This window comes from Oncorhynchus kisutch, linkage group LG18, assembly GCF_002021735.2.
Source record: "Oncorhynchus kisutch isolate 150728-3 linkage group LG18, Okis_V2, whole genome shotgun sequence".
In the NCBI taxonomy this organism is placed as follows: Eukaryota; Metazoa; Chordata; class Actinopteri; order Salmoniformes; family Salmonidae; genus Oncorhynchus; species Oncorhynchus kisutch.
The window spans coordinates 28,076,775-28,297,592 of record NC_034191.2 but is presented as its reverse complement, the minus strand read 5'-3'; the positions used below and the strand labels follow the sequence as shown (position 1 = coordinate 28,297,592).

Here is a 220,818-nt window from a genome sequence, read left to right as displayed (position 1 = left end):
TGTGTTTTTCAGGTTGTATTCAGGTTGGGAATCTACAATGTGTTTTTCAGGTTGTATTCAGGTTGGGAATCTACAATGAGTTTTTCAGGTTGTATTCAGGTTGGGAATCTACAATAAATTTTTCAGGTTGTATTCAGGTTGGGAATCTACAATTAATTTTTCAGGTTGTATTCAGGTTGGGAATCTACAATGTGTTTTTCAGGTTGTATTCAGGTTGGGAATCTACAATGTGTTTTTCAGGTTGTATTCAGGTTGGGAATCTACAATGAGTTTTTCAGGTTGTATTCAGGTTGGGAATCTACAATAAATTTTTCAGGTTGTATTCAGGTTGGGAATCTACAATTAATTTTTCAGGTTGTATTCAGGTTGGGAATCTACAATGTGTTTTTCAGGTTGTATTCAGGTTGGGAATCTACAATGTGTTTTTCAGGTTGTATTCAGGTTGGGAATCTACAATTAATTTTTCAGGTTGTATTCAGGTTGGGAATCTACAATTAATTTTTCAGGTTGTATTCAGGTTGGGAATCTACAATGTGTTTTTCAGGTTGTATTCAGGTTGGGAATCTACAATAAATTTTTCAGGTTGTATTCAGGTTGGGAATCTACAATGTGTTTTTCAGGTTGTATTCAGGTTGGGAATCTACAATGAGTTTTTCAGGTTGTATTCAGTTGGGAATCTACAATGAGTTTTTCAGGTTGGGAATCTACAATTAATTTTTCAGGTTGTATTCAGGTTGGGAATCTACAATACATTTTTCAGGTTGTATTCAGGTTGGGAATCTACAATGTGTTTTTCAGGTTGTATTCAGGTTGGGAATCTACAATGAGTTTTTCAGGTTGCATTCAGGTTGGGAATCTACAATAAATTTTTCAGGTTGTATTCAGGTTGGGAATCTACAATGTGTTTTTCAGGTTGTATTCAGGTTGGGAATCTACAATGTGTTTTTCAGGTTGTATTCAGGTTGGGAATCTACAATGAGTTTTTCAGGTTTGGGAATGTACTATTTTCCGTGTTATAGTACACTATCTTGTTTTCTGTTGAAAGGGTTTGGGTCGGGAACATGAGTGACCTTTGGTAATACGATTTCTATATATAGGGATTAATGTGATATTACAGTTTTTTTTTTCAATTGCTAACATGCATTGGTCAAAACTGAAGTCACATTGTCAAAACTCTTCACACAGTCAGTGAAACAGAAGTGTCTGTGGACCAAACTGAACATTTTTCAATTGCTTTCACACAAAATGCATTCAATGACCACATTCTCCGAAATCCATGAACTCTGTTCTCATTCATACTCCACCACCTGCAAAACTATATATTTGCAGCACATATTTTCAAATGCGAAAACTGTTAAAAACACATTCAAAACAGAATGATGGCAAATGTCGTGCATTTCTGCAGTAACCAGATTGAAACAAATAGAACATGTTTTATCATTCCAAACACAGCTGATTGCAATTTCAGCTGAAAGCATAGCCAAGTGTCCTGTTTTTAGTCTCCTTACCAAACAGACAAAAGAGGAAGGCTTTGGAATGATTTAGTTTGGAAACATGGATAAAGGAAGACAGCTTGGTGGGGAGAGAAGAGTAGGAGGGAGAGGGAGAATGTGTGGAGGACAAAGCAGAGGAAGACCAAGAGTGGTCGTCTCTGATGAGATAAGGGCCACAATTATTGACCATGTTGTAAACCATGGTCTCTCTTTGAGAGAGGCCGGTTTAAGACTGCAACCAAATCTGCAGCGTTCAACAGTTGCATCAATAGTATGAATTTACCGGCAAAACAACAGGTGAGATGTGCATCCTTCAATGATAATTGAAGTACGTATTACAGTACAATATAGTATGTTCACATTTTTACATGTACTGACATTTTGAAATATATTGATTGTTTTGTGTTTTTCAGTAGGATTCAAAGGTTGTCTACCACAGGAGGGAGAGGAAGAATATTATCAGATGCGCAGGAAATTGCCATTGTTGACATGGTAATTGGCAACAATGCAATAATACTGTGGAAAATTTGGGACAGAGTGCTGGCAGACAATATCATTTTTAGGAATGTGAATACGGTCAGCACAACGATAATTGCCAGAGTCCCAGAGAAACATTAAATAAGGATGAAGTAGTTGTAAACTGTACCCTTTGAGAGAAATGGTGAACGTGTGAAAGAACTCCTGTATCAATATGTCCAGGTAAGATGTCTGTTCAATAACCAAACAGGGTACATACACAGCTATGCATAATGTAAAGTACTGTAAAACTGTGGATTTACTGTATTTTAGAGATGTCATGAAGTTGCCCTCTTTGGGTACAGCAAGCCCATCCCCCTCTCCCTAATTGCTGTACAGGATGAATGAGGAAAGATTAAACTATTTGTGAAATTATGGGATGCTATGTAATGATGTAATGTGAGAGAATTCTATTTCTGTGCAAAGTTTCACTTAAGTCACTGGCACTCCCCCATGAACACAGTCAGGACTTGGCATTATGAGACAGCCTTTTTCTGCTCTTCCACAGACCAAGTTTCTCTCACTTACGAGAGGACAAAGGTTGCAGACCAGCTTACCTCGATAACGAGAGGGCCATGGTTTGAGTAGATGGCGGAATCTTTTAACCATACCACATGGTTAAACTCTTAGACTATCGATACCGACAGAATAAGAACAGGTCTTTGATATTAATTACTAGTCTGCAGCTAGGAATTCGGTATCATTGAATGCAAAGACCGACAACCGCCGAAATATCTATTCTATAACGACATGAATGATTGTCACTCTGAACTATCCATTCTAACCACAGAGAGAGGGCAGACAAACTCTCCAACAGAAACGAACTTTTCAACAGAGATCCTGACGACACATTGAGCGTAAATGTATATATATATATATATATATATATATATATATATATATATATATATATATATATATATTGATTGCAATTATTCCCGAATGAGTGAGCGTGCATGTGCAAAGGATTAGCATTTCAATTGTTATAATTATTAACTTTGTAGTGTCTCATCTCAGTTGACCCGCACTTCCCCTTTTGTCCACCAAGCCGCGATACTGGTTTATCCCACCAGGGAAACTCCGTTATCATTTCCTAGTAACTATCTACTGTTTGTTTATGCATTTATGTGAATTACTTAGTTAGTAAATAAATGATTTAAGACAATTGATGTATGGATGACTCATAGTGAAGACTGGGTTCGTGCAGATAACCAACAATTTACGACGTTTGGAATGAGACTAACGTGAGGTAAAGTAAAGAATAAGTCATTAATCAGAAGACTATTGATCAGATATTAAAATATCTGAAAAGTTATATTAGGAAAATTATAACTTTGTAATCTGAATATTTTCCTTGGTGCCCCGACTTCCTAGTTAATTACATTTGATTAATCCGTTTAATCGTGTAATAATAATTACAGAGAGTTATTTGATAAATAAGTCTTCAGTTTAATGATGCCAAAGACACGACAGAGAGTAATGGCGATGGAAGCCAGGCAAAATGTACATACATTCATCTTTATGGATGAAGTTGGATTCAACCTGGCAAAAACACGCCGCAGGGGAAGAAATGTGATTGGACAGAGAGCAACCGGGGATGTCCCAGGCCAGAGAAGAGCTAACATCACAATGTGTGCGGTACTGTCCAATGATGGTTTGCTGTTACACAAACCACTCATTGGCCCCTACAATACAGAGTGGCTCATTTATTTTCTGGATGACCTGCACAATCGACTTGTGCCAGCGGAGGAGAGAGGGGCAAGAAACTCCCCTACCTTCGTTGTTGTGTGGGATAATGTGGCATTCCACCACTCTGCTGCACTACCTTCGTTGTTGTGTGGGATAATGTGGCATTCCACCACTCTGCTGCAGTCACAGACTGGTTTGCTGCACATTCCAGGATGTCAGTACTATTCCTGCCTCCATACTCCCCCTTCCTAAACCCCATAGAGGAGTTTTTCTCTGCGTGGAGGTGGAAGGTTTATGACCACCATCCACATGACCAGATGTCCTTACTGGATGCCATGAATGCGTGGTGTGGAGACACTTCTCCTGAAGACTGCCAGGGTGTGGAGACACTTCTCCTGAAGACTGCCAGGGTGTGGAGACACATCTCCTGAAGACCGCCAGGGTTGGATTAGACATTCCAGAGGATACTTTCCAAGATGCACCGCCAGAGAAGACATAAGATGTGATGTTGATGAGAACTTGTGGCCAAATGCAGGAGAGAGGGAGAACTAGAACCCTCACAGTACTGTACAGTATGAGTGATCTGACTACAGGAAAAGGCGGGCCGAACAGGCCCCCATTAACATTGAAGGGGCTGTTGTGGAGTGGGTTGAGAGTTTCAAGTTCCTTGGCGTCCACATCACCAACAAACTATCATGGTCCAAACACACCAAGACAGTCGTGAAGAGTGCACGACATTCCCTCTCAGGAGACTGGAAAGATTTGGCATGGGTCCCCAGATCCTTAAAAGGTTTTACAGCGGCACCATTGAGAGCATCCTGACCGGTTGCATCACCGCCTGGTATGGCAACTGCTCGGCATCTGACCGTAAGGCGCTACAGAGGGTAGTGTGTAAGACCCAGTACATCACTGGGTCCAAGCTTCCTGTCATCCAGGACCTATATAATAGGCGGTGTCAGAGGAAAGCCCATAGAATTGTCAGAGACCCAAGTCATAGACTGTTTTCTCTGCTACTGCATGGCAAGCGGTACCGGAGCACCAAGTCTAGGTCCAAAAGGCTCCTTAACAGCTTCTACCCCCAAGCCATAAGACTGCTGAACAATTAATCAAATGGCCACCGGACTATTTACATTAACCCCCCCTTCCCCTCCATTGTCTTGTACACTGCTGCTACTCGCAGTTTATTATCGATGCATAGTCACTTCACCCCTACCTACATGTACAAATTACCTCAACTAACCTGTGCCCCCGCACACTGACTCGGTACCCCCTGTATATAGCGTCGTTATTTTATTGTGTTACTTTTTATTATTTTTTACTTTAGTTTATTTGGTAAATATTTTCTTAACTCTTCTTGAACTGCACTGTTGGTTAAGGGCTTGTAAAGTAAGCATTTCACGGTAAGGTTTACACTTATTGTTTTCGGCGCATGTGACAAATACATTTGGATTTGATTTGATTTGAATAACACCTCACTTAGCTAATGTTAGCGAGCTAGCTAATTTCAGCCACCTAGCCACCTAGCTAGAATTTGTAACATACTGTATCATACATTTAGCAAAATCATAACATATTGTACGTTTTTCAAATTTGGAACATATACTACGAATTATAATTCGCAACATGTCATACGAAATGTGTATTGGACATCCCCAAATGAATACATAACATATGAAACGTAACATATCATAACTAAATGGAGTGTTCGGATTTCCATACAGAATAATACCTAACGCTCTGAGACCAGGTTGCAATATAGCATATTATTTGATAGATATGACAGCCTGTTGTGAGAGTTAGCTGTTTGACAATGTCAGAGCAGGGAAATCTATAAAACATCTTAGATTAAGCACTGAATGTCTGAAGCAAGCCAGCCAGCCTTACTCCCCTGTAATGTATTTCTACAGTTCACATACAATAGGCTACATCCCTAATGGTAATTCATCCATTAACTTATCTATTAACTTTTCTGATTATCCATGTATCTAATAACAGTTTGAATGTGTCCGAAATGGCACCCGTTGCCTTTATTGTGCACTACTTTTGACCAGACTAGGACAAAAATGCACTACGGTGCAAACTATAGTGCACTTTTTAGTGAATAGGGTGCCATTTGGGAATCAACCTACATCCATCATCATCATCATCATCATGCAGGCCATTAATGCATGCATCTGATCCATGTGGCTAATAACAGTTTCTCTCAAAAGCAACAGTCCACTCCGCACAAGCCTAAGATGTGATGTGAGCCGCCTGTGGACCATGAGGAATGTGCTGTGATGCTATGCTGTTGAACTCTGGTTCCAGTATGTTTTATAGCTGGGTCTCTGACCTAACATTGTGGAGGAGCCAAGGCTGTAAGAAATAAAGCTAGAGTCATGACAAGGTGAGAGTCAGTCCTTGCCCTTTAGGCCCCCATCTGTGGCTCGGAGACAGTCATTATCATCATCATGTCTTTAAGGTCAATAAAGAGTCTTTGTCAAGCTATTTGTCATGTCTGCTGCGTGCAGCATACTTATGGTTCAACATACTGAAACATTAGCCTCAGACTGTTGTTTATAGGCTTTTATAGGTTGTCTTATCTTTATTATTTTACTCTACAATCATGCAGTTGTAACTACACAATTAATTAGGCAGAAGTGAGATTTTATAGATATGTGTCATTTTCCAATATGGCTATATTTGTTTCTAGACCTCACATCAACGGTTAGGAATGCATCCCGTGTAATTCAGTTTGCGTCACTGTGTCACTGTGGACTCATTTATTTTTGCTTGAAATCCCAACTGTGCAGGAGGCAGAGCCTCATACAACGGACGCCCTTCGGTGGCACACCGGCAAGCCACTGGAGGCAGTCTAACACTGGTTCTTGAAACAGTTGTAGTGATATGGCAGTAGTGGAGGGGAGCGGGCAGTAACGAAGTCTGCACAGATACAAATACTGAAAGTGTGTTTCGTACAAGAGGCAGATCCGCTGGATGTGGGTCTTGTCACCGATGAACCAGAAGAGCTCAGCTGCAGAATTCAAGACGAGACAAAAAAGCGCAGCCTCACTGCCTCAGGGCTACCTATCCTCGGTCTGGCTGGCGTCAAGGTGTGGGTACGAGAGAGTGAGCGCCCACTCGGTCAAACTATCTTACAAAATGACACCTCAATGACTCCGCACCTACCTTGGTAGAGACACATAGGTTGGGATGGCGAAGGAAACGAAAGGGAAAGGTAAGGTGCTCGGTTGAATACCTTTTTATATAGCCTACCACATCTGCTCCGGTGTCAAAGCCTATGAGGTTAACAGGTAGCATGAGTCAACGTCTCGACCTAAATCATGTAAAAGGATGCCTGCGCGCTATAGCCCGTTGCCATTAGACAATCTGTTGGAATGCGTGATGTTTCAGTAGGCTATCCGAATAAAAAGCAGCCGGTGTCCTCTGAGATTTTTGTCGAATGGTGTGTTTAGATCATTTTTGTCGATGTTGTCTGAGTATGTTTAATTAAAATTATTTTGACACATTTAAGGTGTGAAACCGTCATCCTTACCATTAACGGCAGGAAAAAGCGCGCACTAAATTTTGATTTGGACCTTGGAAATCACACATACACGCACGCACACACACACACACACACACACACACACACACACACACACACACACACACACACACACACACACACACACACACACACACACACACACACACACACACACACACATAATATTAGATATATTATATGAACATATCAAATTATTTGGGCAAACCCTTGTCATTTCCCGAGAGACTCAAACGCTCATTAGTCTTTGTTGACAAGCATGCATTCAAGGAATCATTTGCGTTCAAGGAAAAATGACATTGTTAGTGGATAGGCTATCATTAGTAGCAACTTTTTGTCCTCACAAGTATTTAACAGTATGAAGTTGTGTGGTCTAAAAGTAAAACTGGACACAGGAGTTAATAAGCAGGTTGAAGTTTATTGTAATGAGTCTTGTCCTGGAGGCAGAAGTCAGCTAGTTCCCCTTAGATAGACCAGCTGCAATGTCAAAATGTGTCTTAATTTAAGGTTAGACATTAGGGTTAGCAGTGTGGTTAGAGTTAAAATGAGATTTTATGGCTTTATGGCTGTGCCAGCTAGTGACCACTCTGCAGAGCTTCCACCAGAACAAGATTCATGATGAAAAACGCTAAGCTGCAGATGAGACAGTTAAATGAATGTTGTAATGAAGGTGTTATAACTGTTTTAACTGCATCACCATGGGGTTCAATACCTTACTGACAGGGGAAGACTGGGACCAGAAATCGACCCTGGGATTTGTAACAAACTGGCCCATTTCTTTCCTCAAGGCCCCCAAACCAGCCTATTTATTTCATTAAGGCCCCCACACGATCCCATTGTTTTGCTTGAGGCCCCTATTATTGACCAAATAATGATAATTTTGCACCCAAAAAATGTCTGCAATACCAGATGGCCAGTCTACCCCTGCTTACTAAATCACCAATTGATACAATTGAAAGGAATGCAATATATCGAGGCTGCTATATAGCGTTGCCCAGGGAGATGTGTTCTGTTGATTATGGAAATTGATAGCCTATTCATGATTCAGTGCATTTAATGAAATATTAAAAAATCAATGTAGACTAGTTGGTTCACCTTTTATAATGACATTCAGCATTCCACCTCAATCACCTTCAGTTGCACCTTGATAAACCTCATGGCAGGTGATGAAGGTGGCAAGGGAAGGTGATTGATGCGGTGGAATGCTGAATAAATTTTGCAGCTTAATGAATGTGTTTGAGGTAAAGGTAAAAACACAAGAAAGTATCTTGACTGTGTGTGAAATAGTTGGGCCCATCTTTGGTCTAATGAATTTAATTAGATAATGTTTGCATGACAGATTGTGTGCTGTCCAGCTCTATAGTGACTTCAACACATGACGCAATGGGCTTTGGACAGCATGGGTTGTGTGTGTGTGTCCCAAATTACACCCTATTCCCTATATAGTCCAATATTTTAGACCAAGGCCCCTGGGTATCTGGTCAAAACTTGTGCACTATGTAGGGAATATAGGATGTAGACCATGTCAGATTTTGTCCAACTTTCCTCAGAGTGATAAAAGATTGAGCTTCTGGTGAGTCCTTTAGAGTGACCCAGTCAGACCCATGCTACTTTTGCATTCATCATAACGCTCTCTCTGACAGCATTAGTTATGCTTTTTGAATTGTTGTGATATTTCATGCCTGTTCCATTATATATTTAACCTCGACTCGGGAGACGCGACATACATTGGTTCTTTTCGTGGGATGAATGATAATAAAATACCCATTAGGCTCTTATCATCCAGTTTAGTAAGTCAAGCAGTATCAAATTATACATGACTCCTGGGGGTGCCCAACGTCTCTTTTCGTTGTGCCCAACAACGATGATTTTGTTATAGGGGTGCAATGATTTGTTATGTAGGTAATTAAAACCATGAAGTCAGGGTAGCAAGTTATTGAGGTTAGTTTCATTTATCTGATAGTCTCTGCTGATTGGACCGTGATCTCATGAACTGAACACCAGAGACAGAATTAAAGTGCATACAATAAGGCCAAGTTACGGTCTTACCTAGTCTCGTTCACCCAGCCAGCTCTCTCTTGCCTAGGGATGTGGCTACTTTTTACCAGACTTTTTGATAATGTCATTAAGATAGCCCTGAAATTAGTTTGACAATGGAAACAATACCATTTTAAGAATCTCCCTCGGCACCTGCCTTACAAGAGGGAGGCTAATGTCCAACCAGGGGGGTACAAGTATCACGGTTAAGGTAAGACCCAAATGCAAACTGTGTCGAAGTAACAATGTTTATTACAGCAACAGGGGCAGGCAAACATCAAGGAACGCAGGGGTTGATAATCCAGAGTAGTGGGACAAAGGGGCAGGACAGCAGGCAGGTTCAGGTCAGGCAGAGGTCAGTAATCCAGAGTAGTGGGACAAAGGGGCAGGACAGCAGGCAGGTTCAGGTCAGGCAGAGGTCGGTAATCCAGAGTAGTGGGACAAAGGGGCAGGACAGCAGGCAGGCTCAGGTCAGGCAGAGGTCAGTAATCCAGAGTAGTGGGACAAAGGGGCAGGACAGCAGGCAGGTTCAGGTCAGGCAGAGGTCAGTAATCCAGAGTAGTGGGACAAAGGGGCAGGACAGCAGGCAGGTTCAGGTCAGGCAGAGGTCAGTAATCCAGAGTAGTGGGACAAAGGGGCAGGACAGCAGGCAGGTTCAGGTCAGGCAGAGGTCAGTAATCCAGAGTAGTGGGACAAAGGGGCAGGACAGCAGGCAGGTTCAGGTCAGGCAGAGGTCGGTAATCCAGAGTAGTGGGGAAAAGGTACAGGACAGCAGGCAGGCTCAGGTCAGGCAGAGGTCAGTAATCCAGAGTAGTGGGACAAAGGGGCAGGACAGCAGGCAGGTTCAGGTCAGGCAGAGGTCGGTAATCCAGAGTAGTGGGGAAAAGGTACAGGACAGCAGGCAGGTTCAGGTCAGGCAGAGGTCGGTAATCCAGAGTAGTGGGGAAAAGGTACAGGACAGCAGGCAGGCTCAGGTCAGGCAGAGGTCAGTAATCCAGAGTAGTGGGACAAAGGGGCAGGACAGCAGGCAGGTTCAGGTCAGGCAGAGGTCGGTAATCCAGAGTAGTGGGGAAAAGGTACAGGACAGCAGGCAGGCTCAGGTCAGGCAGAGGTCAGTAATCCAGAGTAGTGGGGAAAAGGGGCAGGACAGCAGGCAGGTTCAGGTCAGGCAGAGGTCGGTAATCCAGAGTAGTGGGGAAAAGGTACAGGATGGCAGGCAGGCCCCGTAGCACTCACTTCCGTCATCATGAAGTGCTTTGAGAGACTAGTCAAGGACCATATCACCTCCACCCTACCTGACACCCTAGACCCACTCCAATTTGCTTACCGCCCAAATAGGTCCACAGACGATGCAATCTCAACCACACTGCACACTGCCCTAACCCATCTGGACAAGAGGAATACCTATGTGAGAATGCTGTTCATCGACTACAGCTCGGCATTTAACACCATAGTGCCCTCCAAGCTCGTCATCAAGCTCGAGACCCTGGGTCTCGACCCCGCCCTGTGCAACTGGGTACTGGACTTCCTGACGGGCCGCCCCCAGGTGGTGAGGGTAGGCAACAACATCTCCACCCCGCTGATCCTCAACACTGGGGCCCCACAAGGGTGCGTTCTGAGCCCTCTCCTGTACTCCCTGTTCACCCACGACTGCGTGGCCACGCACGCCTCCAACTCAATCATCAAGTTTGCGGACGACACAACAGTGGTAGGCTTGATTACCAACAACAACGAGACGGCCTACAGGGAGGAGGTGAGGGCCCTCGGAGTGTGGTGTCAGGAAAATAACCTCACACTCAACGTCAACAAAACTAAGGAGATGATTGTGGACTTCAGGAAACAGCAGAGGGAACACCCCCCTATCCACATCGATGGAACAGTAGTGGAGAGGGTAGTAAGTTTTAAGTTCCTCGGCGTTCACATCACAGACAAACTGAATTGGTCCACCCACACAGACAGCATCGTGAAGAAGGCGCAGCAGCGCCTCTTCAACCTCAGGAGGCTGAAGAAATTCGGCTTGTCACCAAAAGCACTCACAAACTTCTACAGATGCACAATCGAGAGCATCCTGTCGGGCTGTATCACCGCCTGGTACGGCAACTGCTCCGCCCACAACCGTAAGGCTCTCCAGAGGGTAGTGAGGTCTGCACAACGCATCACCGGGGGGCAAACTACCTGCCCTCCAGGACACCTACACCACCCGATGTCACAGGAAGGCCATAAAGATCATCAAGGACAGCAACCACCCGAGCCACTGCCTGTTCACCCCGCTATCATCCAGAAGGCGAGGTCAGTACAGGTGCATCAAAGCTGGAACCGAGAGACTGAAAAACAGCTTCTATCTCAAGGCCATCAGACTGTTAAACAGCCACCACTAACATTGAGTGGCTGCTGCCAACACACTGACTCAACTCCAGCCACTTTAATAATGGGAATTGATGTAAAATATAGCACTAGCCACTTTAAACAATGCTACCTAATATAATGTTTACATACCCTACATTATTCATCTCATATGTATACGTATATACTGTACTCTATATCATCTACTGCATCCTTATGTAATACATGTATCACTAGCCACTTTAACTATGCCACTTTGTTTACATACTCATCTCATATGTATATACTGCACTCAATACCATCTACTGTATCTTGCCTATGCCGCTCTGTACCATCACTCATTCATATATCTTTATGTACATATTCTTTATCCCCTTACACTTGTGTCTATAAGGTAGTAGTTTTGGAATTGTTAGCTAGAATACTTGTTGGTTATTACTGCATTGTCGGAACTAGAAGCACAAGCATTTCGCTACACTCGCACTAACATCTGCTAACCATGTGTATGTGACAAATACGATTTGATTTGATTTGAGGCTCAGGTCAGGCAGAGGTCGGTAATCCAGAGTAGTGGGACAAAGGGGCAGGACAGCAGGCAGGTTCAGGTCAGGCAGAGGTCGGTAATCCAGAGTAGTGGGGAAAAGGTACAGGACAGCAGGCAGGCTCAGGTCAGGCAGAGGTTGATAATCCAGAGTAGTGGGGCAAAGGGGCAGGACAGCAGGCAGGTTCAGGTCAGGCAGAGGTCGGTAATCCAGAGTAGTGGGGCAAAGGGGCAGGACAGCAGGCAGGTTCAGGGCGGGAGCAGAGGGAAAAATGCTGGTAGGCTTGACGAAACAAAACGAACTGGCAACAGACAAACAGAACAGAGGTATGAATACAAAGGTGGTTGGGGAAGATAGGCGACACCTGGAGGGGGGTGGAGACGAACACAAAGACAGGTGAAACAGATCAAGGTGTGACAGTACCCCCCCCCCCCCCCCCCCCCCCCCTCCCTCCCAGGGAAGCCACCTGGCGTCCTACCTGGGCGCATACCTTGTTGAGCAGGGTGCCGGCGTTGGAACTCAGATGAGGCCTGGGTCCTTGGCAGAATGTCCCTAGCGGAGACCCAGCACCTCTCCTCTGGACCATAACCCTCCCAGTCAACCAGGTACTGGAATCCCCTGCCCCGAGGTCAAAGGAGGTCCCGGCCCTCCGGGGGTGTAGCCGCGGGGCTATTGTGGCATGGTACATCCTGGTACATCTCAGAGGTCCTGGTACCCCGCTTCACTGGCGGAGAGGTCAGGGGCAATTTCCAAGCCCCCAGTAAGACATCCTGGGGCAGGCAGAGCTGACTTCAGGCAATGAGTGTGGCAGAATGGGCTCCAGCCGACGAGCCTGTACAGCGCTCTAACATCCATGGGAATGGAGAGGGGTTGAGTGGGGATAACCAGCTCGGACACCAGGGTAACATCCATGAGACTCATATCAGCCCCCGAGTCGATGAGTACCTGGAGAGACTTGGACTGGACTTGGACTTGGACTCCCCACAGCAGGATGGCATGGAGGGGGGGCAAGTAAGGGGAGAATAACAATTATCTTTAAGACCCACCAGAGTGCTCTCTCCAATGAATGAGCTAGGTCTCTTGAAGGGACAGGTAGACACAAAATGACCAGCAGTACCGCAATACAGACAACTCTGGGTGTCAAGTCTGTGTACGCGGTCGGCTGGAGACAACCTAGCCCTGCATTGGCTCGGGAAGAGGTGAATTGGTAGTCTTCGGAGGCTCTTGGAGGAACTCGGATAAGCTCGGATCCTCTCGGGGACATAGACGCCGGGAACTTCCGGAGTTCATCAGATGCAAGGTGGGATCCTTGAGTGAGAGATTGGGACCGCTATCAGACCTCTTCTCCCTCCTACGTTCCCGTATCTTATAGTCGATCCGGATGGTTAAGGTGATGAGTGAGTTGAGATCTGTCGGTAGTTCCCGGGCTGCAAGCTCGTCCTTTACTTCCTCCGATAATCCGTGCAGGAACGTGTCGAACAGCGCTTCCGGGATCCAGGCACCCTCCATTCTCTATGCTAGCGTGTGGAAATCCACTGCATAGTCTGCCACACTGAGGGAGTCCTGCCGAAGCTGGAGTAGCTTTCGGGCAGTCTCTCTCCCAGACTCCGGAGGCTCAAACCTTTTTCACCTCCGCCACGAATCCCTCCAGACTAAAGCATATGGCCGACTGTTGTTCCCATACTGCCGTAGCCCAGGCGAGAGCCCTCCCGGACATCAGCGTGATGAGGTATGCTATCTTAGAGCGGTCCGAGGGGAAGGAGGAAGGCTGCAGCTCCATGACGAGGGAACACTGAGCGAGAAACGCCTGACAGGTGCCCGAGTCTACATTGAAGCGCTCCGGGGAGGTAAGGCAGGCTCAGGGTCAAGGCAGGCAGAATGGTCAAAACTGGGAAAAACAGAAACAAATGAGAGACAGGCGCAGAGGTGAAAACCGCTGGTAGTCTTGACGAAACAAAACCTATCCAACAGACAAACAGACAAACAGAAAACACAGGTATAAATACACAGGGGATAGTGGGGGAAGATGAGCGACACCTGGAACGGTGTGGACACAAGCACAAAGACAGGTGAAACTAATCAGTGCGTGACAACAGGAAGTACACGACGGCTTTGAGATGTGATCCTATAAATACCACAAAAAAGGGAGACTTCTCAATGCACTTGAACAAAACACCAAAATAATAGGGTGACATTTGGGACACATACACAATGATAGTATATTTTGAACCAGCCCAGGTGTTAGGAGAGGAAGCTCAGCTCTGTATAGTAGAAACCTATCCAGATCACATGCCAGCCATGTCCCAATTGCATCTGCTAATTTATTGAATCAGCTTAATTAGCAGTTGATTCGATGAGTAAAGAGAGATACAATGGAAGGGAATGAAAGTGAGAGACAGAGAGCGATAGATAGATTAATAGATAGATAGATACATAGATAGATACATTGAATTGAAACAATATTGTTTCAATTGTTTCAATATTGTTTCCACATCATTTCAACAAAATAATTCAATATGATGTCGTTGCATCAACATGGAAAACTGATTGAATTTGCAACACGCCATCAACGTAATGGAATTTCATATTTTTTTCACCCAACTTTTAACCTAAATTCAATGACATGGTGAAATGTTTTGTTGAATTGACGTTAGTTGATTATTCATCCAAAATTAAATCAAAACTAGACGTTGAAATGACATCTGTGCCCAGTGGGAAATTTGTTCTTAGGAGGTTAGTAGTTCTCGGTACATTGTAACAGGATGCTTTTCACTCTGTCACTAGTTTTGCAGTGCAGATGATTCATGGCATGCTGTAATATGATTGAGAGGAAAGTATTGCTCCCCAATTTATAATTGACAATAGATTTATTTGAAAACATTACAGACTAATTGTAATGTAAGTAGCTGTAACTGGAGTCCTTTTTTCAGTTTGTCATAATAGTCACACTATGATGTGAATGATTATCCCCCACTGAGCTAAAGGCAAATCTATGGCCACAGCCATCATTCCAGCCATGCTCGCTGTTCTGCTCAAGATTATTTGAACCCTGCAATGTTTGGACACGCTGGTACAAGATTGATGGCAAACTGCAATATGTATTTCTCCATGGTATATTTTCATTAAATATTGTTGCACCTTTGACTGTAGTGTGTAATCTCTGTGTCAGTGTTCTTTGTAGATAGGATCTTTTTTTATCCTTTTGGTTTCTTTACAATAAAACAACTTGGCCTAGATGTAGACTTTATTGTAATCTTTCTTACATTCACACTCATTCTTCTTATCTGCTTCATCGTTACTTGAGATCTGCTTTCTTTCATGACCAAAAAGCAGCTGGGGACCAGTAAGGAAAATTCCTTCTTGACAAGAGGAGATGGGAACATCCATTTTGTTTTTAGCAGAGGCTCTACCAAATATGCCATATCATATGTACTTGGGACATGATGATACAGCATTTCTGTTTCATCTTTTTCTTAAAACATTATCTCCTCATTGAAGTGAAGAGCATCAGAGGTTTAGGGGTTACATGCAGTCTTTCACTCTTCAAAATCCACTTGATCAAGACCCTAGGTAGGAGATAGAAGGACACTTCAGGCAGGTACAGTGTCCTCCGTAATTATTGTTGTTTTGGCTCTGTACTCCAGCACTTTGGATTTTAAATGAAGATGCACAAATATTATACCCCCCAGACATGCAAACCTCTCACGATTACAATAACAGGAGAGGTTAGCATTTTTGGGGAATGATATTTGTGCTTTTGTAACTCATAATTATTCACGATTCAGTCAGGACTATCCGTAATCATAGTAGCATCCACATTAATGCCATATCCAAAATTAAATCTAGAATCGGCTTCCTATTTCGCAACAAAGCCTCCTTCACTCACGCCGCCAAACATACCCTCGTAAAATTGACTATCCTACCGATCCTCGAATTCGGCCATTTACAAAATAGCTTCCAATACTCTACTCAGCAAACTTGATGCAGTCTATCACAGTGCCATCCGTTTTGTCACCAAAGCCCCTTATACCACCCACCACTGTGACCTGTAGTCGGCTGGCCCTCGCTACATATTTGTCACCAGACCCACTGGCTCCAGGTCATCTATAAGTCTTTGCTAGGTAAAACTCTGCCTTATCTCAGCTCACTGGTCACGATAACAACACCCACCCGCAGCACGCGCTCCAGCAGGTATATTTCACTGATCATCCCCAAAGCCAACACCTCCTTTTGCCACCTTTCCTTCCAGTTCTCTGCTGCCAATGACTGGAACGAATTGCAAAAATTGCCAAAGCTGGAGACTTATATTTTTATCACTAACTTTAAACATCAGCTATCTGAGCAGCTAACCGATCGCTGCAGTTGTACATACCCCATCTGTAAATAGCCCACACAATCTACCTACCTCATCCCCATATTGTTTTTATTTACTTTTCTGCTCTCTTGCTCACCAGTATTTCTACTTGCACATCACCATCTGTTCATCTTTCACTCCAGTGTTAATTTGCTAAATTGTAATTACTTCGCTATTATGGCCTATTTATTGCCTTAAGGAATAATGGTCTGGGGCTGTTTTTCATGGTTTGGGCTAGGCCCCTTACTTCCAGTGAAGGGAAATCTTAACGCTACAGCATTAAATGACATTCTAGACGATTCTGTGTTTCCAACTTTGTGGCAACAGTTTGAGGAAGGCCCTTTCCTGTTTCAGAATGACAATGTCCCCATGCACAAAGCGGGGTCCATACAGAAATTGTTTGTCGAGATCGGTGTGGAAGAACTTAACTGGCATGCACAAAGCCCTGACCTCAACCCTATTGAACACCTTTGGGATGAATTGGAACGCCGACTGTGAGCCAGAGCTAATCACCCAACATCAGTGCTCGACCTCATTAATTCCCTTGTGGCTGAATGGAAGCAAGTCCCTGCAGTAATGTTCCAACATCTAGTGGAAAGCCGAGTGGAGGCTGTTATAGCTGCAAAGGGGGGATCAATTCCATATTAATGCCCATGATTTTGGAATGAGATGTTTGACGAACAGGTGACCACATACTTTTGGTCATGTAGTGTTGTTTTTGGGTGAAATTTTCTTTAATAGGCTAAATGTATTGTGTTTCAAAAGTGATATTGGATCGTGTTTGGTTGTCAAAGCAGCAAAATATCAACATTTGTAGGAGATTTATGTTCTGTTTGGATAGTTCCATCTCTGTTATGTGCCTTTTACTGAGGAGTGGCTTCCGTCTGGCCACTCTACCATAAAGGCCTGATTGGTGGAGTGCTGCAGAGATGGTTGTCCTTCTAGAAGGTTCTCCCATCTCCACAGAGGAACTCTGGAGCTCTTTCAGAATGACCATCGAGTTCTTCGTCACCTCACTGACCAAGGTCCTTCTCCCCCGATTGCTCAATTTGGCCGGGCGGCCAGCTATCGAAAGAGTATTGGTGGTTCCAAACTTCTTCCATTGAAGAATGATGGAGGCCACTGTGTTTTTGGGGACCTTCAATGCTGCAGATGTTTTTTGGTACCCTTCCACAGATCTGTGCCTCACCACAATCCTGTCTCAGAGCTCTACGGACAACTCCTTCAACCTTATGGCTTGATTTTTGCTCTGACATGCACTGTCAACTATCAACTGTTGTAATGTAACAAAATGTGGAAATAGTCAAGGAGTCTGAATACTTTCCGAATGCACTGTATGTAATGTGACTTAGTCTGGCTTTAATTCCAGTTTGTCTACAAATTAATAGGACTAAATCAAATCAAACTTTAAATGCATTTAGTCCTATTCTTTAACTTAGATTTTTGGTCGAGATAGAGATGTGAATCCAACATATAAATTATTAATTTATAGACAAACTGCAATTAAAGCCAGACTGCCATTGGCACATATGGAACTATCCAAGCAGAAGATGAATCTCTTTCAAATGTTGATATTTTGGTACATTCACAACCAAACACAATCCAATTTCACTTTTGAAATACAATACATTTGGCCTATTAAATGGAAATTCCACCCAAAAACTATATTTTGGTATTTGTTTAATTAGTCCATTGTTGATATAGTCCCAAAATGATTTGCATATCAGCAATCAAGTTTTCAAGATGTATAACTTTCAAAATACAGAAATACAGTCTATATTAACTGGAATTAAAGCCAGACTAAGTCATTGGCACAGATGGAACTATCCAAGAAGAAGATACATCTTCAAATGTTGATATTTGGTGTGATAAAGTATGGTCATATTTCATTTGCTCTGTGAAACAGCCTTTGGAAGGACTTTGATAGCAATAGTGAATATATTTATTTTTAAGTGGAGATCTCTCAACAACCATTCTCACAATAGCACATTGGTAATAGTCAGTACAATTATCAAAGCTAAGTAGGGCTTGGTTAAAACCCTGGATGGGAGACTAAAGCGTAGCTATGGATAGATCAGTTTTCCACTAGGATGTGCTGCCCAGCCTATATATTTTTTTCCTATATTGGAAATAACATTGAAGATCTGACATTGTTTTAAAGGTACAAATTCAACATATTTTATACAAAGTTTGTCTATGTTGAAATTTGGTTACGATAGTAACATTATGTTGTGGTTGAAATGTCACCTTCAAAACAACAGTTTACTTCGTTGCCTTTTTTCAAATCCTTTGTTTTTTCCACGTCACAATACATTGACAAATTACATTGAATCAACGTTGAGTGAACCATTGTGTGCCCAGTGCAAAGGCCATTATCCAACTGATTCGTTTCTACCTCGATGAAAGTCTAAACATAGCCGTGCTTTTCAGCTTCATGTACCGGTAAATTGAACTGGTCACAGTTGAATTGTTTACATTTTTGGTTGATTATTATGTCTGAATCTCAAAGGCTTTTGTCAGTCCGCAGACAAATAAGCACAGAGACACCAGACAGTCCTTGTCTTCTGTGATTCCTGTTCGTAACACAACCCTGTAAGACCATTTCACTGTTAATGAAAAGTTTAAGAGGCGAGATGGTGATTATCACAGAAATGACGGTTGAGCAGACAAGTAGCCTTTGTCCTCAGAACTCATTTGAGAAAGTAAGCAGTGCCATCAATAACCCAGACAAACACATTCCCTAGATAACATTGTTTTCTGCATTAATGGCTTCGGCTGACATCGTTACTGTAATTATCTGATAGTTTTGTTCCTTCATTTATTTTCAGGCATACTCATAATAAACTCTGCTTATTGATAAGATCCAAATTGAAAGCGGAAGAAGAATCAAGACCAATGATTGCAGTTGAATAAATTAATTTAGAAAGTAATTACGTAGTTTGGTTAATTCTGTATATCTTCTCTGGCAGCTTTGCTGTGTGATGGGCTGAATAATATTAGTGACATTCCTCTGTTCTTCTCAGTCCTCAAACATGTCTTCAGTTTCTCAAACAGCTACCAGCTGCCAACCTGACTGGCTGACAGTGGACTGAAGGACTCAAGGATATTCAGAGACTTGTCCCGAAGCCACTCCTATGTTGTCTTGGCTGTATGCTTTGGGTCGTTGTCCTATTGGAAGGTGAACCTTCGCCCCAGTCTGAGGTCCTGAGCGCTCTGGAGCATGTTTTCATTAAGGATCTATCTCTGTACTTTGCTCCGATCATATTTCCCCCGATCCTGACTAGTCTCCCAGTCCCTGCCGCTGAAAAACATCCCACAGCATGATGCTGCCACCACCATGCTTCACCGTAGGGATGGTGCCAGGTTTCCTCCAGACGTGACGCTTGGCATTCAGACCAGAGAATCTTGTTTCTCATGGTCGGAGAGTCTTTAGGTGCCTTTTGGAAAACTCCAAGTGGACTGTCATGTGCCTTTTACTGAGGAGTGGCTTCCGTCCGGCCACTCTGCCATAAAGGCCTGATTGGTGGAGTGCTGCATAGATGGTTGTCCTTCTGGAAGGTTCTACCATCTCCACAGAGGAACTCTGGAGCTCTTTCAGAGTGACCATCGGGTTTTTGGTCACCTCCCTGACCAAGGCCCTTCTCCCCCGATTGCTCAATTTGGCCGGGTGGCCAGCTCTAGGAAGAGTATTGGTGGTTCCAAACTTCCTCCATTTAAGAATGATGGAGGTCTCCGTGTTCTTGGGGACCTTCAATGCTGCAGACATTTTGGTACACTTCCCCAGATCTGTGCCTCGACACAATCCTGTCTCAGAACTCTACGGACAATTCCTTCAACCTTATGGCTTGATTTTTGCTTTGACATGCATCGTCAACTGTCAAAACGTAACAAAACGAGGAAATAGTCAAGTGGTCTGTATATGTAATGTGCAGCTGCTTTAACTTGTAACTTCGATGAGGGGAGGCAGTGATACCCCCCCATCGCCTTCCTCTCTCTCTCTCGCTCTTTCTCGTACCTTAGAGGGAGAACTCAGTCTCACAACCACTCATGTTTGCTACTTCAATCACTACGTTGTTGCCAGAAAAATGATAGATATGCCTGGCTGACTCTCTACCAACAAATTACAATGCCAAACAGTTTACGTGTTACCTTTTTGATACATTTTCACAATTATTGTTTCCATGTATTATTTATGTATGTTTTGCAACCTCATGTAAGCCCTCAAATAGCTCTATTGTCCATGGAATATTTGAGCCATGAAGACATTTGTCATTTTCCAATAACTGACGGTTATCATCTAATGTTACAATCTTATGTCGCATCAGTGAAATCTTAGGTGTATTCTATACAGCAATGCTGCCAAGTGCTCAACAGGCTGCGGCAGCATAGTGTTTCCTAAACTCTACTCAGGCGTGTGATAATAAATTCAGACCCTAACCTCAGTTATTTATTCAAGCATGCTAAATAGTGTTAATTAGAATTTAATGGCTGTTTGTCATGAGGAAGCACAGGCACTGGGTTGTCGAGCACTGTCTGTATACCTAACCGGGAGCCTGAAGCTGGTTGGCTGGGGAGGGAGGGAGGGAGGGAGGGAGGGAGGGAGGGAGGGAGGGAGGGAGGGAGGGAGGGAGGGAGGGAGGGAGGGAGGGAGGGAGGGAGGGAGGGAGGGAGGGAGGGAGGGAGGGAGGGAGGGAGGGAGGGAGGGAGCAAGAGATAGCTAGATAGATAGATAGATAGATAGATAGATAGATAGATAGATAGATAGATAGATAGATAGATAGATAGATAGATAGATAGATAGATAGATAGATAGATAGATAGATAGATAGATAGATACATAGATACATAGATACATAGATACATAGATACATAGATACATAGATAGATAGAACAGCACTTTACAGTAGCAGCCTTGGGATAGACGTGGCTTTTTTAGTAACATTTTAGAGGAAGGGTTTTTATCATTCCCATGTTAGTCTCTCTCAAATATCTTCAATATGGACCACAGATGCTGGTGGTTACTTACCGATAAGGGAATATACTTTAGAGTATGTCTGTAATGCCTTTTGGATTACTTCATCGCCTACATAAGCTCACTAATGCCGCTCATTTCATTTAAAAACTACTTGAGCAATTTCTCCCCACTCTCACTCTTGATATGCGTCATCAGAGGAAAAAAGTCTATGTTGAAATCCTGGTCCTGTGCCATAGTCCTGTGCCATATTATACACTCACAGTCCCTCCTCCCCCATTAGATGTGGCCATCAGGCATCATGCTAAAGCAGGAGGGGAGGTCTGATAGGTCTGTTGTCAGAGCTAAGCTATAGAGCAGACCTCTGCACACTCTCTGCCCCTCACTGGGCTGTCATTTGTCAATGTAAAACTCACTACCACTGACCCTGCCTATGTCTGTAGTGAACCTCAGCACTGACGTACAGTATGTGACCTTTGCTAGGTAGGGAGAAGTCCGGGCAGTATACTGTAGGTATTGAGTGAGATTTTTTATCAAATGGCAGATTAAGCAGGTTACTATATAAAGACGTGTGTGCATTCTGCTGTCTCCCTGGAACTGCAAAGCAAACTATTATCAAAACAAAAGTATCTACAGGGATGAGATCTTGCGGGTGTGTGGGTATTCCATGTGGAAGGTTACAACTGAGCGATTTAGCACATTTGATGGAGAGGACACTCTCCTCCCCTGTACCCCAGACCTCTCTTTTGCACAATTTTTCTTTGGCCGTGGAAATTGATTTGAATTGTGTGTTAAAATGGGATTTAATAAATCAGAAGATGTTAATGAGTATGTCCAATCCACAGAAGACCGGATGGCTCTCCTCATTATTTACCTTTGCCCCCCTCCGGTCGAGCCTGGTTGCAAGTCTGTCTCTGTTCTTTTGCCAACTCATTGTATTGTCATGTGAATTGACAATTTCCCCCTCTACAAATCACAGTTACAAATCACAGAGTCAGAGCACATTCATACAAACTGTATTCTACATATTACACCCTGTTTGTGTGGGATTCAATACATGTCCAGTCGACATGTGAACCAGACCCAAGTGCTCTTTCTACTGGGAGAACTCCCATGTACCATTTTTGTGTGGACTTCTTTAGTCTTTACTATGGTGAACTCTATTATAAAGAAGAGACTGTGAGTGAATCCCATTGAAATAATAATACAATACAAAGTGCATCTCCCAAAGCTCTTCACATATTATTGAGCTCTATTTATATGAATCTATCTTTATTTGTTTGTAAATCTTCTCCAACTTCTTGTTTTACATCTGATGATAGGGACCAACAAAAGTCATACGGATATACTGAATATACAGTACCAGTCAAAAGTTTGGACACACCTAAGGTTTTTCTTCATTTTACTATTTTCCTCATGGTGTAAAAATTGTGAAGACATCAAAACTATGAAATAACACATGGAATCATGTGGTAACCAAAAAAGTGTTAAATAAATCAAAATATATTTTATATTTGAGATTCTTCAAAGTAGCCACCCTTTTCCTTGATGACAGCTTTGCACACTCTTGCCATTCTCTCAACCAGCTTCATGAGGTAGTCACCTGGAATGCATTTCAATTTTTATTTTTTATTTTATTTTTATTTCACCTTTATTTAACCAGGTAGGCTAGTTGAGAACAAGTTCTCATTTGCAACTGCGACCTGGCCAAGATAAAGCATAGCAGTGTGAGCATACAACAAAGAGTTACACATGGAGTAAACAAATTAACAAGTCAATAACACAGTAGAAAACAAAGGGGGGGTCTATATACAAAAGGCATGAGGAGGTAGGCAAATAATTACAATTTTGCAGATTTACACTGGAGTGATAAATGATCAGATGGTCATGTACAGGTAGAGATATTGGTGTGCAGAAGAGCAGAAAAGTAAATGAATAAAAACAGTATGGGGATGAGGTAGGTGAAAAGGGTGGGCTATTTACCAATAGACTATGTACAGCTGCAGCGATCGGTTAGCTGCTCAGATAGCTGATGTTTGAAGTTGGTGAGGGAGATAAAAGTCTCCAACTTCAGCGATTTTTGCAATTCGTTCCAGTCACAGGCAGCAGAGTACTGGAACGAAAGGCGGCCAAATGAGGTGTTGGCTTTAGGGATGATCAGTGAGATACACCTGCTGGAGCGCGTGCTACGGATGGATGTTGCCATCGTGACCAGTGAGCTGAGATAAGGCGGAGCTTTACCTAGCATAGACTTGTAGATGACCTGGAGCCAGTGGGTCTGGCGACGAATATGTAGCGAGGGACAGCCGACTAGAGCATACAAGTCGCAGTGGTGGGTGGTATAAGGTGCTTTAGTGACAAAACGGATGGCACTGTGATAGACTGCATCCAGTTTGCTGAGTAGAGTGTTGGAAGCCATTTTGTAGATGACATCGCCGAAGTGGAGGATCGGTAGGATAGTCAGTTTTACTAGGGTAAGCTTGGCGGCGTGAGTGAAGGAGGCTTTGTTGCGGAATAGAAAGCCGACTCTTGATTTGGACTATTAACAGGTGTGCCTGGTTAAAAGTTCATTTGTGGAATTTATTTCCTTCTTAATGTGTTGTAACCCAATTGTGACAAGGTAGGGGTGGTATACAGGAGATAGCCCTATTTGGTAAAAGACTAAGTCCATATTATGGCAAGAACAGCTCAAATAAGCAAAAAGAAACTACAGTCCATCATTACTTTAAGACATGAAGGTCAGTAAATCCAGAAAATGTTCTTAATGTGCAGTCGCAAAAAACATCAAGTGCTATGATGAAACTGGCTCTCATGAGGACCACCACAGGAAAGGAAGACCCAGAGTTACCTCTGCTGCAGAGGATAAGTTCATTAGAGTTACCAGCCTCAGAAATCGGCAATTAACTACACCTCAGATTGTAGCCCAAATAAATGTTTCACAGAGTTCAAGTAACAGACACATCTCAGACACATCTCAACATCAACTGTTCAGAAGAGACTGTGTGAATCAGGCCTTCATGGTCAAATTGCTGCAAAGAAACCACTACTAAAGGACATCAATAAGAGGAAGAGACTTGTTTGGGCCAAGAAACACAAGCAATGGACATTAGACCGGTGGAAATCTGTCCCTTGGTCTGAGGAGTACAAATGTGCGATTTTTGGTTCCAACCGCCATGTGTTTGTGAGACGCAGAGTAGGTGAACAGATTATCTCTGCATGTGTGGTTCTCACTGTGAAATATGGCGGAGAAGGTGTAATTGTGTGTGGGTGGTTTACTGGTAACACTGTCAGTGATTTATTTAGAATTCAAGGAACACTTAACCAGCATGGCTACCACAGCATTCTGCAGCGATACGCCATCCCATCTGGTTTACACTTAGCGAGACTGTCATTTGTTTTTCAACAGGACAATGATGCAAAACACACCTCCAGGCTGTGTAAGGGTTATTTGACCAAGAAGGAGAGTGATGGAGTGCTGCATCAGATGACCTGGCCTCCACAATCACCGACCACAACCCAATTGAGATGGTTTGGGATGAGTTGGACCGCTGAGTGAAGGAAAAGCAGCCAACAAGTGCTCAGCATATGCGGGAACTCCTTCAAGACTGTTAGAAAAGCATTCCAGGTGAAGCTGTTTGAGAGAATGCCAATAGTGTGCAAAGCTGTCATCAAGGCAAAGGGTGGCTACTTTGAAGAATCTAAAATATATTTTTGATTTGTTTAACACTTTTTTGATTACTACATGATTCCATGTGTTATTTCATAGTGTTGATGTCCACTATTATTCTACAATGTAGAAAATAGTCCAAATAAAGAAAACCCCTTGAATGAGGTGTGTCCAAATGCTTGATTGTGTAAATGAGTTATTGAATGTATAGAGTAATTAGATTTAAAGGAAATCACTCAGAATACATTACAGAATAGTGTAAATATGTCAGGTGTTTGGTTAATGCCCCTATTTGCAGTCACTATCAATTACTCATTAGGACATAGTTAGTATTTACATTTTCATCATCAGAGTGTCCCAAATGGCATCCTATTCTCTATATTGTGCACTACTTTTGACCAGGGCCCATATGGTGTGTCTCCATACACTCGGCTGTAAACAAATGTAGTCCAATGAAATGAACCAGGGTGAACACCTGAAAACCCATTTTCAGTAAGTATTAGCTGTGACAACTCCAAACCCAAACAATGCAGTAATTCATGTAGGACTAAAACTAACATAAGGTAGAACAAAAACACGCAATAAATAGAAATAAGAGGAACATGAGAAAGTAAGTAAGCATACTATATATATGGTCAGTCAGATCTTGTAGCCTATTTACAATGTGCAGTGATACTGGAGTAATAGAGGTAGATACTGTATGTATAGAGGTAAGGTGACTAGGCATCAGGATATATGAAAAACACAGTAGCAGCAAACTATATGATGATTGTATGTGAGTCGGTGTGGGAAGAGTCAGTATAAATGTATGTGCATATTATGTGTGTGTGAATAAATTATGAAGTGGGTGTTTGTGCATGTGTGTTGGAGTATCAGTGTGAGTGTGTAGGGTCCTGTGAGTGCATAGAGACAGTGCAAAAAGTAAATTCAAGGGTCCTGTCGTGAAAGGTGCTGGCCTAGCCCAGGCTGTGGTTGAGCATAGACTAACCTATCCTCCATTTCATGACTCTAATAGAGAACTCCAACGGTTGAGACACCCATTCCTCAATGAGATATTAACAGTGAAAACATTTGACCTGATGGAGTCCTGTAAAGAAATGAAAAGCTCATTAATTCCTGTGTAGCGATGAGGAGAAGTGGGCCGTAGGAGAGAGAGAGAGAGAGAGACGGAGAGAGTGAAAACAGTGAGGGCAGAGAAGGTGCCATGGTAATGGAAGCCATGAACTCAGCGTTTCAACATCCAGTATGGTACTCTGCAAATGTCCTCTGGAAGTAGATAATATAGGAAGGGATGGAGGGATGAGGGTATGAAAAGAGCTGAGATCAAACATAAGCAGCCTGGTGTTGTTGTGTTGTGGAGTAAAGGCTCTTAGATTCTCAGACACTGGCTCTCTGTGTGTAGAGTCGGGAAAGCTCACACAACTCAATTAGGTGACATTTTTCTCTCCCATTGCAGTTCTCTGGAGGTTAGCGCAATGGAACAATTTACTTTGTCACTTTCACTTGTCATTGATCTTGTTTGAATTCAATAGTACTTAAAGGAAGAATCGTTGGTTGTCTGAAAGTCATTTCTAATGAACGTTATTGACTTTATCTGGCATTACTTTATAACACTGATCTTAGAAGAACAGAGCTTTAGGGATCTCTCTAAATACTCCCTCTTTCTAGTCCTGAAGAATGGGAATTTGAGGAACTCACTGGCATTCATACTTTTCTCATGATATCTGTGTAATACACCATATGTGAACTGATTGCCCCCCATCTATCTTCAGAGCTCGTGCTGCTAGGCAACCTAAACTGGAACATGCTTAACACCCCAGCCATCCTACAATCTAAGCTTGATGCCCTCAATCTCACACAAATGATTAATGAACCTATCAGGTACCACCCCAAAGCCGTAAACACGGGCACCATCATAGATATCATCCTAACCAACTTGCCCTCTAAATACGCAACTTTTCAGGGAAGCTAGAAACCAATATACACAGGCAGTTAAAAAAGCCAAGGCTAGCTTTTTCAAGCAGAAATCTGCTTCCTGCAACACAAACTCAAAAACGTTCTGGGACACTTATTCTCCAAGGACTTCATACTTTTCTCATGATATCTGTGTAATACACCATATGTGAACTGATTGCCCCCCATCTATCTTCAGAGCTCGTGCTGCTAGGCAACCTAAACTGGAACATGCTTAACACCCCAGCCATCCTACAATCTAAGCTTGATGCCCTCAATCTCACACAAATTATTAATGAACCTATCAGGTACCACCCCAAATCCGTAAACACGGGCACCATCATAGATATCATCCTAACCGACTTGCCCTCTAAATACGCAACTTTTCAGGGAAGCTAGAAACCAATATACACATGCAGTTAAAAAAGCCAAGGCTAGCTTTTTCAAGCAGAAATCTGCTTCCTGCAACACAAACTCAAAAACGGAGAATAAGAACACCTCCCCCCAACTGCCCACTGCACTGAGGATAGGAAACACTGTCACCACTGATAAATCCACTATAATTGAGAATTTCAATAAGCATTTTTCTACGGCTGGCCATGCTTTCCACCTGGCTACCCCTACCCCGGTCAACAGCACTGCACACCCCACAGCAACTCGCCCAAGCCTTCCCCATTTCTCCTTCTCCCAAATCCAGTCAGCTGATGTTCTGAAAAAGCTGCAAAATCTGGACTCCTACAAATCAGACAATCTGGACCCTTTCTTTCTAAAATTATCTGCCGAAATTGTTGCAACCCCTATTACTAGCCTGTTCAACCTCTCTTTCGTGTCATATGAGATTCCCAAAGATTGGAAAGCAGCTGCGGTCACCCCCCTCTTCAAAGGTGGCAACACTCTTGACCCAAACTGCTACAGATCTAAATCTAGGTCCATTAACTTCCGGCGCCGACAGAGATGGCCGCCTCGCTTCGCGTTCCTAGGAAACTATGCAATTTTTTGTTTTTTTACATGTTATTTCTTACATTAGTACCCCAGGTCATCTTAGGTTTCATTACATACAGTCGAGAAGAACTACTGAATATAAGAGCAGAGTCAACTCACCATCAGTACGACCAAGAATGTGACTTTCGCGAAGCGGATCCTGTGTTCTGCCTTTCACCCAGGACAACGGAATGGATCCCAGCCGGCGACCCAAAAAAACGACTTCGTAAAAGAGGGAAACGAAGCGGTCTTCTGGTCAGACTCCGGAGACGGGCACATCGTGCACCACTCCCTAGTATACTTCTCGCCAATGTCCAGTCTCTTGACAACAAGGTTGATGAAATCCGAGCAAGGGTAGCATTCCAGAGGGACATCAGAGACTGTAATGTTCTTTGCTTCACGGAAACATGGCTCACTGGAGAGACGCTATCGGAGTCAGTGCAGCCAGCTGGTTTCTCCACACATCGCGCGACAGAAACAAACATCTTTCTGGTAAGAAGAGTGGCGGGGGTGTATGCCTTATGGCTAACGAGACGTGGTGTGGTCACAAAAACATACAGGAACTCAAGTCCTTCTGTTCACCTGATTTAGAATTCTTCACAATCAAATGTCGACCGCATTATCTACCAAGGGAATTCTCTTCGATTATAATCACAGCCGTATATATTCCCCCCCAAGCAGACACATCGATGGCTCTGAACAAACTTTATTTAACTCTTTGCAAACTGGAATCCATACATCCTGAGGCTGCATTCATTGTAGCTGGGGATTTTAACAAGGCTAATCTGAAAACGAGACTCCCTAAATTGTATCAGCATATCGATTGCGCAACCAGGGCTGGCAAAACCTTGGATCATTGCTATTCTAACTTCCGCGACGCATATAAGGCCCTGCCCCGCCCTCCTTTCGGAAAAGCTGACCACGACTCCATTTTGTTGATCCCTGCCTACAGACAGAGACTAAAACAAGAAGCTCCCGCGCTCAGGTCTGTTCAACGCTGGTCCAACCAATCTGATTCCACGCTTCAAGACTGCTTCGATCACGTGGACTGGGATATGTTCCGCATTGCGTCCAAGAACAACATTGACGAATACGCTGATTCAGTGAGCGAGTTCATTAGAAAGTGCATTGACGATGTTATACCCACAGCAACGATTAAAACATTCCCAAACCAGAAACCGTGGATTGATGGCAGCATTCGCGAAAAACTGAAAGCGCGAACCACTGCTTTTAACCAGGGCAAGGTGACCGGAAACATGACCGAATACAAACAGTGTAGCTATTCCCTCCGCAAGGCAATCAAACAAGCTAAGCGTCAGTATAGAGACAAAGTAGAATCTCAATTCAACGGCTCAGACACAAGAGGTATGTGGCAGGGTCTACAGTCAATCACGGATTACAAAAAGAAAACCAGCCCCGTCACAGACCAGGATGTCTTGCTCCCAGGCAGACTAAATAACTTTTTTGCCCGCTTTGAGGACAATACAGTGCCACTGACACGGCCTGCAACCAAAACATGTGGACTCTCCTTCACTGCTGCCGAGGTGAGGAAAACATTTAAACGTGTTAACCCTCGCAAGGCTGCAGGCCCAGACGGCATCCCCAGCCGCGCCCTCAGATCATGCGCAGACCAGCTGGCTGGTGTGTTTACGGACATATTCAATCAATCCCTATCCCAGTCTGCTGTTCCCACATGCTTCAAGAGGGCCACCATTGTTCCTGTTCCCAAGAAAGCTAAGGTAACTGAGCTAAATGACTACCGCCCCGTAGCACTCACTTCCGTCATCATGAAGTGCTTTGAGAGACTAGTCAAGGACCATATTAACTCCACCCTACCTGACACGCTAGACCCACTCCAATTTGCTTACCGCCCAAATAGGTCCACAGACGATGCAATCTCAACCACACTGCACACTGCCCTAACCCTTCTGGACAAGAGGAATACCTATGTGAGAATGCTGTTTATGCTGTTCAAACTCAACACTGGGGCCCCACAAGGGTGCGTTCTGAGCCCTCTCCTGTACTCCCTGTTCACCCACGACTGCGTGGCCACGCACGCCTCCAACTCAATCATCAAGTTTGCGGACGACACAACAGTGGTAGGCTTGATTACCAACAACGACGAGACGGCCTACAGGGAGGAGGTGAGGGCCCTCGGAGTGTGGTGTCAGGAAAATAACCTCACACTCAACGTCAACAAAACTAAGGAGATGATTGTGGACTTCAGGAAACAGCAGAGGGAACACCCCCCTATCCACATCGATGGAACAGTAGTGGAGAGGGTAGTAAGTTTTAAGTTCCTCGGCATACACATCACAGACAAACTGAATTGGTCTACCCACACAGACAGCATCGTGAAGAAGGCGCCGCAGCGCCTCGTCAACCTCAGGAGGCTGAAGAAATTTGGCTTGTCACCAAAAGCACTCACAAACTTCTACAGATGCACAATCGAGAGCATCCTGGCGGGCTGTATCACTGCCTGGTACGGCAACTGCTCCGCCCACAACCGTAAGGCTCTCCAAAGGGTAGTGAGGTCTGCACAACGCATCACCGGGGGCAAACTACCTGCCCTCCAGGACACCTACACCACCCGATGTAACAGGAAGGCCATAAAGATCATCAAGGACAACAACCACCCGAGCCACTGCCTGTTCACCCCGCTATCATCCAGAAGGCGAGGTCAGTACAGGTGCATCAAAGCTGGGACCGAGAGACTGAAAAACAGCTTCTATCTCAAGGCCATCAGACTGTTAAACAGCCACCACTAACATTGAGTGGCTGCTGCCAACACACTGACTCAACTCCAGCCACTTTAATAATGGGAATTGATGGGAAATTATGTAAAATATATCACTAGCCACTTTAAACAATGCAACCTAATTTAATGTTTACATACCCTACATTATTCATCTCATATGTATATACTGTACTCTATATCATCTACTGCATCTTTATGTAATACATGTATCACTAGCCACTTTAACTATGCCACTTTGTTTACATACTCATCTCATATGTATATACTGTACTCGATACCATCTACTGTATCTTGCCTATGCCGCTCTGTACCATCACTCATTCATATATCTTTATGTACATATTCTTTATCCCCCTACACTTGTGTGTATAAGACAGTAGTTTGGGAATTGTTAGTTAGATTACTTGTTGGTTATTACTGCATTGTCAGAACTAGAAGCACAAGCATTTCGCTACACTCGCATTAACATCTGCTAACCATGTGTATGTGACAAATAACATTTGATTTGATTTGATCTATCCTACCCTGCCTTTCTATGGTCTTCGAAAGCCAAGTCAACAAACAGATTACCAACCATTTCGAATCCCACCATACCTTCACCGCTATGTAATCAGGTTTCAGAGCTGGTCATGGGTGCACCTCAGCCACGCTCAAGGTCCTAAACGATATCTTAACCGCCATCGATAAGAAACAATACTGTGCAGCCGTATTCATTGATCTGGCCAAGGCTTTCGACTCTGTCAATCACCACATCCTCATCGGCAGACTCGATAGCCTTGGTTTCTCAAATGATTGCCTCGCCTGGTTCACCAACTACTTCTCTGATAGAGTTCAGTGTGTCAAATCGGAGGGCCTGTTGTCCAGGCCTCTGGCAGTCTCTATAGTCCACTCTTTTCCGCTTCAACTGATTTTGGTTAAATCTTCAAATTAAAACGTGTATTTATTTTGGTGTTCAGAAGTGCAATGGTTTCACAGTATTTCTTATACACATGGATTGGTTGTACAGGTAGTGTACAGGTAGGCTACTGTATGTTGGCATATTCATCAAAATTATTCATGTTTGTCTGGGCCTCTGGCAGTCTCTATGCCTCAGGGTTAAATTCTTGGACCGACTCTCTTCTCTGTATACATCAATGATGTCGCTCTTGCTGCTGGTGAGTCTCTGATCCACCTCTACGCAGACGACACCATTCTGTATACTTCCGGCCCTTCTTTGGACACTGTGTTAACAATCCTCCAGACGAGCTTCAATGCCATACAACACTCCTTCTGTGGCCTCCAATTGCTCTTAAATACAAGTAAAACTAAATGCATGCTCTTCAACCGATCGCTGCCTGCACCTGCCCGCCCGTCCAACATCACTACTCTGGACGGTTCTGACTTAGAATATGTGGACAACTACAAATACCTAGGTGTCTGGTTAGACTGTAAACTCTCCTTCCAGACTCACATCAAACACCTCCAATCCAAAGTTAAATCTAGAATTGGCTTCCTATTTCGCAACAAAGCATCCTTCACTCATGCTACCAAACATACCCTTGTAAAACTGACCGTCCTACCGATCCTCGACTTCGGCGATGTCATTTACATTTCCGCTTTGTCAACAAAGCCCCATATACTACCCACCACTGCGACCTGTACGCTCTTGTTGGCTGGCCCTCGCTTCATACTCGTCGCCAAACCCTCTGGCTCCAGGTCATCTACAAGACCCTGCTAGGTAAAGCTCCCCCTTATCTCAGCTCCCTGGTCACCATAGCAGCACCCACCTGTAGCACGCGCTCCAGCAAGTATATCTATCTGGTCACCTCCAAAACCAATTCTTCCTTTGGCCGCCTCTCCTTCCAGTTCTCTGCTGCCAATGACTGGAACGAACTGCAAAAATCTCTGAAACTGGAAACACTTATCCCCTCACTAGCTTTAAGCACCAGCTGTCAGAGCAGCTCACATATTACTGCACCTGTACATAGCCCATCTATAATTTAGCCCAAACAACTACCTCTCCCCCTACTGTATTTATTTATTTATTTTGCTCCTTTGCACCCCATTATTTCTATCTCTGCCTTGCACATTCTTCCACTGCAAATCTACCATTCCAGTGTTTTACTTGCTATATTGTATTTACTTCGCCACCATGGCATTTTTTTTGCCTTTACCTCCCTTATCTCACCTCATTTGCTCACATCGTATATATTTTTCTACTGTATTATTGACTGTGCGTTGGTTTTACTCCATGTGTAACTCTGTGTTGTTGTATATGTCTAACTGCTTTGCTTTATCTTGGCCAGGTCGAAATTGTAAATGAGAACTTGTTCTCAACTTGCCTGGTTAAATAAATGTGAAATAAATAAATAAAAACACTAAAGATTGATTCAATATCTCAGGTATTGGGTGTTGTTCAGTGTTGTTGAGGGACAGTAGCCTGCCTAGATATGGAGCCACCCTCTCCAATGTTTTATGGTTAATAGAGAATATGAGCTGGCTAACCTCTGAACTCAATTGGTTTGCTTCAGAGCCTTATATTTCTTTATATGAGCCCCCTTCAAAATAGGGCTCTGGTTTGCTTGATTTGTACTCTGTAACACTGGAGGCCAATGGAGCCTCTCTGCCCAAGGCCCTACAAGCTAATGCAATTGTTCTGCTGCCGTTTATAGACAGATAATGCACTTGAAGCTGAAGGAAAAACCTATAGATTCACATAATTAATTTGTCCTTGAATAATGACATGATGCCGCACATAGACATTTCTCCTGACATAGAACTTGATATGTTTTTCTCTTTCTACCCCTCAGCCGCTTCCCGTCAGCACAGTGCCTCCCACTGGCGGATGCAGGACATTGCACAGGAGTCTGTTGACAGCTCAGATGAGGAGTTTTTCGATGCCAGAGGTTAGTTTCATTTTTTCCTTTGATAACACCCAGAGAGCTTAGTTCAACTCTCTCTCTCTTTCCTGTCTTTCTTCCTCTCTCATCTTCGCCTTATCTCTCTTCCTTTGTGAGCACCCTGAAAAGTGCCTTATCCCATCACATGGGTCCGATTGGGCTTACATGTCTGCCAGGCTAATATATTCTCAGGCTTCCTCACAGGTCTTTTGAACAGTGAAAGGGGAAATCATTTGAACTGTAATGCAAGAATCACACATCACCAGGGAATTTGCATGCAGCTTGGGATACGGTCAGGGGAGCTATTTAACGTGGGTCAATGATTTCTGTTTTGATTGATTGGAGAGAAGTCTATCTCCAGGCTAAGAGAGAGGCTGATTGCTAATGCTAGACCCCCGGTGGGAAGATAGAGGCGAAGGAAGGTGACTCAGTTGTATAACAGTAATGGTTGCTGATCTCTGTTGAGTGGATTCCCTACAGGAACGCCGTAGTAACAGGTGTGTTGTTGCTCTTAACACCAGGCTTTCACACAGTAGGCTCATGGTGAAAATCGTAGGTGGTCTGGAACTATTGTCCCTGTCTGAAATGGAGAGCATCTATTGCATGTTGCTTGTATGCTCTGTCCTGACAGCTTTGTCCAACCAAATGTATTTTTCCTTGTTAACTAATTTCCCTCTAGATCAATACATCTCCAGTCCTTAGTTGTACCTATGTAGTGCACTATATAGGGAATATGGCGTCATTTGGAACGCCTCAATGGAACCTGAGGAAGATAAATCATGTCCTGGATGCGACCCAAGACGCTCTCTGTACCTCTTGTGGAAACGCTAGGGACAAATGTAATCGGTGCTTGTGCCGGTTTATCATTTCTAAGCACAGAGGATATTTCTCCCGGTGAGGTCATCCTGGCAGTCTCCATCTGCTGTGTCTGTAGTCTAAGAATAGCCCTGTGATTAAGCAGATAATCATCATTAGAGGTGGTAGTTAAAGTGTAAAATATGATAAGCGCTTTGGAAGTGAGAGGCTTTACAGGAAGGGAAATCCTCATGGAGCACAACACACACACACACACATGCACACACACACACACACACACACACACACACACACACACACACACACACACACACACACACACACACACACACACACACACACACACACACACACACGCACACACACACACACACACACACACACACACACACACACACACGGATCACCACGTCATCACATCAGTAGCATGGGCCTTTAACCGTATTTTAATATAACAGCCAGGGAAATGCGTCATCATGCATGCCTTGTTTATGATCAATCATTTATATGGTTGTATCTGTCGTTTAGGAATAGTGGTAGCATTATTCGGCAGGTTTCAGTTGGTTTGTTCCTATAAAGGATTCTATGTTCCCAGGGAGATAAGCTATCACGCCCACTGGGGTAACTGAAAATGTTAATTACGCAGAGTCTTTGCTTCAAGCGCTTTTCTTTTAGAGAGATGGATAAGGGAGATTACGTCAATCCAATTCTACAGTATCTTAACACATTTAATCCAAATGTATTATTAACTTGCCTAGTTAAAGGTTAAAAAAAACAACTAAAAAAACATCACATTTCTGTCATCTTGTGTAACACAATGACCAAAATAGCAGCACATTATTCAAATAAACAGATTTATCTAGCCTCAACACAGTTCCACTTCTCCTGGTGTCACTGCACAGCTTGCCTCAGTGACAGACAACAGAGACCACACTCCTCGTGTCAAGGCTCAGAGGAAGACCCAGACAGTTTCGAAGTAACAAAAGTTTATTACAAAAACAGGGGGGCAGGCAAATGACAGGTCAAGGGCAGGCAGAGGTCGGTAGTCCAGAGCAGAGTCTGAAAGGTACAGAACGGCAGGCAGGCTCAGGGTCAGGGCAGGCAGAGGTCGGTAGTCCAGAGCAGAGTCTGAAAGGTACAGAACAGCAGGCAGGCTCAGGGTCAGGGCAGGCATATACAAAGCACCCCAGCCTTCCCCCCGTCACCGCATCAGCGATTATTGGACTCACCTGGACTCAATCACCTCTGTCATTACCTTCCCTATATCTGTCTGGTCCCCCGCTCTGTTCCCTGCCTCAGCATTAATTGTTGTTTGTCGTTGTTTACCCGCGTGCTGACGCTGTTTCTGTTTTGTTACCTGTCTGTTCCTGAATAAATGTTGACTCCCCGTACCTGCTTCTCAAAATCCGGCGTCAGTCGTTGTGTGTGTGTGTGTGTGTAACTGTGTGTGTCTATGTGTGTGTGTGTGTTTGTGTGTGTTATCACCTAAGTGGTGTGAATGCACCCTGAGTAATTAAACACAATTCACTGTCAAACCGTGAACAAATCTGACTGACGCTAATTAATAGTGCACTGGAGTATGCAGCTTGTGTGCATGCACACATACCCGTTTGTACACACCCACACACATCTACACACATATTTGGTTGTCACGTATGAGACATGTGCTGTGCACACCTCATCACTGTGCGGTGCCACAGAGCAGAACTGTCTGAGAAATATATTCCATCTGACAGCCAGAGTCACTAGGGTAAGGATCCCATGTGGCCTATAAAGTGTAACAGATTTACCCTGGCACCCCCATATCGTTCCCGCTCACTTTTTCACTTTTTTTCTCTTATTATTATGGGGGGGGGGGGGGGGGGGTTGTCTTCATGAGAAGCATAATAATGGGTTTTGAACAAAGATCCACAACAAAACAGACAAGCTCACACTGCATTATTCTAATGTCTTGTACTGCTTTGGGTTGTGTCCCTTTCCCTATGCAAACAGAATGGAGTTTGAAGTTATTGCAGTTGGAGAATGAACTGGTAACTCTCAACTACCTGCATGTTTCCACATCAATCTTTCATGAGTTCTCATTCATATATAATGAGGGGTTTCTGGCCCACCACACAACAGGGGATTTCAATTAAAAAGTCCAGATGTTAGCGCCCGCCGTCAGCTGAATTGGGGAAAGTGCCAGCCAGTTGTTCTCTGAGGCTTTTCATCTCTGGATGTCATTATACTGTAGTCTTTTGATTGGTCTGTGCTTTTGCAGCATTGCGGCTCACCAATCGCGCCTCATCCCGTAGTCTTTGATTGATGCATAATATTGGAATAGCTTTGTGGCCGCCCGCCTGTTGTTTTTGAAGCATTAAAGTGTGATGGGAAAAACCTTGGAGAAACCTTTCAAGCTTATATAAAAGCTTCCCTACCTCAATCAATGAAACAAATATAACCCCTTACGCAGAAACTATTTTGTGTTCATAACAGCATTATCAGTGTAGTATATTCATGAAAATATCAAGAGGGAGAGAGGATGAAGTTGTTTTGGGGTGATTGATAATAATGCCCTCTTGGGAATAAGATCTTTCAAAAATAAACCACAGCAAGCTAATAAAATGGTGGTAAAATGTCCTGAGATTTGAAGAGATGGACTTGCTCTTAACAGGAGGGATGGATGGCTCTAAAAGTTGTATTCTTAGGAGCATGTAATTAAGTAATGTCAGAACAACTTGTTTTCTCCTGAAATAATCATACTTTTAGGGAGAGGGAGAGAGAGCAAGAGAGAGAGAGAGATGAATTAAGAGGGAGGGAGAGGGGAAGGGAGTAAGAGAGAGAGGAGACAGAGAGAGAGATGAATTAAGAGGGAGGGAGAGGGGAAGGGAGTAAGAGAGACAGAGAGAGAGAGATGGGGAAGATAATGTTTGAGAGAGAAATGAAGAGGGAGGGAAAGACTAAGACAGAGAGAGAGACAGAGAGAGAGAGATGGAGATGATAACGTTTGAGAGAGAAATGAAGAGGGAGTGAGTGAGTAAGAGATAGAGAGAGTGGGGGTGTACTGTATTATACCACTAAAGCCATCACGATGAGCTCCTGGGAGTTAGGATGATTTCAGGATGACTAATGCCGTCACCCACGCCATAAAGCTCCAGACCAGTAAAACCACAAGAACGTATTAAACTGGCACAAATATCCAGTGGTGGAAAAGTACCCAATTGTCAGACTTGAGTAAAAGTAAAGATACCTTAATAGAGAATGACTTCAGTAAAAGTGAAAATCACCCAGTAAAATACTACTTATCAGACCACTGCAAATCTACCAAGACCTGGCCGTCCCTCTAAACTTTCAGCTCATACAAGGAGAAGACTGATCAGAGATGCAGCCAAGAGGCCCATGATCACTCTGGATGAACTGCAGAGATCTACAGCTGAGGTGGGAGACTCTGTCCATAGGACAACAATCAGTCGTATATTGCACAAATCTGGCCTTTATGGAAGAGTGGCAAGAAGAAAGCCATTTCTTAAAGATATCCATAAAAAGTGTTGTTTAAAGTTTGCCACAAGCCACCTGGGAGACACACCAAACATGTGGAAGAAGGTGCTCTGGTCATATGAAACCAAAATTGAACTTTTTGGCAACAATGCAAAATGTTATGTTTGGCGTAAAAGCAACACAGCTCATCACCCTGAACACACCATCCCCACTGTCAAACATGGTGGTGGCAGCATCATGGTTTGGGCCTGCTTTTCTTCAGCAGGGACAGGGAAGATGGTTAAAATTGTTGGGAAGATGGATGGAGCCAAATACAGGACCATTCTGGAAGAAAACCTGATGGAGTCTGCAAAAGACCTGAGACTGGGACGGAGATTTGTCTTCCAACAAGACAATGATCCAAAACATAAAGCAAAATCTACAATGGAATGGTTCAAAAATAAACATATCCAGGTGTTAGAATGGCCAAGTCAAAGTCCAGACCTGAATCCAATCGAGAATCTGTGGAAAGAACTGAAAACTGCTGTTCACAAATGCTCTCCATCCAACCTCACTGAGCTCGAGCTGTTTTGCAAGGAGGAATGGGAAAAAATTTCAGTCTCTCGATGTGCAAAACTGATAGAGTCATACCCCAAGCGACTTACAGCTGTAATCGCAGCAAAAGGTGGCGCTACAAAGTATTAACTTAAGGGGGCTGAATAATTTTGCACGCCCAATTTTTCAGTTTTTGATTTGTTAAAAAAGTTTGAAATATCCAATAAATGTCGTTCCACTTCATGATTGTGTCCCACGTGTTGTTGATTCTTCACAAAAAATACAGTTTTATATCTTTATGTTTGAAGCCTGAAATGTGGCAAAAGGTCGCAAAGTTCAAGGGGGCCGAATACTTTCGCAAGGCACTGTACTTAAGTATCAAAAGTAAATGTAGTTGCTAAAATATACTTAAGTATCATAAGTATAAGTACGAATAATAAAAGATTACTTATATTAAGCAAACCAGACGGCACAATTTTCTTGTTTTTTTTTAATTTACGGATAGCCAGGGGCACACTCCATTACTTAGATATCATTGACAAACAAAGGATTTGTGTTTAGTGAGTCTGCCAAATCAGTGGCAGTAGGGATGACCAGGGATGTTCTCTTGATAAGGGTGCAAATTTGACAATTTTCTTTTCTGCTAAGCATTCACTATGTAACAAGTACTTTTGGGTGCCAGGGAAAATGTATGGAGTAAAAGTACATCATTTTCTTTAGGAATGTAATCAGGTAAAAGTTGTGAAAAATATAAATAGCAAAGTAAAGTACAAATATCCCCAAAAACTACATTGAAGTAGTTCTTAAAAGTATTTTTACGGGCCTCCCGGATGGCGCAGAGCTATTTGTGCCACCAGAGACTCTGGGTTCGAGCCCAGGCTCTGTCGCTGCCAGCCGCGACCGGGAGGTCCATGGGGCGACGCACAATTGGCCTAGCGTCGTCCGGGTTAGGGAGGGTTTGGGCGGTAGGGGTATCCTTGCCTCATCACGCTAACCAGGTCACCAGGGGCACAGTGTTTCCTCCGACACATTGGTGCGGCTGGCTTCCGGGTTGGATGTGCGCTGTGTTAAGAAGCAGTGCGGCTTGGTTGGGTTGTGTTTCAGAGGACGCATGGCTTTCGACCTTCATCTCTCCCGAGCGGGAGTTGTAGCGATGAGACAAGATAGTAACTACTAACAATTGGATACCATGAAATTGGGGAGAAAAGGGGGTAAAATAAAAAAAATTAAAGTATTTTTACTTCAGTACTTTACCCCACTGAATATACTGATATACTAAAGAGATGACCCATTCACTATTCACTTTTGGAGGTGTTTGGCTGCACTTTAGAGACTATATGTTCATCTGGATTTCATATCATTATTTCCATTCTCCCTAGTGGTAAATTTACGCAAGCTGGCTCCACCAAGGTCCTCTAAGAATATTTATGATAGTGAAATAATCATACTCTGTTGGATAGAAAAGCTACCTCAGATCTAGAGGTTTCAGACTGAATGAGGAGGTCCAATTGTGTCTGATTATAATGGTTTAAAGCTCTCAACTCTGGACCTCAAAGCCAGTTCCACTGCATTGTTCATTGTTCTCCTCTAATCAGGGACTGATTTAGACCTGCGACACCGGGTGTGTGCAATTAATGATCAGGTAGAACAGAAAACCAGCAGGCTCCGGACCTCGAAAGGAAAGAGTTGAATACCCCTGGTCTAAAGTATGGCTGCAGAGCATCTCAAATGGCCCCCTATTCCCTGAGTAGTACACCACTTTTGACCAGAGCCTTATGGGCAGTCAGTGTTAGAGTTAGAGTGCAGATAGGATTGCTTCCTAAGTGATTTAAGACGTTGTCTTACGTCAGAAAGCATGACGTCTCCATCTGAGGGACGAGCTTCATGCAGGAGTGACGCCAACTGATTAGAAAACAATGGTGGCAGAGATGGACACACCAAATCATCAAGACAAACAAATATACTCCAGGAGTCACTGCCGTGGGTTGGTCAAAGGACAAATGCCCTGTTGCTGAGGCTGTTCTCATTAGTATTGTCATGGCCTCACAAATGACAGCTATTAGAGGGTCACTGGTAGTATTGGAGAAAAGGAAATGGAAATATCAATATGACAGCATCCATTCTAGTGAGAGCTGGAGCTCACTGGAGTGCGTTGTATATTCTCAGTGGTCTGTGTTGTCTTTGACCAACCCACGGCAGTGACTACTGGGTCAGAAGGCGACACATTGTGTCTGTCTGTGTGACAGTGTGACGGTATCACAGCTCTGTGACGGCTGTGACTGACTGAATGCTGTCTGTTGACGGTGTTGACTGAATCACAGTGTTTACTCACCTTCCCAGACAGACAGAGCTGATCAAGACCTCTATAACATAATATGTTTGTCTTGAAGATTTGGTGTGTCCATCTCTGCCACCATTGTTTTCTAATCAGGTGGCGTCTCTCCTGCATGGCGCTTGTCCCTCAGATGGAGACGTCATGCTTTCTGACGTAAGACAACGTCTCTGCCACAGTGTTCTCAGACGAGGCTGCTCTACTGAGATTAGATTGGAATGAGATTCGAAGGGGTAGATTTGGAAATAATTTTTCAAGAGCACTATATTTTCTAGTTGGCTCGATATCTGCAGTGCAAGATTTATCACTATCTGAGTAGATCTGAGTATATATAGTGCCCCTGATGACAGCAAACAAATGCAAGTTAATATATTTATATTATTCATGAAGTATGAATCAGTTTTAGTCTAGGTTTATTAACTTATCTGTCGTTTTGCCTGGATTCAATTAACTGAGTATTCTCACTGTAGCACAGCGTTGACTAATTCTCATTCCATTTCCTTTTTATATGATCATGCAGTTTGATAGGACCTAGCATGAATATGAATAGAAACAATGTGTTAGAGTATGTCAAGCCCTAGTTAAATAAAGGTTACACAATCAAGACCGTGTCAATCAACTTGTCCTTCATTTGATATGCCTTCAATAAGATGTGGACTCTCCCAGGTAATGCTTTGCCTTTGCATGGCTGTGTCTGCCACTGTTGTGACTTAGCATGCTGTTCATGCTCACTAGGTCTCACCTCATCCCTTTAATGTATCTTAAGGAATCAACAAAGGTTTAGAGGCTCTGTGCTTGGGTCTCAGCATTATGGAGATGGATGGAGTAATAGACTTCGCTTTGATAGATAGAGAGATGCACCTTTTCCACCCTTTGCACACCAGACAGCTTCCATCTTCATACAACCCCCCCCCCCCCCCCCACCTCCTTTTACCAATGACTCTGTATCTTCACAAGCCATCAGCTGTATCCACCAGAGTGAGGAAAATCTCCCATCGTTCTGAGTGAGTGCTCTCCATTCCAGGCGGACCATGCAGGCAAGCCTATGCCAGCTCAACTGTCACCATGCTTATTGACGTGTGGTGTTGATCAATTTATTCTGCGTTAATCCTGATTTGTTATCTGATTACATGAATTTGAATAATGAGTTGAATTTGTCAGACTGGGCCTAATACAGATCATATTTACTGTTGGGTTTAAGCTGCTCCCCTGATTTAAATTGGTAATAAATGGCTGCTGGAGACAGATTGCTTTTCCCATTATCGTAGGCTACCACTGCAGCCACTCATTGTAGACCCATTACTAATGTATTACCATGGCACTGTACTCAAACACTTCTTGTACTTTGAAATGAATGTGGCTGCATTTTGTCGGAATATATTGTAACAGCACTAGTGATGGGAGGCTTGGGCTTTCAGAATGTATCTTGCTGCATTTACTTGACATTTAAATACAGCCAACAGACACCATGCCACTGGTTTTCCATGTAATTGTTTGTTGTCACTTGACCCATGCTGGTAGTGACTTACTGGAGCTGAAAATGGAAAACAAGCGTAAGCAAGCCAGACCTGTGCTGCACTGAGGCTCACACTCCCTGATTGGAACATTCTATTTAAAACTCCTTACCTACCTCATATGTTGTTTACACATTTACCTGGTTGTGCAGTGTAACCTGCTATTAGTGAGGGCAGCAATTTGGTCTCATGCATTTAGAGCCAACAACAGGGAAAGAGGTTTTTCAGCCTACATAGAGATTTGGCTGACTGTCTCTTCAATTCCAATCTTTCACGTCTCCTATCTCTCTCCTGCTTGACAAGCATGCTTTGAAAGTGGGATAAAAAATGTGAATTGTGGATGTCACATAGATGTGCCCTGGGTAGACACGGTGCCATCTGTAGAAAGATATGTTTTTAGCAGGATCCATTCCTCATGTATACTAATCAGAAATATAAACACAACATGTAATGTTTCATGAGCTGAAATAAAAGATCCCACAAATTTTCCATACACACAAAAAGCTTATTTCTGTCAAATTTTGTGAGCAAATTTGTTTACATCCCTGTTAGTGAGCATTTCTCCTTTGCCAAGATAACCCATCCACCTGACAGGTGTGGCATATCAAGATGCTGATTAAACAGTTTGATCATTACACAGGTGCACCTTGTGCTGGGGACAATAAAAGACCACTCTAAAATGTGCAGTTCTGTCACACAACACATTGCCACAGATGACTCAAGTTTTGAGGGAGTGTACATTTGGCATGCTGACTGCAGGAATGTCCACCAAAGATGTTGCCAGAGAATGTAAAGTCAATTTCTCTACCGTACGTCGCTTCCAAGGTTGTTGTCGAGAAGTTTTCAGTACGTCCAACCTGCCTAGGACCTCAACAAACCCGGCCGGCTCCTTCACCTGCGGGATTGTCTGAGACCAGTCAACCGGAACAGCTCATGAAACTGAAGAGTATTTCTGTCTTTAATAAAGCCCTTTTGTTGGGAAAAACTCATTCTGATTGGATGGGCCTTGCTCCCCAGTCAGGGGGCCTATGTCCTGCCAAGCCCACCCATGGCTGCGCCCCTGCCCATTCATGTGAAAGTCATAGATTAGGGCCTAATAAAAAAATTATTGACTGATTTCCTTATATGAACTGTAACTCAGTAATATCATTGAAGTTGTTGCATGTTGCGTTTATATTTTTGTTTGTGAATGTCTTCTCTGTTGCGCCAGGCTTGGTCACAGCAAGTGTAGGCTAAGACGGTTTTTGCAATGTTTTAAACAGATGAATACTTTTGCAATGTCTTACAGTCTTTGTCTTGTAAATAGTGTGCTGTGTTCTCCGCACTTTCTTTTGTGCTGCAAATACTCTCTTGACATTGAGGAATTAGTTGTGTTGTGGATGTAAAGGAAAGGAGCTAAGGTTTGTTTGTTGAATTGAGCCTGTGTGAGTCACTGTTCTAGGTCTTTTTAGTTGGTTAGCGACTTAAATTAATGTCTGTCTCTTCCTTTCCCTTCTACCTATTTATCATCTCTTCCTCCCCAAACATCTGCTCCTCTATTCATACCAGTGGGCTACTTTCACTTCTCCTATAAGCTATCCATCTTCCACAGCCTTTATAATGTCATGTCCTGATCGACTCTAGCTCTACTTTTACACCCGTATTCAATTATACTTGCAAATCAAAGTTATGCAATGACCATTATCATATGCTGTAGTTAGGCTACAGTGGATATTGTTGTGCTGTCCTGTTTAGAACCATGATGATGTTGTTGACATAGTGATTATTGTCATCCAGAGTTGACATCCGTTCTGGCTGTATACCTCCTGCTCTATACAATCAGTGTCTTCCTTCTCTCCCTCGCTCTCCGTACTGTCAGGTTGTTGGACGATCCTGCATCCCTCCTACTCTCTTCTTTCTCATCTAGGGCTGTCAGTTACAGGGCAATCGCATCCTTCATTCATTCCTTCCCTCTCTGAATCTGAATGAGATGCTGCTTTATTTTGGCTTTCCTTCTGATCCTCTTGGTGGAGGTTTTTATTTAGTCTGTGTTGGTTCTGGCTGCTTGTATATTTGATCTGTTTGCATAGCTAAAATCTTCCTTCCTCTGCTCGGAGTGCCAGGCTTTCTGTTGTGTTCCTCTCTCTACTTTAAGCATGTTTCACACCTCACATGCGTTGTGTTCTTCCATTGTGTCTGTAAGTTGCTCTCATCAGTGCTGCTCTCTGGGAGATGAGTCAGTGCATTCTCAGTGCTTGGTTAAAACCTGCACGCTTCCCTGCCTCAACACATTTTGTGTATTTTTGCATGTGTGTGTGTGTGTTAGCATCAACAGAGACAGACAGAGAAAGAGGAAGAGGAAGAGAAGGAAGATAAAGGGCTATAGAGACAGTGACCAGTAGGCCTGTCAGTGTGATCAGAGTGGACAGGCCTGGCAGAACAGTGTTAAAGCCACTCTGAGATGCCAGGCATGTGTGGGTGTGAGAGAAAGAGAGAAAAAAAAAAGAGAGAGAGAGAGAGAGAGAGAGAGAGAGAGAGAGAGAGAGCAGTGTATTGGACATTGTGTGTCACTGTCTTTACGAGCCGGCCCATCAACGACTACCATCTGACCGTGGTACTGTGACTGCAGCAGCCCAGAACAACCATCACAGCAGACAACCCCTCTGACCGTGGTACTGTGACTGCAGCAGCCCAGAACAACCATCACAGCAGACAACCACTATGACCGTGGTACTGTGACTGCAGCAGCCCAGAACAACCATCACAGCAGATAACCCCTCTGACCATGGTACTGTGACTGCAGCAGCCCAGAACAACCATCACAGCAGACAACCCCTCTCACCGTGGTACTGTGACTGCAGCAGGCCAGAGCGACCGTCACAGCAGACAACCACTCTGACCATGGTACTGTGACTGCAGCAGCCCAGAACAACCATCACAGTAGACAACCCCTCTGACCGTGGTACTGTGACTGCAGCAGCCCAGAACAACCATCACAGCAGACAACCCCTCTGACCGTGGTACTGTGACTGCAGCAGCCCAGAACAACCATCACAGCAGACAACCCCTCTGACCGTGGTACTGTGACTGCAGCAGCCCAGAACAACCATCACAGCAGACAACCCCTCTCACCGTGGTACTGTGACTGCAGCAGGCCAGAGCGACCGTCACAGCAGACAAACACTCTGACCATGGTACTGTGACTGCAGCAGCCCAGAACAACCATCACAGCAGACAACCCCTCTGACCGTGGTACTGTGACTGCAGCAGCCCAGAACAACCATCACAGCAGACAACCCCTCTGACCGTGGTACTGTGACTGCAGCAGCCCAGAGCGACCGTCACAGCAGACAAACACTCTGACCGTGGTACTGTGACTGCAGCAGCCCAGAACAACCATCACAGCAGACAACCCCTCTGACCATGGTACTGTGACTGCAGCAGCCCAGAACAACCATCACAGCAGACAACCCCTCTGACCGTGGTACTGTGACTGCAGCAGCCCAGAACAACCATCACAGCAGACAACCACTCTGACCGTGGTACTGTGACTGCAGCAGCCCAGAACAACCATCACAGCAGACAACCCCTCTGACCATGGTACTGTGACTGCAGCAGCCCAGAACAACCATCACAGCAGACAACCCCTCTCACCGTGGTACTGTGACTGCAGCAGGCCAGAGCGACCGTCACAGCAGACAACCACTCTGACCATGGTACTGTGACTGCAGCAGCCCAGAACAACCATCACAGTAGACAACCCCTCTGACCGTGGTACTGTGACTGCAGCAGCCCAGAACAACCATCACAGCAGACAACCCCTCTGACCGTGGTACTGTGACTGCAGCAGCCCAGAACAACCATCACAGCAGACAACCCCTCTCACCGTGGTACTGTGACTGCAGCAGGCCAGAGCGACCGTCACAGCAGACAAACACTCTGACCATGGTACTGTGACTGCAGCAGCCCAGAACAACCATCACAGCAGACAACCCCTCTGACCGTGGTACTGTGACTGCAGCAGCCCAGAACAACCATCACAGCAGACAACCCCTCTCACCGTGGTACTGTGACTGCAGCAGGCCAGAGCGACCGTCACAGCAGACAAACACTCTGACCATGGTACTGTGACTGCAGCAGCCCAGAACAACCATCACAGCAGACAACCCCTCTGACCGTGGTACTGTGACTGCAGCAGCCCAGAACAACCATCACAGCAGACAACCCCTCTGACCGTGGTACTGTGACTGCAGCAGCCCAGAACAACCATCACAGCAGACAACCCCTCTCACCGTGGTACTGTGACTGCAGCAGGCCAGAGCGACCGTCACAGCAGACAACCACTCTGACCATGGTACTGTGACTGCAGCAGCCCAGAACAACCATCACAGCAGACAACCACTCTGACCGTGGTACTGTGACTGCAGCAGCCCAGAACAACCATCACAGCAGACAACCCCTCTGACCATGGTACTGTGACTGCAGCAGCCCAGAACAACCATCACAGCAGACAACCCCTCTCACCGTGGTACTGTGACTGCAGCAGGCCAGAGCGACCGTCACAGCAGACAACCACTCTGACCATGGTACTGTGACTGCAGCAGCCCAGAACAACCATCACAGCAGACAACCCCTCTGACCATGGTACTGTGACTGCAGCAGCCCAGAACAACCATCACAGCAGACAACCCCTCTGACCATGGTACTGTGACTGCAGCAGCCCAGAACAACCATCACAGCAGACAACCCCTCTGACCATGGTACTGTGACTGCAGCAGCCCAGAACAACCATCACAGCAGACAACCCCTCTGACCGTGGCTCATGCTCATCATTTGCACATCACGCGGTCACTTCAACTTTGCTCTGATGATGGTCCAATGGGAGTCTGAGTATCCTCTGATTGGTAGTTACATGCCATGTGTCACTGATGTAGTCTCTTCCACAGCTGCTGTGTCTGGTTTTGGCTAAACTAGGGGAAATGTAGCAAAGGACAGAAATAAACTGTATGGAAATGACTGTATTGACAGAACCAAATATAGATTTTTTTTTGTGGCATCCAGCCACTTTAACCCGATCTTTGTGTGTCTATGTTCTGAGATTCTAACCACTGTCCCTGTATGTGTGTGTGTGTGTGTGTGTGTGTGTGTGTGTGTGTGTGTGTGCCCAGTGTCCCTGTGTCTGTTCCTGCATCTGTCTGGATTTCCCCTCTCCTCTGTGTTAACCAACCAGATAATCTGTTCAGTTCTCAGCATCAACTACAGTATGTGATTGGGTTCTATAATAATGTAATGGTGGGCGACAGGTAGCTGCGTTGCGCCAATAACCTGGTTCGAATCCCCGAGCCGACTAGGTGAAAAGTCTGTCGATGTGCCCTTTAGTAAGGCACTTAACACTAATTGCTCCTGTGAGTCGCTCTGGATACGAACGTCTGCTAAATGACTAAAATGTCATGTAAATGTAAATCTTCTTCCCTGTGTGTCTGTCTCCCCCAACATACAGATTGTAACCCTCCTCCCTGTGTGTCTGTGTCCCCCAACATACAGATTGTAACCCTCCTCCCTGTGTGTCTGTGTCCCCCAACATACAGATTGTAACCCTCCTCCCTGTGTGTCTGTGTCCCCCAACATACAGAGTGTAACCCTCCTCCCTGTGTGTCTGTGTCCCCCAACATATAGAGTGTAACCCTCCTCCCTGTGTGTCTGTGTCCCCCAACATACAGATTGTAACCCTCCTCCCTGTGTGTCTGTGTCCCCCAACAGACAGATTGTAACCCTCCTCCCTGTGTGTCTGTGTCCCCCAACATACAGAGTGTAACCCTCTTCCCTGTGTGTCTGTGTCCCCCAACATACAGATTGTAACCCTCCTCCCTGTGTGTCTGTGTCCCCCAACATACAGAGTGTAACCCTCTTCCCTGTGTGTCTGTGTCCCCCAACATACAGATTGTAACCCTCCTCCCTGTGTGTCTGTGTCCCCCAACAGACAGATTGTAACCCTCCTCCCTGTGTGGCTCTGTCCCCCAACAGACAGATTGTAACCCTCCTCCCTGTGTGGCTCTGTCCCCCAACAGACAGATTGTAACCCTCCTCGCTGTGTGTCTGTTTGTCCTAGCAGATGTGCTGGAGGGGAAGAGTGCCATCCTCCTGGGGATGAGCCAGTGGAACTCCAACGACCTGGTGGAGCAGATCGAGACTCTGGGACACATGGACCAATCACAAGGCATGTTACATACAGGGTACCCTGGGACACATGGACCAATCACAAGATATGTTACAGACAGGGTACACTGGGACACTTGGGCCAATCACAAGGTACGTTACACACAGGGTACCCTGAGACACATGGACCAATCACAATGTATGTTACACACAGGGTACACTGGGACACATGGACCAATCACAATTGATGTTACACACAGGGTACACTGTCACAAGGTATGTTACACACAGGGTACCCTGGGACACATAGACCAATCACAGGGTATGTTACACACAGGGTATACTGGGACTCATGGACCAATCACAAGGTACGTTACACACAGTGTACCCTGGGGGCATAAGAGGGCTCTAATGCCCTCTGAACATCTGTTCAGTTCTCTCCACCTCCTACTGCAGTACTGTGGAGCTGCTTGCTCACAAACAAAAACACACAAGCTGACGCATCTATTCACAATGTTTAGTGCAGTTAAAGAAAGAATTTCACACAACAAATCACAAATGAGACCTTTGATCCATCAAAATTCAAACAACTTTAAACATCCATTTATGTGTTAATATGTTTGGTTAGTTTAAAATCAGACAGTTGTTGATGCTCTGCTGCATGTATTGATTTGTAAACTCTTTGTTCTTGTCGGAATAAGTCTACTGGAAGGCAATGAGTCACTATAGTGAAAATGTGAATTGTCCTCATTATCGGTCATAGCAATCACTCAACAAATAAATCAAATATATTGCAACAGGTCAGTAACTCAGGAGTAAATGTCATTTGACTTTTCATAGTCGAGCATTCAGAGGTTGAGACAGCAGGTGCGGTAGAGAGGGAGAGACCGTCGGAAACAGCACGTCCGGTGAACATGTCAGGCTTCCCTAGCCACATGCAGAACAGTTGAAACTGGAGCAGCAGCACGACCAGGTGGACTGGGGACAGCCAGGAATCATCAGGCCAGGTAGTCCTGAGGCATGGTCCTAGGACTCAGGTCCTCTGGGAGGGGGGGGAGAGAGAGAGAGCATTAGAGGGAGCATACTCAAATTCACACAGGACACCAGAGAAGACAGGAGAATTACACCAGATATAACAGACGGACCCTAGCCCCCTGGCACATAGACTTTCGCTGCATAGATAATGGAGGCTGAGATGGGGGTAGGGGGAAACCAGGCAGGATATAACCAAACCCATTTTGCCAAAGCACAGCCTCCAAATCACTAGAGAGTCAACAGACCACCAACTTACTGAATATAGCCCACAAAGATCTCCTCCACCGCACGAAAACAGGACAGGAAGATCACGTCAGTGACTCAACCCACTAAATGACACACCCCTCCTAGGGACGGCATAGAAGAGCACTAGAGAGCCAGTGACTCAGCCCCCGTAATAGAGTTAGAGGCAGAGAATCCCAGTGGAGAGAGGGGAACCGGCCAGACAGAGACAGCAAGGGCGGTTCGTCCACACAGTGCCTTGCCATTCACCTTCGCACCCCTGGGCCAGACTATACTCAATCATAGGACCTACTGAAGTGATGAGTCTTCAGTAAAGACTTAAAATGTTGAGACCGATTCTGCATCGCTCACATGGATAGGCAGACCATTCCATAAAAATGGAGCTCTACAGGAGAAAGCCCTGCCTCCAGCTGTTTGCTTAGAAATTCTAGGAGCAATAAGGAGGCCTGCATCTTGTGACCGTAGCGTACGTGTAGGTATGTACGGCATGACCATATCGATTTCTCTATTTACTTTGTTCTTCTGGTTTATTTTTCTTTTCTGATTTCCTTATTTTTCATTTTAATCTCAGTGCTCTGATTTGCAAACCCCAGCGATTTATCTGGTCTTAAGTAACTCTCTCTCTCTTGGTTATTTTTTGGTCTTTGAAGATTGACAGGGCTTTTTCCAGAGGCAGATACATGCATGCCTAGTGGAAGCAGCTACTGTAATAGCTCCTCCTACTGTAATAGCTCCTCCTACTGCAATAGCTCCTCCTACTGTAATAGCTCCTCCTACTGTAATAGCTCCTCTGAAAATCCCCTCTCTCCATCACTCTACTTCCCTTTATTCAGACTGACTATGTTTGACATCAACTGTATTTCATCTTAAATCACATGAATGAAATATTGGTTAGGGTTAAATGTCATTGAATGTGTTTTTCAAATGTAAATAAAGAAATTAAAACTCTGATACAGACACGTGATGTGACTAATTAGCTACTTCACTGTACTGTAGACTCATGCATATGACTCTATTTAATGTAGATTCATGTTTTATTTTGTCTCAGTGCACAGGTAGACATTTTGACAACATTTTGACTGAACCAAGAGCCGTGTTGTACTTCAGAAATTCCACAGCCTTGATCGTGAGACACATCAATGGCAGAAATACAGCACAACGCTTTGTTAGTTCCGGGAGGACAGTGTGTTTTTTATATTAAAGAGTTGCACAGATTAGAGACTGTGCAACAACAACAGCAGCTCACATCAGATAACTCACTGAGCCACACAGTTACTCAGCCCTGTCTCTAGTCCGAGGCCGCATCCGATATGGCACCCTATTCCCTATGCATTACAAAGGAAATAGGGTGGTTTTTGAGACACAGCTTGAGTGTTTACCCCAACAGCCAATGTAAAACCAGCTGAACTTCTCTATTGGACAAGACAATGGGGAATTAAGAACAAGGGGTCTTAAGCAGGCCTGACAGAGTGGTGAAGAAGCAATCACTGGGCCATGCATCATGCCTGCTAGCGTCTCCCTCTCTTTCTCCCATGCCACCCTATAGAAATCACCTACTTTCTGTCTGGCCACAGTCCCTGTGCCCACTTCTCTTGCCAAAATATACACATCAAACATCTCCAAACCATGAGGGATGAGGGTTATCAACGTGAACTCTTTAGGGATTGTTTTTTCCAGAAAAATAGAGGCATTCTTATGCTTTCTGAGAGTTTTTTCAAGACATACACTGTATAACCATCACCAATACTATTTGCATCACATTAACGAAACATGATAAATCAAAGGATATGAATCTTGTCAGCACTTAGACCTGACATTAGTGAGCGAGCTTTGAAGTCTGAGGAAGGATCAAAGTCAGATAGTCCACATTTACAGACATTGCAATCTCTTGGTTTTCTCTTCTCTAAGGCTTCACTGAGAAACCATTAATTGCCAGCTCAAGGTTTACTGATTGATCTCTGACTGTATTGTACTTAGAGAACATGTCTTGGCTGGCTAAAACATCATCAAATGCAACACCAGGCAGGAAAACATATCTTTCCTTTTTTTTATTTTCCATATCCAAATCTTTCCATATCTACAGCAGTGTGCTACAGTAGCCTATCAGGTAAGGATCATGCATGAGGTCCTACAGATTGAAGAAGATAGTTTTAATGGCTGGGTTTCTGGGGTCTGAGCGAGGGTGGTGGAATGCCCACCCGTAGAGATGAAAGACCTTCATTTAAAGATGTTCAGTCAAACACTGTTACAAAAAAGTGGGTGTGAAATGTCACTGGTTCTATTTATGGCACTGTACTGTAGTGATCTGTACAGCACCAGAGTGACCTCATGGTTAGGTCATTCTAGAATGGAACCCATCTCGGCTATTCCATTACAAAAGCTGTTTGAAAGGTTACTATACATTCTGCAGTATTGTAGTACTGCAGGTAATTTATTGTACCAGCATCCAATTTTCATCCTCCATGATTTGACAAACAACATGCCTTTGTTTTTGTACTGGACGGTGGGCTACGTCCCAAAATGGCACCCTATTACCTATAAAGTGCAGTACCTTTAACCAGGGCCCATATAGGGCTCTGCTCAAAGGTAGTGCACTCCATAGGGAATAGGGTGCCATTTGAGTTGCAGACGTGACTTTGATAGGAAAGCAACAGTTGCTGTCATAGCCATCAATGGCTGTACGGTAATGGCTGTAACCACTCCATGTAATTATCCCTGTGATATTGTGTTACACACTCAGCCCCCTTAGTGAATTTGATGGCTGGTCCCTCATGACTTATAATTGACGCTAATTTAATAGTTTTTTAGGCTAATTGTGTGTTGGGTAGAACTATATGTGTTTGCATGGTAGGGAATCCAGACAATCACAGCTTGCAAAGGGAAACCAGCCATGTCTCGGTCACCGACGTCTTGCTCCCGGACAGGCAAAACACCTTCTTCGCTCGCTTTGAGGATAAGTGCAACCGACGCAGGCCGCTCCTGAGGACTGTGAGCTCTCGTTCTCCGTGGCCGACGTGAGTAAGACATTTATGCGTGTTAACCCTCGCAAGGCTGCTGGCCCAGACAGCATCCCTAGCCACGTAATCAGAGCATGCGCAGACCAGCTGGCTGGAGTGTTTACGGACATATTCAATCTCTCCTTATCCCAGTCTGCTGTCCCCACTTACTTCAAGATGTCCACCATTATTCCTGTACCCAAGAAAGCGAAGGTAACTGAACTAATTGACTGTCGCCCCATAGCACTCACTTCTGTCATCATGAAGTGCTTGGAGAGGCTAGTTAAGGATCTTATCACCTCCACCTTACCCGACACCCTAGACCCACTGCAATTTGCATACCGCCGCAATAGATCCACGGATTATGCAATCGCCATCACACTGCACACAGACCTATCCCATCTGGACAAGAAGAATACATTGAATAGAACTCAGCATTCAACACCATAGTACCCTCCAAGTTCACCATTAAGCTCAGGACCCTGGGTCTGAACCACGCCCTGTGCAAGTGGGTCTTGGACTTCCTGATAGGCCACTAGGTGGTGAAGGTAGGCAACAACACCTCCAGTACGCTGATCCTCAACATGGGGGTTCCACAAGGGTGTGTGCTCAGCCCCCTCCTACTATACTCACTGTTCACCTATGACTGCGTGGCCACGCACGCCTCCAACTCAATCATCAAGTTTGTAGATGACACAACAGTGGTAGGCCTGATTACCAACAACGGCGAGACAGCCTACAGTGAAGAGACGAGGGCCCTGGCGAAGTGGTGCCAGGAAAATAACCTCTCCCTCATTGTCAACAAAACGAAGGAACTGATCGTGGACTTCAGGAGACAGCAGAGGGAGCACCCCCAATCCACATCGACGGGCCGCAGTGGAAAAGGTGAAAAGCTTCAAGTTCCTCGACGTATACATCATTGACAATCTGAAAGGATCCACCCACACAGACCGTGTGTGAAGAAGGTGCAACAGGAGGTTGAAGAAATTCAGCTTGGCCCCTAAGACCATCACAGACTTTTACAGATGCATTCTGTTGGGCTGTATCACCACCTGGTACGACAACTGCACCATCCCCAAATGAAGGGCTCTCCAGAGGGTAGTGCAGTCTGCCCAACGCATCACCGGGGGCACACTGCATGCCCTCCAGGACATCTACAGCACCCAGTGTCACAGGAAGGCCAAGAAGATCATCAAGGACCTCAGCCACCTGAGCCACTGCCTGTTCACCCAGAAGGCAAGGTTAGTACAGGTGCATCAAATCTGGGACCGAGAGACTGAAAAACAGCTTCCATCTCAAGGCCATCAGACTGTTAAATAGCCATCACTAGCTGGCCTCCATCCAGTACCCAGCCCTGAACTTAGTCACTGTCACTAGCCGGCTACCACCCAGTTACTCAACCCTGCACCTTAGAGGCTACTGCCCTATATACATGGGCATGGAACACTGGTCACTTTAATAATGGAACACTGAATTATTTTATAATGGAACACTGGTCACTTTAATAATGTTTACGTACTGTTTAACCCATATCATATGTTTTTATTTATACTTATTTATTTATTTATTTAACCAGGTAGGCTAGTTGAGAACAAGTTCTCATTTACAACTGCAACCTGGCCAAGATAAAGCATAGCAGTGTGAACAGACAACAGCACAGAGTTACACATGGAGTAAACAATAAACAAGTCAATAACACAGTAGAAAACAAATAGTCTATATACACTGTGTACAAAAGGCATGAGGAGGTAGGCGAATAATTACAATTTAGCAGATTTACACTGGAGTGATAAATTATCAGATGAACATGTGCAAGTAGAGAGACTGGTGTGCAAAAGAGCAGAAAAGTAAATAAATAAAAACATATATATACTGTATTCCAGTCAAGTCCATCCTATTCAACTATTATTGTACATGTACTATTATATCCTACATATTCATCAGATATACTACATATTCTATTCACATACTGTCCATAATGTCTATACATCCCATCAAATATATACAGTACCAGTTAAAAGTTTGGACACACCTACTCATTCAAAGGTTTTTCTTTATTTTGACTATTTTCTACATTGTAGAATAATAGTGAAGAGATTTAAACCATGAAATAACACATATGGAATCATGTAGTAACCACAAAAGTGTAAAACAAATCAAAATATATTTTAGATTCTTCAAAGTAGCCACCCGTTGCCTTGATGACAGCTTTGCACACTCGTGGCATTCTCTCAACCAGCTTCATGAGGTAGTCACCTGGAATGCATTTCAATTAACAGGTGTGCCTTGTTAAAAGTTAATTTGTGGAATTTCTTTCCTTCTTAACGTGTTTGAGACAATCAGTTGTGTTGTGACTAGGTAGGGTTGGTATACAGAAGATAGCCCTATTTGGTAAAAGACCAGTCCATATAAGCAAATAAGCAAAGAGAAACAACAGTCCATCATTACTTTAAGACACGAAGGTCAGTCATTCCGGAAAATGACAAAAACATTGAAAGTTTCTTCAAGTGCAGTCGCAAAAAACATCAAGTGCTCTGATGAAACTGGCTCTCATGAGGACCACCACAGGAAAGGAAGACCCAGAGTTACCTCTGTTGCAGAGGATAAATTCATTAGAGTTACCAGCCTCAGAAATTGGCAATTAACTGCACCACAGATTACAGCCCAAAATAAATGCTTCACAGAATTCAAGTAACAGACACATCTCAGACACATCTCAACATCAACTGTTCAGAGGAGACTGTGTGAATCAGGCCATGATCGAATTGCTGCAAAGAAACCACTACTAAAGGACACCAATAATGAGAAGAGACTTGCTTGGGCCAAGAAACACAAGCAATGGACATTAGACCGGTGGAAATCTGTCCTTTGGTCTGATGAGTCCAAATTTGAGATTTTTGGTTCCAACCGCCGTGAGACGCAGAGTAGGTAAACGGATGATCTCCGCATGTGTGGTTCCCACCGTGAAGCATGGAGGAGGAGGTGTGATGGTGTCTGGGTGCTTTGCTGGTTACACTGTCTGTGATATATTTAGAATTCAAGGCACACTTAACCAGCATGGCTACCACAGCATTCTGCAGCGATACGCCATCCCATCTGGTTTGCACTTAGTGGGACTGTCATTTGTTTTTCAACAGGACAATGACCCAAAACACACCTCCATGCTATTTGACCAAGAAGGAGAGTGTGGAGTGCTGCATCAGATGACTTGGCCTCCACAATCACCCAACCTCAAACCAATTGAGACGGTTAGGGATGAGTTGGACTGCAGAGTGAAGGAAAAGCAGCCAACAAGTGATCAGCATATGTGGAAACTCCTTCAAGACTGTTAGAAAGCATTCCAGGTGACTACCTCATGAATCTGGTTGAGAGAATGCCAAGAGTGTGCAAAGCTGTCATCAAGGCAAAGGGTGGCTACTTTGAAAAATCTCAAATGTACTGTAAAATATATTTTGGTTTGTTTAACACTTTTTTGGTTACTACATGATTCCATACCTATGCTATTTCATAGGTTTAATGTTTACACTATTATTATACAATATAATAAAAATTTGATTTAATGACTCCAACCTAAGTGTATGTAAACTTCAGACTTAAACTGTATAGTTTTTTTCAACCATGCCACAAATTTCTTGTTAACAAACTATAGTTTTGACAAGTTGGTTAAGACATCTACTTTGTGGATGACACAAGTAATTTTTCCAACAATTGTTTACAGTCAGATTATTTCACTTATAATTCACTGTATCACAATTACACTGGGTCAGAAGTTTACATACACTAAGTTGACTGTGCCTTTAAACAGATTGGAAAATTCCAGAAAATTATGTCATGACTTTAGAAGTTTCTGACAGGCTAATTGACATAATTTGAGTCAATTGGAGGTGTACCTGTGGATGTATTTCAAGGACTACCTTCAAACTTAGTGCCTCTTTGCTTGACATCGTGGGAAAATCAAAAGAAATCAGCGAAGAGCTCAGAAAAAAATTGTAGACCTCCACAAGTCTGGTTCATCCTTGGGAGCAATTTCCAAACGCCTGAAGGTACCACCATCTGTACAAACAACAGTAAGTATAAACACCATGGGACCACGCAGCCGTCATACCACTCAGGAAGGAGACGCGTTCTGTCTCCTAGAGATGAACGTTCTTTGGTGTGAAAAGCTTAAATCGGTTTGTAACTGCACATGGAGACAAAGATCGTACTTTTTGGAGAAATGTCCTCTAGTCTGATGAAACAAAATAGAACTGTTTGGCCATAATGACCATCATTATGTTTGGAGGAAAATGGGGGATGCTTTTAAGCTGAAGAACACCATCCCAAACGTGAAGCATTGGGGTGGCAGCATCATGTTATGGGGGTGCTTTGCTGCAGGAGGGACTGGTGCACTTCACAAAATATATCATGATGAAGGAAAATGTGGTGGATATATTGAAGCAACATCTCAAGACATCAGTCAGGAAGTTGAGCTTGGTCACAAATTTTACTTCCAAATGGACAATGACCCCAAGCATATTTCCAAAGTTGTGGCAAAATGGCTTAAGGACAACAAAGTCAAGGTATTGGAGTGGCCATCACAAAGCTCTGACCTCAGTCCTATAGAACATTTGTGGGCAGAATTGAAAAAGTGTGTGCGAGTAAGGAGGCCTACAAACCTGACTCAGTTACACCAGCTCTGTCAGGAGGAATTGGCCAAAATTCACCCAACTTATTGTTGGAAGCTTGTGGATATCTACTTGAAACGTTTGACCCAAGTTAAACAATTTAAAGGCAATGCTACCAAATACTAATTGAGTGTATGTACAATTCTGACCCACTGGGAATGTGATGAAAGAAATAAAAGCTGAAATAAATAATTATCTCTACTATTATTCTGACATTTTACATTCTTAAAATAAAGTGGTGATCCTAACTGACCTAAGACAGGGCATTTTTTTACTAGGATTAAATGTCAGGAATTGTGAAAAACTGAGTTTAAATGTATTTGGTTAAGGTGTATGTACACCTTCGACTTCAACTGTAGTTGTCCTGTTGGAAGGTGAACCTTCACCTCAGTCTGATGTCCTGAGTGATTTTCATCAATGATCTCTCTGTACTTTGCTCTGTTCATCTTTCCCTCGATCCTGACTAGTCTCCCAGTCTCTGCTGATGAAAAACATCCCCACAGCATGAACAATTTAATACATTTTAGAAAAAGGCTGTAACTTAAACAAAATGTGGAAAAAGTCAAGGGGTCTGAATACTTTCACGGAAGCTCACACCACTCTACATAGGACCATTCAAGATCCTGAGTCACATCAAACCTATCGTCTCCAGCTTCCCAGGTATGAGGGTCTGTTCATCCTTCCATGTCTTCCGTCTCAAGCTGGTAAGGACTGGTCCCTTCTCTCCCCCACACCTGCCCCTCCATCCCCCTCGACTTGTCGACGGTCGCCCGGCCTACACTCTCCGGCATCTGTTGGAGGCTCGTCGGGTCCGAGGCACCCTGCAGTACCTGGTGGACTGGGAGGGCTACGGCCCCAAGGAGCAGACTTGGGTGCCTGCCCGGGACATCCTGGATCCCTTCAACCAACTATGTGGTGGTTGCCCTGGCTCCAAGGGGGGGGGGTGAAGGTTCCACCTGTCACCAGAGGGCAGCTGAGACCGTCCTAGAGACATTAACGACACTCGGGTGTGTCCTATTTACTCATTATGATTTCCCTGTTAAAAGACGTGTGTTTGCTGTTGTCCTTTGCTGAAGCTTGAATTATGTGCCGTGTATGTTTGTCTCCTGAGTGAGTTTCCGCGACTTAGTGTTTTTTTCCCCCCAGTGTTACTGTGATCCTTCCGTTACCGTTAAAGTATTATGTTTATCGTTAACCGCTGATTCCTCGTCTGGTCTCTTCTCTGCACCTGGATCCAACCTCACCATGTCACACCCTGTAGGTAGCTGCTCTCTAGCACTACCCATTGTAAGTTGCTGCCCTCTCTAGTCCTACAGCCTGTAGGTATCTGCTCTCTCTAGCCCTGTCTACTACAGCTAGCTACTCTCTCTAGTCCTACCTACAACCTGTAGCTAACTCCTCTCAGACATGCACACAGAGGGAATAGTATCTTCCCCCTCCTCATCTATATTCACCCCATTGCCTCATTCTCGCCCCCAGCCAGCCAAGTCATTTTTTTTATACGCTGCTAGCCTAGCAGGCACAGTCTCCCTCACACGCTAATTCCCATTTAATTACTTTTTTCCATCTTTGCCTTATTGCAATTTCCTTCTTTAAACAGGAAATCCCCAAAGCATGGGAGCTGGGGAGACAAGGACCTTCTCTGTCTGGAATAATAAAAGGGTGTCAAAAAAGAAAGGCAGAGCAGAGCAGAGATAATGATAACAAGCAATATAGTCTATGAAGGAGACAGCTATAGCCGAGACTGTCCGGACTATTGGACTGCCTAATACGTCTTTACACTATACATCTCTCTGTTGGGATGGCGTGTTTGTTGATAACACTCTCATGTGTGTGTGTGTGGTGTGTGTGTGTGTGTGGGGGGGGGGTATCTGCGTGTGTGTGAGTGTGTGTAGCTGTGGATGTGTGTATGTCTGACAGAATGTGTTGTGGGAAGCAGATAATCACACCTAAACAACACTTATGTTGTCGTTCAGCTCCAGGTAAAGGAACAGGATATGAAATATACATTTCAATTGCAGTTAGACGTGACTGGTGCCGGTTAACAGCTTTATGACCGGTTATAGATTGTTATAGATGTTTACTGTTGATTGAAATATGGGCGTGCATGTTGATTTAAATATGTAGCAACAGTGTGAGTGTAAAGTCACAGTAGAAGCGTGGCAACTATTCCCTACGTAGTGCTCTACATTTGACCAGAGCCCTGTGGGATGCAGCCTGAGACTCAGCGTCTCTCATCCTCTGCACTGAGGGGCACATAACAGATAGGTTGGCCCACAGAGCAGCAGCAGCAGCAGCACATGGGTAGGAAGCAGCTGTGGCAATCAGGGACACAGATTGGGGTGGGAATGTGTGTGTTCACAGCTCTAAATAGGCATATGATTGTGCTTTGCTGTGTATGTGGGTGGGTGCGAGTGTGCATGCTTGTGTGTGTGCGTGCCCATGCTCCAGACACTTGTCCATCTGTGCTTGTGCGTAATGTACACTCACCGGACAGTTTATTAGGTACACCCGTTCACGAAAATGGTTCGCTCCTACAGACAGTGAGTCACACGGCCGTGGCTTGCTATGTAAAGCAGGCCCCGTTTCCTGTTGCGTCATGCTGATGGCAGAGTCAGGATTTGGCGTAAGCAGCAGCATGGACCAACATCCCTGTGGAACGTTCCCTGTGGAATGTTTCCGAACGTTTCCAAACATTCCTGTATAATCCATGTCCTAAAAAATTCAGGGTGTTCTGGAGGCAGATAGACCCGGTAATAAATGTGTATTCCCTTTAAACTGTCCAGTGAGTGTATATTCTCACCGCGAGGCACTTGAGTGTTCTGAGTGTTCTGTAATGGTGGTGAGCTGGTAAGCTCCCTGCCTGGTGTGTGTGTACTATACTGAGCTGTAGTGAGCTGTAGTGAACAGTAGTGATGGGGTAGGGGATCGATACAGTTACATATTGGGATATTATTTTTTACGATATATCCTATTGGATCGTTTTGACAATAATGCAATGTTATTTTTGTTCTAGTTAGCTGTACCGGTACCAAATCTCCAGTATTTTTCTTCATAGCTTGTTCTCCATCTTCTTTTTAAATAAGGAGCTAATTTGTTTTCAGCATATTTATTTCCATGACTGATCAAAACTCGTTTTCTCATGGTTCTCTCTTGTCCCTTTACAGCATACATATGGAGAGCAATATGTTTGGAACATCGAATCGCAATAAAATCACAGTATCGTGAAAAACAATTGTGAAAATCACAATACATAACATATCAGCACCTAAGTATCATGATATATCATATCTTGAGGTCCATGGCAATCCCCAGCCCTAGTGAACAGATGGAGATGGATGTTAGCATTCCTCCACTGTTCCAGGGCCAGAGACTGTCCGGACTATTGGAGGTACACAGACTACACAGAGGTCACAGCTCCATGTCAGATTGTACTGAAAAAAATCTTTCATTAGGATCAGCGGTCCCAAATGGCACCCTATTCCATATAGTGCACTACTTTTGACCAGAGTCCTATGGGGGCCCTATTCAAAAGTAGACAGTGCATACAGGGTGCCATTCCAAAATGGCTCCGAACAGTTTCTATGTATCACCCATTTTCCTGTACTTGTTCGATATCTGGTTAATTTCCAATGACATGCTCTGGAAAATGTACTGCATAACCCAGTTCACTGACTGTGGCAAACTGGCAATCATGTTGAGGGATCTAACTTTGTCATAAAAATGTATTGTGATTCTATTTTGGTGTCTGTCTGTGGTATTGGGAGGCTAGTGCATAGCTAGCATTCACTGGCTGGACCAAGCCAAGTGAATGTTGTTAAGGTGCTTTAGTGCTCTACACAAAAAACAGTGATGGCATGCGGTGAGTGAGTTGTCACATTGAATGAATACATTCCCTCCAGCACTAAGTGTACAGGGGGCCTTAGTCGTCAAATATGGCTCACCTTTAAGTGTTGTTCTGGGTAGGTTCTCTCAGGATCTACCTCACCAGTGAGGCCTCTCTAAGAGTTAGCCTCACAGTTCACAAGCCCTCAGTCTAAATGGAGCTGACATTACATAGCCCCGTGTGCCATATTCTTGGAAACATATTTTGAGTGTGTACAACTTTTTCATTGGAAATCTGTATTCTGTAAACTCACTCTGTCTCTCTGGCCTGACAGCAACTTCACAATATTAGGAGGTTCTCTCTCTCTCTCTCTCTCTCTCTCTCTCTCTCCCTCTCCCTCTCTCTCTGCTGCCTCTAAGCTGATAGAAATCTGGCATTGTGGCAGTAGGTGTAGGAACCAGGGGATAGAGAGAGAGAGAGAGAGACAGAGAGAGAGAGAGAGAGAGAACTTTGCAATAGGCAGGGACAGGAGACATGGAAGGACAGCAACATGGTTTAATTTAATTTATGGAGGAGTGACATCCTGAGACACAGTGGCTGAGACAGAACGAGACAGAGGGATAAAGAAGCAAATAAACACCCTTCCTCCACTAGCTAGTACTGACATACTGCCAATATCCTTCCTCCACTAGCTAGTACTGACATACTGCCAATATCCTTCCTCCACTAGCTAGTACTGACATACTGCCAATATCCTTCCTCCACTAGCTAGTACTGACATACTGCCAATATCCTTCCTCCACTAGCTAGTACTGACATACTGCCAATATCCTTCCTCCACTAGCTAGTACTGCCATACTGCCAATATCCTTCCTCCACTAGCTAGTAGTGACATACTGCCAATATCCTTCCTCCACTAGCTAGTACTGACATACTGCCAATATCCTTCCTCCACCATCTAGTACTGACATACTGCCAATATCCTTCCTCCACTAGCTAGTACTGACATACTGCCAATATCCTTCCTCCACTAGCTAGTACTGACATACTGCCAATATCCTTCCTCCACTAGCTAGTACTGACATACTGCCAATATCCTTCCTCCACTAGCTAGTAGTGACATACTGCCAATATCCTTCCTCCACTAGCTAGTACTGACATACTGCCAATATCCTTCCTCCACCATCTAGTACTGACATACTGCCAATATCCTTCCTCCACTAGCTAGTACTGACATACTGCCAATATCCTTCCTCCACTAGCTAGTACTGACATACTGCCAATATCCTTCCTCCACTAGCTAGTACTGACATACTGCCAATATCCTTCCTCCACTAGCTAGTACTGACATACTGCCAATATCCTTCCTCCACTAGCTAGTACTGACATACTGCCAATATCCTTCCTCCACCATCTAGTACTGACATACTGCCAATATCCTTCCTCCACTAGCTAGTACTGACATACTGCCAATATCCTTCCTCCACCATCTAGTACTGACATACTGCCAATATCCTTCCTCCACTAGCTAATACTGACATACTGCCAATATCCTTCCTCCACTAGCTAGTACTGACATACTGCCAATATCCTTCCTCCACTAGCTAGTACTGACATACTGCCAATATCCTTCCTCCACTAGCTAGTAGTGACATACTGCCAATATCCTTCCTCCACTAGCTAGTACTGACATACTGCCAATATCCTTCCTCCACTAGCTAATACTGACATACCTCCAATATCCTTCCTCCACTAGCTAATACTGACATACTGCCAATATCCTTCCTCCACTAGCTAGTGCTGACATACTGCCAATATCCTTCCTCCACTAGCTAGTACTGACATACTGCCAATATCCTTCCTCCACTAGCTAATACTGATATACTGCCAATATCCTTCCTCCACTAGCTAGTACTGACATACTGCCAATATCCTTCCTCCACCATCTAGTACTGACATACTGCCAATATCCTTCCTCCACTAGCTAATACTGACATACTGCCAATATCCTTCCTCCACTAGCTAATACTGACATACTGCCAATATCCTTCCTCCACTAGCTAGTACTGACATACCACCAATATCCTTCCTCCACTAGCTAGTACTGACATACTGCCAATATCCTTCCTCTCTCTCTCTCCCAGTTTCTCTCTTCCTGCTCATCTCTCTCCCTACTGCTTCCTACTCCATTCACTCCCTTTACTTTCCCCTCTCTCTCCTCTCTCTCTCTGTCTGTCTGTCTGTCTCTTTCTCTGTCTGTCTGTCTGTCTGTCTGTCTGTCTGTCTGTCTGTCTGTCTGTCTGTCTGTCTGTCTGTCTGTCTGTCTCTTTCTCTGTCCGTCCGTCCGTCCGTCTGTCTGTCTGTCTGTCTGTCTGTCTGTCTGTCTGTCTGTCTGTCTGTCTGTCTGTCTGTCTGTCTGTCTGTCTGTCTGTCTGTCTGTCTGTCTGTCTGTCTGTCTGTCTGTCTGTCTCCCTATCTGTCTGCCTCTATCTCTGTCTGTCTGTCTTTCTCTCTGCCTCTGAATCTCTTAGATATTCAATTATACAGAAAATTGTTATTTGTTTATCGTTTTCTCACGCTATTAAATAATAAACTAAGATTGGTTATGATTATCCTATAAAACACTATTTATTATACAGCATTTTACCAAATGCAAAAATTCCACATTTAGTACTTGCAAACAAACCAAATGTCCAATTTGTTCCTGCGCTATTACATGACTCAAGAGGCTGAAACTGAAGTGAATGTGATGGCTTTGAGAGTGTGGTTGAGATGTTGTATAGGTGACAAAAGACATATTGCTTCTGAGTCCTGGCACCCTTAACTCCTGACTTGGAGGAGTCTAGAGAGGGCTTTCTGAGCAAATTCATTCGTTTAGGTTAGAGACAGCCAGTGAGCCTATGTGCCTCTGAGACTTGTAATGCACATATTGGCAGAACATGAGAGAGGGACGCCGCTGTGAAAGAAAGTGAGGGAGAGATAATAAGAAAGGTAAAAAGTCAAAGAAAGAGGGAGGGAGAGTTTAGAATCCCTTGGTAACCTGGATGGATTCCCTGCCGTTAGCTAGGCTGCCCAGCTGCAGGAGAGGCTTACCGAGGGCCACGGGAGACTGCTTTTCACCACTCAGCTTCCCTGTCACAAATAGGATTACATCAATGCACTTCAAAATGATACAAAAATGTCTTATTTATAGTAAAGTAGGCTTCTGTCTGTCTACAACCAGCTGTGCTTGTATGTAGACTTCACTGCCGATTACATGCAGGCTCCCCTGTCTACCGTGGCTCTATTTTAGCAGAACTTTCAGGGTTGTGAGTTGGGTTCACTCAACCCATTTTTTTTACTCTATGTTACAACTCCTGAATAATTGAGAGGTTTGTTTTGGTTGCAATTATCTAATGTTACGTAAGAAGCAAAAAGGCTTCATTGTAAATATGCAGAGAATCTCTGATCACACATTTATTTTAAATGTATGACTAATCTTGTACTGTGCTCCCTGTACCGGTCCAATAAATTAAAACACCAGCTCTCATTGTTATTCCACCTCCCACTTACAAAGAAACTTCTCCATTGATTTGCTGTGGCTAACATTTTGACCAGAATAGTGCAGTGGGTCTGCTGAGTGTTGAAATGGAGGGAGGCAGGCAGGAGGCAAGAGGTGGCCGGAGTCAGAGTGGCTGGCAGGCAGGCAGGCAGGCAGGCAGACAGACAGACAGACAGAGTAGGGCAGGCTGTGGGCTGGGAGCTGACAGGCTGTGAGTGTGTGACAGCCTCCCCTGGCAAACGCTGCCAGGGGGAGAACAGATAAGCAAGCAGGAAGTAAAGCACAGAGCCGAGAGAGAGAGAGAGAGAGAGAGAGAGACAGAGAGAGAGACAGAGAGAGAGAGACAGAGAAATAAGATAACAGAGCATGCATAGGCCCAAGAGTTTGGCCAGGAGCCAATGGCTTGCCACACAAAATATTGCAGTGCCAGGCAGCTACTGTGGTGGGGACAGAACCATATGCCTGTATGAAAGGATTCTGTGTGATGAGTCAGTATTGACTTTTCCAGAGTATGTGCTTATGAGATTTGAGCTTAAGGGCATACAATATTTGGGGCTCATCTCTCAGATATGGAAGGAATAAAGAGAAAAGTTGAGGCTTTAGTTATACTGAAATTGGTTAGCTCCTGGGATCAATAATAATTGAAGTGTGAAGTGGCTCATGTATTGAGTTTTCTCTCTCTCTCCATTGTCTCTCCCTCTTTCTCTCCTTTCTATAGCTCTCTCACTCTTTCACTCTCTCTTCCCCCTACCCTCTCTCCTTTCTGTATCTCTCTCTCTCTTCCTCCCTCTTTCTCTATCTACAATTCTGTCTTTAATTATCTCTCTCTCACTCTCTCCTATCTTAAATCTGTAGGGAGCCTGTATCGCCTGGGGCGTCCTCGATGTGTCCCTCAGAGCAGCATCGACGGGTTAGAGGACATGGAGGTAGGAGAATCACAATACACTCTGATAAATAAATGACCAGTATAACTACCCTACACTCCGTCTGTTCATGAGGCATCTGTCTATTATCTATAGTATATATGAATGAGGTGTCTCTATTATCTATAGTATATATGAATGAGGTCTCTATTATCTATAGTATATATGAATGAGGTCTATTATCTATAGTATATATGAATGAGGTGTCTCTATTATCTATAGTATATATGAATGAGGTGTCTCTATTATCTATAGTATATATGAATGAGGTCTATTATCTATAGTATATATGAATGAGGTCTCTATATTATCTATAGTATGTATGAATGAGGTGTCTCTATTATCTATAGTATATACAGTGCCTTGCGAAAGTATTCGGCCCCCTTGAACTTTGCGACCTTTTGCCACATTTCAGGCTTCAAACATAAAGATATAAAACTGTATTTTTTTGTGAAGAATCAACAACAAGTGGGACACAATCATGAAGTGGAACGACATTTATTGGATATTCGAAACTTTTTTAACAAATCAAAAACTGAAAAATTGGGCGTGCAAAATTATTCAGCCCCTTTACTTTCAGTGCAGCAAACTCTCCAGAAGTTCAGTGAGGATCTCTGAATGATCCAATGTTGACCTAAATGACTAATGATGATAAATACAATCCACCTGTGTGTAATCAAGTCTCCGTATAAATGCACCTGCACTGTGATAATCTCAGAGGTCCGTTAAAAGCGCAGAGAGCATCATGAAGAACAAGGAAAACACCAGGCAGGTCCGAGATACTGTTGTGAAGAAGTTTAAAGCCGGATTTGGATACAAGAAGATTTCCCAAGCTTTAAACATCCCAAGGAGCACTGTGCAAGCGATAATATTGAAATGGAAGGAGTATCAGACCACTGCAAATCTACCAAGACCTGGCCGTCCCTCTAAACTTTCAGCTCATACAAGGAGAAGACTGATCAGAGATGCAGCCAAGAGGCCCATGATCACTCTGGATGAACTGCAGAGATCTACAGCTGGTGGGAGACTCTGTCCATAGGACAACAATCAGTCGTGTATTGCACAAATCTGGCCTTTATGGAAGAAGAAAGCCATTTCTTAAAGATATCCATAAAAAGTGTTGTTTAAAGTTTGCCACAAGCCACCTGGGAGACACACCAAACATGTGGAAGAAGGTGCTCTGGTCAGATGAAACCAGAATTGAACTTTTTGGCAACAATGCAAAACGTTATGTTTGGCGTAAAAGCAACACAGCGCATCACCCTGAACACACCATCCCCACTGTCAAACATGGTGGTGGCAGCATCATGGTTTGGGCCTGCTTTTCTTCAGCAGGGACAGGGAAGATGGTTAAAATTGATGGGAAGATGGATGGAGCTAAATACAGGACCATTCTGGAAGAAAACCTGATGGAGTCTGCAAAAGACCTGAGACTGGGACAGAGATTTGTCTTCCAACAAGACAATGATCCAAAACATAATGCAAAATCTACAATGGAATGGTTCAAAAATAAACATATCCAGGTGTTAGAATGGCCAAGTCAAAGTCCAGACCTGAATCCAATCGAGAATCTGTGGAAAGAACTGAAAACTGCTGTTCACAAATGCTCTCCATCCAACCTCACTGAGCTCGAGCTGTTTTGCAAGGAGGAATGGGAAAAATTTCAGTCTCTCGATGTGCAAAACTGATAGAGACATACCCCAAGCGACTTACAGCTGTAATCGCAGCAAAAGGTGGCGCTACAAAGTATTAACTTAAGGGGGCTGAATCATTTTGCACGCGCAATTTTTCAGTTTTTGATTTGTTAAAAAAGTTTGAAATATCCAATAAATGTCGTTCCACTTCATGATTGTGTCCCACTTGTTGTTGATTCTTCACAAAAAAATACAGTTTTATATCTTTATGTTTGAAGCCTGAAATGTGGCAAAAGGTCGCAAAGTTCAAGGGGGCCGAATACTTTCGCAAGGCACTGTATGAATGCAGGTCCAGGAGTCTTGCCTTATACCACTAACCCACTTCTCCCTCCTCTCCCCTCACATCCTCCTCATCCTCACCTCTTTTCTTACTCTTCTTTGGTCATTCCTTCCTCTCCTCCACTTGGCAGAAGACCCAGTGTAAGACCCACGTGTTGCTGCTGGTGATGCATGGTGGGAACATCCTGGATACGGCAGGGGGAGACCCTGGCACCAAGGCTGGCGATGCCACCACGCTGTCCTCTGTGCTGGAGAAGGTGGCTCGTGCACACTTCCAGGCCGCAGCAGAACATGTGATGATCAAGCTAGTGGCCTGCCCAGCTGTGTGTGCCGAGGCCTTCTCCCTCGTCTCCAAGTGAGTCAATCACACAACACGTCAAGAGGAGGAAAAATATTGACATTCTTAATATTTCTTTATTTTTAGGATTATGAATTTTGCTTTCTGTTTGGCATTGAAGTGCAGTTTGTATTGGTCTTTCATCCCTTTCAGATTGCCTCAGCGCTGCCTCCCGTCGCTGAGCTGAATAGCTGAAGCACAGTGGAGAGTCATGATTGCTTTATAGCAGTAATAACTTGTGATATGTGGGATATATTTGATAGCATTTCCATTGAGGTGAATTCACCACCCAGCAGCGATTTGCCAGCGATTTAGTCTGACAGTCAGAATGACACTACACCGTTTAGGCATGTTTGTCATTTTTAAGGAGGCATAGCAGAATACCCAAGTGACCATTTCCAGTTCACACAAATTGGTCTCGGGAATCAAATGAGTCAACAGCGACGTCGGGCCAGAGATAACAGGCTGCCAATTCTGTTGAAGGTTAAATTGGAAAATATATATAGAGCAGGCAGCCGTTAAACAGATGTTGGGATGGTAATTAGCATGCCACTGACATTTCCCAGGCTTTCGAGGCATTTGGAAAATGAAACTCATAACCTTTTATCCTGCTCACTGTTTTTAATTGATCTACCATAGAAGCCACCTGAAGACACTAGCTCTATTCAGCTAACAGAGGAAGAAAGAGGAAATTGAATCCCAGAGTGACTTCAAATGACTGGTTTGAGTTGCATTAGTGTCCCGGTGCTGTTTGGGTGGCTTTGTTAATTATTGGGATCATAGTGTGTCATTTGATGACTCGCTATGGTCTTTACCCAATTGTTATTATTGGGCTCCTGTGTCTATCTGGTTGTAGCATAGAGGGAACTGAATTGAAGATGATACGTTTGAGGTATCAGTTACCTCCAGAATAAGCTGCTGCCCGCCTGTCAATGTTGATCAAAACATCAAAACATCTTCTACATGTACAGTAGTTACTGTAACTGTCTTGAAAGCAGATGATGATGGCTGCCTGCAAGTCTTCAATCACACATAAGCCTTAAAGAGGTTTTCACTCTCTTTGGATCCTCTTCTTTAAAGCACCTCTGTTAAGTAATGAAGACCTTGGGCAGGTGAAAACTAGAAGACTTTGTAGACTATCTTCAGTTTTTCCTGTTCTGAGGAGGAGGCAGAAGCAGCATCTCTCTGTTCTGTTCTGTTTTCGGGCGATTGTCGGCAGTAAATGTCAGGCTGCTGTCTGCACAGAGACTAATGTTTTCATGTTGTATTTAAAGCTGGCAGGCTTTCAGGGGGAATCATGTTTCAGCTTCCTACTCTATATGTTGTCTCTGGTAGAATGTCACTTTGTTTTGCACAGCTATTTTCCATTGATATGCCAGTGAAAATGTTTGTGTCTATATTTCCACTAGTTAGTATGTGTGGACTGGGAACCAGGAGACTGGGTTCTGAGGCTGCGTCCCAATTAGCAACTTATCCCCCACATAGTGCACTACTTTGATCAGCAGGGAATAGGGTGCCGTTTGGGATGCAAACTGAGTCGTCCGTCTGTCTGGGGCGGTGATTGGCGTTGGTGAGAGATAGAGACTGGAGGCGAGAGCTTAAATAGATGTAGTGTTGCCTCAGCAGCTGTCTTGACATCTTTCTGCCTGCCTCCCTGCACGGCAAAGCAACGGCCAGGGAAGGAACAACATCGCCCGGGACTCCGTGTGTGTGTGTGTGTGTGTGTGTGTGTGTGTGTGTGTGTGTGTGTGTGTGTGTGTGTGTGTGTGTGTGTGTGAGTTATTGCCACATTTCTAAATCGCTGCTCCATGTACACTCTTCGAAAAAAGGTGCTTTCTATACTGAACAAAAATATAAACACAACATGCAACAATTCCGAAGATTTTGCTGAGTTACAGTTTATACAGTTCATTTTCTAAGAGTGTATTCCTAGACGGGCACATACAAACACAAATACACGTGTGTGTGACCGCATAAACACACCCACACACATACAAGTGTGCACTGTGCATGCCCACACACACACACACACACACACACACACACACACACACACACACACACACACACACACACACACACATTAATTGATGCCACTGCCATTAAATTGTGTTTTTAGGCATGCCATTATAAACATCAGCCACAACAACATCCGAGGAATACAATGCAGAGGCGATGGTGGGAAAAGAGATTGCTGCTGTGCCGCTAATTCAATCTCCTGCTGGGATTTGACACTAGGGAGTGGATGGGCTCTAGCCTCTTAACGCGTCAAAGAGCAGCTCCAGTCTAAACAGGCCTCTGTGGAGGTCAGAGCGTGATTCCCTGTGTGTAGAACACAATGAGCTGGCGTGTTTGTGTTGTGTGTTTTTCTCCTGATAACCGGTGCTGTTCTCTTGGGTTGTGTCACAAATGGCACCCTATTCCCTACATAGGGCCCATAGCGTTAAAAGTGGTGCCCTATGTAGGGAATAGGGTTCCATTTAGGACACCACCTTCTTGGTGTCTGGGCAAGGCCCATGGTGATCCTGAGAGGCCCTGAGAGCTCATTATGGGCTTTCTCTCCTAATGAAGGGACCAGCCGCCACTGGCGAGCTGCTAGGTGTCAGGAGGAGAGCTGTAATGAGAGGCTTGAGTGGTGGAACACACACACCAAACACACACACACACACAGATACACAAGCACATAAGCGCTCTCATGCACACACACAGAATGAGGATGTGAACCAGTCAGTCTGACTCTTCACCATCGCACATCCAATTAACAAGTGACAACAAGTAAAGCACCTCAATGTATTTATTTTCCTGTGACACAACACATTTCCTCTGTGACAGTTGAAGATATACAAAACAGTGTCTACAGTTAAACTAATAAACAACTCAAACTCAAGTGATGTCTTAAAATGGCTTCCCTGATGGTGCTGGTCTTGTATTATTTTAGCTGAGGACAGGGACCGACAGGGAGTTTGACCTGACAGTGACCTAAGGACAGGGACCGACAGGGAGTTTGACCTGACAGTGACCTGAGGACAGGGACCGCCAGGGAGTTTGACCTGACAGTGATCTGAGGACAGGGACCGACAGGGAGTTTGACCTGACAGTGACCTTAGAACAGGGGCCGACAGGGAGTTTGACCTGACAGTGATCTGAGGACAGGGACCGACAGGGAGTTTGACCTGACAGTGACCTTAGAACAGGGGCCGACAGGGAGTTTGACCTGACAGTGATCTGAGGACAGGGACCGACAGGGAGTTTGACCTGACAGTGACCTGAGGACAGGGACCTACAGGGAGTTTGACCTGACAGTGACCTGAGGACAGGGACCGACAGGGAGTTTGACCTGACAGTGATCTGAGGACAGGGACCTACAGGGAGTTTGACCTGACAGTGACCTGAGGACAGGGACCGACAGGGAGTTTGACCTGAAGTGACCTGAGGACAAGGAGATACCACTCATTATTCTGTATATTCATAGCACACACAGCCAGAGAGCAGCAGCTCTCACTTCACTCCACACATCTTTGCCTAATTAAGCTCACCGTGAGCTGTGCCTCTGCATCTCCCCTGTCTCTCCGGCTGTCTCTCCGTCTGTCTCTGCCTCTCCCTCTGTCTCTCCTTCTGTCTCTCCTTCTGTCTCTGTCTCTGCCTCTCCTTCTGCCTCTCCTTCTGTCTCTCCTTCTGCCTCTCCTTCTGTCTCTGCCTCTCCTTCTGTCTCTGCCTCTCCTTCTGCCTCTCCTTCTGCCTCTCCTTCTGCCTCTCCTTCTGTCTCTCCTTCTGTCTCTGTCTCTCCTTCTGTTTCTTCTTCTGTCTCTGCCTCTCCTTCTGTCTCTCCGGCTGTCTCTCCTTCTGTCTCTGTCTCTCCTTCTGTCTCTGCCTCTCCTTCTGTCTCGCCCTCTGTCTCTGTCTCTCCTTCTGTCTCTGCCTCTCCTTCTGTCTCTCCGGCTGTCTCTCCTTCTATCTCTCCCTCTCCCTCTGTCTCTCCTTCTGTCTCTGCCTCTCCTTCTGCCTCTCCTTCCTGTCTCTCCTTCTGTCTCTTTCTCTCCTTCTGCCTCTCCTTCTGTCTCTGCCTCTCCTTCTGTCTCTCCTTCTGTCTCTCCTTCTATCTCTCCCTCTCCCTCTGTCTCTCCTTCTGTCTCTGCCTCTCCTTCTGCCTCTCTTTCTGTCTCTCCTTCTGTCTCTTTCTCTCCTTCTGCCTCTCCTTCTGTCTCTGCCTCTCCTTCTGTCTCTGTCTCTCCTTCTGTCTCTCCTTCTGTCTCTGTCTCTCCTTCTGTTTCTTCTTCTGTCTCTGCCTCTCATTCTGTCTCTGTCTCTCCTTCTGTCTCTGTCTCTCCTTCTGTCTCTGTCTCTCCTTCTGTTTCTTCTTCTGTCTCTGCCTCTCCTTCTGTCTCTGCCTCTCCTTCTGTCTCTGCCTCTCCTTCTGTATATGTCTCTGTCTCTCCTTCTGTCTCTCCTTCTGTCTCTGTCTCTGCCTCTCCTTCTGCCTCTCCTTCTGTCTCTCCTTCTGCCTCTCCTTCTGTCTCTGCCTCTCCTTCTGTCTCTGCCTCTCCTTCTGCCTCTCCTTCTGCCTCTCCTTCTGTCTCTCCTTCTGTCTCTGTCTCTCCTTCTGTTTCTTCTTCTGTCTCTGCCTCTCCTTCTGTCTCTCCGGCTGTCTCTCCTTCTGTCTCTGTCTCTCCTTCTGTCTCTGCCTCTCCTTCTGTCTCTCCTTCTGTCTCGCCCTCTGTCTCTGTCTCTCCTTCTGTCTCTGCCTCTCCTTCTGTCTCTCCGGCTGTCTCTCCTTCTATCTCTCCCTCTCCCTCTGTCTCTCCTTCTGTCTCTGCCTCTCCTTCTGCCTCTCCTTCCTGTCTCTCCTTCTGTCTCTTTCTCTCCTTCTGCCTCTCCTTCTGTCTCTGCCTCTCCTTCTGTCTCTCCTTCTGTCTCTCCTTCTATCTCTCCCTCTCCCTCTGTCTCTCCTTCTGTCTCTGCCTCTCCTTCTGCCTCTCTTTCTGTCTCTCCTTCTGTCTCTTTCTCTCCTTCTGCTCTCCTTCTGTCTCTGCCTCTCCTTCTGTCTCTGTCTCTCCTTCTGTCTCTCCTTCTGTCTCTGTCTCTCCTTCTGTTTCTTCTTCTGTCTCTGCCTCTCCTTCTGTCTCTGTCTCTCCTTCTGTCTCTCCTTCTGTCTCTGTCTCTCCTTCTGTTTCTTCTTCTGTCTCTGTCTCTCCTTCTGTCTCTGTCTCTCCTTCTGTTTCTTCTTCTTCTGTCTCTGCCTCTCCTTCTGTCTCTGCCTCTCCTTCTGTATATGTCTCTGTCTCTCCCTCTGTCTCTCCTTCTGTCTCTGCCTCTCCTTCTGTATATGTCTCTGTCTCTCCCTCTGTCTCTCCTTCTGTCTCTGTCTCTCCTTCTGTATATGTCTCTGTCTCTCCCTCTGTCTCTCCTTCTGTCTCTGTCTCTCCTTTTGCCTCTGTCTCTCCTTCTGTCTCTGCCTCTCCTTCTGTATATGTCTCTGTCTCTGTCTCTCCTTCCGTCTCTCCTTCTGTCTCTCCTTCTGTTTCTTCTTCTGTCTCTGCCTCTCCTTCTGTCTCTCCTTCTGCCTCTCCTTCTGTCTCTCCTTCTGTTTCTTCTTCTGTCTCTCCTTCTGTCTCTCCTTCTGTTTCTTCTTCTGTCTCTGCCTCTCCTTCTGTCTCTCCTTCTGTTTCTTCTTCTGTCTCTCCTTCTGCCTCTCCCTCTGTCTCTCCTTCTGTCTCTGTCTCTCCTTCTGTCTCTCCTTCTGTCTCTGTCTCTCCTTCTGTTTCTCCTTCTGTCTCTGCCTCTCCTTCTGTCTCTCCTTCTGTCTCTGCCTCTCCCTCTGTCTCTGCCTCTCCTTCTGTCTCTGCCACTCCTTCTGTCTCTCCTTCTGTCTCTGCCTCTCCTTCTGTCTCTGCCTCTCCTTCTGTCTCTGCCTCTCCTTCTGTCTCTGCCACTCCTTCTGTCCTTCCTTCTGTCTCTGCCTCTCCTTCTGTCTCTGCCACTCCTTCTGTCTCTCCTTCTGTCTCTGCCTCTCCTTCTGCCTCTCCTTCTGTCTCTCCTTCTGTCTCTGCCTCTCCTTCTGTCTCTCCTTCTGTTTCTTCTTCTGTCTCTCCTTCTGCCTCTCCCTCTGTCTCTCCTTCTGTCTCTCCTTCTGTCTCGGCCTCTCCTTCTGCCTCTCCTTCTGCCTCTCCTTCTGTTTCTCCTTCTGCCTCTCCTTCTGTTTCTCCTTCTGCCTCTCCTTCTGTTTCTCCTTCTGCCTCTCCTTCTGTTTCTCCTTCTGCCTCTCCTTCTGTTTCTCCTTCTGCCTCTCCTTCTGTCTCTCCTTCTGTTTCTTCTTCTGTCTCTCCTTCTGCCTCTCCCTCTGTCTCTCCTCTGTCTCTGTCTCTCCTTCTGTCTCTCCTTCTGTCTCTGTCTCTCCTTCTGTCTCTGCCTCTCCTTCTGTCTCTCCTTCTGTCTCTGCCTCTCCCTCTGTCTCTGCCACTCCTTCTGTCTCTCCTTCTGTCTCTGCCTCTCCTTCTGTTTCTCCTTCTGTCTCTGTCTCTCCTTCTGTCTCTGTCTCTCCTTCTGTCTCTGCCACTCCTTCTGTCTCTCCTTCTGTCTCTGCCTCTCCTTCTGTTTCTCCTTCTGTCTCTGTCTCTCCTTCTGTCTCTGCCTCTCCTTCTGTCTCTGCCTCTCCTTCTGTCTCTGCCTCTCCTTCTGTTTCTCCTTCTGTCTCTGCCTCTCCTTCTGTCTCTGCCTCTCCTTCTGTCTCTGCCTCTCCTTCTGTCTCTGCCTCTCCTTCTGTCTCTGCCTCTCCTTCTGTCTCTGCCTCTCCCTCTGTCTCTGCCTCTCCCTCTGTCTCTGCCTCTCCTTCTGTTTCTCCTTCTGTCTCTGTTTCTCCTTCTGTCTCTGCCTCTCCTTCTGTCTCTGCCTCTCCCTCTGTCTCTGCCTCTCCTTCTGTCTCTGCCTCTCCTTCTGTTTCTCCTTCTGTCTCTGCCTCTCCTTCTGTCTCTGCCTCTCCTTCTGTTTCTCCTTCTGTCTCTGTCTCTCCTTCTGTCTCTGTCTCTCCTTCTGTCTCTGCCTCTCCTTCTGTCTCTGCCACTCCTTCTGTCTCTCCTTCTGTCTCTGCCTCTCCTTCTGTTTCTCCTTCTGTCTCTGTCTCTCCTTCTGTCTCTGCCTCTCCCTCTGTCTCTGCCTCTCCTTCTGTCTCTGCCTCTCCTTCTGTCTCTGCCTCTCCTTCTGTCTCTGCCTCTCCTTCTGTCTCTGCCTCTCCTTCTGTCTCTGCCTCTCCCTCTGTCTCTCCTTCTGTCTCTGTCTCTCCTTTTGCCTCTGTCTCTCCTTCTGTCTCTGCCTCTCCTTCTGTATATGTCTCTGTCTCTGTCTCTCCTTCCGTCTCTCCTTCTGTCTCTCCTTCTGTTTCTTCTTCTGTCTCTCCTTCTGTCTCTGCCTCTCCTTCTGTCTCTCCTTCTGCCTCTCCTTCTGTCTCTCCTTCTGTTTCTTCTTCTGTCTCTCCTTCTGTCTCTCCTTCTGTCTCTCCTTCTGTCTCTGCCTCTCCTTCTGTCTCTGCCTCTCCTTCTGTCTCTGCCTCTCCTTCTGTCTCTGCCTCTCCTTCTGTCTCTGCCTCTCCTCTGTCTCTGCCTCTCCTTCTGTCTCTGCCTCTCCCTCTGTCCTCTGCCCTCTCCCTCTGTCTCTGCCTCTCCTTCTGTTTCTCCTTCTGTCTCTGTTTCTCCTTCTGTCTCTGCTCTCCTTCTGTCTCTGCCTCTCCCTCTGTCTCTGCCTCTCCTTCTGTCTCTGCCTCTCCTTCTGTTTCTCCTTCTGTCTCTGCCTCTCCTTCTGTCTCTGCCTCTCCTTCTGTTTTCTCCTTCTGTCTCTGTTTCTCCTTCTGTCTCTGTCTCTCCTTCTGTCTCTGCCTCTCCTTCTGTCTCTGCCACTCCTTCTGTCTCTCCTTCTGTCTCTGCCTCTCCTTCTGTTTCTCCTTCTGTCTCTGTCTCTCCTTCTGTCTCTGTCTCTCCTTCTGTTTCTTCTTCTGTCTCTGCCTCTCCTTCTGTCTCTCCGGCTGTCTCTCCTTCTGTCTCTGTCTCTCCTTCTGTCTCTGCCTCTCCTTCTGTCTCTCCTTCTGTCTCGCCCTCTGTCTCTGTCTCTCCTTCTGTCTCTGCCTCTCCTTCTGTCTCTCCGGCTGTCTCTCCTTCTATCTCTCCCTCTCCCTCTGTCTCTCCTTCTGTCTCTGCCTCTCCTTCTGCCTCTCCTTCCTGTCTCTCCTTCTGTCTCTTTCTCTCCTTCTGCCTCTCCTTCTGTCTCTGCCTCTCCTTCTGTCTCTCCTTCTGTCTCTCCTTCTATCTCTCCCTCTCCCTCTGTCTCTCCTTCTGTCTCTGCCTCTCCTTCTGCCTCTCTTTCTGTCTCTCCTTCTGTCTCTTTCTCTCCTTCTGCCTCTCCTTCTGTCTCTGCCTCTCCTTCTGTCTCTGTCTCTCCTTCTGTCTCTCCTTCTGTCTCTGTCTCTCCTTCTGTTTCTTCTTCTGTCTCTGCCTCTCATTCTGTCTCTGTCTCTCCTTCTGTCTCTGTCTCTCCTTCTGTCTCTGTCTCTCCTTCTGTTTCTTCTTCTGTCTCTGCCTCTCCTTCTGTCTCTGCCTCTCCTTCTGTCTCTGCCTCTCCTTCTGTATATGTCTCTGTCTCTCCTTCTGTCTCTGTCTCTCCTTCTGTATATGTCTCTGTCTCTCCCTCTGTCTCTCCTTCTGTCTCTGCCTCTCCTTCTGTATATGTCTCTGTCTCTCCCTCTGTCTCTCCTTCTGTATATGTCTCTGTCTCTCCCTCTGTCTCTCCTTCTGTCTCTGTCTCTCCTTTTGCCTCTGTCTCTCCTTCTGTCTCTGCCTCTCCTTCTGTATATGTCTCTGTCTCTGTCTCTCCTTCCGTCTCTCCTTCTGTCTCTCCTTCTGTTTTCTTCTTCTGTCTCTGCCTCTCCTTCTGTCTCTCCTTCTGCCTCTCCTTCTGTCCTCTCCTTCTGTTTCTTCTTCTGTCTCTCCTTCTGTCTCTCCTTCTGTTTCTTCTTCTGTCTCTGCCTCTCCTTCTGTCTCTCCTTCTGTTTCTTCTTCTGTCTCTCCTTCTGCCTCTCCCTCTGTCTCTCCTTCTGTCTCTGTCTCTCCTTCTGTCTCTCCTTCTGTCTCTGTCTCTCCTTCTGTTTCTCCTTCTGTCTCTGCCTCTCCTTCTGTCTCTCCTTCTGTCTCTGCCTCTCCCTCTGTCTCTGCCTCTCCTTCTATCTCTGCCACTCCTTCTGTCTCTCCTTCTGTCTCTGCCTCTCCTTCTGTCTCTGCCTCTCCTTCTGTCTCTGCTCTCCTTCTGTCTCTGCCACTCCTTCTGTCTCTCCTTCTGTCTCTGCCTATCCTTCTGTCTCTGCCACTCCTTCTGTCTCTCCTTCTGTCTCTGCCTCTCCTTCTGCCTCTCCTTCTGTCTCTCCTTCTGTCTCTGCCTCTCCTTCTGTCTCTCCTTCTGTTTCTTCTTCTGTCTCTCCTTCTGCCTCTCCCTCTGTCTCTCCTTCTGTCTCTCCTTCTGTCTCGGCCTCTCCTTCTGCTCTCCTTCTGCCTCTCCTTCTGTTTCTCCTTCTGCCTCTCCTTCTGTTTCTCCTTCTGCCTCTCCTTCTGTTTCTCCTTCTGCCTCTCCTTCTGTTTCTCCTTCTGCCTCTCCTTCTGTTTCTCCTTCTGCCTCTCCTTCTGTCTCTCCTTCTGTCTCGCCCTCTGTCTCTGTCTCTCCTTCTGTCTCTGCCTCTCCTTCTGTCTCTCCGGCTGTCTCTCCTTCTATCTCTCCCTCTCCCTCTGTCTCTCCTTCTGTCTCTGCCTCTCCTTCTGCCTCTCCTTCCTGTCTCTCCTTCTGTCTCTTTCTCTCCTTCTGCCTCTCCTTCTGTCTCTGCCTCTCCTTCTGTCTCTCCTTCTGTTCTCCTTCTATCTCTCCCTCTCCCTCTGTCTCTCCTTCTGTCTCTGCCTCTCCTTCTGCCTCTCTTTCTGTCTCTCCTTCTGTCTCTTTCTCTCCTTCTGCCTCTCCTTCTGTCTCTGCCTCTCCTTCTGTCTCTGTCTCTCCTTCTGTCTCTCCTTCTGTCTCTGTCTCTCCTTCTGTTTCTTCTTCTGTCTCTGCCTCTCATTCTGTCTCTGTCTCTCCTTCTGTCTCTGTCTCTCCTTCTGTCTCTGTCTCTCCTTCTGTTTCTTCTTCTGTCTCTGCCTCTCCTTCTGTCTCTGCCTCTCCTTCTGTATATGTCCTCTGTCTCTCCTTCTGTCTCTGTCTCTCCTTCTGTATATGTCTCTGTCTCTCCCTCTGTCTCTCCTTCTGTCTCTGCCTCTCCTTCTGTATATGTCTCTGTCTCTCCCTCTGTCTCTCCTTCTGTCTCTGTCTCTCCTTCTGTATATGTCTCTGTCTCTCCCTCTGTCTCTCCTTCTGTCTCTGTCTCTCCTTTTGCCTCTGTCTCTCCTTCTGTCTCTGCCTCTCCTTCTGTATATGTCTCTGTCTCTGTCTCTCCTTCCGTCTCTCCTTCTGTCTCTCCCTTCTGTTTCTTCTTCTGTCTCTGCCTCTCCTTCTGTCTCTCCTTCTGCCTCTCCTTCTGTCTCTCCTTCTGTTTCTTCTTCTGTCTCTCCTTCTGTCTCTCCTTCTGTTTCTTCTTCTGTCTCTGCCTCTCCTTCTGTCTCTCCTTCTGTTTCTTCTTCTGTCTCTCCTTCTGCCTCTCCCTCTGTCTCTCCTTCTGTCTCTGTCTCTCCTTCTGTCTCTCCTTCTGTCTCTGTCTCTCCTTCTGTTTCTCCTTCTGTCTCTGCCTCTCCTTCTGTCTCTCCTTCTGTCTCTGCCTCTCCCTCTGTCTCTGCCTCTCCTTCTGTCTCTGCCACTCCTTCTGTCTCTCCTTCTGTCTCTGCCTCTCCTTCTGTCTCTGCCTCTCCTTCTGTCTCTGCCTCTCCTTCTGTCTCTGCCACTCCTTCTGTCCTTCCTTCTGTCTCTGCCTCTCCTTCTGTCTCTGCCACTCCTTCTGTCTCTCCTTCTGTCTCTGCCTCTCCTTCTGCCTCTCCTTCTGTCTCTCCTTCTGTCTCTGCCTCTCCTTCTGTCTCTCTTCTGTTTCTTCTTCTGTCTCTCCTTCTGCCTCTCCCTCTGTCTCTCCTTCTGTCTCTCCTTCTGTCTCGGCCTCTCCTTCTGCCTCTCCTTCTGCCTCTCCTTCTGTTTCTCCTTCTGCCTCTCCTTCTGTTTCTCCTTCTGCCTCTCCTTCTGTTTCTCCTTCTGCCTCTCCTTCTGTTTCTCCTTCTGCCTCTCCTTCTGTTTCTCCTTCTGCCTCTCCTTCTGTCTCTCCTTCTGTTTCTTCTTCTGTCTCTCCTTCTGCCTCTCCCTCTGTCTCTCCTTCTGTCTCTGTCTCTCCTTCTGTCTCTCCTTCTGTCTCTGTCTCTCCTTCTGTCTCTGCCTCTCCTTCTGTCTCTCCTTCTGTCTCTGCCTCTCCCTCTGTCTCTGCCACTCCTTCTGTCTCTCCTTCTGTCTCTGCCTCTCCTTCTGTTTCTCCTTCTGTCTCTGTCTCTCCTTCTGTCTCTGTCTCTCCTTCTGTCTCTGCCACTCCTTCTGTCTCTCCTTCTGTCTCTGCCTCTCCTTCTGTTTCTCCTTCTGTCTCTGTCTCTCTTCTGTCTCTGCCTCTCCTTCTGTCTCTGCCTCTCCTTCTGTCCTCTGCCTCTCCTTCTGTTTCTCCTTCTGTCTCTGCCTCTCCTTCTATCTCTGCCTCTCCTTCTGTCTCTGCCTCTCCTTCTGTCTCTGCCTCTCCTTCTGTCTCTGCCTCTCCTTCTGTCTCTGCCTCTCCTTCTGTCTCTGCCTCTCCCTCTGTCTCTGCCTCTCCCTCTGTCTCTGCCTCTCCTTCTGTTTCTCCTTCTGTCTCTGTTTCTCCTTCTGTCTCTGCCTCTCCTTCTGTCTCTGCCTCTGTCTCTGCCTCTCCTTCTGTCTCTGCCTCTCCTTCTGTTTCTCCTTCTGTCTCTGCCTCTCCTTCTGTCTCTGCCTCTCCTTCTGTTTCTCCTTCTGTCTCTGTTTCTCCTTCTGTCTCTGTCTCTCCTTCTGTCTCTGCCTCTCCTTCTGTCTCTGCCACTCCTTCTGTCTCTCCTTCTGTCTCTGCCTCTCCTTCTGTTTCTCCTTCTGTCTCTGTCTCTCCTTCTGTCTCTGCCTCTCCCTCTGTCTCTGCCTCTCCTTCTGTCTCTGCCTCTCCTTCTGTCTCTGCCTCTCCTTCTGTCTCTGCCTCTCCTTCTGTCTCTGCCTCTCCTTCTGTCTCTGCCTCTCCCTCTGTCTCTCCTTCTGTCTCTGTCTCTCCTTTTGCCTCTGTCTCTCCTTCTGTCTCTGCCTCTCCTTCTGTATATGTCTCTGTCTCTGTCTCTCCTTCCGTCTCTCCTTCTGTCTCTCCTTCTGTTTCTTCTTCTGTCTCTGCCTCTCCTTCTGTCTCTCCTTCTGCCTCTCCTTCTGTCTCTCCTTCTGTTTCTTCTTCTGTCTCTCCTTCTGTCTCTCCTTCTGTCTCTGCCTCTCCTTCTGTCTCTGCCTCTCCTTCTGTCTCTGCCTCTCCTCTGTCTCTGCCTCTCCCTCTGTCTCTGCCTCTCCCTCTGTCTCTGCCTCTCCTTCTGTTTCTCCTTCTGTCTCTGTTTCTCCTTCTGTCTCTGCCTCTCCTTCTGTCTCTGCCTCTCCCTCTGTCTCTGCCTCTCCTTCTGTCTCTGCCTCTCCTTCTGTTTCTCCTTCTGTCTCTGCCTCTCCTTCTGTCTCTGCCTCTCCTTCTGTTTCTCCTTCTGTCTCTGTTTCTCCTTCTGTCTCTGTCTCTCCTTCTGTCTCTGCCTCTCCTTCTGTCTCTGCCACTCCTTCTGTCTCTCCTTCTGTCTCTGCCTCTCCTTCTGTTTCTCCTTCTGTCTCTGTCTCTCCTTCTGTCTCTGCCTCTCCCTCTGTCTCTGCTCTCCTTCTGTCCTCTGCCTCTCCTTCTGTCTCTGCCTCTCCTTCTGTCTCTGCCTCTCCTTCTGTCTCTGCCTCTCCTTCTGTCTCTGCCTCTCCCTCTGTCTCTCCTTCTGTCTCTGTCTCTCCTTTTGCCTCTGTCTCTCCTTCTGTCTCTGCCTCTCCTTCTGTATATGTCTCTGTCTCTGTCTCTCCTTCCGTCTCTCCTTCTGTCTCTCCTTCTGTTTCTTCTTCTGTCTCTGCCTCTCCTTCTGTCTCTCCGTCTGCCTCTCCTTCTGTCTCTCCTTCTGTTTCTTCTTCTGTCTCTCCTTCTGTCTCTGCCTCTCCTTCTGTCTCTCCTTCTGTTTCTTCTTCTGTCTCTCCTTCTGCCTCTCCCTCTGTCTCTCCTTCTGTCTCTGTCTCTCCTTCTGTCTCTCCTTCTGTCTCTCCTTCTGTCTCTGTCTCTCCTTCTGTTTCTCCTTCTGTCTCTGCCTCTCCTTCTGTCTCTGCCTCTCCCTCTGTCTCTGCCTCTCCTTCTGTCTCTGCCACTCCTTCTGTCTCTCCTTCTGTCTCTGCCTCTCCTTCTGTCTCTGCCTCTCCTTCTGTCTCTGCCACTCCTTCTGTCTCTCCTTCTGTCTCTGCCTCTCCTTCTGTCTCTGCCTCTCCTTCTGTCTCTGCCACTCCTTCTGTCTCTCCTTCTGTCTCTGCCTCTCCTTCTGTCTCTCCTTCTGTCTCTGCCTCTCCTTCTGCTCTCCTTCTGTTTCTCCTTCTGCCTCTCCTTCTGTTTCTCCTTCTGCCTTTCCTTCTGTTTCTCCTCTGCTCTCCTTCTGTCTCTCCTTCTGTTTCTTCTTCTGTCTCTCCTTCTGCCTCTCCCTCTGTCTCTCCTTCTGTCTCTGTCTCTCCTTCTGTCTCTCCTTCTGTCTCTCCTTCTGTCTCTGTCTCTCCTTCTGTTTCTCCTTCTGTCTCTGCCTCTCCTTCTGTCTCTCCTTCTGTCTCTGCCTCTCCCTCTGTCTCTGCCACTCCTTCTGTCTCTCCTTCTGTCTCTGCCTCTCCTTCTGTTTCTCCTTCTGTCTCTGCCTCTCCTTCTGTCTCTGCCACTCCTTCTGTCTCTCCTTCTGTCTCTGCCTCTCCTTCTGTTTCTCCTTCTGTCTCTGTCTCTCCTGTCTCTGCCTCTCCTTCTGTCTCTGCCTCTCCTTCTGTCTCTGCCTCTCCTTCTGTCTCTGCCTCTCCCTCTGTCTCTGCCTCTCCCTCTGTCTCTCCTTCTGTCTCTCCTTCTGTCTCTGCCTCTCCTTCTGTCTCTGCCTCTCCTTCTGTCTCTGCCTCTCCTTCTGTCTCTGCCACTCCTTCTGTCTCTGCCTCTCCTTCTGTCTCTGCCACTCCTTCTGTCTCTCCTTCTGTCTCTGCCTCTCCTTCTATCTCTGCCTCTCCTTCTGCCTCTCCTTCTGTCTCTGCCACTCCTTCTGTCTCTCCTTCTGTCTCTGCCTCTCCTTCTGTCTCTCCTTCTGTTTCTTCTTCTGTCTCTCCTTCTGCCTCTCCCTCTGTCTCTCCTTCTGTCTCTCCTTCTGTCTCTGCCTCTCCTTCTGCCTCTCCTTCTGTTTCTCCTTCTGCCTCTCCTTCTGTTTCTCCTTCTGCCTCTCCTTCTGTCTCTCCTTCTGTTTCTTCTTCTGTCTCTCCTTCTGCCTCTCCCTCTGTCTCTCCTTCTGTCTCTGTCTCTCCTTCTGTCTCTCCTTCTGTCTCTCCTTCTGTCTCTGTCTCTCCTTCTGTTTCTCCTTCTGTCTCTGCCTCTCCTTCTGTCTCTCCTTCTGTCTCTGCCTCTCCCTCTGTCTCTGCCACTCCTTCTGTCTCTCCTTCTGTCTCTGCCTCTCCTTCTGTTTCTCCTTCTGTCTCTGCCTCTCCTTCTGTCTCTGCCACTCCTTCTGTCTCTCCTCTGTCTCTGCCTCTCCTTCTGTTTCTCCTTCTGTCTCTGTCTCTCCTTCTGTCTCTGCCTCTCCTTCTGTCTCTGCCTCTCCTTCTGTTTCTCCTTCTGTCTCTGCCTCTCCTTCTGTCTCTGCCTCTCCTTCTGTCTCTGCCTCTCCTTCTGTCTCTGCCTCTCCTTCAGTCTCTGCCTCTCCTTCTGTCTCTGCCTCTCCCTCTGTCTCTGCCTCTCCCTCTGTCTCTCCTTCTGTCTCTGCCTCTCCTTCTGTTTCTCCTTCTGTCTCTGTTTCTCCTTCTGTCTCTGCCTCTCCTTCTGTCTCTGCCTCTCCCTCTGTCTCTGCCTCTCCTTCTGTCTCTGCCTCTCCTTCTGTTTCTCCTTCTGTCTCTGCCTCTCCTTCTGTCTCTGCCTCTCCTTCTGTCTCTGTTTCTCCTTCTGTCTCTGTCTCTCCTTCTGTCTCTGCCTCTACTTCTGTCTCTGCCACTCCTTCCGTCTCTCCTTCTGTCTCTGCCTCTCCTTCTGTTTCTCCTTCTGTCTCTGTCTCTCCTTCTGTCTCTGCCTCTCCCTCTGTCTCTGCCTCTCCTTCTGTCTCTGCCTCTCCTTCTGTCTCTGCCTCTCCTTCTGTCTCTGCCTCTCCCTCTGTCTCTGCCTCTCCTTCTGTCTCTGCCTCTCCTTCTCTTTCTCCTTCTGTCTCTGCCTCTCCTTCTGTCTCTGCCTCTCCCTCTGTCTCTGCCTCTCCTTCTGTCCTGCCTCTCCTTCTGTCTCTGCCTCTCCTTCTGTCTCTGCCTCTCCTTCTGTCTCTCCTTCTGTCTCTGCCTCTCCTTCTGTCTCTGTCTCTCTGTCTCTCCTTCTGTCTCTGTCTCTCCTACTGTATATGTCTCTGCCTCTCCTCTGCCTCTCCTTCTGTATATGTCTCTGTCTCTCCTTCTGTCTCTGTCTCTGTCTCTCCTTCTGTCTCTGTCTCTCCTTCTGTCTCTGTCTCTCCTTCTGTCTCTGCCTCTCCTTCTGTATATGTCTCTGTCTCTCCTTCTGTCTCTGTCTCTCCTTCTGTCTCTGTCTCTCCTTCTGTCTCTGCCTCTCCTTCTGTCTCTGTCTCTCCTTCTGTATATGTCTCTGTCTCTGCCTCTCCTTCTGTCTCTGTCTCTCCCTCTGTCTCTCCTTCTGTATATGTCTCTGTCTCTCCTTCTGTCTCTGTCTCTCCTTCTGTCTCTGTCTCTACTTCTGTGTCTGCCTCTCCTTCTGTCTCTGTCTCTCCTTCTGTCTCTGTCTCTACTTCTGTGTCTGCCTCTCCTTCTGTCTCTGTCTCTCCTTCTGTCTCTGTCTCTACTTCTGTGTCTGCCTCTCCTTCTGTCTCTGTCTCTCCTTCTGTCTCTGTCTCTACTTCTGTGTCTGTCTCTCCTTCTGTCTCTGTCTCTCCTTCTGTTTCTCCTTCTGTCTCTGTCTCTCCTTCTGTTTCTCCTTCTGTCTCTGTCTCTCCTTCTGTCTCTGCCTCTCCTTCTGTTTCTCCTTCTGTCTCTGCCTCTCCCTCTGTCTCTGCCTCTCCTTCTGTCTCTCCTTCTGTCTCTGCCTCTCCTTCTGTTTCTCCTTCTGTCTCTGCCTCTCCCTCTGTCTCTGCCTCTCCTTCTGTCTCTCCCTCTCCTTCTGTATATGTCTCTGTCTCTCCCTCTCCTTCTGTATATGTCTCTGTCTCTCCTTCTGTCTCTGTCTCTCCTTCTGTCTCTGCCTCTCCTTCTGTCTCTGCCTCTCCTTCTGTCTCTGTCTCCTTCTGTCTCTGCCTCTCCTTCTGTATATGTCTCTGTCTCTGCCTCTCCTTCTGTCTCTGCCTCTCCTTCTGTTTCTCCTTCTGTCTCTGCCTCTCCTTCTGTCTCTCCCTCTCCTTCTGTCTCTCCCTCTCCTTCTGTATATGTCTCTGTCTCTCCTTCTGTCTCTGTCTCTCCTTCTGTCTCTGCCTCTCCTTCTGTCTCTGTCTCTCCTTCTGTCTGTGCCTCTCCCTCTGTCTCTCCTTCTGTCTCTCCCTCTGTCTCTGTCTCTCCTTCTGTCTCTGCCTCTCCTTCTGCCTCTCCTTCTGTCTCTGCCTCTCCTTCTGTCTCTCCTTCTGTCTCTGTCTCTCCTTCTGTTTCTCCTTCTGTCTCTGTCTCTCCTTCTGTTTCTCCTTCTGTCTCTGTCTCTCCTTCTGTCTCTGCCTCTCCTTCTGTTTCTCCTTCTGTCTCTGCCTCTCCCTCTGTCTCTGCCTCTCCTTCTGTCTCTCCTTCTGTCTCTGCCTCTCCTTCTGTTTCTCCTTCTGTCTCTGCCTCTCCCTCTGTCTCTGCCTCTCCTTCTGTCTCTCCCTCTCCTTCTGTATATGTCTCTGTCTCTCCCTCTCCTTCTGTATATGTCTCTGTCTCTCCTTCTGTCTCTGTCTCTCCTTCTGTCTCTGCCTCTCCTTCTGTCTCTGCCTCTCCTTCTGTCTCTGTCTCTCCTTCTGTCTCTGCCTCTCCTTCTGTATATGTCTCTGTCTCTGCCTCTCCTTCTGTCTCTGCCTCTCCTTCTGTTTCTCCTTCTGTCTCTGCCTCTCCTTCTGTCTCTCCCTCTCCTTCTGTCTCTCCCTCTCCTTCTGTATATGTCTCTGTCTCTCCTTCTGTCTCTGTCTCTCCTTCTGTCTCTGCCTCTCCTTCTGTCTCTGTCTCTCCTTCTGTCTGTGCCTCTCCCTCTGTCTCTCCTTCTGTCTCTCCCTCTGTCTCTGTCTCTCCTTCTGTCTCTGCCTCTCCTTCTGCCTCTCCTTCTGTCTCTGCCTCTCCTTCTGTCTCTCCTTCTGTCTCTTTCTCTCCTTCTGCCTCTCCTTCTGTCTCTGCCTCTCCTTCTGTCTCTCCTTCTGACTCTGCCTCTCCATCTGTATATGTCTCTGTCTCTCCTTCTGTCTCTGTCTCTCCTTCTGTCTCTCCTTCTGTCTCTGCCTCTCCTTCTGTATATGTCTCTGTCTCTGCCTCTCCTTCTGTATGTCTCTGTCTCTGCCTCTCCTTCTGTCTCTCCTTCTGTCTCTGCCTCTCCTTCTGTATATGTCTCTGTCTCTCCTTCTGTCTCTCCTTCTGTCTCTGCCTCTCCTTCTGTATATGTCTCTGTCTCTCCCTCTGTCTCTCCTTCTGTCTCTGCCTCTCCCTCTGTCTCTCCTTCTGTCTCTGCCTCTCCTTCTGTATATGTCTCTGTCTCTTCGGCTGTCTCTCTGTCTGTCTCTGCCTCTCCCTCTGTCTCTCCCTCTGTCTCTCCTTCTGTCTCTCCCTCTGTCTCTGTCTCTCCTTCTGTCTCTGCCTCTCCTCTGTACATGTCTCTGTCTCTCCCTCTCCTCTGTACATGTCTCTGTCTCTCCCTCTCCTCTGTACATGTCTCTGTCTCTGCCTCTCCTCTGTACATGTCTCTGTCTCTCCCTCTCCTCTGTACATGTCTCTGTCTCTGCCTCTCCTCTGTACATGTCTCTGTCTCTCCCTCTCCTCTGTACATGTCTCTGTCTCTTCGGCTGTCTCTCTGTCTGTCTCTGCCTCTCCCTCTGTCTCTCCTTCTGTCTCTCCCTCTGTCTCTGTCTCTCCTTCTGTCTCTGCCTCTCCTTCTGCCTCTCCTTCTGTCTCTCCTTCTGTCTCTTTCTCTCCTTCTGTCTCTGCCTCTCCTTCTGTCTCTGCCTCTCCTTCTGTCTCTGCCTCTCCTTCTGTATATGTCTCTGTCTGTGCCTCTCCTTCTGTCTCTCCTTCTGTCTCTGCCTCTCCTTCTGTCTCTGCCTCTCCTTCTGTCTCTCCTTCTGTCTCTGCCTCTCCTTCTGTATATGTCTCTGTCTCTCCCTCTGTCTCTCCTTCTGTCTCTTTCTCTCCTTCTGCCTCTCCTTCTGTCTCTGCCTCTCCTTCTGTCTCTCCTTCTGTCTCTGCCTCTCCTTCTGTATATGTCTCTGCCTCTCCCTGTCTCTGTCTCTCCCTGTCTCTGTCTCTCCCTCGGACTCTGTCTCTCCCTCGCTTTGTAAACTGTGTACCCAGGCCATTAAGACAAGGGGAGGGCAATTAAGCAGAAATTCCACAAACCCTCTCTGAAGAGAGCCTTTTTCAGTCTTTGCTGCTCTGTGACATTAGATGAAGTGGGAGAGAATGTGAGAAAGTGTAACCTTCTCTCAAGGTTAGGCTGCTGTGTGCTGTATTAGCTTTGAGGAGAGATGCTAGCTTGCTGATGCTAGCTTAGGGGCTTATCTGTTTAATCAGCCTTATCTCCTCTCTCTTGCCATGCCGCTCCTAATGGATGGATCCTGTTAATGGCAGCTAGCTAGGCATCTCTTCATCAGCACATTAATATGTAAACCTGTAGAATCAGAAATGGATGTGAGAAAGGATGATAAACATTGTGTCCAAAATGGCACCCTATTCCCAATGTAGTGCACTGCTTGGGCCCATAGGACTCTGGTCAAACGTAGTGCTGTATATAGGGAATACGGTGCCATTTGGGACTAAACCCAAAACCCTGATTCTAACAGTTTTTTGTTTTTAAACGACAGTCATCAATGCATTGATAAGAGCTTTGTGAATGGCCTTGATATAATTCTCTCAGTTGTATTATTGAAGAGGTTCGTTCATGTACTGTAGGAATAGGCTGACAGGCTCACTGTAGGTTGAACTTAACTGTAAGCCTGCTTTTGTTAGAAGTGTTACACACAGGCAGAGAGCGAGTAGCCAAGGGTCTCTTAAAGTGTGTGCTGCTTTAAAAAAAATGTAATGTAATCCATTTTTGTACCCCTTTTTCGTGATATCCAATTGGTAGTTACAGTCTTGTCCCATCGCTGCAACTCCCATACGGACTCGGGAGAGGCGAAGGTCGAGAGCCATGTATCCTCCGAAACACGACCCTGCCAAGCCGAACTGCTTCTTTACACACTGCTCACTTAACCCTGAAGCCAGCTGCACCAATGTGTCTGAGGAAACACCGTACAATTGATGACCAAAGTCAGCGTGCATTGCGCCCGGCTCGCCACAGGAGTCGCTAGAGCGCGATGGGACAAGGCCATCCTGGCCGACCAAGCCCTCCCCTAACCCGGGCGACGCTAGACCAATTGTGCACCGCCACATGGGTCTCCTGGACGCGATCGGCGGCGAAAGAGCCTGGGAAAGAATCCGGGTCTGTAGTGATGCCTCAAGCACCGTGATACAGAGCCTTTTACCACTGTGCCACTCGGGAGGCCTGTGCTGCTCTGATGGTATACCACAGTATATCCCCAGATTCCTCCCGGCTAGCATGAACACTCTCCTCATGAGAACGTGTGTGTGTGTGTGTCATTATCTCACACAGCAGATATACTCTGTCATAGTGTCTGGAGACTTGAAAGCCACTGTGTTCCTATTAGAATCTGTGTTGTTAATATGGCAGACTGAGAAAGATGAGAAGCAATAGTCTCAGTCTCCTGAGACAGTTATCCACAGTGTTAACAGTGTTTGCTGTATTGATGTTGCTATGTCAACCTCATTAGCATTTCTGCCTCTTCTGAGCGTCTTTAGGGCTGAACATGTTGTCTTAATTGAGAATCTGGAGAATCTAACCTGATTCCTATTACAGTCTTAATTAACGAGCCCTTGGTTGAGCAATAATTTTACACCTGGAAGAACAGGTTGCTGTCTCCCTACTTCTAATTAATTGTACTGAACAAACAGCACCAAGAAATTTGATCCCCAGCCCAACTTTAAATCAACCAACAACAACATACCTGTATAGTGGAATCCAATTACACTGAAAGTCAGTAACAAAGCATTGTCTGGACACTATAAAGGTAAAGAATAGACATCCCACTGCAATACCAACAGCAGGTGTTTGCATAAGTAGTTTACTAATTATCCATCTCTAGAAATAAATAAAGAACAGGCTGATGAGAGAAGCTGGCTGGGTGGCTTTGGGATGTCTTGTTGTGTTGTGTCTAGGTGCCCTTTGACCTTGGTCTTGGCCGTGTATCCACCTGTCCAGGGGTGTTATGGTAATGTGTGTTTGTCCTGTCCAGGGGTGTTAAGGTAATGTTTGTGTCCTGTGCCAGCAGTGTTAAGGTAATGTATGTGTCCCGTGCCAGCAGTGTTAAGGTAATGTATGTGCCCTGTGCCAGCAGTGTTAAGGTAATGTTTGTGTCCTGTGCCAGCAGTGTTAAGGTAATGTTTGTGTCCTGTGCCAGCAGTGTTAAGGTAATGTATGTGTCCTGTGCCAGCAGTGTTAAGGTAATGTATGTGTCCTGTGCCAGCAGTGTTAAGGTAATGTTTGTGTCCTGTGCCAGCAGCAGGGGGCTCTACAGGGCTCTGTTAACATGACAGGAACAGCATGACACAGCACAGCTATAGCTATGACCTTGCCCTCAGTACATTACACAGGCCCTTGACAGTGACTACCAGTGGATAACCCATATAGTACCGCTGTTACAGTCTAAGTACTTACAGTACGCAGCTTTAAAAGCAGACAGTCGACCATTCTGGGGGTCTTGTACCAGCTTCAGATACATTCTAGTGAAACGGAACCTTTCACCTAGCCTAACTGTACCTGTGAAAGAACTGAACAGAAAACTGTTCCTATCACTTTTATACTGTAGGCAAGTCTTATTATAGTGGTGTCACAGTTTCATGCTCCATGTTCCCCACCACAGACACAGGGGATCTGTTCACACACACAGAGAGAGAGAGAGAGAGAGAGAGAGAGAGAGAGAGACTCAATTTGGCATGAGGGTCTACTATACAAATTGATGGAAAGTGGTGTTGGGGGAAAAATATACGATATTATAAAATCCATGTTTTCAAGTGTTAAAATAGGCAAAAAAAACAACACATTTCTTCACACAGGGCTGTGGGGTGAGACAGGGATGCCAATTTGCTAATCTTGGTGTTCTCTGGCAAATGCCAAACGTCCTGCATGGTGTTGGGCTGTAAGCACAACCCCCACCTGTGGACGTCGGGCCCTCATACCACCCTCATGGAGTCTGTTTCTGACCGTTTGAGCAGACACCTGCTGGAGGTCCTTTTGCAGGGCTCTGGCAGTGCTCCTCCTGCTCCTCCTTGCACAAAGGTGGAAAGGTGCCCTCCTACGGCCTCCTCCACGTCTCCTGATGTACTGGCCTGTCTCCTGGTAGCGCCTCCATGCTCTAGACACTACGCTGACAGACACAGCAAACCTTCTTGCCACAGCTCGCATTGTTGTACCATCCTGGATGAGCTGCACTACCTGAGCCACTTGTGTGGGTTGTAGACTCCATCTCATGCTACCCACTAGAGTGACCAAAACATCAGCCAGGAAGCATAGGAACTGAGAAGTGGTCTGTGGTTATCACCTGCAGAACCACTCCTTTATTGGAGGTGTCTTGCTAATTGCCTATAATTTCCACCTGTTGTCTATTCCATTTGCACAACAGCATGTGAAATGTATTGTCAATCAGTGTTGCTTCCTAAGTGGACAGTTTGATTTCACAGAAGTGTGATTGACTTGGAGTTACATTGTGTTGTTTAAGTGTTCCCTTTATTTTTTGAAGCAGTGTATATATATTTATTTTTATTTAACTAGGCAAGTCAGTTAAGAACAAATTCTTATTTTCAATGACGGCCTAGGAACAGTGGGTTAACTGCCTGTTCAGGGGCAGAATGACAGATTTGTACCTTGTCAGCTCAGGGGTTTGAACTTGCAACCTTCCGGTTACTAGTCCAACGCTCTAACCACTGCCGCCCCGAATGTTATATGTTTCCCATGCCAATAAAGCCCTTGAATTGAGAGAGAGAGAGAGAGCAGGGGTACTCCTCCCTTCATAGTAACAGCCAGACATCATAGCTTGAGACATCCACCTGGAAAGCTCAATTCCTCTCCTTGATGTTCTTATCAATGGTAGTATGTCTACAGGGATACTGCTAGGTCTTTGCACCATGTTGACCCCACCCCTCACACCCCATACTGGTCCCTCCAGGCACTGGGTCCATCCCAAATGGCACCCTATTCTCTACAGAGGGCATTACTCGGACGCTGTGGCGTGCAGCACTGTCACTCCCTGTGATTCAAACACACAGAAAAGACACGCATGCATACACATGCACACACACACACACACACACACACACACACACACACACACACACACACACACACACACACACACACACACACACACACACACACACACACACACACACACACACACACACACACACACACACATCAGATAAACAGAGGCTGCTATCAGACAGGCATAGGAGGACAGGTTGTGCCAGCCGGGGAGAGTCTACAAGCCTGCACCTGTAGAGAGAGAGACCATGCCAATAAAGCCCTTAAATCTAATTGAGAGAGAGAGATGATTAGCCACATGCTCATTCATCGTATTTATATGTTCCTGGTTAACAAATCATTTTGTTGGATCTTTCCCAAAATAACCTTGGTTTAACAGAAGCAGCCAATTACAATACTTTTTCCAAATTCCATTTCCCAAGACATTTTTGTGCAGTGGAAACGATTGATGAATGAATGCCTGTTGATAAATGTCAGAGGGATCTCCATTCACCATATAGGTACATTCCATTCTCCTTGTAAGACACGAAACTATGGCAACACAAGTACATTTCCAGGGATAAATAATGTTTTGTTTTTTAAAATTGAATTGATTGTTGTTCAAGGCTCAAAAAATGACTTCTTCCTGTCCCAGTCTGAACCCATACAGCTATGATGAGAGCTGTGTGTCCAGCAGCGTTGACCACCTGCCCCTGGCCGCCCTCCCGCTCCTCGCCATCGCAGCCCCACACTACCAGGACGCCGTGGCAACCCTCATCACCCGCGCCAACCAGGCCTACCACAGCTTCCTCGTGTCCCAGGACGGACAGGGCTTCACCGGACAGGTGGGTCTGTCCTCTAAAGTGTCCCTGGAGACAGGGCTTCACCAGACAGGTGGGTCTGTACTCTAAAGTGTCCCTGGAGACAGGGCTTCACCGGACAGGTGGGTCTGTCCTCTAAAGTGTCCCTGGAGACAGGGCTTCACCAGACAGGTGGGTCTGTCCTCTAAAGTGTCCCTGGAGACAGGGCTTCACCAGACAGGTGGGTCTGTACTCTAAAGTGTCCCTGGAGACAGGGCTTCACCAGACAGGTGGGTCTGTCCTCTAAAGTGTCCCTGGAGACAGGGCTTCACCAGACAGGTGGGTCTGTCCTCTAAAGTGTCCCTGGAGACAGGGCTTCACCGGACAGGTGGGTCTGTCCTCTAAAGTGTCCCAGGAGACAGGGCTTCACCGGACAGGTGGGTCTGTCCTCTAAAGTGTCCCTGGAGACAGGGCTTCACTGGACAGATGGGTCTGTACTCTAAAGTGTCCCTGGAGACAGGGCTTCACCGGACAGGTGGGTCTGTCCTCTAAAGTGTCCCTGGAGACAGGGCTTCACCAGACAGGTGGGTCTGTCCTCTAAAGTGTCCCAGGAGACAGGGCTTCACCGGACAGGTGGGTCTGTCCTCTAAAGTGTCCCTGGAGACAGGGCTTCACCGGACAGGTGGGTCTGTCCTCTAAAGTGTCCCTGGAGACAGGGCTTCACCGGACAGGTGGGTCTGTCCTCTAAAGTGTCCCTGGAGACAGGGCTTCACCGGACAGGTGGGTCTGTCCTCTAAAGTGTCCCTGGAGACAGGGCTTCACCGGACAGGTGGGTCTGTCCTCTAAAGTGTCCCTGGAGACAGGGCTTCACCGGACAGGTGGGTCTGTCCTCTAAAGTGTCCCTGGAGACAGGGCTTCACCAGACAGGTGGGTCTGTCCTCTAAAGTGTCCCTGGAGACAGGGCTTCACTGGCCAGATAGATCTGTCCTCTTAAGGTGTCCCCCCCAGACAGGGCTTTACTGGCCATGTTGGTCCATCCCTCTAAAGTGTCCCCCCATATAGGACTTCACTGGCCAGCTGGGTCCGTCCTCTGAAGTGTCCCCCCCATATAGGACTTCACTGGCCAGGTGGGTCCGTCCTCTGAAGTGTCCCCCCCCCCCCCCATAAAGGCCTTCATTGGCCAGGTGGCTCCGTCCTCTAAAGTGTCCCCCCCCCCCCCCCCATAAAGGCATTCAATGGCCAGGTGGGTCCATCCTCCGGAAGTGTCCGCCCATAAAGGGCTTCACTGGTCAGGTGGGTCCGTCCTCTAAAGTGTCCCCCCGGCTCCCACAGGGTCACACTGACTGACTGGAGATGAATCATAGTGTTAGGAACAAGGGAGGAGAAGAGGAGAGAGAGAATGGGAGATCTCATTCCCTCTAATCTCTCAGGCCAAATCCAATAATGTGCTGCAGTCCATTTAATGGAAGCCAATCATTTCCAGAGGAAGTGATGATTGGGATAGAGAGGGCTGGGTAATCCTCTGTGTTCACTGTGGGGACTAATGTCGCCAGAGACCTGCAGCTTTATCATGCCGTCTGCAGACCCCATTAACTCTCACACAACTGTGGGCAATCCCCTCTCTGATAAAGACCTATGTTTTAATTAAGTGCTGTAATTTTCAAGAGCACATTATTGGCAAAACCGTACAAGGTATAAACTCTATTATATTGAACTTCCTCTCCTTGAATAATTATATATATTTTGTACTTTTACCCCTTTTTCGTGATATCCAATTGGTAGTTAGTATTGTCCCATCGCTGCAACTCCCCTACGGACTCGAGAGCCATGCATCCACCGAAACATGACCCTGCCAAGCCACACTGCTTGCTTAACTTGGAACCAGCTGCACCAATGTGTCGGAGGAAACACCGTCCGCCACAAGGAGTCACTAGAGCGTGATGAGACAAGAAAATCACGATGAGACAAACCAAATCATCCCCTAACACGGACAACGCTGGGCCAATTGTGTGCCACCTCATGGGTCTCCCGGTTACGGCCGGCTGTGACCGGATCGAACCCAGGTCTGTAGTGACGCCTCAAGTACTGTGATGCAGTGCCTTAGACCGCTGCGCCACTCGGGAGGCCCCTCCTTTCATAACTTTGACAAGATTTGTGGTCATAATGCAATTCCAAGTCAGGAAGCCAAGTACAATGGTGTCACGTCAAACCAATTAAGGAGAAATGTGTTGTTCCCTCAGACCGAGTCAGTCCTAATGAAGTGTGTTATTGACATTCAGATTCGACTATGGATCTGAACAGGCACGGGGCCCAAATCTGCCTGCTGGGGAGGCATGGAGCGAGGGTCTCTAAAACGGTGTGTGTGTCTGTGCGTGCGTGCTTGTGTGTTCCTGTCCAGGTGTGTGTGATGGGCGACTGTGTGGGAGGTGTGCTGTGCTTCGACGCCCTGTGTTTCAGCAGCAGCAGTAGTAGCAGTCAGAGGCAGCACAGCAGCCCCAGCAGCAGCAGGAACAACAGCACTGAGAGCCTCAAGGTAGTGGCATGACACATTACAACTCAATCAACATATACTCTAACATGTTCTGTAAAACTGCACTTTTAGATTCCCCTAGACCCTTTTAAATTGAGGCATTACAATTTCAGTTTGTGCTTTCTGTGCTATTCAACTATCTCCCCATGGCCTGTAGCTAGAATTGTGTAAGATCTTCTCTGTTCAGACAGCTTTCCTCTCAGACAGTCTCTCCTTCCCCATGCTATCCTAGCCAAGACCTTGAAAATCCTCTCTCTCCGTCCTGAGCTGGCCTGTCTTTTCCTGTTTGTTTACACCCAGTTAGTACTGCATGATCCCCTGGGCTGCTCTCACTGTCCGAACCTCTCCACTCTCTCTCTCCACTCTCTCTCTCTCTCTCTCTCTCTCTTTCCTTCTCTCTCTCTCTCTCTCTCTCTCTCTCTCTCTCTCTCTCTCTCTCTCTCTCTCTCTCTCTCTCTCTCTCTCTCTCTCTCTCTCTCTCTCTCTCTCTCTCTCTCTCTCTCTCTCTCTATTCTCTCTCTCTCTCTCTAATATTCTTTTGTGTATTTCAATTACTTTGAGAGACATTTAAAATAAAGTAATTGAATATTAAAATGTATTTGGAAATACACATGGAAAGTGTTGGTATGTATTTGAAAATACTCAAATACACAAAACAAAGTGTATTTTCAAATGCAAATATTTAAATACTCCATGCATTTAAACCTGGGTCTGTTTGGTCCTAGGGGTATTTTAAATAATGTATTTGGAAACAAGTACTGTATTTTGACATAATGTAGTTTGAAATTGTAGGCTATTTATAGAAAATTATTTTAAAATACTTTAAAATACTTCAAATAGAAGTTGTTGATTTGGCCACATTATTTGAAAAATACTCATACACAGAAATATTTCAAGTACAAATACTCAAACGCACATGTATTTATACCCAGGTCTGGTAGCTAGCCAGCTCCCACATTCTCCTATGTGCTGAGAAAGAGGGATTAGCAATGAGCTGCTCATTTGTGTTCAGTTATGGTATTTGAGTGTGAGTGAACGGTGAAGGCTTGTGTCCCACGCTCTCTTCCACCCACGCAGGATAACCCTGATGACAGCCCCTGTCACAGCCCCAGCCTTGGCCTCAGCTCCAGTAAGAGGCTGAGTAAGAGTAACATTGATATCTCGGCCCTGCCCAGCGATGGACACAACGAGGCCAGACAGCCCCTCAGCAGGAAACAGAGTGACTCGTATGATGGAGACACATCTACTGGACAACACAGCTTCTTCAGCAGGTACTGTAGACAGAGAACATCACCCTGATGGAAGCTAATCCTTACCAAAACCCTAGATACATGTCCACACCCGGTTCAACCCTAACCCTTAACCATAACCCTAACCCTAACCCTTAACCATAACCTTAACCCTAACCCTTAACCATAACCCTTAACCATAACCATAACCCTAGCTACATGTCCACACCTGGTTCAACCCTAACCCTTAACCATAACCATAACCATAACCCTTAACCATAACCTTAACCCTAACCCTTAATCATAACCCTTAACCATAACCATAACCCTAACCCTAACCCTTAACCATAACCCTAACCCTTAACCCTAACCCTAACCCTTAACCATAACCCTTAACCATAACCCTAACCCTAGCTACATGTCCACACCTGGTTCAACCCTAACCCTTAACCATAACCATAACCCTAACCCTTAACCATAACCTTAACCTTAACCCTAACCCTTAACCATAACCTTAAACCTAACCCTTAACCATAACCCTAACCCTAACCCTAGCTACATGTCCACATCCAGTTCAACCCTAACCCTTAACCATAACCATAACCCTAACCCTTAACCATAACCCTTAACCATAACCTTAACCCTAACCCTAACCCTTAACCATAACCATAACCATAACCCTAACCCTTAACCATAACCCTAACCCTTAACCATAAACTTAACCCTAACCCTTAACCATAACCCTAACCCTAACCCTAGCTACATGTCCACACCCGGTTCAACCCTAACCCTTAACCATAACCATAACCCTTAACCATAACCTTAACCCTAACCCTTAACCATAACCCTAACCCTAGCTACATGTCCACATCCAGTTCAACCCTAACCCTTAACCATAAACCTAACCCTTAAACATAACCCTAACCCTAGCTACATGTCCACATCCAGTTCAACCCTAACCCTTAACCATAACCCTAACCCTTAACCATAACCCTAACCCTAGCTACATGTCCACATCCAGTTCAACCCGAACCCTTAACCATAACCCTAACCAATAACCCTAACTCTTAACCATAACCCTAACCCTTAACCATAACCATAACCCTAACCCTTAACCATAACCCTTAACCATAACCCTTAACCCTTAACCATAACCATAACCCTTAACCATAACCCTAACCCTTAACCATAACCTTAACCCTTAACCATAACCCTTAATCCTAACCCTTAACCATAACCATAACCCTTCATCCTAGCCCTTAACCATAATCCTAACCCTTAACCATAACCCTAACCCTTAATCCTAACCCTTAACCATAACCATAACCCTAACCCTTAACCATAACCCTTAACCATAACCCTAACCCTTAACCATAACCCTAACCCATAACCTTAACCCTTAACCATAACCCTTAATCCTAACCCTTAACCATAACCATAACCCTTCATCCTAGCCCTTAACCATAATCCTAACCCTTAACCATAACCCTAACCCTTAATCCTAACCCTTAACCATAACCATAACCCTTAACCCTAAACCATAACCCTTAACCATAACCCTAACCCTTAACCATAACCCTAACCCTTAACCATAACCCTAACCCTTAACCCTAACCCTTGCTTCATGTCCACACCCGGCTCGACCCTAACTCTAATTTAAATTTCTATTGTCCTCCAAAAGTGTGGACAATACCTCCAAGACTGCAATTCATGCACCGTGGTTGGATTATGAGGAGGTCGTAACAGTACATTTCCCTTTGCTCATCTCAGTGATAGACACAGTGGGGATTATTCTGCCTTTTCTCTCTCTTGGCAAGGACTCTGTTGACATTCCGATTCAATGAAGATAAAGGTTAAATACTGTTGATACTCAGATTTAGGGAAAATCCCATAATAGTATACTCACACCATCACATTCTTGGCATATTCCACTGTCATTAGAGTCATATCTGAATACATGTTTTGTTATCATGCAGTTCCATACCCAATGTTTATTCCAGACATTTCTAGTGACATTTTTAATGATGTGTGTATGAGTGTCCATCTATCTATGTCCTCAGTGGTGTGATGGGATAACCCAGAAGTACTGTAGCTATCTGGCCCTCAGCCAGGTTGTCAAGGGATGTTCTATTTATGTGTGTCACTCTGTCATCAATATGTCCCTTTCTACCTGCCTTTCTGCCTGTCTACCTGCCTGCCTTTCTGCCTTCCTTTCTGCCTGTCTACCTGCCTGTCTGCCTGCCTGCCTTTCTGCCTGTCTACCTGCCTGTCTGTCTGCCTGCCTGCCTGTCTACCTGCCTGTCTGCCTGCCGCTTGTCTGCTTTTCTGCCTGTCTACTTGTCTGCTTTTCAGCCTGCCTATCTGACTGTTTCTCTGCCATCCTGCTTGCCTTTCTGCCTGCCAGTCTGCTTGTCTGCCTGCCTGCCCTTCTGTCTATCTATATGCCTGCCGGCCTCCCTGTCTACCTGCCGGCCTGCTCTGGGCCATAAATAGCCTATTTGTGGCAGTGCCAGTGTGCATAGGAGACTGACTACTGCAGGTGAATGTCGCTGTGGATGGGGAGCTCCCAGCTCTCTAACATGCTACCAATTAACCAGCACCAAGCAACCAGTGTTCCCATTCCAAATCACATGCTCCAGTGAGGCCCACGTCAGCGTAGTTACAGTCATAGAAATAGCATTTTATTTGTATGGCTACAGTAGCCAGATCCCTGGCAACCTAAGCTGCATCCTAAATGGCACCCTATTCCCTATTTAGTGCATTTATTTTGGGCCTCAGGTCAAAAGTAATGCACTATATAGGGACCATTGGCCATTACCATTGGCGCCCTACTCTCTCAGGGATTTGACTTGTTCACACTGATTCTGCAGTGTGTCCATGGTGACGCACCTCTCATCATATTCTCCCCCTGCTAGTTATTCTCTTCATTAAAACCCCAGTCAGCTCAGCAGTGTGGAGGATGGAGGAGGAGGATGATGAAATTTTGCCCGGCCCTTTCCATAGGGCATCACCGCCCGGTCACATGGAGGCCTCTGCTCCGAGAGGGCTCTGCTATTATTAGAGCTGTGGCATCCCAGGCATCAGCCCACTCCTCAGGGGCCTCTGGGAAGCCTGCATATCTCCGGGTCACCTGCCTGTCAGGAGCCTCTTTTTCCACCTCAAACAGGGGATTTCCCAGTAGGCCCTCTGCTAACAACGAAAGCCTTTTCTCCTTCCTCTGTTGAAGTCGTGATCGGTCAGAGAGTTTCTCTCTTTCCTTCTCTCTCTCTCTCTTTCCTTCTCTCTCTCTCCTCTCTCTCTCTCTCTTTCCTTCTCTCTCTCTCTCTCTCTCTCTCTCTCTCTCTCTCTCTCTCTCTCTCTCTCCTCTCTCTCTCTCTCTCTCTCTCTCTCTCTCTCTCTCTCTCTCTCTCTCTCTCTCTGTGTTGTCTCTCTCTCTGTCTCTCTCTCTCTCTGTCTCTCTATCTCTCTCTCTCTCTCTCTCTCTGTGTCTCTCTCTCTGTCTCTCTCTCTCTGTCTCTCTCTCTCTCTCCCTCATCAAAAACAACAGACTGACTTTGGTGATTGACTTTGGAAGGAACACTACCATGCACACACCATCACTGATAAAAGGTGAGCCTATCGAAATAGTGGAGGAGTACAAATACGGTGGTCTAGTCACAACCAGCTGTCCTGGGATCAGTGTACTGACACTATTTTTTGAAAGGCCAACAGAGAAAGTATTTCCGACAGAAACGGCACTTTTTTAATGTTGATCTAACCATCACGGTTCTCTTTTATAAATCATTCATTGAGAGAATTCTGTCCTACTGCTTGACCTGCTGGTTTTGGAATATCAAGGTTGCACAGAAAAATAGGTTGGGCAAGATGGTCATGGGGCTGCAACAGCAAGAACTGTCATCTCTCTACCTGGGCAGAGCACTCCAGAAGGCCAATAAAAGGGCTTGACTCCTCTCACCCACTCCACTCCGATTTCCAACTCCTTCCCTCTAGCCTCAGGTACAGACGACCTAAGGTGAAAAGAAATAGGGCCAAGTACTCTTTTATTCAGAATGCAATTCTGCAGCTTAAAAAAATGTTGGACTAATTGCACTTTAGCACTTGCAGAATGAATCTATACTTACCCTGCCTACTGCCTTGTAAATATCCTTTGCTATTTATTACATCTTTTATGACTGCTGCAAAATGAATTGACTCTGAGGACAAAGTTTTCTGAATCTGAATCTCTCTATGTCTCTTTCCTTCACTCTCTCATTCCAACTATCTCTCTCTTTGCCAATGAGACAACAGCTTATGGCGTTCAGACCCCAGCAGAAAGAGGTGGATTAATGGAGGGCAGGAAAGGAGGTCAGAAATTAGAGCAAGTGAGAGAGGCAGGCAGTAGGAAGACGAAAGACAAAGAGAGCAACCGGCAATTGATTTTCCCTCTTGGGCTGGCCACAGACCATAATCCTTCACTCTTAGTTTTGGTTGGACTGGAGGGTCTTCAGGGTGTGTAGATTTATAGCCAGGCAGTGGGTTTAAGGCTAGATTGGCTGTTCAAACATCCGCAAGCCCCATCTGTCTCTCTGCTCTGCCAAAGAGAGAGAGGAGAGCTTTTCAGACTGAGTCAGAATGGTCAACCAACCTGTTATTTCCCCTGCCCATTCAGGACACACACAGTGGACTGAGTTGTCAAAATCCATTATACTGAGTGACTGAGATGCAGGCTTGTATTTAAATTTGAGTCAGCCTCCCTCGTCTCACTCTTTTGCAACATTCGAAGATTTGGTTTATAATTTTCTCTCTGCCTCTCTTTTCTCTTTCACCTCCCTCTCTCCTTCCATCCATCCCACTGCACCCCTTCTCTCTCCTTCCATCCCTCCCACTGCACCTCCCTCTCTCCTTCCACCCCTCCCTTTGTACCTCCCTCTCTCCTTCCAACCCTCCCTCTGCGACTCCCTCTTTCCTTCCACCCCTCCCTCTGCACCTCCCTCTCTCCTTCCATCCCTCCCTCTGCGACTCCCTCTTTCCTTCCACCCCTCCCTCTGCACCTGCCTCTCTCCTTCCACCCCTCCCTCTGCACCTCCCTCTCTCCTTCCATCCCTCCCTCTGCGACTCCCTCTTTCCTTCCACCCCTCCCTCTGCACCTCCCTCTCTCCTTCCATCCCTCCCTCTGCACCTGCCTCTCTCCTTCCACCCCTCCCTCTGTGACCCTCTCTTTCCTTCCACCCCTCCCTCTGCACCTCCCTCTCTCCTTCCAACCCTCCCTCTGTGACTCCCTCTCTCCTTCCACCCCTCCCTCTGTGACTCCCTCTCTCCTTCCTCTTCTCCCAGTCTGATGCAGGAGGGGGTGGACCTGCGCCCTGGCAGCAGCAGTAGTCTGATTTTGAACCCAGGGAGGTTTGACTTTGAGGTCTCTGAATGTTTCCTGCTGGGCTGTCCACTGGGTCTGGTGCTGGCCATGAGACGCACGGTACTGCCTGCTGTCCAAGGTAGGTATTGTTGGAGAAACACACACACTTCTCACACTCCTCTGTGTCTAGGCAGTCCCTGATGCAACACCTTCCCCACAATGTTTAGCTACCTCTCTGATGGACCAGATCGATCTTCATACTTATTTTGCTTGAAAAGACCACTAGTTCATAATTCTACTACATACAGCAGATGCAGCTTTTTAGAGCCTTTCTAGACTACAAATATACGTATTTTTTATTTTTTTATTTAACCCTTATTTAACTAGGCAAGTCAGTTGAGAACAAATTCTTATATACAATGACGGCCTCCCCAATGACGGCCTACCCAATGACGGCCTACCCAATGACGGCCTACCCAATGACGGCCTACCCAATGACGGCCTACCCAATGACGGCCTACCCAATGACGGCCTACCCAATGACGGCCTACCCAATGACGGCCTACCAGAAGGCAAAAGGACTAACAATGTCAAATAATACAATTAAAATAAAGGACAGAACACACATCACGACAAGGGAGACAACACAACACTACATAAAGAGAGACCTAAGACAACAGCATGGCAGCAACACCACATGACAACAGCATAGTAGCAATACAACGTGACAACTGCATGGCAGCAACACCACATGACAACAGCATAGTAGCAATACAACATGACAACAGCATGGCAGCAACACCACATGACAACAGCATAGTAGCAATACAACATGACAACAGCATGGCAGCAACACCACATGACAACAGCATAGTAGCAATACAACATGACAACAGCATGGCAGCAACACCACATGACAACAGCATAGTAGCAATACAACATGACAACAACATGGCAGCAGAACAACGTGGTAGCAGCACAAAACATGGTACAAACATTATTGGGCACAGACAACAGCAGAAAGGGCAAGAAGGTAGAGTCAACCATATATCACGCAAAGCAGCTACAAGTGTCCATGATTGAGTCTTTAAGTGAAGAGATTGAGATAAAACTGTCCAGTTTGAGTGTTAGTTGCAGCTCGTTCCAGTTGCTAGCTGCAGCGAACTGAAAAGAGGAGCGACCCAGGCATGTGTGTGCTTTGGGTACCTTTAACAAAATGTGACTGGCAGAACGGATGTTGTATGTAGAGGATGAGGGCTGCAGTGAATATCTCAGATAGGGGGGAGTGAGGCATAAGAGTGTTTTATAAATAATCATCAACCAGTGGGTCTTGCAACAGGTATACAGAGATGATCAGTTTACAGAGGAGTATAGAGTGCGGTGATGTGGCAAATGGTAAAGAACATCTAGCCGCTCGAGAGCACCCTTACCTACCGATCTAAAAATGATGTCTCCGTAATCTAGTAGGATGGTTATCTGAATCAGGGTTAGTTTGGCAGCTGGGGTGAAAGAGGAGTGATTACGATAGAGGAAAACAAGTCTAGATTTAACTTTAGCCTGCATCTTGGATATGTGCTGAGAGAAGGACAGTGTACTGTCTAGCCATACTCCCAAATACTTGTATGAGGTGACAACCTCAAGCTCTAAATCCTCAGAGGTAGTAATCACACAGGTGGGGAAAGGGTTATTCTTCTTACCAAACCACATGACCTTTGTTTTGGAGGTGTTCAGGACAAGGTGAAGGCAGAGGAAGCTCGTTGGACATTAAGAAAGCTTTGTTGTAGAGGATTTAACACAAAATCCAGGGAGGGGCCAGCTGAGTATAAGACTGTATCATCTGCATATAAATGGATGAGAGAGCTTCCTACTACCTGAGCTATGTTGTTGATGTAAATTGTTAAGAGTGTGGGGCTACCTTTCCCACACATCACATTTCGTACACACAAGCCTTATACTTTATTAGTTCACAGACTAAGCGCTCCCTAATCTCTGCTGTCTGCTGTCCTATGTCCCTCAGTGAGTCAACTCCGTCCTGCCTGCACCCAGATCTTCAACCTGTTCTACCCCTCAGACCCCTCTGCCTCAAGACTGGAGCCCCTGCTGGAGCCCCTCTTCCACAAGCTGCCCCCCTTCCCCATGCCGCGCTACCAGCGCTACCCCCTTGGAGACGGACGCTGCACACTTATAGGTGAGTCAGAGGGAAACTGTTAATAGAAAATCAAATAAACTAAGGAGGCAATACCGGCGTATTCTCTGTTATAAATGTATCGCTCTACTGTGTTAGTCATATTTTGGGTTTTGCATTTCAAAGTCAATCCACCATATATATTTTTTTCAATATATGTATAAAATATATACAGTGGGGCAAAAAAGTATTTAGTCAGCCACCAATTGTGCAAGTTCTCCCACTTAAAAAGATGAGAGATGCCTGTAATTTTCATCATAGGTACACTTCAACTATGACACACAAAATGAGAGGAGAAAAAAAATGAAAATCACATTGTAGGATTTTTAATGAATTTATTTGCAAATTATGATGGAAAATAAGTATTTGGTCAATAACAAAAGTTTATCTCAATACTTTGTTATATACTCTTTGTTGGCGATGACAGAGGTCAAACGTTTTCTGTAAGTCTTCACAAGGTTTCCACACACTGTTGCTGGTATTTTGGCCCATTCCTCCATGCAGATCTGAACCTGCGACTATTTGCATTTTAGTTTTTTTTTGTGCACTGACTATGCACACTCACTGGACTCACACACTCACACTTACTACACACACACACACACACACACACACACACACACACACACACACACACACACACACACACACACACACACACACACACACACACACACACACAGTGGTGGAACTGAGGCTCTCACTGTCTGTTAGCCTTACAGAAAAATAGGCGAGTCTGGCCCTAAGCCTTGCATTTCAAAGTCATTATAATTCATCCTCTTGGGTGTTACGTAAACCTGAGACCTCTCTGGGGATCAGACTCAGACACCTGTGTGTTTGTGCATCTGTGTCTGTGTGTGTGTGTGTGTGAGGTATTACTGGGCTAGATGTGTCAGGGTAGGTAGGTACTAGGTAGCACAATAATCCCAGCAGGGACAGGAGTGCTGGCTTTAACACTCTAATGAAGCACAGATTTTTTAAAACAATATTTTTATCCTCCTTCCGGGACTTTGAGACTTAAACACCTTGCCTCTGCCCCTGCTTCTCTCAAGGTAAATCATATGGAGATAGTAGTACAAAGGCTGTACAGTACACAGAAACCTACAGCCGTTCTGGTCCTGTCTAGGGGGTGTACTTGTACATCAAGCTGTTTCACGCCACAGAAACAGGAGAAAGGCTCCTGCCCAATGGACCATTCTGGCTCTGACACTGCTTACTTATGGTTCATAAGGGAGTGCCACAGACCTAAAATGCTGAAAGAAACCAACTCATATGAAGTAACCGCAAATAATTACAATAATGTCACAACAACATCAACAACGGCAAATTAGCTGTTAGAAACTCCCCACATTAGCAAACTGCTTACTGACAATATGTGTCATCCTATTCAGAAGTCCCTGTCAGTTAGAAGACATGATGTTAAATTAGAGGGGAGGAATCTCATGGTGCATCAGTAGTTTGTGAGACTGGTGTTCAGCAAGGAGACACTTTCACACTCTCACAGTCCTCCTACAGGGAATAGGGTGTCATTTGGGACACATCTACAGTCTCTCACAGCATTGCTGATTTTTAATTACGCCACTAAATCCATTGATCAGGCTCAAAGGCTGTTAAAGTATGAGTTAAATTAAAACACACCCACGCAGCAGCGTGCACACACACACACACACACACACACTGCACACACACACACACACACACACACTGAAACACTAATTTCCTTTGGTGCTATAATGTGGGAATTATTTAAAGCGATGATGACATGGAGAAGCGATCAAATCCTACTCCTATTGGTAAGGCTCTACCATCAGTACCCATCCACATTGTAGAGGCTTTATTGTGATGAAGGGCAGTAATACTAAGAAAATCAGCTTTCTGTTGGTTGCTTTTCTATTGACTGAAATGCAACAGCAATAGACAAACAGCCAATGCTCTGCAACTGTCAACTCCTGAGTTTGTATGGTTATGTCTTTCATATCGTACAGGAAGAGTTTAGTCCTTGCATTGCACTGCAGCAATATTATACATACATACGCACACACACACAAACACACATACACACACATGCACACACCACACACACAGAGAGAGAACAGTATGCCTTTGAAGCCAGGCTGTAGTAAAGAGATGTTTCAAGGCCCCAGTATAATCATGCACATCTCCTCCTTCTGTCCACTGTCCACCACAACATTGGTGCTTTCATTCTTCTTAACTCCCCTCCATTTCCATACTGATAGTGGTGTTGTGGTCCCTATCTATCTCCTGGTTCTCCTGGTGCCTCCTACCCCCTTGCCCCCCCTACCCACCTGCCCTCTCCTCTCACCCCTCTCCTACCCACCTGCCCTCTCCTCTCACCCCTCTCCTACCCACCTGCCCTCTCCTCTCACCCCTTTCCTACCCACCTGCCCTCTCCTCTCCCCCTCTCCTACCCACCTGCCCTCTCCTCTCACCCCTTTCCTACCCACCTGCCCTCTCCTCTCCCCCTCTCCTACCCACCTGCCCTCTCCTCTCACCCCTCTCGTACCTCCCTGTCCTCTCCTCTCACTTCTCTCCTACCTCCCTGTCATTACCTCTCCCCGCAGATACTGTCATATCGCTCCCTATTTCTCTCTCTCACTCTGTCTTTCTCTATACCTCGCTCTCTCTCTGCATCTTGTCTCTCATTCCCACCCTTTCTCATTCAACCGCAGATTCTGCCTTGCTTTCTTTCAAAAAGTTTATTTAATATTTTGTATTAAATGACAGTCAACAACATTCAGAGGATTCTGTCTTTCTCTCATCTCAATTAAATTAAATTCAAGGGGCTTTATTGGCATGGGAAACATATGTTAACATTGCCAAAGCAAGTGAAGTAGATAATATACAAAAGCCAAGACAATGCAAAATATACAAAAAGCCAAGACAATGCAGGAGTGGCTTCGGGACAAGCCTCTGAATGTCCTTGAGTGGCACAGCCAGTGCCCGGACTTCAACCCGAACATCTCTGGAGAGACCCGACAATAGTTGTGCAGCATCGCTCCCCATCCAACCTAACACAGCTTGAGAGTCTGTTTGGTTCATCCTTGGGAATTTCCAAACGCCTGAAGGTACCACGTTCATCTATATAAACAATAATACGCAAGTATAAACACTATGGGACCACTCAGCCGTCATACCGCTCAGGAAGGAGACGCGTTCTGTCTCCTAGAGATGAACGTACTTTAGTGCGAAAAGTGCAAATCAACCCCAGAACAGGGGAGCATGGGGGTGGCAGCATGTTGTGGGGGTGCTTTGCTGGAAGGGGGGCTGGTGCACTTCACAAAATAGATGTCATCATGAGAAAGGGAAATGATGTGGATATATTGAAGCAACATCTCAAGTCATCAGTCAGGAAGTTAAAGCTTGGTGGCAAATGAGTCTTCCAAATGGACAATGACCCCAAGCATACTTTCAAAGTTGTGGCAAAATGGCTTAAGGACAACAAAGTCAAGGTATTGGAGTGGCCATCATAAAGTCCTGACCTCAATCCCATAGAAAATGTGTTGCCAGAACTGAATAAGCGTGTGCGAGTAAAGAGGCCTACAAACCTGACTCAGTTACACCAGCTCTGTCAGGAGGAATGGGCCAAAATTCACCTAACTTATTGTGGGAAGCTTGTGGAAGACTACCCGAAATGTTTGACCCAAGTTAAACAATTTAAAGGAAATGCTACCAGATACTAATTGAGTGTATGTAAACTTCTGACCCACTGGGAATGTGATGAAAGAAATACAAGCTGATATAAATAATCCTCTCTACTATTTTTCTGACATGTCACATTCTTAAAATAAAGTGGTGATCCTAACTGACCTAAGACAGGGCATTTTTACTAGGATTATATGTCAGGAATTGTGAAAAACTGAGTTTAAATGTATTTGGTTAAGGTGTATGTACACTTCCGACTTCAACTGTAAATAAGCATAAAAATTGGTTGTTTTTACAGTGGTGTTTGTTCTTCACTGGTTGACCTTTTCTTCTGGTAACAGGTCACAAATCTTGCTGCTGTGAAGGCACACTGTGGTATTTCACCCAGTAGATATGGGAGTTTATTAAAATTGGGTTTGTTTATGAATTCTTTGTGGATCTGTGTAATCTGAGGGAAATATGTCTCTAATATGGTCATACATTGGGCAGGAGGTTAGGAAGTACAGCTCAGTTTCCAACTCATTTTGTGGGCAGTGAGCACATAGCATGTCTTCTCTTTAGAGCCATGTCTGCCTACGGCTGCCTTTCTCAATAGCAAGGCTATGCTCACTTACGCTTTCCTTAAGTTTGGTAAGTCACAGTGGTCAGGTATTCTGCCACTGTGTACTCTCTGTTTAGGGCCAAATAGCATTCTAGTTTGCTCTGTTTTTTTGTTAATCCTTTCCAATGTGTCAAGTAATTACCTTTTTGTTTTCTCATGATTTGGTTGTCTAATTATGTTGCTGTCCTAGAGCTCTGTGGGGTGTGTTTGTGTTTGTGAACAGAGCCCCAGGACCAGCTTGCTTAGGGGACTCTTCTCCAGGTTCATCTCTCTGTAGGTGATGGCTTTGTTATGGAAGGTTTGGGAATCGCTTCCTTTTAGGTGGTTGTAAAATTTGACGTCTCTTTTCTGGATTTTGATAAGTAGCAGGTATCGGCCTAATTCTACTCTGCATGCATTATTTGGAGTTTTATGTTGTACACAGAGGATATTTTTGCAGAATTCTGCATGCAGTCTCAATCATCTCTCTCTCTCGCTTTCCCTCTCATCTATCTTTTTCTCGCTCTCAGTCACTCTCTCAACCTCTGTTTCTCCTCCAGCAAACATTGTTAAAGTCCTGGTGTTGTTTCTTTCTCTCGACAGAGAGTGCGTGACAGTCAGCGTCCCCTGTCTGTGTGCAGTGTGCTGTGAAAGTCCCCACTAACACTAAAGTGACAGAGGATGAGGGCTCCACTGAGAGTAGAAGGAATGGGGCTCATTAAAAATAGAGGATGTGGAGCCTCCCGGGTGGCGCAGTGGTTAAGGGCGCTGTACTGCAGCGCCAGCTGTGCCACCAGAGACTCTGGGTTCGTGCCCAGGCTCTGTCGTAACCACCCGTGACCGGGTTAGGGAGGGCTTGGCCGGTAGGGATATCCTTGTCTCATCGCGCACCAGCGACTCCTGTGGCGGGCTGGGCGCAGAGCGCACTAACCAAGGTTGCCAGGTGCACAGTGTTTCCTCTGCTGCATCAGCGGCTGGCTTCCGGGTTGGATGCGCGCTGTGTTAAGAAGCGGTGCGGCTTGGTTGGGTTGTATGACGCATGACTTTCAACTTTCGTCTTTCCTGAGCCTGTACGGGAGTAGTAGCGATGAGACAAGATACTAGCTACTAAAACAATTGGATACCATGAAATTGGGGAGAAAAAGGGGTAAAATAGAAAATGAAAAATAGAGGGTGTGTGCGCGCGTGTGTTGTGTCAGGGTTAGTACAATGTGGTGTCGGACATTTGGCCTGCAGTATTTTCATTTAAAGGACTCTGGGTTCAGAATGACAAAAATAAAATGTAGATGATGATTCATTAAGTTCCATACATGTAACTCGACGATGCAAAAGGACATTTAGAAAAGGGGAGATCTAAAGATGCATGGATTGCTAATATGACTAGGATTGTGCCATTGGCCACTGGAGAAAGAAGCCTCCCTATCGTTTTATGCACTTGAATGGCGAATAGTAAGGGCACTTCAATTGACAAATAAAGCTCTTTTTAGTAGCTCTTTTTAATTGTGGCCATCAAACCGTTTTTAACACGCAATTGCATTTAGAATGGTTACGCAATCATTGGGCTTATAAAAGCCCATTTCACTTCAGCTAAAACATGAGCTGTTTGAGAAGCTGTAGCAGCTCATAGGCTCTGTATATGTACACTGTGCTCGCGTGATAAACATAGCGACTAACGAAAATACACATGCGGCAATTCAATTCCACTAAATGATGCAAATGAACCTATAGACTGATAAGGATGACCGGTCAAATATATTTCCATTGTCAGGTTTTTCCAACAATGAATAGGATAAAAAGCATTATGTTGCAATGGGATTTTTATTATTCTCCCTGACAGTTGGCTGGCACCAGTTTTATTTATCAGCTTCTAATTGTTTTGATAGGCTAATGTTTGTGTGTGTGTTTGTGTGTAGGTTTGTGTGTTTGTGTGTGTGTTTGTGTGTGTGTTTGTGTGTGTGTTTGTGTGTAGGTGTGTGCACGTGGGTCCATGCATTTGTAAAAGGATACAACAGATTAAGGAAAATATCTGTCACACCCAGTCACATCTTCTACACTAATTGCCATACAACAGAACCTTAATTTCACTCTCTCATGGGCACACGCTATAGTATGCTGATTGTTTACATTCCAACATTTATTTAGCCCTGTGTGACCCTGTGAATATGTATGTGACCATCCTTGCCACCTTTCCCCATGCCTATAAAAAGACCAGTCTCAACTGTTGGTTTTTCTTGGCCACCATAACCGCAGGCCTGTATTAGCTCCACCTGATTCCCCCACACGCCTGCCTGGGAAAGCAGCCTGGAGTTTGTATTCTGCTGTGGTTGCCAGTCCCTTACAGACGGGGGAAATTAGACTGACAGCCGAGTAGTGTGGAGGAGCATCCGATGCTTTGTTTAAACGCTCCACTAAAGGTCACAGCGGCAGCCACACAAAGAGTTAACCTCACTGGAATGGATTGCATAATGACAGTAGACATCCTTTAAGGCCCGAGCTGATAGACGATGGCTCACAATAACATATTTTGATGTGCAGACATGCAAACACACAGGAATATAGTCACATAAACACACACACACACACACACTTAAGCATCATGAAAACAAACATCCAGTACACACATTGCCTCTCCATGGATTGCTGGTTAAATAGAGGAATACAAATTGGAGTCCTCAGATGATCAGTCGAGGTGGAGATGCACTGCTCCCTGTTTAGCATTCTGATACAGGAAAATGTTCTCATTGAATACTGTATCTCCATATCCTGGCATCCATGCTGCTGGCATCCATGCTGCTGGCATCCATGCTGCTGGCATCCATGCCCCCTGCTGCCCATAATAAAAATCATCCAGCCTTTCTGTGTTCCACTGGCCCTGTCATAATGTAAAAACAAAATACCTGCTGAGAACATCAAACAGGGTCTGGTCCACCCTCTACATCTGTGGCGTCCAGTGATTCACCGCTCGGTAACCAGTAATCACCCACACATACACATACATGCATGAGAACCTGCACGCACCCGCAGACACACACACACACACACACACACACACACACACACACACGTACGCCCAGTACATCACCGGGGCCTCTATACCAGGCGGTGTCAGAGGAAGGCCCTAATAGACTCCAGCCAATCTAGTCATAGAGTGTTCCCTCTGCTACCGCACGGCAAGCGGTACCGGAGCGCCAAGTTTAGGTCCAAGAGACTTCTTAACAGCTTCTACCCCCCAAGCCATAAGACTCCTGAACAGCTAATCAAATGGCTCTGTTATTATCTATGCATTATCTATGCATAGCCACTTTAGCAACCCTACCTGCATGTACCTAATTATCTCAATTACCTCAACACCGGTGCCCCCGCACATTGACACGTTGACTCTGTACCAGTACCCCCTGTATATAGCCTCCACATTGATATGTTGACTCTGTACCGGTACTCCCTGTATATAGCCTCCACATTGATACGTTGACTCTGTACCGGTACCCCCTGTATATAGCCTCCACATTGATACGTTGACTCTGTACCAGTACCCCCTGTATATAGCCTCCACATTGATATGTTGACTCTGTACCGGTACTCCCTGTATATAGCCTCCACATTGATACGTTGACTCTGTACCGGTACCCTCTGTATATAGCCTCCACATTGATATGTTGACTCTGTACCGGTACTCCCTGTATATAGCCTCCACATTGATACGTTGACTCTGTACCGGTACCCCCTGTATATAGCCTCCACATTGATACGTTGACTCTGTACCGGTACTCCCTGTATATAGCCTCCACATTGATATGTTGACTCTGTACAAGGTACTCCCTGTATATAGCCTCCACATTGATATGTTGACTCTGTACCGGTACTCCCTGTATATAGCCTCCACATTGATATGTTGACTCTGTACAAGGTACTCCCTGTATAAAGCCTCCACATTGATATGTTGACTCTGTACAAGGTACTCCCTGTATATAGCCTCCACATTGATATGTTGACTCTGTACAAGGTACTCCCTGTATATAGCCTCCACATTGATATGTTGACTCTGTACAAGGTACTCCCTGTATATAGCCTCCACATTGATATGTTGACTCTGTACAAGGTACTCCCTGTATATAGCCTCCACATTGATATGTTGACTCTGTACAAGGTACTCCCTGTATATAGCCTCCACATTGATATGTTGACTCTGTACCGGTACTCCCTGTATATAGCCTCCACATTGATATGTTGACTCTGTACAAGGTACTCCCTGTATATAGCCTCCACATTGATATGTTGACTCTGTACAAGGTACTCCCTGTATATAGCCTCCACATTGATATGTTGACTCTGTACAAGGTACTCCCTGTATATAGCCTCCACATTGACACATTGACTCTGTACAAGGTACTCCCTGTATATAGCCCCGCTATTGTTATTTACTGCTGCTCTTTAATTATTTATTTTTCTTACCTCTTACTTTAATTTTTTTGTAGGTATTTTCTTAAAACTGCATCTTTGGTTAAGGGCTTGTAAGTAAGCATTTCACTGTAAGGTCTACACCTGTTGTATTCGGCGCATGTGACAAATAAAATGTGATTTGATTTGATCATACACACACAGACCTGCCCTTAAATATGCCTGTGCTTAATGGAACGTTCTCCAGGCAGACAATCAGACTGTCTGTTCCTTTCAGAGTCAATGTTAAATGTAATGAGATAGATTACCATGCTATACTGCAAGAGCCTTACATGTAACTGAGACAGAGGACAGACCGACAACAGTCTCCATCACAAATGGGACCCTATTCCCTACAGTGCACTTCTTTTGAAAAGGGCCGTGGTCAAAATTAGTACACTATATAGAGAATAGGGTGCCATTTGGGACTCACCCCGAAGGATATTGGATATTGTTATTGGGTTGCTTTTATGGATATCGATATGTCAAGGTTTTTCTTTTCTTTTTTACATTTAATTCACTCGCTCTGTCCTTCCCCTCCCTCTTTCCCTCTACAGTACAGTACACCATAGCATAGTTGTTACAGAAGGCTGATGATAATGTTTCCAGAGCTGGATAATTGTTTGGAACGATGTGGATGCACTCATATAACCTATACTACAGATAGCCTTTACTACAGCCTTTCATTACAATAAACAGCAACGCTGTACTGTAACCATGCCAACCATACCTGAGCCCTAGTTATGCTGCTGCCAGAGACAGAGAGTATGTTGTCAAGCTATTACAGACATATAAAATGGAAAGGAAGTAGAAGAAAATGCTAAAATAAGGGGAAGGAACAAATACAAGTAGAATGAACAGCTGAATTGAATTGGATGAAGAGAAAATACATTGGCCTCAACATGTCTAGGAAATGATGACACATTTCCCTTGTAGTCTATCTGTCTCTCTCTTTTCTCTTCATTGCTCTCTCTTATACTATCTCTCTCTCTCCCGCCCACTCTCCTTCTTTATTCCAGAGAGGATCCTGTGAAGTTCAACATAAATGTATCATTGAACAGAGAGAGCAGTCACTTGTCTCTCTAAGAATTATTTTATTGATGTGATCTGCTACAAGTATGTCATGTCTTGTAAAGACTATCCTACAGGTCCATGTTCTCTGATACAACCATATATATCACGGGGGAAATCCAAGTTTCCTCCTTCAGTCTACGGGACAAAACATACACATCCGTCCAAAAATAAAGGTGAGGAGTAACTAAGGCCATCTGGGCTGTAGTGTAGTTGTTTACAGTTTCCCTCACTGACCTCTCTCTCTCAGCTCCTGGGGTTGGGTGTGTTGATTGGTCATCACCATCGGTCACAATCCCTGGATCATTACAAGCCCAACCTAATTACCTGACACTGTGTGTGTTTCCAAGGCTTTCCTCTAGCACGCACAAAACAAGCTAATACCACATACTAGCCAATATTATTATTTAAAACTTTACTCCTTTTCTCTCCCAATTTTTTGATATCCAATTGGTAATTACATTCTTGTCCCATTGCTGCAACTCCCATAAGGATTCAGGAGAGGCGAAGATCGAGAGCAATGCGTCCACCGAAAAATAACCCATCCAAGCCACACTGCTTCTTGGCACACTGCGCGCTTAACCCAGAAGCCTGCTGCACCAATGTGTCAGAGAAAACACCGTACAACTAACCACGAAGTCAGCGTGCATGTGCCTGACCGCCACAAGGAGTCACTAGAGCGCGATGGGACAAGGACATCACAGCCGGCCAAACCCTCCCCTAACTCGGACGATGCCGGGCCAATTGTGTGGCCTCCTCATGGGCTTCCGGTCGCGGCCGTGACGCCTCCAGCACTGAGATGCAGTGCATTAGACTGCTGTGCCACTCGGGACGCCCATAACAGTACTGATTCACAGAAAATGTTACTAGTTAATTGTTGTATAATTAAACTCTCCCTTCTTTTCACTCTTTCTACCACTCTCTCCCTCTGCCTGTCTCTCTCTCTCTGTCTCTCTCTCATTTTAGCTGACAGTATCCAAAGTCACCCAGAGGTGTTCCTGGAGGCAGAGCCCAGTCCTGGTGCCCCGTCCGTGCCCCCTTCCCCTGAGACAGACAGCAGTGGAAGGGGAGGAGGAGGAGGAGGGCGCAGAGCCAGTGTGACCAGCGTGGACAGTGAGACGTCCTTCTGCTCTGTGGGCCGGATGAGTAGCACCATCACCAACAGTGAGTGGGAGAGAGAATGAAAGAGAGACAGGAGAGAGGGAGAGAGAGAAGCAGAGAGAAAGGGCAAAAAAAAAAAAAGAAAGAAAGAAAGAAAGAAAAGGCAGTGATATGAAAAGAGAGAGAGAGAAAGAAGCACAGAGAGAGAAAGAAGCACAGAAAGAAGCACACAGAGAGAGAAAGAAGCACAGAGAGAGAGAAAGAAGCACAGACAGAGAGAAAGAAACACAGAGAAAGAAGCACAGAGAGAGAGAGAAAGAAGCACAGAGAGAGAGAGAAAGAAGCAGAGAGAGAGAGAGAAAGAAGCAGAGAGAGAGAAAGAAACAGAGAAAGAAAGAAGCAGAGAGAGAGAAAGAAGCACAGAGAGAGAGAGAAAGAAGCAGAGAGAGAGAGTAGCACAGAGAGAAAGAAGCACAGAGAGAGAGAAAGAAACAGAGAGAGAGAAAGAAACACAGAGAGAGAGAAAGAAGCACAGAGAGAGAGAAAGAAGCACAGAGAGAGAAGCAGAGAGATAGAAAGAAGCACAGAGAGAGAAAGAAGCACAGAGAGAGAGAGAAAGAAGCAGAGAGAGAGAGAGAAAGAAGCAGAGAGAGAGAAAGAAACAGAGAAAGAAAGAAGCAGAGAGAGAGAAAGAAGCACAGAGAGAGAGAGAAAGAAGCAGAGAGAGAGAGAGTAGCACAGAGAGAAAGAAGCACAGAGAGAGAGAAAGAAACAGAGAGAGAGAAAGAAACACAGAGAGAGAGAAAGAAACACAGAGAGAGAGAAAGAAGCACAGAGAGAGAAGCAGAGAGATAGAAAGAAGCACAGAGAGATAGAAAGAAGCACAGAGAGAGAAAGAAGCACAGAGAGAGAGAAAGAAAGAAGCAGAGAGAGAAAGAAAGAAAGAAGCAGAGAGAGAGAGAAAGAAGCAGAGAGAGAGAGAAAGAAGCAGAGAGAGAGAGAGAAAGAAGCAGAGAGAGAGAGAGAAAGAAGCAGAGAGAGAGAGAGAAAGAAGCAGAGAGAGAGAGAGAAAGAAGCAGAGAGAGAGAGAGAAAGAAGCAGAGAGAGAGAGAGAAAGAAGCAGAGAGAGAGAGAGAAAGAAGCAGAGAGAGAGAGAGAAAGAAGCAGAGAGAGAGAGAGAAAGAAGCAGAGAGAGAGAGAGAAAGAAGCATAGAGAGAGAAAGAAGCAGAGAGAGAGAGAGAAAGAAGCATAGAGAGAGAGAGAAAGAAGCATAGAGAGAGAAAGAAGCAGAGAGAGAGAGAGAAAGAAGCATAGAGAGAGAAAGAAGCAGAGAGAGAGAGAAAGAAGCATAGAGAGAGAAAGAAGCAGAGAGAGAGAGAAAGAAGCAGAGAGAGAGAAAGAAGCAGAGAGAGAGAGAGAAGCAGAGAGAGAGAAAGAAGCAGAGAGAGAGAAAGAAGCAGAGAGAGAGAAAGAGAAAGAAGCATAGAGAGAGAGAGAGGGGTGGAGAATGCTCATTAGCGATCAGAGGTAAAGGGCACATTGGGGCTACGCTCTATACATTATTTAATCAATTATCTATGGTGGGCACCTATAGCCAGACTCAGGAGATCCAACTGTGCCTCTCCAGATTAACCTACTTCTATTGCTAATACTGTGGTGCCTAAAAGACCAGATGAATAATACCATTAGTATCCACAAATCACTTCAAATAACTCCAAGAAACCCTTATTATCTTGATATTCCTGTGTTCATTCTCTCCCTTCTGTGTGTTTTTCTCTCTCTCTCTGTGTGTGTGTGTGCGTTCATGTGTGTGTCTGTGCGCATGCGTATGTGCCTCAGTTTCCAGTAGCTGGTGGGGCTCTAAGAGGTTGGACTATGCTCTGTACTGTCCAGACGTGTTGACCTCCTTCCCCACCGTGGCACTGCCTCATCTCTTCCATGCCTCCTACTGGGAGTCCACTGATGTAGCTGCGTTTCTGCTCCGACAGGTAACACCCACCCCTCCATATGTATATGTGTGCGTTTGTGGTTCTCGTGACTATTGAGCCTAGAATTCAGATACTGTATACCAACAGTCATTATTTGTGCTGTGGATTGTGGCTGTGCGTCCCTGCATGCATACATGTGTGTGAGGGTGTGTGTGTGTATTATGTGTATGTCGGAGGTGTGTGTGGATCTGCTCGTGATATCTTCAGACACCCGCAGAGTGAATAAAACCAGCCGGCGTGTCGTGTCCAGTTGAAACCCATTCTGACCAGTGACAGCCTTTTAACATTGTCATTAGAGAGCAATGAGATACACTACATGGCTAAAAGTATGTGGACACCTGCTCGTCGAGAATCTCACTCCAAAATCATGGGCATTAATATGGAGTTGGTCCTCTGTTTGCTAATATAACAGCCTCCACTCTTCTGCGAAGGCTTTCCACTAGATGTTGGAACATTGCTGCGGAGACTTGCTTCCCATTCAGCCACAAGAGCATTAGTGAGGTCGTCCATTCGCCCAATAATGTTGGGCGATTAGGCCTGACTCGTAGTTGGCGTTCCAATTCATCCCAAAGGCTTTGGATGGAGTTGAGGTCAGAGCTCTGTGCAAGCCAGCCAAGTTCTTCCACACCGATCTCGACAAACCATTTCTGTATGGACCTCGCTTTGTGCACGGGGCCGACATCATAATGCAACAGGAAAGGGCCTTCCCCAAACTGTTGCCACAAATTTGGAAGCACAGAATCATATAAAATGTCATTGTATGCTGTAGCATTAAGATTTCCCTTCACTGGAACTAAGGGGCTTGAAAAACATCCCCAGACCATTATTCATCCACCAAACTTTACAGTTGGCACTATGCATTGGGGCTGGTAGCGTTCTCCTGGCATCTGCTAAACCCAGATTCGTCCGTCGGACTGCCAGGTGGTGAAGCGTGATTCATCACTCCAGAGAACACATTTCCACTGCTCCAGAGACAATGGCGGCGAGCATTAAACCACTCCAGCCAATGCTTGTCATGGAAACCCATTTCATGAAGCTCCTGATCGAACAGTTCTTGTGCTGACGTTGCTTCCAGAGGCAGTTTGGAACTCGGTAGTGAGTGTTGCGAACAAGGACAGACAATTTTAACGTGCTACGAGCTTCAGCAATTGGCGGTCCCATTCAGTGAGCTTGTGTGGCCTACCAATTCACAGCTGAGCCATACTTACAATTGACCGGAGCAGCTCTAGCAGGGCAGAAAATTGACGAACTGACTTGTTGGAAAATCCTATGATGGTGCCACTTTGAAAGCCACTGAGCTCTTCAGGAAGGCCATTCTACTATCAAATCAAATCAAATGTTATTTGCAACATGCTTACTTACTTACACACTTAACCAACAATGCAGTTCAAGAAATAGAGTTAAGAAAATGTTTACTAAATAAACTTAAGTAAAACATTTAATAAAAAGAAACATTGATACCAAGTCAATGTGCAGGGGTACAGGTTAGCTGAGGTAATTTGTGCATGTAGGTAGGGGTAAAATTACTATGCCTAAACAGTGACATGTAGGTAGGGGTAAAGTGACTATGCATAAACAGTGAGTAACAGCAGTGTAAAAACATGGGAGGGGGGGTTGGCCATTTGATTAATTGTTCAGTCTTATGGCTTGGGGGTAGAAGCTGTTAAGGAGCCTTTTGGACCTAGACTTGGCTCTCCGGTACCGCTTGCCGTGCAGTAGCAGAGAGAACAGTCTATGACTTAGGTGACTGGAGTCTTTGATGATTTTTTTAGCCTTCCTCTGACACCTCCTAGTATATAGGTCCTGGATGGCAGGAAGCTTGGCCCCAGAGATGTACTGGGCCGTACGCACTATCCTCTGTAGCACTTACGGTCGGATGCCGAGCAGTTGCCATACCTGGTGGTGATGCAACCGGTCAGGATGCTCTCAATGGTGCAGCTGTAGAACATTTTGAGGATCTTGGGACCCATGTCAAATCTTTTCAGTCTCTTGGGGGGGAATTGTGGGCACTATGGTATTCAACGCTGAGTTGTAGTCAATGAACAGCATTCTCACATAAGTGTTCCTTTTGTCCAGGTGGGAAAGGTCAGATATTATTTTATGGTGATTGCATGGTTGTGTGCTCGATTTTATACACCTGTCAGCAACCGGTGTGGCTGAAATAGCTGACTCCACTAATTTGAAGGGGTGTCCACCTACTTTAAGGAGAAGAGACCAGAGCAGCATCCAATAGAGTAAGGGGTTGTTTCTCAAATTGCAACCTATTCCCTATACAGTGCACTACCTTTGACCAGGATCCATAGGGCTCTGGCTAAAAATAGTGCTCGATATAGGGAATAAGGTGCTATTTGGAAAGTGCACCCATGGTGTTGGCTGCTGCTGCGGTACCTCAGTCTTTTGTGTGGGAGAGTGACGTGAGGGAAATCAGAGAGTACACAGGAAATAAGAAGTATTATCTATCTCTGCCGTGAAGATAATAAACTGACTGATTGTTATCTTGGATCAGTGGGTTTCAGCTCTAATCGATATCCTATCATGGAAATGGATACGGACCTTAATAAGAGGTTGAATCTTAAACTGGGATCTCGTTAATACAGTCATGGAGTAGAGCTCCTTCTCTCACTGCGACCTGTCCTTTCTTCTCCTCTCCTCTTTGGAAACACATCATTAGCCCTGCTGTTTCATTAGCCTGGCTACACATTGATTAGGCTAAAGATAGACAGGTTTTTCTTCTCAACTTCTGAGATGAGTCCACTCCATAGCGGATCATCCTCTAGCTATCCTGTTAATACACCTCAATCTTCCTCTTGACAAATGAGCTCCAGTTAGCATCTGTGACTGTGCACACCTCAAGATAATGACAGTCCTAGTTTTATTCTCTCTAAAGTGTGTTTGAGCACCAGAGGATGAGTATTCCATATAATTGTTTTGTCTGTAGGTCGTGTGACACTCCACTGATAAATGTGCATCCGGTGCCTAAATGTAGACTAGGGATTCTGTTTGAGAAGTGCCGTCATACTGAGTGGACTAAGCCGGCGGTGGATTAATGGACTGTGTGCGTGCGTGCTTGTGTGTGTGTGTTCATGTAGCTCATACGATGCGACAGTGTGAAGGCCCAGGAAGCTGACAGCAAGGACTCAGCCGCCTTCTCTCCATCCAGCCCACGGGAGAAGTGGCTTCGCAGGAGGACGCCTGTCAAACTGAGGGTGAGGAAACCAGCATGACTTATGAATGGAAGATAAAGGACAGTTCAGTAGGAAGTGTCAATATTAGCCCCACACTGTTGATTCTATGGCTATGTCCGAAATGGCACCCTATTCCCTATATAGTGCACTACTTTTGACCAGGGCTCTGGATAAAAGAAGTGCGCTATATAGAGAATAGGGTCCCATTTGGGGCAGATTTGGGATTACTGTGTGTATTGTAGAAAGAAGCAATTTGTAGTACGTTCAATCGCTTTATGAGGAAATTCTAATAAATATTGAATCATCTTTAGTTCAAACATTTTATAATTGTATCTCAGTCAGAGACAAAGCGATAAGGACGTGTGCGCACACACAGGCACGCATGCACACACACACACACACACACACTTATGCACACACTTTTACCATCAGCTTCACACATCTTGTCACGATCGTCGTCAAGGAAATGACTGGACCAAGGTGCTCCACCTCTGGCTCCCCCCACTTTGGTGGCACCTCTGGTGTGGGGACCCTCGTCGCCGACCCCGGACTGGGGACCCTCGCCGCAGGCCCCGGACTGGGGACCCTCGTTGCATGCCCCGGACTGGGGACCCTCGTTGCAGGCCCTGGACTGGGGACCTTTGTTGTAGGCCCCGGACTGGGGACCCTCGTCGCAGGCCCCGGACTGGGGACCCTCGTCGCAGGCCCCGGACTGGGGACCCTCGTCGCAGGCCCCGGACTGGGGACCCTCGTCGCAGGCCCCGGACTGGGGACCCTCGTCGCAGGCCCCGGACTGGGGACCCTCGTCGCAGGCCCCGGACTGGGGACCCTCGTCGCAGGCCCCGGACTGGGGACCCTCGTCGCAGGCCCCGGACTGGGGACCCTCGTCGCAGGCCCCGGACTGGGGACCCTCGTCGCAGGCCCCGGACTGGGGACCCTCGTCGCAGGCCCCGGACTGGGGACCCTCGTCGCAGGCTCCGGACTGGGGACCGTCGCTGCAGGCCCCGGACTGGGGACCGTCGCTGGAGGCCCCGTACTGGGGACCGTCGCTGGAGGCTCAGGACTGGAGTCTGTCGCTGGAGGCTCAGGACTGGAGTCTGTCGCTGGAGGCTCAGGACTGGAGACCGTCGCTGGAGGCTCCGGACAGGGGACCGTCGCCGCAGGCTCCGGACAGGGGACCGTCGCCGCAGGCCCCGGACTGGGGACCCTCGTTGCAGGCCCCGGACTGGGGACCCTCGTTGCAGGCCCCGGACTGGGGACCCTCGTTGCAGGCCCCGGACTGGGGACCCTCGTTGCATGCCCCGGACTGGGGACCCTCGTAGCAGGCCCCGGACTGGGGACCCTCGTCGCAGGCCCCGGACTGGGGACCCTCGTCGCAGGCCCCGGACTGGGGACCCTCGTCGCAGGCTCCGGACTGGGGACCGTCGCTGCAGGCCCCGGACTGGGGACCGTCGCTGGAGGCCCCGTACTGGGGACCGTCGCTGGAGGCTCAGGACTGGAGACCGTCGCTGGAGGCTTCGTGCCATGGATCCTCACGGCAGGCTCCGGGCCATGGATCATCACTGGAGGCTTCGTGCCATGGATCATCACTGGAGGCTTCGTGCCATGGATCATCACTGGAGGCTTCATGCCATGGATCATCACTGGAGGCTTCATGCCATGGATCATCACTGGAGGCTTCATGCCATGGATCATCACTGGAGGCTTCGGGCCATGGATCATCACTGGAGGCCTGGTTACTGGTTACTTTCGCCCGGCAAATGCGGGGAGCTAGCACAGGACGCACTGGGGTGTGCAGACGCACCAGAGACACAGTGCGCAGAGCCGGCACAGGGCCGAAGAGACGCACTGGAGGCCAGTAGCGCTGAGCCGGCACAGGGCCGAAGAGACGCACTGGAGGCCAGGAGTGCTGAGCCGGCACCATCCGTCCTGGCTGGATGCCCACTCTAGCCCGGCCAATGCGAGGAGCTGGAACATAGCGCAGTGGTACTGGTCAGGCATAACACAGTGCCTGACCAGTACCACACTCCCTACCGCGAGCACGGGGAGTTATCTCCGCCAACCTCCCCGTGTGCCCCTCCAAAAAAAAATGTTTTGGAGTGGCCTCCCGGTCTTCCTTGCCAGCCGTGACCCTGTGTAACGCTGGGCCCCTTTACTAGCTGCTTCCGCCTTCCTCGCTGCTTCCACCTGCTTCCACGGCAGGCAATCCTTTCCAGCCAGGATCTCCTCCCACGTCCAGGATCCCCTTCCTTCCAGAATGTCCTCCCATGTCCACTCTGTCTGCTCCTCCCGGCCACGCCGCTTGGTCCGTTTGTGGTGGGTTGTTCTGTCACGATCGTCATCAAGGAAATGACCGGACCAAGGTGCAAAGTGGTAAGCGTACATTCTTTTATTTTAAATGTCACCAACAAAACTATAAACAATAAAATGAATGTGAAGCTCTATAAGGCTATACATGCCACTAACAAAGACAACAACCCACAAATGAGAAAAGGTAAGTATGATTCCCAATCAGAGACAGCGATAGACAGCTGTCACTGATTGAGAATCATACCCGGCCAAAAACAAAGAACCAGAAAGAATAGACTTTTACACCCGAGTCACACCCTGACCAAACAAGAATAAAGAATAAAAGGATCTCTACGGTCAGGGCGTGACACATCTTTTCACAGCTTTCATCATTTTTGCCTCAACAGCCTTGGTCTGCTATAGATTAACATTAAAGTACACAGACACTAAATGGGCAATTTATTTGCCATTGTTGCTTCTGTGTCTGTGTGTGGGCTGAGACTTGAATGTTGTGTGTTTCATCTTCGATCATTGATGCTAGCACAACAAAACAATTACCTGATGCTCCAGGATAAAAGACAACATGACTACTGCCAGGCTGAAAGGTCAGCCCAGTCTATTTCTGGGACATCAGTATATTCAAAGCAAATAATTCAATAACAATGGGCTTTTGTCCTGTTATATTATGTACTGCGTGGCCCACTGGAACCTATCTACAGTATATTTAAGGAAACTAGACATAGGATTCATTGGACTGTGTCTTACATGCTCTGCTCCAGCCTCCAAGCCTGTGATCTGTCTCTTGTGTAAGTGGTAGAGGAGCAACAGCTGGAGGAGGAGCAGCTTGGAGAACTTGACCACTTAAACTTCCGGCGCCGACAGAGATGGCCGCCTCGCTTTGCGTTCCTAGGAAACTATGCAGTATTTAGTTTTTTTTACATGTTATTTCTTACATTGTTACCCCAGGTAATCCTAGGTTTTATTACAGACAGTCGGGAGGAACTATTGGATATAAGAGCAACGTCAACTCACCAACATTACGACCAGGAATAACACTTTCCCTAAGCGGATCCTCTGTTTTGCCCACCACCCAGGACAATAGATCGAAGCGGATCCTCTGTTTTGCCCACCACCCAGGACAATAGATCGAAGCGGATCCTCTGTTTGGTCCACCACCCAGGACAATAGATCGAAGCGGATCCTCTGTTTGGTCCACCACCCAGGACAATAGATCGAAGCGGATCCTCTGTTTGGTCCACCACCCAGGACAATAGATCGAAGCGGATCCTCTGTTTGGTCCACCACCCAGGACAATAGATCGAAGCAGATCCTCTGTTTGGTCCACCACCCAGGACAATAGATCGAAGCGGATCCTCTGTTTGGTCCACCACCCAGGACAATAGATCGAAGCGGATCCTCTGTTTTGCCCACCACCCAGGACAATAGATCGGATCCCAGCCGGCGAACCAAAACAACTACGCCGTAAAAGGGGCAGACGAAGCGGTCTTCTGGTCATGCTTCGGAGACAGGCACACCGCTCCCGAGCATACTACTCGCCATTGTGCAGTCTCTTGACAACAAGATAGATGAAATCCGAGCAAGGGTAGCATTCCAGAGAGACATAAGAGACTGTAACGTTCTTTGCTTCACGGAAACATGGTTCACTCGAGATATGCTATCGGATTCGGTACAGCCAGCCGCGCCGACAGAAACAAGCATCTTTCTGGTAAGAAGAAGGGCGGGTGGGTGTGCCTTATGATTAACGAAACGTGGTGTGATCATAACAACATACTGGAACTCAAGTCCTTCTGTTCACCTGACTTAGAATTCCTCACAATCATGCTGACCGCATTATCTACCAAGAGAATTCTCTTCAATTAAAATCACAGCTGCATATATTCCCCCCCAAGCAGACACATCAATGGCCATGAAATGAACTTCATTTGACTCTATGTAAACTGGAAACCACATATCCTGAGGCAGCATTCATTGTAGCTGGGGATTTTAACAAGGCTAATCTGAAAACAAGACTCCCTAAATTCTATCAGCATATCGATTGTGCAACCAGGGCTGGTAAAACCCTGGATCATTGTTATTCTAACTTCTGCGACGCATATAAGGCCCTCCCCCGCTCTCCTTTTGGAAAAGCTGACCACGACTCCATTTTGTTGCTTCCAGCCTATAGACAGAAACTAAAACAGGAAGCTCCCGTGCTCAGGTCTGTTCAACGCTGGTCCGACCAATCTGATTCCACGCTTCAAGATTGCTTCGTTCATGTGGACTGGGATATGTTCCGCATTACGTCAAACAACAACATTGACGAATACGCTGATTCGGTGAGCGAGTTTATTAGCAAGTGCATCGGTGATGTTGTACCCACAGCGTTTATTAAAACATTCCCCAACCAGAAACCGTGGATTGATGGCAGCATTCGCGCAAAATTGAAAGCGCGAACCACTGCTTTTAATCAGGGCAAGGTGACCGGAAACATGACCGAATACAAACAGTGTAGCTATTCACTCCACAAGGCAATCAAACAAGTTAAGTGTCAGTATAGAGTATAGTCTCAATACAACAGCTCAGACACGAGAGGTATGTGGCAGGGTCTACAGTCAATCACGGATTACAAAAAGAAAACCAGCCTCGTCGCGGACCAGGATGTCTTGCTCCCAGACAGACTAAGCAACTTCTTTGCTCGCTTTGAGGACAATACAGTGCCACTGACACATGTCCCGCTACCAAAACCTGTGGACTCTCCTTCACTGCAGCCGACGTGAGTAAAACATTTAAATGTGTTAACCCTCGCAAGACTGCAGGCCCAGACTGCATCCCCAGCCGCGTCCTCAGAGCATGCGCAGACCAGCTGGCTGGTGTGTTTACGGACATATTCAATCAATCCTTATCCTAGTCTGCTGTTCCCACATGCTTCAAGAGGGCCACCATTGTTCCTGTTCCTAAGAAAGCTAAGGTAACTGAGCTAAACAACTACTGCCCCGTAGCACTCACTTTCGTCATCATGATGTGCTTTGAGAGACTAGTCAAGGTCCATATAACCTCCACCCTACCTGACACCCTAGACCCACTCCAATTTGCTTACCGCCCCAATAGGTCCACAGACGACGCAATCGCAACCACACTGCACACACGCCTCCAACTCAATCATCAAGTTTGCAGAAGACACTAAAGTGGTAGGCTTGATTACCAACAACTACGAGGCGGCCTACAGGGAGGAGGTGAGGACCCTCGGAGTGTGGTGTCAGGAAAATAACCTCACACTCAACGTCAACAAAACAAAGGAGATGATCGTGGACTTCAGGAAACAGCAGAGGGAGCACCCCCCTATCCACATCGACGGGACAGTAGTGGAGAGGGTAGTAAGTTTTAAGTTCCTCGGCATACACATCGCGGACAAACTGAATTGGTCCACCCACACAGACAGCGTGGTGAAGAAGGCGCAGCAGCGCCTCTTCAACCTTAGGAGGCTGAAGAAATTTGGCTTTCCACCAAAAGCACTCACAAACTTTTACAGATGCACAATCGAGAGCATCCTGTCGGACTGTATCACCGCCTGGTACGGCAACTGCTCCGCCCACAACCGTAAGGCTTTACAGAGGGTAGTGAGGTCTGCACAACGCATCCCCGGGGGCAAACTACCTGCCCTCCAGGACACCTACACCACCCGATGTCACGGGAAGGCCATAAAGATCATCAAGGACAACAACCACCCTAGCCACTGCCTGTTCACCCCGTTATCATCCAGAAGGCGAGGTCAGTACAGGTGCATCAAAGCAGGGAAAGAGAGACTGAAAAATAACTTCTATCTCAAGGCCATCAGACTGTTAAACAGCCAACACTAACATTGAGTGGCTGCTGCCAACATACTGACTCAACTCTAGCCACTTTAATAATGTAAAAATTGATGTAAAAATGTATCACTAGCCACTTTAAACAATGCCACTTCAAATAATGTTTACACACCCTACATTACTCATCTCATATGTATATACTGTACTCTATACCATCTACTGCATCTTGCCATCTTGATGTAATACATGTATCACTAGCCACTCTAAACAATGCCACTTTTATATGTTTACATACCCTATATTACTCATCTCATATGTACTGTATATACTGTACTCGATACCATCTACTGCATCTTGCCTATGCCATTCTGTACCATCACTCATTCAGATATTTTGATATACATATTCTTTCAGTCCTTTACACTGTGTGTATAAGGTAGTTGTTTTGAAATTGTTAGGTTAGATTATTCGTTGGTTATTACTGCATTGTCGGAACTAGAAGCAGAAGCATTTCGCTACACTTGCATTAACATCTGCTAACCATGTGTATGTGACAAATAACTTTGATTTGGGATTTGAATATGATATCTGTTATAGCCGTATTGTTATACAGTCTCCTGGTGTCCTGTATAGACTTCATCTGGGCACTGCCAGCTCATCCAGGGAATAGTGATACCATTCAGAGGGCCCTACCTGGCATCAGTGACGCTGTGACTTCAGTTCACTATCCTATTAAGGGGCTCTTTGTCACTGATGGAGTGGGGCCACCGCTGTAAGACAGGGGTCTGCTTCTCCTCTCCATTTCCTCCTCTCAGTGTGTGTCTGAGGGCAAGGTGAACTCACCACTCACCCGGTGTGATAGCGATATGTTCTGCTATTTTCTCATGAGACAGGCATTCATGCAGAGAGATTCAGCAGTGACCTGTAGTAGAGCCATGTGGCCACTGTCCAGATATTAGAATCAATCTGGCCTTTCAGCCTATTCACAGACAGTGCTGCAGGCATGCCAGTGTGTAGAAGTCTGTGTGTGTGTATGTGTGTGTGTGTGTGTGTGTGTCATGCTGAGATGCCACAGCTTCAGCATGGCTCAGTACTGGCAAAGATTAATTATTGACAAAACTTAATCAAAATGCAAATTGTGTTGTGTCTGGAAATGTTTAATTGCTTCATTAGATGACATTAGCTGGGGTCCCATTAGCTGGGGTCCCACTAGCTGGGGTCCCATTAGCTGGGGTCCCATTAGCTGGGGTCCCACTAGCTGGGGTCCCATTAGCTGGGGTCCCACTAGCTGGGGTCCCACTAGCTGGGGTCCCACTAGCTGGGGTCCCACTAGCTGGGGTCCCATTAGCTGGGGTCCCACTAGCTGGGGTCCCATTAGCTGGGGTCCCATTAGCTGGGGTCCCACTAGCTGGGGTCCCATTAGCTGGGGTCCCACTAGCTGGGGTCCCACTAGCTGGGGTCCCACTAGCTGGGGTCCCACTAGCTGGGGTCCCATTAGCTGGGGTCCCATTAGCTGGGGTCCCATTAGCTGGGGTCCCATTAGCTGGGGTCCCACTAGCTGGGGTCCCATTAGCTGGGGTCCCATTAGCTGGGGTCCCACTATTCATGATACAGGGACTACTGTTTTTCCTTTAGATTTTGTAACCAAACAGTCAATTTGGGGCGGCAGGGTAGCCTAGTGGTTATAGTGTTGGACTAGTAACCGGAAGGTTGCAAGTTCAAATACCCGAGCTGACAAGGTACAAAACTGTCGTTCTGCCCCTGAACAGGCAGTTAACCCACTGTTCCTAGGCCGTTATTGAAAATAAGAATTTGTTCTTAACTGACTTGCCTAGTTAAATAAAAGGTACAAATAAATATTTAAAATATAAAAAAAAAAAATGTCATGAATTCCAATCACTGTCCTTGGTGCTGTCTCCACTTGTAGCCTAGGCTGTTTGTTTACCATTCACGTGTTAAAGTCAGTAACAGGCCATATAATTGGTGATGGTAGGCTTATATTATTATAACGTTTGGGCAATGTCCAATTGTCCATGGCTCGAACATGCGGTGCATTTTCGAAATGTGAATGCAACGTGTGTAGTCGAATATTTCCATGTTGAAGCCAATAAAAACCAACTAGATAGGCTACATGTTTGTTATAACGAGGTCTATTGTAGGGTTACTGTATTTTATAACTAGGTCTATTGTAGGGTTACTGTATGTTATAACTAGGTCTATTGTAGGGTTACTGTATTTTATAACTAGGTCTATTGTAGGGTTACTGTATGTTATAACTAGGTCTATTGTAGGGTTACTATATGTTATAACTAGGTCTATTGTAGGGTTACTGTATGTTATAACTAGGTCTATTGTAGGGTTACTGTATTTTATAACTAGGTCTATTGTAGGGTTACTGTATGTTATAACTAGGTCTATTGTAGGGTTACTGTATGTTATAACTAGGTCTATTGTAGGGTTACTGTATGTTATAACTAGGTCTATTGTAGGGTTACTGTATGTTTGTTATAACTAGGTCTATTGTAGGGTTACTGTATGTTATAACTAGGTCTATTGTAGGGTTACTGTGTTATAACTAGGTCTATTGTAGGGTTACTGTATGTTATAACTAGGTCTATTGTAGGGTTACTGTGTTATAACTAGGTCTATTGTAGGGTTACTGTATGTTATAACTAGGTCTATTGTAGGGTTACTGTATGTTATAACTAGGTCTATTGTAGGGTTACTGTATGTTATAACTAGGTCTATTGTAGGGTTACTGTTTGTTATAACTAGGTCTATTGTAGGGTTACTGTATGTTTGTTATAACTAGGTCTATTGTAGGGTTACTGTATGTTTGTTATAACTAGGTCTATTGTAGGGTTACTGTATTTTATAACTAGGTCTATTGTAGGGTTACTGTATGTTATAACTAGGTCTATTGTAGGGTTACTGTATGTTATAACTAGGTCTATTGTAGGGTTACTGTATGTTATAACTAGGTCTATTGTAGGGTTACTGTTTGTTATAACTAGGTCTATTGTAGGGTTACTGTATGTTATAACTAGGTCTATTGTAGGGTTACTGTATGTTATAACTAGGTCTATTGTAGGGTTACTGTATGTTATAACTAGGTCTATTGTAGGGTTACTGTATGTTATAACTAGGTCTATTGTAGGGTTACTGTATGTTATAACTAGGTCTATTGTAGGGTTACTGTTTGTTATAACTAGGTCTATTGTAGGGTTACTGTATGTTTGTTATAACTAGGTCTATTGTAGGGTTACTGTATGTTATAACTAGGTCTATTGTAGGGTTACTGTATGTTATAACTAGGTCTATTGTAGGGTTACTGTATGTTATAACTAGGTCTATTGTAGGGTTACTGTGTTATAACTAGGTCTATTGTAGGGTTACTGTATGTTATAACTAGGTCTATTGTAGGGTTACTGTTTGTTATAACTAGGTCTATTGTAGGGTTACTGTATGTTTGTTATAACTAGGTCTATTGTAGGGTTACTGTATGTTATAACTAGGTCTATTGTAGGGTTACTGTATGTTATAACTAGGTCTATTGTAGGGTTACTGTATGTTATAACTAGGTCTATTGTAGGGTTACTGTATGTTATAACTAGGTCTATTGTAGGGTTACTGTATGTTATAACTAGGTCTATTGTAGGGTTACTGTATGTTTGTTATAACTAGGTCTATTATAGGGTTACTGTGTAGTGTTTAATAAACCATCTTCAATGGACAAGACAAACATCCATGCCTCCTGCCCGAAGAGCCCTTAGGCCCATGTGTGCACACATTGCCTTTTATGCCCATAATACGAGAGATGTGATTTATGATTTCAGGCTTATGAGCCAATCCTACACTGACCAAAAATATAAACGCAACATGTAAAGTGTTGGTCCCATGTTTCTTATCCAGAAATGTTCCATATCCACAAAAAGCATATTTTGCTCAAATGTTGTGCGCAAATGTCTTTACATCCCTGTTAGTGAACTATTCTCTTTGCCAAGATAATCCATCCACCTGACAGGTGTGGAATATAAGGAAGCTGATTATACAGCATGGTCATTACACAGGTGCACCAACACAACACAATGGCACAGATGTCTCACATTTTGAGGGAGCATGCAATTCGCATGCTGACTGCAGGAATGTTCACCAGAGCTGTTCCCAGATAATGAAATATTAATTTCTCTGCCATAAACTGCCTCCAACGTCGTTTTAGAGAATTTGGCATTATGTCAAACCGGCCTCACAATGGGTTTTGGCAATTTGAATGCACAGAGATAACGTGACGAGATCATGAAGCCCATTTATTTAGAGGTATTTGTGACCAACAGTCCCAGTCATGTGAAATCCATTAATTAGGCCCTAATTTATTTATTTCATTTGACTGATTTCCTGATATGAGCTGTAACTCAATAAAACCTTTTAAATTGTTGCATGTTGCGTTTATATTTTTGTTTAGCATATTTAGAAATATTGTTGTTGTTTTAAAATACAGATTGTTTTCCATTTTCCATTGTTTTCCATTTAATTAGATAAGAAACCAAACTTACTAGAAAGATTTAGGTTGAGAAAACCTACGTGCTTCAAATGCAATGCAATTTTGTCTGCTATTTCTGAAGCAGATGGTTTCGTGATGTTTATAAAACATTACATTTGGGAGCAGTATAACAGCATTCTCTTTATATTGGATCTGTATCCAGCTCCTGTGAAAAGTTTGGATGTGTGTCAAACCCTCCATAGTCTATGTTGCATTGACTGTATAATATGCCCACGGGGAGGAATCATGGTGCCTGTAACTGTATTTAGACAACCTATTTTAAACAACTTGTTGTTTCATTTTTTATTAGAATGATATACTTTTAGGCCTTATCAATAGCCTAGTGAATGTAATCTTGCTTATTGACTATGTTTGACATGTCCATGTCCAGACTGTATTTGACCTGTATCAGTGTGAATGCTATAACCGATGTTTAACAATGTAGTTCCATTTGAAAGAAATGCAATGAGAACAATGTGGACTGCAAACATTTAATATATATGTAACGAATATGGGGCTGGCTATTTAACCCACTAGGCTATAGCGGACTAACACTTGAATTGGAGTTGATGAAAACGCAATACGTAAATAAACAACTTGAAGCGACCACATATTTAGCCATTGAGCGTGTTCTGATTAGCCAGTGAGGCGTCAACCCTCGACACACACACACACACCTGGTTTATTCATCAAAACCCAGCCCTTTCGCCCCACCGCCAGCTACTGCTCCCATAATTCCAGTTGTGAAAATATTCTGACACACTCCCGCACCTATAGCGCTACAACCCTTAGAAATTACCCTCTAAGTGTTCCTGAAAGTTTCCTTAAGTCAAACCTGTCCCCAATTATCCCCAATCTCCAACCACCTGTGGTTGTTAGGGCTGAGGTAACGCAGCATGGCGTTACTGTAACAGAGCCAGGGAACTACACCTGTGGTTGTTAGGGCTGAGGTAACGCAGCATGGCGTTACTGTAACAGAGCCAGGGAACTACACCTGTGGTTGTTAGGGCTGAGGTAACGCAGCATGGCGTTACTGTAACAGAGCCAGGGAACTACACCTGTGGTTGTTAGGGCTGAGGTAACGCAGCATGGCGTTACTGTAACAGAGCCAGGGAACTACACCTGTGGTTGTTAGGGCTGAGGTAACGCAGCATGGCGTTACTGTAACAGAGCCAGGGAACTACACCTGTGGTTGTTAGGGCTGAGGTAACGCAGCATGGCGTTACTGTAACAGAGCCAGGGAACTACACCTGTGGTTGTTAGGGCTGAGGTAACGCAGCATGGCGTTACTGTAACAGAGCCAGGGAACTACACCTGTGGTTGTTAGGGCTGAGGTAACGCAGCATGGCGTTACTGTAACAGAGCCAGGGAACTACATCTGTAAACTCCTCTGCTTTAATTTGTCATTAATATCCCACCAGCTCAGCAATGAAGTTGGTTTGAGTCCCAAATGGAACACTATTCCCTATGTAGTGCACTACTTTTGACTAGAGCCATATGGGCCCTTGTCAAAAGTAGTGTGCACTACATATTGAATAGGGTGCCGTGTGGAGTTAGAGGACTTCTCCTTAGCTCAGCTCGTTTAGGGTTATTCACCCTGCTCTTTGAAATGAGATGTAGTGAAGGTGAACTAGAACCACACTGCTACTGTAGCCAGGCTTCATGGAGATTTGACACCCTCTTTTGGAAAGGTCCTGTAGTGCACACTTCTGAGACTCCTTCACCACACATTTCAAATGTGATGCATCAAAACAGGGATAAATTGAAAAATAGGGATATTTTTCATCCTTCTTTTGACATCCCATTTCCTCCTGCCGATGTAAACACTACGTCTGAGGAGGAGTGATGCAGAAAGTAATGAAAGACAAATACGAAGTCCCAAATGGCACTTTATTCCCTTTATAGTGCACTACATATGACCAGGGATCATAGGTCTCTGGTCAAAAGTAGTGCACTATATAAACAATACACTCTTATAAAAGAGCGTTCCAAAAGGGTTCTTCGGCTGTCCCCATAGGGTAAACCTTTTTGGTTCCAGGTATTACCCTTTTTGGTTCCAGGTAGAAACCTTTTCGGTTCAATGTAGAACCGTCTGTGGAAAAGGTTCTACATGGAACCCAAAAGGGTTCTATCTGGAACCAAAAATTATTCTTCAAAGGGTTCTACTTGTAGGTTCTATATAGCACCTTTTTTTTCTAAGAGTGTAGGGTGCCATTTGGGATGCACAAAAACTAAAGAGAAGTGACAGTAAATCTCTTCTCCTCATGCAGAATGTGACTGGCAACCACAGGGTGAATGATATCATCGCCACAGAGGAGGGACCACAGACGCTGGTTGGTCGGTTCATGTATGGCCCACTGGACATGGTGACTCTGACTGGAGAGAAGGTGACAACACAACACAAGACACTGCATCTCAGTGCAAGAGGCCTCACTGCAGTACCTGGTTCAAATCTAGGCTGCATCACATCTGGCCGTGATTGGGAGTCCCATAGGGCGGCGCACAATTGGCCCTGCGTCGCCTGGGTTTGGCCGGGGTAGGCAGTCATTGTAAATAAGAATTTGTTCTTAACTGACTTGCCTAGTTAAATAAAGGTTCAATCAAATTTTAAGAAATTTGCAAAAACTATTTGCCCTATTTACAACACTAGAGTTGCAACACTTTTAAAAGTGTCTGCATTTCAATAAAGTGACATTTATACTTCTCTTATGGTGGTCTGACAAAGGAATTTGCTTTGACAGACATCAACACTAAAGTTTATTGAAGGGAATTAAATTGCGGCCCTGAACCGTACGTATCATATCATCATATAATGAATCGATCTTGTCCTCTCCCAGGTGGACATTCTCCTAATGACCCAGCCCCAGTCCGGCCGCTGGGTCCACTTTGACACAGAGGTGACCACCAGTAGTGGCAGAGTGGTCTACACCATCCCCAAGAGCAAGAAGCTGGCCACCGGGGTCTACCCTATCAAAATGATGGTCAAGTAAGCAAACAACTCCTTTTTATTTCTTATTGATATGCAACCACAGCATGTTTGTTATAGTATGTTAGAGGTTGTATCAGTAATGAAATGGATGCGGGTTGGGACGAGTTCCCATGAAAGTGGAGGAATACTGAATTGAATTACGGCCCATATCAGTGATGGAGGTAAAGTACTGTGAAGCTCTAACTGTGTACTCACAGATTGTTGAATAACAAGGAGCCCCAGAGGTGCCTACAGTAGCAATCATCCTCCCCCTCTCTTTACCTCCTACCCAGGGGAGATCAGACGAGTGCAGAGGCCTACCTGACGGTGTTGCCCAGGGGGATGGAGTGTGTGGTGTTCAGCATCGATGGCTCCTTCGCTGCTAGCGTCTCCATCATGGGCAGCGACCCTAAAGTCCGCCCCGGAGCAGTGGACGTCGTCAGGTAACTCATGCGTGCGAGTGTTTGTGTGTTTGTGTTTGTGAATGTGTCTTCCAGGTTTTGTTTGATTAAGGAGCAGTTCAAGCAGAGAGAAATTATTAATGGAATGTAAATGATAACTCAATTTCAACGCCTACAAGTCATCTGTTCAGCTCAGAATATGATCGTTGTATTTTGTCACATTAAAGGGAGTTTGAAGGAAGTTGCTAACTAGTGTTAGCGCAAATGCTAACTAGAATTTTGTTACTTGAGAGCTTTATTCTAAAATGGATGAGAAACCAAAAAGATCCTCAATCTACACACTATACCCCATACTGACAAAGCGAAAACAGGTTTTTAGATTATTTTGCAAATGTATAAAATAAAAAAATAAAACAGAAATACCTTATTTACATATGTATTCAGAATCTGTGCTATTAGACTTGAAATTGAGCTCAGGTGCATCCTGTTTCCATTTATCATCCTTGAGATGTTTCTTCAACTTGATTGGAGTCCTCCTGTGGTAAATTTAATTGATTCAACATGATTTGAAAAGGCACACACCTGTCTATATAAGGTCCCACAGTTGACAGTGCATATCAGAACAAAAACCAAGCCATGAGGTCGAAGGAATTGTCCGTAGAGCTCCGAGAAAGCCCTTTGGCAGGGTAGCAAAAAATAATCTGCAGTATTGAAGGTCCCCAAGAACAAAGTGGCCTCTATCATTCTTAAATGGAAGAAGTTTGGAACCACCAAGACTCTTCCCAGAGCTGACCGCCCAACCAAACTGAGCAAACAGGGGAGAAAGGCCTTGGTCAAGGAGGTGACCAAGAACCCGGTGGTCATTCTGACAGCGCTCTAGAATTCCTCTGTGGAGATGGGAGAACCTTCCAGAAGGACAACCATCTCTGCAGCACTCCACCAATCAGGCCTTTCATGACTGTCCTGATCAGGTCAGGTTACAGGAGACCACAACCCTACAGATTATCTCTCAACCCCAACAGAGGAGGAGAGCTCTAGGGCTCTGAAGATGTGGGGGTTTTATGACCCCTCACACCCCTGGCAAATCTCAGGCCACAGACAAATTCCTTTGTCCTGTTACTATGGAGAACCAGCCTCAGAACATTAAACATGAAATAAAGGGACTTTGGAACAATGGTTTCCATCAGCCACAATGGTGGTCATGACGATAGATGGAATATGAAAATGTATGTAATTTTTGTTTTGTTATTAAAGGTTAATAGATGACGTTATTACGAAAACATTGTAACATCAACAGTTTACCTAGTATAGTCAACATCAACAGTTTACCTAGTATAGTTTGATGTTTATACATTGTACGTTGTATTGAAAATATCCAAATCAAAGAGAATGTTTTGGTAAATATGAAATGTGAAGTTAGTTGTCAAAAATTGGATCTGAGTAAAATCTAGACCTTGCCTTGTAACTAGTTACGCCCAGAGAATTGCCCTAAAGGGGGTTATGCCCACTTCTGACACGAGGGTATAAAACTTGTGAGTAAATAATTTACAGACAAGACTACGTGACCCAAGCTGCAGCCAAGGTCTAAAAAGTCAACAAACCCAGAACGCAACACAAGTTTGAAGACAAAGAAATCTTTTTCTACCCAAGCTACAGATGAGTAGCTGTGTCTAAGCGGGTGAATTGAAGCCGGACCCCCTAGCATCCAATCCCAACGAATCGTGGTATCGAAACGGTTTCATTCCTATGCTGTGAGCTCTGAGCTACAGAGCTGTCTGTCCTCAGAAGACCCCTTCCAGAGCAAGGGTGAGGGAACAGACTCCTAAGCCAAAAGGACACTGACATCATGAGGGATGACCAGAAAAGTGCGTCATCGAGCAGCCTGAATGGTCCACGCAGAGAATCCTCTGAGATCTTCCCCACGTAATTACATCATTATATTCTGACCCATAAGAGCGGCAGTTTGGGGCAAGGCTAGGGTTAGAATAGCATAGCTGACAAATTCACCCAAATGTATATTTCTTTTTCCTCTCTCTATGAAATCCCCATTTTGGGTAACACGCGCCATAGTGTGTTGGCCCGTTATACTAAGTTCTAATCAATAGCCTATAATGTGTTTTGTCTACGTGTATCTTTTATCATCATTTTAGCTTTCTCATAAATAAATATTCAACTAAGATTGGTGTGGTACGAACTCATTGGTGAGACCCGGGTCCGTGCATATTCACAGACTATACGACGTTCAGAACGAGATTGTAGAGGTAACTGGTTAATTAGCGGCTGTTTTAAAATCGATATTCTGATATTCTTTGAGGTAATTTGGGAATTAGAAACTCAATATAAACTAGTTTACCCATGGTGCCCCAGGTTAATGAGTTAATAATCGCTTGATTCAGTTAATCGCGCAATTATAAACTTTTAATAATTCAATGAACAACAGACGTCATATTAACTAATACAACATCACGACAGGCCTTTATGGTAGAGTGGCCAGAGGGAAGCCACTCCTCAGTAAAAGGCACATGACAGCCCGCTTGGAGTTTGTCAAAGGCACCTAAAGACTCTCAGTGTAACGTCTGTTGTCGGGAGAAGGAGAAGACCAAGGTGCAGCGTGGTAAGTATTCATAATACCTTTTAATCAATATGAATACTTGAACAAAAAAACAACAAAATGACAAACGAAAAGTTCTGCAAGGTGCAATACACAAAACAGAAAACAACTACCCACAACCCATAGTGGGAAAACAGGCTGCCTAAGTATGGTTCTCAATCAGAGACAATGATTGACAGCTGCCTCTGATTGGGAACCATACCAGGCCAAACACCTAGAAATAAAACACACAGAACAAAACATAGAATGCCCACCCCAACTCATGCCCTGACAAAACTAAAATAGAATCATAAAAAAGGAACTAAGGTCAGGACGTGACACTCAGACCATGAGAAACAAGATTCTCTGGTCTGATGAAACCAAGATTGAACTCTTTGACCTGAATGTCAAGCATCACTTCTGGAGGAAACCTCGCACCATCCCTACGGTGAAGCATGGTGGTGGCAGCATCATGCCGTGGGGATGTTATAGCGGCAGGGACTGGGAGACTAGTCAGGATCGAGGCAAAGATGAACGGAGCAAAGTACACAGAGATCCTTGATGAAAATCTGCTCCAGAGCGCTCAGGATCTCAGACTGGGGAGAAGGTTCACCTTCCAACAGGAGAACGACCCTAGGCACACAGCAAAGACAACACATGAGTGGCTTCTGGACAAGTCTCTGAATGTCCTTGAGTGGCCCAGCCAGATCCCGGACTTGAACCCGATCGAACATCTCTGGAGAGGCCTGAAAATAGTGACACTGTGCAGTGACACTCCCCATCCAACCTGACAGAGCTTGAGAGGATCTGCAAAGAAGAATGGGAGATACTCCCCAAATACAGATGTGCCAAGCTTGTAACATCAAACCAAAGAATACTTGAGGCTGTAATTGCTGCCAAAGGTGCTTTAACAAAGTACAAAAAAAAACGTTGTGTGTTTTTTATCTACATTTGCAAAATGTTTTAAATAATTAGCTTTGGGCCTCCCGGGTGGCGCAGTGGTTAAGGGCGTTGTACTGCAACACCAGCTGTGCCATCAGAGACTCTGGGTTCGCGCCCAGGCTCTGTCGTAACCGGCCGCGACCGGGAGGTCTGTGGGCCGACACACAATTGGTCTAGCGTCTTCCGGGTTAGGGAGGGCATGGCCGGTAGGGATGTCCTTGTCTCATCGCGCACCAGCGACTCCTGTGGCGGGCCCGGGCGCAGTGCGCGCTAACCAAGGTTGCCAGGTGCACGGTGTTTCCTCCAACACATTGGTGCGGCTGGCTTCCGGGCTGGATTCGTGCTGTGTTAAGAAGCAGTGTGGCTTGGTTGGATTGTGTATCGGCGGACGCATGACTTTCAACCTTCGTCTCTCCCGAGCCCGTACGGGAGTTGTAGCGATGAGACAAGATAGTAGCTACTAAAACAATTGGATACCATGAAATTGAGGAGAAAAAGGGGTAAAATTTTAAAAACAATTATTAGCCTTATGGGGTGTGTTGCTTGATAACGGAAAAAATAATTTAATACATTTTAGAATAAGGCTGTAAAAAGTAAAGGGGTCTGAATACTTTCCGAATGCATACTGGACATAAGAAATAAGAAGAAAAAAAAGAAAAGAAACCATAAATCTCAGAGGAATATTATTGATGTCAGTCTGTCTTTATGTTCAGTGAAAACGATAATTCTCAGAGGAATTTATCTAATTATCTTTGTGTCCAGACACTGGCAGGACCTGGGCTATCTTATCATCTACATCACAGGGAGGCCAGACATGCAGAAGCAGCGCGTGGTGTCATGGCTGTCCCAACACAACTTCCCCCAGGGCATGATCTTCTTCTCTGAGGGCCTGGTCCACGACCCACTGAGACAGAAAACCATCTTCCTCAGGAACCTAGTGCAGGAGGTACATTACATACATGATACAGTGGATATATTTTTCTTGCTCTCTATCTCAACTCCTTGTCTTTGTGTATATCTTCCTCTTTTTCTTTCTCTCTTTCTTTTTCTCACCCCGTCTATATATATATCTCATTCTCTTTTTTCTCTCCCTTTCTTTCTCTCTCTTTCTCTCTCTTCCTCTATTTCTCACTCACACTTCCTTGGTTCTCACATTAACATTGACTGTGGGCCTCCATCCCTCTGTCTTTCTTTCTTTCTCTCTCTCTCTGTTCTATCTCTCTCTGCCAGTGTCACATTAAGATCAACTCAGCCTATGGCTCCATGAAGGACATCTCCGTGTACAACATGCTGGGTCTGAGTCCTTCACAGATTTATATTGTGGGCAGGCCTTCCAAGAAGTACCAGAATCAATGCCAGGTAGACATCAGGGGACTGTACACTCCTCTTCTACTTTTCTTTAACGATCAAGCTAATGGCATTGACTCACTAATAGCTATCGATTGTGTTTTGATGTATCTATTCCGGTCTGTCTGTGGCTTTTGTTCTTTCCTGTCACTCTCCATCTCTCTCTACCTGTTTAGTGTTCCATTCTTTATCTAACATGGCCAATCTCACTAACTCTCGTTCTCTCTCTCTCTCTCTGTCTCTCTCTTTCCCATAGTTCCTAAGTGATGGCTATGCAGTGCACCTCTCCTCACTGCAGTTTGGCCACCGGACCAGACCCAAGAAGACCTCCTCGGTCCGCATGGTCCTGAGGAAAGGCTCCTTCGGCCTCTCTGCCAAACCTGACTTCCTGTGTAAACGCACCCACCTGAGGAGAACCATGTCTGTCCAGCACCCTGACCCTCCCTGCACCCCCAACCCTAAGCCTGAGCGGGCCCAGAGCCAACCAGAGTCTGATCAGGATCCCGGGGGAGGAGGAGGGGGCGGCGGCCATGGTGTCTGGGGGCGGGCCTCCATACACCGTGGAGACGCCACACCCTGACAGACAGAGAGAGATGGAGGGAAGATGGACAAGGAGGAGGACAAGGGTCTCATTGTCCAGGGCCAAGGTGAGAACTCACACTTAAAGGGTTTAAATTGCCCTATATTATACTCCTACAACTATATGATCATACTGTCTCTCTATAATAGCAAAAAACTAAAAAATATCCCCCCAGAACGTGTTTCTGAGTTGTTGTACTTGAGGCTGTGAAAATATATTGTCTAATTAACTTTACTGCAGCATAGTAGCAATTATGTCATGTGAATAAATGATTAATTCTGAATAAATTAGACATTCACCTTTGGTTCTTCAGCATTGTGTCCTAAGCCTTTGAGAACACAAGGCTTTGTAACGCTTTCACTCCAACACAGATTGATTTGCTTTGCTCATATTGTACTCTGGTGCAGTCAATAAATGTTCACCTTGATTTTGTTATGTTTTGTGGCGCGAGGGTCATCACAGCTGAAGTAGGTGCTGCAGGCATTATGATTTATACAGCTAAACAGAATAATAACAGCTTTACTGTCTGAGAGGAGGAGAGAGGGGCAGAGAGGGAGAGGAAGAGAAGAGAGAGGGAGAGAGAGACTGAGAAATTGAAACATGGAGAGAGAGGCTGCAGTCAGAAAGATGGAGAAAGATGAAAGAGAGAGAGGGATGGAGAAAGAAAGCGAAAAGGAAGAAATCGAATGGGGAGACCAGACAGAGAGAGCAGAGATCAGTCTGTATTCTCTCTCATAAATATTCATGAAGGAACCTGCGGTAGCTGTGCTATTATTAGGAACAGCTCCTTTATTTTCAACGCCCAATGCCTCCTATTTTCCCATTTTACAGGGCCGCATAGAGGGCCTGATGAGCTACAACTGGAGTGTCCAATCAAGCACGAAATCCACTCATTTCTAGATTTGGGAATAGTGTTTCTGCATTTACGGAGATTGGAGTGTGGGTGCTGTCACTTCAGTGGGCCTGTAGGAACTAATCTAGTTGGCTTTTGTTGGTAATGATAATACACAGGTGTATAGGATAATTCACTGTTCACTTACAGCTGAAGTCGGAAGTTTTAATACTTAGGTTGGAGTCATTAAAACTCATTTTTCAAACACTCCACAAACTATAGTTTTGGTAAGTCGGTGAGGACATCTACTTTGTGCATGACACAAGTAATTTTACCAACAATTGTTTACAAACAGATTATTTAACTTATATTTCACTGTATCACAATTCCAGTGGATCAGAAGATTACATACACTAAGTTGACTGTGCCTTTAAACAGCTTGGAAAATTCCAGAAAGGTATGTCATGGCTTTAGAAACTTCTGATAGGCTAATCGACATCATTTGAGACATTTGGAGGTGTACTTGTGGATGTATTTCAAGGCCTACCTTCAAACTCAGTGCCTCTTCGCTTGACATCATGGGAAAATCAAAAGAAATCAGCCAAGACCACAGAAATAAAATTGTAGACCTCCACAAGTCTGGTTCATCCTTGGGAGCAATTTCCAAATGCCTGAAGGTACCTCGTTCATATATACAAATGACTGTACGCAAGTATAAACACTATGGGACCACGCAGCCGTCATACCGCTCAGGAAGGAGACGCCTTCTGTCTCCTAGAGATGAACGTACTTTGGTGCGAAAAGTGCAAATCAATCCCAGAACAACAGCAAAGGACCTTGTGAAGATGCTGGATGAAACAGGTACAAAAGTATCTGTATCCACAGTAAAATGAGTCCTATATCGACATAACCTGAAAGGCAGCTCAGCAAGAAACCACTGCTCCAAAACTGCCATAAAAAAGACAGACTACGGTTTGCAACTGCACATGGGGACAAAGATCGTTGAAGAAATGTCCTCTGGTCTGATGAAACAAAAATATAACTGTTTGGCCAAAATGACCATTGTCATGTTTGGAAGAAAAAGGGGGATGCTTGCAAGCCGAAGAACACCATCCCAACCGTGAAGCACGGGGGTGGCAACATCATGTTGCTTTGCTGCACGAGGGACTGGTGCACTTCACAAAATAGATGGCTTCATGAGGGAGGAAAATTATGTGGATATATTGAAGCAACATCTCAAGACATCAGTCAGGAAGTTAAAGCTTGGTCGCAAATGGGTCTTCCAAATGGACAATGACCCCAAGCATACTTCCAAAGTTGTGGCAAAATGACTTAAGGACAACATAGTCAAGTTAGTGGAGTGGCCATCACAACGCCCTGACCTCAATCCCATAGAAAATTTGTGGGCAGAACTGAAAAAGCGTGTGGAGGCAAGGAGGCCTACAAACCTGACTCAGTTACACCAGCTCTGTCAGGAGGAATAGGCCAAAATTCACCCAAATTATTATGGGAAACTTGTGGAAGGCTACCTGAAACATTTGACCCAAGTTAAACAATTTAAAGGCAATGCTACCAAATACTAATTGAGTGTATGTAAACTTCTGATCCATTGGGAATGTGTTGAAAGAAAAAAATTATGAAATAAATCACTATTATTCTGACATTTCACATTCTTAAAATAAAGTGGTGATCCTAACTGACCTAAGACAGGGAATTTTTACTAGGATTTAATGTCAGGAATTGTGAAAACCTGAGTTGAAATGTATTTGGCTAAGGTGTATGTAAACTTCCGACTTCAACTGTATATGGCTTTGGTCTTTGATTGGAATAGGAACTACTAAACTAAACAAATCATTCTTTCTTTTCAGTGTTGTCACCTATATTGGATCTTCTGCTGGTATCAGTTGTGTTAACCTACTGCTTGGCTGCTTGGCCCTCTACACATCTTCAACAGCTTCTCCATTCCCAGGACTCATGTCTAATATTCCTCAAGCTTTCACCTAATGCTTGAAACAGCCATGCATTCATCCTAATGCGGCCTCTCATGCTCAAATTATGTCCCAAGTTTTTTCAGTGGCAGTGCTATTGAAACAGTATGTTGTTTTTTGTCAAGCATAGAGAGAGACACTTTGGTCATTTGTATCATGATGCAGAAACACTTGCTGCAGAACAGGAGATCAACACCCAGACGCCATCACAGTCAAATGCTAGAAGACTCCCTCTCGTCCCCCACTGGGAATAGCAACAGAGGAGATCCTGTTGAAACCTATGGAGCAATGTTCTAGCCCAAGCAATATACCATCAGGAGATGTTCCAGACAGTGTGTTCATTGACCTGTTGTGTTGACAGGTGGCAGAGCTACACTGACAGACTCCTACAATTATCCTTTATATACATAGGACAGACATCTTGTCCCTCTCTATGGTCTGTGTCCCCAGGAGTGCTGTGGGCCTCTGGCTGCTTCACACTGTGGACATTAACCTTATGTTCCTCAACCCGGCTGACCTGACCTAACCCCACTCCAGCCTCAGCCCTATAGCCATCCATCCATCTCTCCCTCTCTCATTCAGTTAGTCAGTGAGGCAGAACACGGCTTCAGACAGCAGCCTGGTAGGGGGTCCATGGCCACTGAACCGACGACAGAGTGGACAGCCGAAAGCTGCTCTGTCTTGCACTATCCAAGTACTACAATATACCGCGGTGCTTGGTGTTCTGTAGGTCTGAATCCTAAAGGATGTGTTGTATCTCAGCACACTCGCTGCAGGCTGTGACAATGCCTGTGGAATGCTGTTACTCCTGGTGTCTCAGATACAATAGCGGGATTTGCTTGCTGTTGTTGTGATCTTATATCTGACTGCAGATGTGGAACTACATGTTTTACTCCTCTGTCAGGATCCTGGGCATGTATGGATGGACTGAGTATGATGTGCTTTGTAAAGCTGTTTGAGGGAATGGTTGTACTGAATTGACCAAAATTCTTTACAGGGTTGTGATGAGATAGACTCAGACATCAGAGTAGTCATGACGTCCTCACATGAGGAATGATGAAACAACTGATTGAATATTGTTATTGTCAGAAGTCTAAAAGGTGGAACTGACACTGAGAAGTGAATATGTTCTATGAACGGTATATCTTTCAATAGATCCTAACTTTACTGCCGGGTGAAATAACATCATTCAGAATGTTCTAGCTACCATCCATTTTAGGAAGGCTACATCTTGAACTGTAAGGGTCGTCGTTGGGACTAATGAAGGGGTGTGTCTATTGATATTGAGATACCATGTCATCATATCTACTGTACTATGGTGGGTTAGGAAAAGATCTGACCACTCTGTGCAACTCACATATTTTTCTATAATGAAAACTGTGTACAGAAATATTTTAAAAGTGTGTTTTTTTAACATGGTTGTTTAACGTGACTGATAGTTACTTTTGCCTTAAATTGTATTTTGTTGTTGTGTAGAATTATGAAAATGACATTATTATCCTAATTGCTTGACCAAAGTAGGAGTTTGACATTCATGAGAAAGTGTGTTGTATCGACTTGATATTTTGTCTTGTATACATTTGAAGTATATTCTGAAAGGGAGTCATGCGTCATGCATGCACTGTGAGTGTGTGTTATTGTGTGTGTGTACGTTTCTGTATATTCAAGTATTAAGTATTTATGGTGTAAATACCTGTAGCTCCAATATGCTCCTGAGCACGACAAGTAAAGACCATGTATTCTGGAGTGTGAAGTCAAAGGTTGGTCAGTGTTGCCTGTTCTTCAAGGCAGGAGAAGTAGTGTGTTCTTCAAGGCAGGAGTAGTATTGTGTTCTTCAAGGCAGAAGTAGTATTGTGTTCTTCAAGGCAGGAGTAGTAGTGTGTTCTTCAAGGCAGGAGTAGTAGTGTGTTCTTCAAGGCAGGAGTAGTAGTGTGTTCTTCAAGGCAGGAGTAGTAGTGTGTTCTTCAAGGCAGGAGTAGTAGTGTGTTCTTCAAGGCAGGAGTAGTAGTGTGTTCTTCAAGGCAGGAGTAGTAGTGTGTTCTTCAAGGCAGGAGTAGTAGTGTGTTCTTCAAGGCAGGAGTAGTATTGTGTTCTTCAAGGCAGGAGTAGTATTGTGTTCTTCAAGGCAGAAGTAGTATTGTGTTCTTCAAGGCAGGAGTAGTATTGTGTTCTTCAAGGCAGGAGTAGTATTGTGTTCTTCAAGGCAGAAGTAGTATTGTGTTCTTCAAGGCAGGAGTAGTATTGTGTTCTTCAAGGCAGGAGTAGTATTGTGTTCTTCAAGGCAGGAGTAGTATTGTGTTCTTCAAGGCAGGAGTAGTATTGTGTTCTTCAAGGCAGGAGTAGTAGTGTGTTCTCATATGGGTCAGATTTAACACGAGTGTCGCACCAAGAATTGCACTGGCAAGGTTTTTATAACTGTTGAGAAAGAGCAAGAGCTTTTAGAGTTGCCACAGGGTTAAGCTTCAAACCCCATTGACTGGAGAAGAATCCTCCCCGTTGGCAGGAAACCAGAAGCATAGAGAGAGTGAGAGTTAGTTATTTGCTTTCCTCTTTTATTGAACCACATAGAGTAACACACCTTCGGGCCAGTACCTAAGCTTACTAAACTAATGACAGAACAGTAGCTATATTTAAAACATGTGAATGTAAGACAGTTTCTGTATCCCCATCCCTATAATAATGTCAATAACATACCAGCAACAATGTCCTGGTCTGGGTGAATACTGTTTGATAGGATGATATACACTTTGACTTGTGATTTGTATCTTGATCATGACAATGTCATCTGATCGTGACGATGTCTTAACTTAACCCATCAATATAATGTGTTGTACACTGTATGGTACTCACTGTATTTTCAACGACACTACCATTGGGTGTTGTACACTGTATGGTACTCACTGTATTTTCAACAACACTACCATTGGGTGTTGTACACTGTATGGTACTCACTGTATTTTCAACGACACTACCATTGGGTGTTGTACACTGTATGGTACTCACTGTATTTTCAACGACACTACCATTGGGTGTTGTACAGTACACTATTTACAGTCATTCTGATTTCAGCTGGCCTGTTTCCTATAAAATGTGGTGGGAAGGGCAAAACAATTGCCATTCAATATTTTACATGATTTCTGTGAATGAAGTGATATTTATTTATTTATTGTCATGCTGTTCTATCTAGAGGAAAACTGTATGGTCAGAGTTACACTGCTGCAGAAATCTAATTGAACATTTTGTACAGTTTTAATGTAGTGGAAACATTTGTTTATATGATATAGTTTCCTGTAATTGTGTTATTGGACTTCAACCATCTCTCACTATCCTGTCAGTAATAAAAAATGAGCACAGACAAACACTCAATTTGGTTCAATGCTCCTTGATTAATTGTCTACTCCAGCTCTAAGAATCAGTCCTGAGAACTTCCTCCCATCATTCTAATGACTCCATCAAGCCCATAATCACACAGCTTTGTGCAGACCTCTTCTTAATATTTATGCTAATCCACAGCTATTTGGAAAGCTTTACCAGATAGCCCACATTGTCAAACTTAACGCTGAAATTGAACCCCTCGCAGTCTTATTTTGACTTCCTGTGTCCTTATCCTTGTTGTTATGAATCTCATTTGTCTTTGGTATATTAATGGATATATTAATGGGGAGAAAAGTTAGTTCACAGGAAGTCTGTAGAAAGTATTGCCTACTTTTTGACATCATTTGTCATACTGCCAAGCCTCTCTGGCCTGATCAATATCTGGAATGAAGGCTTTCCCTATAAGACTCATGTAGTCATTGTCACTGGTAATTTCAAACAAACATTTACTTCTCCATCAAATACACTCTGAGGCAAAACAAAAGCTTTCTAGACTTGATAGTATAGGGATTATGATCACTGCAACTCTATGTATCCTCATTCACAGTTACCATGCCTACAGTATGTAGTAACTATCGTTCTTCTGAACAGTTTATTAGAGTTCCACCCTCTCTTCTTCCACATAAAGAATTCCCTTCATTGTAAAGGCTTTTTGAAGCCTGGCAGGAGTTGTTCCTTTGGGCTATGATAGGAGTCGTGACTTCCATCTCATTCAGTTTGATTAATTGCACTTGATTTCTTTGGCTGCAAAGCTATTCCCTTAAATGGTCGACAACACAGCAGAGGGCCATCATGCCATGCAATCACTTTGAAATATGGCTCACACAGCGGGAGAGAGGGGACTGGAAAGGCAAAAACATACTCGACACACACACTCGTCTCAGCCCATACAGTACCAGTAGAACCAAGAAATGTAGTAACATGTAGTAACCAAGAAAGTGTTAAACCAATCAAAATATATTTTATATTTGAGATTCTTAAAACTAGCCTCCACCTAAAAACAGAAATACCTTATTTACATTGGTATTCAGACTCGAAATTAAGCTCAGGTGCAACATGTTCCATTGATCATCCTTGAGATGTTTCTACAACTTGATTGGTGTCCACCTGTGGTAAATTCAATTGATTGGACATTATTTGGAAAGGCACACACCTGTCTATATAAGGTCCCACAGTTGACAGTGCATGTCAGAGCAAAAACCAAGCCATGAGGTCGAAGGATGGTCGATGGTCACTCTGGCAGAGCTCTAGAGTTCCTCTGTGGAGATGGGAGAACCTTCCAGAAGGACAACCATCTCTGCAGAACTCCACCAATCAGGTCTTTATGGTAGAGTGGCCAGATGGAAGCCACTGCTCAGTAAAAGGCACATGACAGTGCACTTGGAGTTTGCCAAAAGGAACTTAAAAGACTCTCAAACCATGAGAAACAAGATGCTCTGGTCTGATGAAACCAAGATTAAACTCTTTGGCCTGAATGTCAAGCATCACTTCAGGAGGAAACCTGGCACCATCCCTACGGTGAAGCATGGTTGTGGCAGCATCATGCTGTGGGGATGTTTTTCAGGGGCAGGGACTGGGAGACTAGTCAGGATCGAGAGAGATCCGTGATGAAAACCTGCTCCAGAGCGCTCAGGACCACAGACTGGGTCAAAGGTTCACCTTCTAACAGGACAACAACCCTAAACACACAGCCAAGACAATCTCCAAATGTCCTTGAGTGGCCCGGCCAGAGCACAAACTTGAACCTGATCGAACATCTCTGGAGAGGCCTGAAAACAACTGATCTGCAAAGAAGAATTGAATTGTGTGTAGATTGATGAGGGAAAAAACTATTGAATCAATTTCAGAATAATGCTGTAATCTAACAAAATTTGGAAGAAGTCAAGGCATCTGAATACCTTCTGAAGGCACTGTAACATGTTAGGTAATCCATGTACTTGATAGAAAGTGGTCTCAAGACCACTATGGAGTCCCACTGAAAGTGGTTGGTATGATTTGTAGAATGTGGCCTGAAATAGCCCCTAGCAGCGAGGCACTTCAGTGCTCATAAAGACTGAGGAAATATGCGTCTGCACGTCTTGGTTGTGAAACAGAAGTATAAAGCCGCCAAACAGGGGAGTAGAGAACTCAGAAGGCGTGCAGCAACGACACATACTGTACGTCTACTTGCACAGCAGTAACGTTCCAGCTCATACTTTTCCAGAATTATCTAGCTCCAAAAGAACTCTCTACTAAACTTCTCTATGGCAGGTAGTTACAGAGCGTGGAACCACGTGCCAGTGCTGAATCACAGGGATTGTTATTCCTGGACAGAAATCAAAAGCTTAATTTGTCCTGTGATCTTGCCGGTGACTTCTGGATGCCACAGCAGGGAGGAAATGCTTTGAACTCTGCCTAGATAAACAGCCCAGTGCATATATATATATATAAATATATATATATAAATGAGAGAGAGAGAGAGAGAGACCTTCACTATGGTGAATCACTAAAACAATACAAGAATACACTACGGAAAAAGAAGGAACAGCACGTCAGAAATCAGCTCAATGTAATTGAAGAATCCATAGACTAACCACTTCTGGTAAAATTGGAAAACACTAAACAAACAACAACACAAAGTATTATCTATCCAAAATGGAGATGTATGGGTAAACCACATGTCTAATCTTTTTGGCTCTATAACATAGAATAAAGAGCAAAAACATATACAGGATCAAATACAAATCTTACCTTGAATGGGCTACAGGTGTCACGATGTTTGTAATAATGATGGTCGGACCAAGGCGCAGCGTACTTCGAGTTCCACATATTTTAATGAAAGTGAAACTTAAGCTAATACAAAACAAAATAAAGAATAAACTAACCGTGATGACAATGTAGTGTGAACAGGCAACTCAACATAAACAATATCCCATAACCCACAGGTGGAAAAATGCTGCCTCTAATTGGGAATCATACACAAACACCAACATAGAAAAATAAACCTAGAACCCCACATAGTAATTATAACGCCACAGGTAACTTTCATAAAGCTATGAACGATCTGAGAGACAAGGCAAGAACGGCATTCTATGGCATCAAAAGGAACATAAAATTCAACATACCAATTAGGATCTGGCTAAAAATACTTGAATCAGTCATAGAGCCCATTGCCCTTTATGATTGTGAGGTCTGGGGTCCACTCACCAACCAAGATTTCACAAAATGGGACAAACACCAAATTGAGACTCTGCATTTGTTTGTTCTGATAGAAATTATGGTACTAATGTCATAGTATCCCAGACATGTTTATGAATGTATTAACATGATCTTTCGAACTGTAAAACTTATAGACTATAATTTATTGAATCTACAACAACCAGACAGACTATAATTTCTTGAATCTACAACAACCAGACAGATTATAATTTCTTGAATCTACAACAACCAGACAGACTATAATTTCTTGAATCTACAACATCCAGACAGACTATAATTTCACAAGCTACCTCTCTCAGAAAATGACCTATTGTTCCAGGTGATAGAAATGACAATAATCTGAGTTTAACCCAGACTTGAACTGTATGTTTACCACAGAATAATAGCACCATTCAGTTCTCTCTGATCTCTCCATGACAGCTCTAACCTTCCACAATGAGCTGGAAGAACTTGGTGGTGTCTCCATACTCTGTGGTTGTTGCCATGCAGTTGAAGAGTCCTGGGTGGAGGTCCCTTAGGGCCTTGGTGATGGTGACCTTGGCCTCTGCCCCATTGCCGACCAGCTCTAGGGCCTCCCGTCCAGCAGCTACGACACCGTCACAGGGGGTTTGGCGTAGATGGGACAGGACAGCACCATATCACTGAACTCCTCCACTGTCAAATTGTCTGTACCTGACAGATCTGTGAGGACAGCAGGAGGAGAGGAATATTATATTATGATAGGGATCAATAGGGCTCTCCAACTTAATTGAGTGTGTGCTAAGGCATAAACATATTTATCATGCTATGAATTCTATTGTGAATGTACACTACCGTTCAAAAGTTAGGGGTCACTTAGAAATGTCCTTGTTTTTGAAAGAAAAGCACATTTTTGTCCTTTAAAATAACATAAAATTGATCAGAAATACAGTGTAGACATTGTTAATGTTGTAAATGGCTATTGTGGCTGGAAATTTGATTTTTTTTAATGGATTTTTAATGGAATATCTACATAGGTACAGAGGCCCATTATCAGCAAACATCACTCCTGTGTTCCATTGACATGTTGTGTTAGCTAATCCAAGTGTATCATTTTAAAAGGCTAATTGATCATTAGAAAACCCTTTTGCAATTGTTATTGTTGTTGTGATTAAAGAAGCAATAAAACTGGCCTTTTTAGACTAGTTGAGTATCTGGAGCATTAGCATGTGTGGGTTTAATTACAGGCTCAAAATCTTCTGAAACTCGTCAGTCTATTCTTGTTCTGAGAAATGAAGGCTATTCCATGCGAGAAATTGCCAATAAACTGAAGATCTCGTAAAACGCTATGTACTACTCCCTTCACAGAACAACGCTAACTGTCTCTAACCAGAATAGAAAGAGGAGTGGATGGCCCCGGTGCACAACTGAGCAAGAGGACAAGTACATTAGAGTGTCTAGTTTGAGAAACAGACGCCTCACAAGTCCTCAACTGGCAGCTTCATTAAATAGTACCCTCAAAACACAAGTCTCAACGTCAGCAGTGAAGAGGCGACTCCGGGATGCTGGCCTTCTAGGCAGAGTTGCTCTTTCCAGTGTCTGTGTTCTTTTGCCCATCTTAAGCTTTTCTTATTATTGACCAGTCTGAGATATGGCTTTTCTTTGCAACTCTGCCTAGAAAGCCAGCATCCTGGAGTCACCTCTTCACTGTTGACGTTGAGACTGGTGTTTTAGAACAGTGAGTGAGTACAATTGAGTGAATACAATTGAGAAAGCACTCATGCTTAATTCCCTCATATTCTGATCCATGCTTCCTGAGAATGAGGACTCGGAGTATGATAGATGTCTGTCCATCAGTCCTCACAGTGGACAATCAGCATCACAGAGGCTTTGACGCTGGGGTCTCTCTTTTGCTGGCAGGTGAAGGTGACCTGGTGGTCGGCCTGGGACACGTCCTGTACACACAGACTGCTGACACCCTGTTCCCCTCGCCTAGGTTAACCTGAAGAAGTCACAAGCCCAAACGTATGCATATGGTTTAATAACACGTTGCTACTATGTGTTAAAGAAAATAAACAGAAAGATGACATTTCTTTTTTTTTCATGTGTTTGATTTCTTTTTCCAAGCACTTATTACTTGTTTACAGAAGAAGATTTAGAGTTGAGAATGTTCCCTTCCTTTACTGAGACTAGCCTGCAACTCTTAGACCACACATAGCATGTTAAACCTGGAGCCTAGCACATGGTTAGTTAGTTCCATTACCAGTGAGGATTAGGGTAGATTTATAGGACTATTGTTTAACCCTTATTGTACGCTTTTTTACACCTTCTAATATTTCATGGATTGAACTTGAATATGACAACTTTCAGGATGAATCAAACGACTGTTTTTGATTCATCAATATATTTTGTTCGTGAAGGCTCTCCGAGACTGTTTTTTAAAATGATTTATACATACTTTCCCAACTCAGAAATGTACCTAAATAATCTACAGGATCAGAGAGTTTTTAAATCTACGTATTCTAGTTTAACGACAAATTTCTAATTACATGTACACCATATTTAAAGGGTTGGCTTAAGATAAATGTACTGAAAACACAAATGAATGAAAACTCCATGACAAAATCTGTTGGCTAACAAGTGGGAGGATTTTCAGTGGTTGAATTAAACGTATTCAGCGTGTGCAAGGGAACCACGCCTGCAAAGCCCATTACCATAGCCATGGGAAAATCTGAATTAAACATATTCAGCGTGTGCAAGGGAACCACGCCTGCAAAGCCCATTACCATAGCCATGGGAAAATCTGAATTAAACGTATTCAGCGTGTGCAAGGGAACCACGCCTGCAAAGCCCATTACCATAGCCATGGGAAAATCTGAATTAAACGTATTCAGCGTGTGCAAGGGAACCACGCCTGCAAAGCCCATTACCATAGCCATGGGAAAATCTGAATTAAACGTATTCAGCGTGTGCAAGGGAACCACGCCTGCAAAGCCCATTACCATAGCCATGGGAAAATCTGAATTAAACATATTCAGCGTGTGCAAGGGAACCACGCCTGCAAAGCCCATTACCATAGCCATGGGAAAATCTGAATTAAACATATTCAGCGTGTGCAAGGGAACCACGCCTGCAAAGCCCATTACCATAGCCATGGGAAAATCTGAATTAAACATATTCAGCGTGTGCAAGGGAACCACGCCTGCAAAGCCCATTACCATAGCCATGGGAAAATCTGAATTAAACATATTCAGCGTGTGCAAGGGAACCACGCCTGCAAAGCCCATTACCATAGCCATGGGAAAATCTGAATTAAACATATTCAGCGTGTGCAAGGGAACCACGCCTGCAAAGCCCATTACCATAGCCATGGGAAAATCTGAATTAAACATATTCAGCGTGTGCAAGGGAACCACGCCTGCAAAGCCCATTACCATAGCCATGGGAAAATCTGAATTAAACATATTCAGCGTGTGCAAGGGAACCACGCCTGCAAAGCCCATTACCATAGCCATGGGAAAATCTGAATTAAACACATATATTCATAAAAATAATCATATTTGAAAAAAAAAACATCTCACAAAAGTAGTGCACAGGGCCTTTACTAATCCTGTATTAGTGGACCGATGTAGCATGTGCAAAAAATAATAATTCTGCACCCCACTGTGAGAAGATCACAGCACCACCCCCAAAAATCTTTCCATGGCTTTTCATTTGTTATGGTGCCATTATAAAAACACCAGACATGATTACTGTACATGGGTGTTTTTAATGTACTGTACTTACAGTAGCTTTTTATTTCTGTTTGTAATTCATATCATCTGAATATGACATGCTGTGTGAAAGACAATATCATTTATGGAAAATACTATAATTTGGTTGGGTGACTCGTGTTGGCTTTCCTCCAAGGCTTTTATTCTTCTGTTCTATTTTGTTTGTGTTTCCTGTTTAACTCTGTATACTGCATTCACACCTCAGACATGAAACATACCCATCTATAACAGGGCAAATTCATTTTACACCAAGCACTGGTACTCACTGTGCTGGAAAAACATTGTCTTAGAGCTGAAAGGGGATAGTTTCCTTGGTGGAGAGGTAGATATCAGCAGTGTATTTTGGAAGGAAGGAGGGTTGTTTTTAATTTACCTGCTGCTAGTTGACACAAACAGCCCAGGAAGAGAAGCGGGGGAAGGGCTCTTATCAGACGGTTTATTTTCATCCTGACGCGCTGAGACCTAGAGGAGGAAGCCAGGGGACAATAGTATTTCATAGCTGACAGAAATAGCTTCCCTCTGCAGTGCCTGTGGTCAAGTGGTAACACTGCTAGCTCTTAGCACATCAGCTGTATAATGACCATGGAGACCTGAGGGTTTGATTCCCAAGCTGCATCCAATCTTCCCACTGTGTCTCCTCTTCACATATCTCTGCTCCTGTGTTTCTAAGCTGTCCAAACAAGAGAGAGAGAGGCGAGGAGAGCAGGGATATGAAGTGCCATCATCAGTCCAGGAGATTGTGAACAACACGATAACAGATGGGCATCATAGGGGAAACAACAAGATGTCAAGTGACACAGCACATTATGTTTGATTTGGCCTGATGGATTTAGTCAGGCTTGGTCCAGAGACTGACACAGTACACTCTCCCCATAGGAGAATCCTTTGAAGAACCCCTTTTGGTTGCAGGTAGAACCATTTTGACTTCCACGTAGAAGGGTTCTACATGGTACCCAAAATGGTTCAACCTGGAACCAAAAAGGGTTCTCCTATCGGGGACAGCTGAAGAACCCTTTTGGAACCTTTTGATAACTGTTGAGATTTTAGACAGCTTTCAGGTATTTACAGCCCTGTTGCCCCCTCCAGTGCTGAGATAGTGGGAGTGCAGTTAGATACTACATCTCCCTGTCACTGTCATCAGTTCTCTCTACCTGATAGGTGTCTGTATAGTTTGTGGGTGTGTCTACTGGTTTTGGTTTGTAATTCTCCTCCATAAAAGAACTTCAGACAACAGTCACGTTTCCGTAAAGTGTTTATGAGAATATAAGGATATATTCCATTCATAAAATATATTTTTCCCATTTGCATTACCGTCTGCTGTCGCAGTGTTACAGATGGCCAGGTAAATGAAGCAGGCTGGATCTTCAATTGCTTTATGCCAGTGTACTGACCGGGTGATCTTTGCTGCTCTGACAAGGTAGATTGTCAGACACTTTAACATTTGATGCTACATCCTTCACAATGATAAACACACATCTAGTTGAATAGTTTGAATTTGACTTTGCAGTTGAGGTGGATTGCTTGGTCAGAAGCTAAGATTGTTGTCATAAAAATATTATCAACAATCACTGTATGCTCTTAATCACCTATCTCATTTATTTTCGCGTTGAGGAAAGAGGATGACGATAAGGTTAATTGCATGTATGTAAATCATTATGTTTCTCTCTGTTGGCACTCCCCATCCATTTGATACAAACAAAGCATAAATACCCAACAAGTATTAGTCATTCAGTTAAAAGACCTGCAATAGAAATATTGGTATTTATTGGTCTCTTGGTCCTTGTTGAATGCCAAGAGTGTGCAAAGCTGTCATCAAGGCAAATGGTGGCTACTTTAAATAATCTAAAATATAGTAACAACTTTTTTGGTTACTACATGATTCCATATGTGTTATTTCATAGTTTTTATGTCTTCACTATTATTCTACAATGTAGAAAATAGTAAAAAATAAAGAAAAACCCTTGAATGAGTGTCCAAACTTTTGACTGGTACTGTATTTTGGGTTGAATGTGTTGTTCTGTTTATCTGAGTCCTTCTATTATGCAATGACAAGGCACTTGAGATGCTTCACGCTTGTGTTTAATATGTAAGCCTTTTGGGATGTTGAAACTTTGCATTGGTGACCTGCTGACCAGAGCAGTGCTTACACAGCTGCAGAGGAGCTGTCTGTCTGACAGTGACAGGGGAGTTACAGCAGTAACACTATTGAGGACTGAGAGGGGACACACACAGACACAGAGGCAGGGATGGAAGAGTCTGGGCCCACTTCTAATTCTAGTCCACCTATAATGGAGGAGTCTAGTGCCAAACTGTTCTGCTGCCGCTGGGTAAGGCACAGAATCCCCCTGGCACATAGAGAGGAGCTCTACCACATTCTCCGGATGACTGGACCCTTGGTAAGGACTGGCACTGCCCACCGAGCCTGTTGTGTGTTATTGTGTTTCCCAAATGGCACCATATACTCCTTATATAGAACACTACTTTTGACCAGGAATTGCATTATAAAGGGAATATAGGGTGCTAATTGGGACACAACTATTGTGTGGCATTGTTTGGAGTGGATAGCTCTGTTGTCAGGGTTATAGGTAGATTACTCTGTGAGAGTGAAATACTAGGCTACAGGATGTACTGTGCAGTGCATACTAATGGCACTATGATTTATTCAAAGTACACTCCGAGGGCCACTAAAGCCCATCAGAACTACTGTTTCAAGTATATTTCTCTTGATTGACTTAGAAGTAATGTCTGTCCCACTGGGCAGAGACATCAGTTCAGCGTCTAGTTTTGATTTACATTTGGTTGAGTTGTCAACTATTGTGAATTCAACGTGAAATCAACAAAACATTTCACCGTGTCATTGGATTTAGGTTCAAAGTGAGGTGAAATGTCTTTACGTTGATGACTTTTAGCAAATCCAATGAGTTTTCCACATTGATTCAACATCATCACATAGATTCTTGGGTTTTTGCCCAGTAGGGTGCTTGTTATTGTTTATGAGTGTTGTCTTCCCCTAGCTGCTATCTCGAATCCTAAACTACCTGCTTCCGTTTGTCATCACTATGTTCTGTGGTCGCCTGGGGAATGAGATGTTAGCTGGCTATGGCCTGGCCTGCGCGGTGAGTCAATCCTCTGGCTATGTTGTGTACTCTGCTGGAATCTATCAACTTAGATAAGAAAATGTCCCTTAGTATGTGGTTGGAGAGGAAAGGAGGGAGTATGGAAAGAAATATTACAACATCACCTCAGGTCCCTACAGATTCTGGTATTCATTTGAAGAACCACAAGGAAGGGGATAGGAATAATCAATAATCATTAAAAAAAAACATTAACATACTGTAAGAATGTAAATCTTTATGTAATCGTGTGCTGTAAATGTGTTTGATGGTCATCTTCTTCAGACTATTAATGTTACGACTGCAGCAACAGGAGGTGGACTTGCCTTAGCATGTGACACTTTGGTATCTCAGGTATGTACGTGTAAATGAAACATACAGTAGTTGAAGTATACGTTCCTGTTGAAATATATGCAACAGTCAGAGTCTGTGACCCTAACGATAATGTCTTATCTCATTCACGCTGTTGCGTGTGTGTGTGTGTGTGTGTGTGTGTGTGTGTGTGTGTGTGTGTGTGTGTGTGTGTGTGTGTGTGTGTGTGTGTGTGTGTGTGTGTGTGTGTGTCTGTGTGTTTGTGTGTGTGTCTGTGTGTCTGTGTGTGTCTGTGTCTGTGGGTCTGTGTGTCTGTGTGTGTGTGTGTGTCTGTGTCTGAGCAGACATTTGGTGGTAAGAACCTGCAGCGTGTGGGGGTGATTCTCCAGAGGAGTGTGTTGATCCTACTGCTCTTCTGTCTCCCCTGCTGGGCCATGCTCCTCAACACCCAGTCTATCCTGCTGGCTCTGGGCCAGGAGCCTGAAGTGGCCAGGTACGGTGTAAAAATCAAATCAAGTCAATGCTATTTTTTATTTTTTATTTCACCTTTATTTAACCAGGTAGGCCATTTGAGAACAAGTTTTCATGTACAACTGCAACCTGGCCAAGATAAAGCAAAGCAGTGTGACACAAACAACAACACAGAGTTACACAGGGAATGAACAAACGTACAGTCATTAACACAATAAAAAAATCTATATACAGTGAGTGCAAATGTAGTAAGATTAGGGAGGTAAGGCAATAAATAGGCCATAGTGGCGAAATAATTACAACTTAGCAATTAAACACTGGAGTGATAGATGTGCAGAAGATGAATGTGCAAGTAGAGATACTGGGGTGCAAAGGAGAAAAAATGACCCGGAGCCAGTGGGTTTGGCGACGAATATGTAGCAAGGGCCAGCCAACGAGAGCATACAGGTTGCAGTGGTGGCTGGTATATGGGGCTTTGGTGACAAAAAGGATGGCACTGTGATAGACTGCATCCAATTTTCTGAGTAAAGTGTTGGAGGCTGTTTTGTAAATTACATCGCCGAAGTCAAGGATCGGTAGGATAGTCAGTTTTACGAGGTTATGTTTGACAGCCTGAGTGAAGGATGCTTTGTTGCGAAATAGGAAGCCGATTCTAGATTTAATTTTGGATTGGAGATGCTAAATGTGAGTCTGGAAGGAGAGTTTATAGTCTAACCAGACACCTAGGTATTTGTAGTTGTCCACATACTCTAAGTCAGACCCATCCAGAGTAGTGATGCTGGACGTGCGGGCGGGTGCGGGTAGCGATCGGTTGAAGAACATGCATTTGGTTTTACTTTCATAAGAGCAGTTGTTGGCCACGGAAGGAGTGTTGTATTGCATTGAAGCTCGTCTGGAGGTTAGTTAACACAGTGTCCAAAAAAGGGCCAGAGGTATACAGAAGGGTGTCGTCTGCGTAGAGGTGGATCAGAGACTCACCAGCAGCAAGAGCAACATCATTGATGTATACAGAGAAAAGAGTCTTCCTGAGAATTGATCGCGTACATCTCGGTCACGTACACGTATTTTGCAGATGTTATTGCAGGTGCAGCAAAATGTTTATGGTTCTAGCTCCAACAGTGCAGTAATACCTAACAATATAAAGCAATACACACAAATTCCACAAAATTAAAAGAAAGGAATTAAAAAATATCAGAACAAGCAATGTCAGAGTCCAGAATATAAATATACTGTATATGTATATGATGGTGTGTATAGACAGTATTGATAGTATATGAATAGAAAAGGTGTCCACAGCAGTATTTATATAAGATGAGCATTGACTAGAATACACTATACATATGAAGAGGGTAAAGCAGTAATGTACAGTACCAGTCAAAAGTTTATACATTTGAAGGTCAGTAATGGTCAGTCATGAAGGTCAGTCAATGTGGAAAATTTCAAAAACTTTGAAAGTTTCTTCAATTGCAGTCACAAAACCCATCAAATGTTATGATGAAACTGTCTCTCATGAGGACCCCCACAGGAAAGGAAGACCCAGAGTTACCTCTGCTACAGAGAACAAGTTAATTAAAGTTACCAGCCTCAGAAATTGCAGCCCAAACGAATTCTTCACAGAATTCCAGTTACAGACACATCTCAACATGAACTGTTCAGAGGAGACTGCATGAATCACGCCTTCATGGTCGATTTACTGCAAAGAAACCATTTCTAAGGGACACCAATAATAAGAAGAGACTTGCTTGGGCCAAAAACCACAAGCAATGGAGATTAGATCAATCTGAGTCCAAATTTGAGATTTTTGGTTCCAACCACTGTATATTTGGGAGAAGCAGAGTACGTGAAGAGTAGGTGAAGCATGGAGGTGTGATGGTGTGGGGTTGCTTTACTGGTGACACTGTCAGTGATTTATTTAGAATTCAAGGCACACGTAACCAGCATGGCTACCACAGCATTCTGCAGCGATATACCATCCCATCTTGTTTGTGCTTATTGGGGCTAACATTTGTTTTTCAATAGGAAAATGTCCCCAAAACACACCTCCAGGCTGTATAAGGGCTATTTGACCAAGAAGGAGAGTGATGGAGTACTGCATCAGATGACCTGGCCTCCACAATCACCCGACCTCAAACCCAATTGAGATTTGGGATGAATTGGAACGAGGAGTGAAGGAAAAGCAGTGCTCAGCATATGTGAGAACTCCTTCAAGACTGTTGGAAAAGCATTCCTCATGAAGCTGGTTGAGAGAATGCAAAGCTGTCTTTTTTTAACTAGGCAAGTCAGTTAAGAACAAATTGTTATTTACAATGACAGCTTACCCCGGCCAAACCCTAACGACACTGGGCGCCACCCTATGGGACTCTCAATCACAGCCAGTTGTGATACATCCTGGAATTGAACCAGGATCTGTAGTGACACCTCTAGCACTGAGATGCAGTGCCTTAGACCACTGTGCCACTCAGGAGCCCCAGTCATCAAGGCAAAGGGTGGCTACTTTGAAGAATCTCAAATATAAAATATATTTTGATATGTTTAACACTTGTTGTTCCTGATCAGGTCACATGGTCAGGAAATATATGAGGCCTTACTCACACTGTATGACTCAGACCAGAGCAAAGCACAGATACAGCTGATCCACGGTGCCGTGCCTCTGATGCTGGGTAAAGATATGTGCTTGTTTGTATGCTAACAGATTGCTGTTAGTTTCTAGATGCAATAAACATTTTGACACTGCTGCCTGAATAGGGGACTTTTATGGACAACATAATGGTACATGGATAGAGTGTAGCAGTATGTGGTGTGTATAGGGTTAATACATGGAAACACGTGTAGTAATTTAGTGTGATTTAACAGTGAATATATGCTCTGTATTTTAGGATAGCACAGCTGTATGTCATCGCCTACCTACCTGCAGTGCCAGTGAGTTGTCTGTTTTATCAAACACCTACTTGTTTAGAGTGGCTTCAATTTAGTCTGTTTTCAACTCGCTGGCTCCATTAACCTATTCTTATTAGATGAATAGAACATCCTCTCCTCCCTGTCTTTGTCATTTACTCTGTATCTCTTTATTTCAGGCTATTTTCCTGCATCAACTTCAGGCTTCTTATCTCCAAAACCAGGTACACTGACCGTGCTGCTGGGCTACAAATGACTTGTTTTGTTCCTCACACCTCATCGCATCCATAGAAATAAGAATGAATAGAATGGCCTTGGAAGCTCTTACCCTGGCAATTGACTGGTAAACTCATAGGTACACTCGCAATGGCTGCCAAGTATTGTAATGCAATCATTTTCATGTTATTTTGGAATGTTCTATCAAGTGATGCTGGATTACCATGGTAATGTAGCATGTTCATTCAAATGATGCTAACTGATGTGGCTCGTGGTTTTTTTGTAATGTCAGTTGAGTTGACTCAACAAATCACAGCACAGATTGAAGGGTACACTTCCTGATTTTACTTCCTGGCATGGGTACACTCAAAATGGCTGCCAGTTCACCCATTATGCCATCAATGACTTATATGGAGATGCCCTTTCTACTCATTCTTATTTCTATGATGGCATCCTCATCCCAGTCTCTTGTATATCATCTGGGTTCAGGAGTAAGACAATCATAGGTGTGATTCTGATGTTTATAATCATATCAACGAGTGTGTTTCTGTGCTCAGGGGATAATACTACCTCAGATGTACACAGCAGCAGCGGCCAACATCGCCAATGTGGTGACAAACTATATCCTGCTCTACTGGATGGACCTGGGAGTTATGTAGGCGTGCTTACACAATAACATTGATAACAGTGCCATATTCTTAACAGTCAGTAACATAGTCAGAGTATCAAGTATGTACCTGCCAGTGTAAGTATGCAATGCTCATTATCATTTCATGGAGTGTGTTTCTGTTTGTGTGTTTGTTTTCTAGAGGGTCGGCAGCAGCTAATACACTCTCCCAACTCTACATATGTTCCTTCTTGTTTGCTTACATTTGTTGGAAGAAGCTACATGTGAAAACATGGGGAGGTAATAGAACGTCCACATCTCTGTGATTGTGCCTGATGAATGTGACCCACTGAAATCGACTGGTTTGTGTTGGGATGAACAGGCCATTGTCTCTCCCTGCAGGCTGGACTACAGAAGCGCTGCAGGAGTGGGGCTCTTATATGAAACTAGCCATCCCCAGTACACTGATGCTGTGTTTCGAATGGTGGATCTATGAGCTTGGGGGGTTCCTTGCAGGTACATTTCAGCTCTTAAGGTTAACACCAATGAACAGTCACATTCCAAAGGCCAAAACAACCATATTTATTTAACATCCACCTCTGCATTCTTCCCCCTCTCTCTTTCCTTCTCTCTTTCTCAGGCATGCTGAGTGAAGTGGACCTGGCTGCGCAACACGTGGTCATAATGCTGGCTTTCATCAACTACATGGTACTGTGTACAGAACTCCTTACACACCCACCCTAACAGTCCTATCATGGAAACCAAACAAAACCTAATGCCCTGGCTATCCAGTCCAAATAAGTTGAAGAATAACCCAAAATTGTAGGCTACAGGTCAAAGTAAAATTTGAGGTGAAAACACACATTAACTTTGTTTGAGGCATGGTTAGAATAAGACAGCAAGCTGTTTATGAGGTGTCTAGTTAATGTGTTGTGTTGTGTGGGTAAAGTTCCCCCTGGGGATCCAGGCTGCAGCATGTGTTCGTGTGGGGAACGCCCTGGGGGCCGGAGACACAGCCGGGGCCATCCTCACCAGCAAGGTGTCCCTTGCCCTGTCAGGTCAGCTCATATGGCCCTGGTTTAAACCATCTATGGTGATCTATGGTGAACTAAAATGACAATAATTACTTTGACAAACTAGTAGTTATTTTGCAGTAATGCTTGGTCTTTTTCCTCTGTCCCATGCTCTAGGTTCAATGGCAGTAATTCAGGGAATCATGCTGATCTCTACTAAAACAGTAATCGGCTTCATGTTTACTTCTGATGCGTAAGTACATATACATACATATATACATATACACATATATTCAACATAATGATTCAAGTCAAGACAGTCCCAAATTGGAACCTGACCATCTCAATAACTATGCTCTCTTTCCTTTTCAGGCAGATCATAGATCTGGTCTCTCAACTTCTCAATGTGTACTGTGTTCTTCAGTTCTTTGATGGGCTAGTGGTAAGTGCACTCAAGTGGTTTGTAACCATTGAAAAATTAATAACATTTTATACAATAACACTGCTACAATAAGAAGTCATTAATATACAGTGGAATAAGAGAGATAGTCTGTGTATTTGTCCGGGACCCAGGAACATTGGTTGAATGAGTGATAAGCCATGAAACCTGGTAACAGTGTTTGTCTCTCTCTGTTAACACCCACTAATCTGAGATTTGTCTGTCTGTCCCAGTGTGTGTGTATGGGAATCATCCTGGGCACGGGCAAACAGAAGATAGCAGCGATGGCTAATCTCATCACCTACTACTGCGTGGGCCTTCCACTGGGCATCTCTTTGATGTTTGCAGCTGGCCTCAGGGTTGTAGGTATGTACTCAGTTCTGAATTTTATGAAAACCAAACACAATTTTAGACATCCTTTTCATGACCAGAGGTCTTTGGTCATTCTTACTGCCTTGCCATATACTTGCAACAGAAGTATGGTTATGATCAAATTCAGAAATGTGGTACAAAAACATTCAGAAAAATAGTTGCTCTCACTAGCAATTAAGAATCATGAATAGCAGAGCTATTCTGTATTGAAGATGACACAATGCTCTCCTCTCCTCTCCTCTCCTCTCCTCTCCTCTCCTCTCCTCTCCTCTCCTCTCCTCTCCTCTCCTCTCCTCTCCTCTCCTCTCCTCTCCTCTCCTCTCCTCTCCTCTCCTCTCCTCTCCTCTCCACAGGGTTCTGGTTAGGCCTGTTAATCTGTGTAATTCTACAGTCCAGCTTCTTCATCACTGTCATCTTCAGGCTCGACTGGAGGAAAATGACAGAGAAGGTACGTCACCAGTGGCTTTTCACTTCCCTATCTGGGACATACAGGGACTCAGGTAATTGAGAGACTGACAGCCCATACCTCTATCTTTATGGTTACTGTGAAGCATAGTAGTGGCCTAGGGCAGCCTCTATCTTTATGGTTACTGTGAAGCATAGTAGTGGCCTGGGGCGGCCTCTATCTTTATGGTTACTGTGAAGCATAGTAGTGGCCTGGGGCGGCCTCTATCTTTATGGTTACTGTGAAGCATAGTAGTGGCCTGGGGCGGCCTCTATCTTTATGGTTACTGTGAAGCATAGTAGTGGCCTGGGGCGGCCTCTATCTTTATGGTTACTGTGAAGCATAGTAGTGGCCTAGGGCGGCCTCTATCTTTATGGTTACTGTGAAGCATAGTAGTGGCCTGGGGCGGCCTCTATCTTTATGGTTACTGTGAAGCATAGTAGTGGCCTGGGGCGGACTCTATCTTTATGGTTACTGTGAAGCATGGTAGTGGCTTGGGGCGGCCTCTATCTTTATGGTTACTGTGAAGCATAGTAGTGGCATGGGGCGGCCTCTATCTATATGGTTACTGTGAAGCATAGTAGTGGCCTGGGGCGGCATCTATCTTTATGGTTACTGTGAAGCATAGTAGTGGCCTGGGGCAGCCTCTATCTTTATGGTTACTGTGAAGCATAGTAGTGGCCTGGGGCGGCATCTATCTTTATGGTTACTGTGAAGCATAGTAGTGGCATGGGGCGGCCTCTATCTTTATGGTTACTGTGAAGCATAGTAGTGGCCTGGGGCAGCCTCTATCTTTATGGTTACTGTGAAGCATAGTAGTGGCATGGGGCCACCTCTATCTTTATGGTTTCTGTGAAGCATAGTAGTGGTCTGGGGTGGGTGAAGGAAAATGTTTGCTGTCAGCATCATGGAGTTGAACTGTTTGTGACAGGCTGTGAAACGAGCTGGAAAGGCTGGACATATGGTGTCAATGAGGAGTATAGTTGCACCTGACCACACAGAGAACAATGGCAGGGTGAGTGGAAAATGTTGCTCAGTCCTATTTTTTATGTTATTTATACTATACTCTCGCAAATAACATTGTTCTAACACAGATTGTGCCTTCTTCCACACCCAGACAGTGAATGGATACATGTCAGTGAGTGCTGAGGTCCAGGGGGACCTCAGGGGAAGCAATTTGACCCCAGAGGTGCAGAAGGAGGATGGGAGCCCCAGAGCCCTGCTCTCCACCACCCAGCTGGTCCTGAGGAGAGGTTTCACCGTACTGGCTGCCATTGTCATCCTAGCTGTGGGGACAAGTGTACATCTTCTACTGCCTCTACCAATCAGCTCATGGCGCCATCTGAGTGTAGACTGGAGCAACACTACCTTTACCACTACCTACCCCCCTGAACTCACCCCATCAACAGTTCTCATCTAGGAGTAATACCTGGGCGACCCAGAACAGACCCTGTAGCAAGACAGTCATAGTGTGCTGTGTCACTGAATCTGTTATTACACCAATTATTAAACGTGAATCAGATTTTTCCTGCAATCTAGAGCTATAATCATTATGTATATTTTTCTGTAGGTTATCTATGCATACCTCTTACCTTGTTCAATTGTCATTTTAATTAATGATGCAAATTGATTCTTTAAGAAATGTTATGCCTTCAGTACATTTAGTAAGGACTTGCTTTTCTAAAGTGTAGCAACCTTGGCAGCAGGCATGCCCAGCTAAGATACAGTAATTAGACAAGCTACTCTAACTTGATTGATAGCCTGACATGGTTTGTTAGAAACACTCGTCGGCTGTCCCCCTAGGAGAACCCTTTGAAGAGCCCCTTTTGGTTGCAGATAGAATCCTTTTTGGTTCCAGGTAGTACCCTTTTGGGTTCCATGTAGAGGGTTCTACATAGAACCAAAAAGAGTTCTGTCCTACAAAAAGGGTTCAACTTGGAACCAAAAAGGTTTATCCTATGGGGACAACCTCAGAACTCTTTTGTGATCCTTTTTTCTAAAAGTGTAAGTATGAAGTTGGGAATCTATCTAGCTGGTTAGCTAAAGCCAATTTCAAAAACTTGCTAGGTGGCTAGTATTACAGAGAAACAACAAAGCATTTTTGATTTGATATATTCATCAAGAAGGAATCAATAGGCTACACAGCTTGATCAAATTCATTTACAATTATACCCTTCTGCACATCACCGGCAGCTAAAATCAAATCAAACGCTGTGTGTGTCACTCTCTCTCTCCTCCTCCACTGCATGCAGTAGAGTATCTAGCTTCCTGCATAGGCATTTCTTTGCTCTGTGCACCTTGGAGAGAACCACTTACTAGAAAGACTAAAGGGGGGTTTGGGGTGTTCTCTTTGCCTGGTCCAGTCAGTGTGCTGTAAAAATACTGTAAAAATTGGACAAATCTGAGGGGGCACGTGCCCCCTATGGGCATGACGCCACTGGTTTTGGAATGAATTAATAGAATGCAATACAAACATTTAGGATGGTACAGTGTGAGTCTGTCTTTACTTTTTAGTTTACAATATATCATATTACCATGAGAAAACATTAGGTTTGATTGGTTTGTGTAATCAGCTCACAGTGTGATACAGTTTCATTCAGATGATTAATGAAAGGTCCAGAATAAGTAACCCCTTGGCTCCTCACAGACCAACAGTACTGGAAGTTTGGCACCATACTGTAGTTTGGCCAGCTCCTCTTCACTCCTATCGTCTCTGCTTCTTTGCTTAGGTGGTCCTCTGACCACTCTCACTGAGTGGAGCTATCTCTGGAACCCATTCATTTTGAAACTGGAACATTTTCTCTGGAACTCACTCTGTGTTCATCAAGTGAGGTTGGTGAGCAGTAGGTTGATGATGATTCCCAGGGCTAGGATGAAGAGCATGACACACAGAGCCAGGGCCCTCTGCATTATTAGGGCCCTGTGGGCCAGCAGTGCCCCCACCTTGTTGAGGGCCACCCTGTCCCCAGCCTCAGCCCCATCTTCAGCCAGGGCATTTCTGTCTTTGTGGCCCTCACATGGAGCTGAATCATTTGAATGGGACTCTGGGGCCATATCTGTCACACATAAACACACCTATTAGACAGAGCATTCTTTCTTACATAACCAAGAATAAAATGATACCTTTGTAAAGCCATAGAGAGAGTTATGATGAACAGTAAAGTGAAGGGTCAATGATTGATGTAGACTTTCTTACCCATGTCTGTAGAGTTCCCCTGTACCCCAGCTCTGATCTGGGCCTGCAAACAACCCAACACATCATTAAGATCCCCCTTCAAGGCATTTACATTAAATTAAATAAAGACTTGTTATGCCTGTGTTCACCTCTACAGTGGCTTTCTTCCAGTTCATTCTGGATAGATAGACGATGAGGAAGGAGGACTGTAGGAACACACAGGTAAACAGACCGGTCCACAGGCCTGGGAGAGGAGAGGACACATAACAGTCAAAGAAGAGAAGACAACTGAAAGAGGCTGTAGGGAGATTGGCGGCAGTTTGTCTTCTCTTAAGCCAACTTGTCACCTTGCTACACAAACCAACAATGTGATGTTGTTAAAATACGAAACAGTCAGGTGCCCAGGTGCAATATTGGAGCAATCAAAAGACTAAAAAATAAATGTGATACTGTATTACCCCATAAACTCATAGGACAAAATTCAGAATACGTTATAGATGTTCTTACCCATGATTCCAAGCTTGGCAGCAAACATCAGGGACACTCCAATAGGAAAGCCAACCCCATAGTAACCCAGGATGTTGCATATCGCCCCAACCTTCTGCTTCCCTGCCCCCCTTATAATACTACCTGAGGCAGCCTGAGGAAACAGGAGTACCAGACATGGTTACTGTTCCACTACAAACATGTGTGCAGTGCCTTCAGAAAGGATTCACAGCCCTTTACTTTTCCAAATGGTTGTTGTGTTACTGGCTGAATTTAAAATGTATTAAATTGAGTTGTTTTGTCACTGGCCTGCACACAATACGCCATAATGTCAAAGTGGAATTATGTTTTATTTTTATTTATTTTTTATTAATAAATAAAAAATGAAAAGCTGAAATGTCTTGAGTAGAGTATTTAACCTCTTTGTTATGGCAAGCTTAAATAAGTTCAGGAGTAAAAATGTGCTTAACAATTCACATAAGTTTCATGGACTCTGTGTGCAATAATAATGTTAGACATGATTTTTGAATGACTACCTCATCTCTGTACGCTACACATACAATTATCTGTAAGGTCCCTCAGTCGAGCAGTAAATTGCAAACATAGATTCAACAACAAAGACCAGGGAGTTTTTCCAATGCCTCGCAAAGAAGGGCACTGATTGATAGATGGGTAAAAATAAAAAAGAATGGTGAAGTTTTCAATTAAACTTTGGATGGTGTATCAATACACCCAGTCGCTACAAGAATACAGGCGTCATCCCTAACTAAGATGCCGTAGAGGGGGAAAAAATGCTCAGGGATTTCACCATGACGCCAATGGTGACTTTTAAACAGTTACATTGTTTACTGGCTATGATAGGAGAAAACCTAATTGACAAGAGTAAAAAGCTGGAAGCCTGTACAGAATACAAATACTCATGCATCCTGTTTGCAACAAGGCACTAAAGTAATACTACAAAAAAATGTGGCAAAGCAATTAACTTTTTGTCCTGAATACAAACTATTATGTTTAGGGCAAATCCAATACAACACATTACTGACTAACCCTGTCCATATTTTCAAGGATAATGGTGGCTGCATCATGCTATGGGTATGCTTGGAATTGTTAAAGGACTGGGAGTTCAGGATAAAAAATAAATGGAATGGAGCATAGCACAGGCAAAATCCTAGAGAAAAACCTGGTTCAGTCTGCTTTCCACCAGACACTGGGAGAGGAATTTACCTTTCAGCAGGACAATAACCTAAAACACAAGGCCAAATCTACACTGGAGTTGCTTATCAAGAAGACAGTGAATGTTCATGTGGTAAGGACAAATGCTGGATATAAAAAGCAGGTAGAGAGTTGACATTTCATTTAGCACAAACATGGAACAGGGCAGGAACAGTGTCAGAACCAGATAAGACAAAGATATATGACAATTAATGCTGATGCGGGGGACAACCTAGAGAACAGACAGATATAGAGGAGGAAATAAACACAGGTGAGTGAGTCCAGGTGAGTGTAATGAATCGCTGATGTGAGTGACGAGGGGAGCAGGTGTGCATAATGATGGTGGCAGGAGTGCGCAATGCAGGGAGCAGGCGTGACAGTTTCGGCTTAAATTTACTTGAAAATCTAAGACCTGAAAATGTTTGTCCAGCAATGATCAACAACCAATTTGACAGGGCTTGGAGAATTTAGAAAATTGTAATGGGCAAATGTTGCACAATCCAGGTGTGGAAAGCTCTTAGAGACCCAGAAAGACTCACAGCTATAATCGCTGCCAAAGGTGCTTCTACAAAATATTACAATTCAGGGGTGTGAATACTTATGTAAATAAGGCATTTCTGCATTTCATTTTCAATACATTTGGAAATATTTCTAAAAACAAGTTTTCACTTTGTCATTATGGGGTATTGTGTGTAGATAGGTGAGAAAAAAACATATATTTCATCCATTTTGAATTCAGGCTGTAACACAAAATATGGAATGAGTCAAAGGTTATGAATCCTTTATGGAGGTACTGTATAGACAGGTAACTTCCAAAATAAAGGAAACCCTTGAGTAAATGAGGGATGCAAAGTATATTGGGAGATTAAGGTAAAGGTTTTAAAAAATATTGAAAGCAGGTGCTTCCACACAGGTGTGGTTCCTGAGTTAATGAAGCAATTAACATCCCATCATGCTTAGAGTCATGTATAATACTGCCCATTATTTTCGCTACCATGGCTAGAAGAAGAGATCTCAGTGACTCCCTCCACTTCTAGAAATTATGCCAAGGTGCATTGAAACTGTTCTGGCTCGTGGTGGCCCAACATCCTATTAAGACACTTTATGTTGGTGTTTCCTTTATTTTGGCAGTTACATTTAGATACATAAATACCTTTGATATTATAAAAAGTGGATCCATATTGTGATGAGTAAAGGGAGCTATAAGTTGTGATACAGTAGAAGCATTGACTCCTTACCGATATTGCATATAACAGAAGAAAAGGGGCGTAGAAAGCCATAACTTGAGCAACCCTCTCTCTGATCTGCCTGTTGGTAGAAATTCAGGGTGAATAAATACATTCAGTTATGTAGAATCAATGACAGAGACACCTCACCCTAGTTAAAGTGTAAAGGAATATGTAAGCAAAGTTCAAGACAGTCTGTATTACAGTGAGTGACTTAGTTATGTCATAGAGAAAGGTTATTAATGTTCACTCTCATACACAGGTCTGGTGATAACGATACAATAAAACACACCAGTGATGTAGTAAAACACAACAAACTGCTTAGCCATGGTGACGATCAACAGATCCCAAAGCCACTGGAGTTGTAAATTACCATAGACTACATTACTCACTCATCATATGTAAAGACGTAGGAGATTTTGTCCTTCAGTATCCCAACAAGAACCGACAAGCACACAGAAACGGACCCTGGACAGAGACAACAGGTCATGCACAGACGGAACACATATCTCCAGTAAAACTTTGAATCCTTTAATTATTGTATAAATGCTTCATTTGCTGTTGTCAAGCTTTGAAATATCATTTGGGGTGTTTGGCAGGCACATGTACCAGCACAGAACATGGCCAGCTTGGCAGACAGCTTGGCCTGCTCTGTATCTCCAGCCCCCAGTGCACTGCCCACCCTCACACTGCCTGCCACACTGAACCCTAGAGGGAACTGACAACACACACACACACACACACACACACACACACACACACACCATGATCAATCTCTGGGACTGCAACCTATTCATTCACTTCCTATGTGCGTGGTGTGAATATATAGTATGATGGATGAACATTTGCCGAAAAGTTCAAGTAAATCTCAACTATATATTTACCATGTAGCAAATGCTTGCCAGTTCGAAGACGACTGATTGTGCTCCAAGCTCCACCTCACTTATCAGACCTGCCATTGAGAGGTAGTGAGACAGGATATCAAACGAAAGTAGAAACACTGTAGTATCTAAACAGTTTGTAATGTGTAGAAGTATCCACAAGAAAATAGTCAAATATAGAGCAACATTTCACTTTTAAAAAATAGATCAATGGCATTCACAGACATCAAAACAACCCAAATATCTATCTGTTATCATACCTGCTAGAAAGCCTCCAATCTCATAAGTCCACCACTCCACACACAGCATGATCATGCTAGGAATAGCCAGGTGGATGTAGGTGCCCCAGTCTTCCAAGCACTCCCAAGACCAACCTACAGGGGAACACAAGGCTCGGACACTGGGACCGTCCCTGAAAGGTTCATGCTAATGTTCTCACAGAAGGTGTTTGGGTCTAAACCAAAACCATGCTGTGTTAATACATTAGGAAGCCACAAACAGAGCACTTGGTTTGACATGGCACTGCTGTTCCCCTCAATAAATGCATACTAATAAATGTTTTATTATGCATCCCTTTGTATGTGATCCATTCAAGTCACAGACTGGGAGTTCAGAGAGTTCAAAGAGTTTGTGGATTTGGTGGTATAATCTCTACTTTAGTGTAATCATGTCTCACCTGCCCAGGTGGCCTTGTGTAGTTCCTTCCACAGGATGTAGGCATAAAGTATAGCAGCCAGAGAGAACTGAGAGATGGTGTTGGCCCACGCAGACCCACTGTCAACAGAAAACAATCCACAACATACATTACATCCTATAGCCCTCAGTGCTAACAATTACCATCCCATTCTATAGCCCTCAATGGTAATGATGGTGACAGAGGATTCCCTCTCTGGGGATGACACTCACGCTACACCCAGGTCCAGAACATAGAGGAAGATGTAGTTGATGAGGGCATTCAGTACGTTGGCCACCACACCTGTGATGACCTGCGGCCATATGATTCCCTGAAGGACAATAAAGTATCTTTCAGATCAAATGGTCAGGTTATAATTCTCTTTGCAGGGTGACTGACCTGAGGTCTAGGTTAGCTCTAACCTGATTCTGTAGATATCTGGCCTCCAGCTGATAAATAAATGTGGCCTGTTAAAAAATAAATGATAAACATGTTTTAGTAAGTTATTGACATGGGAAATTAACTATTTTCTTAATTGATTGTGTGCAAGTGTGTCTGGGTAGATAGATAGGTATACTCACTGGGAGTGCTGGCATAAAAATCTTCACATACACCTGAGACAGCCTAAAGTGAAATATGAGAGCTCTGTCAGAATGATCCAAAACAATAATCACATTCTACAAACCAATCTCTACATGTCACTTTGTGAATGAGAGAAAACAGCCAAATTCAGAGATCTAGTCTGCGTCCCAAATGGAATCCTATTCCCTATGGGCCCTGGTCAAAAGTAGTGCACTATATAGGGAATAGGGTGCAATTTTAGACATCTGTTAGATCTGGGGTAACTGTTTGCAGTGACTGGAGGGGTCTGATCTACCTGGCGACCTCTGGGCTCTGTTTGACAGCCAGGAGGATTGGTTCTGTGTTGATGAGAACAGCCCAGCATGGGAAACAGGCCAGAAGTTGAATGAGGATGGCTCTCTGTACAATGACCCCAACTTTCAGGAGGTTACGGCTCCCAAAAGTCTGCAAGGAACCATAATCAAGTTCACCTTTGAGTGGCACGGCAGGATAATGTAGCTCTGGTCCGGGGTGTTAAATGCTCCTTGCTGAAGCTGAGCCCCAGCAAGCTGCGTGTGACCCCCTGGACCAGAGCTAGGGTGAAGGCACCTTGGATAACATTTTGGAGACAGTGCTCTGTGTTAGGAGGAGGAAACAGACCAGGTTTCATTCCTACCTGAGATATGAGTGTGTCACACGCTGATGATAAACCATACCCAATGGAGACACCTGTAACATTAATCACCTGGAAGACCAGAATAGAGATTTTGAGAATTTGTTGAAAATGTCAATATCATGGTGTACTGTAATTTCAATATTACCACAGCCAGGTACCAGTCTGTTTGTGCCATCATGTTTGGCATGACAAGGAGTGGCAAAAGTCACATGATGGCACAAACAGACAAGTACCCGGGATAATATTATCCAGAATTGTTGTAATAAAAAAGTGATATAAACTCATAAATCAATCAATACTTACAGCTATGGCGAGAGTGACCCCTGCCAGTTCTGTCTTCCCCAAATGGCCGCAGAAAATTGTACTGACGAAACTCACTAAAAATACCATGAGCTGAGCCATAACCTGGTAAGAATAGAATACATCCACAACATTTGATAAATCCGTTGATGTCGTTGTACATACTATCAGGCATATGTGGAGTGAATAGGCCTAACACTATGAAGTGTTAAACAATCTACGGTTTGAGGTAATTCCAAGTGATTCAGGTTAAACAGACCAGGTTATATATGAATCAATGATTCAGGTTAAACAGACCAGGTGATAGATGATTCGATGATTCAGGTTAAACAGACCAGGTGATAGATGATTCGATGATTCAGGTTAAACAGACCAGGCGATAGATGATTCGATGATTCACAGACCAGGTGATAGATGATTCGATGATTCAGGTTAAACAGATGAGGCGATAGATGATTCGATGATTCACAGACCAGGTGATAGATGAATCAATGATTCAGGTTAAACAGACCAGGTGATGGATGATTCGATGATTCACAGACCAGGTGATAGATGAATCGATGATTCAGGTTAAACAGACTAGGTGATAGATGAATCGATGATTCAGGTTAAACAGACTAGGTGATAGATGAATCGATGATTCCGGTTAAACAGACCAGGTGACAGATGAATCGAGGATTCAGGTTAAACAGACCTATATAGTATGCCAGATACCAGTAACCTATAATTATCCAGTGTGCCAGTGGCATTTAAGTGAATTCAATAATATGCAAGCATCACTGCCAAATAACAATAATAATGTAATAACTTTGACCTAATTGTGGGCAAAATGTAAAAAATATGTTTCTTACCACAGGCCCAGCCATTGTTGATAATTCAAGAATTTCTTTTTTGAATTCAACAGGAATCAACCTGCGAATACATCTCAAACAGCTCCCACATATTGTCAATTCATTCCCATTCATCCTGCTCTCTACAATCCCATTAGAATCCATTTCTAAAGACTGTCGCTCAGAAAAGTCTGCATGGTCAAGTGAGAACAAGGTGGTATTCTAGCTGCCAGCTGCCAGAGCGAGACTTCCTATCTGATGACATCCTTTGTCACTCCCTAGCTCTGACTTAGCTGTACACTGGCAATCTCAACTAGCATTGTTAAACATGATTTCCAATCAACTGCTGGACAAAGTTCACAGTCTTTTGTCAATTCTGCAACTGCACCACATGATGGAGCTCTTTCCTTCCTCTGCAAACATCAACATTGTTTGAAAATAAAGTATTTTTTCGCTAAAGCCGTGTTCTAGAGCAGTTGTTCCCAAACTTTTTATAGTCCCGAACCCCTTCAAACATTCAACCTCCAGCTGCGTACCCATCATTGTAAGCCTGCAACACACACACTATATGATACATTTATTAAACATAAGAATGAGTGTGAGTTTTTGTCACAACCCAGCTCGTGGGAAGTGACGTAGAGCTCTTATAGGACCAGGGAACAAATAATAATATAATAATAATCAATAATTTAGCTCATTATTTAGCCATCTTACATATAAAACCTTATTTGTTCATCAACAATTGTGAATAACTCCCCACAGGTTAATGAGAAAGGTGTGTTTGAAAGGATGCACATAACTCTGCAGTGTTGGGTTGAATTGGAGAGAGTCTCAGTCTTAAATAATTTTCCACACACAGTCTGTGCCTGTAATTAGTTTTCATGAAAGACCGTATTGCCCAGCGACAGCCCCGAAACCTGAAGGATCTGGAGAAAGTCTGTATGGAGGAATGGGCCAAAATCCCTGCTGTAGTGTGTGCAAACCTGGTCAAGAACTACAGGAAACCTATGATCTCTGTAATGCAAACAAAGGTTTCTGTACCAAATATTAAGTTCTGCTTTTCTGATGTATCAAATACTTATGTCATGCAATAAAATGCTAATGAATTACTTAAAAATCATACAATGTGATTTTCTGGATTTTTGTTTTAGATTCCGTCTCTCACAGTTGAAGTGTCCCTATGATAAAAAATACAGACCTCTACATGCATTGTAAGTAGGAAAACCTGCAAAATCGACAGTGTATCAAATACTTGTTCTCCCCACTGTAGGTACATGGTTGCAAAGGTTATCAGTGTCATAACAGCGCGATTTGCCAAGGCAGTATACTCTGAGCACAGACCTATCCATAAATCTGGCAGTGGCTTCTGATTAAATAAAATTTTCAGAGAACCGCTTGTTGCAATTTCAATGAGGCTCTCTTGTTCAGATATCTGTAAGTGGACTGGAGGCAGGGCATGAAAGGGATAACGAATCCAGGTGTTTGTGTCGTCCGTTTCGGGAAAGTACCTGCGTAACTGCGCACCCAGCTCACTCAGGTGCTTTGCTATATTACATTTGACATTGTCCGTAAGCTTGAGCTCATTTGCACACAAAAAATCATACGATGATGGAAAGACCTGTGTGTTGTCCTTGTTAATGCAGACAGAGAAGAGCTTCAACTTCTTAATCATAGCCTCACTTTTGTCCCACACATTGAATATAGTTGAGGAGAGTCCCTGTAATCCTAGATTCAGATCATTCAGGCGAGAAAAAACATCACCCAGACAGGCCAGTCGTGTGAGAAACTCGTCATCATGCAAACGGTCAGACAAGTGAAAATTATGGTCAGTAAAGAAAACTTTAAGCTCATCTCCCAATTAAAAAAAAAAAGTGTCAATTCTTTGCCTCTTTATAACCAGAACTGTATGTTGTAAAAGCGTTACATGGTCGCTGCCAATATCATTGCATAATGCAGAAAATACACGATTGTTCAGGGGCCTTGCTTTAACAAAGTTAACCATTTTCACTGTAGTGTACAAAACGTCTTTATAGCTGTCAGGCATTCCCTTGGCAGCAAGAGCCTCTTAGTGGATGCTGCAGGGTACCCAAGTGGCGTCGGGAGCAACTGCTTGCACACGTGTTACCACTCCACTATGTCTCCCTGTCATGGCTTTTGCACCATCAGTACAGATACCAACACATCTTGACCACCAAAGTCCATTTGATGTCACAAAGCTGTCCAGTACTTTCAAAATATCCTCTCCTGTTTCCCTGGTTTCCAGAAGAGGATGGCTTCCTTAATTGACCCTGCATGAACGTAACAGACATATACCAGGAGCTGTGCCTGGCTCACCACGTCTGTTGACTCATCCAGCTGTAATGCATAGAATTCACTGGCTTGTATGCAAAGCAGTAATTGTTTCAAAACATCTCCTGCCATGTCACTGATGCATCGTGAAACATTGTTGTTTGATGAAGATATTGTCTGTATAGTTTTTGGGCCTTTTCCCCCAGCACTGTCCCAGCCATATCCGCGGTAGCAGGAAGAATTAAGTCCTCCACAATAGTATGGGGCTTGCCTGTCCTAGCCACTCGGTAGCTCACCATATAAGTTGCTTCTAGACCCTTCCTATTAATGGTATATTTTGCTTTAATACATGTCTTACTATTCGAAATTGTCTTAATTATTGCTTATTTTTTCAAATTGGCATGTTTCGTTTTTAAATGTCTGCGCAAGAGTGAAGGTTTCATCGAGTTGTGAGAGTACCTTTGCACCTATAACACACTGGCTGAGGAAAGGCACTGCTCCCAATATAAGTGAACCCCAAATCGATGTAGTTCTCAGCGCCTCTTCGATGGTCCATCGTCCCTGTCTGTAAGGTGCTTTCCCAGGTAAGGGGGCAGTAGCTCTTCGGCCGCATCAGATTCACAACTGTCAGTGTCCATGGTAGCTGGGTTAACAACAAATGTAGAATTACTGATGCTAGCATTGGATGTGCTCGTGGAAGCAGAAAAACTTGTCATCGACAGGTGCTGGTGCTGGACTGCTGGTTTTAGCAGTACTACCAGTACAGCTGTTATGTGTCTTACTTGTTGAACCATTTATCCATTTTTGAGCAAACGGAAAGAGCAGCAGCTACGTTTGGCTACATACTGACCGTTAGTGGAATTCCCGCGAGAGAGTAACGGTTAATGTGATTGGATGTTAATTATTTGAGTCGACTACCTGTATTTGACATTGTGTTGTTATATCGCTGAACACTAGATGGTTTCATTTGATTTTTGGCAGTGAAATGAGGCTACTTAGGCGAGAAAAAAAACATCACCCAAATGTATAACCCCGTTGGAAAATATAAATGGACTATGAAAATGTTAATCACATTTTTATTTGGCGTACCACCGACGGCATTATCCAGTTTGGGAATACATGTTCTAGAGCATAAATTTTGCTCAGTAGCTGATCACCGACTGAGCAGACAAATAATGAGTAGTCATTTGAGATGATTTGGAGATCAGTCAGTCTGTTATGGGCGACTGCAATATAGTCGATTTCAAAAACAACCAGGCAATTTGAACAATGACATTTACAAAGGTCTAAAGCTGTTCCTGTTTGGCCCTGTCCGGGGGTGTCCTCGGATGGGGCCACAGTGTCTCCTGACCCCTCCTGTCTCAGCCTCCAGTATTTATGCTGCAGTAGTTTATGTGTCGGGGGGCTGGGGTCAGTTTGTTATATCTGGAGTACTTCTCCTGTCCTATTCGGTGTCCTGTGTGAATCTAAGTGTGCGTTCTCTAATTCTCTCCTTCTCTCTTTCTTTCTCTCTCTCGGAGGACCTGAGCCCTAGGACCATGCCACAGGACTACCTGACATGATGACTCCTTGCTGTCCCCAGTCCACCTGGCCATGCTGCTGTTCCAGTTTCAACTGACCTGAGCCCTAGGACCATGCCCCAGGACTACCTGACATGATGACTCCTTGCTGTCCCCAGTCCACCTGGCCATGCTGCTGCTCCAGTTTCAACTTCCACCTGACTGTGCTGCTGCTCCAGTTTCAACTGTTCTGCCTTATTATTATTCGACCATGCTGGTCATTTATGAACATTTGAACATCTTGGCCATGTTCTGTTATAATCTCCACCCGGCACAGCCAGAAGAGGACTGGCCACCCCACATAGCCTGGTTCCTCTCTAGGTTTCTTCCTAGGTATTGGCCTTTCTAGGGAGTTTTTCCTAGCCACCGTGCTTCTACACCTGCATTGCTTGCTGTTTGGGGTTTTAGGCTGGGTTTCTGTACAGCACTTTGAGATATCAGCTGATGTACGAAGGGCTATATAAATAAATTTGATTTGATTTGATTTGATTTGATCAAAAAGGATACTCCTATGGCAGGGGGCGGCAGGGTAGCCTAGTGGTTAAAGTGTTGGACTAGTAACCGGAAGGTTGCAAGTTCAAATCCCTGAGCTGACAAGATACAAATCTGTTGTTCTGCCCCTGAACAGGCAGTTAACCCACTAGGCCGTCATTGAAAATAAGAATTTGTTCTTAACTGACTTGCTTAAATAAAGTTTTTAAAAAATAAATGCGGACAGCCTCAGAACCCTTTTGGAAATATTTCTCTAATAGGCCTACATTTGACACTGTTTGTGTCATTGTATGTACAGTGTTTTGCTTTGTTTTGTTTCATATTAATGCTTACAATAGCTCTTATAATGGGATGGAGACTTATATTCATGGAAACATTACATTTGGTTATTCCAATTTAGTTGTGTTGAAAACCAATTGATTGTCAGAGAATTGATTGTCAGGGTACTTCTCTCGGGTCAGCGTCAACTCAATTTGGGTACCAAGGACACAAAGAAAGGCTTTTTGTCCCACTGTCTTGGCTCTGTCCTTTTTTAACTTGGATGAGAGAAAATTCAATGAGTTAAGAATGTCTGGTTCATTTAATTAGAGAGTGATTTGGCCTGTGGGAAAGCATCAAACACTATCTTCTGAGTATGAGGAGAGGTTGATTCTATCAGACAGGCCACATATTGTCTGCTTTAGTAACTGATACAGTGGCTAAGTAGGGGGGCAACAGAAGCTTAGACATCCTGTAAGGCTGATCTATGAAACTCTCTCCATGTCTGAATCAGCATGACTCAGTGGATACAACTTAGGTGTATCAGGTACACAGATACCACACAAAGCTCCCATTTTCCCTGTCCTCACAGACCTTAGTGGTGTCATTGACTTTTGCTGTGTTTGAGCTGAGGTAATAGATATTACTTTGGAGGTCCCAAGTGACCTTAACATGCACCATTGAACAACTATGTGTCTTATTGTCCAGAATGAAATTGTGTTCAATAGCACACACATGGTTAATAACAACACGAGTTCTGCTGTGCTGTGTAAATTTACCAAAGGCCTTTACTTGTCTATAGAATATTTTTTTATGCAACCTCAGCAAAGAATATAGCTACCATTCTCCCTTTCTTACTGAACACTTAAATGTATATATAGGTAATAATAGAGGCTATGATACACGAGGACTTGTTTCAATTGGATAATGAGTGGGTGTTGCAGAGGCAGCAAAGAGAGAGAAAGGCACTGTAATTACATAAGCTTCTACCCCCTTAGGACGTTAGATCATAGTTAGATCACAGTGATCTGAGAAGTACTATACACCCAGCTACTCCTTAAGTATCTAACATTTTAAATTCCCAAGACTGTGGTTAGGGTCAGGGCTTAGCTAAGATATTATATTTTCTTCCTTCCTTCCCTTCTCAGTCTCCTCTCTGCCCCTTGAGGTTCACATAGCCCACAATAAAGTGCAGTTTTGGGATGTTTTAGCTGTCAATGGCCATATCGTCTTGTAGGATTCAACCATTAAAAACCTGTAGAGTGTCTATGAAATGTCTGCTGTCTTGTCTAGACTGTGAAACATGCCCTCTCTATACAATTCTTTCATGTTAGTGAGATGTTTCACCAGGTCTCCACTGTGTGTTGTATTGAAGTGGAGCTATAGCCCTGGATACTATCAATAGGAGGTTGTGAAATTGACTATTTTGTCTGTACAACAATACTGGGTTTCTAGTGAATCTCCTGACCTCGCCAGGTTCATGCAATCTCTCAGTGGTGGGACAATGACACATTCTTTTCTTTCTCCACAGGTAGAACCATTCAGCCAAAGCCTGTGCTGTGTTGGTGTACTGTGCGCTAAGTTTATTGGATCATCTGGGCCTATGTACCAAACCACCAATCACTGAGAAAAGGAGCAGACGAAAACAATAGTACTGTCAGAGTAAGCTGTGAAACTCTGCATGTTTTAGTCATGAAGTTGAGAAATAGCTAAGGAGTAGCCGAGAAGGACTGCTACTGAAACGTTGTCATCTCCTGCTTGCTGTTCAAACACGTTCTCTAGAGCCACGTTTATAGCTGGTTCTAACATGTGTCCTTTGTCTTGATCTTGTCCACATTCTGATTGTATCCACATTTTTAGACAGGTGTTTTAGACAGGCAATTAAAAGACTCATTGTGATCTGACTGTAATCAGATCTTTTTGACCACCTCCGCAGGTAGTTAGGGACTCATTGTATCTGGATCAATCATGTGTAAACAGATATGGATGGTCAGACCATTTAAATCATCATTATACCAGTCTCTAAAATCATTGACAGGTAGCACCATTGACTTATCGCATCAATAATTGTCTTAAAATAAAAACATTTTTACATTTTGAAATGTAAATATCTGTCAAATAATCTGCATACAGGGAGGCAGCAGGTAATCAGGAAATCTGGAATCTCCCCCACATTTAGTCAGGAATATGAATAAATGTACAGTATTTCTTACAAAGGGCTTACTTTGATCATAACTTACAACATGTATTTCTATGATAGTTGTTTATAGGTCTCAAATAAACTCAGCAAAAAAAGAAACATCCTCTCACTGTCAACTGCATTTATTTTCAGCAAACTTAACATGTGTAACTATTTGTATGAACATAACAAGATTCAACAACAGAGACATAAACTGATCAAGTTCCACAGACATGTCACACCCTGACCTTTGATACCCCTGCTTTTCTATATATTTTGGTTAGGTCAGGGTGTGACTAGGGTGGGTACTCTAGTTTTTGTACATTCTATGTTTTGTATTTCTATGTTGGCCTGATATGGTTCCCAATCAGAGACAGCTGTTTATCGTTGTCTCTGATTGGGGATCATATTTAGGAAGCCCTTTTGCCCACTTTCTGGTGTGGGATCTTGTTTATGTATAGTTGCCTTAGTGCACATCTGTAGCGTCACGTGTTGTTTTGTTCAGTGAATTTCGATTTATTAAAATGATGTGGAACTTTACTCACGCTGCGCCTTGGTCCGATCCTTACGACGAACGTGACAAGACATGTGACTAACAGAAATTGAATAATGTGTCCCTGAACAAAGGGGGGTCAACATCAAAAGTAACAGTTAGTATCTGGTGTGGCCACCAGCTGCATTAAGTACTGCAGTGCATCTCCTCATGGACTGCACCAGATTTGCCAGTTCTTGCTGTTAGATGTTACCCCACTCTTCCACCAAGGCACCTGCAAGTTCCCAGACATTTCTGGGGGAAATGACCCGAGCTCTCGCCCTCCGATCCAACAGATCCCAGACATGCTCAATGGGATTGAGATCCGGGCTCCTCGCTAGCCATGGCAGAACACTGACATTCCTGTCTTGCAGGAAATCATGCACAAAATGAGCAGTATGGCTGGTGGCATTTTCATGCTGGAGGGTCATGTCAGGATGAGCCTGCAGGAAGGGTACCACATGAGGGAGGAGGATGTCTTCCCTGTAACGCACAGTGTTGAGATTGCCTGCAATAACAACAAGCTTAGTCCGATGATGCTGTGACATACCGCCCCAGACCATGACGGACCCTCCACCTCCAAATTGATCCGGCTCCAGAGTACAGGCCTCATTGTAACGCTCATTCCTTTGACAATAAACATGAATACGACCAGACAAAACCACGACTCGTCAGTGAAGATAAACCTTTTGCCAGTCCTGTCTGGTCCAGCGACGGTGGGTTTGTGCACATAGGCAACGTTGTTGCCGGTGATGTCTGGTGAGGACCTGCCTTACAACAGGTCTACAAGCCCTCAGTCCAGCCTCTCTCAGCCTATTGCGGACAGTCTGAGCACTGATGGAGGTATTGTGCGTTCCTAGTGTAACTCGGGCAGTTGTTGTTGCCATCCTGTACCTGTCCCCCAGGTGTGATGTTCGGATGTACCACTCCTGTACAGGTGTTGTTACACGTGGTCTGCCACTGCGAGGACGATCAACTGTCCGTCCAGTCTCCCTGTAGCGCTGTGACAGTACGGACATTGCAATTTATTGCCCTGGCCACATCTGCACATGCAGGGACCCTGGGCATCTTTCTTTTAGTGTTTTTCTGAGTCAGTAGAAAGGTCTCTTTAGTGTCCTAAGTTTTCATAACTGTGACCTTAATTGCCTACCATCTGTAAGCTGTTAGTGCCTTAATGACCATTCCACAGGTGCATGTTCATTAATTGTTTATGGTTCATTGAACAAGCATGGGAAACAGTGTTTAAACCCTTGACAATGAAGATCTGTGAAGTTATTTGGATTTTTATGAATTATCTTTGAAAGACAGGGTCCTGAAAAGGGGACGTTTCTTTTTTTGCTGAGTTTATAACTCTTTATTCTATAGGGGTTATAATGAATGTAAGGTTACAATGGGTTTCTTTACATTCCAGGACCTGCTGGGAAGAACATAACTCAAGCATACAAAATAATACATAAAAAAACTCTTGCCATTCCTGCTGGCACAGCTCCTGTCTGTCTATATATTTAAAACTGCACTCTAAGTCACGCTCTGTAGAGCTAAGCAATGTCTTTAATCTATTTGAGAATAGGTCATTTCTTTATATATAAAGAAAGGTACACAGTGATCTTGGCTGCATTTAACAATGCTTCTGCCCAGACTGAAAGGTGGACACGTTACACTAGGTTTTCACAATGTTCCTGGGAGGACAGCATTTCAATTTCGATTCTCCTTGAAACAATTTGCCCTGGGTTAGTGGTCCATTTTTCAAGACAACCAACAATTTCCCATTTCATTATGTAACTAATGGCACATGGATGAATGAAGTTATTAGGAGCAATTTAGGTTAGGTAACATTATGCTTCCCAGGCAACACTAACAAAATGTACTGTTTTTTGTGTGAAAGTGATTGTTTTATATACACATAACAATTATGGGAAAAAAATACATATTTGGTCCGTTAAGATGATTACATATTTTATTTTCCTATATGAAACTGTACAGAGATGTATTTTCTCATTTGTATTACACTGGGCTGAACTACACTCCAATGTATTTTGTAACAAGATACTTTCAAGAGCTGTACAGTAATTCGTATTTTCATTTTGTATAGCGGTTCACCATTTTGTGGCTCCCTTTCACCTTGCATTGGTATCAGAAGTCTAACAGCACTATGGTGTGGTCTGCTAAATGAACTAAACATAAATGTGTATGTAAAAATGGACAGTTGAAAAGCAAGCAGAGTATTATTCTAATGAGCTCTGCCCCGAAACAAGGTTTTGTGTAAAAGTGACACAGCTTTGTCAAAATTGACTTTTCATAGCAGGTTTAGGAGGACTTACGCAGTAGGTTAGGAGAATTAACTTAGCAGGTTAGAAAATGAGGTTAAGCTGTATCCATTCTAGACATGACCCCGAAACAAGGCCAATAATAATACACAGTGTACTTTGCAGTTCAGTTTGGTATGTTCATTTTCACATATGCAGTCAGTGCATTCACCTAAGGTAGATAAACAACAACATATCACAGTCATAGCAAGTAAAACATTTCTGTAACCGTTACTGAGAATGTTGTTGCTGTTTGGGCCAGCAACTTGCAGATCTATTTCTGTATTTTAAAATACAAAATACATGTCATTTAATTAAATACATTTCAAAATACAAGTATTTTGTAGTTTATTTTGATACATTGATCTTTATGGTATTCTGTAATTGTATTCTGTAATTGTATCTTGTAATCTTTGCCCATCTCTGACTGTACATGCAAGCAGCCCAGACATTACCTTTGACATTTTGTCAATTTCAGAGGGTGCAATAGCAAGCACCATATACAATAAACTATATATATAAACTATATTACATCTCATGAATAAACAACTTTTGATCAAGATAACATACCAATAATTCAATATAAAGTATTGAATTCCATATTATATTACTGTTATAATAAAGGAGAAACGTCAAAGTGTCCGCACACAGTAACCATTGTACAGTGTATTCACATATCTGAGTTTTCAATATGTTTGCATTTTCCAGCCCCAATGATTCAAGTTTAGAAAAGTGTGTACAGAGGGATCTCAAGTTATACAGTCATACAGTATTCAAAGTTCAAATGGGGTCGGAAGTACAATGCACCATGTTTCACCAGCAAAATGAAAACAAGTTAATATAAGACTATAGATTAGCAAAAAGAGAAGATGGCATACATTATTTGGTCATGGAAACATAGTTCAGAAGCTATTTTGTGCAAATTAACAGTTTATCAAAAATCTTAAACCCCAAATGGATTTGAACTATGGGTCTTGAGATATAAACAGACCAACAAATATGAGGCAGAACCTTCTTCTGAGAGTGAGAAGTTGAGAACATGATAATTTGATGGAGATAATACTTGGGCATTTTAAATGGAACTGGACATACTCTGTATAACATATTACAGCATTAAAAGTACAGTAGTGCTACTTTTAACCTCATTCTTCTCTCCAGTTAAACTCATCCTCCAATCCCCCCACCCACCTGACCACCCACCCACCCACCCACCCACCCAGTCATCCACCCATCCACCCATCCATCCATCCATCCTCTCTTTCCACAGGGTTATTCAAGTGTCCTTTGTAATGGAAGCCATGTGGCTTTTCTCCCAACAACCTATCACGACCAGTCACGTTGGTGCCTTTCTCGCCAGAGGTCCATGGCACATTAAGGGCCCTCTATGTGCATTCCTCATGGTGTGGACCGTGGCCCCTCGGTGCCCTCAAACCCCAGTAGTGTTGGCCCAAGTAGGGAAGGTGTCTAGGTGGAACATGGCCCTGCCCCAGCTGTTGATGGCCAGAGTGATGCACAGGATGCCGATGATGTTCATCACTATACCTGTCCTAGCCTGGGAGAGAGCAGGGAAGTAAAATGAGGTGCAATGAATTTCAAGTTCTGTTAGCAATCATTCAAACAGGAGAAGGCAATCAAGTGATCTGTGGCCCAGGACAATTGTCCTCAAATTATTTGTAAATGGCATGTTAAATTGATTTAGGATTTGTTTGCTATTATTTATTTTTGTTAATGAATAATAAGATAGACAATTCACTAGATTATATTATCTTTATAAAATGATGTACTGTAACTCACCATGTCAGAAACCTTGAGGTAGCCGTATGAGAAGACGATAGCATTGGGCGGTGTGGCCACAGGTAGCATGAAGGCAAAGGAAGCACTGAGAGTACAAGGCACCATGACGTACAGAGGATTCATTCCAATGGACTGGGACTGAAATAAACACACAGACAGACACACATCTTTAGCTGTCTGAGCCTGGGCTGAGGAGGACACTCTTACTATGAGTCCCAAATGGCACACGTTTTCCCTACATAGTGAACTACTTTTGACCAGAGGCCATGCACCCTAGTCAAAAGTAGTGCACTATATAGGGAATAGGGCGCCATTTGGGACGCATCCCTAATGACACCACTCAAGTCTGCTTTGGTGCTTTTCTGCACCGTAATCACTGGCTCATAACACTATCTCTGATTTTAGTGTTTGTAATTCTAGGGTTCAAAATCGTCCATTAGGCGTGTGTAATTAAGATGTAATTCTTATACATGCTATGTTGTTTGGGGTCTGAGTCATGGCAGGCAAAATGGAAACGCACCACAGAAACGCATCCAGAGCGGTGTAGAACCACATTGTAATAGCAAAACATAGATTACAATGTAAGCCTCGGTAGAGTTGAATATTATCCCCCAAAAATTCACACGACAGTAATTAGTTTGAAAATGATTACTGGCTGAGATAATTTTTCATGTCATAATTCTCATCCCTCTGTCAGGACCTTCCTCAACAGATATAATGGATGTTATATCATTTAGTTGGATTCATTTTTGTAGCAGTCTGGAAAGACAATACAGACATAAAACAAGCAGCTAGACACAAAATCACACATCCTAGCATCCTCTCTTTCCCAGACTTCACTGTAACTAGTAGTTGGTTCACTAACCCCATTTTTCTTTTCCTCTCCTTCCCCTCTTTCACTCACCCTTTTCTATACTTATGTCATCTTCATGCACTCCTGTTGGCTTTGACCTCAATAAATCCTTCTCTCTATACCCAAGCTTGGCACATTCCGGCATGGCCCAGCTTGGGTCCTCTCTGAGTGCTTGGGCACTGGGCACAGTGATACCATTCATCAGTGTAGATGGGGGTGGGCACCAGGACAAGTCACAGAGCTCAATTGGTGTGTTTGGCAGGGTGGCTATAGAAGGAGGGGCCCAGGGAAGGGTACCAAATATATTCATCTCAAATGACTAACAACACAGGCCAGGGCAGCCAAACAAGGACATGTAGGCCGGCTTCCACGGGGAGTAGTTTCAATGCTGCACTCCTATAGGGGAGATTTCTGAATGGGCTTACACTGGTAAGCACTGTACTTCACATCAAGGAGCTACAGTGTTCAGGCTATTGAAAGTATTGCTGCTGCATGTACTATACGTATCCGTGTGTCAGAGCAGTTTACCAGACTGGATAGCTATTGTATTCCTGCTTCCAGTTGTGTAATACTGTAATATTGTGTAGTAGTGTAGCATTGTGTAGTAGTGTAGTATTGTGCAGTATTGTGGAGTATTGTAATATTGTGTAGTATTGAACAGTATTGTGTAGTAGTGTAGTATTGTGTACTATTGTATAGTAGTATAGTATTGTAATGTAGTATTGTAATGTAGTATTGTGTAGGATTGTAGTAGGGTGTAGTATTGTGCAGTAGTGTAGTATTGTGAAGTATTGTGTAGTATTGTGTAGTGGTGTGGTATTGTGTAGTAGTGCTGTTACATCTGCTTCTGCCACGCCCTCTACTGCTCATCCTGTGTCTCCTTGACCTGCCGCCACTCCCCCAGTGCTCTCTCCCTCTCTCTCTCGCTCTCTGTGAGATTGTGTGGGCGGAGACAGGTGTGCTGGAGTCAGAGCCGATCGCCACCAGCTGCAACCTGTTCCATAATCAAGACCTCTACAAATACTCAGTCCTGCCACTTCCACACTGCCAGATCGTAATCTCTGCTCAGTCAGTCTATGCTTCTAGCCGTTTGTTACTATTTAGATCCTGTTATCTTGTTGTGCCTGTTTTCCTTGCCTGATGCTGTTTTCCTCTCCGCTACAGTTCAGCCCGCTCGGACTCTGGTCCCTGTCTCCAGTCCCACGTCTCTTCATCCTGCTACTCTGTCCTGTATTCCCCACTCTACTACTCCCTTGGATTCCCCAACGGACCTGCTTACCCTGTCCCAACTCCTCTCGCTCCAGCCTCAGCCTCCGCACCTGGTTTCCTGCAACCTGCCCGAGCTTCCCCTGACCTGCACTCCATCTTCCCCCTGTGTTTCAATTAATACCTTGGTTACTTCATCTTAGTCTCCTCATCTGAGTCTGCTCTTGGGTTCCCCTGTTCCACTCCATGTAACAAGGGCCTAGTATTGTGTTATTAATACAGAGCTGTGTGTTGAGTCTTACCATTGAGGCGAGGACAGGTAGGAAGAGAGTAGCAGTGGCCACATTACTGGTGCACTCTGTGAAAATGGCGATCAGCAGACACAGGATGACAGCGATGGCCCAGGGTGGGATGGTGTGGAGGGGAGTCATCTGGTCCCCCATCCACATAGACAGACCTGACTCCTGCAGGGGCATGTACAAAACCATGCAATCAGTCTCAAACAACCATGGCACTCTTGTTTTAGTGTCGGATAGATAACCAGACTCACATACATCTACACATGTACAGGCACTGTAACTACCAAAATAAAGGAAACACTTGAGTAAATGAAGCAGGTGCTTCAACACAGATTTGGTTCCTGAATTAAATAAGCAATTAACATCCCATCATGCTTAGGGTCATGTTTAAAAATGTCCAGTTGTCCATTATTTTGGCTACCATGGCTAGAAGAAGAGATCTCAGTGACTTTGAAAGAGAGGTTTCAAAGTGGCATAAGGGGTTTAAAGTGTTTGTGTGTGTATATTTGTGTTTGTATGTGTCTCAGTCACCGGAACTCAACCCAATTGAACACTTATGGGAGATTCTGGAGTGGCGCCAGAGACAGTGTTTCCACCACCATCAACAAAACACCAAATTATGAAATTTCTTGTGGAAGAATGGTGTCGGATCCCTCCAATAGAGTTCCAGACAATAGTAGAAACTATGCCAAGGCACATTGTGCTCTTGGTGACCTAACGCCCTATTAAGACACTTTATGATGGTGTTTTGTTTCCTTTATTTTGGCAGTTACCTGTACATACTGTGTACAGTTTTTCAAAAACAGAAAGGTTGATTTTAGTCTACTTTAGTAGCTAAGTAAGCAGATAATATGTTACCTGTATCATCCCACATTATATGCCCTACGTTTCATCGTACTTGGGAAGTGAACAGGGTGGAGCTGTGTTGACTAATCAAAAATGTCCCTTTGTCACAATGATCCTGATGAAATATGGGATGATTCAGTTCTCAGTGAGGATCTGACTTTTTTGGTTAAAAAGTTTCTGTGGAAAGCGAACAAAGATTAAACTGTAGAGATATAGAATTTTAATGTGAGCCAGTTTGCTACAGCAGGAAATTAATCCTGCAGCAACAGGAAATTAATTATTATGTGGATTATGAAGGTGAAGGTGGTAAATGACCTTTTAATGGCATCAGACCGAGGCTCTGCATCTGTCCTCGTGCTCCTAGACCTTAGTGCTGCTTTTGATACCATCGATCACCACATTCTTTTGGAGAGATTGGAAACCCAAATTGGTCTACACGGACAAGTTCTGGCCTGGTTTAGATCTTATCTGTCGGAAAGATATCAGTTTGTCTCTGTGAATGGCTTGTCCTCTGACAAATCAACTGTAAATTTCGGTGTTCCTCAAGGTTCCGTTTTAGGACCACTATTGTTTCACCATATATTTTACCTCTTGGGGATGTCATTCGAAAACATAATGTTAACTTTCACTGCTATGCGGATGACACACAGCTGTACATTTAAATGAAACATGGTGAAGCCCCAAAATTGCCCTCGCTAGATGCCTATGTTTAAGACATAGGGAAGTGGATGGCTGCAAACTTTCTACTTTTAAACTCGCATTACATGGGCTTGCTCCTACCTATCTCTCTGATTTGGTCCTTCCGTACATACCTACACGTACGCTACGGTCACAAGAAGCAGGCCTCCTAATTGTCCCTAGAATTTCTAAGCAAACAGCTGGAGGCAGGGCTTTCTCCTATAGAGCTCCATTTTTATGGAATTGGTCTGCCTACCCATGTGAGAGACGCAAACTTGGTCTCAACCTTTAAGTCTTTACTGAAGACTCATCTTGTCACGTTCTGACCCTAGTTCTTGTGTTATTTGTTTGTTTTAGTTGGTCAGGACGTGAGTTGGGTGGGCATTCTATGTTTTGTGTTTCTAGGTTTCTGTTTCTGTTTTTCTGTCGTTAGTTGTCTCTGATTGAGAATCATACTTAGGTAGCCTGGGTTTCACTGTTGTTTTGTGGGTGATTGTTTCCGTGTCAGTTCGCCACATGGTACTGTTTCGGTTTTGTTCACGTTTATTGTTCTGTATTCATTGAGTGTTCAGTTTATGTTTTTAAATAAACAACCATGGTCACTTACCACGCCACATTTTGGTCCGATCCTTGCTACACTCTTCAGACGAAGAGGAGGAAAACCCTTACACATCTCTTCAGTGGGTCATATGATTGAGTGTAGTCTGGCCCAGGAGTGTGAAGGTGAACAGAAAGGCTCTGGAGCAGCGAACCGCCCTTGCTTTCTCTGCCTGTCCGGTTCCCCTCTTTCCACTGGGATTCTCTGCCTCTAACCCTATTACAGGGGCTGAGTCACTGGCTTACTGGTGCTCTTTCATGCCGTCCCTAGGAGGGGTGCGTCACTTGAGTGGGTTGAGTCACTGATGTGATCTTCCTGTCTGGGTTGGCGCCCTCCCCCCTTGGGTTGTGCTGTGGCGGAGATCTTTGTGGGCTATACTCGGTCTTGTCTCAGGATGGTAAGTTGGTGGTTGAAGATATCCCTCTAGTGGTGTGGGGGCTGTGCTTTGGCAAAGTGGGGGGGGTTATAGCCTTCCTGTTTGTCCCTGTCCGGGGGTATCATCGGATGGGGCCACAGTGTCTCCTGACCCCTCCTGCCTCAGCCTCCAGTATTTATGCTGCAGTAGTTTGTGTCGGGGGGCTAGGGTCAGTTTGTTATATCTGGAGTACTTCTCCTGTCTTATCCGGTGTCCTGTGTGAATTTAAGTATGCTCTCTCTAATTCCCTCTTTCTTTCTCTCTCTCGGAGGACCTGAGCCCTAGGACCATGCCTCAGGACTACCTGGCATGATGACTCCTTGCTGTCCCCAGTCCACCTGGCCGTGCTGCTGCTCCAGTTTCGACTGTTCTGCCTGCGGCTATGGAATCCTGACCTGTTCACCGGACGTGCTACCTGTCCCAGACCTATTATTTGACTATGCTGGTCATTTTTGAACATCTTGGCCATGTTCTATTATAATCTCCACCTGGCACAGCCAGAAGAGGACTGGCCACCCCATAGCCTGGTTCCTCTCTAGGTTTCTTCCTAGGTTTTGGCCTTTCTAGGGAGTTTTTCCTAGCCAACGTGCTTCAACACCTGCTGTTTGGGGTTTTAGGCTGGGTTTCTGTACAGCACTTTGAGATATCAGCGAATGTACGAAGGGCTATATAAATACATTTGATTTGATTATAATTAATGAATAAACCTCAAATACACTACAAGTTTTACATTGCCAGGATGTCAGGAAAGTTCCCCTGCAACAGGGTGATCCTACATCTGTATGTACATACTGGCCTTTGTCTCTCACCTCGCTGCCCTTGGCCAGGGCGAACCCTCCCCCCAAGAGGAGAACGATGCTCCAGGGTAACTTCTTCTGGGCCACCTTCCAGGTCAGCAGAGCTGGTGTGGGGCCAGCTGGGTGTTGGTGCTCTGTAGAGGGGTTAACGAATCACTGTTATAGATATGCTATTGTAATGGTCTTCAAGTCTTCATATCCTTAGATACTAAAGTAGCATACTCAAGATCAGGTACCGTGCTTGTTACATTTTATGTGTTGTTTTAAAACATGGTTTACCAGTGTCAAAGCTTTGGGACCTCCTGCAACAGAAGCGTGGGGGCTTGGAAGGTAGGACGAAGAGAAGGACAGCGATGAACACTGCCACTGTGGCATCAGTTACATACCTGGAGGGAAGAATGGATAAAGATAGGGTGGTTATCTGTCAGCATTCAGACATACAATTCATGTTTTCTTGCTTATTTTTTCTTGTGAATTATTGAAGCATATGGGAAGTGAGATACTTTTGGTAATGTGGTGTATGTGGACACCTGCTTGTCAAACATCTCATTCCACAATCATGGGCATTAATATGAAGTTGGTCCCCACTTTGCTGCTATAACAGCCTCCACTCTTCTGGGAAGGATTTCCACTAGATGTTGGAACATTGCTACAGGGACTTGCTTCCATCCAGCCACAAGAGCATTAGTGAGGTTGGGCAATGATGTTGTGCGATTACACCTGGCTCACAGTCGGCATTCCAATTCATCCCAAAGGTGTTCGATAGCGTTGAGGTCAGGGCTCTGTGCAGGCCAGTCAAGTTCTTCCACACCAATCTCGACAAACCATTTCTGTATGGACCTCGCTTTGTGCACAGGGACTTTGTTATGCTGAAACAGGAAAGGGCCTTCCCCAAACTGTTGCCACCAAGTTGGAAGAATGTGATTATATTCTGTTGCATTAAGATTTCCCTTCACTGGAACTAAGGCCTAGCCTGAACCATGAAAAACAGCTCCAGACCATTATTCCTCCTCCACCAAACTTTACAGTAGGCACTATGCATTGGGGCAGGTAGCGTTCTCCTGGCATCTGCTAAACCCAGATTCATCCACCGGACTGCCAGATGGTGAAGCGTGATTCATCACTCCAGATAACGTTTCCACTGCTCCAGAGTCCAAAGGCAGTGAGCTTTACACCACTCCAGTCGACGCTTGGCATTGCACACGGCGATCTTAGGCTTGTGTGTGGCTGCTCGGCCATGGAAACCAATTTCATGAACCTCCAGATCGACAGTTCTTGTGCTGACGTTGCTTCCAGAGGCAGTTTGAAACTCAGTATTGAAGTGACCCGTTCTGTGAGCTTTTGTGGCCTACCCCTTCGCAGCTGAGCCGTTGTTGCTCCTTGACATTTCCACTTCAAAATAACAGCACTTACAAATAGCAGCACTTACAGTTGACCAAGGCAGCTCAAGCAGGGCAGAAATTTGACGAACTGACTTGCTGGAAAGGTGGCATATGACAGTATCACGTTGATAGTCACTGAGCTCTTCAGTAAGGCCATTCTACTGCCAATGTTTGTCTATGGAGATTGCAGGGATGTGTGCTCAATTTTATACACCTGTCAGCAACGGGTGTGGCTGAAATAGCTGAATCCACTAATTGAACGGGTGTCCACATAATTTTGTATATATAGTGTATAATTGGTCAATGTAATGTTTTTGTAACGGTCTCAAGTCTTCTTTGTTTTGAATAAGGCTGCATCTCAAATGGCACCATATTCCCTTAATGGCTCATTTGACCAGAGCAATATGGCCCCTGGTCAAAAGTAGTGAACTACAAAGGGAATAGAATGCCATTTGAAAAGCATACTAGGCCTGTGAAATATGCTGTGTATGTACAGTGTAGTATGCATGAACAGTAAAGGGCCGTACTCTGCGTCAGCATTGAAGATGTATGTGGCCCAGCCTGCCACGAAGCCAGGATCTCTGGTGAACCACAGAACCACCAGACAACTGAAGAGACCCAACACACTCAGCTCTCCAAAAGACATGGAGCCCAGCTGACGATGCTGCTCCTTGATCACATTGTACACAGCTATCTCTTTCTCTGTCTTTACTGCCCCACAGCCCCACGTCTTCTTAAAACTGGGAATGGAGGGAGAGAAAGGGGTTGAGGCTTAAAGGGTGACTTCAGTAGTAAATTGAATTCAGTAGAGTGATTCAAATGAGGATGATCTCTGACTGAAAGATAAAACATGACATTTTGATCTGAAACTCACTTGAATCCCATAAAGACAAACTGCAGCCAGAGCCAAGCCAGGGTCAGCATCAGGATCATGTTGGGGAAAGCAAAGCCGAACCAGGATGCAAAATTTATGACATCGCCATTGTTAGGAAACAGCCTGAGGGAAACATAAAATATTATTAACATTAACACATAAAGAAAAATATTATTTGAAAGATACATGACTTGAAAGTACTGAAATACACTGAGGACACTATCCATAGCTGAAGGTACCCACTGGTTCATCTGTCCCTTGAGCACCAGGTTGGGGCCAGTCCCTGTGAGGGTGGCAGTGCCCCCGATGCTGGCAGCGTAGCAGACACACAGCGTCATGCCCTTACACATCTTCTTCTTGTCTGCAGCCTCCTTACGCCGGATAGCCTCCACAAACGGGTCTAAACAGGTCACCACAACTGGACAAACACAGTCCAAATAGGAACGTTAACAGCATAAATAGTCTCAAAGCAAACATTTGCAATGCACACTTCTCATATATATGCTCCATAATAAGCTTACATGGTCCCCGAGCTCATTCAACGGATAATAAACTCTTTCATTAAAAACACAAATGAACTGTTCATTAATTAGTCCTTCTCTGCTCAGTGCTCACCATGTCCCTCTACCTGTTTCTCCGTCTGTTTGCTGTCAGTGGGTTCCTGAGGCTGGGTGTCCTCCTCAGTGCTGAGGATCACAGGCATCTCAGTCTCTGTGTAGTTGTTGAGCTGCTCCAGAACGGCCTGGACGATGGGCACCATCATGGCTGTGGTGGCTGTGTTACTGATCCACATGGACAGGAAGGCTGTCACCCCCATGAAGCCCAGCATCAGACTGGAGAGACAGGAAACCATAGAATGTGGAATAAGAATATTCTGTAACACTTTACTTCAGGCATAGCATACAGGTTAAATGCTTTATAACTTGTTATAAGCATGTATGAGCTTTTAGAAGGTCATAAGACAAAAAAATGATCCGTTAAAAGGCTAAATACACTCTGACACGGAGAGAGTGAAATGTTAGGTAATATGTCCTCATCATGTATAACGGCAAGGTCAACACAATATTATATCTATATCTGTAGACATACAGATGAACTGATTTCCCTTCTCTAGAGATAGATATAGTCCCAAGAATAGCAAGGGATTTGTATTGATGGGTTAGTTAGTTAGTTAGTTAGCTAGTTTTTTCGTTCAGTCGGTCGGTCAGTTAGTTAGTTGAGGGTCACTCACAGAGCGGGGCGCACCCCTACAAAGAGCAGCACTCTAAGGGCAATGCGTTTGTGCAGGTTCCAGTGCTCCACTGCCACCGCCACCATCAGTCCTCCCACAAACAACATGTTGGTGTCCTTCAGGTACTGCATACACACCTGGAAGACACACACAGACAAGTGACTCAAGGGTCCACAGTGTATTTGTGTAAGCATATGCAAACATCTACCAATACTGTAAACAATGTGCAGACACCATTGTGAAGTATACTGAACACAAATATAAACACAACAATTTCAACGATTCTACTGAGCTACAATTCATATAAGGAAATCAGTCAATTGAAATAAATTCATTAGGACCTAATTTATGGATTTCACATGACTGGGCAGGGGCGCAGCTATGGGAGCCAGGCCCAGCCAATCAGAATGAGTTTTTCCCCACAAAAGGGCTTTATTACAGACAGAAATACTCCTCAGTTTCATCAGCTGTCCAGGTGGCTGGTCTCAGACGATCCCGCAGGTGAAAAAGCCGGATGTGGAGGTCCTGGGCTGGCATGATTAAACGTGGTCTGAGGTTCTGTGGCAGGTTGGACGTATTGCCAAATTCTCTAAAACAACGTTGGAGGCGGCTTATGGTAGAGAAATTAACATAAATTCTCTGGCTACAGCTCTGGTGGACATTCCTGCAGTCAGCATGCCAATTGCATGCTCCTTCAAAACTTGAGACATCTGTGAGATTGTGTTGTATGACAAAACTGCACATTTTAAAGTGGCCTTTTATTGTCCCCGGCAGAAGGTGCACCTATGTAATTCATGCGGTTTATTCAGTTTCTTGATATGCCACACATGTCAGGTGTATGGATTATCTTGGCAAAGGAGAAATGCTCACTAACAGGGATGTAAACAAATTTGTGCCCAATATTTGAGAGAAATACCCTTTTTGTGCTTATGGAACATTTCTGGGACCTTTTATTTCAGCTCATGAAACATGAGACCAATACTTTACATGTTGCGTTCATATTTTTGTTCAGTATATATTTAATATTAGTGGGCTATTATAGTACAGTTTCATTAGACAGTTTTATAGTAGTTTCATTCATCATGTTATTGAAAGATGGCTTGAAATAGAGGCTGTCTTACATCTTTGGACTGCATGATGCCAAACATGGGGAAGAGGACAGCAGGGAGCAGGGCAGTGACAGCCAGAGGTAAGGCCTCTGTACACCAGTACACTGCCATCAGGATGATCACATAGGCACATGCTGCCTCCTGCACAACACATACATAAGATCTAACAGGTCACCAACAGGTCAGAACATCCAACACACCACAACACCTGGGAATGAATACTGCTGGCTCATACAGATGCAATATCTTAATTTGACCCTGCTTCTCACAGCAGGAAAATAATCCTGCAGACAGGAAATGTTCATTATTATCTGAATTATAATTCATATAATTTTTTTTAGGGGTGGATAAATTTTTTGTTAGGGCAAGTCTGACATTTCAAAATGGAAATTACAAACCTTAGAAGCCTTTTCAAGCCTTGAATATACTACAATTTGCATTTCCTTCTGCGCAGGAATATTCTCTGCGACAACAGTGTGATCAAATTTAGATAGCAGATCTGTACTGCTGTTAGTGACAGGAAAATTATATGACACAAAAGTTACATTATATAATCCTAAATTGGAGAGATTATAGTTGATTGGTACCGAGGTATGTTGATTGGGGTTAAAGATCACTTTGTGTTGTAGTCTATGGCAGCACCTGCTAGTCTCTACTGTACACTGATCAGTCCACACGTATCTATGATGCATGTGTGTGTGCGTGTGTGTGTGTGTGTGTGTGTGTGTGTGTGTGTGTGTGTGTGTGTGTGTGTGTGTGTGTGTGTGTGTGTGTGTGTGTGTGTGTGTGTGTGTGTGTGTGTGTGTGTGTGTGCGTGCGCATGACAGATTAGGTATGATGACGTAGTTAGTATTGATTCTGATACACTGAAACTACACACCAAGAATTAGACAAAGATAACATGCTTATAGCCCCATGGGTGAGAACACATGATGCAGTGGTGGCAACACTAGGACCGAGTCTCCACTTCGGTGGCATGTAAATTCTATGTTCCAAATGGCACCCTATTCCCTATGTAGTGCACTACTTTAGACTAGGGGCTATGGTCAAAGTAGTGCACTATAGTGAATAGGGTGGCATTTGAAGAACCTATGACAGGAGGATTCAGTGTAACCAGTGTTCCCACGCTGGAAATGACCTGCCATATATTGTTAAAACAACTGTCTTTGACACCGTTTCAGGGCACAGGGATGATGGGCGGCAAGTAACCTAGTGTTTAGGAGCGTTGGACCAATAACCGAAAGGTCACTTGTTCAAATCCCTGAGCTGACTAGGTGAAAAATCTGTCAATGTGCCCTTGAGCAAGGCACTTAACCATAATTGCTCCTGTAAGTCACTCTGGATAAGAGTGTCTGCTAAACAAATATAAAAATGGTTCTACATAGCTTCTGCCATGCTGCAACTCACTGTTCAGGCTGCATCAACAGGTGCAAGGCTGAACAATACTTATACAATGACTAAATGTCTCTCAACCACAGATTAGACCTGCTTCAATACATTTTCCAAAAAGTGTCTAATTGAAGGTTTAGGATCAATTTAATTATACAAACATCTTTGTAATAAAGTAAAGTATTCATAAATTACCAACCACTTTTGCATTTTACAAATCAAGCAATATAATTAAACAACAATATAAAACCGCTTTCAAGATACATCAAATATATTTGAAACATAAAAACGTTTGTATGAATCTGTGCAAAACAAATGTGACAATTGACATACCTTTGTTCCAATGACTAAAGGCAGCGGGAGAAGAAGTAACGGGGTAGAGAATAGAACGATCTCATTCTTCAGATTCTGAAGGGATTTCAGAAATGCTGCCATCCTATGACTTTAGGAGATGCAGAGGCAAAGAAAGTTGGAGCACTAGTGACGGTCGTTTTACTTCGAGCAGGTCGGGGGAGGGGAGGAAGTGAAAGGGGGAGTCCCGCAGCTGATAATAGGAGAGGGAAGAGAGCTCACGAACATATAATGATGGGAGAAAGATGGAGAGAGAGAAGGCTAAACCTAGATTTAACGGTGGTGGGATCCTGAATACCTTTACCACAACGTTTTCAATAAACATCCTTTTTTTTTTTTTATTCTGAGAGAGAAATGAAACCCTGTACTAGCAGGACACCTAAAAAATATATATTTTTAAGTATGAGCACAACAATTTACAAAAATTATAAACTTAACTTTCTTTACTTCCCTAAAATTGATAGTGTTTGCAATTATGTCTGATGAGCCATGAAGTGTCATGCTGTTCAGTGACCTTTCCCTGTACAGTCCTCTGGGTCTACACAGACAGCAGTAATGATAATGCTCCCTTTGGTCTCCAAAGCTCTGTGGGTTATGACCCAGTATATGGCCTTTCCACTATCATGCCCAGTCACATTTCTGCTTCTTTTGAAGCCAATTCTTACATGTCATTACAGCAAATGCCATAACTATTTGGACAAGATTCAATTTTTTGTGCTTAGTCATTGCCCTTATAACATTAAAACATATGGAGTGTACCATACGGGTCATTCTCAAGATTAAACTTTATCTTAGTAGTAGCTCATTGAGATTGCGAGAGGCACAACAGAACATGCAGAAGATAGCCTACTGTTTTAGAGCGAACTAGCTCTATAGACAAACCATATGAGATATATGAGGTAATTGTATCTGTCCGGTGCAATACTTTATTCCAGTCAGTGTTTTATTAGTTACAAATTATACATATTTTTTCCCACCACATAAGACCCATAGGATCCAGGATCACTGACGAACCCTGAGCTGATCTCAAAGGATCTTATATCGCCACCTTGTGGGTTTTCTGATTAGCTGCAGTTCAGTGATCATTAGGTCATTTGTTTGCGTACCTGGATTTGTGTGGCATGATTTGAATTCTGAAAATACCAGAATTTAACAGTAAATATAAGGGAATAAGCACTTTGTAATGTTTGTGAGGATTATTGTGTATGTCTCTAGTCTACAACCACTGGCTGAGTGCTTGACCTATGTTTGGACAGAATAAGCTGGTCATGAAATGATCATTTGTTCATATCCATTTGTTGGTTTCTTCTAATTTAGACGTACAAAATCACTACAGAGTTGACCTAAATCATTGATAAACATGTTCTATCACTCATAAATTATGAAAAATGTATGAATCAGGGCAAAAATGTCCAAAACTCACATAGGATTTTGACATGTTTAATGTCTTATCATGTAGCCTAATACACAATATTGCATTTTCATGATACATTTAATCCAAAACATCAGATAGAAATACTAGTATTTTTAATCAGCAGTAAACTTCATTAGAGAATGTGGGGCACCTCAGTGTGTTGTGTATTTAAAATTAAAATAAAGAAAAAAGAAAAAAGTATTTGTATTTAAAAAAAAAGAAAGTTTCACATTTAGAAAAATGGTTCCATTTCAATCCAGCTGACCATTTGGATAACTTGGGCTGTTGTCATACATCTGAGTTGCTCATCTGGATTTGCTTCCTCTCTGACAGACAGCAGTACAGTTCAAGGTCAATAGATAAGACCATTACCTCTCCCCTCATTGAATGAGGTTTCGGCTTACTTGGGTGGCCCACCAAAAGAGTGACTATAATGCTTGTCATTCCTGTCATTCTTGTCATCAATGGGGTAGTGTACTTTATCTAGGTTGGCAGACCCTCCACTACTCTGCATAGCAGGAGCTCCAGGGTTAGGGTTGGTGATGACGCCCAGGAAGACTGGTGCTTGTGTCTTATCGTCCATGAGGGCAAAGAAGAATGGCTGGTTGAGGCTAAAAGAGGGGTTGGACCGTGAGATGACCAGGCTGGTAGCTGCAGCAGCCTCTGCTCCCTCCTCAGTGATCTCCATACTGGACTTGTGCTGCACACTGGACACCAGCAGAGGGCCCTCAGCTATGGCAGCCAGGTTGGGACTAGCAAACAATTCCCCCATACCTGAGAATAGAACAAATCACACACTTAAGTATATGAGAAAGAGTGGCAGTTCTAAAGTTTTCAACAGTTTTGTTGAAGAATAAGATGGACAATTGTTTAAAAAAATCTTTATCTCACCTTTCCTTGTGCTTCAAGCCTTATTATCTACAGTATGAATGTTTTCACTAGTATACCTACCTCACATATTCATCTAGTCTGCTTATGGATCCTCTACTACTTACCAATGTTGGTCAGAGCCTCCTGCAGGTCCTGGCTGTAGTCCAGTTTAAATTTGGGCAGCTTGACCTGCATGGGTCTCTCTCTGGGCAGGCGGTTGTACAGGTCAGAGATGTTGAGCTTTGCTGTGAGTGCTGACACGTTCACCTGGCCATTCATGGGCATCACTATCAGCAGGCTCATCTGATTCTTGAAGGGGAAGCGAGCCACCTGCACAGGAAGACGGGGACAATTATGAAGTGAGGTAATATAGTGTGCAACAATTTTGTGACTCAGGAAAATAGGAGGGTGAATAGAGAAATTCCAGGAGAGAAAAGGACAAAAGGAAGACAATATGTCATAAAAAAGTATGAAAAACATAAATGGTCAAGCAGGAGGGGACAAGAGGGAGTGAGAGTCTTACCTGAGCCTCCAGATCATTATCAATGAGCAGACTCAAGGGGTATTTGGGCCCCATCATCATGTCAACATTGACCATGTGCTTGTCGTCAACGTAGAAGACATCTTTGGAGGTAAATCGTGGGTCGAAGCGAGCCTTCCATTCTCCTGTTTAGGACAAATGGGTGATTATGGAGATAATATTAGAAAAAAGCATTTAAGGAAAGACATACTGATAATGCCAAACATTAAATATAATTGTGAATTGAGTATATAGATACTATGACAAACCTTTGAAGTGAACAGCATTGATGAGCATGAGAAGCAGATTGGGTGGCAGACTGGTCAGGAAGTCAGTCACTTTTCCATTAGTGGCCCTCTCTACCCACTCGTTGACCTCAGCCAGCCCTTCCAAGGTCACTGGCTCTGATTCATATACATCCTGAGACTGATGAACAAACTCTGGTTTGGGCTCAAACCCTGAAATAGACATCAAAAGACTCTTTCAATAATGTTATTGTGAAGTCATAAAGTCAGTAACACATCAGTACTTTCTTATATCTGGCCATTTGAAGTACTGTTTCATTCAATGTCACTTGTTTGAACTTCTGTACACTCAAGCCTAATATGTGTCTATTGTCTTTATCTTCCTTCCATTTCCAGGTCCGTTTCCTTTATGTTCCATTAACTTCCTAACCCTCTTACTCAAGTAAGCAGTGAAGTGTTGGGGTCAATTCCATTTCTACCCCTTATCGGCAGTCAAATTACCAAATCGCACTCTGGTGGCCTCATGGGTGGAATGTTACTCATATTTGTTATAATTTCATAATCAATGACATTATTTTGTCGAAAACATTGAAAATCCAGTGTTTCCATGTGATTTTGTTATACTTCACTCTTCTGTGATGTATATGAAGTGTAATATTGGGACGCAAACTCAAAATGACATTTCAACTCCATATCTGACATGGTACAGGTGTCGTCTTCTTTATTAAGCTCCTAATCATGTGTAAGGTGGATACTTTGGTTTCAAAGTAGATTTGTTTAAGATCCTGATACAGCCCACTGCAGTTATTAAGAAATAAACAAAATTCTAATTCCAAATGTTCCTCTATGAAAAGCATTTAAGAGAATTGTAATTTCAGTGTACTTGCTGAATTGACTGAAATTGAAATGGAATTGACCCCAACCCTGAAGCAGTGAACACTGACCTGGTTGCAGGTAGAGGCGTGTAGCCACTTGCAGGTCGCTCTTGCGGAGGCGTTCCAGGAAGTTGTGTAGAGACATGTGGTAGCAGGGCAGAGTGTCACCATGGAGATGGTGCATCAACAGTTCCTCTGTCTCATTCATGGCTCCTGAGAGGCATACATAGATAGACATGACGATGATGCAACATGCTGCAGCTTATTGATTGTGTTATTGATTATTGGACTGCAACGTTGAGTGAGCTAGCACACAAGCATTTAGCTGCACCTTTTACTCCTGCTCTAAACTGTACACGTGACGAATCCAATTTTATTTGAGCTCTCAACATTTACAGCAAACAAGTACCTAACAGGTTATGTTGAGTCTAATTGTCCTCTGGTCTAAAGTAGCATACTATATAGGGAATAGAGTACCATTTGGGACAGAGCAAAATAGGTTGTGATGCTGGTACTGTAAACCATGCCAAGTACAGTTGATACTGAAAGAGCATAGATGCACAACATCTACATTTCTAAAAAGTTTTAATCACTCCTACAAAAACACCAAAAACAGAACATGTTATACCCAGAGCCAGCTGGGAGAGTGCCAGGGATATGCTGAGGGGGGATATGATGACATTGGGCTGCTCAGGTCCTGTCTTCATCTGGCCCAAGAGCTTCATGCCCAGCCTCTGGATGGCACCAGCTAAGGCCTGCCTGGATTTTGGCCTGCGGGCCTGGGCCCTACAACCCCCATCCTGCTGCTGATTATCCTCCTCAGACGAGCTCCCACCTGGGGCACTGGTCGTCACGAGGGGAGGTGGGGTGCACGTATATGAGGTGGGACTTGTGTTTGGAGGCTCCTGTGTACTAGGGGCTGAAGTCCCTGATTCCTGGAAGAGTGGATTGTGTTGGGTTAAGAGAATGTAGAGTGAAAAGGCACATGGAGGGTATGCAAGCTGTGTATTCTGCTTTGGCAACAGACCTCTTTAGGGTGGCTGGGCATCAACGGGATGAGAGGGACCAGAGGGATTGGAGCATCATTTGACACTTCTCCATTCTGCTTGAAGGGAAAAACAGGGATATGAGAATGTTGCACATCTTTCAGAAAAAGCACGATTGATGTTGATGATTAGTTTCAGTGCTTTACAGTTAGTCCTTGTCTGCAGACACAGAACAACAGGAGTGATAGTAGACGAAGGTCCATGTCCATGAACAGCCAGCCTGAAACAACAGAGGGTAACAAGCTATTACCCAATAAGGCTGGCCTATTCAATTCCTGTCAATGGAATGAATCACAGTTGAAGGACGACAGCAACCTGACATTTAGGATAGATAATAGTCTTTCGCAATGACAAACAAAAAACTGTTGTATCAACTTCTTTAGTATGGTACAGCAGTGTATCTCCTTTTAAAATAGACAACATTACAAAACAGACTATTCCCTTGAAGAAAACATGTATTTACTAAGGTATATCATACAAAACATTCACACCTGTAGTTAAACATTAAAAAAATAATTTGTGATGCACATTTAATTTAGAAGTACATAATCCCATCTCTCCCTCTCTATATGGCACCTGGATTCTTAATTTAAAGAGACCACCTGAAAGATGGTGACTCAGTACAAACAGTAACATTTTGGGCTCTCTTGTTCTGGTAAAGATGGTTAGCAAGACCAGCAGCTGGTAAATCTGGTTAGTTGAGAACACCAGCTAGCTGCGTATCTACATAATGGCAAGCCTTGCCACAAATACACATTAAGGGGATTTACTTTAATACTTTATGACCAAGTACATGAACTACTAGCTATTTCTTCATTACAGACCAAAAACAGGGAAACAAAATGTTAACTGTTGGCAATTGAACGGAAAATTAGGTGATATTTGGTTTAGATGAACACACAATCAAGGGGCAACCTCAAGTGTTACTCTATTACTATAACTATCTCTTACTATTAGGCCTACTACTATTACACTGAGGCAAAGGTTTAGCTGAAACATTATGACTTGAATAAATGAAAGTGTAAGTCAGTTAAATCATAAGCCATAACATAAATTTCCAAATGTTTGATCTTACCTTGACAAAATGAAGATGGGACACCTGCTATCCTGTCTAAAAAGAGAGAGCGACATACACACTAAATGTGCAATGGCAGAATTCTCATTTGCAAAATACTGCCAGTTGCTCAGCAGGCTGTTAAATTTCAACTTTCATTGATCTGTGCTTCATATATGTCACTACTTGTTTGTAAATGTAAATATTGAGACCGATTCAGGGGTCAAACAGTGAGCCTGACAGAGCCGGACACTTTGAGAATCAAAGCATACTGGCAAATCTGCAGGCTGAAACACTAGGACTAGGTGTGAAGCAACACGTGATATGGTTTGATTACATTAGTGAGTTGTCATTGTTTGTGTGGGACAATAAATAAAAGCAGATAAAAAGTAATGTGGATGGAATCGCTGATTCCCAATTTACAATTGTACGTACAAGAAGTAGCCATCTGGGTATGGAGCAACTCCAAACCTGATCAAATCTGAATGTTGCTACACTGCATAAGACAAATCTTTTTACCACTCAACATAAACAGTAGGTGTTATCAGATCACATGACTGCAGCTGAGCTGACAGGCATTTTTCTACAAAAATCAAGAGGGGACTTTGTCCAATAAAAACCAAGAATATTGCTCACTCGGAGTCACTTGAAACAGAGAGAATAATGAAAGAGTAAGATTTGGTGAAAACCGACATTGAACAGACATTTTTGATTTAACCTGAAACAAGCACATTGTGTAGGTAATATTTTATTAAACCTGTTAAATAAAATATGAGCTTTGTGTACTTCTCATCAAAATGTTGTAATGGACATCAGTTTGACCTTTTTCTGAATGTCAAGGTGGTACTTGATTCCTTTTGAAAACAAAGTACATGTTTTATTATTAGAATAGAAAAGTCACAGGAAACATAAAATAAATCTGAGTGAGCGAGCCTCGTGGGAACATGGTGACACTTGTGGCCTGTTAAACAAATGGATGAGTCAAGGTTGACCTTTCTCTCCTAAAATCAACCATACGACTGTGTTGAGGTCAAGGATGGTAATGCACGTCATAAAAGTGAAGAGCAGCATAGACACCCTTGTGAGCAGAGTAGACTGTCTTGAAGGTTGACCAAGAACTAGAGTGAAAACATTGGCAACAGGATAACAAGGTACATACAAAATTCGGTCAGATAACAAATGCCTCCGCCTAAGTACTGAAAATACATCAGGAGTTAGTTTCCATCAAATTAATATACAGATTTTTTTTTTTTATGGCTTTTTCTTGCCATTCTTTTCTTACACTGTCAATTTGTGATTACATACAGGGCATACTTATTACATTATAAAAGTAAATTGTGTCTTGGCTACGCTCATTAGTCTATGTTATGGACAAGAGTCCAAACACATTGCTTGCTTAATGTCTGAGTTGGTTTCATCATGATACATTACATCAAATCAACATTCTTTATTAGGCCTATATCACACAAACTGATTATTTCTATCAACAGTTTAATCTTTCGGCAAACATGGTTTAGGGTTTTTCAAAAGAAATAACACTAATATTAAACCACTGATTCTTTGCAAAATAATAATCTTAAAATGTGATCTGAGAATAGCTTGATAATGGAGCTCCTTATTGTGCAGTAGGATTTGACCATGTGACCTTGGCACACAGCAATAACAGGTTGAAGAATCACATTGTGACCGCCGTCCCGCTCGTCAAGCCTTAAGTTGGAGAAGATGCACAATCAAATGAAAAGGTCTTGTGTAGGTTTACATTTTTTTTCTAAATTAAATAAAAGGTGAGAGAAAGCATTACTTCTTTAGAAAGACATGGCAAACAGACTTACATTTTTATTCATTTTATCTACGAATACTGCATAGTTATTCAGTGCATCAGGTGCGATCTAATGTCAGGGAGAGAATGATGGTATGTTTGGGTGTGTGAAATGTCAGTCTTTTTGGTTGGTAGGTATGCATCTATTTGGAAAGGGCAAACACTACATCAGAGTCATTTTAGGCTCCACCTTCCTGAGCAGTTCCTCAGATCCATTCTTTTGAACAGAATATTGACCTAGTCACAGATAAGAATCTTCTTCATAATATAAGATCTATAGATGGTCATAATCAAGTGTTTCGTTGCCCCGTACAGTAGATCTATCCATGACAGTGACATAACACTTCATCTTTATTTTGGTCGTTGACTACAGCAGAGAAGACAAGCAAAGTGCTCTCAGTTAGAGGCTCATAACTACTGTCTTGGTGCTCCTCTCTCCCTCACCCTTGTAAAAGGACGTTTGGAGGACCCCACCACTTGCCTCAGTGGGTCTAGCCTCGATCCCACACAGGGAGGAGCTGAGAGGCTCAGGATACAGGCAAAAGGCTTTAGGAATAGGACAACTTCAGCAAAAGTCAACAGCAGAATCTATAGCTAGCTGAGCCAGTGCGTTATGTATTAGCCCCTAAGCAAGCAGCCTGATGGCCCCGTTCTCTGAACCCAGCAGCAGGAGCCTCTTGGTGGGCAGCATAGCCAGGCTGGTGAGGGTCCCACGGAAGTTCTCTGAGCTAAGCTTGGTGCTGCTGGCCGGGCTGGCAGAGATGTTCATCATGGAGTACACCCCTATCTTGTTGGCCAAGGTACCCGCCACGATCTCTGCCCCGTACAGGTCGAAGGCATGGACCGGGTCAGAGGGACACTTGTACTGGTGGAGGGGCTTGTGCTCAAGATCCTTCCACACGGTCAGAGTGTGGTCAGTGGACGAACTGACGATCAGATTTCCCCCAGCAGCCTGCAAAATACACAGGTCCATAGTCAGATACCACAGCCAGAGACAACAGCAACAGGGCATCGTGTGTGTTTACACAAACACCAAGCCACGCTCACACCCACACTTACATAACTAGAAGACAAAGAGCACTTGTGTCCTAATATTCTTTGCCAGGACATTTCTATCATCAGTGCTATTGAGGTGTGTTAGATTGAAGAGTTTCCCCGCCAAAAGGTGCACCTCAAATATGGGAGTACTGAGAGTAATACATAAATATTACAGCAATGAGGAGTATGGGTCAGCTCTGGATGGACCAGTGAGACTCAGTATAGAATTTTTAATGAGTAACTCCTGTCCATATTTACCTGAACTTGAGCCTCTAAAGCAAGAGAATCCTTGACCCCACCAATCAGGGCTAAATCAAGTTTGCTCAGCTCTAGTGCTTTGTTGACTGCTTCTGAACAAACCCTCTGGGTACAACTGTCACTTGACTCATGTTAAAATTTCACCACCCCCGCCAATATGCAACAGCAGAATAAAAGAGTAAGCTGCAACTCTGCCTCTTGTTTATATCAGCTGACTGACCACTGAACATTTCATAGCCCTACATACTCCCTGAGGAGCATGTGAAGGACTGACTGGCCAGAGATAGTGCCTGCGTCTGAAATGGCATCCTATTCCCTGTGTAGTGCACTACTGTTGACCAGGGCCCAAAGGGAGAGAATAGTGCCATTTGGGACGCAGCCAGCATGTCTAGCAGGAGAAACATGTTGATGGGAAAAGGCCCATTACGTACCAAAGCCCCGCAGGCCAAATAACTGACTGTGGGAGCAGTCAGTGGTAGGAGACAAGGTCCACTTTATATCTCTCAATATTCTTTGTTTATGCCGCTGGTGAAATCAAATAGCTAACCGCAGTAAAAAATAATCACTATTCAACGGGAACATGAATGTGTATTTATTTGGAACCATTGCTCTACCCATAGTCACTGTGAAATTACCAATACACACAGACTGAACACACACACACCTACACCCACCTTAATCTGCAGGATGTCCCCCTCGTGAGCGGGCCAGCCTCTCAGCACCAGGCCTGTGCGTGCGTCTAGCAGCACAATGAAGCCAGAGGAGAAGCCTGCAGCCACGGTGCGCCCTCCAGGGCTTACGGCCAGGTAGCGGATCAGACCGGCACTCACGTTGTTGTACGCCAGCCGGAACTCATGCTGTCCAAAGGGAGCACACAGGGAAAGCCATAGACAATATAAGAATAAGTGTATAAATAAGAGTGCTCTATATTTATGGGAAGAGCATTGTCTTTGGCAGGCCAAGAATAGGCAAAGAAGCAGCAATAGGCAAAAGCTATTATATTCCATTACACTGATCAATAACATGGATAGAAAGAAAATCATGGATCCATCCCAAATGGCACTCTATCCCCTAGATCGTGCACTACTTTGACCAGACCAGGAGATAACATAAAAAGGATGGAGACTAAACAGGGAAGAAGTGAGCAGGGTGGTTATTCTCCAGCTGAGTTTGGTAGGTACCTGCAGGCCTGGTTTGCGTGGGTCGATGAAGCGGAGGACAGAGTCTGCACTGCCAAACACCACACTACAGTGAGGAGCAGGCATGGTGGTCACTGCTGTGATGGGGTTCTTTCCATCCAGGGCCTCATAGGAGCGGATCTGTTTACCTGGACACACACAGAGAGGGCTTTATTTCCCAATACTGTATGTTCAGAAGCTTTCACATTTTACTTACCTAATTTCTTATTAAATATGTAGTGGTTTTAAAATAAAAATCACTCGGTTAAATGGAAAACATTGTACTCCAACAGAACTTAAGAGATTCAACTCAACAGGTCTCCTCCCCACTGACCTGTGAACTGGTCCCAGAGGTGCACGGTGCCGTCACAGCTGACCACCTCCTGGAGCGCCTCCAGTTGGCCAACATAGAACACAGACTTCTTATGATCTGTGTAGGTCAGCCTTGGCTCCACCTCCCGTGTCCCGTCGCCGTGGTTATAGAGGGGCCACAGCTTCACCGTCTTGTCCTTGCTGCCAGACAGAAAGTAGTCCTCTCCAGCCAGTGGTGCCAAACACTTAGCCGCGCCCGAATGGCCCAGGAAGCTCTGCAGGCGGATCTGGTGGAAGTGGAAGTGGGGATCCTGCTGATTGAGACCGATCTCATACTGCCAGTAGGCCAGCCAGTTTCCCTGCAGGGAACGGCCACTGCGAGGGAGCTCTTGCTTCAGAGCGCTGTCCTCGGGGGTAGGACCCACCATCCAGGAGTAAGAGGAGAAGGAGGGGCCCAGGGATGGAGTGGTGAAAGTGGAGGCAGATGTGATGACAGGCTGAGTATGACTAGGCCGGGGGTTGCCCCAGTTGTCTAACGAGCCCAAGTTGGGGCTCCCACACCCTGGCGCAGAGTCACGGGCCACCTGGATGCGGTTGCCCACCAGATGGCTGCCGAAGGTGCCTGACTCTGGGAGGGTGTCTGAGCCCAGGGGTGTGGAGGAGCTGTAGGGGGCAGGGAAGGGGCTGCGGCCCACATGGCCCCTCCCCAGGTCTGGGACGCCAATGGAGCAGGTGGTTGGGGGCATTTCTACCCTGTCCTTGGACCCTGCTGTGGGGTTGGCATTAGGACTGCCAGGGCTCACCCTGGAGTGGTAGGACTGGGCCAAACTCCAGACCAGCTCGTGGTTGGAGACCAGCTTACGGATTGCTACATCGCCTTGAAGGGCGAAAGGACACAATGCTTTGAGTACCATTAAGGACATATAAGGAATTCAGATTTTAAGATGGATTGTATGTATTTATAAACTGGTTTGTGTGTGTGTCTACCTGTCTGTGTATGTGTGTGTGTGTGTGTCACCTATGAGGCAGTAGAAGGGGATGTAGGAGGCGTATGCCATCTCAGGGTTAAACACGGCCTGCAGTTCCTCCAGAACCCCCAGCTCACATGTCACCTCTGACCCGTCCGGCGTACGCACATCCAACAAGATGTATTCTCCCACCTCCCTGCGGGGGGCGCTCTCCATCTACACCACACAGAGGAGAGGACAGAACAATGGAATGAAATAAGTCTCACCATTTAACATATGCTAAAAGATCAAGCTCACATATCAAAACTAATACATTTGAATGTTCTGGCTTTTAACCAGCCTAACTTCCCTTACTGGAAAACAGGCAAAAATGTTTAAGTGAAGTGTTTACCTGTCCCTGTAGGCACTGCAGCAGGGAGAAGACTGTGAAGAAGCGTTTCAGGGTTTCTACCATGTGTTGCTGCACCATCTCCCTGCCGATGCGCAGACAGATGAGTGCCATTAGGCTGAGGGTCTTCAGACACACAGCCGAACGAGTCTGCACTCCACTGGGGAACCTGAGGACAGAACAGAGTGGCAGATTCAATAAAACAGTTTCATATTGTCTATTTCAACTCAATGTAACACTATGTGAATTTATGTGGGGAAATAATTTTCCGTCTCCAAGGTCCAATGTAACACTGAACAAAAATATAAACATATGAAGTGTTGGTCCCATGTTCCATGAGCTGAAATAAAAGATCAGAATTTTCCACTCACAATAAGCTTATTTTTCTAAAATGTTTTTTTGTTTACATCCCTGTTAGTGAGAATTTCTCTTTTGTCAAGATAATCCATCTACCTGGTGTGGCATATCAAGAAGTTGTCACACAACAATGCCACAGATGTCTCTAAGTTGAGGGAGCATGCAATTGGCATGCTGATTGTAGGAATGTCCACTAGAGCTTTTACCAGATAATTAAATGTTAATTTCTCTACCATAAGCCACCTCCAAAGGACTCAAATGTTAGAGTTTTACCATGGCTTGCATACTCAGACATGTACGACAGTGTGTTCCAGTTCCTGCCAATATCCAGCAACGTCGCACAGCCATTGAAGAGGAGTGGGACAACATTCCACAGGCCACTATCAGCAGCCTGATCAAAGCTATGTGAAGGTGATGTGTTGCACTGCATGAGGCAAATGGTGGTTACACTAGATAGGGCTGTGGATAAAAAAAGTATCTTTCTTTTAAGGTCTCTGTATTCCCAGTCATGTGAAATCCATAGATTAGGGACTAATGAATTCATTTCAATTGAATGATTTCATTATATGAACTGTAACTCAGTAAAATCTTTGACATTTTTGCATTTATATTTTTGTTAAGTGTACATTAATCTTCTGGTATATAAATGGAAACTACAGTAAAAAGTGCCTTTAGAGTCTTGTGAGGTGCATTAAGGTGCATGAGGTTAACCATCCTGGGCTAGGTGAGCCGTTCCATAGGGTTAGTTGTTCAACCTGACCACTAGAAAGACCTCGATCCCTAGAATGTTTTTATGTGCCTTCTAAAAAACGATTGCCAGGTACCAGCAGCGAACTCAGTGCTCCAAGGTAGAGCACATTGCTTAGACCAGTGCAGTTCACAATGCTCTAGCAAGCCGTGAGAATACTTGATACATGATGGTAATAGCGCGTTGTTTTAATTCTTTGGTTTGAAGCCTTCCCCAAACCAGTCATAACCACTCAGAATGAATACCTAAACTTAACCCTGTGACCATGTGGAAATAATGCATAAAACAATAGAGACGTTCATCCAGAATACGTTGAATTCCCAAGGGAAGCTATAAGATCTTGTTGAGTTGTTAGTGTGCGTGCGGTTTACCCACCCCATCCTGGGTGAGGTGAGCAGGTCCAGCAGGGGCAGCAGAACATCCTGGTTGATCTTCATCAGCATGTCCATGAGGGTGGAGTCCGACAGAAACACAATGATCTTCTGGGTCAGAACCACGGCACCCAGCAGACCTGCCTCCTTACGGGTGTTCAGACGACAGGACACAGGGGGAGACACCTGGGGGGAAAACATGCCATACAGGGTTACAACTGTGAGCCAAAATAGAGGAATGACCTCCAGAGTAGTGAGGCTGTGTAGAGCTCTCAGGAAATACTGAAGTCCATTACCATAAAAAACTAAGTATATATAGATTGCGTCTCAAATGTCACCAGCCACTGGTCAAAAATAGTCAGCCAAATAGGAAATAGGGAGCCATTTAGGATGCACCCATAGCGAAGGCAATGAAATAAAAGACAGTATTACCAGGTATCCAATGTAGGGCAGGTACTGGTAGGTGAGTACAGGCTCTCCATAGAGGTGTGCGATGTAGATGAGACAGTCCAGAACTGGTCCTGCTGTCTGGTCTCCAACCACAGGCTTCTTCTCATACACACTGCCCATCCCAACACTCTCCAGGCTGCTCTCCTCCGACACCACCGGAGCCACAAACTGGTGCTTCTCCGGACCTGATTGGTTAGAGGGAAACGAGAGAGTGCATACACTTGAGGGAAAAAAACAGGCATTTCCATCAGTAGGCACTACAGAATGACAATCTCTGATTTAATAATGATATCTTAATTGATAAGGATCTCTGTAGTATACACAATCACATTTATTTTGAAGTGTGAACTGGCTGATTGTGTCATAACTCAACCAGGACAATAGAGTGCTGTGACTTGGTGTTTTCTGTAATATAGTATGTATGACCCGTTACAGCAAACTCCTCAGTATTTTAAAATCCTGTAGTTTCAGTGCCGACTCTTGATCAGTTACTCACCAATGTAGCAGGTGGTGAGCAGCCGGAGCAGATTCCTGGCCACATATCGAGACGTCACTGTTGGTCCAAGCTTTGCAGACAGCCATCTAACGGTCTTGCAGACCGTATCTGTAGAGAGAGATCAGTTAAATACAGTCAACACAATATTGACAATTGATATTCTCATCACCCAGAACCAAATCTCTTGCTAATCGATTTGAGTTCTGGAGGAAAAAGATTTCCAATCTCTCCTAACAAAATTCCCATCGCCTCTGCCAAAGCCCATTCCCAGTGGGGGATGAGATATCAAAACACACTGAGCAACTAAAACTTGAACTCTGCTGCCATGCCTGTTCATGTGGGGTAAAGTTCAGTTCAGCACTCATTTTTCATAGCCTGGGTTTAAGTGTTTGTGAAAACAGTCCACTCCAAACATTGTTTGGCTTAAAAGAATAGAAGGAGCATATTGTTAGCAAAACAATAAGTCTGGAATTCAGGCTACATTTGTCCAGGGCAAAGTCCAGCACTGTAGCATTCAACTTGGTCTTTTCTGAATGTGTATAAAGCATTTCACCCAGTAAACTACTGTAGAGATGTCATGACAAGGCATTGTTTAAGAATGAATGGTGCTGCTGTAACTCTGTTGGTGTTGCTGGTCTGTCTGGGGCATGGGCTCAGGGAGATCGTGGAGGGAGGGTCAAAGGGACTGAAAGTACCAGCCCTGACATCTGGACGGAGCTGAGAAACATGGTGGTGGAACAGACAGTGGAGCTGAGAGGGACAGTGAGAAACAGGTGGAGGAGCTGAAGAGAGAACACAGGTAATCTGTCACCATAGGACGTACACTGAAGGGAGCACTACTGCAAACCAAAGGTGCTTATCATCGGCAGTGTATGATACATCTACTGTAGTCAAGGAGTGACGTGAGAGAACATCAACATAAAACAGTTGCAGATGTTAACAATCTATAGTAGGATGGCCAGAATTCATGACTAAATCAATCCCCCAAAATATAATTCATTCAGGGAAATTGCGTCGCATCAGCTAGGTTGGATTCTGTGCAAGAATTTCGGCTAGTGGCTACCGGACAGACTCACTTTCCCGTTGAACTCATCTTTCTTCTCCAATCAGCAGGGCATAAAAATAAAAAGAAGGAGGTAAGATTGATATTTATTTTTAGGCATTACATGTAGTATTTTCATATTTTAGTTTATGCTTTATGTTCATTTGAAATTCCTGTTCTTTTTAGAAGATTTCACAAAAACAAGCATATCTCTGAAATGTCAACAGAGTGTATAACAAGCGTTATATTTTCAAAGCCTTTTATATTTTATTCAGATTGTGCACTGAACGATCCAGAACATGAAGAATCCTATTTTTCTAGGCAACATATATTTTATAAACATAAAGAAGTGAAACTTCATGGCCAAAGAGCATTTTCACCCACAGATTGGGTTGATATCATATGACTGTTTACTGTCAGTCCGAAAAACCTTTTTTTCCCCCACACACAAACGGCAAAGATTATTTTACTGGAACTCTCGTTAGAAGTTGAAAATGTGAACAATGGAACATTAGGTCTATTTAATATAATTTTAAAAAACAACGGAACATTAGGTCTATTTAATATAATTTTAAAAAACAACTTGAGGTGATACTATAGCAAGACTACTTTTGGGTTGATACTATAGCAAGACTACTTTTGGGGTGATACTATAGCAAGACTACTTTTGGGGTGATACTATAGCAAGACTACTTTTGGGGTGATACTATAGCAAGACTACTTTTGGGGTGATACTATAGCAAGACTACTTTTGGGGTGATACTATAGCAAGACTACTTTTGGGGTGATACTATAGCAAGACTACTTTTGGGGTGATACTATAGCAAGACTACTTTTGGGGTGATACTATAGCAAGACTACTTTTGGGGTGATACTATAGCAAGACTACTTTTGGGGTGATACTATAGCAAGACTTCTTTTGGGGTGATACTATAGCAAGACTTCTTTTGGGGTGATACTATAGCAAGACTTCTTTTGGGGTGATACTATAGCAAGACTTCTTTTGGGGTGATACTATAGCAAGACTACTTTTGGGGTGATACTATAGCAAGACTACTTTTGGGGTCATACTATAGCAAGACTACTTTTGGGGTGATACTATAGCAAGACTACTTTTGGGGTCATACTATAGCAAGACTACTTTTGGGGTCATACTATAGCAAGACTACTTTTGGGGTGATACTATAGCAAGACTACTTTTGGGGTGATACTATAGCAAGACTACTTTTGGGTGATGGTAGAGTAAAAAGATCTGTAGTAACAGTCTAGGCATTCATACATCAGATATTTGCTACAAACATTGAAGGGTAGGGTATATTTCAGACTGCGACAGTGGAATGTCTTTCAAGTGCACTTTGGAGCAAATAGGCCTAATTGCTTCTCAATGTTGAATGCCTTTTTTCTTTGTCATTTTAGCCTTGGATGCCAGAATGACAACCAGTGAGAGCCAGGTATGGGATCTGAAGACAGAATGCAGGTAAAACAAATGTGAATTTAACACCAATTTTACACAAACAATTAACTATTGTTCAATAAATCCCATTCAACATGATTTATTGAACAAACAGGATGAATTGAACAATAGTTACAATTGTTCATGTTGTGTTCTCTCCTGTGTCCGCTGAGCAGGCAGACCCAAGGTGGCATTCTATAGCTCTTTGTCTAACTTGGGAGCAATGCATGTCGGACCCTTCAAGTGAAACCACATTGGTCTACAAAACCGTCATCAAACATTGGCAAGGGCTACAACCAAACCACAGGTAGTGTCTTCAGTGCTTACACACCAACCTACATGTTCACAGCAGTGGAGGCTGCTGAGGGGAGGTTAGCTCATAATAATGGCTGGAAAGGAGCGAATGGAATCAAATACATGGAAACCAGGTGTTTGATACCATTCCACTCAAGCCATTACCACAATTCCATCCTCCCCAATTAAGGTGCCACCAACATCCTGTGGTCCACAGTGGCCAGCAAGACAATGAGTCCAACATCCCTGGCAGGCAGCTCCAGTGTCTAAGAGACACCACACAGTGTGGTTATGGTATGTCAGTAGAATCTCACCTAGAAGGATCTTGTGCTCTTTCTCCTCCGAATCCTCTGAAGAGTCATGCTCATCCTCCACCATGTCTTTCTGTGCATCCTCCAGCTCCATGCCATTGACAAACTCTCCCTCCAGGGTGGCCACTGTCTCCTCTGTGCAGCCAGATAGAGTCAGTTCTAGGCTGGGACCACTGCCCTCCCCTGTCCCCCTCTCCTTCCCCTCCTCAGTCTCCTCCTCCAGCTCCCCTCCCTCCTCTCCCTCACTGGCCTGCTTCAGGTCCTGGCTGCTATCAGCTGACTTCAGGCTGGCTCGGTCCCGAGTGGAGTCGGCGTCTCCGATAGAGACCTCGCTAGTGCTGCTCTTGTCGCTCAGTCTCCCCACGCTCAAAGACTCCTGGTCCTGCTCATTGCCTCCTGCTGCTGAGTTCTGGCTCTGCAGTTTCCCCCCAGTGGCTCCCCCTGCTCCATTGTTGACATAGAAGCCATTCTGGAAGTCCTCCCCCTCTGAGAGGAACACCTGGTCGTTGAGGCTGATACCTGAGGAGTAGTCCACCAGCCCTGGGTCTCCCCCCACTCCTACACCCCCAGCCCCTCCACTGCCCCCTCCCACCTTCCCACTCACAGAGCCTGAGGACGGCCTGCCTTCCTGGTAGTCCTCCTCCTCCTCTCCTAGGTCACATGCCCCCCCCCTCAGGCCTTTGCTGGCCTCCCATTGGGGCTCAGAGCCCGAGCTGCAGCTCTCGAAGCCAGATATGATCTGGAGCACGTGTGGCAGGAGGCTGGACAGGAAGGCCTGCAGACCCAGTCTGACGATCAACTGCAGAACAAAGCAGTCTGTGTAGAGGTAGAAGCGACCTCTGAGACACCGCGGGTTCTCATACACACTGACCAAGGGCTTCAGGAGATACTTGGCTGCGTTTCGAGGCCCGAGTACCCTAGAGATGGGCTCAAACAGGTACCAGGCAGCATACACAGCAGTGGACTCCTCTAGCATGAGCGCCAGCACAAAGGGCAGGAGGATCTCCAACCCCTCAGCTGTGATGACTCCCTGTAACAGTGTCTCCAGCTGCTGCCATAGGTGGAAGACCACATCACGACCTTGAAGGCTGCAGGTGGTCTCCATCTTGGAATGGTAGGAGTAGATGAAATGGTGCAGGGCAGGGAAATATGTGGGGAAAGGCAACGGGGAGAGGATGGGGCTCAGTAACTGACAGGGGTTTGGGGGCGGGAGACCCTCATAAATGGGGTCGTATTTAAAAAGAAGAGGTCGAGGACCATATGGTTTCTCTACTTTGGCTTTGGATGAGTGCTGGCGTAGATGTAGCAGTGTCTCCAGAGCATGATGCAGTGGCAGGGGCACGTCACGCAGGCTGGCCGAACATAGCTTTATCACAGCCTGGAAGCGCTCACTCAGGGGAGTGCCTGGTTTCACACCCCGCAGTTTAGACGAGTAGAAGATCTCGGCTATGAGGACACCAAGAGCCTGCATGTCCCTTTGGTACAGTTCTGCTAGCGAGGGGAGACATTGTGGAGCTCCTGTCCTCTCCTTCCTGGAGTCAGACTGGTGCCAGACTTGTGCATGCAGGCTCTTCACCAGGAAGTTGTTGAGTTTCTCCAGCTCTTCCAGAGGTTGAAGGGGGCTGAAGCCCTCAGGCAGGGTGATCTTCAAGTCCTCTGTGTTGGTGGCACCACTCAAACTCCCCTCTCCATGCTTCTTGTTTATGATGCCGCCTCTCTGTAGCATGGCACTACGTATGCCAGAGCCCAGGGCACTGGTGGCATTACCTGCTGTCCCCTCCCCAGGGAAAGAGCTGGGAGACTGGGACACCACCATGGCTGGGTGCTCTCCTGCAGTCTTCCCCCCAGACCTTGCGGTGCTGATGAGAGGTAGAGGAACAGAGGAGGTAGTGGAGGTGCCAGTAGAGATCCCTCCACTGAGTGAGTCCAGAGCCTCCATACCTTGTTCTAGCTCTTCATCTCGGTCCACCATGGTCCAGCCACTGGACTCACACCCCATGGCCTCTGGGACCATTCCGTCCACCATGGCATCTAGCGGTGGGGTCTGTAGAGGTGGCACGTTGAGAGTTGCGGGGCCCAGGAGAGGGGGTTCAGGTGGCGAGTACTGGTAAGGTGCAAGGCGGGGCGGGTGGGGCTGGTCAAACAGCTGGACCACCCCGTAGCTGGTCAGATGGGTGTGGTTGTCCACCAGGTGCAGGCACACATTCTTGGCCTTGACGGCTTCTTTACCGGACAGCTTGTAGCCGAACGTCAGGTCTATCCAGTAGTGCAGCTGCTGAGACACCTCTCGGCTCTCCAGGAGGCATCTGTGAACCTCAATGAACTCCTCACAGGAGTTACACCACGGGGGAACTTCCAGATCTGGCATGTCAGGGTGGATGGAGCGGAATATAGAGGGATCTGTGTAGAACTCTGGGATACACTCATCCGGGGTCCAGCTCTGGATGCGTTCCATACTGGCTGGGTATTCGTTCGGTTCCCACTGAGACCTGACGTGGCTGCACAGCACTGACTTGGGTGTCTGCCGGGCCCTGTAGACATAGTAGGTGATGTCTGACAGCACATCTGAGATGTGATGGGGCACGTGTAGGTGTTCAGACTGCCCTGAACCACCGGCACCTACAGATCCACCCAGACCCAGGTCTCCTATAATACTGACTGCCCCACCTCCATTAGCCACCGCTGCTGCAAGGGCTTCTTTGGTCATCTCATAGGTAAAGTCCAGCTGTTTGTCTCCTTTATTCAGCCTGAACTTGGACCGCCTGAGGTCACGGAACCTCCCATATGGCACAGTGAAGTCCACCACCCAGGGCAGGACCGGGTGGTAGTTAGGGTCTCCCTCCCTCCGTCCAGCTAACCGGTTCAGCTCCATCAGGTAGCGGAAGTTGCTGACTCTACCATGGACCCAGTCCAGGACCAAGGACTTGAGCTCATCAAAACAATCTCTGCACAGCCTCTTATCACGGTCACTGTACACACCTTGGCCCTGGTCCCTCGCCTTGATGCTTCTTGGCACTTGTCCCTCAGTAACATAGCATTCAGCCTCTCTGTCGTCCCCCAGCACTTCATAATGGGCCAGGGTGACCTTGAGGCGGCTGCAGAGCTGTTCGTCCACTGCTATGTCCTGCAGGGAGAGCTCTCCACAGGACAGCCCTGATGCCTGACAGGCCCGCAACGCGATCAGTAATTGGTAGAGGATGAACAGCACTTTGGCATGGCTGTTGGCCAGCTTGGCTGGGCTGTAGGTGACGATGTCGTGGAGTGAGTACTGGGTGTATGGGAGAACCACGTAGAGCATCTCTGCTGACTCTAGTAGGCACTCAGCAGGGAGGACGTTAGGACACAGTTGGTCTGAGGGGTGCTTAGAGGAGGAGCTGCTTGGGGATAATGGGTTGTCTTTGTCCTTATCTCTGGCAGGGGAGAGGGATGGCGACACGGGGATGGAGACAAATGTTGAGCAGAAGAGCTTCTGCAGCGCTTGGCGCACCGCATCTATGGCTGCTACATGCATCTGCTCTGTAGCCCCTGAATAGGGCTGCACGTGGCTGTGATGAGCATCGCACCACAGATTTCTGTGAAAGGACCAAAACAGATATGAGTACGGTAGAGACTCTCAATCATGTTTTATTAGACATATCCATAAATGTATTACATTTTGAGGGTCACATTTGAGAATTTATTAGGAGTTTAACATTAGAACTTATATTGAAATTCTTAAAATACTGTATAACATTATTTCACAATTAAAGTATTTATGCCATTAAAATTGGGAAAATACCTGAAATTACATTGTGATACACCCTGCATGGTCTTCATGAAAGAATCCTGGGAGACTAGTTGGCAGCCTGGGTCCCTTGTCAGCCTGTAGCTCAGCTTGATCTTCCTTAGGCCCTGGATGCACACTCGGGTCCAGCCAGGAGGCAGCTTCACAAGGGAGCACTGGAGGTAAGTGCGAATCTCTGCTTCACTAGCGCTCTCTGAACGGGCACAACGGATGACCCTCCTCTCCCTTAGGCCCATCACCCAGCGGGTGGGGACCAGGGCCACCAGCTCTTGAGGCCGGGGCCCTGGACCTAGCTGCCGACGGTCCACCCCTAGGTCCTTCTCTACAGCAGACACTAGCCACTCCATGGTGACCTACTCTTCAGACCTGACAGACAGGAGTGACAGACAGGAGAGTCACTGTCCTGCTGTCGTCCCACTCCCTCCTCACTATCAGCACAGAGGATGCCTCTCTCTCACCCTTCCATGGAAGGCGTAAGTGCCGACCTGTAGGAGCAGGGTTGTGACTGACAAGGTTTCCTGTGAAGACATTTGAAACAGAATATAAACAGAATTTTGGTAAGACGGACCTGGTTTTAATGGTTTAAATAAAAATAAATCTGCATATAAAAAAAACACTTCATTATACAGTAAAACGCGTGAGCTTGTCCAGGGGTGGTGCTGCTGACATGAATGATAGCGAAGCTGCTACTGCTTATTATCTATCCTGTTGCCTAGTCACTTGGTCCCTACCCATATGTACATATCTACCTCAATGACCTCGTACCCCTGCACATCGACTCGGTAGTGGTACAGTATAAAGTTAGCGTTACTCATTGTGTATTTATTCCGTGTTATCTTTCTCTCTGCATTGTTGGAAAGGGACCGTAAGCATTTCAATGTTAGTCTACACCAGTTGTTTACAAAGCATGTGACAAATAAAATTTGAGCTGTGAGGTTGTCAACTTCACTCGTTAGGCTAAGCTCTACTCAAGTGACTCTCCTACTGCCTATCTAATGGCTTTAAGGAAATAAATTGATCCAGCCAGCTAATCAACCCAAGTACAGCAAGTGAAAGCTCAGTGGAAAATGAAGGAATATGAAGTGACAGCTGCTAGTTATTATTATACTTCATCTCCCACTGAGCCATTGGATAAGCAGTAGTAGAGTCATGTGAGCAGAGCTTAGCCAAATAAGACGAGAACTGTCTACATGCCATGCATCACTTACTACGGCCATTGAGACTCCCAGCTAGCTAGGACAGGGTCTCCCATTGAGACTAGAGGTCGACCAATTAATCGGAATGGACAATTTATTAGGGCCGATTTCAAGTTTTCCTAACTATTGGAAAGTGGTATTTTTGGATGCCGATTTTTTTAAATTAAAAAACGAGGCAAGTCAGTTATTTTCAATGACGACCTAGGAACGAACGGTGGGTTAACTGTGGTGGGTTAACTGCCTTGTTCAGGGGCAGAACGACAGATTTTTACCTTGTCAGCTCAGGGATTCAATCTTGCAACCTTACGGTTAACTTGTCCAACGCTCTAACCACCTGCCTCACGAGGAGCCTGCCTGTTACGCGAATGCAGTAAGAAGCCAAGGTAAGTTGCTAGCTAGCATTAAACTTATAAAAACAATCAATCATAACCACTAGTTATAACTACACATGGTTGATATTACTAGTTTATCTAGCGTGTCTTGCGTTGCATATAATCGATAGGGTGCGCATTCGCAACAAAGGACTGTCGTTGCTCCAATGTGTACCTAATCATAAACCTCAATGCCTTTCTTAAAATCAATACACAGAAGTATATATTTTTAAACCTGCCTATTTAGCTAAAATAAAGGTTAGCAGGCAATATTAACCGGGTGAAATTGTGTCACTTCTCTTGCGTTCATTGCACGCAGAGTCAGGGTATATGCAACAGTTTGGGCCGCCTGGCTCATTGCAAACTAATTTGCCAGAATTTTACGTAATTATGACATAATATTGAAGTTTGTGCAATGTAACAGCAATATTTAGACTGATGGATGCCACCCGTTAGATGAAATACAGAAGGGTTCCGTATTTCACTGAAAGAATAAACGTTTTGTTTTGGAAATGATAGTTTCCAGATTCGACCCTATTAATGACGAAAGGCTCGTATTTCGGTGTGTTATAATTTAGTCTATGATTTGATAAAGCAGTCTGAGCGATGGTAGGCACCAGCAGGCTCGTAAGCATTCATTCAAACAGCACTTCCGTGAGTTTTGCCAGCATCTCTTCGCAATGCTTCAAACATTGAGCTGTTTATGAATTCAAGCCTATCAACTCCCGAGATTAGGCTGGTGTAACCGATGGGAAATGGCTAGCTAGTTGGCGGGGTGCGCGCTAATAGGGTTTCAAACGTCACTCGCTCTGAGATTTGGAGTAGTTGTTCCCCTTGCTCTGTATGGGTAACGCTGCTTTGAGGGTGGCTGTTGTCGATGCGTTCCTAGTTTGAGCCCAGGTAGCGGCAAGGAGAGGGATGGAAGCTATACTGTTACACTGGCAATACTAAAGTGCCTATAACAACATCCAATAGTCAACGGTATATGAAATACAAATTTTATAGAGAGAAATAGTCCTATAATAACTACAACCTAAAACTTCTTACCTGGGAATATTGAAGACTCATGTTAAAAGGAACCACCAGCTTTCATATGTTCTCATGTTCTGAGCAAGGAACTTAAACTTTAGCTTTCCTACATGGCACATATTGCACTTCTTTCTTCTCCAACACTTTGTTTTTGCATTATTTAAACCAAATTGAATATGTTTCAATATTTATTTGAGGCTATTGGTGTATTACAAATAAATAATAAATCGGGCTGATTAATCTGTATCTGCTTTTTTGGTCGTCCAATAATCGGTATCGGCGTTGAAAAATCATAATCGGTCGACCTCTAATTGAGACTGCTAGCTAGCTAGGACAGGGTCTCCCATTGAGACTGCTAGCTAGCTAGGACAGAGTCTCCCAAACTAGGTCCTGGAGCCCCTCCCTGGGCGCACCTTTGGTTTTTGCCCAAGCACTACACAGCATATTTAAATAACTAACTCATCATCAAGCTTGGATTGTTTCAATCAGCTGTCTAGTATTAGGGAAAAACCCAAAACGTGCACCTAGAGGGGGGCCCCCGAAACGAGTTTCGAGAAACCTTGAGCTAGGACACTGCCAGTGTTGTTTGCCCCGCCTACCGAGCACTGCTTTCCAGTAGTTATTTTAAAGTTAAAATCCTTCTTTGGTGGGGGTTTTCGGCGGTTGGCATTCAACGTTGGTGCATTACGTTACCGCCAACTAATGTACTGGAGTGTGGGCCAGAGACAGCGCTAGCAGCCTCAACGGCAGTTGGCGCTGCATGTAGTAGTAACCAGTCTTGCATAGACATTACTAAACGTGACTGGTACCACAGACAGAAGAGGAAGCGAGACACCACTCGCTGTTTTTTTCTGGTTCAATGAAAGTCAATAAAATAGCTAAGTAGACAAGACTCAGGTGCCATTGCTTTAGTGTCTGTGATACATAGTTTTTTTCCTTGGTAAATGGCCTTAATGAACTACCTTCATGTATCCACCATCTTTGGTATAGTACTAGCAATGTCAGTGTTGTAACTAGCTAGTGAGCTAACTAACTAAAACTATTCCATTGCAGTCTCCGAGTCCTACGAAACTTTATAATAATGCATACACAGAAACTGAAATGCATTCAGCGAGACACTCGCTAGCTAACTTAAAATACAAGACATAAAAGATTGCGAGCAATTTCATTAGCTAACGTTAGCTAGCTGCAAGCTGTCTACCTAACTTAGCTCCCTATTTATTTTGCTAGCTAACTTAGCTTGTATGAGCTCCTCACGTACCTGTGACAGTAACTTATACAACGTCTGGTTCCATACTGAGTCCGAAATAAATTCGTATGTTCTATTTGAGTGGATGCACAAGTGTACTCACTCTTTCAGAAGCAACTTCGGTTAATTGGGTAACAGGAAAGAAGTAGCCAGCCGAGGATGTTTTGAATCCGATAACTCACATGACCCCCTTCCCTATTCCGTGCGCGCTCATGTGATTCCTTCTTCTTCTTCGATACGGTTTAACGGCAGTTGGCATCCAGTAAAACGTTGCATTACCACCACCTACTACACTGGAGTATAACTCCCCTATACTTTACTTGAAAATAAATAAATACCCTACCATCTAACACTACACTCACAAAAAAACATACGCCACTATTTAAATAGCCTGAAAGGATGGGACACCACCACTTAACACACCTTTAGCTCTTCTGACGTCAAGTCTCGCACACCCAAATAACTCTGCAGCTGCCACCACAACCTACATTTTCTGTGACTTACTATTCCATCCCTACAGTACAGTTCATAGCCATTGCTATGAATGCAAAAAAATCCAATATTACTGAAACATATACCACTTGTTGGTTTATCCCTCTGTACTGGTACAGATCTACTACTCACATCACTCCTTTCAGGATCCCTCCCCCATCTTCCTCTACTTTCTTCACTGCCTCAGCATATGAAAACTTCTACACTACTCTAACCCTGGAAACCTTAACTTGCCTCTTTCGCACTCGACATATCTGAACCCCAGCACCATCGGCGCCCCTAAAATTAACACATACCACTAATTTCCACAATGCTACACATTTCT

General features: G+C 44.7%; 6 protein-coding genes across 8 annotated transcripts; 2 read left to right on the top strand and 4 right to left on the bottom strand.

Moving 5' to 3' along the window:
- Window positions 1-6,523: 6,523 nt before the first annotated feature.
- pitpnm3 (PITPNM family member 3) lies at window positions 6,524-143,760 on the top strand. Of its 2 annotated transcripts, XM_031796225.1 has the most exons (20): window positions 6,524-6,915; window positions 33,642-33,737; window positions 48,496-48,600; window positions 65,700-65,770; window positions 67,875-68,095; window positions 91,492-91,681; window positions 94,035-94,169; window positions 95,244-95,437; window positions 100,709-100,866; window positions 102,745-102,915; window positions 113,630-113,827; window positions 115,605-115,753; window positions 118,843-118,959; window positions 131,844-131,960; window positions 132,411-132,559; window positions 132,835-132,984; window positions 137,237-137,420; window positions 137,705-137,833; window positions 138,078-138,468; window positions 141,102-143,760. In XM_031796225.1, the coding sequence occupies exons 1-19, from the start codon at window positions 6,891-6,893 to the stop codon at window positions 138,399-138,401; spliced, it is 2,883 nt and encodes a 960-aa protein (XP_031652085.1). In that variant the 5' UTR covers window positions 6,524-6,890; the 3' UTR covers window positions 138,402-138,468; window positions 141,102-143,760. The 2 variants fall into 2 exon arrangements, with proteins under 2 accessions (XP_031652085.1, XP_031652084.1); XM_031796224.1 differs by lacking the exons at window positions 6,524-6,915; window positions 33,642-33,737; window positions 48,496-48,600 and having other exon boundaries at window positions 65,595-65,770; window positions 67,872-68,095.
- A 9,883-nt stretch (window positions 143,761-153,643) lies between these two features.
- Window positions 153,644-164,727, top strand: LOC109909130 (multidrug and toxin extrusion protein 1-like). Its single transcript, XM_020508080.2, has 17 exons — window positions 153,644-153,921; window positions 154,540-154,641; window positions 154,924-154,992; window positions 155,295-155,443; window positions 158,298-158,340; window positions 158,496-158,540; window positions 159,090-159,187; window positions 159,342-159,439; window positions 159,542-159,655; window positions 159,780-159,847; window positions 160,089-160,197; window positions 160,330-160,405; window positions 160,525-160,594; window positions 160,825-160,957; window positions 161,317-161,411; window positions 162,340-162,423; window positions 162,526-164,727. The coding sequence occupies exons 1-17, from the start codon at window positions 153,772-153,774 to the stop codon at window positions 162,826-162,828; spliced, it is 1,806 nt and encodes a 601-aa protein (XP_020363669.1). The 5' UTR covers window positions 153,644-153,771; the 3' UTR covers window positions 162,829-164,727.
- LOC109909435 (multidrug and toxin extrusion protein 1-like) lies at window positions 163,505-171,804 on the bottom strand. Its single transcript, XM_020508477.2, has 17 exons — window positions 171,450-171,804; window positions 170,602-170,703; window positions 170,299-170,367; window positions 169,939-170,087; window positions 169,643-169,685; window positions 169,484-169,528; window positions 169,295-169,392; window positions 169,065-169,162; window positions 168,649-168,762; window positions 168,392-168,459; window positions 168,117-168,225; window positions 167,900-167,975; window positions 167,520-167,589; window positions 165,091-165,223; window positions 164,733-164,827; window positions 164,605-164,647; window positions 163,505-164,464 (listed from the first exon to the last, which is right to left on the bottom strand). Exons 1-17 carry the CDS (start codon window positions 171,591-171,593, stop codon window positions 164,232-164,234), a joined length of 1,689 nt encoding a protein of 562 aa, XP_020364066.1. The 5' UTR covers window positions 171,594-171,804; the 3' UTR covers window positions 163,505-164,231.
- Window positions 171,805-182,257: 10,453 nt separating this feature from the next.
- On the bottom strand, window positions 182,258-195,040 carry slc13a5b (solute carrier family 13 member 5b). The gene is made up of 12 exons (XM_020508081.2): window positions 194,848-195,040; window positions 193,138-193,266; window positions 192,017-192,153; window positions 191,401-191,618; window positions 191,029-191,203; window positions 190,786-190,908; window positions 190,439-190,651; window positions 188,809-188,915; window positions 188,542-188,663; window positions 185,199-185,360; window positions 182,838-182,975; window positions 182,258-182,595 (listed from the first exon to the last, which is right to left on the bottom strand). Exons 1-12 carry the CDS (start codon window positions 194,947-194,949, stop codon window positions 182,470-182,472), a joined length of 1,752 nt encoding a protein of 583 aa, XP_020363670.1. The 5' UTR covers window positions 194,950-195,040; the 3' UTR covers window positions 182,258-182,469.
- Window positions 195,041-196,289: 1,249 nt separating this feature from the next.
- Window positions 196,290-201,180, bottom strand: serpinf2b (serpin peptidase inhibitor, clade F (alpha-2 antiplasmin, pigment epithelium derived factor), member 2b). Its single transcript, XM_031795712.1, has 9 exons — window positions 200,911-201,180; window positions 199,982-200,055; window positions 199,817-199,891; window positions 199,418-199,724; window positions 198,859-199,002; window positions 197,939-198,127; window positions 197,673-197,815; window positions 197,275-197,479; window positions 196,290-197,053 (listed from the first exon to the last, which is right to left on the bottom strand). The coding sequence occupies exons 2-9, from the start codon at window positions 200,042-200,044 to the stop codon at window positions 196,680-196,682; spliced, it is 1,500 nt and encodes a 499-aa protein (XP_031651572.1). The 5' UTR covers window positions 200,045-200,055; window positions 200,911-201,180; the 3' UTR covers window positions 196,290-196,679.
- Window positions 201,181-201,619: 439 nt separating this feature from the next.
- wdr81 (WD repeat domain 81) lies at window positions 201,620-220,217 on the bottom strand. 2 transcript variants are annotated; one of them, XM_020508082.2, is made up of 12 exons: window positions 220,105-220,217; window positions 216,151-216,674; window positions 212,376-215,944; window positions 209,273-209,380; window positions 208,759-208,961; window positions 208,331-208,512; window positions 206,854-207,019; window positions 206,513-206,678; window positions 205,517-206,371; window positions 205,186-205,331; window positions 204,679-204,861; window positions 201,620-203,660 (listed from the first exon to the last, which is right to left on the bottom strand). In XM_020508082.2, exons 2-12 carry the CDS (start codon window positions 216,501-216,503, stop codon window positions 203,334-203,336), a joined length of 6,258 nt encoding a protein of 2,085 aa, XP_020363671.1. In that variant the 5' UTR covers window positions 216,504-216,674; window positions 220,105-220,217; the 3' UTR covers window positions 201,620-203,333. The 2 variants fall into 2 exon arrangements, with proteins under 2 accessions (XP_020363671.1, XP_020363672.1); XM_020508083.2 differs by having other exon boundaries at window positions 220,014-220,143.
- Between the last annotated feature and the right edge of the window lie 601 nt (window positions 220,218-220,818).

Bases quoted from the DNA above. Each gene is read 5' to 3' on its own strand.
- pitpnm3 (XM_031796225.1), top strand. From the start codon at position 6,891: ATGGCGAAGGAAACGAAAGGGAAAG. The intron at 113,828-115,604 runs GTGAGTGGGAGA...TATGTGCCTCAG, and splicing joins GAGTAGCACCATCACCAACA to TTTCCAGTAGCTGGTGGGGC. The intron at 137,834-138,077 runs GTAGACATCAGG...TCTTTCCCATAG, and splicing joins AGTACCAGAATCAATGCCAG to TTCCTAAGTGATGGCTATGC.
- LOC109909130 (XM_020508080.2), top strand. From the start codon at position 153,772: ATGGAAGAGTCTGGGCCCACTTCTAATTCTAGTCCACCTATAATGGAG. The intron at 153,922-154,539 runs GTAAGGACTGGC...GTCTTCCCCTAG, and splicing joins TCCGGATGACTGGACCCTTG to CTGCTATCTCGAATCCTAAA. The intron at 161,412-162,339 runs GTACGTCACCAG...TGTTTGTGACAG, and splicing joins GGAGGAAAATGACAGAGAAG to GCTGTGAAACGAGCTGGAAA.
- LOC109909435 (XM_020508477.2), bottom strand. From the start codon at position 171,593: ATGGATTCTAATGGGATTGTAGAGAGCAGGATGAATGGGAATGAATTG. The intron at 169,529-169,642 runs GTGAGTATACCT...ATTTTTTAACAG, and splicing joins TTTTTATGCCAGCACTCCCA to GCCACATTTATTTATCAGCT. The intron at 168,226-168,391 runs GTAAATATATAG...GTGTGTTGTCAG, and splicing joins TGGCAAGCATTTGCTACATG to TTCCCTCTAGGGTTCAGTGT.
- slc13a5b (XM_020508081.2), bottom strand. From the start codon at position 194,949: ATGGCAGCATTTCTGAAATCCCTTCAGAATCTGAAGAATGAGATCGTT. The intron at 188,664-188,808 runs GTAAACCATGTT...ACCCCTCTACAG, and splicing joins GTCCCAAAGCTTTGACACTG to AGCACCAACACCCAGCTGGC. The intron at 182,976-185,198 runs GTAAGACTCAAC...TGTTTATTTCAG, and splicing joins TACCTGTCCTCGCCTCAATG to TCCCAGTCCATTGGAATGAA.
- serpinf2b (XM_031795712.1), bottom strand. From the start codon at position 200,044: ATGGACATGGACCTTCGTCTACTATCACTCCTGTTGTTCTGTGTCTGC. The intron at 199,003-199,417 runs GTATAACATGTT...TATGCCTCTCAG, and splicing joins ACTCTCCCAGCTGGCTCTGG to GAGCCATGAATGAGACAGAG. The intron at 197,816-197,938 runs GTTTGTCATAGT...TGTCCTAAACAG, and splicing joins CAATGCTGTTCACTTCAAAG to GAGAATGGAAGGCTCGCTTC.
- wdr81 (XM_020508082.2), bottom strand. From the start codon at position 216,503: ATGGAGTGGCTAGTGTCTGCTGTAGAGAAGGACCTAGGGGTGGACCGT. The intron at 209,381-212,375 runs GTGAGATTCTAC...CTCTCTCTACAG, and splicing joins AGAGCACAAGATCCTTCTAG to ATACGGTCTGCAAGACCGTT. The intron at 206,372-206,512 runs GTGACACACACA...TCGCCCTTCAAG, and splicing joins CCCCTTCTACTGCCTCATAG to GCGATGTAGCAATCCGTAAG.